The sequence below is a fragment of the Nuphar pumila genome, chromosome 9, assembly GCF_984573655.1.
Source record: "Nuphar pumila chromosome 9, dmNupPumi1.hap1.1, whole genome shotgun sequence".
NCBI lineage: Eukaryota > Viridiplantae > Streptophyta > Magnoliopsida > Nymphaeales > Nymphaeaceae > Nuphar > Nuphar pumila.
Genome location: NC_143257.1, coordinates 118,242,327 through 118,530,684, shown reverse-complemented (window position 1 = coordinate 118,530,684; position 288,358 = coordinate 118,242,327). Strand labels below are relative to the sequence as shown.

Here is a 288,358-nt window from a genome sequence, read left to right as displayed (position 1 = left end):
TACCATCCAGTAAGACCCGTGGGATGGATGGTTTCCCCGTAGAATTTTTCAAATTCTTGTAAGAAAATTGTAAACTTAATTTTTTTGGACATATTCTCTGATTTTTATCATAATATTAAACTGACTACTCGATGGGATCCATCTATGCTTAGTGTCGGGGAACAAGGACATTAACAAGTATAGACCCATCTCACTCATTGGGACTCCTCTCAAGATTATTATTAAAACTCTTGTGTCTAGGCTCAAGAACGATGGTCTGCCAAGTGGTTAGGGATGGCAGTAGACTGGGGTGGGGGACAAGGTCTCCACCCCCACCCTATCTCAAAATCCTGCCCTCCATTCTCGCCTTCATCTCCGCATGGGTTTTGATTTTAACATTCATTTATGCCTCTATTCTCAGTTCAAATGGGGCGGAACCCCATTTTTCTTCAGTTCATTGTCATCCCTAAAGAAAGATTGTGGACAAGACAGGGCAAGGCGGGGATTGGGATGGGGTGGGGTGGGGCAGGAGAAAGCGTGAGTCCATCCCCGCCTCCATCCCCACACGAGTTTTGATTTTAACCTCTATCCTCATTTCATGTCTGGCGCCATCCTCATTCCAAACGGGGCGAGGTGGGGCAGGGCCCCATTTTCCCCCGGTCCACTGCCATCCCTACAAGTGGCATCACCCATGCAATGCACGTTTATTCCTGACCAACCACTTTATGATTGTTGTTTGCTTGCACTCTATACATCCATCTAGAAAGAAAGTGTTCCTCCTAAAAATAGACTTGGAAAAACCCTTCGACTCTTTTAGCTGACTATAGTTCATATATACTTATACTGCAATGCTCAAAAAGAATGGGTTTTAACCAAAGATGGATTTGGATACCAGGTATTTTAAATTTTACTTTAATTTTTGTTTTTTTTTATGATGAGGAACCCATGCTGAAGCGAGGAAAACCCCAGATGAGGCTCCACGACCACCCTACCTTATATGGCCCTGGGAAATACAGAAAAGTTTTAAGCGAAAGCTTCATCTTAGCATTCCAAATGTCGACAAATCTTTGTCTACTATTCGAGGGTATGACTATGACAAAATATTTTAGCCATACGTTTATACATTTTTTAAATATCTAAGGCAAACAAAATCTAAAAAGATGGTCAATAGTATCTAATATGTTCAACTACAAATTTGTAATATGAGAAATATATAGTACTTGGTAATTAATAGCTTATCAATTATTTAGAAAATTCATCTCCCCACACTGGGCCGGGAAACACATGCATAAGATTACATAGAAAGCACTATACTATGTCTATTTAGTTTGACATCTAATAAGATAACCTGCACTTTGTGCCTCTATGTTATTTGATTGTGATTTCTGTCAGGAGGTTAGTTACATGTGATGGGTGATTTTCTTTAGTTAGATAATATAATGTCTATTATGCGAACATGGTTGTTTCTTTTTTTTTCTTGATGATGAGGAACACTCGAGAATCGGGTCACTTAATGGGCCTACCCCCTGTGAGGTAAACCCCGAGTGGGGTTACCGACATCCAAGCCCTTATGGAGCTAGCCCACCAGTTAAAGGCACCTGTGCGCCCACCCGGTGGGAGTCAAACCTGAGAGGAAGGGGTCACAACACCTTCTCCCCAGGCACACCCACTCGAGTGATTGGGGTGGGTGTAAAACATGGTTGTTTCTATAACACAAATTGTTGATAGGCTGGAAGATAAAGAATGATCCTGTGTGGTTACAGATACTGAGGATATGCAAGAGCTATGGATTTGGAAAGACTTAACCTATCTTTACGTTTTCTGTTATTCAAATTGTAACTGTTGTAAATTACCAAAGATGTAAATTGTGTATTTAAGGGAATAGCCTATCAAAGAAGAATATGATTTTTTTGGCTACCTTCTTACGATCCATTTAGCATGGTACCAGAGCCATGGTAAAAGAAGGATGTTGAGTACTGGTTCTCATCATCTCAAGTGCTAAAAAAAAGAAGATTGCTTCTGGGATCAGACAGTATGAGCAACAATGAAGAAGTTGCTGCTGAAAAAATCCAATCTTCCGCATCTCCAGAAGAAGGAAGCCCATACTTTCTTCATCATTTAGATAACCCAGACACTGTGCTGGTGTCCCAACTATTAGTTGGAGATAACTATGTCACATGGAGTCGATCCATGGTAATGGCATTAAGTGCCAAAAATAAGCTCGGGTTTGTAGACGACTCGATCCTACAACCCGAAGCAAACTCTCCAGGTTATGGATCATGGGTCAGAGGCAATCATATGATCCTTTCATGGATCATCAATTCCTTATCCAAGGAACTGGCTGAGAGCGTCATATATGCATTGACTGCTCAAGAAGTATGGTATGATAAGAAAGAACATTTTCTCAGAGTTGTGCACCTCGAATCTATCATATTCGAAGTGCAATTTGCAGGTTAATGCAAGATAGTTCTTCGGTTGCATCTTATTTCACAAAACTGAAAAGCTATTGGGACGAGCTCTCATCTTACCTTCCACCGCCTACTTGCTCTTGTGGAGGCATAAAGACAATGATTGAACATCAACAACAAGAAAAAGTAATTCAGTTCCTTATGGGACTGAATGATTCATATGGAGCAGTCCGAGGACAGAATCTATTGATGGAACCGCTGCCCTCTCTTGCAAAGGCATATTCTTTAGTATTGCAAGAAGAAAAACCAAGGGAAGCCTGCACACTTCCACCTACTTTGGGATGAGCTGCCTTTATGGTCCAAGAAGGAGACACTCTGGAGTTTGATCGACGATCAGGACAAGGAAAGCCAAACTTTCGTCAAAAGATGGTTTGTTCACACTGTCACAAAACAGGACATACAAAAGAAAAGTGCTATTTCCTCCATGGATTTCCTCAAGGTTATAAGTCACCAAAGCAAAGACCCACAACCGCTATGTCTCATGCATCTAAGGAGCACTCTAGTGACATCCTCAAGTGTGATTCCTCAAGCATAGCTCCAACTTTGACAATGGAGCAATATCATAAACTCTTGGCCCTAGTCAATGAAAAGCCATCCATAAATTCCATCCAACTGTCTGGTACGGGTCTTTCTTTTCAATCTCCTCCCAATAAATCATGGATCATTGACACCGGTGCTAGTGATCATATGGTGTCATTCATTGATATGTTAGATAATGCTTCATTCTTTGATTCTGTAAATCAAGTTCGTCTTCCTAATGGTTCATTTGCACTCGTCACTCATATCAACACATGTGCTATCTCACCTAAGATTACATTACAAAACATTTATTTTGTGTCATCCTTTAAATGTAATCTTCTATCAGTCAGCAGACTCACCCATGATTCAAATTGTTCTGTTATCTTCTCCTCTAATCAGTGTATTATGCAGGATCTAACCAGAATGACGATGATTGGAATGGGTGAGCAAAGAGCTGGTCTATATTTTTTTGATCAACCAAGCCTTGTGCATGCAGCCTTCTCACAATCATCATCTACGTTCAATCTCTGGCATTGGTGACTTGGTCATCCAGCTTCTTCTAGGAATAGTCTTTTTTTTAAGTATGATAATTCTATTGATATGACTCATTCTTGTTTGTGTGAAATCTGCCAAAGCTCTAAGCAAACTCGTTTACTTTTTCCATCTAGTGCTATTGTTACACTTTCATCGTTTGAACTCATTCATTGTGATATTTGGGGACCATATTTTTAATCCTCTCTAAGCGGGGCACATTATTTTTTAAGTATTGTAGATGATTACACTAGATGTACTTGGGTTTATTTAATGCGGCACAAACATGAAACCAAATATCTTCTACAAGATTTTGTTCGTATGGTTTATAATTAATTTGGTGCTCGTGTTAAATTTGTTCGCTTAGATAATGGAGGTGAATTTTTTTCCCATGATATAATAACCTTCCTGTCCCAACTTGGCATTTTACATCAATACAACTGTACAGACACCCCTCAACAAAATGGCATAGTTGAGCGAAAGCATCAGCATCTTCTTCAAGTTGCCCAAGTTCTTCATTTTCAAGCTCATCTGCCATTAAAATTTTGGGGCGAATGTGTTAAAACAACCGTATATCTAATCAACTGAACTCCCACTCCTCATTTACATGGGCTTACACCTTATGAAAAGTTGTATAATAAAAAACCCACCTTTTCTCATCTTCGTGTTTTTGGTTGCCTATGTTATGCCACAAACTTAAATCCTAAGTCAAAATTTCATCCCAGGGCAACAAAATGTGTTTTTTAGGTTATCCTTTTGGTCAAAAAAACTATCTTGTTTTTTATCTTCAAACTGAAAAAGCATTTACTAGTAGAGATGTCATTTTTGAAGAGCAAAGTTTCCCTTTTTTGTCTTTGGTAGAGGAATCCTCTTTAACTGTGTTGCCTCTGACCATTGCTAAACTAGATTCACCTTCCAACCATTCACCTGAACCATCACCTCATTTCCCTGCATCCACCAGTGATCCATTCTCCCCACCCGAACTGGTCCTTGAACATACCACCTCTTCATCTCCTATTACCGAACCCAATTCGGAGCTTGGACCTCGATGCTCTACTCGAGCACGACTACCTTCTATCAGACTGCGGGAATTTTATTGCTCCACTGCTCAATGCTCACCTACTTCATCATCGGCATCTACGGTAAGGCTTGCTCATAGAACTCGTTATCCGATCTCTCACTTTGTGTCTTTTGCTAACTTCTCCTCTGCCTACCAAAATTTCTCTCATGCTATTTTCACTATCTATGAGCCTCAATTTTTTTAGAATCCGTCAAGGACTTCAATTGGCGACAGGCCATGGAGTCTGAGATACAGGCTCTTGAGGATAATCACACTTGGACTGTCACTACGTTGCCTGCAGGTGTTAATCCTGTCAGTTGTAAATGGGTGTATAAAGTCAAGTATCACTCGGATGGATCAGTTGAACGTTACAAAGCTCGTCTTATAGTTAAAGGCTACTCACAACACGAGGGACTTGATTATCATGAGACCTTTGCTCATGTTGCAAAACTGGTTACTGTCCGTTGTCTTCTTGCAGTTGCGGCAGTCCAAGGCTGGTCATTGCACCAAATGGATGTTCATAATGCATTTCTTCATGGGGACTTACATGAGGATATATATGACTCTTTCGCACGGGTTTGCTCGAAAGGGGGAGAATCTTGTGTGCAAATTACATAAGTCCTTACTATGGACTCAAGCAAGCACCTAGGAATTGGTTTGAAAAATTCTCGCAAGCCCTAAAGGTGTTTGGATTCACTCAATCTCAAGCAGATCACTCTTTGTTTACTAAAGCTCAGAATAACAAGCTCACTGTGGTGCTCGTATATGTTGATGACTTGATTTTAGCAGGTAATGATAACGATATGATTCTTGCACTCAAGCAACATTTGAATTACCAGTTTCATATGAAGGATCTTGGCCCCTTGAAATATTTTCTAGGTCTTGAGATAGCAAGATCTAGAAAAGGAATTTTTATATCTCAAAGAAAATATGTCGTTGAGATTCTTGACAAAATGGGCCTATTGGGGGCTAAACCGGTAGAATTTTCAATGGAACAAAATCTATCTCTGTCAAACACACAGGGGGAGCTCATTTCGAATCCATCCAAGTATCGTCGGTTGGTAGGAAAATTAATATATTTGATAATATCCAGACTGGATATTCTCTTTGCAGTACATGTCTTGAGCAGATTTATGCATGAACCACAAGTACCTCACATGAATGCAGCTCTAAGAGTGGTGAGTTATTTAAAAGGTAAACCTGGTCAAGGCATCTTATTAAGCAGTAATAGCAGTCTTGAGATGAAAATTTTTTGTGACTCTAACTGGGCTGGATGCTCAGATACATGAATATCAGTATCCGGATACTGTGCCTTTCTTGGAAATTCTCTTATTTCATGGAAAACGAAAAAGCAGACTACAGTCTTAAGATCTTCAACAGAAGCTGAATATCGAGCTATGGCAAATGCAGTTTGTGAAGTTATATGGTTAAGAAAACTTCTCAAAGATCTTTATATAGACATTTTGAGACCTGTGACACTGTTCTGTGACAACCAAGCTGCAATACAAATTGCAACAAATCCAGTGTATCACGAAAGAACAAAACACATTGACATAGATTGTCATCTTTGTGGGTGAAAAGATTCAAGGAGTAATTCAAACCAAACATATCTCTTCTCAAAATCAAATAGTAGATATGTTCACCAAAGCATTAGGGAAAGAGCAGTTTACTAATCTCATCTGCAAACTAGGTGTATTTGACCTCTATACACCTGTTTGAGGGGGAGTGTGGACAGGCTGGAAGAGAAAGAATGATCCTGTGCGGTTACAGATACTGAGGATATGCAAGAGCTATGGATTTAGAAAGACTTATCCTATCTTTACATTTTCTGTTATTCAAATTGTAACTGTTGTAAATTACCAAAGATGTAAATTGTGTATTTAAGGAAATAGCCTATCAAAGAAGAATACAATTTTTTTGGCTACCTTCTTACGATCCATTTAGCACAAATTTATCAGTCCATATATATGTTATAATCTTTTATGGGTGCTTTAAGAAGTAGGTACCTCAGCCAAGCTTGAGCCTGGGCTCTTTGAGCTTGACTTGGTGCTTAGTGCCACACTTGAGCTTGGTTAACACTCATTGGGTTATCAACTTTTGTGTATTACAATACAGAGTCAACACACCCACCCACACACATGAACACCAAGTTTTTTAACAAGCTTAAAAGTGGGCTTGGGCTTGAGCTTGTTTAAGCAAATGAGCTTAGGACTAAGCTTGAGCTCCGCTCCTTTACTAAATGAAAGAGCTAGAGCTGAGCTTTAACTGACCCAAGCTTGAGCAGCTCAACACGTTGAACAACCCTAATAGCAAGTCACTTATCATCTACTGTGATAATTAGTGTTTCTTTTGAAGAACTTGTGGAAGTCTTTCAGATGAAAAAGGTAATCTAGCAATGTTAGGAAAAGCCAACTAAAGGCAACCGTGGACATTAATTTAAAATGGTAAAAGACCTTTGTCTTTGTGCACTTTTAAACCTTCACACTATTGGTTAGATATTTATACAAGTAGGAAAACTAGTGTTTCTCGTGCAATATAAGCAGTTACTGTTGAAGCCCAATAAACAGTTAATTTCTCTAAGAAGCCATAAAAGTAGAATTTCTCTTATTTATGAATTTATATGTGATGTTCTTCATATAATGGATTAAAGTTTTAATGTCAATTATGTTCCCAACTTCTTGTCTACAATATAGTGTAAAGAACTGTTGATACAGAAATTGTCTTTATGAATGATTTGGCAAGTGTTGTTTGCATAAAACCAAATACATAGATAACTTAACCTTTGTTTGTTTATTTATTTGTTTATGCTTTAAAACAACTTTTTTATCCTTGCAACCAAAGCACCTAATCAACCCAAATGACTAGATCATAGTATATGTCCAACGAAAGAACAAGAAGTTCGACTCTTGAAATGCAATTTTGTTACTAAAAATTCATTGCAACAAGCATTTAATTATGCTTGCCTTGCTGTTCTACTTCTCTTTTCACGTATTTGAATAAAATGTGTCATTTCTGAGTGAGCCATGCTTTCAAACAATCACAAAGACAACTTTTCTACATTGGTGTCATGAACAGGCCACGACTTTTGAACATTGTTGTCTTGAACAGGCGCTCATCATTTACCAAATGTTGAATGCAATCATTTTTTTCTTGGCAATCAAGTTTTAAAACCTTGATGCTTTTAATACACCACTATAACAAATTTCAAAAATGCATTTTTTATTATTGGATATACACATCATCATGTCCATAAATTTTGAAGTTGACTAGAGATTGAAGATTTTGTATTAAAAGCTAACATTGTTTTTTTAAAGAATAAAAGCTAACATTATTGAGTTGATACGGTTTGTAGTACAAAAGTGCACTTATATATATTCAGAAAATTGGTAGCGTAAATATTGAGGTAAAAGAGAAGCAAAACAGAACCAAAGAGTGGTTCTCTCTCTCTCTCTCTCTCTCTCTCTCTCTCTCTCTCTCTATATATATATATATATATATATATATATATATATATATATATATATATATATATATATATATATATATACTATTGATTGAACAATATTGAAGTTGGCTATTAGGCATTATCTTAGTTGAATATTGAGGTATAAGAGAAGCAATATGACCAAGATTAGCACAATAGTGAAATTATTAACTGTAGATATACAAAGAAAGAGTACACTTTTGTCATGAAAATGGAGTATAGGTGCTAAGGCAAGTAAGGTAGAGTGAGCTTGAGGTTCCTTGTTTCACGATTTTTCAGACCTCTTCTAAGCCAATAACGGACATTGGTAATAATAATATAGTGATAAATTGAAAAGAATAATCCAAAGTTTTAGATAGCTTGATTATGACGAATAACTTTTTTGACATCCCACACGATTGAATTTTTTTGTCAAATCCGTGCAGCAATAATGGATTTATGATGGGCATTTTTTCCCATTAAGGAGAAATATGGATTTATCATTAATTTTAACCCTCCATCAAATGCTCGTTATACTTAAAGATCTCTAGTGTAATGGATAGCCATGCTTAGCATGCTCTATTATTTAGTATATACTGAGTTGATATAGTCAATTAGTAATGTGATCAATGTCGAATAAAACTTGCTTGATATATTGTTTTATATCTTCTGTAAATTGTGCGTATCATATTTATAACTTGAAGCAAAAATCACAAAATATTCTCTAGAATGTAGCGGTTAAGATCTACTTGAGAAGACTTTATATTTTTTATAATGATTGTTCATGGAAAGTGATTGTAGAAACTATAAGTTTATGGTTAGAAGGTTTATCATATGCTCAAGTAATCAGATCAAGTTTTACATCCATAATGAAAATGAAAAACAAATAAGACTACTTTGCTTGGGTGTTTTATGGAGAACTTTGCTAAGAATTTCCAAATGAAAATTTAATTGTGCACCATTGATCGTTTAATCTTTCAAATTCAGGTCATTGGGCATCTTTAGCTGAAAAAAATGGAAATTAATGGTATAAAAATGCTCTTTTGCCTTGCATTCGAATGCTAGCTTGTAAATTTCTAGAATGGAATCCGCAAGTTTCATAAGTACATTTCTCAAAAAATAAAGGAAAATCAGAATGATAGTATGTCAACAAACTCAAGGGACATTGCTTCCTATAGGCTTATGTACTCAATGAGTATGAACACAACATTTCAGCTTCACGGGCTTGTGCAAAAACTTTCTTCGCATAAAACTTATAAAGCTTTATAAGGAAATGCCTTTTGTCATTATGCATGAATCGATTCATCTTACTAATGGTTCTAAAGTTATTATTCTTAGCATTCAAAAGCTCAGCAGTTCAAGAGAAATTTGAGATCGATATTCCAATGATGTAGAATGGAACTAAGACAAAATAAAGTGAAGACTGGACATTATATATAGTGCATAATCGTTAATAATTTTCTTTTTGTTTAAATGCATAATCCTATGAAGCATTCTATGAGAAACACATTTTAATGCTAAGCCATTTACATCCTACATGAAGAGAATATAAGACCTTCATTTTGCATTGAGTTTCCTATGACATTCACATCCTACATGATATAATGCGCTTTCTTGCTTGCTTCTTCATCAATATTCTTGGCCGATCATCTTAGAACCTTAATGCATGAAATGAGTTCAGAATTTGTTATAAGGCCCTTGAAACAGCAGTCACGTTTTCATCCATGAAATAGAGAAAAAAAATCAAAAATGCTTTGCGTACCAATTAAATAGGAATCTGAGTAGATCCTACTCCTCCAAATGGAAACAAGTGGCTGAGTTCCATTGGAATATACACGTAAGAAGCAAATTCTAGTTGTGTTTTTTTTTTTTTCTTTTTTCAAGCTATGCGCTTTTCATCACCTTGAGATGATAGATGCTATATAGAAAAACATGTTCTAGATTGGTTGAATTGCCACAAACTCATGCATGTTCTTAATAGACACCAAGAACTAGTCAAACCTTTTTCTTTCTATTTCCTTCAAAAGCTAGATAACTCAAAAATTTCTGATTACACTCATAAACAAGAAAAGAGGAAGGTACACACTATATCTGCTTTGCAATGCAAACGACACCAAAATACATATGCATTACATTCAGCAGCAGCAGCAGCAGCAGTAGCAGTAGCAGTAGCAGTAGCAGTAGTTTTTGTAGAATCTATTGCTGGTTATCCTAAACACCAAGAAACACAACAAACACTCTCTGTCATTTCTTATACAATCTCCATCACCATTTTTTTATACATCTCTTGGTGCAGGCTTCTCAGAATAGCTAATGACTTCATTGAAGAATAGCTTTCCACCTTCTTCATCAACCTTCGCACTCGCGAGCGGATCGAATGGCGCAATCACATGGCCGTGCTGCTGCTGGATGTACTCGTCTTCGTTTATAAGAGAGTTGAGGAAAGAAGAGAATGTATCGTCGGAGCAGCCGTCCAAATCGTAGACATCCTCGCTATTCCCTTCACTTTTATCAGCTACCATCATCATCGTCGTCGTCTCCGCGCCAGATCCAACATGACCAACATTTATCTGAAGATGTTCGTGCGGTAGAGGAGGAGGAGGAGATGGTGGTGGTGGTGGTGGTAGAGGTGGAGGAGGAGATGGAGTGTGGATGAGAGGAAAGGAGAGGTGGGTTGGGGTGGATTTGTAAAAAGGAGATGTGGGTTGCCCATCTGATTTGGAATTAGGGTTAGGGTTAGGGTTTGGGGGTGAGTCTTGTAAAGGCTTGTGGGTTCTTGGATCTATCCCTTGGCTGATGAGTTTCTTGCTGAGATATGTGTTCCAGTAGTTCTTGATCTCATTGTCAGTTCTTCCCGGAATCCTCCCAGCTATCAGCGACCACCTGAGATTCAACACCATTATGAACATCATCCAGAAGAGAGAGAAAGAGAAGAGGGAGGGGTGGTGGTGGTTTTGCCTGTTGCCGAGGAGGCGGTGGAGGCGGAGGATCATGTCCTCCTCGTCGGCGGCGATTTGGCCGCGCTTGACAGAGGGGCGGAGGTAGTTCATCCAGCGGAGGCGGCAGCTCTTGCCGCACCGGAGGAGCCCCGCCCGCTTGGGGAGCGTCCTCCACTTTCCCTCACCCTCCCTGCTGATGTAATTGACGAGCTTCTCGTCCTCCTCCGGCGTCCACGGCCCCCGCTTCACTCCCACCTTGCTGCAGCACGGCGTCTTGCTCCCCCCTCCTCCTCCTCTGCCCCGGGCAGGCGGCGCCCAAGATGGCGAAGACGACGACGCTCCACCATTCGATATCTCCGGATTCCTCATTATCGCGTTGGTTCTGGTGCAACCCCGCCGGAGAAGATACGCAGAGAAGAGAAGACGATGGATTGGATGGACGGAGAAGGTTATGCTGATAAAAGTGAAGGCTGTTCCAATCATATTATCATAAAGAAAGGCTAAAATTTCTACGTGGCATCAAGATTTTTGGGGTATTTCAAAAGCACACCTAAATTTTGAAAATTTCAAAAAGTTGCCAGACTTTTATTTGTGCAGTTATCTTGGGTAAGTAAATAGTACTTAGATATTTACAGTGGCATTTTTGCCATCAGACAATTAGAATATTCTCTTAGTTTTATATATGATTTTGGGTTGCGAATTTTGTGGATCTTATTTTATGTCTTGCTTCTTAGCGTTTTTTTTTTTTATTTATCTTGATAATATATTGATTTTTAATTTATCATTGTTCCCATGCCATAACAAATTGGTACAACCTATAGAAAGTTCATTGAAGAGAAGAAAAAGAAGTGGTTAATAATAAATGAATTTTTTTATAGTTTTTATAATTTAATGCCAAAGCTATTCATATTTTTGGCCTTGTTTGGAAACCACCAATGGACAGCTAGCTGTTAATGATGCATATACGTAATCTTTAAATTTTGTGGATTTAACAAATCCACATGATTGTTTGGGAATTTACCACTTCCACTTGTGTGATTGTTTAGAATGCAGTTGAAAAGCTGAAATTATAATTGGAAGAGCCTTGACAAGGTCGTCAATCGTCATAGCAATCATCAGTGTGGAAACTGGTACTTGCTAACTACCACCTCATCCCAAACTGGAGTTGTCAAATACCACTCTAATTCCATTACTTATTACAATTGCATTCATCCCAAACAACTTTGATATTGGGTATTCCCCAATTCCCACGCTTCGAAGGGCCAGTTTTCAAATAAAGCTTTTAAGTAGCCGAGACAAAGTTTAGGCAACGTTTTGAAAATCTATAAAGTAAAGGCGTATTTTTTAATTCACCCGAAATTTTGAGTGTCAATTCCGAAACTACTTTAAAGGGAAGGACGGATCAGCTGATTTGACAAAATATAAATTTTTTGTGCTTTGAAATCAGCACCGTCCATATATTCAATCACACCACCATGGGTTGGTGCAATGATGACATCAGAACGTTAGTGGGTCCCACAGATTTGACAGTGATGGTTGATGGCATGGACGGTAGTGATGTCATAGCACGAAATGCTTGTGTTTTGTCAAATCACCTGATCGTTCCTCAGGAACCAGACAAAATGTAATGAAGGGGATAATTTATTGAAAACGGTGGGACCCAGTTCGCGCTTCCACGGTAGAGCCAGCGGCACCTCGTGCTTACTATTCCATCCTCCACGTTTATTGGGGGGCCCACTCCCGGAAATTAAAAGGAAATTTAAGTGCATGCCCCACTATATAACGTCTGCTTACGATCCTGACCGTCTGTTTGTTGACTTTGACGGCTGCAGTGCATGGACAACTTAACCGCCCTTACGTTTTTTTTTTCCTTTTATTTTTCAATAGGCAAGCCTGGGGTTAGGCAGACCCCTACCAACGGGGGCTCCGGTCGTCTGGCAAGAGCAGCTAGTGCACGTCACCTTGTGTTGGGACGTTGCAAGTTCGAATCCCGGTCAGGCTTCTTTCCCTTTCATTCTCGCCTGATATTTCTCGTGTCGCTTGCTGCTCCTCGATGGTAGGGCTGCTACGTCACAAGGATTCTTAAACTTAGGTTCAGTGTCGTGTTCCCTGGTATGTTGGGGGTGTCAATGGGTTGGGTTTGGTTCGGACCCAGTTGAAACCAGACCTGGTTCTGATTTTTGGGTATGCATGGTATCCGGTCCAGACTCGGTTTAATTGTACCCACCATAAGAGAAACCATCTCTGGACCCAATAAGAACTACACAATACCCAGTAAAATAATAATTTTTATCATTTTTACATTGAAAAAATGTGGGTCTTAACAGGAACTCGGGTCGAGCCTGGGTCTGATATAAAATTTCACAAATTGTACCCATATCCTTGTATCAATTGGACCTTTGGGTCCGGACCAGGTTTTAATCATTTTTTTTATTTATGACCATACTCGGACCCTATAGTGTTTTGTACAGGTCCGATCCGGGTAAACCGACCCATTGACAACCCCTACTTGTATGCATATATACTATCCCTAATGCAAAACTGTGTGTCCATTTTGCAGTGTCATGTGTGACCTAGTAGGGCTGTCAACAAGTCTGGTTTGTGGTGGGTATTTGATCTGATCCAAACCTTATCCATTACGTATGTGCACAAAAATACCAGCCCTAATTAGGGATGGCAGTGGGGCGGGGTGGGGGACAAGGTCTCCACCCCCTCCCCGCCTCAAGATTAGAACCTCCATCTCCTGCGGGGATGGATTTTAACCTCCACCCCCGCCTTCATCCTCCTTTCATGTCCTCCATCCCTGGTTTAAACAGGGATGAGGCGGGGCGGGGTGGGGATATTGCAGGGAAAAGTGATGGGGACAGGTCGGGGTGGGGAAAAGTGTATGTCCATCCCCGCCTCCATCCCCGAACGGGGATGGATTTTAACCTTCATCCCCGCCTCCATCCCCGTTTCATACCCTTCATCCCTGGTCCAAACGGGGCAAGGCGGGGTGGGGCCCTGCTTTCCCCCGGTCCACTGCCATCCCTAACCCTAATGTTATTCCAGTCGAACTGAAAACGAACAGTTGACAGCCTTAATGGTGGCAATTTTTTTTTTGTTTTTAAAAAAGAACCCACAAGATTGAGCCCTTCATTGGCCCTACATTTTTATTTTTGAAGATCAGCTGGAGGATTAAGGCCTCCTCCCCTTTCTTGTAGACAAGTCCTACAGGTAGCTATACAACCAGGCAGTTATTCCACCAGTGGGATTCCAACTTCCAACGTCTCATCACATGGTGACTTGCACGAACTTCTCCTAGGGATGGCAATGGACCGACCACTCCCGACCCGTCTCAAAATCCTGCCCTCTATCTCTGCACGAGTTTTGATTTTAACCTTCATCCCCATTTCATGTCCTCCATCCCCAGTTCAAATGGGGGCAAGGCGGAGTGGGGCCCCATTTCCCCTTGATCCACTACAATCTCTAAAGAAGGATCAGAGAGAGGGCATGATAGAGCGGGACAAGGCAGGGATCGAGGATGGGGGTGGGACGGGGTGGGGGAAAGCATAAGTTCATCCTCGCCTCCATCCCCGCATGGGTTTTGATTTTAACTTCCATCCCCTATCCAAACGGAGCGGTGCCCTGTTTCCCCTGTTCCCTAACTTCTCCTACCAAAGAGATGGAGCATCCTTATAATGCTACCAGGTTTTTTATCAAATGAAAAACCAAACTCGTGACATCCAAAACCCTTGAACATTCCAAAGTTTGCCTTAACCAAGTGGGCAAAGCCGCTACTACATGATTTCACTTCTAGCTCCTGCTCTCTCGCTTTCATTGGAGAACAAGGCACCCTTTTTTCCTATTCAAACAAGCTTTTGACATTGTGTTACAAGCAACATAAAGAATTTTTGTTTTTCTTATATCCTTTTACCTTTATACAAATGCATGCTAATGTAGGTATCACAATAGCTCTTACTATTTAGTTACACTAATAAAGTAGTCAAATTCACTTTAAATTAAAAATATAGAAAATAACCATATTGTCTTTCTAAGATAGCACATTCAAAAAAATGCTTACTAATTTGCTAAAATCTTTCTCGCTCAAAATTGTTGATTCTTGATATTTAATAATATTTTTACCCTTCACACAAACAAACTGTCTGTGAGATAGATATGTACATTGTATGAAGGATGCAACATCTTAATAACTATTATATTTGCATGACTATTTCGTGAACATGACAAAATTTGCCTAAAAAATTGAACATGGCTATCTTAAATCCCAAAATAAGAGATTTGCATATGATAATGCACAAATCTTTAGACATTTGTGATCTTAGTGTGAACCTTTAGAATTTAAAAGATCGAAGTCGACAGATTCATGCCATATATTTGCGGATGTCAAACTTTTGCGCAAATGACATGTAAACCTCCTTTAACTAAAAGATCACATAAAGTTAGGATGTCTGCAAATGTATATATGCTATGACCTTCACAAATATATGTTGCAAATGTCCTTACCTTTGCATGTTTTCTTATTTGAGTTCAACAGGTTTGCGTTATACATTTACGGACATCCTGACCTTCACTCAAATACCATTCGAACCTCCTTTAATTGAAAATTGCATAAAGTTATGAAGTCCTCAAATATTGTATATGAACCTCCTGTTAATGCAATGCGAATATATTTTAACATGCAAACCTCATTAACTTTTGAAAGTTGTCCAATGTTGAGGTGAAAATTCATAAGAGTATGGGTCGTGGAGGGCAGAGGAAGAACCTCGATAAAGGAAGAAGGCCAAGGTTGAGCTGAAGAAGAGGGTGGAGAAGAGATAATCTACTTCAATCAATTAAAGAGGTCAATACTGAGGTGGAGAGTTATCAAAGTATGAGTGGTGAGAGGGTCAAGGAGTAACATCAATAAAAGGTTGAGGTGGAGGAAAGGGTGGAGAAGGGAGAAGATATGTCTCAAGGACATAAATAGGTCAATGTCGAGGTGAAGGAGAGGGTGGAGAAGAGAGAAGATATGTCTCAAGCAAATAAGTAGGTCAATGTTGAGGTAAAGAGTGTCTGAGTATGGGTACTGTGAGAGCGGAAGCGAAACCTCAACAGAGGGAGGAGGCCAAGGCTGAGTGGAGAAGGGAGAAGATATATCTTAAGCAAATAAAAATTGAGATGGATAATCGTCCGAGTATGGGTGGTGAAAGGACGTAGGAGGAACCTCAACAAAGAAATGAGGCCAATGTTGAGGTGGAGGAGAGGGCAGAGAGGGAGGATGACTAAATAGATGAGAAAGTGCATGTTCCCATGAGGAGGTCGCAGGGGGTTAGAAGGTCCAGTGCATAGATTAGGCTCGTGAACTGATACTTTATAAATCTATTAATGTGTGTGCAATAATGAATTAGTATTTGTTGATGTGTGTAGTTACAACTAATATACTACAATGAATTAATTTTATTGTTGATTCAATAATTAATTTGTGACATGTGAGTGTGCATAAAGCATGTTGTAAGAAAACAAATTATATATTACAATTCATAATCATGTATTCAATAATTTAGATATGAAATAGTTGTGATAATTATTTGTTAATGTGTAGTTGTAACTAATATACTACCATGAATCAATTTTAATATTGATTCAATGATTAGTTTGTGATATGTGAGTGTGTAGTTGTAACTAGTATACTATAATTATAACGCCCTAGAATTTCTAAATTATAATTTTTTAAAAAAAATGAAATTTTAATAGTCAATCCATTTTTAGAGTTAAAACACTAGTTCAACATAAATAGTAGTTTGAAAAGAACAAGTCGGCAAACCCTGGGCGAACTACAAGCAAAATTTTTAATAAATGAATTGGGTCCCCAAATGTCTTGAATTAAGCCCATATTTTCATACATCCATTAAAAACCATGAAGATTAAAAACAAGATTTTTATATAAAAACAGTGTTATACAACAGTTCTTATAAAGAATGACAAAATGTGCTTAGGAGAGAACAATGGAGATAATTCATCCTTGATATCATCATGTCATTGCTTCATTGCTTACAGCATCAGCCTACTCGTCACCTGTATCCCATAAAATGGGTCAGACTCATAAAAGCCCGATTGGTGCAATGATATTAGAAAAGAGAACACGTCTAATAACAATATTATCATACTTTAAAATATTCAGTCATACCCATTTGAATGGACCATGGTTTGATATAAGCGTTGTATCATTTCTAGTTTGAAAAAATAGTATGAACATCATAACTTTGTTTTGATCATTAAATACCTAGGCGTACTCATATTTTAAAATCCTAAAAACAACTTAGACCATTCAGAGGTTTATTATTTTATGTAAATTGATAACTTGAATAACTAACTGAGTCTCATCTAAAAAGGATGGTTTCAAAGACTGAGAGAGAAATCTTTACAGGCAGGAATAAATAAGGGGATGCATCCAAACATCTTCAGAAGTTTGTAGGATCTACCACCTAAGATAATAATTGGTAGCTCTATCCCCTAACTCTGATGACCAGGGATGCCAAGTTATTGCCGAAGCATGTACTTATTAACAATATTGTCCATTAGAGTTTGTACCTTCAATCCTCTCTCTTAATAGAATTAAAGGATGAATGGGTGTGTCAGGTCTTCTTTTATATAGCAACTCATTTGCTATGCTCTGGTCTTTTGAATCAAATTGAGCATCTTGCATGTGAAGAAGATTATGTATCTGTATGTGCTTTTTCTGGAATACGGTGCATTATCACATAACATGGTTTGTCATAAACCTCAATTTATTCATCGATGTACGAACATGTCATGCATGTCTGATAATACTATTGTGATGAGAGAATAACTAGTTTATCAGAAAGAAGACCAATCGAAAACTCAAAAAAATTATGATTTCTCAAACCTCATGTTGGGGGTATATTCGAGTCATCTCTGGATCCAAAACAAAAGGACTTGAAGTAAGTATAACGAAAGTTTACATAATTGAAGTCTTGTGTTTTATTGGTTCAAAGAGAAGACCCGGTTGTGAATACTTGAGTTATAATAATCTCAACTTATTTAAAGTTTGAATCAGGTTGGAATAATGTTTCGACAAACACTCAAACACTTGGAGGTGGTCTGATAATGCAAGCACAAGAGCCTTATTTTGTTTGTAGCATATGCAGTGAAAGTGTATGCCATATATCCCAAACATGCGAACGTAAAATATTTATTTTATTGTACAAGACGTCGAAGGCATATAGACTAAAAAATCTTGCATGTGATCATTTTAAAATTGCATTAAAAACAGAAGTGCACAAAATTGTGACTTTAAATAAATGCTGCATAATTTAAATAGAGCATGAGTATGCAAAACTGCATACTTTGAATAATTATATACGTATATATAATTACACATATATCAAAGCAACATATGACAAAAAGCCATCGTAAATAATGCAAAAGTATGCAAAATTGCGTACTTGAAATAAATGCATAATTTAAATAGGACAAGAATACACAAAACTGTGTGTTCTAAATAATTATATACATATATAATTACACGTATAACAAAGTATCATACGCTAAAAAGTCATCATAAATAAAACAAGAGTATGCAAAATCGCATACTTAAAATAAATGTTAATTGAAATATGATAAGAATATGCAAAATTGTGTACTCTGAATAATTATATACTATATATATACATATAACAAAGCATCATGCGCCAAAACACCATCATAAATAAAACAAAAATATGCAAAACCATTTACTTGAAATAAATGCATAATTCAAAGAAAGTCAAAGTATGCAGAATTGCGTACTTAAAATAAATGTGTACATATATATAATATTATATTTGTATTTACCATAAATATAAATATATTTATTCAAAATGTTCAACCGCCATCATCCTATGCAAATTTTTGCTACCTCAAAGATAGTCCAAATGTTCGACGATTTTGAACGCAGGTGTAAGCTTGCTCATGCCTCATAAAAAGTGTTGGAGGTACAAAATCTCACTGGTTGCAGTAATGTTGTGCACTCAAAAGGACTTTATCGAATTGCATAAAGAACAAGGTTATAAACTATCTCTGATGAAAAGAGGTGACTATAGCATAGTTGGGTCGAACTCGAACTTAGTTTGAGCTGACTAGACCGAGTCGGTCTCAAAGTGGCTAACACGATATGGCTTGGCTGATGAAACGACTGAGATGGTTCAAATGTGTTCACTGATGCACGACTTTGCTAGAAGTCATTTGAGCTAGGTTCGATTAAAATAAAGGCCCAAGCTTGGATCATTTCAGAACTAACCGAGCTAGGCTCGGTTAAGGGGTTTGACCCAGCAAGATGGATGAGTATGCTTAGTTATCAAACCAAGCTGGGCTCGGTCTTCCAAAAACTAGGTTGAGCTCGAAAGGTCTCAGTCTCTGAGAAAATAGGATCGAGCCAAGGCCTTAAGACCCCCATGCGGCTCAGCTCAGTTGGGCTGGCAGACTCGACTCAGTCGAGCCTGACCTTGCCCACTCAAGCTGGGGGGGCAAACAGGCTGGTGGGCTCAACCAAGTCGAGCCCGACCTGGCCCACCTGACGCCCCAGCTGAGTTGGGCAGGTGGGGCGCTATTTGGTCGAGCCCAATCCTACCCACTCGAACCCAAGGGGTTGGGTGGGCTCGACAAGGTCGAGCCCCCTCCTCCCCCGTACAGGGTTCAGGGTGCCATGGGCAAACCAAGCCCATGGCAACCCGAACCTGTATTAAGTGAGGCAAGGCAGGGAGGATGACGAAACAAAACCACCACTCTGGTGGCTCTGGTTTCCCGATTGAAGCAAACGGGGGGGGGGGGGGGGGGGGGGGGAGGCATCGACGGTCTGGCAACAGCCAGAGGCAGTGGCCAGCCAAGGAGGATAGAGAGAGGGGCGACAGAGGAGGGAGCAGTGTCAGCCACCCCTCCAGGCCATCCAACGAAAAGCAACAACATCTTTCAACTGCTGATGTTTTCCCTAGAAAATAGAGGAGGAGAGGGTGCTAGTCACCCTCTCACTCGGTGAGGCTGAGCCACCACTGTTGGTGACTCTGATTTGCCAATGGGTTTAGCAAAGGAGGAAGAAGAAGGAGAGGAGGGGTGGGGGCTCACATAAGAGACATCGGTGGTGCTCCCTGAAGGTGGCGACAAAAGAGAGAGAGAGAGAGAGGAAGAGAGGCGGTGAGTGAGGGAGTGTCGAGTGAGGGAGAGAGAAGAGTGAGAGAATAGAAAATAAGAGAGGCGATGAGTGAAGGAAGCAGATTAGGTCATGCTGAACATGAGCGTTTTTTCTCATGCTGACATCGTGGCCGTCTGTTTGCATTTTGGGTGAATGCCACGTGGTTTTGTTGACTTTTGAGCTTTTCAAAATGCAAATCGGATGGCCACGATGTCGGCATGAGAAAAAACGCTCGTGTTCAGCATGACCTGATCTGCTTCCATGAGTGAGAGAGTGTCGAGTGAGAGGGGATGTTTATAAAAAAATTGAGAGGGGGTCAGTTTGAGGTTTGGATCCAAGTTGGATCTATTGGATCCAATTCCTGATCCAACCACTTTTACTGAAAAATAGGGGGCTATCGATATGAGTGTTTAGATTCGGGTTGGGTCTAGTTGGATCCAACCCTGATACAAACCCCTTTCTATTTTAAAAAGGGGGTCTTTTAGTATGGGTTTGGATTGGGTTGGGTCCATTTGAACCCAACTCAATCCAATAACCTATATATATATATATATATATATATATATATATATATATATATATATATATATATATATGTGTGTGTGTGTGTGTGTGTGTGTGTGTGTGTGTGTTAATATAATTATATAGTTAGTTTTGGATTGGGTTGTGTCTAATTGGACCGAACTCAATTTTATATATAGGTGGTTTGAATTCAGATTTAAGAATCCAAATACATTCCCAAAACTTATATTTAGATTTGAGTATAGAGTTGAGATTGGATTGGATCCAAATTTGGATCTCAATCCAATTTCAAGCTTAAGGCTTTGTTCTACATTGGTTTGGGTCTGAATGGACTCAAAACCCCTTATTATTTTATGTGAGATCCATTTTGGTTATCATTTGGATCTTACATAAAAAACGTGTATCAACACAGTTTGATACGTATATATATAACTATGTTTTCATAGGTTTGAGAAATGATCCAACTTTCTTGATCTATTTTTGGATTCGAAATGCTTATTGATATGGATCACATTTGGATCCATTTTTGTTTTGAGATTGAATCATTCTAACGGATCCAATTGTTGTCTTAATTAAAAGTTCTTAGTGATCCAGATCTCTTTAGAGATCCAACTCTGACTTATTCTGAACCCAGACTGGGTCAACTAAATTTTCTAGTCCTTGTTATAAAGTTTCTTCAAGTTTTGGTCCATTCTAAATCTCAATTCATTAAATTAAGAGATTCAATGAATCCCACATATGCCAAATGTACAATTGGAACTGGGTTTCATATTTACCCCCCCCCCTCCCCATCAAGATCCATATTTAAAAAGAGTTGTATACGCTAGATACATTTCTAACATCTAAAAGTTCATCGATTTGTCCATGGTAAATGAATTTATCTCGTGGATCTACCCCCCCCCCCCCTCCCCTCCCCTCCCCATCAAGATCCATATTTAAAAAGAGTTGTATACGCTAGATACATTTCTAACATCTAAAAGTTCATTGATTTGTCCATGGTAAATGAATTTATTATAAAATTTCAAAAATAATCCAGTATCATTTCTGAAAAAACCCATAAAATTTACAGACTTTACAACAATGAATTGACTTTAATGTTGATTCATGATTAAGTTATGATATGTGAGTGTGCATGAAGCATATTTGTAAGAAAACCAATTATATATTGCAATTCATAATCATGTATTCAATGATTTAGGTGTGTAATAGTTGTGACAATTATTTGTTGATGTGTAATTGTAACTAGGATACTATAATGAATCAATTTTAATGTTCATTCAATGATTAATTTGTGATATGTAAGTGTGTATGAAATATCTTTATAGGAGAGTTTTATATATATATTACAATTCATAATCATGTATTCAATAATTTAGGTGTGTAATAGTTGAAACAATTATTTGTTAATTTATGTGGTTATAACTAGTATACTATAATGAATCAATTTTTAATAAAGAGTAAATGATTAATTTGTGATATGTGATTGTATATGAAGCATGTTTATAAGATAGCTAGTTATATATTATAAATGTGTTCAATGATTTAGGTGTACAATAGTTGTGACCAATATTTATTGATGTATGTAGTTATAACTATTATACTATAATTAATTATTTTAATGTTGATTCAATGATTAATTTGTGATATATAATTGATTTCATACAAATTTTAGTGTCAATATAGAATCCATAAACATAAATAACATAGGATCCATAGTCATTAACACATAGGATCTATTGGTTCAAAGCACGTGAGTAGTTTGTAACTCTGTCGAAGGACCAACTGGATCAAATGCACTTTTGACGATTCCTGAAGGTTACACCATGGACTAGTGGCCATAGTCTTGTAGATGCCGTCATGCAATTTTGGAATCCCGCTACCAACACTTTTCAATTCTTTGAATTTGAGCTCACCTCATCATCACTTTGAAAAATGTGTCACACATCATAGGATTAAAGTGTTGGAGAGAGCCAATAAATGGCTAAGGTTTTAAAACTTCAACTATGAATATCAAGTTATATTGAGAGCAACCAGCGATACATTTGAAAGTGATAGGTTGAAGTTGTCATAGTTGAAGAAGATATATAACGTATGACAATGTAGAGCATGTCACGTAAGGGAAAAACATAGAAAAAGATGAATAGTGAAAGATAAAGGATGGAAGAAGAAAGGGTCATACCATAATAAAGGCCTTTTGGTACGCGAAGTTATGTAGGCTAACAAAAGTTCAAGTGAGTATATGTGAAACATGAGGGTTTTTATTTTATAAATAATGCAATATACTTATTAATGTTTGAAAGTTAATTATGTAGGCAATATGGTTTATCAATGGAGAACATGAAGATAATGACATGTACGCGGTTGTTCATGCGATGAAGCTCTCCAAAAAGGACATGGATTTACAATATGAATGAAATCGAACAATAAATAGTGAGTTGAGCAATGCGACAACTTGGCTATGGTCACCCACCACAAAGTCATTCTCTCTCTATGAGCAAAACTATTTCATGTTGTTTTAAGAATCTCGAGTGATTACCCTACTATGTTTCTCAAGGAATTGAAAAACTGATATAAGAGTGGAGATGACATTACATATAACTCTGATATAGGTGTCACCTCAAAGTACATAGATTCTTTCAAGCAATAATTGTCTGACAGTTCCAACATCAAGAGGGGCAATGAGATGAGAATGTACTTTTTTTTATGCAAGCAACAAATGATTTGACAAACCACAAAATTTTTGTATTTTAAAATCATCACCATTCATCGCTTCAATCACCACCATTCAATGTGTGCAATCTCACTACAAGAATTCTGCGGATTAGCGACAGACTCTATCCATCGATAATCTATTGCAAATCTGTCACTACTCTGTTTAATGATGAATTGACGACAACTTAGCGATGGATAGCGTTCGTTGAAATTTCCTGGTTGCTAATTAGCGACAGAACTAATCTGTCGCTACTTTTGTCACTAATTGGCGACAGATTAGCAAATGTCATGATCTGTCGCTAAATAAAAACTTATTTGGTTTTGCGACAGATACATATTTGTCGCTAACATTTAACGATAGATACATTTCAGTCGCTAAATTCTATCGCCAATTTATCGACAGATTACATTCTGTTGCAAAACATCGGTTGATTCAATTTTTTAAATAGATAAATATTCTTCCCTAATCCATTGCTAAATTCATGACGGATATTAGTGACGGATACTAATCGGTCGTAAAATTTGAAAAAAATAAAAAAAAATTATTTGAAATATAAATATCAAGAAAAAAAATTCTCTTATACAATTTATATAACCTGTGTATAAAAAATAAAGTACACATAAAAAATACATATATAAATCAGGTGAAACAAGTTTAACACAAGTTATAAGTGAAACAAATTTAACAACCCACTATAATCCTCGTGAAGTTCTAATTAGTTACAAGTGAACATATATAAAGAGTTTCGTTTGAAACAATAAGTACGTGAAACAAATTCAACACATGAATCTAATCATCGCCAAGATTCGAAGCATCATCCTCTCCATTGTCTCAGTCTGTCCCTCCATCCTTCCCTCCATCAGGTCCTCTATGTTGAACATCTCCAGCATCCTACAAGAGAACCAAAATGTTAGTATTGATAAATAAAATATAATGAAATAAATTACATGCAATACATCTAATCTAAGGCAATTAAAATAACATGGCTGAATGACACATAGACTAGCAATAAAGTGAAGGACATTAACAAAATTCAAATATGTGTTCTAAGGCTGACAAAAAAAATCATAGTGATTCAATCATGTAGATATGTGTTCTAAGGTTGTCAAAAAAATGCCATAGTGATTCAAGCATGCATATATGGTTTATAAGGTTGTCAAATAAATGTGTTATGTATCACAATCATGCATATATGTGTTATAAGGCAGTCAAAAAACTTTCATAGTGATGAAATCATGCTTATATGTGTTCTAAGGTTGTCAAAAATCTTTAATAGTAATTCAATCATGCATATATGTGTTATAAGGCAGTCAAAAAAAATTCATAGTGATGAAATCATGCTTATATGTGTTCTAAGGTTGTCAAAAAACTTTCATAGTAATTCAATCGTGCATATATGTGTTATAAGGCAGTCAAAAAATTTCATAATGATGAAATCATACTTATATGTGTTCTAAGGTTGTCAAAAAACTTTCATAGTAATTCAATCATGCATATATGTGTTATAAGGCAGTCAAAAATCATAGTGATGAAATCATGCTTATATGTGCTCTAAGGTTGTCAAAACACTTTCATAGTAATTCAATCATGCATATACGTGTTATAAGGCAGTCAAAAAAAAATTTGTAGTGATGAAATCATACTTATATGTGTTCTAAGGTTGTCAAAAAACTTGCATAATAATTTAATCATGCATATATGTGCAGTAAAAAAACTTTCATAGTGATAAAATCATGCTTATATGTGTTCTAAGGTTGTCAAAAAACTTACATAGTGATTCAATTATGCATATGTGTTTTCAGGCAGTCAAAAAACTTCCATAGTGATGAAATCATGCTTATATGTGTTTTAAGGTTGTCAAAAAACTTGCATAGTAATTCAATCATGCTTATATGTGCTCATGTTGAATGCAGACAAAGTTTTCCTGTCTCCAAAAAAGTTGCACAACTCATTATGGACAAGGTTGGTAATGACTTCATGTAAAAAGTCACGTATTGTGTCCCGAAGAAGCTGGCGAACACCATCCCAAGAAATAGTAGGGTCAATCAGACGGTGGGAGTTGATGTTGGCGGGAGAACTCTAAGAGCTCTGGCTGCAGAAGGTAATGACTGGTGTGGTGTTCATGTTACTCTCAAACCTGAACACACGACCCTTTTTTAGTTCACCGGTTGCAGTCACCCATGCTGTAAGATCAAAAGGAGGATGCTAAGTGAAGTCAATGCCATATTGCTCTACTATCTACTGCTCGTATGACTCCTATAAAGTAATGATTATATCATAAATTGATAATTAAGAATTACAATGTTTATGATAATGTAATTCATGATAACTTGTATATTACAATGTTTATTAATACAATAAATATATACCATTGTCGCTCTCACCTTCTCTGATACGAACTCTCTCGTGCTCTTATGTTTATGTGTTTCAACAAGCACATCATTGTAAGGCACAATGCCTCTTTTTTCAGCTTCTTGCAAGGTTAAATGATAAAAAAATTAATTAAAAAGTATATAAAAATACTTATAAATTTGACAATATATATATTGATGAGTTACCATTTTCTTTTGGTGGCTCTCAAAAGTCTGAGAATCACCTGTGTCTAGATGGGCATTGGGCATTTTCGCTCATGTAGGTGGACAATATGGAAAGTAAGGGCGTCGAACTATGGGTATCTGTCAGTCCATATGAAAAACATCGCAATCATCTTAAAATCTCTATCACTATAAGAAAAATGTTAATTAGCGATGAAAATTTGCGCCGAATTTTTTTCATCGCAAAATTGTGATAGATTAGCTAGAGAAAACTATCTGTCACTAACATTTGTATGATTTGTGAAATTAGAGACGAAAAAAAAAATCATCGTTAATCCGTCGCTATTTAGCGACAGATTAGCGACAACAGTTTTTTTGTCGCTAATTCTCAATACAAGAAATGGATTAGGAATGAAAAAATTCCCTCCCTAAATCCATCGCTAATTTTCGATTTAAACTAACCCATCTAGAGCGCGAAATTTTCCCTCTTTCCCCATTCGAAATTTAGACCGACCTCTCCATCGCTCGATTTAAACCGACTTCTTCATGGAGGGTGACGAAGTTTGAACGACTTCTTTGTGGAGGGTGCAAAGCAGTTCATTGCGGTCGGGTTGACGCCATCGTCGATGAGGTCATTGATGCTGCAGAGGTTCTTCCGGTGGTCATTTCCTCGACCGTCATCGGTGAAGCATATCAAGGCATCCCTGGCCAAGGGGCAGGGAAAAGGGAAGCAAAAAAGCGGAAGGACTGATATCGAAGAACAGCGATGAGGCAGAGCGGCCGCTGGAAAAAAGTTTCACGGAGGACGGCAGGGCTGATATCGCAGGATGGCGACGCCGTAGAGCACGTCGGTTCTATGCAGAAGACCCCGCAGTGGCGGGCCGGTCCGCTCGGGTCTAAGACCCTGAGCAACGCATGTCAGGTGTGGTACAAGTCCGCCTTATTGCTGCCAGAATACCGCCCCCGACCGGGAGCAATTTTTTTTTTTTTAATTTAGCGACGGAGTAGCGACAGATAATGTTCGTCGCAAAACAAAATTTGTGTTGCTTATTTAGCGACAGACTAGCGACGGATCATGTCCGTCGCTAATCTGTCGCAAATTAACAACAGAAGTAATGACAGATAAGTTTTTTCATTAATTAGCGACCAAAAATATACGATGGGCGTTATCCATCACTAATTCATCGCCAATCCATTGCTAAACAGTTTAGCAATGGATTAGCGATGGATATCGTCTGTCGCAAATCCACGATTTTCTTGTAGTGTATGCCAGACAACCGTGTAGGTGAACCTTCTATTTCAGTTGTACCTGCTCCAAACACATTCTTTTATCGTCGGAACAGATGGCCACTGGGTATAAATCAACGGTGACAATCAAACTAGCATGACTTCCTTTCATGCGTCAATCTAAAACATTTTGTATCCTCCATGCAATACGGACATGCCAACCCCCCATGTGTGCTCCAACCAGATAACATACCATATGCAGGGAAGTCACTAATTGTCCATAGAACAACAACCTTCATATTAAAGTTTTATTTTTTGTGGGCATCGTACGTGAGAATACTGTCATCCTACAGTACTTTCAGTTCATCAATCAATAGCCTTAAATATACATCAAGATTTTGGCCTGGAGAAGTCGGACCAAGGATCAATAGAGACAAAAAAAGATTTTAATGCTTCATACGCAAGCTTGGAGGAAGGTTGTATGGGGTGATAAATACTGGCCAACACGAGTATGGGGTTGATCTACCACCAAATAGATTAAATTCATCTGTACAAAAACCGAGCCTAACATTTCTCACTTTCATTATGAATGTTTGATGAGTACGATCAAAGTGCTTTCAAGCTTCCATGTCAATAGGATGTGTGATCTTGTCTTCATCATGTCGAACTTTATTTGCATGTTATCTCATGTGTTTAGCTATCCTCGAAGACATATACAATCATTGCAATCTAGGGGTGAGAGAGAAGTAGCAGAGTGACTTGTATGGCACTTCTTTTGACCTCGTGCTAGCATTGTCTCTTGTTTTTGGCTTGAACCAAGGATGTCCACATGATGGACATGATCTGCTATTTTCTTGATCTTTGAAATACAACATTTAGTGATTTGGACAATCATCTATCTTTTGATACCCCATACCTAGAGCGTTGACCATAATCTTCGCACAATAGAAATTTTGTGGCAATTTCTCATCTTTGAGTAACATAGTCTTCATAATAGAGCACAGACCGTCAAAACATGATTGGCACAAATTATACTCTGACTTCAAATTCAGTAGTTGAAGAACTGCAGACAAGATAGTTTGACTCTCGCAACAATTCTATAGTGGCTCATCAACATCTCTAAGTCATAAAATCTACTAGATGCATTGTTTGTTGCTTCTTCCTCTACCCCAGTTGGTACATCACTAAGACCCATAGCAGAACCGAGTTATGGTCCTGCGGCATCAAATATCAAATCCACGTATGGATTATCGTGCACCACATCCACATGCGCGTCAAAATTATTTCAAAATTCTTTTCCATAAAGCATTTAATTATGATAACCACTCACAAAACCCTTCTTGTATAGGTGATGTCTAACGTCATGAAGTTCTATAAATCAATTGTTCTTACACATCGTACATGAGCACCTGATCCAACTGATGGGATCCACTCTACTGACACTTGTTGCAAATTCGATAAAACTTTCAACACCATCCATACATTCAAGTGACACCTCATTATCAACTATCCTACGGTACATTCATTCACAGTTTGCGGCCATTTTATCCTATAATATTACAAATATTATCTTCACCATTTAATGCGTCGATGTAAAAAAATATCAAATTTATCATGCATTGTTGATGTATATAATGATTTGATTATATATATATAATCACAAGGATATTTAGAAAGATGAAATCACTTTCATAAATATGATATATTCAATTTAAGCATGTTTTCATGATACAAATTTACATGGAATGCATAATCAAATCGAAAATAACTTCATGCAAGCATGGATAGTCATGTCAAACATTACAATACATTCAATCATTCATATCACAACAATGTCAAACATGTACCTGCAACAAACACACTTCAATATACCGCTAACTACTATGATGACTAGCATGGAATCTGAATTACAAAAATAATAGCACTTCTATTATCATACATTCAAATCATGCTCAGCATGATCTCCAAATTCCAGCAAAACATTCCTAAAGATCCACAACTAAGTGAGTGTGTGAGCAGAAAAGTGTTGCATTCAAGAAAGTAAATAACATGTGATGCGCTTGCATCACTTACTCACCACGGGTATTTACCTGATTTGCATGCTTTTGTATTTGTATTTTTCTTGTTTCTTTTCGCATAGCATTTTAAGCCGCATGTGATGCTTAGTATTAAGCATCGCACATTTTGCTCTGCTACGCACTTGCAATGCACATTTATATACGGCAAGGGCAGTAACCCATCAAGAGGCAGCAGGGGCTCCGCCACCGCCTGATAGATAGATAGATAGAGAGAGAGAGAGAGTATACCTGCAGACTCACTGGCGAAGGGGATTCGACCGTGGGTTGGCTGCGAAGCAAGGCTACCGGAACAAGAGGACGACTGACGATAAGGTCATCGACGTGGATCTGGGAAAAAGAGAACGATTGAGGTTGTCGAAGAGGGAGGAAGACGAGAGGGGGAGGAAGAAGAGGAGGTTGACGAGGGTCGTAGGTGGGGGGAAACTCCGATGGTTGTCGGCTAGAGGTCGAACGGGAGAGGATAGAGGGCGAAGAGGAATGAGGGCGACAATGAGAGGGGAGGCGTAGTTAGGGAGAGAAAGGAGGAAGACAAAGAGGGTTTGGCCCTCTGTGTTCTTTTAAAGGCACGACGAGGCTGCTGGAGAGGGAGGAAGACAAGATGGGGAGGAAGAAGAGGAGGTCAACGAGGGTTGCAGGTGGGAGGGGGGGAAGACTCTAACGACTGCTGGCCGGAGGCTGGAGGTCGTATGGGAAAGGAGAGAGGGTGAAGAGGGATGAGGGTGACTGTGAGAGGGGAGGCGCAGTCGGGGAGAGAGAGGAGGAAGGCAGAAAGGGTTCGGCCCTTTGTGCCATTTTAAAGGCACGACGAGGCTGCCGGAGAGGGAGGTGGGGTTGTCGGCGAGGCAGAGAGGGTGGGCTAGACGCAGAGTGGGGGTCACCGATGTTGGGTGGCCGGAATATGATGAGCGGAAGAGACATCTCAACTGAGGGAAAGGGGCGCCAGAGAGGGAACAACAAAGGGAGGTGGTCGGTGAGGTCTCTGGAGGGAGCTGTCGGTGGGTCATCAAAGAGCGGGGGCAAAGATGGCGAGCAACGCGGCGGGGGTCGACGAAAGAGGGGAGAGAGAGAGTAGAGTTAATTTCGTGCCCTAGTTGCATCGTTTTACATAAAAAAATTAGCGATGAATTAGTGACACAAATATTTTGTCTCAAAATTCGTCGCTACTTAACGACGAAAAAAAACTGCCACTCATCCGTCGCTAAGTTGCGATGGAGTTTGAGACGGAATGTTTTCTTCGCTAATTAGCAAGACAGAATATTTTCGTCTCAAATTTCACAACTAATTTTAATTTTAGGGACGACTGCTTTTCTCTCGCTAATTCATCATAAAATTACGATGAATTATTTCTATCATAAATTTCTGTCGCTAATTAATATTTTTCTTGTGGCACCCACCATGACTATAGATCACTTGTGTTTTGTCAAATCACTTGATCTGTTTTCCATTGGTGTATAGTAATTTTTATGCCAAGTAGCAATTTTGTTGACCTAAGACTCAAAACACTCAGGCGCTCTTTGCATGCAATCATGTCACAAAATTACCGGATAGGAAATGATCAAATATCAAAGGCATCTAATTCCACCGACTTCAAGCTATTTCTAGTACTAAGAGATAAGGCTTCAAATGGGAGACCATAAATACCAAAGAGCACCATGGATGATTTTCGAGATGCAAGCCCAAACAATGTTCTCACTCTTGGATGTAGGTTTGATGCACAGATGATTTTAACAGAATTCCGACCCCAAAAGAATCATCATTAATTTTCCTAGTCGTCGGTGCAATGAGGGCTTCAAGGTGGGTTACCGGAAGGTTGATGGGCTCTGATCGTTGGAGGCTGCTTTTATGATACTGTAAGGGCTTCAATGTTGGTTGCTGGAATCAGTATGGAGGTTGTGTTTTGAAATCATGACCGTTGGTAGCTTTCATTTTTGTGTAATGATGACATCTAGACGTTCATTGCTTGCACAATGAATGGTGGTGATGGAACCATGGAGTTCAAAAAGATGGTTGTGGTTTGTAGAGTCGGTTCAACTCATCCCCTGTCATCTCTCTGTCTTCGTACCCTTCCTCGGGATTTCATTAATACAAGTTGTTTGATCAAATCGGATTCTATAGATGTGATTTGCATCTTTCATTTAGTGGTGAATGACATTTAAATTGCAGAAATCTGACTTTTCTGGAGGATTTTTTTGGCGATTAACCAACTTCTACTCCTTGCTTGGTTAAAGCCACAGTGCCACACGGCCCACAGCAAACATCATAGTGTTAGAACACGGATCCTACCATTTGAAATAAGATGGGTTGCAGCACGGTAATCAAATCAAACATGAAAAAACAAAAAGCAAAAACAAGAAAATATATGACTTTCAGAAAATGACCTGTATTATGGCCCTCCACGTTGAGTAGGTTGTGCCTTGAGAACCTAAAAAAGTGCAATACCCAACATCAACAAGTTCAACCACACCCTACAAACTGTCTTCCATGTATATCACCGATACCCATTTCAATAATTTTATTGAATAGCCATTAGAAAAAGGACATGTTACCTGAAAGATACTCTTTTAACGATAGATTTTAGACCAGAGTTATCGGAAGCTTCTTAAGTAGGTGAGAAGCTTGCTTCTTGGAAACTCACTTTGGAAGCACGATACTTCTGGCTTCCGAAACTTGATGAGAACTTCTATTTTCGTACGCTTCTCATATGTTTTTCACAAGCTTCATCTATTGTTCTTATATGTTCTCTTACTCAACTTTTCATGTTTTTTAATGTGTGTTTTCACTTTTCTCACTCACTTCCATGTGCTGGTAGTCATTATTTTTAGATTTTGTTAAAAAATTAATTTTTACACTAAAAACCATGAAATTTAATATTTTTCACTTTTATTTTTAGTTTTTATTTGTGTTTTATTTTGATTCTCATTCAATTCTTATATTTGTTTTTTTTATTCTTCGCTTCTCGCTTCCTATACATTTTAAAATACATCGCTTCTCGCTTCCACTTTTAGTATCATTTTTTGCTTTCGCTTCTTAGTCTAACAACCTTGTTTCAAACAATAATTTTCAACTGCAAATCAAAACCAACCAGTAAATCCTCAAACAATCAATTAGCACCACTAAACTCACATAAGAGAACCATAAATGGAATCACCCACCTTTTCTTTGTATAATGCTCCCAAGCCTTAATTTTCAACCAACAACACCAATTAGCTCTTTTCACCAAGAAAACAATACCACTTAACTCAGAAAACATTATATATATATATATATATATATATATATATATATATATATATATAGAGAGAGAGAGAGAGAGAGAGAGAGAGAGAGGTAAGTACGTTGGAGCCCAAAACTTTCGCTCCTCTGAATTGAAAGGCAGACCAGGGAAGAGGGAAAGCAGCAGGCAGAGTGGGATTGGTGTTGTGGCTGCATGGTGGAGGCCTCTTATCAATGAATGATGATGATAGGTTGCAGAAGCTGCATAAGGAGGCTACGAGACGGCAGCAGAGCGCCCAACAGTCGACTGATAGTGCGCATCGTCAATGAGGGACAAGAAATGGAACCCACTGCTGCTCTTCTTCAGTGACGCCACCCACCAAAGGCCCAGAGTAGGGGTGTCGAGGGGTAGGGTTTGTTTCGGACACAGGTAGAACCCGACTTGGACCCAATTTTGGGTAAGGTATCGGGTCCAGACCTGGGTTTAATTGGGTTCATTATAAGAAAAATCATACCCGGACCCGATAAGAATTACATGAACCAAACCCGGACCATACCCGGTAAAACTATATTTTTTTTATCATTTTTACATTGAAAATTTGCGGATCTTAATCGGAACTCAGGCCGGCTATGGGTCTGATATAAAATTTCATAAACTATACCCGGGTCTTCTTATTTATCACCATACCTGGACCCTATAGGGTTTGGTTCGGGTCGGGTCCAGTTAAACCAGGCTCGTTGACACCCCTAGCCCATAGCTTCAAATTAGGGATGTAAACGGTTTGGATTCAGATCGGATGTATCCAATACTATATTCAACTAATCAATGTTGGCTAAAACCGATTCAAATTCAGATGGTGTAAAGCTCATATCAGATCCACTTTTTTACATGTAATTGAATTTGAATATCTGTCAAATTCAGATATTTGTTCGGTAACAAAAAATCAAAACCATATCTGAATCCGATTATGTTTGAATATGATTCTGGCTTACCAGATGCAACATGCAACTAAACGGAATCAAATTCTTTCGGATATCAGATAAAATCCGATCCATTGACATCCCTAGCCCAAGCCATATATATATACAAACAAGAGATCAGAGATGCAAACAGGTCAGAGTTTTGACCCAGATCCGAGTCGTATTATCGCATACATCAGTTTCAGGATGTATGAATTGTCAGGTCATGTTCTACACTGATCCAGATTTGGGGTGCGTTTGGATTAGGGCTGCAAACGGATCCAATATAAGTGGACGTCTGATCCAAATCTGACAGATTATTTCCGGATTCGGATCCCTACACTAAGATCTGAATGTGTTTCAGATTGGATTCAAACTTACCATATCGGATCTGATTCAGATTTGGATACAGGTTCAAATCTACAATGTACATCTCATATTCCCATGTAGAGATAACAAGATCCACTGTATCCAATCCGTTCACAGACCCAGTTTGGATTCATGGTTGTCTTGGAAAAATGTGAATTCGACTCATGCAAACGAGAGAATGAATCTCATTTGCACAATTTGTACAGCTAACCAAACATCAAAAAACCAGCCATGAGAAACATAATGTAATAGTAAAATGCCCAAGGAACTTTGGATATTACCCTCAATCATCAAAGATGAACGGCACCCAAATTTTTAGAGGTAAATGTCTCTCTTATGGATGGGCCCAACATGCTTTATTTGATGTCATGTAGGATTCGGATGAACGGTATGGATGGCTGTAAAATGAACCGCCTCCTCTAGATGGACCGCAACCTATGTCACAAAGACACACGGACACGAGGATGTGCGACGCGAACTTGACGAGAGAGTTCAAATTTTTTTTGGACATAAGGACACTAAATTTTTTAAATTTTTAATCAATAAGAAACTATTTGTTGATTTGTCAATATTATAAAAAACATTTTTATTAAAATAATACTTAAAATATTAAAATATTAAAAAAAAATCGTACATGTACATGTCCATGTCCGTGTCCGTGTCCGTGTGACTAACTAAAGCACACATGCCCTATGTTTTAAAAACATTGTAAATTGGCATAACATTTAGGACAAACCTATAAAATGGTATGATTTGCAGCATGAGATAATAGAGAAAATAGTTTTAAATAGGTAAATAAATAAATGCAACAAGATGGAAAGAGGAGAAGAAACAAGGGTTGAGAGGGAAGGATGGGAAGTGGAACAATGGTGAGATGACCCTAAGATATGAGACTTGTAGAGTGCAGAGGAGCTAAAATAACAAATGGAGAATTAGATATCAAGATAGGGAGAAAATGCAAGATCTATATTTTTATTTTTTTTAGCCTAAACCCTAAACCCTAAAACCCATTGATTATGAGTAGGAAGTTATCTGTTACTCTTTCCTTTAGTTGCTAGCAATATAAGTAGCAAAGTGCCTCTAGGTGTAGCAGCCACAGAACTTGCTACACTGTAGGAAATGTAGATCGTAGATAGATGGAAGGTAGACCCAAGGTAGCCATGCAACTAAGGGTGTCAACGGGTTGGGTTTGGTTCAGACCAGGGTGGAACCAGACACAAACTTGATTTGAGATGATGGTACCGGGGTCCAGACTCGGGTCTAATCCAACTCACTGTAAGAGAAACCATACTCAGATCCTATAAGGATTACATGAACCATACCAGGTAAAATAATATTTTTTTGTCTTTTTTATATTAAAAATTTATGGATCTTAGTCAAAACTTGAGTCAGGCCTGAGTCTGGTATAAAATTTCACAAACCATACCCAGATCTTAATTATTGGACCTGAAGGTCCGACCCAGATTCCGACCGGACCTTCTTATTTATCACCAAAGACTGACACTATAGGGTTATGGGATGAGAGGGGAATGTGATGTTTGTGGGATAAGGCAAAGAAGTTGAGGGTAAGCTAGTGAGGATGAGGTTTCCTGAATGGTTGCCTCAATTACTGGGATTCTCAACAATCATCCTCCTATATTATGGTGTGATAATTTGAGAACTACATACTGCACACAATCTCTTATTTCGCACCAAGATGAAACATATAGAAATTGATTTTCGCTTTTTGAGAGAGAAGGTGACTCAAGAAGAAACTCAGGTAAAGCATGTAGGAACAAAGGATCTATTGGCAAATATTTTTACAAAACCTTTGTCTGCCTCAGATATTACAAGTTGAGAGACAATGATCTCATTGATTTGGAGATTAGCTTAAGGGGGCATGTTGAAGGTGCTAGCACACAAAAAATGGGCCCAAAGCCGAGTTTGGATTCATTTCAAGTTTTCTATTACGACGTAATCTCTAGAAGAAGCCAAGAATTCAGCAAGAGCTCAAGGTTTCCAATAACAGAAGACTTGGATAAAAAATATTATCAAATTAGAAAGACAGAAGATATATCTTGAAGGAGTAGTTAATTTATATATTATTGAAAACTTCTTGTAATTGACTTATTTTTGTATTTGGCAACTTATGTGTATCCTCTTGTATTTTAGAAAGCTATATAATGAAGATCTCTCTCTCACAATAGGTAATGTGAGAGAGAAACCTATCTTAATGTGTGCTTCCCTATGAGTGTGATTTGTGTGAGTGATCTCTGAATAATTTACATCCTAACTGGTTGTTCACCCAATTGAGTTGGGCTCGGTTGCCAAGCAAAGTTGCTACCATTATACATCCAAGGGTGACGTGCACTAACTGCTCCTACCAAACAACCGGAGCCCAAGTCTATTGTTTGGCTTGAGAAGTCACAACTATATATAATGTATTAGATTACAGCACAACTAGGGTTTGACATTTGGTGAAAGTCAAGTATATTTTTACCAAACATAGGGTATATATATATATATATATATATATATATATATATATATATATATATATATATATATATATATATAGAGAGAGAGAGAGAGAGAGAGAGAGAGAGATTCTCAGATCCAATGAATGCTGTTTAGCTGCAGTTCTTTGGAGCAAGTGCACGGACTGTACAACCACCATGCAATTCATTCTCTAGCCAATACTTGATTAATCATCAAGGTTTCATTTATCTAACGTCAATCTGCCTAGCAATTTTTACATTAAACTTTGCTGCCTTTTCTTTTTTTGACTTTACATGACCTGCATGTAGCCTGTAGGGGTGGCTCAAGAGAAGTTGAGGCCCTAGGCATATTTCATTGGAGGCCAGGGATGGCAGTGGACCGGGGGAAAACTGGGCTCGGCCTCGCCTCGCCTCGTCTCACCCCATTTGGACCGAGGATAAAAAACATGAAACAGGGTTGAAGGCGGGACTGGAGGTTAAAATCATAACCCGTGCGGGGATGGAGGTGGGAATGGATTTACGCTTTCCCCTGCCCTGCCCCGTCCCTAATCGGCGTTACTAAAATAACTAAAATACTTTTAGGGATGGCAGTGAACCGGGGAAAAACGGAGCTCCAGCCCACCTCACCGCATTTGGATCAGAGATAGAGGACATGAAACGGGGATGGGGGTTAAAATCAAAACCTGTGCGGTGATGACGGGAAACATTTTAAGATGGGGTGGGGGTGGAGACCTTGTCCTCTGCCTCTAGCCGGGTCCACTGCCACTACTGGAGGCCCATATTTCTCTATATATTTTTTTTTCATTGGAGGCCCTCAGCATGAGGCACATGCATGTGACATGTTTCATGGGAGGCCCTCAGCATGTGAAATATAAGCGTTATATATATTTTTTTCATTTGAAGCCTTAGGCTGTGGCCTCAAATATCAAAGAGGCCAGCCGGCCCTGCCTACCTGATAGCGTCCTGCATCTTGCGACGAGCTGGGTGCTCATCTCAAGAAATGTTGAGGTAGATGGTCAGCAAAAATGGAGCTGCATTTTGGGTAGGGGTGTCAATTGGTTGGGTTTGACCCAGACCCAACCCGTACCAAACCCTATAGGGTCAGGGTTTGGTCGGGTTGGACCTGAAGGGTCCAATTAATATATGGAGCTGGGTATGGTTTGTGAAATTTCATACCAGACCCGGGACCGACCGAAGTTCTGACTAAGATCCGCAATTATTCAATGTAAAAAAATAAAAAATAAAAAATATTATTTTACAAGGTATGGTTCTGGTCTGGTTCATGCAATCCTTATAGGATCTGGGTATGGTTTCTCTTATGATGGGTTTGATTGGACCCAGGTCCACACCCAGTACCATCATATCAAATCAGAGCTGGGTCTGGTTCCACCTGGGTCCCAACCAAACCCGACCCGTTGACACCCCTAATCCTGGCTACATATAAAAAAATGATTTTTTTTTCAGATTAATCTGAGATGGCCAATTGGGTTTGTTTGCAAGGAATTGCAGAGGACAAAGACTACAAAGATCAAATAAAACGCATAACAAGCAGGAGATTTTAGAAGGCTGAAAAGGATAGAAAAATATTGGATAATTTTAAATGTCCACCAAACATTAAGTCGTAATGTATATATCCACCATGCTTGTTTTTCAAGTACCTCCTAAACTTTTATTTTATGTGAAACAAAGAAACCCATGAGATAACTCCCATTAAACTTGTGCTAGTCCAGTTTACCAAACATGAACAACGGGGCTCCGCTTGTTTGGTAAGAGCAGTTAGTGCAAGTCACCTTGTGTTGGGGCATTGCAAGTTCAAATCCCAATGGTATGATGTATAACTGGTGGGGTCTGCAAAAAAAAAAAAATAGTAGTATAAACTTTGCTATGCCCTTTGATTCCACTGTTAAATAGGATGATGCATCATGGACACTGTTTGGTCAAAGGACCATGTAAGAAGTCAGGTGAATGTTTAACCTCTAACTCCCAAATAAAATAATAATAATAATAATACCAAAATTAAGTTATTTATTAGGTTAAAGTATACTAAACTTTAGATCCGTTATTACCAACTACTTGATGTAGATACTTCCTAAAAGTACTAAACTTTGTGTTCTCTCAACATTTTTAAACTGAAATTTGGAAACCTTTTCTATTGAAAAAATCCAGAAATTTATGTTTCTGGATATTTGGTGACATGCAATTTGGGGTGTCAACGGGTCGGGTTTGGTTCAGACTGAAGTGGAATCAGACTTGGACCAGATTTTTTAGTATGGTATCGGGTCCGGACTTGGGTTTAATCGAGTACACTATTACAAAAACCATACCCAGACCCGATAAAAACTACATGAACCAAACCCACACCATACCCAGTAAAACCATACTTTTTATCATTTTTACATTGAAAATTTGTGTGTCTTAAGCGGAACTCGAGTCGGGTCTAGGTCTGGTACAAAATTTTACAAACTATACCCATTCAATGTATTAATCGGACTTTCGTGTTCGGACCTAGGTATTAATAGGGTCTTCTTATTTATCACTATACCCAAACCTTATATAGTTTGGTTCGGGTCGGGTCCAAGTAAACCAGGCCCAATTGACACCCCTACATGCAATTAGGTTGCTTTGCTAATACACACAACTTCTATACACGCTGGAAACCAAGGGAAATAAACCGAACATGGGCAGTTTGGGCTCGGCTCATTTACGGCTACACATTGTTTGGGCTCGGCTAGTCTCGCTCGGCCGAGCCAAACAGAGCTCAACCTTATACGAGTCCGAGCTAGCTCATAGTAAAAACAATTGTTTTTTTTAATAGGATCTACAGTAAGAATTGAAACCCTGACCTGCTGGTTACACGCACATTATCCAACTAGTTGAATTAATTAATATGTTCTGTTTAACATGAATACTGCATAAATTATATAGGTTCATTTACATGAGCTCAACCAAGTCAAGCCAAACACCCATTGTTCATGTTTGGTAAGCAGGACGAGCCCAAACAAGCTTCATACAAAGAATCGAGCTGAGCTGCGAGCTGCTCGATTTGTTTACCAGCCCTAATTCTATATCACAAACTCATTCACTTTCTCATTAAGAAGCATCCAGGAAAAATATCGTCATATATAAAATATATTATATATGGCAGCTAACCTTCGTGCTATTTAGGCTTTCGAAGGGTTTTTCCGTGTATTAATTACTTAAATCTGACAGTAAATATGTGTTTGGAATGGTTGATTTATTAAGAAACGACACTTGGATAGTGTTTTTTCCATGAAAAACATGAATTTTTAAGCCTTGAATATTTAAAAAAATCTTATACCGTCGATTTTTTAAACTTTATAAAAACCTTACTGAATATTAGAATCGGATGATCCAAGAGTCAATTCCTATAAAATTATGCATGTAGAATGCATCTGTATGTCAGATTTAAGAAAAACATGACAAAACCCTTCGAAAAACCTGTTAGCACGGCGATTAGCTAGAAAAATAGTTAGCAGCTGCCATCTATCTCTCTCTCTCTATACACATACATACAGAGAAGTGCATAGGTGCTTAAACATTATGTATGTGACACATACTTGAACATCCTGGATGTTCAATGAGTTCTTTGTCAAACGAGCAATAGCGGTGACAGAAGTCGCCGCTAAAGGTCAATAGTGGCCACAAAAATTACCTCTAAAGGTCAATATAGCGGCGTTTTGTCGAAACTATAGCTTGTTTGGGTGGAAAAAGCTTGTTTTTGAAGTTAATTTTTTTTACGTTGATCGTCCATCAAGCTAACGATGGACAGCCAGCATGTTCGTATATGTCAAGTACTTAATGTTCAAGCACCTACCACTTTTCTTATATATATATATATATATATATATATATATATATATATATATATATATATATATATATATATATATATATATATATATATATATATATATATATATATATATAAAATAAAAGTCTAAAAGTAGAAAAATACTGCAAAATTGTCCTTATACTTTAGCATCATAAGAAAAACATAATATTTTTCAAAAATATCATTTTTTCATCACCATATTGGCCTTTGAAAATACTGATTTATTTTCAAGAAAGTAATATTTGTGACTAGGGCTGGTAAACGAACCGAGCAGTTCCTAACTTGGATTGGTTCGGTTTGATTGAAGCTCATTCACCATTGTCAAGTTGGCGAGGCAAGCTTGACTCATTTAGATGATGCATCCTACGTATTAAAAAATATATGGAAGCTTGATTGGTAATTGGATGGTATGCTCGTAATCCACAGGTTAGGGGTTCAAGTGGATCGAGCTTAGCTCAGCTCGCACGAGCCAAATGAGCCGAGCTCAAGCAATGGCTTACTGTAAATTAGCCGAACCTAAAAGGCTCGTGTTCAGCCCATTCGGCTCGTTTAATTATCAACCCTATTTGTGACACAGGTTTGGAGTTTGGACATGCTTTGATCCAAATATCGTTCAAGATCCAGCACCATACAAAGGTTCGTGGAAATTTCACACTTCTAGAACATATCGAGTGGTCAGCGAGACCAACGGGGGCTCCGCTTGTCCGGTAGGAGCAGCTAGTGCACGTCACCTTGTGTTGGGATGTTGCAGGTTCAAAACCCAATGGTATAGTTGTATAACTGGTAAGGGTTTGCTTACCTTTAAAAAAAGGAAAAAGTGGTCAGCTGAGTTCTGTATCAAGCTGAAGGCATAGGATCGAATCCCGTTGACACATGAGGGATATCATTGTTTTATCATGGTTCGGGTACTTAAGGCCAGGTGGTCGTGTCCTCAACCCAGAGTTTTACCTCGCAGAAAGGCAGGACCATTAAGTGACCCAGTTTTCGGTGAGGGTTCCTTGGTCATCTAAAAGAACATACCAAGTTTTGGACTTAATCTAGTGCATTGTCTAAGCCAGGTCTTTGACCTTTCCAATAATTGTTCTAAAAGAAGCTTCTTATGAGACAAATTCTACCGGACACCCTTGACAACAAAGTTTGTGAGCCCTACACAGCAAGGTATTGGCTGTTTGAAAAGGACACTGATATTTCTCAAGAGTATGGTACCATGTCCCTACCTGTGGATGTTTACCATACCACTCTCTCCCATCTTCACAAAATGGACGTGTCCTCTCTTTTTTTGTCTTTTTTTCTTTTTTCCTTAATTTGATAGGGATGCTAGGGGCCAGCTCCATATCTTGGTACTTCCTAAGAAAATTCTGATATAGATCTCAAATTGCATGTTTGGTGTGACATTGACCGCGTACCCGACATGGACCAAACCCGATTTCCATGTATGGGTATAAAAAATGCTGACCAGGATAATATTCGGGTCGACCTGAACCTAATCCAAGCAATATCTGGTTCAGCTTTAGGTTATGGTTTTTGCCAGGTACCCAACCTGACCCAGCTTTTTTGTTGGGCACCCGATCCAACCCGAGTGTTTTATATGTATTTTAAGTAAAAGTAAACTTTTGAAATTATACGGATCTAGGTTTGTGATTTCATTTTCATGACCCAAAAAACCCAAACCGACACTTTGTTATTTGGGCGGGTTTTGGGTGCACCTTGATGGATGGGGTACCTGACCCAGTTGACAGCCCTAGTAGAGGGTCATTGAAGATCCTTTTGAAGATCTATATTAAAGGAATATTTATGTATTATAAACATACTCTCAAATATGATCACAACTCTAATAAATTTAGATACCAATATGTGGGCATCTTTTGTCCCAAAGGGTTTGGTGCAGTGGAAGGGGCCTAATTGGCCAGTAGATGGGTGGTCAAGGTTTCATTCTCATGAGCATCAGCTGCTTGTATTAATGAGGGCAAGGGACAAACCCTTGCTCAGCCGAAGCTTGGCGACTCCGTACGGGCAAGGGTTGTGCCACGGGTTTACACTGTCGGGATAGCGACTGTAAGTAGACAGCAAGTATGGCAGGCTTAGCCTGGTTTGCTCATATCCTTCATGAAAAAAAAAAAAAAAACAAATCTGTGAGCATCTTTCTTCTTTAAGCTCAAGTACTTATCATGCTTTACACACAAGTTCCTACCAAAGTGACACATTATCAGTATCATTGAGCATGTCATTATCTCTTAGCTAGTTAAATAACTATAATTATCTCATAATTTAGTCGATATTTACAGCTTTGACAGTTCGGTTCTGGAGAATAAACAAGTGTCCTATAACCCAAACCAACTACTTAACTGAATTTAGGCAATGAGACCCCGGTGAAAGGAGAAGAATCAAAATTATGGATTGGATCCATGTCACTCAATGGTTTTGTTTGCTTTTCACATACGAAAAATGGGCTGGAGTTGGGTGATTCCATTTACCATATGTGAATTCAACCTACTCTCTAATCAAGCCCATAGTGGGATGGGGCCTAGACTGTTTGGTGAGCAGTCTAGGTTCAAATATCATGGGCATCACCCCACTGTATAAGCCGAAGCTTGGCGACTTCCTGGGGTCGAGGGGTAAGCCCTTGGAGTTTTATGCTGAGATGGACAGAGACCGTAAGTACGGTGGGCTGAGCCGAAGCGGCTAGGTCTCTGTGCCTGGAGCGGTTTTTCCGAGTAAAAAAAACTCTTTAAAGAACGGTACAAGCCCACAAGGGCTCCACTTTTCTAGCTTGGGACACTAGTAGTTTTTCATTTGACATGGGATGACCATGATATGGAACCCTAAGGGCATCTCTTGCCGCATGGTTGAAGCTGGGTGAATTTCCTGCAGGGCAGGACGAGGGTAACCTCAAGGGCTTTACCAATCAAATGTGTGTTGATGTGTGGTCGATGATGTGGGGTTTAATTTTTTTCTCTGTCTAGCAAAAAAAATGTGAATCATAGTTTGATTCATGGATTATCATAAATGAGGAGTAACATGTAAGTTCATGCAAATGTAATATGCACTAATGAAAATAAGATGCTTCACTTGGAAGGATTTTCCAGGTAGGAATCATGAAGCTACCAATGATTATGAACAAAAAATAGTGAGCATGTTGACGCCTTTGGCATACCTTTGTATGTTTCAAATATCAATAAATAAAATAGGCATCCATGTGATCAAACTCTTTACAGGCCATAATCTAAAGTTTTATGCATTATAATTAACTATGATGAGTCAACAATACTTGAGGGTCCCCAAATTTAGTTTAAATAAACAATTAAATAAAAAAAAAGACCTACTTTTTGTGGTCTTGTCTACATAAAGATCAACACTTGCCCCCCCACTAACTAATTTAAAGAGGACAAAATAAAAAGTAATAAAGAGGAGAAGGGGGGTGCTTATAGCCTTTTTAGTTAGGTCGGTCTCCTTTTTGGATCTTTCAAAATTCATACTTTCAAGTATTTTTGCTTGATTTGTACCGTTGGATATGTTTACTATTGTTTACTTTATAGAGAACATGTATTTGATTGAGATTTTTTTTTTATGCTCAGATGTGTATTTTAAAGAGGTAAAAGGAACAATAGTTGATATTATATTAAAATTTGATAAAAAAATTATTTACTTTTTTTTACATCAAATGAGTTTGAAAGAAAGTTTGTTTCTTAGTAAATAAGCAATGATGTACAAAGGTTTAGATCGAGCAAAAAATACTTGAAAGTACAATTTTTAGAAGGTTCCAACGGAAGGACCATCACCCTTCTCAATAAAAAGTGAGAAATGAAAAGAAGACTAAACTACCAAATTTTCTTTCTTTTTTTTTTCCTTTATTATGTAGGAACATTACATAGGAAAACCTACACCGGGTCGGGAGACCTAACATGCTGAAAAGTCTTGTCGAGCTATGTTCGCCACGCTTGCCTGCGTAAAACTTCATGGCGGTCTTCTGCCTATCAAAGAGCCTACTGCTTCAGCCTTGTGTCTGCCATGCATGTTTTGGGTGTCAAACTCTCAATGTTCTTCAGTTTTGAATGACTTAAGCCGACCCACCTACCCAGATGTGTAGAACTCTTGTAGCCTTACATGATCATGCAAGGTGAAGTATTGCTTTGCATGACCCAAGGGGTTTGTCCTAGTGGGATGTGGCTAGACTGTTTGGCCGGCAGTCTAGGTTCGAATCCCATGGGCATCACCCTCTGGGTAAACTGAAGCTTGGTGACTCCTTGAGGTTGAGGGGTAAGCCCTTAGAGTTCACAGAAACAATAAGTATGGCAGGCTGAGCCAGGGCGGCTAGGTCTGCACTGGATGGTTTGGAAAAAAAAATATTGGCTTGCATGATTTGGGGCGTCCAGATGGACACAATTGAGTAGTGTCCACAAATTTTTAAGAGAAAAGCCCTCCAATGACTCCTCAACAAGCAGCATGGCCAAAGCATTGATGGGTCCCACTTAGGACAAACATTACACGTCCTTATAAAAGAAGGGAAAGATGCCACTCGTTGTGGGGGGCTTCCCTGTACCAGAATTTAGCCATCATATGGAGCCCAACCATGTGCCCACATGATGACGGCCACATGTTAGCATCAGCCTTTCTGTATTCTCTTTCTCATTTAGCCAAGCAGCAATGATGGTCCAGCTTGGCTCAGCTGTAAAGGATAACCAGACCAGCTTGCAAAGCACCAAAAGGTCCAAAACATCCATGAAACTCAAAGTTTTGCATACTATACCACTGTCACCCTTCAAAAATAGAATCTTATGAAAACATTGTAGAAAATGTAATAAAGTAAATGAATTATGCTAAACAGATACATACATGTATGGTTAGATTTAGCATATGATTGCTAGATCTATATAGACCAGAGTGTGCACCCCTGACTGACTAACGGGGTTCCGCTTGTCTGGTAGGAGAAGCTGCCGTTGGGTGTAAGAAGAGGAGAAGAGAAAATTCAAATAATGGAAAGCTATGGGGATCACTCATTTTTAGAGTATATTTGGACTTGATGATGTGGAATAGTCTTATATTGAAGAGTTTCAAGAATGTTGTGGGCTTTATAACCCAAATGAAAGCTCTTACACTCGTTTCAAAGAACAGGGGGTTGGGATGACTACCACACACACACGCCCGTTGTGTCGTGCCGGTTCGGGTAATTGGCTATTTAGGGTTATATCCAATCAGAGTCCAATGATCCTTTTGCCTCGGTTTTCTGTTTTTATTTGCATTAGATAATGGGCTATGAGAATGGATAACAGATAGATCCGTTAACGGGTCACGACCCCTCGGATTTCGCAATGGGTCTCTTCCATGTTTTTGTAACCGTTCGTAGGTTATAAAAACGTGGTTAGGGTTGGGGTTACAAAAGACAGAGGAAGTCGCCCAACTCTTTGTTTCTTTCTCTATTCTCTCTCGCTCTTCTGAGTTTTCCCAGAAAGGGGGTTTTCTGCAACAGTGGTTCCGAGAGGTTGTTTTCAACGGACGATCTACCGTCATAGTGCACCGATCCAGATCGTTGAGGCTATTGTATCCTGAGAGAAGGACGCCAAACCCTATTTGCATCGTATGTGGAGGTGGATCTTCTCTAAAGGGAGTGCTTTCGTACGTCTTAGCCTATTTCATAATATTAACATGTTTCTGTTGTTTCTATTATGTTCTTTGCATCTGTTTGTTTATTTTTAAGTGTCTTGATTTTGGTATATTGTGGAATTCGTCATGCTTGCTCCCTGTTTATGTTTCGATCAACTGTTTATCGTGTTTATACTTATTCTTATTTATATCATGATGTTGATTATGAAACTGTGTGATTTGAAATATGATCCAACAGTCTTAGAGAAGATTCTAAGTATGTTGATTGCATCCGGGTTTATACCAAAAGTGGACATGTCCGTTATGCCTGAAAAATTTGCCAAACAGAATTTCAAGTATTGGCAATAACGCATGAAAATCTGGTTCACGACTATAGGTCTGTTATCTTTTTTGGAACTCGAATGCCCTTCAGTTTCTGAGACTGACCCTGATCCTGTTGCGGTTAATGCGGATGTAGAGTGGAAAGAGAAGAACGGTATATGTCGTGGTTGCATACTGTTGGCTTTGTCCAACACTTTATTCGATGTATATTGTTCCTCGTCTACCACTGCTAAAACCTTATGGGATCAACTTGACAAGAAGTACAATACCGAAGACCAAAGTCTTGAAAAGTACTAGTTTGTCATGTTTCTGAAATATCAGATGGTAGAAGGTAAGTCAGTCACTGAACAGACACACAAGTTTTTGTTGTTGCTCCACTGTTTGGCTGATGCATATATGAAACTTCCTGAGAAGTTTCAAGCAATGACCATCGTGGAAAAAATTTTTAAGTCTTGGGTAGACTTTGGTATGTCTCTCAAGCACCGTAGAGGGAAGATCTCCCTGAATGATCTTATGGTATCCATAGCCATTGAAGAAGAGCATAGGAGTCAGAAGCAGGTTGTGAGGCCAACTGAACAACTTAAGGTGAACATGATGATCGGATCTTTCAAGGCAAGGGACAAAAACTGAAACCTGTAATGAAAAACCAAATTAAACCTAAGGCCAAAATCTAGAAAAAAGCAAAGAACATACCATGCTGGAACTATGGACAGGTTGGGCATTGGGTTAAGAAATGTCCTTCCAAGAAGGTCAAGGCTCATGGGACTATAAATGGAACGCCTCAAATCAATATGTTGATTGAGGTCGTTGGGACCAACGCTAGGTATGTTTCTGTTAATTTGCAAATCTATCATGTTTATGAGCCAATTGAGTGGTTGGTTGACACTGGGGCTAATATGCACGTGTGTGCTGATAAGTTTGTCTTTGTCTCATACCATAATGCTGCAGGCAGATCCATGACTATGGGTAACTCAATGGCTGCAAAGGTGTTAGAGATTGGACACATGGATCTGAAGTTTCTTTCAGGATGAGTTCTATCTCTAGAGGGAGTGCACCGTGTGCCTGTAGTTAGAAGGAACATTTTAAGTGGTTCATGTCTTGTTAGAGAGGATTATGAATTTAACTTTAAATATAATAAAGTTGTTATTTTATATTCTGAAACATTTATTGGCAATGAGTATTTAGATGATGGTTTGTTTAAACTTCGTGTTGAACATGTTTGTAGTAATAAATTAGAGAATGATGTTTTCTTTAATTCATTGTCTAATGTTGCTTATAACATAGAATCATCTGATTTGTGGCATAATAGATTAGTTCATGTGAATTTCAATTTTGTGAAATGCATGATGAACTTGAAGATGATTCATGAGCATTCTATAGATAAAACAAAAAAATGTGAAATTTGTGTGCAAGCAAAACAATGTAGGAAACCATTCCATACGATTATTAGAGATTCTGAAATATTGGATCTGGTACACATAGATATCTGTGAGTTTAATAGAGTGTTAACCAGAAATCATAAAAAGTATTTTATCACTTTTATAGATGATGCCACTTAATATTGTTATGTGTATATGCTAAAATTAAAAGATAAAGCTTTTGATAAGTTTTTTATTTTTAAGAATGAAGCAGAAACACAAACTGGTAGAAAACTTAAAAGATTGGAGTTTGATAGATGGGGAGAATATACCTCTAACAAACTTGATGAATATTGCAAATATGTTGGCATAATTCATGAGTTTACCGCTTCATATTCTTTTCAATCTAATGGAATTACAGAAAGGAAGAATAGAACCCTAACTGACATGATAAATGTTCTACTATGGAGTTCTGGATTACCTACATATATGTGAGGGGATGCTCTGAATACGGTTTGTCATATTCTGAATAGAGTTCCTCAAAAGCATAAGGACAATATCCCTTTTGAACTCTGGAGAAATAGGAAATCTAGCTTGAAATACCTTAAAGTGTGAGGGTGTCTTGCAATGGTACTTGTCCTAGAGCACAACAGGAAGAAGCTAGGTCCTAAAACCATAGATGTTGTCTTTTTGAGTTATGTAGAGAACAATTATGCCTACAAGTTCTTAGTAATTAAGTCTGAAATATCTGGCATAGATGCAAGTTCTATTATTGAGCTTCGATAAGCTACATTCTTTGAGGATGTATTTTCCATGAAAATTGGTGTACCTCAAGATCTTTCTTCTTTAGATATACCTTCAACTTATGGTTTCATTCTCGAACATGTGAGAAGGATGAAAGATGTGGGGGTTGAGTCATCTTGTTTTCATCTTAGACCAATTGAGTCTGAAGAAGTGGTTGACCCAAGAAGAAGCAAGAGACCATGAATTACCAAGGATTTGGGAAGTGATTATAGCACTTACCTTATCGAGGATGATCCTCCCACTTTTCGTGATGCAACGGCTTCTCTAGAAGCAAGGCATTAGAAAGAAACCATAAAGAGTGAAATGGACTCCATTGTCTCTAATGGCACTTGAGAACTGGTTGACCTCCCTCGTGGTAGTTCCACTATTGGGTGCAAATGGATTTTTAAGAAGAAGTTGAAATCAGAAGAGATTTATATGGATCAACCTGAGAGTTATGTGGCTCCTGGTAATGAAAATAAAGTTTGTAGACTTGTTAAGTCATTATATGAACCAAAACAAGCCCCTAAACAATGGCATGAGAAGTTTGATGTATCTTGTGAATTGCACAAGACCGGATATTTCATTTTCGGTGACAAAATTAAGTAGATACACAAGTTGTCCAAATCACACTCATTGAAATGCGTTAGACAGGGTGCTTAGGTACCTGAAAGGAACAATTTTCTTGAGTTTGCATTACAAGAGATTTCATGTTGTTCTTGAGGGATATAGTGATGCAAGTTGGATAGTCAAAAACTCTGGGAGTTATGGCATAAGAGGGTATGTATTTACCTTGAGTGGTGATGCAGTCGTCTGAAGATCAGTAAAGCAGACCATCTTGTCACGGTCTACTTTTGAGGCTGAGCTCTGTGCTTTAGATGTCACAGGAATGGAAAGTGAATGGTTAAAGAGACTTCTAGAGGAACTTCATTTAATGAGCAAACAAATTCCTAATATATCTGTGCATTGTGATAATATGGTCACAATTGCAAAGATCAAAAACATAAAATATAATCAAAAGCAGAGAAGACACATCCAAGTGAGAATAAAATATGTAAGGAAACTGGTGTCTCAGTTAGTGGTTGTTGTGGGCTATGTTGGATCCAAAGATAACAAAGCTGATTCATTAACGAAAGGACTAGATAAATCATTAGTCCTGAAATCCAGAGAGGGGATGAGACTGAAACCCATCAGTAGTTCATCTACAGTAGTAACACAACCTATCTGAGTGGAGATCCCACAAAGTAGGTTCAATGTGGTAATAACAAGTTGTAGAGTGAACTGGATAGCACATTCTTAATGTGATACTATGTATATGTGTCTTTTTCCTTGATTACTCTGGAAAGATGTTGTAACTGCAATTTAAGAAAGAGTTAAAACTCTGAATGGGTTCAAAGCCTTCTATGTGAGATGTCAGCAGTGCATCTTTGGAGAAGCCCACCTATGTGAGTGTGTTTGTGTGGCCGCAATTTAAGGAGTTGGGTTATTCCTGAAGTCACTCATGAAACAAGATTCAGGCGCATAGCCTTTAACGCGCTGCTTCTAAAGATTACAACCAGAACCTTTATCGTGTTATTGTTAATGGACACTCCTATACCAAAGGTTCAAGTTTAAGACTTTAGTTCACTTCATTCATGTGGGGGTAAAGTTAGTCAACTAAGGTAGTGGTTCAAACCGGAAGGTACCATTATTGAAAGCATGATATGTCTTGTTGCAGATTACTCTATCTTGCATCTTGGTTTTCTCTTGTTTTCATTCTTTGAATTTATGGGAGAATGTTGGGTGTAAGAAGAGGAGAAGAGGGAATTCAAATAATGGAAAACTATGGGGATCACTCCTTTTTGGAGTATGTTTGGACTTGATGATGTGGAATAGTCCCATATTGAAGAGTTTCGAGAATGTTGTGGGCTTTATAACCCATATGGAAGCTCTTACACTTGTTCCAAAGAACAAGGGGTTGGGATGACTACCACACACACGCGTGCCCGCCCGCCAGGCGGGGCTCGGGTTCGGATAATTGGCCTTTTAGGGCCATATCCAATCGGAGTCCAATGATCCTTTTGCCCCAATTTTTTGTTTTTATTTGGATTAGATAATGGGCTATGAGAATAGATAACGAATAGATCCGTTAATGGGTCACGACCCCTCGGATTTTGTAATGGGTCTCTTTCACGTTTTTGTAACCGTTCGTGGGTTATAAAAACGTGGTTAGGGCTGGGGTTACAAAAGACAGAGGAAGTCGCCCAACTCTTTGCTTATCTCTCTATGTTCTATCTCGCTCTCTTGAGTTTTCTTAGAAAGGGGGTTTTCTGCAATAATGGTTTCGAGAGGTTGTTTTCGAAGGACGATCCACCGTCGGAGTGCACCGATCCGGATCGTTGAGGCTATTGTATCCTGGGAAAAGGACGTTAGACCCTATTTGCACTGTATGTGGAGGCGAATCTTCTCTAAGGGGAGTACTTTCGTACGCCTTAGCCTAATTCATAATATTAACATGTTTCTGTTGTTTCTATTATATTCTTTGCATCTGTTCGTTCATTTGCATGTGTCTGGATTTTGGTATATTGTGAAATTCGTCATGCTTGCTCCCTGTTTATGTTTCGATCAAATGTTTATTGTGTTTATACTTATTCTGATTTATATCATGATGTTGATTGTGAAACAGTGTTATCTAAAATATGATCCAACAGTTAATTCCCTTCACCCTGTGTTGGGATTTTGCAGGTTCAAACCCCAATGGTATAGTTGTATAACTGGTAAGGGTCAACCTAACCCCAGCTTGCCTTTAAAAAAAAAGTTTGTTTAGAACTAGGTTACTAAGGGTTGAACAGGATATCATAACTGAAGGGTCTCGGGTATAGTTAATGGTTACGAGAAGTGATGCGTGAAGTGAGAGGGAGGAAGGGAGCGTTAAAAAGTAGTATGAAGTTGGAGAAGCAAATAAGAAATGACAAGTACACAAGCATAAATTAATATAAAATCAACATTCAAGCTTGTCATAAAAAAATTAATATGAAAAACATAGAAAGTGAGGAGGAAGAGAGAGAAAAATGTTAAGGAAGCAAAAGAGAATTGATTTGAGAAACAAGGAGAAAGCAAACTTCCCACTAAAATAATCGAGTTTCTCATGTTTCAAAAGTAGGTTTCCCAAAGCTTCCCCTCCTTTTAGAGAAGCTAGTCTCTCACTTCTGAAGTGAGCTGGCTTTTTCATGCAGCAAAAAGCTTCCAGTAACTATGGCATCAGGTTCTCGTCTATGCCGCGTGGACATGCCAAAAAGAAAAGAAAAAAAAGATACATTTTTGTGTAGTTTTTCATCAAGAATAATAATAAAAAAAAAAACACAAACAAAACTTGAAATATCCATGTGAAAGTGTTCTAATCCTACAAAGATTATCCTCCAATATAATTGTCATTATCATTTTGAAGCCTTAATTACATGGTCAATAGTTCGACTTCCGACAATTATTCGGATCTCTATAGCATTCAATAGTGTAAATGCTCACAATAGGGCAGTTTAAGGGTTGGACCCACATTGGACCTGAATGAGTCCCGATGAGACCTGACTTTATGTGCTAATATCCGACCCCGTCCGAGTTCAACCAAAACTAGTTTATGCACATCAAAACCTGGTTCCAATTACAAATAGACAAACCAAACCCAGTCAAATCTTAATGTTCTATATTTTTTTGTCAAAGAATAGTCGGTCTTGATATAGAAACTCATATCGGACACAAGTCCAATGTGAATTTCTAAACCAGAACTGGTGCATTATCTTAGTCCTACATGTAGGGATGTCAAGCAGCATGGGTTTGGGTCGGACATCCAACTGATCCAAACCCATTTAATCAGGTTTGGTAAAAACAAAATCTGCATCCGGTTAACCAATCAGGTCGGGTCCAGTCTTGATTGAACAGATTCAGATCGGATTCCGGTTCCTAACATAATTTGATCTGGTTCTTATACACGTTCAAAAACTAGGGCGACTGTGATGGACAAACTTAAGACGTGAGGGAGGAGCACCCTTAGAAATAGGCCCGACCCAATTGTATGAATAAATATGCAGAAAGATTTTTTTGATATACTAGAAACGGATCTGATGCAGACGATCAACTGGATCGGGTTCGGATTACATTTCTGTTTATACAGCCAGACTCCGAATCGGTTTGAGGTTTTTTATATTAAAATCCGAAACAACCTACATATTAGTTACTCTCTGTCATCAACAGATCCGAACCGGATCGAAATCGGGTCATACCCGACCATCAACAGCCTTATTCCGAACCGTTATTTCTGTTAGAAAGGAACGGCAATCCCGTAAATCCCGTGAAACCTGGACTTGATTTGGTAAATAACGAAGGCAGCACTGGCGGTCCAGCTGTAACGCTGTAGATGCCCGTACAAGTGTGCCGTATACGAAAACAAATGAGAAAAAAAGAACGGTACAAAAAGACGAAAATATCCCACAGAGAGCGGAAAATCTATCTTGTTCAAACCTATCGTCACCGACAATACGGAAAATGCAGAGGGTAAATTCTTGAATTAGCAGACGTCCCCCTTTTTTTTCACTTGTCCGGGACACCGCCTATTGAAAACAAACCGAATCAAGGATGAGTTCCGCCACAAAATCCCGAAGCATGGGCACAATTTTCTCGCTTAAAACCCATCAAATTTCCGCCGACTTAACGAATTTGTAAGATCTTGAACAAAGAAAATCTCAAAATATGCATCTGAAGTTTCGAGATCAAGGGGTTTAAAAAGAAAATTGAAATGCAGAAAAAAAATAACAGTAATGCTCAATCATCTCAAGAAATAGACGAGATCTCCACCAAAAGAGAGAGAAATCAAGCAGTATAGGGGAAAAAATACATGGAATTCTATGTTACAGATCTGGACCCTAAGATCCAGATAGAGGTTCACACAAACGACATACAAGAATGATAACAAATATCAAATGGAAGAGAAAGAAAAATACAGAGATAAAAAAGTTTATTATATGTATCCACGATAGCAGAGATGAACACGCAAACACCAGAGAGGCCGCGGCAACACGAGATAGAAGGAAGAAGAAAGAAAGAAAGAAACCAGATCAAGTTATTTCCTACACCGTCTTGAAAAAATCAAACATAGAATCGTCATCCCTCCCTCCATCCGATCATCAGTCGCTTCTGCACACCGCTAGAACAAACGAAAAGACGCACTCCTCCTCCCGAACGAACGATCATAGAATCAAGCAGAAAAAGAGCGGGAGGAGTAGGATCCATCCGAGCCCTAGCAGAGGAGGTTCCCGAAGAGGAAAGCGGCGAGCGATCCAAGGATTCCGACAGCGACGGCCGGAGCGTAGGTCGAGGCGTCGGAGCTAGGAGCCGGTGCCGGAGCGCCGGCGGCGGAGACCGTCCCGATCACGGCGGTGGCGACGAAGATGGCAGCAATGGCGGCAACGGCGAACCTAGATGACTCCATTTTTGCTTCGGAAACGAGAAGAAGCTGAAGAGAGAAGGAGCTTTTCTGCAAATTTCGCTATCTGCTGTGTAGTGGAAGGAGAGAGAGCAGGAGCGAATGACGAGGGTTTGGGGAGGGAAGTTGAAGGGCTTTTATACCGGGGAGATCTGCCCGGGGGGGGGGACAGAGAGGATACCGGGCAGGCTGTCTGACCTCGCGCCTCAACCCCTCCCTTCACGATTGGTTGCCCGTCAGTTTTGACAGGTTGTCTGACCGGTTGGTGCCATACAGCTGGCGCTCTGTGGGGCCCGTCTCCACTATCTTTAACCAGTCCCTCCTGATTGGCTGGATTGCCGCTTCCGCATCCCCATCGGTTTACTCATTTTTTTTCATCCCCTTAATTTTTTTTTAATTACAGTTTTTATTTTTTTAATTTTTCTTTTTCTTTTTCTTTTTCTTTTTCTTTTTCTTTTGAATTTTTTTTTTTAGATTTATAAGTTGAAAAAATCGCACCTGGAACGAAGACCTGATCGCACTAGCTCAGCCTATCGTACCTACGGTCATCGCACCAATGGCATAAAACTCCGAGGCTAGGACCCCCCTTCCCCCGAATCCTATACTAAGAATCGGCTTGCGCAAAGAGGAGACACACATGAGAATTGAACCTTAACCACCAGTCTAGTGGCCAAGACCCCATCCCACTACTCCAAGTTCCCTTGGGGGCAATCCTCTTCCCAATTCTTGAGGAAGGAAGATTTGTTATTGTGTCGTTTGACCAAGGTTTAAAAGACTTGGAATCATCGGAAACTCAGTTTGTGGTAGTTTGTGTGGCTGGTGACTAGGTTTGCGGTAGTTTGTGTCGCCGGTTGTAAGGGTTTGAACGGATCGAATACAGTCTGGATATTCGAATCCATGTCTACCATGTTATTTATGAATTCAGCATGGAGCAACACTTGAATGTGTCTTTAGATGCGGATCTGTTAAATATGATTAATTTTAGATTCAAAACAGGTTCAGATCAATATTATAAGAGATCCAATTCGGATCTGAATAAAAAATCCGATCTGTTTGAATTTTTTACATTTGATAGCTTGCGATTTTACATTTTTTTTTTATGGATCTTGTATCATCGCATATAGTTTGAATCCGGATTCAACCTTACCTCATCATATCTCTTACCACCCCTAGCCTAGTCACAAATACCACCCATATATTTTTTTGGATAATAAAGCTGGGGTTAGGCAGACCCCTACCAGTTATACAACCATACCAATGGGATTTGAACTTGCAACGTCCCAACATAAGGTGGCGTGCACTCACTGCTCCTACAAAGGACCCCCCTACATGTTTATTGATCAAATGAGAGATTACACTTTATAAATCCCTACCAGTTAGAATCAATCTGGGGTTTATCTTTCCAAATAGTACATTGATTCACAACGGCTAAATAAGCTAAAGACCTAGCCATCAAGTTAGACAAATTTTCTATCACTATATTTTCAATGATCCATATTATACCCAAAATTAAGCAATTTGTAGGGTATCATTTGTTTTGAAAAAAAAATATATGGTTCATGTTTTCATTCATGTTTTATATAGAATACTGTTCTAATTTTTTAAAAACAAGTTTTTTCAAAATACCACGAGAATTGATAACTATAGCCGCGAACACAGACGTGGGATTCAGTGAATCATCGGGGGGGAACATACACCACCCTCTCCTATAGCCGGACCCTAATTGGTTCAGAATCACAGTACGGACAGCCTTTGTGTCTTAAAGGATTGGCCACATGACCAACGGGGGCTCCCGTTGTCTGGTAGGAGCAGCTAGTGCACGTCACCTGAGATTTTGTTGAGTTAGGTTTAAGCTCAGTTCATGCTAGGCATTCTTTCACAAGCTAGGGCCAAGCCAGGCCACGGGGACCTGATGTAGTCCTGGCAGTGGACGCAGGGAGGGGGACAAAGTCTCCACCCCTGTCCGGTCTCAAAATTCTGCCCTCCATCCTCACACAGGTTTTAATTTTAACATCCATTCTAATTTCATGTCCTTCATCCCTGGTCTAAACGGGTCTCTCGATCCACTGCCATCCCTAAAGAAGAAGAGGAAGGTTTACTAACGGGGATGGAGGACGGGGGCAAGGCAGGGCGCAAGAAAGTGTAAGTCCATTCTTGCCTCCATCCCTGCATGGGTTTTGATTTTAACCTTCATCCTCGCCTTTATCTCTGTTTGATGTCATCCATCCTCGGTCCAAACGGGGCAAGGCCCCATTTTCCCTCGGTCCACTGCCATCCCTAGCTAGATTGGTTAACGATACATTCTTGTAACAATAAGGTGACATGAGAACGCATACTCCAGTTTAGCTTGTATATATACTCAATCTGAACCTGTAGATGTATTCATCATAGCCTATTAGCTATAGATTGCACCTTCATCTTGTTTTTTGACGTAAAAACAAGATATTCTAAAATCATTAAATTTTGATACATTGTGTAATATTGATGTTTGAACTTTGAAGATCTTCAAAAGCCTACATGCACATTGCAATCACACGATTTAAAAATCTTTTTTCATACCAAATAGGCTATGTAGATTTTATTTATATGATATAAGCCACAGAAAACTCAAAAACTATGAAAATTAATAGTTTTACCAAGTAGAAAACAAAAAAGTGAAGTAAATTTTTCAAAAGTAGCAAAGTGCATCATTTAAACTTGAAAATAAAAAATAATTTTTTAAACCTAAAAAGTAACTATGCATGTTAAAAAAACGCCATTGCTTTGAATTTACTTCTTCTTTGCCAGTTGGGTGTCATCGGAATTTACTTCTTTTTTGCCCCTCCACCTCCAGCGGCGACGCCTTTAAGCAATCAACGGATTCCTCCTCGTTTTGTCAGAAAACTGATCAGGTCAGCTTGCTGTTTTTTTCGATCCGATCCAGTTTTAAAACCAATTTGGGATTTGAAAAAGGGGATCATGTTTACTACCCTCGTGGATAAGGGATCCCCTATTGGAAACTTTGATATATATATATATATATTACACATCTGACCCTTTAAATGTGATCTATATAGGTTTGGTTTAGTAAAAGTTGGCTCATGGATCATGTTTTTCCTGTTGATGTAAAAATCAACGGAGAACGCAACTTACTAGAAGCAGCTATGGTTGATTCGATCGAAACTTTGATAGATGCGAGTGGTCGGCATTTTCTTCATCCAATTGATGCCCTCGATGAGTCCAGATCGAATGGTGAGTAGGACCCTTGAACTCAGAGAAAGATCATTCTTGTTAGTATTCATCAAACTACCATGGATATTCTTATATAGTGAGAGAAGAGTAGGGGTTACATGTATGTCATTCATGCATGTGAACCTTTCATGAAACAACTCTCTCACTCTCATTTTGTCTCTTGGTGTTCTTTGTGTCAAATCGGGTCACATCCAATTGGACCCGATCCAAAAAGTCTAACATTTTCTTACTTGATCCACTGATATGAAAAGGCACATAATCGAGGTTATTGGCCATTATCTCGGTTTAATTTTCATGTGAGTTCACGTGCTATCTTTTATCATAAGAATGAATCATATGAGCCATGAAGATGAATATCTTTATATGTGATATTATATTTACGTATTATTCATTTTAAGTGTTTAGTATGTTAAGAATATTTTTATGAATATGTTGGTTTCTAACCCATTTTATTGGTCATTTTAATATTATTATTTTATTTTATTTTTAAATGATAGATATTTTATACAAAACTAATATTGCACAAAACCATATAGAGTCAATTTAGTTTCATAAATGTGATCACATAACACCATATTGTCATACATCAGAATGAATCAACCTCTTCATTACATGTTAAGAATATAATTTCGATTTAACTCTTTAGTAAAAAGATCTATAGTCATTTCAATATACATTAAATGATTCTCAATTCTTTCTTTAACAACAAATTACTTTAAGACCATGTTTTCTCACTCTTATATGATTGACTTTACCGACTTTTAGAGTAGAGGTCAGGTGAAATCACATTTTGCAAAATAAATGTTACACCCACCTCACAGTGCATGTACATATCTGAGCCCCACAAAAGTTGCTAAGAGACAACTAATTTTTGTGGCCCCCCCTGTCCAACCGAATAGGTGTTTTGCAGCCGTGCCACATTTTTCTGTGCAATATGATTGCACCTGATCGACTCTCCAGTTTTTATGTGCATCCAAGTTGGGCAGTTGGGACTGAACTCAGTATATGAAAATATCATTGGCTGGCTTTAGGTGGATTGAAAATTAGCAGTGTATTAACGAGTAAATAAAAATATAGTCTTTTTTTTTGTTAGGCAACACATGGTCCTAATTTTTTAAATTTTTATTGCTTCATGGAAATATAACCAATCTACTAAGCCCTTTATTGGGGTGTCAAATTTTGTTTTAGTTTGTTGGCATTCTTTATAACTACTACTCAAAAGAATTCCACAGTGTTGGTAGCTTATTAAAGGAAAAGGAAAAAAAATAAGCAAGTAACCAACTACAGGAGGAAAAAGGGGCTTTACCACCGTTTGCTCCAGAAGTCGTGCCAGTGAAAACCTCGCCCGCAAAGACTTTCATCTGAGAAAATTGCACATGCCATTGTTTTCACTGGCGCAGATCAGTGCCAGTGAAAATTTCAACATTGGGATACCATTTCACTGGCGCCTTTTTGCGCCAGAAATAGCTTTTTCACTGACGCTGCGCCACTGAAACAGTTTTCACTGGCATAGATCTGCACCAGTTAAAAGAGTTTCATTGTCTGAAATTTCTTCACTGATGCTAAATTGTGCCAGTGAAATATGTTTTACTGACGCAATTTTGCATAAGTAAAAACAGTTTTTTTTTTCATGTTAAGTTTGTCTTTCCTTTTAGTGCAACCTGAACTGCTTTCCTTTTCTCCTTTTTGGAAAGATTTGCTTTCCTTTTTCCTTATGCTTATCGCCTCTTATGGCTGGACTATATTAAGCCCTTTGTATTAATTGTTTTACATATGAAAAAGGATTACTCTCTGGTTGTACTGTGGATGTAAGCCATACTGGCTGAACCACGTAAAGTATTCTCCTTTGCTCCTTTGTTGTGTTCTTTTATTTTACATGGTATCAGAGCTCAGAACTGTCTCCATTCTGCAAATTTCAGACTGCTATTTTCAGTCTGCAGATTTCTGATTGTTGCTTCCTAGGCATAGTTGTTGCTGCATTCCCTGTTTGTGTTTGCTTTATGTCAGAACGTACCAGTTGCTGCTGCTTTCCCAGACGCAGTTGCTGCTGCATTCTCATTGGAGATCAATATTGCCATTTTCAGTTGTTGTCTACAATTTGGTAAATATCATATTGCAGATTTAAGCCAACGCTTCTGTTGTTTGTTCTTGCATGTTTCTTTTTGGTGTTTGCTTCTTCGGTGTTCGCTGCTGCACATCCAAGAATAGTCGCCTGTGCATTTTTTTGTTGCTACCAGTGTTGTCCGAATAGTGAGTTCATATTGCTGAAGTTTATCAGATCGGTTAGAAGGGCTGGAGCTTGTCAGATTAGTTAGAGGGGTTGTCATTCTTTTTTCATCATGGCGGATCGACACTATGAAAATCCTAGTCAGTCTTCATCCAGCACAACTGTTTTTGTGCACGAACAGGTCAGCCCTAGCTCCAAAATCACTTCTATATTATTAAATGGGACAAACTACATTGCTTGGTCTAAAGCTGTTTCAATCTATTTGAGTGGCAAATCTAAACTTGGCTTTATAAACGAGAAAATTGCTAATCCGGGTACATTAGATCCAAAATATGATGATTGGAAATCCAATAATGAATTAGTTATGTCATGGTTACTTAACTCTATAGAACAAAAAATTGCTGAAGGTTTTTTGTTTCTTAATATTGCTGAAGATGTTTGGCGGTCAGCTAGTGAATTGTATGGAGAACAATATAATATTGCCCGAATATATCAATTATCTCAAGACATACATGATTTAAAAAAGGGTGATCTTCCTCCTAGTGAGTACTTTAGTAAAATGCGTATGATGTGGGATGAATTGGACTCCTATTCTCCCACTATCACTGATCTTCGGCTTCTCCATAAAGCCAAAGAGCAAGAACGCATTTTTCAATTACTCGCTGGCCTTGGATCTGATTTTGAACAAATGAGAAGCCAGATCCTTATGAATTATGAGCTTCCTTCATTAAACTCTGTCTTTGCTACTCTTATGAGAGAAGAATCAAGAAGGAAGGTTATGAACCATGTCAGCAGGATTGAAACTTCTGATAAAACTGCCTTCGGTGTTAAAACAGAAGCCTTGAAAACTCTTGATGATCGTGGAAAGGCTAAAAACAAGAAATGGTTCTGCACTCATTGCAAAAAAGAGGGACATTCTCGTGAGAGATGTTGGGTTCTACATGGTCGACCTGGCACTGAAAAGCAAAAACTGGTGCATGCTGCTATAGAACAAAGATTTGATAACACTCGGTCTTTAGACAAGATCTTTGATATTCTCTAATCTCTAAAAGATGGTCAGACCGGAACTGCTTTCTCCCATTCTGCCATAACCTCTACAAATAAAGGTATGCCTTCTAACTCTTATGACACCTGGATAATTGATAGTGGAGCTTCAGAACATATTGCAAAAAATGTTTCTCTTCTTGAAGATTTCAGTTATGATCATGGAAAGAGACTTGTTATTGTTGCCAATGGAAAAGTCGTTCAAGTGGAAGGGATTGGAAAAATCCACTTCTTTAACAATCAGACTGTTTCCAAAGTTCTTTACATTCCTCAGTTTACATCAAACTTGTTGTCTGTTGCCAGAATAGTTGAAGACTTCGATTGTACTGTCACCTTTTCTTCAACTAATGTATTGTTTCAGGACCGCAAGATGAGGAGGACGATTGGTGAAGGAAAAAAAGTTCATGGGCTTTATATTCTTGAGCAAAACTGTAGAGCGTTCATGTCAAGGGGAGAAGAGAGTAAATTATGGCATCTTCGTCTTGGACATCCATCTAATTATGCTCTTGAAAGCTTATTTTTTGGTCATAAGTTTGATTGCAATAATTGTGATATTTGTAGACTTGCAAAATTATCACGTCGTCCTTTTTCTACTTCAGAGATTGCTTCTTCTTGCATGTTTGAATTGATTCATTCTGATGTGTGGGGACCAGCCCCTATTGATTCATATTCTGGTTTTCGATACTACGTCACCTTTATAGATGATTTCTCCAAACTTACTTGGATTTTCTTGTTGAAAACCAAAAATGAAGTGCTTTCTAAATTCATGGAGTTTTACAGGTTTGTTGAGACTCAATATGGAGCCAAAATTAAAGCTATTTGGTCTGATAATGGAACTAAATTTAAAAATCAGTTCTTTGAGTTTTTTGCAAAAGAAAATGGTATTGACTATCAATTTTCTTGTGTTGGGACACCACAACAAAATGGAGTCGCCGAATGGAAAAATAGGCATTTGTTGGAAAAAACTCGAGCCTTACTTTTTCAAATGAATGTTCCTAAATACTTCTGGAGTGATGTTGTTCTTACTGCATGTTATCTAATCAACAGGCTCCCTAGTAAACGTCTTAATGAAAAATCTCCGATGGAAATTCTCAAAGGAAGGAAATTGAGTCTTAGTCATCTTAAGACTTTTGGTTGTTCTGTGTTTGTATCCACCAGCCCATATGAAAAGGACAAATTGACTCTCCGTGCTATTAAGTGCCTTTTTTTAGGATATTCTTCGTCCAAGAAAGGATATAAATGCTATGATGTTACTCATAGTCGTTTATATATCTCTAGAGATGTTAGTTTTGATGAAGTTGCTCCCTATTTTTCAGAAAACTTTGATGAATCCAAAATTCTTCATTAGGGGGAGAAAAATATATTTGATTCTATTGTCCTTCCTAATGTTAGCCCTTTTGATGATGTGATACTTGTTGAAGCTAGCAACACTGAAGCTATAACTCATACTCAGCCAAGCCCTTTTGATGATGTGATACCTGTTGAAGCTAGCAACACTGAAGCTATAACTCATACTCAGCCAAGTGATATCCAAGCCACCCAGCCAAGTGACTCATTAAATCAGTCGGAGGAGCAATCTATAAGAAGATCTGAGAGGACTATTAGGCCACCAAGCTATCTTAGAGATTTTGTCACTTACATGACAACTGAGCATCCTATTGAAAAATGCATTGGCTACAACAATCTCTCAAAAAGGTATATTGCTTTTCTTAGTTCTATTGTGCAAGAACCTATCACTTTTAATGAGGCAAAAAGTCAAGATGTTTGGATTAAAGCTATGATGGAAGAATTATATGCCTTAAATAAAAATGAAACTTGGGAAATCTGCAAGCTACCCAAAGATGAAAAGGTTGTAGGATGTTGATGGGTCTATAAAACAAAATATAAGAGTGATGGTACTATAGAGCGCTTTAAGGCTCGCCTAGTAGCTAAGGGATTTACTCAAACTTATGGTGTTGATTATGAAGAAACGTTTGCTCCAGTAGCCAAAATGAATAGTCTTCGGATTCTTTTGTCTGTGCCTTGCAATTATAATTGGAAAATGTTTCAGCTTGATGTTAAAAATGTTTTTCTTCAAGGAGATCTAAAAGAAGAAGTTTATATGCAGTTACCTCCTGGACACCCCCAAGAAGGAAATCCAGAACTTGCTTGCAAATTAAAAAAGGCTATCTATGGGTTAAAACAATCTCCACGAGCTTGGTATCTTAAACTCAGTCTTGCTCTTGAGAAAAAAGGTTTCAAAAGGTGTATTTCTGATAATTCTCTCTTTGTTCTTAAAAATCGTCACAATCTTACTGTTGTATTGGTATATGTTGATGATATTATAATAACAGGAAATGATGATGATGATGAAATTCTCAATACCAAGAGGTACCTTCATAAAGCCTTTGATATTAAAGACTTAGGAAAATTGAGGTACTTTCTTGGAATAGAAGTTGCCTACTCAAAAAGGGGAATCTTTCTATCTCAAAGAAAATATGCCTTGGATCTTCTCAAAGAAACAGATAAAACTGGATCTAAGCCTGCCGATACTCCTATTGAGACTAATGTTAAGTTCGATACTGATGAAGAAAGTCTTTCAAAAAGAGATGTTGAACAATTTCAAAGGCTGGTAGGAAAACTTATATATCTTACTATGACAAGACCTGATCTTGCTTATGCTGTCAGCGTTATTAGCCAATACATGCATGATCCAAAGCCATGCCATGTCAATGCTATTGATCGTATTCTCAGATACATCAAAAGTAGTCCTAGGCAAGGTATTCTCTATACCAAAAATAACCATCATAAAATTGAAGGCTACTCTGACGCCGACTGGGCAGGGTCTTCAGACAGAAAGTCTACCACAGGATATTGTATTTTTGTTGGAGGAAATATTACTTGTTGGAAAAGCAAAAAACAAAACACGGTTTCAAGATCCAGCGTTGAGTTTGAATATCGTGCAATGGCCTCTACTACTTGTGAACTGATATGGACCAAGTCTCTTCTCACTGAATTAGGAGTTAGCATTGAATTGCCAATAAATATGTACTGTGATAACAAGTCAGCTATTCATATTGCTGCCAATCCAGTTTTTCATGAAAGAACAAAGCACATCGAGATTGACTGCCACTACATTAGAGAAAAAATTCAAAAAGGAGAAATATGTACTCCGTTTACCAAGAGTCAAGATCAGCTTGTCGATGCTCTCACTAAGGGATTAAGTTGTGCTCAATTTAAAATCACTTTGAACAAGTGGGGTTGTTTTGATATACATTCCTCACTTAAGGGGGAGTGTTAAGTTTGTCTTTCCTTTTAGTGCAACCTGAGCTGCTTTCCTTTTCTCCTTTTTGGAAAGATTTGCTTTCCTTTTTCCTTATGCTCATCGCCTCTTATGGTTGGGCTATATTAAGCCCTTTGTATTAATTGTTTTACATATGAAAAAGGATTACTCTCTGGTTGTACCGTGGATGTAAGCCATACTAGCTGAACCACGTAAAGTATTCTCCTTTGCTCCTTTGCTGTGTTCTTTTATTTTACATTTCAGCTTATATTCCTGTCACAAATATGAAAAATATAGCAGATACAAACAATCAATATCTTGCTAAATAAAAAAACAATTACACTGAATGGAAAAAAAATTAACAATTACACTGAATGGGAAAAAAATAACAATTACAATTACACTTAATGGAAAAAAATCAGGAACAATTCATTCATCATGAAGCAGAATCAACCCTGCCATCGCGGTGGACCGAACAACAATACAAGTAATATGGCCGGCCAGACTTAGCCCACAAATCATTGCGTGCATGTGATAAAAAAATTCTCACTCTATGTCACAGGGACACGCCATTTTGGTTGAGTGTCCTTTGTTACATTTTTGGACACGCTTAGACATGTTTTACACGGACACTGACATGTATGAATGTATGTTATATTAATATTTTTAATATTTGTAAATTGTTTTAACTAATATTTTACTAAGAATTCATATTTTATTTATTGAAGTATTAAAAATAGTTTTTTATTCATTCAAAATTAAAATTTTGTGTTCTTGTGTCTTTTTATTTTTTTCAAAAAGTTCATGAATTTGTGCATCGTGCTTGTGTCACATGTTGAGCGGAACCCGTATCTCTGTGACATGGTTGCCACTTGATGATGATGGTATGTTGTTGGTAACAGGAATGGCAATGGACCAGGGCAGGGGCGGGGGACAAGGTTGCCACCCCCACCCCACCCCATCTCAAAATTTTGCTCTTCATCGCTACCTTTATTTATGCACCAGTTTTGATTTTAACCTTCATCCCCGCTTCTATCCCCGTTTCATATTTTCCATCCTCGATCCAAATGGGGTGAGGCGGGGAGGGGCCCCATTTCCCTTTGGTCCACTATCATTCCTAAAGAGCATTTTAGCATTTTATTAACAAGGATCAAGAACGGGGCGGAGCGAGCAAGGCGAGGCAGGGGAAAGCGTAACTTCATCCCCACCTCCATCCTCGCATGGGTTTTGGTCTTAACCTCCATCCCTGCCTCCATCCACGTTTTATGTCCTCCATCTTTGGTCCAAACCGGGCGAGGAGGGGTGGGGCCCCATTTTCCCCTGGTCCACTGTCATTCCTAGTTGGTAAGTAATCATGGAACTCATTGTGGCTCCATTTTTTATTTTTTATTACCAACCATTTTAGATAAACAAAATTCAGGTAGCGATTTGAGCAAGTTATTATTAATTTGTGTGACGTTGAATTTGTGAATATTGTATGGTTGATATACATTCTGCAGTGACACTGCACAGTTGGATTGGTTTGCCAGTTTTTTTATATTTACAGCAAGAAACCACTCTCGGGACCAAAGACCTAGCCGGGCTGGCTCTACCTGCCGCGGTCGCTGTCCAGGCAGACTGTTGATCTGTAACAAGTGTGTAGGCTAATGTTCTAGATAGCTGACCAGATGAAAGAAGGATGCATGCATGGTTAGTCATCTGATAGTAAAAAAAAAAGAAATTTTTTTTAAGGCAAGCTGGGGTTAGGCAGACCCCTACCAGTTATACAACTATACCATTGGGTTTTGAACATGCAACATCCCACCACAAAGTGACGTGCACTAGCTGTTTCTGCCAGACAAGCGAAGCTGCCGTTGGTAGCGCCGAGGATACTTTTGGCAGAGAGGAACTATGGTCATATTGTACATACCTGTTTGCTGGTTATATTTAATCTTTACCGTACACCTCACTTGTTTATTTTTTTTGGGGTTTTGTTGAGATTTTTTTAGAAACTATTTTAATTTAACACAAGATTTTCCTTTGCCAAGAAAATCTCAAACATAGATATGTGACTAATTTTTTATCATTAATGGTGATAGCAATTTTATCAATATATATTAAAACAAAGAGAATAGCCCATATATTCCACTAAATAGAAAATAATCTGCTTTAGACTGATGAAACCTATCATCTAAAAATGCCTTTAAAAATGTAACCAACCTCCTCCGAGAGGCTTGTTTGAGGCCATAAAGTGACTTACATCTCTCCTCTCTTTTTTTCGAAAGGCAGACGCCTACCAGTTTTACCACGATACCATTGGGATTTGAACTTGCAATGTCCCAACACAAGGTGACGAGCAGCAGCTACTCCTACCAAACAAGGGGAGCCCCCGCTGGTGTACATATCTCTCCTCTTGGCAAGAAAACCAATGCAAAATATATATAAATTTCCTCATCCAAATCATCAAGGTTGTGCTCATCAAACTGATATAAAGTTCATCTTTTGATAATTGTATATAATTGCAAAAAGGCCAACAAGCTATAACCTTTCTTGTAAGAGGGGTTATCAATGTCATTAGATTGTGTATCCTTTGGCTACTAACCAACCTTTGTACTGTTCAACTCTTAATTTTCAATGAATTTGCATACATTGTACTTGTTCACCAAGTGTCAAAGAAGTGACAGTCCATGGCTTCATATCCAAGTTTGAGCATCATGAACATCCAAGCTCCAACTTGAAGGGCAGTATTAGGAAAGAATATCAACCCAAATTAAGAATTTGAACAAATAAGATGAATCTTGAATGGAATCAAGTCTACATGCCAATTTTTTAATCAGATATCTAAAAAACAAAAGAAAAGTTTCATAAGTGACCATGAGCCGGTACATGTGATAAACTTCAGGAAAATGTTTGATGAAATGCCAAAGACAAATCCTATGGACGTGAATGTCATGATACTCGCCTCTGATTAGGGATGGCAGTGGACCGGGGAGAAGCGGGGCCCCGCCTCGCCCCGTTTGGACCAGGGATGAAGGGTATGAAACGGGGATGGAGGCGGGGACGAAGGTTAAAATCCATCCCCGTCCGGGGGTGGAGGCGGGGATGAACATGTACTTTTCCCCGCCCCGCCCCGTCTCTGCCACGATCCCCGCCCCGACCACTTTTCTCTGCAATATCCCCGCCCCGCCCCGCCTCATCCCCGTTTGAACCGGGGATGGAGGACATGAAACGGGGATGAAGGCGGGGGTTGAGGATAAAATCCATCCCCGCCGCGGAGGCGGGGCGGGGGTGGAGGATAAAATTTTGAGGCGGGGCGGGGGGTGGAGACCTTGTCCCCCGCCCCGCCCCGCCCCGCCCCACTGCCATCCCTACCTCTGATATGTACCAAAGGTGATGTAAAACCAAGCAGTTGAAAGACCTAAGAGAAATGTGATACCATTTGTGTCTATGGTAGATGATAGTGCTTAGATTGGACACATGGTGTCAACAGTGTTGTTTTTTCTTATGGAGGGAGAGATTTGATATCATGGTTTGCTCTTGTATCCAGCTATGCTCAAAATAGACTGGCCAGTCGCGGGACATTCCTAGATAGAAACTTGTTTTTCTTATTTGAACAGATTTTACGCCACACCAAGAAGAAATCTCAAAAAATGCCAAAAAATATCAAATGACAAGGATTGAATCAAATTTCAGATCCCACTGGAATCACCGGATTTTATGGATGGTCGACGGATTCTTCTCTCCGAAATAAAACAGTTCCATAAAATTTTCTGGTCCAGAAACCTAAAGGGGTACTCAATATCTCTAAAACTGATATGAGGATCACTCGATCCATAACACAAAATCAGGATTCTAAAATTCCTGAATTGGCAATCAATCCAAATGAGTAAGAGATGGCAAAATTGCCAAAAAAAGTCAAGACCCAGAGAGTAGGTGGATGGGTTTAAAACTGATTAGGAAGAAGAGGAGGATGAGGAAGAAAGTGTTCAGGAAAGCAGAACAGATGATGATAGAATCAGGTAGAAAATACAAGAATGTGGCCACAATTGTAGCAATAATAGGTTTTATCCCAACTCGAAAAATAAAAATGTTGCCTTGTAATTGATGTTGCGAGAAATTCAACAGAAAATGGTAAAAAACGAGATTCAACTTAGAACCCTTGGGCAACAATAGCATAGGCTTATCAAAGAGAGTGTCCCAGTTTAGTAGGGGTGTCAACGGGTTGGGTTTGACCCAGACCAGACCCATACCAAACCCTATAGGGTTAGGATTTAGTGATAAAAAAGGAGGTCTAAATAGAAATCGGGTCAAACTCAAAGTGTCTTTTTAGTATATGGAGTCAGGTATGGTTTGTGAAATTTCATACCCGACCCGAGTTTCGATTAAGACCCATGATTTTTTAATATAAAAAGATAAAAAATATTATTTTATCAGTTTTGCTTCATGTAAACCTTATAGGGTTCGGGTATAGTTTTGTTATAGCATACCCGATAGAAACCGGGTCCGGACCCAGTACTCACACCTCAAAACAGATTCAGGTTTCGGACTCACCTAAGTCCAAACTAGATCCGACCCATTGACACCCCTACGGTTCAAGTTATCTGTCAACCATAAAGTGTGGTCCTCCATATTTAGAGCCGGGCACCCCAATCCAATGAGTATGAGGATTAGATCCAAAATTTGCTGAATGAGTTAAGGGATATGAGTCATCAACTTTGGAGTGTCAAAGGAGAAAGGAGAACCTACATCATTCAAGATTTTATCTTGGATAGGGCAGATAGAACTCCAGTTGCAGCACCACCTAAGAAATTTTTTAAGTTTAGTGAGTCAAAAAATCTCGAAACCCACATGACATTGTTTCTGAATGAGTGTGAGGACCAGAGTTACCCGAAGCTTCTTCGATAGGTGGGAAGCTCGTTTCCCAGAAACTCACTTCGAAAGCACGATACTCGTCGCTTTCGAAACTTGATGAGAACCTCGATTCCCTCACACTTCTCCTATGCTTTTCACACACTTCATTTATTCTTCTTATATGTTCTAGTACTCAACTTTTCATGTCTTTTTATGTGTTTTCTCAAACTCTTCTCACTCACTTCCATGTGCTTTCTCTAAATTGGTAGTCATCATTTTTAGATTTTGCTAAAGATGTAATTTTTACACTAAAAAATCATGAAATTTAATATTAGTCACTTTTATTTTAGTTTTTATTTGTGTTTCATTTTGATTCTCATTCAATTTTTATATTTCTTTTTTTTTATTCCTCACTTCCCGCTTCCTATATATTTTAAAATGCATCGCTTCTCATTTCTGCTTTCCGTATCGTTTTCCGCTTCCTAGTCTGACAACCTTGGTGAGGACTGCCAGAACAATCATCGAGTCTTGATCTATTGGTTTCCAAGAAGTCTAAAAGGTGAAGCTCTGAAAATGGTATCATTTTTTTGTGAAAAACTTAAAAAAAAAAAACAAACTAAGTTTTTAGTTGGTCTCTTGGAAAATGGCCAGAATCTGTTTGGGGTGGGGGAGGGTAGTGGGAAAGAAAAAGGAAAGAGGGCTTCATGCCCCCTCCTCCCCACAATAAGCCAGGTTTTGAAAACCTGGGTAAGTGAAAAAACAGCGGAGAGGGGGGATTGTGAAAAACTTGGTTTTGCACCAAACCAGGTTTGTCCAAAAGCTAGTTTAGTAGCATCCAAACAACCACCAAACCAGGTTTTGAGGCCAAAATCCGTCTTGACACCCAAAACCATGTTTTCAACCAGATTTTGGGTGTCATCGAAACAGTCAGGGGTGTAGCAAAAAAAAAATTATTTGTGCAATAGTCGGGGGTTTGGGGGTTCGGGGGCAGCGCCCCCAAAATTTTTTTTTTTTAGATAAAATAAAAAATGGCTACAATTATTAATAAAAATCTATTTCATGTGGACAAATCAAACTATTTGCTGCAGTCAGGGCTGGGCTAGGACCGGGATGGGCTACAAAAATGGATAAAAATCTATTTCATATGGAATCAGGGCTGGGCTAGGACTGGGCTTTTAAAAAAAAAAAAGAAAAATTTGAACTGTTTTGGGAGGCAGGACTGGGCTACAGCCCAGTCCTGCCCCCCCCTAGCTACTTCAACAGTACCATAGCAGTGAGCCTTTTTTGCAGTGCAGACAGTTGTTTGCCCTTTTGATAGGCAAGCTTATTCTTTCGTGGAATTTGAACTCGAGATCCCTGGGTTATGATGGTATGAACCAACTGTCTAGCTATCTCATTCAACCTGCACAGAGTTTTGCTTGTGAATATATTTTCACCTATTAATCTAAACAAAAAAAGATGTTTAGATTATAGGGAAATTTTCAACAAAGTACTTAAGGCTTTGGCATATACACCTAAATCTTAGATATTGCTATTTTCATCAATTGAACTTGGGCTATCATTAATCTAAGTTGAGTTAATAAGGTAAAGTTACTTATTTGTCTTCAAAACAATATTTTTCTTTTTTAGAGAATTTTCTAAAACATACTTAAAAATTTTATGATAATAAAGAACACATTAAAGTTTTGCATATTGTTACAAATACACCTAAATTTAGAATATTGCTATGAACACACCTAAGTTTTGGATAAGTCTCATCTAGATGTTGTTAATATTGCGCAAACCTGGTTCTGAATATATTTATGTACCCAGTTCTTACCTGACTAAATCAAATCATTAACACGGATTTGAATATATTGAATGGTAGGCCGGGTTGGACTTATAGTTCAAGCAGTCTTGATGGACCTTAAATCTCTTTTTTAGTACAAGTCACTACATATGCCTCAAAATTAGATGTGTGGTTTATCAATAATGCCAAAAAGTTAGGTTTTGTTTTTCAACACTTCTGAGGATAAAATGTTAATTTCAGCATACTCTAGGTTTTTTTTAATTAACCATGAAAAAACTTAGACTTGTCAATAATTTCTAAAACTTAGACACATTTTTTATTATGCTAATAATTTTGGTTATTTTTTTTAAATTTTTCTAAAAAGTTAGTGCAATTATGAAGAAATTTTGGTAATTAAAGCACACTTCATGACAACTTTGATGGAAATAAACTGTGGGTATTTCTAACTAACTATGAAAAAGTTTAGGTGTATTTTTAACAATATCTGAAATTGAGGTGTCTTTTTTATAATTGCCTAAACTTTAAGTACTTTTTTTTTAAAAAAAATCTATTTTATAATTATGCTTAGCTGTTGGCTTACCATCGTCTTCACAAATCATATTTTTTCACTCAATTATATTTGAGTTGATTCCATGTCACTTAAGGCCCATTTGTTTCTTGTAATATTTGTGAAAAATTGTTGAGCTAGCATCTCTTTCCCTCGTTTTTCACCATGGATGAAATAACCATCTAAGAATCATGATGGGAAAGTGTCATGCTGGTATAAATTAGTGGTGTCAACTGGTTTGGTTGGGACTCAGGTGGAACCAGACTTGGATCAGATTTTCGGGTATGGTATCGGGTCCAGACCTGGGCCTAATCGGTCTACTATAAGAGATGCCATACCCGGATCCGATTAGAACTACATGAACCATACCCGGTAGAATGATATTTTTTTTTATCATATTTACATTGAAATTTTAAGGGTCTTAATCCAAACTTGGTTTGGGTCCGGGTCTGATACAAATTTTCACAAAATATACCTGGGTACATGTATTAATCAGACCTTCGGGTCTGGACCTGGGTTTTAATCGGGTCTTCTTATTTGTCACCATACCTGGACCCTATAGGGTTTGGTCCTGGTCGGGTCCGGATAAACTAAATCCATTGATACCCCTAGTATAAATGGACCTCAGTTTTTCCACCACCTTCCTCTTTTCATGTGTAAATCTCTCCATACCTCCCTCCATTTGGAAAGAATTTCATGGGAAAGCTGGACTGCTAAGAGTTTTCCGAAACCGATGCCTTTTCTCATGAAAGATCCTTCTCTTCCATGAGAACCAAACAGCAGCATTCCTTCACGCCACTGCTGTTTTTGGCCTTAGATAAAATAAACCACAAAATGGAAGAACCAAAAAAGAAAATATGGTGATGCATAATTTTACAAGTTGAACTCAATTCCTGCACTACAGGAAAGTGATCCTAATCTTTTTCTTTTTTTTTCGACAGAGAAAGCTGGGGTTAGTCAGACCTTTACCAGTTATACAACCATACCATTTGGGGTTCGAACTCGCAGTGTCCCAACACAAGGTGACGTGCACTAACTGCTCCTACCAGACAAGCGTAAAGTGATCCTAATCTTGTTCTCAAGTCATCACCAAATGACACATGATTAGGTCTCTGATCCTGAGGGTGGTTTCTCCGTGTAAAAATTAAAAAAAAAAAAAAAGTTATCACCAAAATTATTTATCGTTCAAGCAACCACAACATGGTTAGATCTTTAGAAGCCCTCATATAAGTTTTCAGTATATTATGACATATAAAACCAGGATTTTTTTTGGGTTTTTTTTTTTTTTTTGAAATTTGTAAGAACCTAAAAATCTACTTCGGGTGCATTGGTATTTATGGTTGACTAGGTAAAAGTAAATTTTCGATGAAGTGACTATATATTCACATGACAGATAAAAAAAAAAAAAAACTACAGGCCCTTAAGGATGTACATAAGTTCATAAGGTTAGTATTTCCATCATGAAATTGTTAGCTTGGAATGTTTGTTGGCGTGGGGCTTGGGCTATTATTAGACTTATTTAAAAAGATAGAGATGTCATTGCTTGACAACCAGTAAAAACCACCTTATTGGCTTCTGATGATTGACTATACATCATCAGGATGCAAAAAAATTTAATTGATTGGTAGGGGTCGTACAAACCCTAGACTGCCTATATAAAAATAATAATAATAATAATCTACAATCCAAAAGGTCTATATTTATCATTTTGCTATGAAAGTCAAAAGATATAACAGTTCTCATTCAACAAAGCCCTAAGTTCCAAGCCAAATAAAATAAAAAAGACTTGTGAGACCCAGTAAGGATTCTCAATCATGTGAATTCTCATTTTTTTTTTTTTAAGATAAGCTGGGGTTAGGCAGACCCCTACCAGTTATACAACGATACCATTGGGATTCGAACTTACAAGGTCCCAACACAAGGTGACGTGCACTAGCTGCTCCTACAAGACAAGCGGATCCCCCCTTGTTATATGAGGATCTACACATCCAAAGGAACTCATATCATAACTTTGTCTGAGATGGAGAATTTACCTAGGAATCCATACAGGCAAATGAATTAGGATGGCATCTAAACTTATCAAAGCTTTCAGTTGCCCACTCATTGGAGGAAACTGTTCTGTAGCATGGGATTGTTAGGCACCTCTGAGTCTTTCGATTCCATTATGAAATTGAAGATGGTTTGACTTATCATCAAGAACTATAATCATTAAAATTTTGATGCTGATTATCAAAGAAAAAAAATGATGCTGTTTGCGCAATTATGGTTGCTGTTGAAATCAGATTTCATCCTTTGGCAGGGTTTTCAGTTTTCACAACTGTGGCAGAAAGACCATGGAAGGGACAGTTTTCCCATTACCAATAATAGGCTCTTGAGAAATAGCCCAAGAAAAAGCCCCACAATAATTCATGCATTCTCTTGCAAGCAATAAGTCTCCATGGGGTTGAGGGGTCAGCCCTTGGAGTTTTACGCCGACATGGACAACGACCATAAGTACGGCAGGCTGAGCCAACACGGCTAGGTCTCTGCACCTGGCGTGGTTTCTCCGAGTAAAAAAAAAAAAAGACTACCATGTTGCCCACAAGGGCTCCACTCATCAGGTAGGGGCAACTCACAAACATCAGAAATCTGAAAGGACATTGTGAATTCGAAACCCTGTCAAGTCACCCTCACCGACACAGGAGAGATTAAAACCAAGAAGAACACAGACACAGGAGAGATTAAAACCAAGAAGAAAGCTAAAAACTCCTTTAGGTAATGACTGGACTTTGCGTTATTAAAAATTTTCAGATTGATCAAGCCTTTTAATAAAAAAATTCTGATAATCCAAGGGAGAAACCCCCTCTCACTGATCACACATTAGCTAGCCTCCGGTTGGTAAAACCCTTGAGGTCCCCCTAACCACAAGGGAGTACACCCAGCTTCAGCCTTGTGGCAAAGGACGCGTTGGTTTCAAACTTGTGACATCCCATCAACTTGGTGACTTTCACAAGTGGCTCCTACCAGATGAGCAGAGCCCTTGTGGGCTTTTAATAATTTTGTTTAATAAATTATTTTCTAGAAAATGCTTACTTAGTAGGATTAGGACAGAATGCAACCAATAAGAAAAGCAGTACAGTGGCCATCCACAGACTTTTACATAATGAAGCTACTTAAGTTGAACATATCAAGCACTTAACAAGGAGGAATGTACACCAAAAGCATACCTTCATATATGCAATCCACACATAAGCAACACTACCATAAACACATTCATACAGTGGACCTAGCACGACTGCAGGTACGTTTGCAAGACCCAGTGATTCTTGGATTTTCTCAATATCCTATGAAAGCAAATCACGATCACAGAACTTTCTCAAGTTTAGGCAAACATGAGAAAGTGCATCTGTGATTGTGATTCGCACTTGAGAATGCTCATCCCTTAAATCTTGTGATTCTTGATCACAAGACAGACCTTGTGACCAACATACACAGCTTATACTTATTAGGATTCCATTGCTCATCCTACCTGTGGTCAAAGCAAACATGCCCTTCAAGTTTAACATGTATATATAAATATGTACAGATTCTAAGATATGTTATTCACAATGCTAAAGATTTATTTTAGATCTAGCTGCATCTCAGAAACCATTATAGTACCCTCCAAAGCTAATCTGTGCTCCTGTAAAAGGAACTCCTCTTACAGCTGAAAGCGCTTGGTTCAATCTACTCGCATGGTGAACCACTTGCTTAATCCTCTGCAAACACAATGTAAATTCAATCAAATGGATCTGAGAAAAAGATTATTAAATTTTTCTGTGCATGTTTTACATGCATACACACATGTTTAGTGTAAACAGAACTTCAGGACTCTAAACGTGCTCGTAAAACCAAATAAGGTCTCTACAACTCGACTGAAGACATGATTACGATGGCCAACTTGCAAAGTAATCAAAAATTAGGATTTTGTACTATAAAACACTAAAATGAATGGGTAAGCAATCGATTACATAGATCATCCATTCATAAGAAAATGCTCATCAGGATTTTCTTTTTTATGACGATGAACCTGCCCCAGGAACAGAGGCCACTTAATGGGCCTCTCATAGATTTCAAGATCTTTTAAAATGTCATATTTTTATCACGATACTCGCGATAAAAATAGTTTTTTGCGGTATTTTTATTTATACATCTTTTATCTTTTCCATATTTATGTGACAATATTTTACCAACATTTTCTCAAAAAAAAACAAAACTTTAAAAATATTGTGAGATTTTCCCGTGGCAAGAGCAAGATTTTGTGACAGTTTGGTCGGCTAGAGACAGATTATGAATCAAAGGTGATGGGTACCCAAGTTTGGGTCTCAAAGATGTAGTTCAGAATTTGACTTCACTAAAGTCACCATTTAGGTCAGGCCCACCCGCCCCCAAGGGGGGTTTGGCATAGTGGGGTGGGGCCTTGGCTGCTAGACGGGCAGTCAAGGTTCGATTCTCATGGGTGTCGCCCCTCTGCGCAAGCCAATGCATAGCATAGGCCCCGGGGGCAGGAGTTCTAGCCTCAGAGTTTTACACTGCCGGGACAATGAACGTAGGTATGGCAGGTTGAGCCAGCAAGACCAGATCTTCATACCCGGTGCTCTTCGGGTTATAAATTAGAAAAAAAAAAAAGGTCAGGCCCACCCAGTCTGAGAAAATTCCCTGCACCAACTTGGTCCTGCCGTCAGTGCCAAACACAGGCTTGTTCTACAATAGGCAAGGATTGGTCCCGATCAGGCCTCCAATTAAATAACATGGATCTAATCATTGTACTTTAAAAGTGGATGTGTGATCCATTTTCAAAACTGGGTGCAGGCCATGAGAGCTCGCCCTCATGTTAGGATTTACCATAGTTTGTCATCAGACACAGGAAAACCGCAGTTCAAAACTCACAGTAAGTTTGAAGCTGAGGGTGTTTCTCAGTAGGTAGTGGGGGCTTAAGGGTTTTACCAATAGGAAGCCTGCCAATACACTGTAGATGGAATACACGGATCCCATCATTTGACATAGGATGGGTTCCATCTTACATTCAATCTTAACTGTCTACGGTTAGGATTGACTCACATTCTCGCCTAGATGTGGACTGAGCTTAGCCGTCCAAATGCATCAGTTGGATGGCTAGGATCGACCTCCGTATCTTATGTCAAAGGATGGGATTTTTTTTTTTTTTTTTGCAATAGATGATGGAAGGGTTTTTCTCTGTACTAGACAAAAAATGAAACTTAAAAACATAAAAATAAAAAACAGCATGATGGTTGTTGGTTCACATCAGTGAAACACTGCCTTTTTGTCTAATTGACTATGGAGGCATTTTTTATGCAGCACCGCCGACAGCCACCCATCTCAACATTTCTCAAGATGCAGATGCAGATCACGCCCACTCTCGAGAAATGCCAAGATGGGTGGCTGTGCAGGCGATGCATGATGATGAAGCGCTGAATTTTATGTGAACACATTGATTATTTACTCTTTTTGTATGCTCCATGACCAAGCCCTTCAGGTAGCAAAACTCACTGTCCCAATGAGATTTAACTCAAAAATATTCCTTTTGTCTACCTCGTTATTTCCTCTCCTTTTAATCTAGCGAGTTTCCAGCAAACAAACAATAACGACGCTATTAACTACTTTTTAAGCTAAAACAGACACTGGCCGCCCTCTAAGGCCAAGATTACACACTTTGGCAAGAGCAGATCAGGTGATCGGAAAAGTGATTTGTCATCCTCACCGTCTACAACATGCACAAAGATCATGAGGTCCTGTGAGATGAATCAATCAACCGTGAAGATGTCAAATCATTCACTTCCTTAAAATGATTTGACAGATTACCTGATCTGCTCTCCACTTTGGCAGAGAACTTGAACTTGGAGATAAATAAAAAAAAAAACAGAATAACAGACCAATCGGCCAAAAAAACCTTAAGATGAATTGGAGAGCCCCGCTTCGCCAGTTTGGACCGAGAATGGAGGCGGAAATGGAGATTAAAATCAAAACCAGTGTGGGGATGGAGGCAGGGGACCACCCTACCCCTGTCCCGATTCTCACCTCGCTCCGTCCAATCCTTCTTTAAGGATGGCAATGAAACTGCCGTTTAGATCGAGGATGGAGGACATGATCAAGGTTAAAATCAAAACTAGTGCGATGGAGAGCAGAATTTTGAAGGGGAGAGCGTGAAAACCTTGCCCCCCACCCCCGCCGGGGTCCACTGCCATTCCTAATAAGGTACCTAAATAATCAAGGAGTTGAACCACCAAGATCCTAACGGCGCCTTATAAACGATCACTCCAATTACTTGGATACATGTTCCCAATTGAACAAGAAAAGACACCTTGTGCAAAATATGGAGAAGGTTAGGGACACAAACCGAGTCATCAGCATAGGAATTAAATCGAGGCTTCTGGTTCTGCTGTTGGTGGTGGTGATGGTGGTGCATCTGCCTCTGGCGGCCAAGTACTATGATGCAGATGGTGGCAGCGGCCATCCCCAACGAACACAGCGCTCCCATTCCCGTCACCCTCCATCCCCAAACCCTAAGACCCCCATCACAACCCTTCTCTCCTTCTTCAATCAATGGATCGTTGGCAACACCCACATCTTTCTTGCCCCCAACAACCAACTCAGAACCATCTTCAAACTCATCCTTCCCATCGAAGGACTCAAGAAGCAGAGGCCCCTTGCCGGTTTCCGGCAGGGCCGCCGCGGTTGTCATGTCGACGAATTTAGGATCCTCCACCCCATTATCAACAACAGGGATTTCTTCCTTCACCACGCTGATATCAACAACAGGGATCTCATTGATCTCTTCTACCAATATGACCTGTTGGTCATCCTCAACCTTCTTGAGATCAAGATCTCTTTCCTCAAAGTGTTTGATGAGATGGGTAGCAGTGTTTGGAGGAGGAGGAGGAGGGTAGATGAAGTAATTGGCATCAACTAGGACTTTATCATCAAGACCAACCTCTCTGGAGATGAAATCTCTCCCACCATCAAAGAATCCATCATCTGCCAGTAGTTCCCACCCATCTACATCCATCTCATCTGAAGATGGATAATAGGCCATGGTGGTGGAAAGGGGAAGAGGTGGTGGAGTAGGAGGTGGGTTGAATTAGAGGGTGTTGTTTTGTGAGGGTGGTGGTGGTATTTGAGGGGGAACATAGGAAGCCATGTGAGGGAACGATCTCTACAGGCTCATGCCAATGGATTTGATTGTGTGAAGAGTGGTTTTTAAAACCGCCCTGTGTGGGGTTGTGTGGGGTCCATCGGTTGGGAGAACCCAAATCTGGGAGGCAACCCATGGAGTTAAGTTAGATCTTTTACAAGGACATAGACATGAGAGGGTGGAACGACACACACACACACACACACATATATATATATATATATATATATATATATATATATATAAAGTCTTTTATCGTGATATTCCAAGAAATAAAGTTGTCAGCTTTTTAAAATGTTCAAAATATCATCATATTTTGAGAACATCGTGAGATTATTATTTTTCATAAATATTGTGATTTTATCATGATATTTTATGTTTCTATTGGGTAATATATAGAGAAAAAACAGCTTTTTATTTGTATTCATTTTTATATGTTTTTTGTTATTTTCTAGTTTATTTATCATTGTAAATGTTTTGTCAAGAAAACAAAAAAACAATCTATTTCTCAAAAGAATTTAACTGACGTTATTTTACTGTTTTAAATTTCTACTGCAATGAGTCCAAGAGTAGAACTGAACCAACTAAATCTATATACAAATTACCAACGGGAGGCTCGGATAGTCTTGCGGGAGCAGTTAGTGCACGTCACCATGTGTGACCCCTATAACTAAGTTATAGGGGTCTGCCTAGGGATGGCAGTGGACCGGGGAACAATGGGGCTCCGCCCTGCCTCGCCCCGTTTGGACGAGGGATGAAGGTTAAAATCTATCCACGTGCAAGGATGGAGGCGGGGATGGACTTACGCTTTTCCCCGCACCGTCCCGTCCTCAATCCTTTAAGGAATGACTATAAACTAAGGGGAAACGGGGCCCCGTCCTGCCTCACCGTCGTTTGGACCAGGGATGAAGGCGGAGGTGGAGGTTAAAATCCATCCCCATGCGGGGATGAAGGTTCGGATTTTGAAACGGGACGGGGGTGGAGACCTTGTCCTCCGCCCCGGTCCACTGCCATCCCTAGGTCTGCCTAATGGTTTAAAAACTCGCTGGGTTGATCCGATGACTCGGTTGACTCGCCCAGTCACCAGGTAAAAAAAACATGTTTAACTCGTCTTTAACAAAATTGAGCTAAGTCATGGGCCAGTCAGTCGAGTCATGGGCGAGTGATCCATATATATACATATAATATAATATATTTTATATATAATTACATATATTATATGAAATATAATATAAATATTATGTATATTATATATAAAAATATGATTATATATGTATTAATAAAATTATACATTAAATATATTATAAAAATATCATATAATATATATTATATTTAATATATTGATAAAATACTATAAAATATACATATATCTATACATTTTATATAAAATATAAAGTTAACATGACCCAACTGATTCACCAAGTTGACCCAGCCGAGTCACGAGTCATTCAAGGATGAGCCTTAAGCTGATTTTAAATAATTTTTATTAATATTCTTTATAAAAAATAAATTTTTAATTTATTTTTTATTGCCAAGATTTAGACAAAAATACAAGATTTATGAAGAATTTTCAAATTCTCACAAGTTTTTTTGAAAATTTATATTTTACCGTTTTTAACTTTGCCACATGGGCAGACCCTTACCAGTTATACAACTATATCATTGGGTTTTGAACCTGCAACATCCCAACGCAAGGTGATGTGCACTAGCTGCTCCTACCAGACAAGTGTAGCCTCCGTTGGTTTTTTTTTTTTCCTAGTCCCTGGCTGATCAACTATTTCGGTCATGCTATGACAAGATTATTACTTGAATGTTGTCAGAATCGTATCGGACCTCAAATCGGTTGATTCTGATTCTAAACCGAATTAAGCTATATTTATTAATTTTTAACAAATAAATATTATTATTATTGTTTTAATTTATTAAAAATAAGCCAAATCATCTCAGTTTCGTATCTATTTTTGACTGATACGATATGATAGGCCTATTCTCAACAGTAGTGACAACATTGCAAGCTATTGGCAAAAATGTTACTCATCAATGAAATAGTTGGATGGTTAGGTCGAACTAATCAAAGGGTCTTGGGTTCGAATCCCACGGGACCACGGGGTTAATCTTAGCATGCTCATAAAAATATATATATATATAATATTCGACAATTTGTATTTAGATTATTTTTTTCTTTTTTGATGGGGATAGGCAGCAAGGTTTTAAAACCCGGTGAAATAGCGGATTTAAATCACGGTATTTATGTTTTTTCATAAATCTCGCAATATTTTGAAAATCTCACGAGAAATTTCCGTTTTAAACTTTCAGGCAATTTCTCGCAATTTCTCGCAAAATTATTGTGAGAATTTTCATAAATCTAGCGGTATTTGTCACTATGGGTCAGACTAACCCCAGCTTGCCTTTAAAAAAAAACATGGATCGAGAACTCCTCTATTGTAACCCAAAGTTCTCAAATTGAACTACTTTTCTCCAAATTTGCTGGCATGATAGGACAACCATTATGATCGATTGATCAGTTTAGTGGGACCCGATAAGGACTGTTTCTTTGGCCTTGATCTTGGCCCTTTGAGAGAGTTTCTCTATTTAGTAAATATAATTTTCCAAAATAAATTACAAGTGTTACTGCAACATGCTTAGTGGGGCATTTTTAATTTCCACTACTTGTTCTTATTTCTTTTCTGCATTTATATTGCTGTTTTTAGACTTCAACTCCCATAAATAAAAAAAATTAGTTTTTTTCTTTGTTAATGTTGCACTAGCTTAGCCCACAAGAGATCCACTCTAGTAGGGGCGACTTCTGAATATCACCAATTTGACAGCACGTCATAAGTTCGACACCCAGGGTTGGCGTCCCTTGCCGCAAGGTCAAAGCTGAGTATACTCCCTAATAAGCAGGGGGAAACCTCAAGGGTTTTACCAACAAGAGACCCGGGGGGGGAGGAGTTCTCTTCGATTATCAAAAAAATCTTGCATTAGCCTGATTGGTGGGCCATTAACTAAACAACAAACCTACCAATGAATGTCTACAACAACAACAACAACTACACCTTCATCCCAAAACAATTGGGGTCGGCGATATGAACCAACAAAGAAAATCATTCTGGGTCTTCCACATGAATCCTTCTCCTCCATTCATTTCTATACAATGCCATGTCCTCGGTGAGGTTCAAAGCATTCATATCCTTTCCTATCACCTTCATCCATGTCTTCCTAGGCATACCCCGACCTCTTTTAACTAATATATTTTCCCATTTTTCCATCTTTCTAACTGAAGCATCATTAGGCCTTCGTCGAATATGTCCAAACCACCGTAAACTACCAATGAATGTCTCATATTTTTTAATCTTGCACTAACTTGATTTTTTGGTTTTATGACCTCAAGAAACTGCACTCGGCACAAAGACCTGATCGTGCTGGCTCAACCTGTCTTACCTACCGTGGTTGTGCCGGCAGCATAAAACTCCGAAGCTAAGACCTTCGCTCTCGGGACCTATGTTATATGTTGGCTTGCTCTAAGAGACGACACCCATGAGAATCCAACCTTGACTGCCTGTCTAGCAGCCCCTTAGGGTGCATGTGATAAAGAATCTAACTGACCAACAAATTTCCCAGATTTCTTTGTTGGGGTTGCTTGTTTTAGACACTGCAAGCATGAATGACGCAAATTTAAAAGCAACACTTATCTTTTCCCTTAATCTGACAAATAAAGTAGTCCGTTGGTGATGCAGACCATGTTGGAAGCATGATAGATAGTCACGTCATAATGGGATATGACCATGATGGTAGCATGATAGACACGTCATGGTGGGGATATATTGGTAATTTTGTATTTGATATATTTTATTCATGAAGGGTTGTGGTGTCAAGTGCATAGTGAAAAATATCGCGAGATTTATGAAAATATCACGATAATTTTGCGAGAAATTGCCTGAAAGTTTAAAACGGTAATTTTTCGTAAGATTTTCAAAATATCACGAGATTTATGAAAAAACATAAATACCACGATTTAAACCATATTTATGTTTTAAACGGCTATTTATCATGAAAAAATGGTGTATTTTTATTTATTTATTTCAATTATTAATATTTTCTTATAAAAATACTTTTATTTTTTTAATTTATTTTTTATTGCCAAGAATTTGCTGAAAAAACATGAGATTTATAAATAACATTCAAATTCTTGTGAGTTTTTGAAAAACTAGATTTTTGCTGTTTTTAACGTTTGTCACTATGGTCATGAGATCCATTCACACCTGTATTAAATCTGATAGGATTCGGGTTTGGTAATAAATAAGGAAGTCCAATTAAGAATTTGGATTGAATGAGTCTCAAGAGAATGATTCGAAGTTGTTGCAAAGTAGAACTAGGGATGCAAAGTGATCGGATCCAATCAGCTAAGTACATGGGAAAGTCGGATCCGGATCAAGTTGGAACAGCCAAAAATCATAAAACTTGCATACTGGATCAGGTCTGTTTGCATACTCCACACTACTAAACATAGCTTCCAAAGAACTTTTTTTTTTTTGAGTAAGCAATTTGGGACCTTGTAAATCTTTTCTTTTTCTTTTTCTCAAAACGTGGGATATGGTTTATGAAATTTTATAGGTTTAACTCGGAGTTATGATTAAGATTCATAACTTTTCATTATAAAAATCATAAAATTAATTATTTTAACTGATATATATTAGTATGGTAACAAATGGTGTTCAAGATTGACTCATTTATTGTGGCGAGCGAGCCAAATTCGAGCTGGCTCATTTACAAATAAATTATATTTTTATATTGAAAATAATAGTATTTACACTTTAGCTCATTAATTGAAGCTGAAACTGGTTCATTTATAAAATAATTGCACTATTCCAAAGATGTGAGCAATAGAACTCTAAACTTATTGCTTGCAAGCCAAAAAAATGTATTTTTATTAGTCAACGAGCTGTACCAGCCGAACCTAGTCAAATGCCCATTTGTTTATGTAGACAAGCCAAGCCAAGCCGCCTGCCCTACACATTGGGTTTGGTTTTGTAAACTTTATAGTACTTTGACATAGTTTTTTGCAATGTTGTCAGTGTATCGGCCCTGTAACGGCCGATACGTAGTTGATACATATCGTATCGACAGAAAATCGATAGACTTCACCCTTGAATAGGCTACCTTTTATTATTATTTTAATGGCTTTAACACGTGTAATGTTCTGATTGACATGTAATATTTTTTAATTATTTTTTATCCGATTCAGAACGATTCACTTGAGTATCGGTAATCGTTGGTCAAACGGCCGATACCGACGCTGGCAACATTGGTTTTTCGTATATATAGTAAATTCAGTTGAGCCAAAATTCATCTCATCCCAATCTCAACCATAGTGACAAACGTTTTTATCGGCAAAATCTTGTTTTTCAAAAACTCGTAAGAAATTGAATTTTTTTCATAAATCTCATACTTTTTTTGGCAAAATCTTGGCAATAAAAAAATTAATTAAAAAATATAAAATTTATTTTTTATAAGAAATATTAATAAAATTTATTTAAAAATAAAAATACATGTTTTTTATGATAAATAGCCATTTAAAATGTAAATATCGCGTTTAAATCATGGTATTTTTGTTTCTTTCATAAATCTCGCAATATTTTGAAAATCTTTGAGAGAAATTGTCATTTTAAACTTTAAGGCAATTTCTCACGGTATTATCGCAAGATTTTTCAAAAATCTCACGGTATTTGTCACTATGATCCCAACCCACTTGAATCCAGTGAATGTCAACTCATTGATAACCTTAATTAGGGTTGGCCTCCCTGTAGCTATCATGGGATGCATGAAGGAGGAGGAGAAGGAGAAGGAGGATAAGTTCAATGTGATTGTAACTTGATCACCCTACATCTTTGAGATACAGCCTGTCAGTTGTACTGCCGAAGCAATGATGGAGGGTGATCAAGTGCAGCAGCATAATAAAAGTATACAATACTATTGCACCAGATCCGGTAAGAGAAGGAATGACCAACACGCAACCAAAAACTGGAGTTTCTCACATGTGGATGCCTTTCCATCGTTTTACAAAAGAAGAAAAAAGAAGGGCCACAAAAAAAAGAGGGTGTAGCTTGCTTTGCGTGTGACTCTTTGGGGGGGGGGGGGGGGGTTGGGAGTAACGTCGGAAAGGGAATTCCCTTGTCCCCACTCACACCTTACATGCACCTTTGCAACCCTTATTGATTCTTCTTTTGTTTTGTTCTCACCTATCTTTGAAACTCTCAACTTTGTTCCCCTTTTCTTCTTTTTTCTCTTTTTCTCTTGGGACTTCAGGATGCTTACCATGGATTCTTGATGTTGATGGCTAGAGTTTTTTTTTACTTGGGGAAACCGCCCCCTGTGCAGAGACCTAGCCGCCCCAGCTCAGCCTGTCGTACTTACAGTCACTATCCTGTCAGCGTAAAACTCCAAGGACTTACCCCTCAACCTCAGGGAGTCGCCAAGTTTTGACTTACGCAGGGGGTGATGCCAGAGACGGACCGAAATTAAGAAGTCCCCAAGAATTTAAAACTCCCATTGGAGTCCTTACCGGGCTGCTCCCAACATATATACAACAACTACAACTACGCCTTCATCCCAAAACAATTGGGGTGCTCCCAACATACATAAAAAAAAAAAATGAGATATCTTGTTTATGTTTGAGCCCCCCTTAATAAAAGTTTTTGGGTCAGTCCATGGGATTTGAACCTAGGCTGCATGTCAAACAGCTTAGGCCCCATCCCACTATGCCAAACCCCTTGGGTCTTGTTGATGGGGAGAGTTGATCTATGTGTGCATCCAAAAGCCACACATAACAGAGTTATCAGTCGATTGGATTTGGATCCAATTTCAACAGTTTTATATTGGATCTGAACCCAAATCCCACCCACCCAATTTTTAATGAATAACTAGGATCTGGTCATGGTAGCGTATGTCACAAAGTTGCGGGTATGATCCAATTTCAACAGTTTTATATTCGTTCAACTTTTTTGAAAAACAGATACAGTGACACGGATTTTTTTTTTAATCAATAAGAACCTTTTTTTACATTCACATGTAAAAATTTATGAACACGTATAAAACTAATATTAAAATATTAAGATAATAGTCATACGCATTACAGTTGTGTCAGTGTTATAGCGTGTCCAACTCATGTCATCCATGACACGCCCTCTAAATGCCGTGTCCCTGTGATATAAATAGCAGCCAGCTTTAAATCACGGTATGGACCTTTAGAATAAGCTTACAGATTCAGCAAAAGGGCACGCTTGCCCCCTTCTTAAGAGTTAAGAGTAGTTAGTGAAAAGAAAGGAAATAACAAATAAACAAAAAAGATGCCTTCCAATTAAATCAGTTCTGATTAAAGAGTAATGTTATGATAAGGCTCAATTATAATGTGTTATGCTGACATGCAGCTCACTCACTAGATTGAAAGGATAGTAAATAACCAGCTAGATAGAAAAGCAATTTTCAATTATAAAAGTTTATCTGATTAGAGAGTTTTTCGAACATGAACCAATAAAGCAAGCTGCCATTGCAATTGGGTTCCAATCCTACCCTATAGTTATACCCCTCTGAAATCTTATAAAACCGAAGATATTTTGATCAAATCTGATCTCATAGATGGATTCAGCATGGTCAATTTAATAGGAATCAATCCTTGGATGTATATTTGGATGAAAAGATGTGATTATTTAAATAACAAAAGTTTGTATTTTTCGACTGTTGATTTTTGAATCGTCAAAAGATCCTACACAAAAGGGCTATGCTCATCTGATGGGGGCGACTTGTGAATGTCACCAAATTGACGGGATGTCACAAGTTCGAAACCCATAGGTAGGTAGCGCCCAGGTGCCCGCTGTGGGAGACCTCAGATCACTCCTCAAGCCCCTTCGCAATGTGGCTCATGGGGACACTTCAAAGGACAACGCCCCACTCGCACACTTGGTCGCCGATGATACAAGAATTTATTATTATTCCACGCATTAAATATGTGATGGCCACATTTACCTGGCTAGGTCAGTCATTGAGGAAGACTCTAAAATGGAGACAAAGAAACCATGGTATTAGGGATAGCAGTGGACCGGGGGAAACGGGGCCCTGCCCCGCCTCGCCCTGTTGGGATGGGGGATGAAGGACATAAAATAGGAATGAAGGCGGGGATGAAGGTTAAATCAAAACCCGTGTGGGGATGGAGGTGAGGATGGACTTACGCTTTCCCCCGCCCCGCCTGTCCCGGATCCCTATTAGTAAAATAACTAAAATGCCTTTAGGGATGGCAGTGGACCGGGGAGAAACAGGGTCCCACCCTGTTTTGACTGGCAATGGAGGATATGAAACGGGAATGGAGGCGGGGATGGAAGCTAAAATCAAAACCCGTCAGGGGATGGAGGGCGAAATTTTGAGACGGAGCGGGGGTGGAGACCTTGTCCCCAGCTCTCACCCCAATCCACTGCCATCACTACATGGTATAACCCTTCTCTTGAAATATTCTTGATTTTTTTATAATCCCCAATATTCTGATCACCTGTACGGTACTGTCATTTATCGAGCCTTGTTTGAATAACCTTGGTGTAAAAATCATGGGAGGCACCCCTGCCCGCTAAGTGGAGCCTTGAGCTTAAGCATTGCAGCAAGGGACACACACGGCGGGTATCGAACTCATGACTTCTCTTCAATTTGAAACTTATGAACTGACCTTTAGCCAGGACTGAGGAGAACATGTACCAGAAGCGTCTCCTTATAGTGGAAAGCTCGCTTCTCAAGCATGAAATGTCATGCTTCCCTCCAAGCAGGAAGTACCACTCTTACTATTTGTGGGGAGTGCACTTCATACATCACAGAAAACACACTTCTCAAATCGCTTCCCCTCTCGCATCCTACTTGTTTTTCTTTCGCTCTTTGTCGCTTTTCCACTCACCTTTAGATTATTTTTTATGTTTTTCATATTATGTGATTTTTGCTTTTCACTCTTCCAAGTCATTCTCCCCTCACTTCATGCACTTTTTCTTTTTCACTTTTCCCACGTTTTCACAATTTCTTCCACAAATTCTACTTCATGTTTCATACTGCTTTTTAACACACTTTCCCACTTTTGCTTTGTGCATTGCTTCCTGCATCCATTTCTTATGGTGGCAGAGTAACCAACGGGGGATCAGCATGTTTGGTAAGAGCTGTTAATGCATGTTACCATGTCTTGGGACGCTGCAAGTTCAAAACCCAATGGTATATCTGGTGGGGGTCTGCCTAAACCCAGCTGGTATATAAAGACAACCAGCAATATGCAACAGGTTGACTGTGGGAAGTATTGTTTGTGGTGAAACCTATTGCTTCCAAAACAGTTTTGGGGTGTACCAGAACCAAAGGGACATCATCTAGCCAACTAATTGCAGGAATAGAAGAGAAATTAGGGTAGAATGACTCCTATTGTATTAGACTAGACCGGGCCCAAGGGTTGTGGGCCCTCACTATAGCACAGTTGAGACTTGACAATTTACATTGGAAAATCATGATGAAATCCTCCGCATGTAAGGATGTAAACGGGTCAGATTCAGAATAGATATGTGGTTTACTGAATTCAACTTAATCAGATCCTAGCTAATTGGATTCAGGTTCTGATGAAAAAGGATAGCGCCAAATCCAGATCCGACTAGCAAAAACAACCAATACATATTTACATATCATCAGGTCAGATATCCAGCGGATTGGGATTTGGTTCAGTCTCAGATTCAGGTTTGAATGTAGATCCCCAAAACAGAATCCAGAATCATTTGTTGATTGAACACACTTTTCTTTAACAAATCTGACTAAACGGATTATTAGGTTGGATATCCGACCCAATATGAAATAAAGGAGGCATCCCCGTGGGACACAGAGTATGCTTAAAAGCAAAATGTTGCAGGTGAAAAAAGTCAGCCAAGAATTTGCAAACTGGGGACAATAGTGAAGTAGGAATACAAATGTCTCTTCAAATGTGCTTTACAATGTCTAGGACAGCATTTTAACAAACCTTCTTCAGCTAACATAAAATTATTCTTAGATAAAAAAACACAAGGGGCACTTTGAAAACCATGTTTGGAGGTAGGGCTGGGCAACAAGCTAAGCTTGAAGTGATCAAGGTTGGGCTTTGCTCATTCTTGCGGCGAGTCAGGTTCAAGCTCATAATGAGCTCAAGCTAAACGAGCCAAGCTTGACTTTTGTGTACAGAAAAATACATTGTTCTAGAGCTGAAGTGTCAAAGCTAGAAGCAAAAATGACCTTGTAGGGATAATTTGACCTGATTCCCTAAAAACCTTATAATTTTCAATATTTCTCACAGATCTGACATAGTTAAGACCCTTCTACCTTTCGCAATTGCAAATTGAGGTCTTATTGCGATAAAATTGTACCATCCATCGACTAGTTTCAACTTCCACTTAAATCCATAATCACATATTTTTTTATATGGAACTCACGAACTCGCATAAATTTATTTGCAAATTCTTGGTGAGACTGAAACCACCAAAATCACAAATATCGTACTCTTTCGCATATACGTCAATATTTTGCAAAAATATATCTGTAAAACACTGCAAATATCATACTTTTTCGTATATACTTCCCAAAATCGCATAAATTTATGTGTGAAACTCTACAAGGAAAACAACAAAATCGCAAATATCCTACTTTTTCACATATACTTCCCAAAATCGCATAAATTTATGTGTGAAACTCTACAAGGAAAACAACAAAATCGCAAATATCCTACTTTTTCACATATACTTTCCAAAATCGCATAAATTTACGTGTGAAACTCCACAAAGGAAAACAACAAAATCGCAAATATCCTACTTAAATATTTGCAAAAAATTTATATATGATTTTTTTTATTTTTGCATATTTCTCGAATAATATCTATACTAGTTTTTTATTCAAGGGTTTCTTCTTTTCGTTTGTATATGCAAAGAACTTCCCTGCTTTGATTCCTGTGTAATTTGGTTATGCATTTCGAGGAGGTTGTGGTATTATCCTTGTGATGTGAGTTTCATACAATATATACATGTGTATCCCCATGTATATTTGTATTTAATTGTTATTATGGATGTTTTTTGTATGTCATCAGACTTCTACAGCCACCGGATTTACTGTTTAAGTTTAACTATGTTTACGAGTTTTTCATAGAAATATATATTGTTGTATATGATTTATGATTGTTTATTTATCCTTTAGTTAATATTTGTAGTTCTTGTGTTGGTGTAATGGGGCAAGGGTTCACTGTTAACACGCATTGAAAGGGCTAAAGTACACTATCATGGTTGTTGTAGGCCATCAATGATAACATATGAAAGGGCTAAAGTACACTCTAGTAGGTCTTATTACACTAATTGAAAATCTACAGCGATCTTCAAAAATACTACCTTTAAGAAATTTGTAGCTTTGATGTCTCGTAAAACCGGATATGCGGCAGACTTATTGAGCCTTTGGTATAAATATTCTCTAAACTTAAACAACCAAGATATATGAATAGATGTTGAGGAGGGGGAGGATATAGAATTGATGTTATTTAGTGATGATATTTACTTGGAATTAAGCAAAGTTAATCAAGGAGCAGTTAAACAATGAGTAGTTGATCAATGGAATAATGTGAATCCCGTGAAGAATGTGCATGTATTTCAGGCACCATCTATCAAGCTGAGTCGTTTGTTGATTATCCATTTGTCTCAAACAGTGAACGATATTGATGTTGTACATAATCAACAATTCACTGCAAAGGATATGAAACCACATGGGCAAAGAAGTGACAATGATCTTCATCGCAATAATTTGAACGACATACGACAATGCTAGGTAAACCTTGAAATTTTGATGTAATTTATGGTTGAGAGGTAGGTGTGACGATGAATGTGATATTTTGATGGTTAATCTTCAATATTGAAAATGCAAGAATGATACACGCATGGAAGTAGGGATGCACACGAGCCGAGCTTGGGTTGTTCGAACTCGGCTCATTTCAAAATGACCTTGTTCAAGCTTGGCTCGAGCTCGGAGCTGAGCTTCAACGACATTGTTCAGGCTTGGCTCAGTTGCAAGCTTGAGCCGAGTCAAGCTTGAACAACAATCTAAAAAGATAAAATCATGGAGAAGGTGGGATTTGATCCCTGACCTCCCTAATCACAGTACAAATGACCCACTATTGTGTCAAACCAAGATTTTTGTTTATTATGACCTATAAAAATATACAAATACTAAAACCTCTATATTAGCATCCAACAAAAAAACATTGATGCACAGAATTCGATCTCAACAGCTAGCGCAGAAGAGGCTAACACCCTACCAGTAAGCTAACAATATCACTTTTAAATTGGAAACATATATATATATATATATATTTGAGCCTAATTGAGCTTTTCGAGCTTAATCGAGTTCAATGACTTGATCAAGCTCGCCTCATTTATGTACACCGAGCATGAACATGTATTCAAGCTCAAGTCATTTATATTCACAAACGAGCTCACACCAAGCTTCAACGAGTTGAGCCGAAGTTGAGGTCAAGCTAGCTTGGCTAGTTGTGCATCCCTATATAGAAACAAATTAAGTGATAGATACAGTGAATTTTGATTTAATTGTTGCAACCGAACAATCAACTAGCGGTAGCAGTGATCATGTTGACAGTGAAGAATCAGATGATATTGATGATGATGAGTATACCATATAGATAAGAGATGATGGAGACAGTGATGACATGGGACAAATAATAGCGGGTGAAAGCGATGCACCAATGGCATTTGAGAATGTGAACCCTTGGTTCTCGTTTAATAGGTTCTCAAACAAAATGATTGTAAACAATTTCAATGACTAACAACAAACTCAAACAATCAAGAAATTACTTTGGGCAAAAAGTTTAATGATCTCCAGCACTCTTGCGAGTTTTTAAAAGATCATGTAATCAGGAATAATTATAAAGAACAATTTTTAAAGAGCTGCAATAACAGAGTCATTGTCGTATGCACGAAGAAGAACGCACACATACAGGTATGCAAGTGTGGCTGCTCCTCGTACATGGACCAACTTCCCACCAATGTCGATAAATAAACAAAAGCCAAAGAAGTATAGCAAGAATGCTATCATCGTCTTGTTCACCCTACTATCGCTCTTCCCTCCAAAACACAGTAGTTTTACCTTCATCATCTTGCTTTACTGGGATCATAGTATCTCCTAAGCCATGAAAACGTGATCTTATCGCCTTTGTACGCATCATCATTTGTTTGCAAATAAAACACACAAGTGCTTGAAGTCTCTCGTTGTCGACTAACTGGCTCTCCATAGCACTTCAGTCCGGTAATTCATGTCATGTCTTCCAACGTGATGGTTATCTCAACATCTCTAAACTAGAATATATTGGTTGCCAGATTCCAAAACTGCATAACGACCTCTAAGAGGGAGTAACTAATGTTTCATAGTGTGATTTGCAAGAATTTGCAAAAACAAATTCGATCTAACAATTTTTTTTGCTTTCTGCAATCCAAATTAATTTTACTGAAATCAGTCAAATTCAATGAATTTCTACATATTTCACATATACATGACAAACTAATCAATTGCATTCATGAATAATAGCACTATTAGACTAATCAATAATTGAATGTATATATATATATATATCACAATTTAATCAATAATTGAATGTAAAATTGAAATTGATTATTACAAATAACAAATGAACAAAATACATGTCCACGAGCACCAGACCTTCTTTTCCAGTACGACCTCTTCATCAAAGCTTGCACTTTCTCTTCTGCACGAGGAGGAGCAGCACCAGACTATTGAAGAGTGCTCACATTTGATCCAGCCACATGACCCTTGCTTACATCTACTTCCTGAGGAGGGTCCACACTAATCTCAACCCCTTGGTCAGGTACCTCTTTCATCCTCGTACTGCATTCCTCTTTCATCCTCACACTGCTTTCACTACAGGTGGTCGCATCAACAACTTCATTTATCTGAATATTAATGTTAGCAACAACCTCAGTGCCAACCAATGGGTCACCCTCCCCCTCAGATACTTTCAGGATGGAAGACAAGAATGTGCCTATAAACTGCTCAACTTTTTTTGCACATGTTGCCTTAAATATGGGCCACTTTGAAATTTGTAGTTGTTCTTTGTACAATAATTCAGATTTTTTTTGCAACTCACTGTTTAAGCATAGTTGTATATGATTATCGAGGGTGCATTTTTGTAGAAAACGTCAGACACCTACATTTTTGGCTTTGGATGTGGCTCTCTCTCTCTACCCACTTTTGCACACTAAGTCATGCTTTCAAATTATCAGGATGACCTAACTCACCTGCAGGGACGGAGCCACGACGCAGGGAGGTACCCCTGCGCACCTACGTCAGGCGTGGTGGAGCTCGCACGCCCCAGAACCAGCTGCAAAGGGAGACTGAACCGGATCGTGGGTCGGATCCAAACCTGGATCCACGACCCGGTCCAGTAAACAGTCTTTAAAAGGCTGTCTAGGGTTGCGTGAAGAGCATTGAAGATTAAAAGAAGCCCAGCCGACTTTTCTTTTGCTGCAGTTTTCCCTTCTTTACTGATTTCCTGTTTTCCATTGCATTCTTCCCTGTTTATTGCATTTCTTTTATTGTTTATTGAAACATTTCTGAGTTAATAAAAAATCAGTCCCACCGATTCACGGTGGGCCATTATTTTCTCTCCTCCTTCAACGTGAGTTGCATCAAAGTAGTATCAGAGCAGCGGGCGTCCCGACTTCATCAGCGGTATGGCTCTTGAGGAGGGAACCGATCCGGTACAAGGCGAAGCGCGTGAGGAGGCGAGCAGCGAAGACCCAATGCTGCGTGTCATGAAGGTGTTGACAAAAATACAAGAAAATGTGGTGCGTATCAGTCGGGACGTGGCAACCATATCCCGGCGACTGGATGGGGTCGAAGGCCGAGTCGCTTCCCTTGAGTCGCCGGTGGATTCCACTGCGACCTCAAGGCAAAGACTGGAGGGTGCACTGAAGGTCGTAGCAGACGCGGCAGCAGTCCAGGCGACGTCCTGTCAACCAGACTGTGTTGCTGCTCCACGACCAGCAGATCCTCCTCCACTCCCAGGTACGACAGCCACGGCGTCACACGCAACAGGTACCCCCCATCCGAACCAAGAAGGTAGGGCAGGGAAACCCCATGTCGTTGGTACAGTATCGCCCTGGCCTCGAGTCATGGGGGCTATACCACCGGCTGGGTTGGGCCTGCAGGAACCCAGCGACACACCGGGTCCTGCCACAAATTTTGGTCCGAGTGCACCCCAGACCAAGGCTCGGTTTCCTGTGGGTTTGCCGCAGGTAAGGTTGGGTCCGCAAGGACCCAGCAGTACGCAGGACCCCGCTGCGGGCCCCAGCGCAGCAATCCGACCCCGGAAAGAGTTGTTTCTCCCTCCTGGTCCCGTGTGCAGAAGCATTGCGATAACCAGCCAGCGGGTGGAACCTGGCGAACCCGTGTGGATGGGTCCGAACCCGAAAGGGTCCGGGCCGGAACAGTTTTCAGCAGGACCCAGGCCTGGATTTCGGGGACCATCCGTTGGGTCCCTGGGAGCAGGTCTGGGATCCGAACCCCCTTACCCAGTCAATCCAATTGGGTTTGGTTCGCGGTCCATCCCGAACCAAACCCAACCCATTAGTTTCGAACCCACAATCGAATCCAATACCGACCCAGACCCATATCGGACCCGGACGGAGCTCCAGATTGGATTTGAGCCGGGTCAGAACCAGACCCATAATCTCTTGGATCGGGGATCGAGTTCAGACCAAGCCTATTATCCCCAAAACTCGAACATCGATCCCTCCCATCCCTATCTGGGTCCGACGAGTAGTGTAGGAGTGGGCCCGATTCACATTCCATCGGGCAAGTCAACCCATCCATATACCAACCAAGGCCCATACCCATACCCAAACCCAAACCAACCCGGTTATCCAAATCAAGGCCCATACCCAAACCCAAGCCAACCCGTTTATCCAAACCAAGGCCCATACCCAAACCCAAACCAACCCGTTTACCCAGACTTGACCCAAAACCCAACTCAATATCCGGCCCAACCCCATATTCCTAACCCACAACCATATTATACCAATTCTACCCGTCCGGAACCAGAACCTCAACCGAACCTTCCCCCGAACCTTGGACTTCCCGTCATTCCAGTACCCTCATACCGGCCACAGATGGTGCCCGCCCACGGGCAAACCCGACCAAGGCAATGTCAGCCGGAACCGGCGCGCCCCGACCGCCGACCCCCCATCAGGAGAGATCGACAGCACCAGCATCCTGGCGAACAATACCATCGTATGGGCAATGAAGCAGTTTGGGACGACGACATTTTCTGGAACGAGCATCCGGCAGGGATAGTGGAGCCGCGACAACAGAGACCACCAGACCATTCTTCCACCTATGGCGTGAAATTGGATCTTCCGGAGTTTGCGGGGCGATTCGACGCAGAACAGTTTTTCGACTGGTCTTATGCAGTGCAGTTTTTCTTCGATTATCACACAGTTGCTGAACATCGTCGTGTTTCGTTAGCTTCTACACGATTGAGAGGCCTAGCACAGACATGGTGGGTGGAGTTACAACGATCAAGGGAGCGGCAGGGATTAGAACGCGTACAGTCGTGGGAGGAAATGCAAAGACTGATGCAGTCAAAGTTCGTGCCTTCGGATCACGTCGAGCGAGCCTACAAGGAATACCTGACCCTGCGCCAAGGTTCCCGAACTGTAGCAGAGTACACCGCGGAGTTCCATCGTCTTTCCCTGCGTGCGCAGATCGAGGAAACAGCTCGCCAGCAGGTCACGAGGTACATTTCGGGTCTCCGCCCTGCTATCTCTGATGATTTTAGTTGTGTCACAGTCGAAACATTAGATCAAGCCAGCAGTTAGCTGAAGCGGAGGCAGGAATATCGGACGACCCGTAGTGAGCCCTCCAACCGACCCAAGCCGAGTTTCCCAACCAGGGGAGCAAGCTCCCCTAGTGACTCAAAACCTAGGACCGACCTTAGCAAATCTGACCAGTCAGGTCCAGCTTTCCACACCCGGTCCAAAACCAAACCTACTGAGTCAACCCTTCGTTGCTTTAGGTGTCAAGAGTTAGGACATGTCGCGTCCAAGTGTCCGACCGTGAGCAAGAACACTCATCTAGTTGAAGGGATTGTCGAGTCCGCAAGTGAGAGTGATAATGAGGACAATTCATTAGTTGAGGTTGAGGATGAGCGGGGAGTTATAGAGTTCGACGGCAACGTCGAAAGTTTGTTGTCCATCCGTCATGTGTTGACCACACCCCGAGAATTGACCCCATCAAAATGGCTAAGGAACAACATTTTTCGGACTCGATGCAACTGTGAAGGTCACGCGTGTGATGTCATCATTGACACCGGAGCATGTGAGAACATGGTATCTGAGAGTGTGGTGTCTACCTTGAAACTCAACACCGAAACGTTATCCCAACCCTATAAGATGGCCTGGTTCAAGAAAGGAAATGAGGTTCCCATCACTCAGCGTTGCCTAGTCCGGTTTTCCATGGGGGAACACTACCACGATGAGGTGTGGTGTGATGTGGCCCCTATGCATGCGTGTCACATTCTTTTGGGACGTCCCTAGCAGTTTGATCGCCAGACCACTCACGATGGCCGCAAGAACACTTACTCTTTTATCTTTAATGGCCATAAGATCGTCCTTCTACCAATCCGGGAGACGGGTTTCCCCACAGTTGACAAACCCGAGCGAGTCCCCCGACTCGCAGGCCTCTCGTACCGGCTTTTCCTGGACCACTGCCAGGAAGATGGCTATTGTTATGCCCTGGTGGCTAAGCCAGTAACGAGTTCACCTGTGTCCATTCCCGCGGATGTTGCCCCTCTTCTCGAGGAATTCCGCGACGTTATGCCGGATGACCTTCCTGATGGATTACCTTCGACAAGGGTGGTTCAGCATGCCATTGATTTTGTACCCGGGTCGAGTCTACCCAACCTTCCAGCTTATCGCATGAACCCCTCCGAACACGCGGAGTTGTTAAGACAGGTTCAGGAATTACTGAAAAAGGGTTTCATTCGTGAGAGTGTTAGTCCTTGTGCCGTGCCTGCCTTACTCACTCCCAAGAAAGATGGGTCCATGCGCATGTGTGTCAATAGTCGTGCGATCAATCGCATTACCGTCAAGTACCGTTTTCCCATTCCTCGTCTAGATGATATGTTTGATATGTTATCCGGTGCCTCCATTTTCTCTAAAATTGATTTAAAAAGCGGATATCATCAGATTCGGATACGCGAGGGAGACGAGTGGAAAACAGCATTTAAGACACGTGATGGATTGTACGAGTGGTTAGTTATGCCGTTTGGGTTGTCTAATGCCCCCAGTACCTTCATGAACATGATGACCCAAGTTTTGCGCCCGTGTCTTGGGAAGTTCGTTGTTGTCTACTTTGACGACATCTTGGTCTATAGTTCTTCATTGTCTGATCATTTGAGTCACCTGCGTCAAGTCTTAGATATTTTGAGAAAGGAAAAATTGTATGCCAATGCCAAGAAGTGTGAGTTTATGACATCCAGTGTCGTGTTCTTAGGGTTTACTGTGTCTTCTGATGGCGTCAAGGCCGACCCCGCTAAAGTCCGAGCGATTGTCGATTGGCCTACCCCAAAGACTATAGGAGAGATCCGTAGTTTCCACGGGTTAGCCACCTTTTACCGACGTTTCGTGAGAAATTTTAGTACCCTTATGGCCCCCATCACAGAGTGCCTAAAAGGTACTAGCTTTCATTGGACGCCAGCGGCGAGCAAAGCCTTTACGATCATCAAGGACAAAATGACCAGTGCCCCTGTCTTAGCCCTCCCCGATTTTAGTGCAGTCTTTGAGGTTGAATGTGATGCCTCTAAAGTGGGGATTGGCGCCGTCTTGAGTCAGAATCGTAGGCCTGTCGCCTTCTTTAGCGAGAAGCTGACCCAGGCCAGGTGCCAATACTCCACTTACGATGTTGAGTTTTATTCCGTTGTACAAGCCCTTCGTTATTGGAGGCATTATCTCATTTACAAGGAATTTGTCTTGTACACGGATCATGAGGCATTGAAGTACCTGAATAGTCAGAAAAAGTTGAGTGTCCGTCATGCCAAGTGGGTCAGCTTCTTGCAAGAGTACACATTTTCGCTTCGGCATCAATCGGGTACCCTGAACAAGGTGGCTGACGCTCTTAGTAGGAAGAACAGCCTGTTGATGACTATGTCGGTGCAGGTCATAGGTTTTGAACAATGCAAAGAGTTATACTCTACGGACCCTGATTTTCACAAAGTCTAGGAAGGATGCACCTCTTCCGCTCGTAACCTTGATCCCCGTTTTTGTATTCATAATGGTTATCTCTTCCGTGGCAACCAATTATGTGTACCCAATTTCTCTCTCAGGCTTCAGTTGATTTCTGAATTACATGAAGGTGGGTTAGCAGGGCATTTCGGGCATGATAAGACGTTCGCTCTCTTAGATGAACGATACTTTTGGCCCAAAATGCGCAAAGATGTTGCCAAGTTTATCCAAGGCTGTCATGTGTGTCAAGTGTCCAAGGGTCATCGTCAGAATAGTGGTCTGTACACCCCGTTACCCATTCCTGAGCGACCGTGGGAGCATGTGTCCATGGATTTTATTGTGGGCCTTCCCCGTACACCACGTCGTTTTGATTCAATTTTAGTCGTTGTTGACCGGTTCTCCAAAATGGCTATCTTTATCCCGTGCAAGCGCACCACCGATGCCTCTTTAGTCGCTTCATATTATTTCAAAGATGTTGCCCGTTTCCACGGTCTACCTCACACAATCACTTCCGATCGCGATACGCGTTTTATGAGCCATTTTTGGAAGTCGCTATGGGCCCTGTTGAAAACTAAGCTCCAGTTCAGTAGCGCGTATCACCCCCAGACTGATGGCCAAACCGAAGTCGTGAACCGCACCTTAGGAAATTTATTACGGAGCTTAGTGGGTGAAAATGTCAAAACTTGGGATCTCGTTCTGCCTCAAGCCGAGTTCGCCTATAACAACTCCATTAACCGGTCCACTGGTAAATCCCCGTTCCAAGTAGTGTATGGTCGTTCTCCCACCCATGTCGTTGACCTCGCCCCTGTGTCAGATCTCTCAGCTCCAGCTCCGGATGCCTTTGATGCCGTTGAATATATGCGTGACATTCACAGACAAGTCCGGGCCAAACTTGTTGAAAGCTACGAGACCTACAAAGCCTTCATAGATCAGGGTCGTCGTGATGTCCATTTTGAGGTTGATCAACTTGTCTGGGTGTACCTGCGTCCAGAGCGTTTTCCTGTCGGTACCTATAGCAAATTAAGTCCTAAGAAGTATGGCCCCTTTAGGATCCTCCAGCGGTTAGGTTCAAATGCTTACCTCCTTGAGCTGCCCGATGATTGGCATATTTCCCCTATTTTTAACGTGGCTGATCTATATGCTTACTGTGGCGACAACAAGTCGACAGAGCCGACTTCTTCCTAACCAGGGGAGAATGATGCAGGGCAGGACCCGATTGGGCCCAGCGTGCCACTCGATCCACCACACAGGGCCGATGCAAGACCCCGTGGAGATAACTCACCTGCAGGGACGGAGCCACGACGCAGGGAAGTACCCCTGCGCACCTACGTCAGGCGTGGTGGATCTCGCACGCCCCAGAACCAGCTACAAAGGGAGACTGAACCGGATCGTGGGTCGGATCCAAACCTGGATCCACGACCCGGTCCAGTAAACAGTCTTTAAAAGGCTGTCTAGGGTTGCGTGAAGAGCATTGAAGATTAAAAGAAGCCCAGCCGACTTTTCTTTTGCTGCAGTTTTCCCTTCTTTACTGATTTCCTGTTTTCCATTGCATTCTTCCCTGTTTATTGCATTTCTTTTATTGTTTATTGAAACATTTCTGAGTTAATAAAAAATCAGTCCCACCGATTCACGGTGGGCCATTATTTTCTCTCCTCCTTCAACGTGAGTTGCATCAATTTATTAACTAGAAATAAATTACCATGTTCTGGAATATTACGCTAATTGTACTAAAAGAAAGATAATGATTTGTCCTAGTCTATTATGCTCTCTGTCTCCAACCAAATTGGTCAAGAAATGAAACCTTAAATAAATATTGTAAGGAAGTACTATCATGGTAATAAAATAATAAGTTACCATTAGAATTTATTAATTAGTAACAACTACCATTACCATATTATTAGATTATAACTTCATTCTATTAAAAAATCCAAAAATTTCATCATAATAACGCAGATTTTTTCATCTCTTTTTTATGACGTGGAGCCTCCCTAGGAGTGAGGATCACTTAATGGGCAACCCAATCCCTCAGAGGCAAAAAGATGAAAAAACAAAAAGGCACCAACATTGACAATAAAAAAGGGTTGGTCAGCACTAAACTAAATTCTTGATTTACATATTAATGATAACAACAATATTATTATTATCATATGTTATTAGATGGATCCTTAGACTAATCTGCAAGGGCAAGTTCTTTTTTTTCTGACGGGGAAGCTGGGGAATAACGCTTTGTGGGATTCAAACCTGAGACCCCTCACTTATAAAAGAGCAAAGTGTACTTTAAACAACAAAAAATCAATGATATAGAAGAATTCAAATAAATAAAACATCACTAATAACAAGAAGACGGTAAAAGTTTTTTGACCAAGCAGCATGACATGCAATTATGCAACTAGAAATAGCTCACATAATGCATAGCACACCTTTTCAGAAGAACACAACCATCCTGCTCAAGTTCATCAAAAAATCTGGCTGTGTTTGTGCTCTGATGCTTGTGCCTGGTGAAGGAAGGTAGATTTTAATTGTACACCATGTACTTCGGCGTTGCACTGAACTTCTGGTAACCTTTGATGACTTTATTTACTGCATCAAGAAAATCTTTCTCAGTAGCTGTCTTCCTTCGCGCTCTGATGGCAAACATTCCTGCCTCTGTGCAGACGCTTCTTATGTCAGCTCCTGAATAACATAAAATGTGTCGATAGTCAAGATGCAGGAAAAATTTTGAAACAAAGAAAAGTATTTATTGAACTCAAAATGCAGAATATATGGGCATTCAAAGATCTGAAAAGTAAGATTCATGTGAGAAAATAAGAAGGATATTTAGGATATGTTAAGAAATTACAGAAATAGGTGCTCTGTAGCAAAATGCCTCGTTACTAAAAAACACCCCACTAATACTGCACTACCATCCATAGTAGCACAAAAGGCAAGTCTGTCACTAGGCAATGAAGTGATGATGATATTTGTGCATGATGGTTACTAGGCAATGAAGTGATGATTTTTCATGACAGTTGTTTCATTGTCCAATGGCCAAACAGAATGTTGAATCGTGATTAATCATGAAGATGCACACACAGTATGTCACAATTTGAGTTATTAATTTAGGGGTCTAATACCTCCCATTTGCTCATGTGGTTCTTAAATTAATGTTAAAAGAAAATTAACATTACAAAAAATACAATTAAATTGTCAATATAAAAAACTTAGCTTATTTCACTAGTTGCAACTAATCCTGATTTATTTAGCATATCTCCAATTAATCAGAATTCATCAAACTGACTAACCAAGGTTATCGAATCTCTATCCAATTAATTGTGATTTCACAATTACCATGGTTCCCAAGGAAATGCCAATGATAACCATGTTACCACCATCATCACCCAACTCCTTTATAGATAGAAATGAAATTCAAAGAAGCCAACAGGAAAGATAAACAAACCAGAGGTATGAAACTCAACCAAAAGAAAACAAAAATAGAGCCTATTCAATACCGGTCGAGTTGGGACACAGCCGAGCAAGGAGCTCAAACCGGATATCCCTCTCACAATTCATGGTTCTGGTGTGGATCTTGAAAATTTGAGTCCTACTTTCTAGATCAGGCAATCCAAATTCAACTTTGCGATCAAGTCGTCCAGGACGAAGCAGTGCAGGGTCCAATGTGTCAGGCCTGAAATACAGAGAAAAGAAATCACAGATGTTATTAGTGAGACTAGAGTAAGACAAAGCTAGTCTTTGCAGCAATTTGATGTGTGAACCTAATTATCAAATCCTCATGCTTTAAGAAAAGATTTGCAAATCCAATTATCACACCAAAGCTATTAAATTTTCATGAAGCTAATTGCCTTGATGCATGGCTAACAAAAAGCAATGAATCAAGTTCCAAACCTTGTGTTTAAGCCAAAAATAACTAATTAATTGCACATGTACCTAGTGATCAAATATCGAGATACCCAACAAGACCAACTCATCTACATTGATTATTGACCTGTGCAGTTGACCAAGAGAAAGTTCATCATCTACTCCATCTGTTCTAGACAAGTCAACATGGTTTTCTGATCCTGGCCTTACAACCCAAGAAACACTCATGACCAAGCCCAGGACTCCTCAAAGTCCTAGGAGTAGAACCTAGCAGCAGAAACTCTGAAAGCATCATCAAACATTATTTCACAATACGCATAATCAAACACTTTGTTTTAAAGTTCTCATAGCTATCTGTTTGCTTCGTCTTCCACGTAAAGTTGGGGCCTTCCCCTCAAGAAGCTGCCAAGCATTGCCCCACAACCATGTTCTGGTACTCATATTATATCTTTTTAAAAAATAAAATAACCTTAAGAAGGAATAAACTCCAAAACATATGCAAGGATATGGGCTGATTTGCCTACTAAAGCTCCTAGGCTATACTCTGTTCAAATTCAGATCGAGCATGGTAGAAGGGTTGTTCAACCAGTCGTATATGACTCTTTTATCACATATTGTAGCATATGTGGTTGCACGTACCACCGAGAAGGAGTTTGCCTTAGACAAAGCTGTTCTTCTAAACAGACTGGTTCTTCTAAAGCAGATTTTCAATCCTATAAACCAGTTGTTAAAAAAGTTTGCAGGAAGAAAGAGCCTCCATCAGTTACTGTAAGGAACAGATTTCAGGTTTTTGAATCTGAATCTATGCGAGTGGAGGCTGGTGATCCCTGCAGTAGTTCTCAACTCCAATCAACATCACCACCATCGGTTTCCCAGGAAGCTGAGCTGAAGTCACCCCTTAGATATTCATCTGCTCCAGTTGCTTTGGTGTCCATTGAGAGGTCGGCTGTGCTACCAGGAACGGGTATTGTTTCCGTCCACGTCTAATGTTTGCCCCAAGGAAATTTCTGGAACCCATCATACTCTGGTGGAACAAGTATCCATTCCTCTTGAGACATCAGGTGTGAGTAGTGTAAAACTACTACTGCTGGTTCTGGGAATCCTACCCAATCGAGTAGACATTTTGGGGAACTCCCTCAATCAATTATGTGGCACTCTATCCAGTCAGAAGGGCCAGCTGAACCTAGTATACCTGGTCCACATGTCTCTCAGGACTTTAAGCAGGTCTCTGATATAGCATGCAATCAGGATGCTCCTCCTGGTTTTGAGGGCATTATTTTTTCGTCCCCACTGCCATCTACGGACACCAACAATTCTATGTCCTCATCCGTGGCTCTTTCTGGTATGAAAGCTCGTCCCAAGCCACATGCGAAAAATCGGCCCAATCAGAATAAAGGGTCAGGCCCATTGGAATCCAGTTCTCATTCAAATCAGGATCCATCGTGTGCAGCTAAGCATCGTCTTTGTATTAATACTGCATCTAAAGACAGCATTATGTTAATTAACTCTTTGCAAGGTTCAATGCAAATGGATCACCACCAGGGTCATGATAGCACTTTCTTATTAACATGGATAGCATCCTAGTTGAAAGGAAGTATATAATTCGGCCCATCTCTTTTGTATCTTCAGCTGCCACTCAGTTGACTCATGTTGAGAATCCTCCTGATAAGGAGAACCTATATAATCCTTCTCCATCACATCCATGAAAATTTTATCATGGAACGTGTGTGGCCTAAGTCGTTCTTGGGCCAAGAAAGAGGTGATTTCAGTTTTGAATAAGTCAAGTATTGATATAGCAGTTCCTTTTTAAACCAAATTGTCTTTGGCAGTTGTAGATAAGAATTTGTTGTATTTTACACATTATCAGTATTTTGGCAATCTTGAGGCTGCAGATACTTGAAGGATTTTATATTTATGGAAAACATCTACTATCGACCTTCAGGTTCTCTATGTTACAGACCAATTGGTTTCTGTTTTTTCCCAATCCACTGATGGCATGATGGTTGTTACGGATTCTTGTTGGAGACTGGAATGTGGTGAGAGACTCAACTGAACGACTAGGCAATCTTGAAAGTGGTCTACCATATTCTGAATTCAATCAAATGATTCAAAATTGTTTCTTTAGTTGCATATTCCCAGTGTTTGTTATACTTGGCATAATGCACAGCAGGGCAAGGAATTCCAAGCCAGCAAGCTAGATCGAGCTATGGTTCTCTGCTTCATTGATTGATGTTCTTCATAAATCAATATCAGATCACAATGGTTTACTGGTTCACTGTCAGTCAACAAGTCCCAAGTGCCTTGCCCCCATCATGTGTGTGGACATATAGGCAGGATTGTAAATCTGTTGGGCAATCAGCCTGGTCCCATCATGTGTGTGGCTGAGCTATGTTTAGGCTTGTTTCCAAGTTGTGTGAAGTTAAGCGCCAACTTAAGGAATGGAACCACCATCAGTTTGGTTGCATTCAAGATAGCATTAAGCAATTAAATGATGATTTGCTTGCTGTTCAGCAATGCATTGATGATGGTAATGTTTTCTTACTTGACAAGGAAAGAGACATTCGTGACCAATTACATCAACTTAGGCTCATTGAGGAGAGCTTTTTAGAGACAAAAGTCAAGATGTCAATGGTTAGCTGAAGGAGGGAGGAACAAATCTTTTTTTCATGCTAAATATAAATATAACAACTTGCATAATATATTCTTAATTCCGGAGTTTCGAGTTCCGACTATTATGTGCTGGTCACGATGAGACAGTGTGCTGCTGGTCATGATGCAGTTATGGCAGAAGCAACATTGTTCTTTTCTCGATTATTTTCTGCAGAACCCATTTGTAGGGAGTCTTTCATAGGCACGACCTCACCTCAAGTGTCCTATCATAAAAATGTTTCTTTACTCCAGAGAGTTTCAATAGAAGAGGTGAAGAATGCAGATTTTCAGCTCAAGACGGATAGTGCTCTGGCCCTGATGGGTTTTCAGGTATTTTCTATCACACTTATTGGGACATTATTGGGAGTGATGTGTGTAGAGCCATTATCAATTTTTTATACTGGCAAAATTAAGATGTATTAATTCTACAAACATCATCTTGATTCCCAAGGTTAAAGAAGCTTCTAAGCTTTCATAATATAGGCCTATTAGCTTGTGCAATTTCCTCTACAAAATTATTTCCAAAATTATGGTTAATTGTATGAGACCTTTACTCCAAAGAATTATATCTCATAATTAAAAGGCTTTTTTAAGAAGTCACAGTATTCAAGAAAGTATTTTAATAGCCCATGAAATGGTGGATTCAATGAGCTCCAGCAGAAAATCCACTTTTCTGTTTAAATCTGACTTGGTAAAAGCATATGATCGAATTGATTGGCGGTTCCTGCAGGATTCTTTGGAATTCTTTGGATTTCACTCCATGGATTCAGTGTATTATGATGTGTTAAAACTCCAAATTTTTCTCTGTGTATCAATGGCCAGCCTGGACCCATATTTTTCAGCTCCAGAGGTATCCGTCAGGGGGACCCACTTTCACCATATTTTTTTCTAATAGTGATGGAAAGGTTGACTCAAAAATTTCAAGAGGAACAGAAAATCACTCGTATCCCTTGCTCTGTTCATTCCTTACAATGGAGTCACAGTTTATTTGCCAATGATGCTCTCTTTTTCATTCAGGATATGAAGCACTCTGTTTCCACCTTTTGCGTATATTGCAAGACTTTGAGGCCAAGTCAGGGCTCTTAGTTAGTAAAGAGAAATCTGTACTTATTGCATTTAACATGGTTCAAGCTAGAATTTCCCAGGTGCAATCTATTTCTTAGTGGAAACTAAGGCCGTTGCCTATCAAATACTTGGGACTTCCAATATTCCATGGCAAGTTCAAAGTGCAGTATTGTAACCAGTATTGTAACCTGTTGAGGAATATTAGGTGTGTGCCTAGGTTATTTTAAAAAGTAGTAAGGGGTAGTTTGTTAATTCCTATTATTTCTGGGTCTTTATTGTAATTAGGTTTCTTTTGGCTAATCTCTATTTAAAGAAGATTAGACCTAATGTTAATTGATTTTTTCGTGCTTCTTATTGCTTTTCACGCCTCACGCAACATGGTATCAGAGCTCTTCTCGATTCTGGATGCCTGAGTCTCCTGTGTCTTCATCCTAAAATTGATCTGGTCGACATCTCAAAGCTAGCATATCGACTGGCTCTGGTGGACGTGGACAAAGGAGACCTATATTAGGTCTAGCCTCACTGTCCGGGCCTCTAACACAGGAGCTCGCCTCACCGACTCGCAGGGGCTCGCCTCACCGACTCACTGGAACTCACCGGCGGTCTGGCCTCAGATCCTGAGTATGGTTTGTCACCATGAAAAGGGTATGATCTGGTGACAGGACTTGGATCCGAAGCCAGATCATGTTGTTGCTCGTCGTGGTGATAAAACCCCTAAAATTTGAAGATGGATTGTCGTGATTTTGCAAGTTGGAGGCAGCAGGTTGATATCTTGGCTTTGATGTGCACTATGCCCCCGCAGCTGGTGATTTAAAGTCTGTTACCTGGCGTGGATCAGATCTGTCTTCATTGCAGATCTGTTAATGTTGCGGACCATATCTGATCTATGGTGGACGTGAGCTGCTGTCGTTAATGTTTCTGTGGTGCTGGCTTGAAACAGTCTCCGAGTTGACGTGGATTGCTGTGCAGATCTGATCTGATCTGTTGTGGACATGGGTTGGTGTGGTGTTGTTATATTACGCTTGGTGGATCTGATCTTGACTATCGTGGTGGAAGGTTCAGTCTACCACAGTTAGCTGGAATTGATACAGTACAGAGAAATCTTAATTTTTGGTAACGATTTTTTTTCCTTTTGCTATTTTTAAATGGTTGAGTCTCAAAACAGCAATCGGAAGGTGGAGTCATTGCCTGAATACAAAGCGTTTGCAGATCCTTTTTCTTACGGATCATCTGTAAAATTAGACGAGACAAATTATGCTAGATGGTCTCGTACTTTTATAATGTCTGTTTGAGGCCACCGCAGGAAGCATATCCTATTAAAATCTGAACCCAAGGAGAAGACCGGTAAATATGCTACATGGGAAGAAGGCAATGACATTGTTATGTCATGGATTATGAATAGTGTGCAACCACAGATCGTTGATGGTCTCATTTATTATGCTAATGCAAAACAAATGTGGAACAACCTTAGGGATACATACTCTCAGGAAACCAATGTAAGTCGTATTCTACAGGTTGAACAAGAAATTTATCAACTTCAACTGGGAGACCGAACCTTAGCACAGTATTATGCTTCTGTAAAGGCTGCTTTTGAGAGGTTGAATGCTCATAGACCTCTATGTTGTGACAAACAGAGAGTTCATCAAGAACAGACTATGGTTGCACGATTTCTCACAGGTTTGTCATCAAAATATTCAGTAGCAAAGGTCCAGATGGTGACAAGTTCTGATGTTCCGACTTTGGCTGAAGCATATAATCAACATGGTAGACTTTCTATGTCATTGTCATTGTCCCAATCTGAATCCCAGACTTCTGCTCTTTCTGTATCATCTAGTCATGGACGAGATACTTTGTTCAACCCGAGAGGGAGAGGTCGTGGTCGAGGTACTATAGGTAGAGGCAGACTTCAATGTACCTATTGTGGCAGGCTTGATCATTTGGAAGATAGATGCTTTGATAAACATGGCCACCTTCTTGATCCTTTATCCAAGGTTGCTTCTAAAGCTTAGGCTGCCAATGCCAGTGTTGATGTTCCTGCAGTCTCTTCAAAGAATACCATCACTCTTAATCGTGTTGAATATGATGAACTAGTTGCTCATCGTCCAACCAGTTCAAGCTCTCCCGTGGCGGATGTTGCATGGTCTGCAGGTGATGGCTTATCTTGCCAAGGTATTAGATGGATCATTGATTCAGGAGCATCTAGACACTTGTGTGGAAACTCTAAGGATTTTTCAAACTTGAACCCTATTTCAAATCATCGAAAGGTGGTTCTAGCTTATGGTAGTTCCTCCCCTATTGTTGGTCAGGGAAATGTTTCCTTATCTCCCACTCTCCAATTGACAAATGTGCTTCATGTTCCCTCTTTTCCACAGAATTTAATGCCAGTTAGCCGCGTTGTCAAGGAACTAAATTGTAAGGTGATATTTGATCATGTGTGTTGTATGTTTCAGGACTTGCTGACGGAGAAGAGGATTGGTGGAGGCTATGAAGAAGGTGTGGTTTATTATATGCATCATCCAGTTGGAGCAGCCCATGCTGCAGTCGAGTCTTCGTCTAGTCCTTTGGTGTGGCATCATCGTCTTGGACATCTTCCTTTACCTAAACTTCGCAGAGTTATTCCCCAAATTTCTTCATCAGCTATCTTACAGTGTGAAACTTGTCAACTTGGCAAACACCACAGAAGTTCCTTTTCGTCTAGTCAGAGCCTGTCCAGTCAAAAATTGTTTGATCTTCTTCATGTGGATGGGTGGGGTCCTAGTCAGATTCTGAGTAAGTCTAAATGTATGTCGTTATTATCTGGTTATTGTTGATGATTTTTCAAGATTGTCTTGGTTATTCTTAATAAAAGAAAGATCTGAAGTTCTGAATATTCTCCAATCTTTGATTATTGAAATACAAACTCAGTTCGACTCGTGTCAAAATTGTTCGCACTGATAATGCTCTTGAATTTAAGACTAAAGCCTTGTTACAATTTTATAAAGACCGCGGGATCAAGCCTCCAACATCTTGTGCTCATACTTCTCAACAAAATGGGGTGGCCGAACGAAAGCATAGACAAATTTTAAATGTAGCCCGTTGCCTAATGTTACAATCTAATATGCTTGTATCATATTGGGGAGATGCAGTATTGACTGTTGGGTTCCTCATAAACCGCATGCCTTCATCTTCTGTAGGGGATCGTATACCCATCCAAATCCTTCATCCAGAAGTTCCTCTTTTTCATATTCCACCTAAAGTGTTCGGGTGTGTGTGCTTTGTGCATGGATTGGGACAAAATAGGGGCAAGCTGGATGCTCAGTCTACCAAATGTGTTTTCCTTGGGTATCGTAAAAATCAAAAGGGATATCGTTGTTATGACCCTATATCCAAAAATGAGTATATTAGTGTGGATGTCTCATTCTTTGAGTCTAATCCTTATTTCTCAAGTGTTACTCCCAGATTGCAAGTAGGTCAAGGAGATACTTTCCCTCTACTTGTTCCTCTCTTTCCTTTGGAATCTACTCATCAAGAGTCTCCTGTGAAGTATCCTTCAGTGCAGCGATATCGGGACCCTCCACTGGTGTACTCACATCGATCACCACCTGATCGCATGCCTTCATCTACCCCTTCTCTTGAGGTGAGTATTCCTGATCAACCGGAAGCTTCTGTTGTGGATGATGATTTGCCTATTGCTTTACGGAAAGGAAAAAGACAGTGAACTCATCATCCTATCTCTAAGTATGTTGCAGATGTGCGCCTTGGAAGGAACATGCAAAATTCCATCGCAGCATTATTTGTGACATTTGTTCCCCTCAATCATCATCAAGCTCTTCTAGATCCAAGCTGGAGGCAAACAATGCAGGACGAAATGGATGATTTATTGTCACTTGGTACATGGGATTTGGTTGTTCCGCCCAATGATGCAGATATTGTATGTTGTAAATGGGTCTTCACTGTCAAGTATAATTCAGATGGCTCCCTTGAGCGGTATAAAGCTAGACTGGTAGCCAAAGGTTATACTCAGACTTATAGTATTGATTTCTTTCAAACTTTCTCGTCTGTGGCTTGTCTTGGCACCATCCGATTGGTCTTGTCTGTTGTTGTGCACTATGGGTGGAGCCTTTCTCAACTTGATGTGAAAAATGCATTTTTATATGGTGATCTAATGGAAACAGTCTACATGCAACAACCTCCTGGGTTCAAGGTTGAGGGGGAGTGTAAGCAGGTGTGCTGATTGAATAAGGCTATTTATGGTCTCAAACAAAGTCCTCGTGTCTGGTTCCAAAAGCTCTTTGAAATGATGCCTACATTTGGCTTTGTCAGGTAAGCCTCAGATCATTCTCTGTTTATTAAAAAATCTTGCTTTGGGATTATGGTGATGGTGGTATATGTAGATGATATCAAAATGACAGGCAACAATCGAGATTTCAGATACAAAGGCCCATCTTCAGACGCATTTTGTTACTAAAGATCTTGGTCCTCTCAGATATTTCTTGGGATTAGAAGTTTCAAGGAATCATGAGGGTTTGGTATTGTCCGAACGAAAGTATGTTCTAGATTTACTTAAGGAAACAAGAATGCTAGGGGCCAAACCTGCAAGTATTCCTATGGACCCTAAGAGCCATACGTATGATGAGAAATCAGAATCTATAGACAGTAGTAGCTTTCGTTCTCTCGTTGGCAAATTGTTATATGTGACAGTGACCAGACCTGACATTTCTTTAGCAGTGAGCAAGATAAGTCAATTTATGGATAAACCTAATAAGGATCACTGGCAGGCAGCTATGATGGTTCTTAGGTATCTGAAAGCCTCTCCGGAAAAAGGGTTGTTCTTTAAACAAAACCCTTCATTAGAAATCATCGCTTATTCGGATGCAGACTATGTTGGGTCTGTTAATGACTGAAAGTCGACAACTGGTTTTTGTGTATTTATGGGAGGAAATCTAATAAATTGGAGAAGCAAAAAGGAGACAGTAGTTGCCAGGTCAAGTGCAGAATCAGAATCAGAATACAGAGCTATGGCACAAATTGTTGCTGAAATGATGTGGATCAAATCAGTTCTAACTGATCTTCAAGTGAAAGTGTCATGCCCTATGGTAATGATGTGTGACAACAAGGCTGCTACTTATATTGCCAATAATCCTGTGTTTCATGAGAGAACAAAACATATTGAAGTTGATTGTCATTATATACGGGACTTAGTGCTGACTAGGTACATCTCTACTAATCACATATCCTCTGAAGATCAAGTTGTTGATGTCTTCACCAAGCCTCTTGCTAGTTCCGATTTCCTTAGATGTTGTGACAAGCTGAGCATGATTGATATCTATGCTCCAGCTTGAAGGGGATTGTTGAGGAATATTAGGCATGTGCTTACGTTATTTTAAAAAGTAGTAAGGGGTAGTTTGTTAATTCATATTATTTCTGGGTCTTTATTGTAATTAGGTTTCTTTTGGCTAATCTCTATTTAAAGAAGATTAGACCTAATGTTAATTGATTTTTTCGTGCTTTTTATTGCTCTTCACGCCTCACGCAACATAACCCTTTAATTGACAGGCTTCATTCTTATGTTGAGGCTTGGAGCATATATCTATTATTTATGGCAGGCAGTATTATCCTCATTTCCAATTTATTGGTTCATGTGTTTTCAACTTCCTCAATTTACGATTCTTAAATTAGTCACTTATCCATGTTTTTCTTTGGTGTGACTCCAATTCTCAACGTCATATACACCTATTGGGCTGGGATCAGATGTGTAAGCCAATGTTGGAAGGTGGGTTTGGTCTTAGGAAGTTACATGATCTTAATCTTGCCCTTCCAGCTAAATTGGGTTGGATGTTGGCCTCTAAGATGAGTAATCCTTGGACTCACCTGATTCATTCTAAATATTTGCCATTTAATTCTGTTTGGTTTCATTGGAGGCCTTCACAAGGGTCCTGGGGATGGCGCAGCATGCAAACAGCCTTTTTTATAGTGGAAGAAGGTGCCTTGTAACAATTAGGTAATGGTAGACAGATAGAATTTTGGTTTGATCCATGGATTGGTAATTTGGTCATTATTCTCTAATCAGTTTGCTAAAAAGGTCCTTAACCAAAGATATTTATAGGTCACTCAAGCATATAACGGTTAAGGATATTTTTAATAATTATGGCAACGTACCCTCCTATGTTGTTGCATATGTGACGCAGGTGCCTAATGACGTTAACCACCTTCAACAAGTTGTATTTTATGATATGCCAGACCAGCTCACCTGGATGTCAGGTTCCAAGTTCAATGCCCATTTTTGTGTGGGAAGCTATTCGAGAAGTATCATCAGGCTCCTATTTATAAATTGGTGTGGGTGAAGCATCAGATTACCGTGCAGCAATTACATTGTGTTTGGCTCTTCATAATTAGCTGCTTACTCAGCAGCACTTCCAGCGTCTTGGGTTACAATTGGTATCTCAGTGTTGTTTGTGTAGATCACCAGAAGAAACTGTAACCCATATACTCATTGACTGTAAGGTGGTACGACAGATCTGGAGCATGGTTGTCCATCTTTTTGGTATTAGGATGAAACCTCATACCAACTTGACTAAGGGTTTTTACTGTTGGGGCCAGGTTCATTTTTCAAATATGTGAAAAGTTATTGGATGCTCTGTTATCAGTTTGTAGTTCGGTATGTATGTATGGGAAGCAAGGAATGCCATCAGTATTATAGAGAATTATTCCTCCTTGAGTCATGTCTCCATTGATATTCTCAATAAAGTCAGGGAGCATATATTGCCTATCTTAAACAAGGTATACCATAGTTCTAAGTTAGCATGGTTGTATGCTGGCAGGTGGAGTCCGCCTCCATATCGCTGGATTAAGCCTTCTATTTTCAGTAAATGCTTTCAGCAGTGGGTAGTTGGGTATGCAATTAGAGATTATTCAGGCTATTTTCGGCAACTTGGTTGCTTTGTTCGACCCATTCAACCTGGTCAATGTGAATGGTTGTGGTGGAAGGAGTTTTTCTGAGCTTTTCCATCTTCTCAAGTTATAGTTGAGCCATCCAGGAAAGACGTTGTGAAGATCAAATCCTTGGCGCTAGAAGGCTGTAGTCCTATTCACTTGGTCTATGCTGATGCTTTGGAATCGTGTTGCATTTTCACAGATTTCAATGTTGTTGAATTCCTAAGCAGTATAACTATGTTCCTTACTGCCTAGCTTAATTAGGGAACCTTGGTTTTGATCGTATCTGGAAGGATAAACCACCAGATGGGTTTCCCTCTTTTTGGATATGCAATTTGTGTATTTTTCTAATCTGGTAGGGGTCTGCCTAACCCCAGTTTGCCTATCCAAAAAAAAAAACTTCAAAGCATGCAAATAAAGGTCTGGCACATATATATTTCATTACTACTTTTTAAAGAGACAAAAGTGAACATATTGGGTGCAACTTACAGATCAGAACCTGCCCACCATGATCTAGAATCAGGTCCTAAAAACCATCTGGTACCAATACAATGTAATGAAATAAGCGGAAGAAACCAAGAATGCTAAAGCATTCACTATGTCCCACACGAACAAGTGCAACAAGCACAAGAGAGAAAATCCACTAAGGGATATACAAAGGGCCTTATAAAAAGGCTACACACATGAAAAATAATATCACTATTATTGAAGAGGAGCTCTCAAGAGCAATGCATCATACATGGGGGGTTCCCCCTATTTATAAGAAAAGGAGACCAAAGGGGCTCCCAATAGAGTCGTTGGGAGCCCCCAACGGTCACATATGTGACCGTTGGGGGCCCCAACGACTCCATTGTGGGGCCCCTTTTCGGTATCCAAAAAATACAAAAAGAAAAATAAAAAGAAAAATAAAAAATGTGAAATAAAAGAAACAAAATAAGTACCCCTATGGGGTACTTTGTGAAATTACCATAATACCCCTAACGGGTATTATGGTATTATTACATATGTTTTAACACCCCCCCCCTCAAACTTTACGGGGGAATGACCGAAAGTTTGCCAAGGAGGAACAAGAAGCGAGGAGCAGGCAGGGCTTTGGTGAAGAAATCGGCAAGTTGATATTCTGAAGTGACATATGGTAGTGTTACTGTCCCACGAAGATATTCATCACGTACATAATGACAGTCCATTTCAATATGTTTCGTCCTCTCATGGAAAATGTGGTTGCTGGCAATGTAGATGGCACTTTTGTTATCGCAACAAAGCTTCGAAGCCCCGGTAATTTCGACTCCCATATCTTGAAGAAGACTTCGAAGCCACACCAGCTCCATTGTAGTAGTTGCCATAGCCCTGTATTCTGCTTCAGTAGAAGACAATGAGACTTTCTGCTGTTTCTTGCACCTCCAAGCAATTAGCGAATCTCCTAGGAACACACAAAAGCCAGTAGTTGAGATTCGATCATTTGGGTTTCCTCCCCAGTCAGCATCAGTATAAGCTAGTAAATCTAAGGAAGAGAGTGAGGATAGGAATAGCCCTTTAGTCAAAGTATTTTTAATATATCGAATGATCCGGAGCACAGCACTCATATGCACAGATGTAGGAGCATGCTAAAATTGGCTTGCAGAGTGCACAGCATGAGCAATATCGGGCCTGGTGATAGTCAGATAGGTGAGGGAGCCTATGAGTTGCCTGTAGGGCGTAGGATCATCCAGCAGAACTCCATCCTCCAGTCGTAGTTTAGCATTGATAACCTCGGGAGTTTCCACCTTTTTATCATCTGAAATCCCAGATTTGAAACATATGTCTGCAGCAAGCTTCATCTGTGACAATATATACCCTCGGGGAGAGTATGCAACTTCTATACCAAGAAAGTACCTGAGAAAACCCAGATCAGACATATCAAAATTATGTTTTAACATATTTTTAACTTTAAGAATACCGCTTTCATCATTGCCAGTGATGATCATATCATCAACATAAAGCAGACGGATGATGATACTATTACCTGCATGTTTAACAAAAAGAGCAGTGTCAGTATAACAGGAGCGAAATCCTAATTGTAACATGATAGCACTAGATCTATCATACCAAGCCTTAGGGGCTTGTTTAAGACCATATAAGGCTTTTAATAACCGAAGGGTTTGACCTTGGTTAACACTGATTCCCGGCGGAGGGTCCATATATACTTCTTCATTCAACTGACCATTAAGAAAGGCATTTTTAACATCTAATTGGAATATAGGTCATTTCTTAGATGATGCTACCGCAATTAAAGTTCTAACGCTTGTCATGCGAGCCACGGGAGCAAAAGTTTCCTCATAATCGATGCCATATTCTTGTGAGTATCCCTTAGCAACTAATCTAGCTTTATAACGCTCTAGGGAACCATCACTTTTTGTTTTGACTTTGTAGACCCATCGACATCCTATAGCTTTCTTATTTGGAGGAAGGTGAACTATTTCCCAAGTTTTAGCTTTATTTAAAGCATCTAGTTCAACTTTCATTGCTTCAACCCAATGAGGTATACTTTTTGCTTGATTATAATGGGAGGGTTCATAGTAAGAATGCAAGGCTATTAGACAAGCTCTATATTTAGGTGAAAGAGTTTCATATGAGACAAACCTATTAGGTGGAATTGATTCTCTAGAAGAACGCCTAAGGGAGGTTTCTTCTAGGGGTTCATTAAGCCGCAAGAATTTTTCTAAAGCACTAATAGATTGGGCTTCCTCACGCCGAGTGTATACTTGGAGATTGTCACCATTAGTTGGTGATACATCATTATCATGAGAATCATGAGTATTTTCTAAAATTTCCGGATGACTCAAAGAGTCATCATTTGAATCTTCTAAAAGATCATTGATAAACATATAATCAATTTCATTTGATTTTTTCAATATGTCAAATCCATTTTCATCTTCTAAAAAGGTTACATCTTTGGAGACAAATAACTTATTGTTTTTATGATCAAAGCATCTATAGCCTTTTTTATTTTCACCATATCCTAAAAATACACATTCTATTGCTTTAGGTGACAATTTATCTCTTTTATGTAAAAGAACAAAGCATTTACACCCAAAAATCCGAAGACGATTGTAGTCGGGTGTCATATTAAAAAGTTTTTCATAAGGAGAGATATTATTCAATTTTGAAGATGGCATCCTATTGATTAAATAGGTGGAGGTTAACACGGCTTCGGCCCAAAAAATTTTAGGAATATTTTTAGAAATGAGTAAGGATCTAGTGGTTTCCAAAATATGCCTATGTTTTCTTTCCGCTAGACCGTTTTGTTGAGGAGTTCTTGGGCAAGATTTTTTATGACAAATGCCATATTGTTTTAGATATGATTGAAAATCATTTGATAAGTACTCTCCACCCGAATCGGATCTAAGAATGGATATTTGACTTTGAAATTGATTTTGAATTTTTGCATGGAATTCTTTAAAGAAGATAAAAACTTCCGATTTAAAGTTAAGAAAATAAATCCATACATATCTAGTATAATCATCAATAAAAGTAACATAATATGAATAACCACCTTTAGATAGAACCGGAGATGGCCCCCAAACATCGGAATGCACCAATTCAAAAGGTCTTGTTGTCACAAAGGATCTAATAGGAAAAGAAGTAGACTTCATTTTGCCAAAAATGCAATCTTTGCAATTGATATCTTTTTCTTTACAAAACTTGTGTCCAAAAGGAAAAAGATACATTTTTGAGTAACTTGGATGTCCAAGCCTTTTATGCCAAGTTTCAATATTTTTGTCTTGGACATAAGTACAAAATGAGGTATTTGGAAGCATTAAATTATCCATAAAATAAAGGTCTCCCTTCCTATAGCCTTGCCCAATCCGCTTCCCGGACCGGAGATCCTGCACAAAGCACCCTTGGGATGAGAAAAATATTTCACATCCATGGTCGGCTATTTGAGAAACGGAAAAGTGGTTAAGATTTAATTTTGGAACTATTCTAACTTTTGGAACAAGGAAATTTTGAACATTTTTAGAATCAAGAGTTCCAACACCATTTATTTTGAGAAAAGTTCCATCGGCCGTAGAGACACAAGACATTTTTGAATTGGTGTGCACATTGGTTAATGCATTTTCATGAGGGGTCATGTGAAAAGAAGCTCCGGAATCTAAAATCCAAGAGTACGTACCGGGAGGTGATGATGAGGCAATGGCGGCACCGGAGGTGGAAGAAGTGACCTTTAAAATTTGTTGAAGAGCCAAGGAGATTTGTCCAAGAGTATCTTTGAGATCCCCGTTCTTGCCGTCATCTTCTTTGGTGGTGGATTCTTCAACGGAAGCCACCTTTGGCTTGAATGCTCCATTTAGCTTTGGGCAAACGGGTTTAATATGTCCCGGCTCATAACAATGGTGACATATAATCATTTTTCTTCCACCACTCCCTTGCTTACCAAAATGAGGTGGTTTGTATGTTTTAACATGATTGCCGGGTTTAGATACGACAAGAACTTCCTCTATGCTTTTACCCATGCTATGCCTAGTCTCTTCTTGAGTAATCTCGGCAATAGCTTCTTCTAAGGGAGGAAACGTGGATCTATGGAGAAGTGAGGATCTCACTTATTCAAATTCGGGACGAAGCCCAAATAAAAATTGAAACAATCTATCTTGTTCCATTTGTTTTTGTCTTAGAACCACATCCTCCATAGATACCCATTTAGGCTCTAAAAGAGCCAATTCATCCCACAAAGGATTTAGAGCACTATAGTAATCTTGTATGTTCATGTCTCCTTGTTTTGTGGTTCTTACTTTTTCTTGCAAGAAATAAACTCTTGCAAGATCCTTTTGGGTAAACATACCCTTCATAAAAAACCAAGCTTCATTTGCCCGGCGGAATTTTGCAATATTTGCACATACCTTAAGTTCGACATTATTCATAAACCATGCTAGGATTTTTGCATGGTTGCTCTCCCAATCTTCCATTTGAAGATTATAATCTTCAATGGCCTTGAGACGAGCATCGCCTTCAAGTGCTTTCTCTTGATCTCCTTCCATCTTTGTGAGCTTAAGTTGGGGTTCCGGAACGGTTCCCATTACATAACCCCAAAGCTTCTTGCCTTTGAGATTATTCTCCATTGCGGATGCCCACATCATGTAATTTTTTCCATTGAGTTTGAATGATAGATCGATCTTGACTTCCATTGCTACACAATGAAGATGTGAGAAAGAAAAGAAGTAGAGAGAGACAAGATTTTACCTTTAGTAGATCTTATGGCTCTGATACCATGTAATGAAATAAGCGGAAGAAACCAAGAATGCTAAAGAATTCACTATGTCCCACACGGACAAGTGCAACAAGCACAAGAGAGAAAATCCACTAAGGGATATACAAAGGGCCTTATAAAAAGGCTACACACATGAAAAATAATATCACTATTATTGAAGAGCTCTCAAGAGCAATGCATCATACATGGGGGGTTCCCCCTATTTATAAGAAAAGGAGACCAAAGGGGCTCCCAATAGAGTCGTTGGGAGCCCCCAACGGTCACATATGTGACCGTTGGGGGCCCCAACGACTCCATTGTGGGGCCCCTTTTCGGTATCCAAAAAATACAAAAATAAAAAGAAAAAGAAAAATAAAAAATGGTGAAATAAAAGAAACAAAATAAGTACCCCTATGGGGTACTTTGTGAAATGACCATAATACCCCTATCGGGTATTATGGTATTATTACATATGTTTTAACATACAAGGCATATTTTTCATATATATATATATATATATATATATATATATATATATATATATATATATATATATGTTTGCCTACCTTTGTCTAGTAAAAAGTAAAAAGCTATAATATTTTTAGTTTTTTCAAAAAATACCGGTGGATGATTGTTTTAAATATTTGGGATCATTCAAAAGTATTGAGAAATTGATGGAGATGTAAATCATAGGATAAAGGTTGGGTGGATGAAATGAAAAAGTGCAACTGGAGTGTTGTGCGATCGTAGAATGCCATTGCGGTTGAAGAGAAAGTTTTATAGGACGACAATTAGGCCCGCTTTACTATATGGTACGGAATGTTGGGCTGCCAAGAGACATCATATTCAAAAAATGAGTATAGCTGAGATGCATATGGATGTGTGGAAATACAATAAAAGATAAGATTCGGAACGAAGAGATACGTAAGAAGGTAGGCGTTGCACCCATTGAAAATAAGATGAGAGAGAATCGTTTACGGTGGTTTGGACATATTCGGTGAAGGCCTAATGATGCTCCAGTTCGAAGGATGGAGAAATGGGAAAATATATTAGTTAAAAGAGGACGGAGTAGGCTTAGGAAGACTTAGATGGAGATGATAGGAAAGGATATGAATGCTTTGAACCTCACCGAGGACATGGCATTGGATAAAAATGATTGGAGAAGGATTCATGTGGAAGACCCAGAATGATCCGACCCCAATTGTTTTGGGATGAAGGCGTTTTGTTGTAATGTTTTTTGCACATCTAACCCTCCATATGTGAACTACATGTTTGGGTTAGTAGAAATCAGTGCTTGGATCATGTTATATGTAAGATTTTGCAGGGGTCAAAAAATCAATGGCCTACAATGATCAAAATTTTCAACCCTCGTCAAATCTTAGTTTTACATTGAAAAGAATATGATCCAAGAGTCTATTCCTACTATTTTGATCATGTTGAACACATCCATGGGGCTAGATTTGGTCAAAAGACTCAAAACAACCTCTCACTATGAGTTCCAAATAGGGGGTTTCTTACCCATGAGGGTACCAAATGCTTTCCCTATATCTATAATTAGCATTGCAACAGCCAAAAATATTAATCACCCATGGTACTGCATATATACATCCTAGCAGGCATTATTAATCAGCAGAACTATAAGCATGACATGTGAACAGCAGTATTAGTTAATCAACAACAACAACAACTACCCCTTCATCCCAAAAGCAGTATTAGTTAATACGACAAAAAAATCATTAGCTCCATAACAAAAAGATGCACAAAATTCTACTTCTCAAATAAGAAACATCAACCAAAACACTTATCAAGATATTTGGATTCTATTAATGCAGATGATTAATGCAGCAACATATAAATGGTCAATTAGCATAAGAAAATATATGTGAAAGGGGTGAACCAGAGCACTTGTCAACAGATCTGGGTTTGATTAATTCAAACTACTGAATGCTGAAACACATAAATGACCAATCAGCGAAACAAAATATATGAGATAGGGGTGAACCTGTTGGTTGCCATTAAAACCTTGATGTTTCCACGGGAATCAAACCCATCAAGCTGATTCACAATTTCAAGCATTGTGCGTTGCACTTCATTATCTCCACCTAAACCATCATCAAAACGAGCACCACCTATGGCATCCACTTCATCAAAGAACACAATGCACGCTTTCTTTGAACGGGCCATCTAGTGCAAATCAAACAATAACTTCAACTTTTAGCCCATCATGAGCTCAATAACCAAATTCAAGTTTTAGATTACATGATAATTTCAACACATGCCTCTGCAACACTAATTTGACAAGATAGATAAAAGAAACAATCTAAAACTACAAGTTAACCTGAAAAAGTTCTCGAACCATCCGAGCCCCCTCTCCAACATATTTCTGGACAAGCTCACTTCCAATAACACGAATAAAGCATGCATCAGTTCTATTGGCCACAGCTCTAGCCAAAAGTGTTTTTCCAGTTCCAGGAGGGCCATAACACAACACTCCTTTGGGAGGATCAATTCCAAGCTTCACAAATTTCTCTGGATGAAGCATGGGCAACTCAACCACCTGTTCAATGAGAACAATAGAACATTAGAACAAAGCACGGGCTGAAGCTTAGGAGCTTAAAGGAGAAGCCAATTTCAGCTAGTGTTATCAACACTAACATAATAAAAGAAAAATAATCACATGCAACTCCTGCACAGGCAACGGCACTAAACTGAATGTGCCCACCAAGTTAATAAGGTCAAAAAAAGTAATAAATGGTTTAATATTGCCCACTACAACATTGTAGTACGACAAATGTTTGGAGGCTCTGAGCTGAAAAAGCTTCTGTTCCAATTAATGAAACCTATAATGTGTAGCATAATGATCTCCATGAGCATGAAAAGGTCATGCTCCGCTTAGGTAACCTGGAAACCTGGAATCGTACTCATAAATCATGTTCTTGGGATTTTCTTAGCAAGGAAAACCCCACAATTTTTTTTATCGTCTTTGGGGTAATCTATCTGAAAAATATTGGAACAAAAATGAAAATATAAAAATATAATTTATTGAAATTCAAAGAAAATAAAACATCAGGTATATCACACTAACTATTCTAAAAACATGAGCTATTGAAAACACAGGTTATAAAGTAGATTTAATGTGAATTTATCAGGAATCTCTTTTTTTTAATTTATCATGTTAAAATCGTGACAAACCTTCAAGTTACCTCCAATACTTGTGACTATGCTTGGAATATGCTAAAATCGTGATATGTAATTCATTATAAACCAAATTTATTGTGATTTTATCAGGAACTTCATGTTCTCTCAATTTCAGGATCATACACAAATAAAACTCCATTTCTGTATCAGAAGTCTTCTATATGATGTTAATAACTTAATCATGTGTAATTAGAACTAAATATCTGAAAATATGAAGGTAGATATGTGTGGACTGGATCAACCAGGTGGGTTGACTCAGTAGAAGGGGCTACTCAAACAACTTGGATGAGTCACTGGGTCAACCTCAGGTTTTTAAACTATGAATTTCCTATTAATAGATAAATAGTCATTCCAAAATTATAGATTAAATGCAGTAATCTCATAATCTTTCCACCATAACTGTGCACAAGATGCTAGCCCAGCCTGTTAATATGCATTACAGGTCAAACATATTTCTGATCCAAGTCACATTGTTAGCCACATAAGAGTGTTCCAATTATGGGCCATTTCCTGGCAGGAAAATCTATTTTGCAGCCTAACAAATAGCTATTGAAAATTTTAGTTTAATGCAGTGATCAAATCGTCATTTCACCACCACAATGCAAGGATTTTAGTCCAACCTGCTAACGCACATTACAGATCAAACCTATTTTTTATCATCCCAGATTCTTTAACATATTAGGATCTTCCAAATCTGAGCCATTTTCTAACAGGGTGTTAAAATGTAAAACTGTACATATATGTATATATAATAATATTATATTATTATATATATATAAATACATTTTTAATTTCTTTCTTTTCTGTATTTTTTTTCCTTTATTTTTATTTTTTTGTCTTTATGTCATCTAGTTCAGTTTGAACTAGAATGACTGTTGCTAGTCAAGTCCTGTCCAGACTTGACTAGCAATAGAGTTGTTGGACTGACACAGTCCAACAGCTCTTAATAGAGCTGTTGGACTGTGCCCAACAGCTCTATTGAGTCCTCTTTCAGCTGTGTATATAAAGGGGTGCAGCCCCTCTTGTATTTTACCCCAATGCTTCTTAAGCAATTGGTTTTTCATATCAATAAAGAATACATTTTTATTTTTATTTTGTTTCCAGTTATACCCTTTTTAAGGGTTGTGCTTTAGTGTCATTCTTGACACTTGCTCTTGTTAATCAAAGCACGTGTTTCGAAGATCCCCATTTCATTTCATGGTATCAGAGCCGCGGAAGTACTAAATCTTGAGGAAAAGCTGCCTCGGTTTCCGTGCCCGTTTGCAAAAGTGTTCGCCACTTGAAGAGAAGTGTTTTATCACTTCATTGGAGAAGATTTCACATCTTGTTGTATTGTTTTTTTTCTTTCTTTCTCATTTTCCTTCTTGTTTCTCTTCTATCCCTATTCTTTCTCTCCTTGTAATCGATGGATGACAATGATAAAGTCACCATCATGCCTATGAAACTAAGCGATACGAATTATGTAACATGGGCTTCAATCATGAAGCACCATATATGGGGAAAAGGCTTATGGGGGATTGTGGATGGTTCCGATTCGGAACCTAAGCTATCTCTTACTAAAAAGGAGGGAGATAAAGAGGTCCCTCTATCGGAAGAAGAGAAAATCAAGGCTATTGCCTCATACGAGAAGAAATGGAAAGAATGGAGAATATCTCATGCGAAGATAATGTCATGGCTTATCAATAGCGTTGACATTAAAAAATGCTCAAGTCTTGCCAAATTTGATCATGCCGATAAGGCATGGGAATACCTTAAGAATATGTATTCCCTTAAAGATATTGCACACGTGTGCAACCTCCAAGAAAAAGTTCGAATGATGACACAAGGAGACAAAACTATTCGTGAATATTACAATGGGTTGTCCGAACTTTGGGAAGAACTTTCTCTTTTAGAACCAAAGTGGCATTGTGCCGAAGACATCGAGCTTCGTCAGAAACAACTCGATGCTGAACATTTTTACCAGTTTATCACTGGATTAAGGCCGGAATTTGAAACCACTAAATCGGCCCTACTTCACCGGGGAAAAATTTCTTCTATTGTTGAAACTATTGAAGAGTTAACAATGGAAGAAAATCGTCTCCGGAAAGGTTCTTTAAAAATTGAAGATGATTCCGTTTTAGCCGTGTCTAGACCAGGGAATCATGTTCGATCATATAGGCCTCCTCACTTTAACCGACAAAATGGTGACTATGATAAGAAGAAAATTATTTGTCATCACTGTCATGAACCGGGACACTACAGGCCACAATGTCTCAAACTTAAGGAGCTGAGAGAAAAAAGAGTTGCAATTGCTGGATCGGAGCCTAAAGATCAGGATGCACCAGTTTCCCTGGCCCAACTAATGGAGATTCTTCAGCCTCTCATCAAAGGTGCCTCTTCTTCATCTGAAGCTTCAACCGGCGCAGCAGCCTCATCTTTTTCTGATCTAGGTAAAATTTCTTGGCTTCTTGACTCTGGTGCATCTTTTCATATGACCCCAAATAATCAAAGTCTATCCAAATGTGTTAAAAATAAAACAAGTGTGTCAAAGGTCTTTACTGCTGATGGGACTTCTCTTGAAATAGAAGGAATAAGAAATTTTGAAAAAAATTATAAAACAAAAAAATTTTTTATTCCAGAAATTAGACATGTTCCCAAATTAAATTTAAATCTTTTATCTGTATCTCAAATTTCTGATTATGGGTGTAATATTTCTTTTTCTTCTCATGGTTGTTGGGTACAGGATCGTCAGTCAGGCAAGCTGATTGGGGAAGGCCATAGAGAAGGAGGACTCTATTACATGGATTTTTTGGAAATGCCGAAGAAAGCTTTTTGTTATAATATTCAAAAAATAGAGTTGGAACTGTGGCATAAGAGACTTGGTCACCCACATATAGCCAAAATCCAACATTTTCCAAATCTAGGAAAATTTTGTAACTCTGAATCATTTGATTGTAAAGATTGTATTCTCGGCAAAATGAAAAGATTACCATTTCAGAACAGAACCTTTTTCTCTTCAAGACCACTTGAATTAATACACTCGGATGTTTGGGGTCCTGCACCAGTAATTTCTAAAGGAGGATTTGTTTACTATGTTATTTTTGTCGATGATTTCTCCCGACATACGTGGATGTACTTTCTCAAACATAAGTCTGAAGTATTTTCATACTTTCAAACTTTTCATAATATGGTTAAAAACAAATTTCAAAATGATATTACTATTTTTCGCACAGATTCAGGGGGAGAGTTTTTATCCACAGATTTTCAAAATTATCTTAAATTGCATGGCATCACACATCAAAGATCTTGTCCTTATACACCTCAAAAAAATGGACTGGCAGAACGAAAACATCGCCATATTATAGAAACCACTAGAACTTTATTAATAGCAAATCAAGTCCCTAAAGACTTTTGGGCAGAAGCTGCCTTAACTGCCACCTATCTCATTAATAGGATGCCATCTTCTTCGTTACAAAATATCACTCCCATTGAAAAACTAATGAACATTTCTCCAGACTACTCTAGATTAAGAATATTTGGGTGCAAATGTTTCATATTTACTGACAAAAATGATAAACTTTCCCCTCGTGCGATTCCCTGTGCCTTTTTAGGATATGCTGAAAACCAGAAAGGATATAGATGTTTTGACTTCAAAAATAATAAACTATATGTGTCTAGAAATGTTTCCTTTCTTGAAAAGGAGAGCTTCTTTGATTTTAGAAAATTAAAAGACGTCACTGAGTACTCCTTTTTGCTAGATCTAACATCAACATCTGATGAATATGACCTTGATTGTAACTTTGATGATGATCAAAGAATTATTGATCTTAATGTTGAAAATGAAGAAGTTCATAGAGATACTAGTATTCAATATTCCAGGCGACAAGAGTCTAATACTCCATGTGCACTTGAGAAATATTCTAACATTCCAACTAGACAATCATCCCGAATCTCGAGGCCTCCAGAAAATTTGTATCATACGAGTCTTTCTCACCCACATATAGGGCAGTTATTGCATTAATTCACTCATATGAAGAACCATCCACATATTTTCAAGCAAAAAATGATATCAAATGGATAGAAGCCATGAAAGCTGAATTAGATGCACTTGAAAAGGCTTCTACATGGAATATTCAAGATCTTCCTCCAGGGAAGAAAACTATAGGATGTCGATGGGTTTATAAAATTAAAACCAAGAGTGATGGTACTCTTGAAAGATATAAAGCCCGTTTAGTAGCCAAAGGTTATGCCCAAGAATATGGGATTGATTATGAAGAAACCTTTGCTCCGGTGGCTCGTATGACTATTGTCCGAACCTTAATTGCCTTAGCTTCTATCAAAAAATGGTCTATTTTTCAAATGGATGTCAAAAATGCTTTTTTAAATGGAAAGCTAGTTGAAGAAGTATATATGGAACCCCCTCCTGGTCTAAGTATTCCTAAGGGTAAAGTCCTTCGCTTAGAAAAAACTCTTTATGGACTTAAACAAGCACCAAAAGCTTGGTATGATAGGTTTAGTCGTGTTATGATTGATATTGGTTTTCAATTCTGTTTAACTGACACTGCTTTGTTTATTAAGAATTCTGATGCAGGGATCATTGTGCTTCTTCTCTATGTGGATGATATGATCATCACCGGAAGCGATAAACAGGGAGTTAAAACAATCAAAACACTTCTTAAATCTCATTTTGAAATGACTGATTTGGGCTTGTTGAGATATTTTTTAGGCATTGAAGTTGCTTATTCTCCTAGAGGATATTTATTATCTCAGACTAAATTTGCTTTTGATATTGTTTTCAGGTCTGGTATTACTGATGATAAGAAAGTTGACACTCCAGAAGTTGTTAATGTTAAAATGAAGATTGATGATGGAGAACTTATTGCAGACCCTACTCCTTACAGACAGCTTGTCGGGGCACTTTCCTATCTATCCATTACCAGACCAGATATAGCACATGTTGTTCATACAGCAAGTCAATTTCAGCATGCTCCTACTTCTGTTCATATGGGAGCAGTCATGCGTATTATCAGATACATCAAGTCCTCTCTTTCACGAGGACTTTTCTTATCTTCCTCCTCTTCTCTTGATTTAATTGCATATACTGATGCTGATTGGGGAGGTGATCCCAATAACAGACACTCAACCACTGCTTTTGTGTCTTTTTAGGGGAATCATTAATCTCGTGGAGGTGTAAAAAGCAGCAGAAGGTATCTCTCTCATCCACCGAAGCTGAATACAGAGCCATGGCAACCACGACCATGGAAGTAGTTTGGCTCCGACGACTGCTTGCTGACATAGGAGTTGAAGCAACAAAGGCTTCACAAATGTGTTGTGACAACAAAAGTGCGATCTACATTGCCAGTAACAGAACATTCCACGAACGCACCAAACACATCGAAATGGATTGTCACTACGTCAGAGATGAATATCTACACGGGATAATTGATCTGCCATATGTCACTTCAGAATATCAGTTAGCAGACTTCTTTACAAAGCCTCTCGCTGCTCCCCGATTTCACTTTCTCTTAGACAAACTTTCGCTCATTGTACCGTAAGTTTGAGGGGGAGTGTTAAAATGTAAAACTGTACATATATGTATATATAATAATATTATATTATTATATATATATAAATACATTTTTAATTTCTTTCTTTTCTGTATTTTTTTCCTTTATTTTTATTTTTTTGTCTTTATGTCATCTAGTTCAGTTTGAACTAGAATGACTGTTGCTAGTCAAGTCCTGTCCAGACTTGACTAGCAATAGAGCTGTTGGACTGACACAGTCCAACAGCTCTTAATAGAGCTGTTGGACTGTGCCCAACAGCTCTATTGAGTCCTCTTTCAGCTGTGTATATAAAGGGGTGCAGCCCCTCTTGTATTTTACCCCAATGCTTCTTAAGCAATTGGTTTTTCATATCAATAAAGAATACATTTTTATTTTTATTTTGTTTCCAGTTATACCCTTTTTAAGGGTTATGCTTTAGTGTCATTCTTGACACTTGCTCTTGTTAATCAAAGCACGCGTTTCGAAGATCCCCATTTCATTTCACAGGGAAATCTATTTTGCAGACAAAACACAGGAAAATCAGAGCTGGGTCAGACAGGAACTGAACTCAAAATGAGCCCTTCATCGCCCTTGTCAAGATCAGCCAATCTAAGTCATTGCCACTATATTATGTATAAGTTACTGCCATTACATGATGTACAAGAACCAACACCCCATAGCAACAGACTGAATCTGGCAACTCTAGTAGTCACCTCTCTCATCTTTTCAATCTGTTCCTTGCAACCACCAACATCGTTGTAGGTAACGTCTGGTTTCTCTTCTACAGTCATCATCGTAACACTTGGATCAATTTTTGGTGGCAAAGGAATCTGAATTTGATATTTATTTCGATCAACCCTGCAATGCAAAAATTATCATATTCATAACAACAATATTAGTGCATAAAAATATATGTAAGGTATCATCATAAATCCTTTTCAATGTTGTAAAAAGTGTTCCATAAGGTGTGTCAGAAAGGTCCAAGTTACATATTTATCATACCATACCATATCATAAAAATTAAAAATAGAAAATTAAGAAATAGTAAAAAAACTTTTGAAGGAAAGATGAACTCTCATTGAAAGAAATAAAAGAGTGACAAGCAGTTGCCTCCAAACAGAAGAAAAGAGAAAAATAAGACCAGACAGTAATAAAAATAAAAAACAAGAATCAAATAGAGCTGATCATGTGTGTGTATCGAGCCGATGGTCCTATCATGTTGTGTCCGATCCAACTAATATTGTGCCCACCTACTTCTCCTTTAAAATAGGAAAATGTGGCTTTGGGTCCTGCTATTAATCACTAGAATATTTTCAGTTTCCCCTTTAATAATCTTGTTATTCTCTTACACCAGTTATTCCACCAGGAAAAAAAATCCATCAATGCCAAATAGTCTTCCACCCAAAAATAAATAAAACAATAAATAGAAAACAGAACTCAGATAATAAGAAACACATATAATCAATAAAACTAATAACATCAAGCAAAACTAGATGTAGAACATGAAAAATTCAATAAACAAGATAATGAGACATAACAATTGACAAATAATACATGAGATCAATATAGGGATGTAAACAGGTTGGGTTCGGCTCAGATGTGGGCATTACCAAATCCGATTAATCAGATGTCCTAAATGAGAGCCGGATTTAAGGATGTCAATGAATCGGACTTTATCTGCTATCCGAAAGAATTTCATTCCGTTTAGTAGAATTTGGTAATCCAAAACCATATCCGATTATATCGGATGCATATATGGTTTTCACTTTTTGTTACTGAATACGACAAATATTCGAATTTGATGGGTATCCAAATCTGTTTACATGTAAAAAAAGCGGATCTGGTATGAGCTTTTCAGCATTCGATTCCAAATCTGAATTCTAATCCATTTAGCCAACATCAGATTAGTCGGATATGGTATTGGCTACATCCCATCTGAATCTAAACCATTAACATCCCTAGTCTGATTCAGATTCGGACTCGAATGAGAAATAACTAAAACTGAATCCGAGTCCAACTGTGAATGAGATAACTGAATCTGATCCTAAATCCGTTTAAATATGTGGATGGGGTCAGATCCGACAATAGAGTTTATGTAAATTATCTTTCCAAAATATTACACAAGCAAGAGAGTGGCCATTCTGTTGGACGACAGTGTTCAAAGATGTCAACATAGTAGAGGCCATACATTCGAGTCTCATGGGTGCCTCTTCTTTCGAAGACATGAAAATCCAATTGGATCCTAGTAAAAACCGAATCCAATTGGATTCTATCATGTTTTATACCAAAATCCAACCCGTTTTCAAAATTCGATTCAGTTTTTTCAACCAAACCCAACTAATCAGGTTTGACTCGGTCGAATATCCAACCCAATCCCGAACTGTTGACATCCCTAGATCAACAAAAGAAACATCATAATTAACATATATAGGGTATTAAACAAGTCTAACCATGCATGAAACTATAAATAATTAAGGGCCCGTTTATTTCATGCAGTTTTCATGGGAAATTGCTAAGCTAGCATCACTTTTGTTAAAATGTATCTCTCTTTATGTAAATATTTACATATATATATAAAGAGAGATACATATACATATATACATCACGTATATATGTATATGTATCTATATATATATATATATATGTAAATATATATGTTTCTTTTTTCTTGTAAAACCCAAAAGGGTATTTTAGTCATTTCTCTCCATTTTGCGCATATTCATAATTATGAATATGCTGTAATTCTTTTTGCTTTTTTTACTTTTCTTCTTTTCTTCTTTTCTTTTTTCTTTTCCCTTTTTTGTCTTTTTTTTCTTTATTTCTTTGTTGACTCAAAGTCAACCTTGGAGGGCTCAACACTAGCTGTTGAGCCTCTCCAACGGTTAGAATTCTAACCGTTGGAGGGGCTCCAACAGCTAGTGGAGCCCCTCCAAGGCTCCTTTTCCCTCTTATAAATAGGGGAGTTCCCCCTTTGTAAACTTCACTTCTTGGAGCTTTTGTTCTCCATTCTTCTCAATAAAATTCTTTATATTTTGTATGCCTTTGTGCATTTGAGTTTCTTTATTGTACCTTTGTGTACATTTGTTCTAAGTGTTCTTGTGCATTTGTGCACATTGGTGGTGTAGTGCTTATCGCACACTTTATCTCATTTTTTGAGATATTTTCACACCCTCCCTTTTCCACCATGGGTGAAACAGACACCCAAGCATCATGCTGAAAAAAATGCCAGGATAACACAAATGGGCCCTAGTTTTTCCACCACCTTCATTTTTTCATGTGTGGCCCTTCATACCTCCCCCCATATGAAAGAACTTTCAATGGAAGCTGAGCTGGCAGGACTTGTTAGGAATGTGTGCCATTTTTCATGAAAGACTCTACCCTTCCATGGGAATCAAACAAATGGGCCCTAAGTATAAATGGAATATCATGTTAAGTACCAGGTTCAATGGTATTTTAATTTTACAATAGATCAATCAAACATGGCATTCATCCAATGAAAACATCCTCTAAGACACTTTGATATAAGACAAGCTTTGCACTGACAAAAACATATGCAGCAAACCCTGTTAACCTGCTATCAACTTTATGTCATTTGTAACTCTCTCATCAGGTTTCGTGCCCATGTATGATATATGAACTTTGTGTTTTTTTTTTGTGCGTGTTTAAACAATATAAGACATTCCATCAATTTCTCCAATCTCTTCAAGTATAAAATCGAAGTAATGTGTTGCACATGGCACCACTGAACTTAACATGGACCACTTTACCAGCTGCTTCGAAGTTTGTTGCACTATCAAATGACAAAATGAAGTACGTTAGAAGGTCCAACTTCTTTTACTACCTCAAATATCTCAGCCAACTCGTGTTGTCTTTGGCCGATCTAACATATTGGTCCAATTCAAAAATATCACTCCCTCACAATATAAGACCAAAAAGTTTTATCGATTTCCATTTTCTCAATGATCCTACAAACAAAAGATTTGGAATCTTATCAAATAAACTTTCATTTCCTTCAATTTTATTAACATTATACAAAAACAACTTTCAAAATAATTAGACCTTATATGTTTTAAGAATAAACACAATCATTGCTTGTCCAACATTTTCTGTGCTAGAATTTTCAACATCTTGATATCTCATCCACAAATGTCACCCCTGGTGGAAGAAATTTAAGGAATCTGCATATTAGTTCTTAACTTTACTGGTCAATATTCTTAAATTAGCAAATTATTTTCCTTGTCTTTTTGAACTTAATGAGAACTATAAAATTATCAACTATTATTTTTATTTTTCAAACTTTTCTACAGTTTTTGTAACTTTCGCCTAGAGTAGCATTTTAATAACTACTAACTAGCACTTCTACAAGCATCATAGAAATTTAATCTTCCTTTTGGAACCATAAGCAATTGGTCTAAAAATGTTCCTAAAGTAAGTTAATCTCAAGAACATCATTTTGTATTTTTTTGAAATCAAGAGTGAAATAAAGTTTTATTAGGGACATGTATAGGAAACAAAAGGAAAGACAGTAAGTGTAGTGATATTAATGAGAGGATCTACAGATATATGCTGAATTCAAAAGGAATGAAAACCAAAATGAAAGGTAAGAGTTTATACACCCACCCAACACGCATGCCTTCTTCAACATCGGTTGGTGAGACCTTGTCGCCTAATCCAACAACAAACTGCATCCAAAAAGTGCTTCAGAACCCAATTAAAGATCCCTATCTTTCAAAAATATTTGTATAAAAGGAATAGGTGTGAATAGACCTTGGCAATCTGCTTGACATTTATAACATACTTGGCATCCTCAGAGTTCTGGTTGATTATCTTGGTACACCTTGCAACCTATTTGCAGCATCACACTAAGATTTAGTAACGTTTATAAATCAGAAAGTGCAGCATCAACCTTGAACTGCCATGTAGTTGACCTAAAGAGCTACTAAGCAAAGAAAAATTAAGACATCATATACTATAGTTACCTGTAGAGGTTGCTCTTCTTGCATCATCTGCTTGTCAGAAACAAGATCCCACTGGCTGGGTGCAGCCAAGCCTGTATCAGACTCTTTGATTCCTGTTCGAAAGAGGGGAAGAACACATGCAAAATGAAAACAAGAATAAACAAACACGATCCCACTGGCTGAGTGCAGCCAAGCCTGTATCAGACTCTTTGATTCCTGTTCGAAAGAGGGAAAAAACACATCCAAAATGAAAACAAGGATAAACAAACACTTTCTGACTTTCAACCAGAACAGAAAGTTATAAACAAGGGGACACATCCAAGCACGCAGAGAGAGAGAGAGAGTATGTATGTCTGTGTGTCACATGAACAACAACATGCTTCTTAAAAATAGCATAAGAATAGGAGTGGCGATCATAAGGTAAATGAATTCAAAACCTCTTTAGTTAAGCAAAATCAGTAGAAATATACCAAAATACAGGGCTTTAGGCCTTCAATCATGCATGTTAATACCTTTACTTTCTTTCAGAACAATTGTTTGGATATAAAAGTATCCACTCCAGCAAGGAATCAAACAACAAAAGCACAATAACTTCTAAAATAAAGACATTCCCAGGTTAATAATTTGCACAGATATTCCGAACATCGAGTCTGCAAGTGCAAAACTCATGGTACTTGGTGCCTATACATAGTTGAATTCAAAGGAAAAAATAAAGGACCTAGCACACAATCCACAAGCCATGACCTATATGACCATTCATAGTTAGGTCTAGATTCTTGGAAACAGAATGAGAGGTCAAGTGCTTGGCAACCTACAACCCCCGACCTTCTCTTGGTGGACATGGTTATGGCTAGATTCCAGCAAATTATGAGGATGAATATGCAGAACATGACTAACTAATTTAGAAAGAACAAAAGCTACAAAAAAAATCATTTATTGATGACGGAAAGCAACTCTTACCACACAGATCATTAACCTTCCTTGCCATCTCTTTGATCTCCTTCTCCACTTTCTTTATGCTGTTAGAGTACGGTCCAAGACCCTGCACCCAAACAACGCATAAGTCAACATTTTTTTCGAAAGAAAGACGACGATGCTCCTAATAACACGAATAAAGCAACGGAGAAAGAGATGCAACCATTATCACGTAAATAAAAGAACAAAAACTGCAGAGCTGAAGCACAATCAAGATGTGCAAATGAAATTTGCTAAGAATGAGTTAACACTGTCCGAAAAAGAGACATTTTAGCCCAAAAGATAAATTTTTTGAGAGAAAAATATATTCTTTGATAAAGCAATTAGGCTCAGAACACGATGATGGGAGTGATGAGATACCACACCCATAATGCAAAAATGTAAAAAAAACAGAGACAGACGCAGATCAATTGATCTGTTAGTACTGATCCAATGAATGGACTGGTTTGGCCATTTTCTGCGCGCCTTGTTGGTAAGCTCCCACTTCAACTGTGCTAGAAGACGGTCATGGCTGCCCCTGAAAATACATTGATTGCGCTCCAACCAGATTAAATTCCATGCTGTCAACACCCAAACACGCCATATAAATTTCCATTGCTTCCTCCTTGAGTCCAGGTGGCTCGCAACCAAGATGTGCCTAGGAAAATCTAACCCGTACCAGGCCAAGTTCAGATCTCCCCAGGCCTGTTGCAGCATATACCTCATGAAATCAGTCCCAGAACATGTGCTAAAGCGATTCCTCGTTGCAAAGACATAAGGTACATCTGATGGCTAAATGAAAACCGTATTGATCTTTCCCTGTAATATTAACCAGCCCATCAATGAACCTTGTAGATAGAGGCAGCCCACCACCTCCCCACACAGTGATTTTTTCGGCAACTAAGATACTGTTGGACTCGGCATCGCTCTATAAAACGATGCTGCAGAAAACTGACCACCAACAGTAAGCATCCATTTGATCTCATCCACACGCTGCATCAAAGAAAAGTAAGCCAAGTCAGACATGAGAGCAGTCCATTGCTGAAAGGTCACGTCTGATGGGTTCCTTTGCAAAATAATGTCCTATGCACTCGAGCGAGGCGAACAGGCATCAGAAACTCTGCAATATTTTCTATGAGCAACATGGTACAAGTCAGGAAATTCCTCCCTAAGCAATCTCTCACCCTGCCACATGTCCTGCCAAAAAAAGGTAGTGTTGTCGTCCCCAACAACTACCTGTATGAACTGACAGAATTCCCCAATGACAGCCAGTCCAGACTCCACCCCTTCCAAATCCCTGAACCCCATTTCCATCTATGATTATCTGACAAATTCCATCCAATCGGATAAATTGTATTTTTCAGAAAAAAACAATAGACAGTTTACCCTCCTTCCTACAAATGAACCACAACCATTTCGCTAAAAGCGCCGTATCAAAGCGATGGAGATTCTGCAAATCCAACCCACACAGGTCCAATGGTTGAGAGATAACCATCCAACCCACCAATGACCTCGAAGAACCTTCTAAATTCCCATTCCAAATAAATCTTTGAAAAATCAATACTAACCTCTTTTCAACCTTTTTTGGCATCTTAAAAATTTAAAGAAAATGTAAAACCATATTAGATATGTTAAAACGCACCAGATTTAATCGACCCGCTCTACACAAAAGTCGAGCCGCACATGTTTGGGTCCTCAGGTCCTCGCCCGTACACGGTCCTCCACATTGCTCCAATGTATCTCCTTTGAAACCCCCAAGTGAAGTGGTAGGCCCAAATAATTCAAGGGAAGAGAACCAATCTCACAATCAAAGACGCCCAACACCCTACTATGCAGCTCACCAGTAGGGTTATTCATAACCAAGACTCAACTCTTACCCCTATTCATTCGCAACCCTGAAATTTTCCCAAAGCACCTGAAAATCGTCCACAACGCCCACATATTTGCCTCTATCGCCTCCCCAAACACCAAAAGGTCATCCGCGAACAGCAAATGAGACATGTTGACATTGGTAGAGACCATACAACCATGGAACTTACCCTCGGTCTCCACTGATGTGATCATGACCGATAAAGCCTCCAAGACCAATATAAAAAGCAAAGGAGAGAGAGGGACCCCATGATGCAGGCCCCGCCTTGGTTTGAAAGGTTCCCCCTTCTCCCGGTTGATGGACACTACAATTGAAGTTGCATGTAGCAACCCTTCTATCCATGAAATCCACTTTTCACCAAAGCCCATATTTTTCAAGCAGTTTATCAAAAAAATCCAATCAAGAGAATCAAATGTCTTTTCGAAATCAATCTTCAAGATGAATGATGGTTTACCAGAGAGCTTGATCGAATGAATCATTTTGTGCGCCACGAAACACATCTCGTGCAACCTCCTCCTCGAAATGAAAGCACTTTGTGAATATGAAATGAGTGGGATGACTAATTACTTTAGTCTCGAAGCTAAGATCTTTGTAATGATCTTAAAGATCGTGCCCACCAAAGAGATGGGCCTAAATCCACCAAGTTTCTCGGCTTGTCGGTCCTTTGGTATGAGAATGAGCTTTGATCTACCCATGACTCCCGACACCTTCGGATTGGAGTGAAATTCTTCCATCAATTGTAATAGGTCCCCCTTCACACAATCCCAATTTTCTCTAAAAAATTTGATGGCAAACCCATCCAAACCCGGGGTTTCCCAATCAAAAGGGACCAAACCACACGTTTGATTTCCTCCAAGCTGAAATTTGCTTTGATACTTGTCTGACTGTCTACACTAAGGGTGTTAAAACACATGTCTCACATGTCATAACATGTCATTACGAAGGAGGTGAAACAGTTTTTGAAGTAGTTTGAGGCCTTAATAAGGATGGAAGGACCCTCACACCGTTATCCCTCGATCACCATGGTCCTAATAATGTTCGTCCTTCTCCTGGTAGAGACACACATATGGAAACACTTCGTATTAAATTCCTCGGATTGGAGCCAATGGGCCTTGGCTTGATGCCTCCATCTAATGTTTTCCCGCAAACGTCATTCACTAATTTTTTGGACCAGCCCACCCCGTGCAGCCTTCAATTCCATGGCCCCCATAACCTCACACACATGTTTCTCCCTAAGCTGAAGTGACCTCAATTGATCCTCCCACTCATCTATTTCTTTGAATTTTGCTGCATTTTTTTCTTTATTCCACTCAATTAGTTTGTTGCGCACAAAAGCAAGCTTGGATATCAATCTTTGCACAGCCCACCTCCCCGTTGATGGAGCCAATTCCCACCATTTCCGAATAAGCTCAAGGAGGCCGGGTACCCTTAGCCATCAAAGCTCCATTCGAAATCCCTTGCTCACACAAGTCCCTGGCTTGCCCCAAGACAACCTGATGGGTGAATGGTGGGACACTGATATAGGGTCAGCCAAAGCACTCATATCATGTAATTGTTACAGCATAGGCGATGAAATCAAGAAACAATCCAATTTGCGCAACACCGAGGGAATGTGTTGTGTTGGACCAAGTGAATTTAGAACCTTGCATCGGTAGCTCCGAGAGGTTCCCATAATCCATGAAAATAGCAAACCGATGCATATTTCTTATATAGTTCTGCAATCTATTTGAATCTTTTATTTGTAAGAGTGCATTGAAATCACCGCCTACACACCAACAATATGACGAACATGGCACCACTTCAATTTGAATCCTCCGTAGCTCCGCCCAAAATAGCTTCTTACGAGAACTAGTGCATAGACCGTAAATCGTTGTAAGCAAGAACAGGACAGCCACTGCAGGCCCGAAATGTGTACAGAAATTGAAATTTCACCAATACATGCTACAGACGCTACTAGGTCCTCCTTCCACGCCACAAGCACCCCCCCCCCCTGCCGGCCCCTCGTTGGTTTCTCAATGAAGTTACAATTCCTCCAAATCCCATCCAATAATGCCTTGCCAATGGCGTTCATTTTTGTTTCCTGAATGCAAATGATGTTCAGCCTCTTTTGATTGTTAATATTTTATAAGAAGTGTTGTTTTTCACGGCCACAAAAGTTGCGCACAATCCATATTAAATTTTTCATTGGACATGTCTTACCCTTGAGATCTCGAGGATGAGATCACCCTCAAGAGGCCCTCTCTGACCTCGCGTGCAGCATGCCACGCTTTGTCTTCATCTCCACAACAATGGTCGAGCATGATAATGGCGAAAGTTTGAGCTTAATCGCATCTAAAATTTCCTTCAATGTGCAGTTGTCATCGAATATCTCGTCACCATCGTGAACCCTCGCAGATTGATTAGGAGGTTGTTGGTTTTGCACTGCACAAACCGAGTCCATGCATTGGATCCGACTCAAATCAATCCACATATCAAATATTGGTGTCACCGAATTTGGACCCATTTGAGAAACTGGGTCCAGATATGGGTCCACAGGGTTTTCGGGGCCCATTAATGAGGGGCATTGAATAATACGGACCTGTTTTTAAAAAAACGGTAGATTAGGAAGGTGAAATGTCCTTGTGAAGAGGAGTTAAAGGAGGGAAGCAGCATGTGTCAACCAATTAGGACGTTGAATAACCTCCAGATCCCAAATGTGTCATCTTCTTCCAAAATTATCATCTAATAGAATTTGATTAGCACCTCTATCGCTATTTTTAAGGGATCACTGGGCGATCCCATTGGCCTACCCTTTTGGAGAGTCGTATTAGACTCCTCAATTAACAATTTTGTTGGCCCATCGTTAAGAGGGGCCGATTTTGGCTCAACCACATGCAACATTTGAATACAATGGCCATTTTTAGCGTGTGACTATTCACGCTCTCCATCCATTACCGAAAGTGCCATAGGACATGGGAAAGCGCGCTTCCCTAAAGCACGTTTCGAAAGTGCAAAACGTGGTGCTTCCGAAACGTGCTGGGAAGCGCAAAAAAATTAGGAAGTGCACTTCCCATTTAGAGCTTCCCCTTCTTTTCCATTTTTTTCATTTTCATTTTTATTTTTTGTTTTTTTCTCTTTCTTTGCTTCCCCCTCGCTTCCGAGGTCACTTCTGTCTCGCTTTCTAATTCACTTTAAGTCGTTTCGTGCTTCCCATTGCCTAAAATTTTTTAAGTGTCTCGCTTCCTGCTTCCTGCTTCTGCTTCCCCGACTGGCAACTCTGGGCGGCCCCATGCATTAATTGCAAGCCCAACGCTGACTGCAGGCTGGTCGGACGACGGCCCTGTTTTTCGGCCGATGAGACTCCAACTGACCACTTCTTGTTGAAGATCGACGATGCCATTACCCCTTCCATGGCCACCAGACATAGCCGACATAGCCACCTCTGATAACTTGCAACTGGACGAGCCAAAAAAAATCAAGTGATCGTCCTTCAGGCTGTTTGGATTTGTTGCAAAATTAATATGTGGAGCAGGAGCCATAGTTGATGACACAAACCGCGATCCTACATCGGTGGCCTTCAGAGGTGTCGTATTTTTAGGAGTTGCGCAGACACGGCAGTATTTTCATCTCATGAAGTTGACATACGCACAAATAGCGCAAGTCCAATCCCCCGAGTTTTTTTTCCTATGCAGTCCTAGCAGGAGGTGGTCATCGAGCTTGCCTTTCCTTTTTCTTCACATGTTTTGGCTTGTATTGTAACCAGTCATCCTCCTTGTCAGGGACAGAATCGTTCCCCGGGGATACTGCAAAGAGATGTGGGTGGCATCAATCTCTTTTGAATCCACACCAAGAGAAGTGTTAAGATATGTGTATTCATATACTCATATATGAATATATAAATATATGTAAACCGAAATACCCATCAAGGGTATTTTGGTCTTTTCACTATATAGGTGTCAGGCCATTAGGGGTTGATACTTTTAGCTTTTTGTATTTTACTTTTAACTTTTTGTATTTTTTATTTTTGTTCTTTTCACTTTTTTTATTTTGTCCTTTTGTAATAGGGACAGCTCCCTACAACTGTTGGAGCTGCCCCAAAGGTCACAAATGTGACTGTTGGGTGCAGCCCCAACAGCCATATGGGGCTGCCCCATATGCCTCCTCATGTATTATAAATAGGCCTTCTTAGGCCTTGTACTCTCAACTCATTTTTGTGAGTAACTCTATGCAATAACAAATTGTTAGACCCTTGCGTGGGTGGTTTGATGATTCAATCAAGTATTCTACTTGAATGAAAGTGTGTTCTTGCATGTTCATTGGATTCAATCCATTTCATTACAGAAAGTCCTCCGATTCTGCCAGGGTACCTAATGAGCGCAGGAACACAATAGTCTCTGAAATAGTCAGTCACTCTGATCTAGATCAGCCCAAAGATCTTTGATTGCTATCTTGTTAATGTCCCTCGGCTGGCGCAAGTGTAGGCCGACAACCTTTGCTTCAATGTCTTCCTGTGTCTCACCATTGAACAACCAGAAGTTCATATATCTGCCACCCGCATCCTTCCACCTAATCATCCTTGCTGTATTCCCTTCTGTTTGTACGTTTGCAAGTTCATCCTCTAAGTAAGCCCCACCATTACCATTCCTCACTACTTCAGCGTAGCTCCTAGGAGACTCAACACCCCTTGCCGATTCTTCCTGTTTGTCATTGAGAAGGTACACCACGATTTTCCCATTCTCCATTAAAACTTTCCGACAATATTTTACTTCAGAGGTCGCCACGGGCTTCCGGCAAGCTATAGGTCTAAGACCGAGCTCCGGGAGACTTACCGACGAGCAACCCCATGCCGGAGTCCTCGAACTGTGCTTAGCCATGGTGATCTCCCGCCGCTCACCTGACCTTTTCATTTGTCTCTTTCTCTCTCTTTCTTTTTTCCTGCCCTTGTTTGGTTCTGGTTGCTTGCAGATGCAGACACCGTGCTTAACCCAAAAGATATTAAGCAATAGACATTGGTACCAACCAATTCTGAACCGAACCCATGAGGTGCCACAAGCAAATAAATTCACGACAGAGATAAACCAAAAAACATTCAAAGTAAGACCAAAAAACCACCAAACGATTAAAAAAAATCGTTTTTCCCTTTTCTTTTAGTTGGAAGCCTCAGCTAAACCCCTGAACCCGATGCCAACGCTAGTTCGCCAGAAAAAAAAAATAATGACGGTTTAAACTGGAATGCATCACCAGCCTTCTTTCGAATTAAACGTGCAATAAAAAAGCAAGATTCAACGCGAACAGTCCAAAAACAAATCACGAGATCGAAAAATCTATAAACGATACTGAAAAAGATCATCATTCCCAGATGGATTTCACTGAAACGGAGAAGGAAACAGATCATGCAAGCAATAAAGCACAATTCTACCGATAACAAATGCACCATCAAAACCCTAACAATAAAACCCAACCGAAAGAAAGGTTGGAACATCTTAACCTAAAAAATCTCCTCAAAAATATGGTAATGTTGCGATTTTTTTCCTAAGAGATGCAAAATCTCAACTTTCCTGGTTGCGTTTGACGATTCGTTTACCGAAAACAGAATCATCGATGCGAAGATTAAAACTAAAAAAAAAACTATGATGAGCGAAATCAGGAAACTTACGTAAGTCTTGAGGAGGGCGATATCGCCTTCATCGAGGGGGCGAGGGTTCTTCTCGTTGAGTTCCTCCTCTGGTTCGGGCGCCATCGCTTCTTCTTCTTCCTCTTTCCTCTCTCCGTTCTGCCTTTCTTCTCTTCACTTTTTTCGTTTTATATCTTCGGTACGTAGAGCCGAGCCGACCCAAGCCGATCTTGGTTGTTAGAGCTCGGCTCAAACTTGAGTCGAGCTTCGACGTATTTAAGACATTGGGACACGTGACACGACACTGCCATGTATCTTTCTACGTAATACGTAAAAGGACACGATACGAGAGTAAAAGTGTACGTGTCCTTGTGACATAAACTTGAGTGCTCAAGCTGGGGCCCGGCTCGCTACGCCTTAGCCCCAAAGTTCGATCCCTCGCATCCTAGTTTCTTCGACAAGGGGAAACTGACAGCGACTGCAAACGGGTCGGATTCTAGCCGGATCTTTCTGGATCCAAATCTGATTTCGAAATACAAATAGTAGATCCGAGTTCGGATCCGAATTTGAATAAGATCCGATGAGATAACATTGAATCTGAATCTGAAATACATGTGGTAATACTGGATTCAGAAAAAATAGAACAAAAACAAGCTATTTACTTTAAACACACACACACTTCATGTGGGATTGTATTTCACAACAATTCCATATCCGACTTAAAATGCTGATCTGAATCCGATCCGAATGCCAAAGTATCCGAAAATTATCTAAATGCACATTAAGGTTTTACTTAAAGGATTCATATCTTAAAATAACATGTCGAATTTGGTTCGGATATTCAACTATATCCAATCTGTTTGCAGCCCTACAGCGAGGGGTGTAAGTGGAATTGTGCTTGGTCGTACCACATATCTGTATCCGACACTGTTTTTGGATATGGATTATTAAAGATCCAAAAGGGTATTTGGGTTGGATTCCGACTTATACATTGGGTTCATTTTTTTATTCAGATCGGTGCTTTATGCCAGATATATGTTCGGATCCTGATTTAATCCAATGTGGTTGCAGGATTTATAACATAAAAAACTTAATTTGGGTCTTCTTTTGCAATCAATATCGCCACATGTACTTCGGATCCAGATTTAATCTTTTTTGATAGGCAAATTGGGGTTAGGCTGACCCCACCAGTTTACACAACATACCATTGGGTTTTGAACTTGCAACCTCCCAACACAAGGTGTCGTACACTAACAGCACCTACCAAACAAGAGGAGCCCCATTGGTCCAGATTTAATATTACACTATCCGACGGTTCAGAATTTGGGTCGGCTGCATAATTTTTGAAGTCGGATTCGGATCAGCTGCTATCAGTGAAACAGGTTAGGTTTGATCAGGGGAAAGTTCTTGATCTTGATCCAGAAGCTTGTTCTTAGGGTTGGTTCAACAGTTTCTGTTTGATTTATATTGAGATTTGGGATAATAAAACCTGTTTTATTTTTAATGTGTAGTTATAAGGGAAAATATTGGACCATACTGTAAAGCTAAAACTCAGATGTGCAATTTGATCAAATTGACCCCACATATGCGTTTAACAATATCCATTTGATAGGGAGGGAGGATCAGGTGCAATGTGATTTGGCAATTCAAGTGTAGTGATGCACCTCGTTACTCACTTTGTCATACAACCTGACAGCCTTGGGCAGGGATGGCAGTGGACCGGGGAAAAATGGGGTTCCGCCCCGCCTCGCCCGTTTGGACCGGGGATGAAGGACATGAACTAGGGATGGAGGTTAAAATCAAAACCCGTGTGGAGATGGACTTATGCTTTCCCCCATCCCGCCTTGCCCTGTCCGGCCCCATCTTGAATTGGGGATGGAGGTTAAAATCAAAACCCATGCAAGGATGGAGGACAGGATTTTGAGATAAGGGTGTGGGGGGGGGGGGGGAGAGAGAGACTTTGTCCCCACTCCTATCCACTGCCATCCCTAGTGGTGGGGCATTTGCATACTTAAAGGGCTGTCATATACGATAGTGGGCAATGAGGTGCAGCAACACACTTAAAGTGTGCAATCACATTGTACTTAATCTCAATTCTTTAACAAGGGATGCACTTCTGATTGAGCGATTTGGATAAAAAAAAACAGGAAAAATATTGGCTACTAACGAATAGGTAAGGAACTAAAGAGTATAAATTACTTTTTTCTGGTTTAAAAAAATAATATTTTGTAGATCAAATGTCATGGATCTGATTTACATGGTTTGTTTAATAGAAAACTTGTTTTAAATTATGTAATTGTGATAAGTAATTAGGTTTTTTAAGAAGTCAAAAAATCAACAACCTCGCATCGGGGCAACATTACTAAAGGGTTTGAAAACATACCTTTTTGTTGAAGCGGAAGCAGAAATTGATGCTCGCTTCTGCTCAACGGATGCGTGCCCTCACTTGGAGAGAACGACGATTCCACGAGTCCAAATGCTCACTGTGTTGAACCACCACAAAGACAATTTTTATCGTCTTTTTCTTCTTCTTTCTTTTCACTGTGCAGAGATCTCTCTAATGAGATATTTTCTCTTAAACACTTACTGTGCACATTCACCCACTGTGCACAGTTTTTTCTGTTTTTGTTGAAATTTCGCTTAATCACCACCAGAGTACACAACCCCTCTCTATTTCTATTTTACTGTGTACATCCTGCTACAGTGTTACCTTCCCTCCACTCTACGCACATCAAAAAAAGTTGCCCTAGAAGTAGAGAAAAATGGGCGATTTTCAAACCGTCCCTTTCTCTAACATGGGCCGGGTCCAGATCTCCCCCATCATGGGTAGACCCGGTACCCAACCCAATATTCTCTCACTTGCACATGATGGGAAAAGATCTTAGAAGAAATAACACCAAATGTGCTCATATGGTGAATAACATCGTGTATTCATACTGGCAAATGGATCGTGCGACCTATGAGCTTAGGGAGTTGAGGCATATTATGTACCGGTTAGTATAACATAATAGTCTAAACCTGCAAATAATAAGATAACACAAGGTATACCTGCACAAGCCAGATAAGAAGCTCACTGTGTCCTATATCAAATACATTTTTCACATTCTAGCATATTGAATCCCTCTACACATTTTATAGTGCTAAGCTATGTGAGACAAGGCCTTCCATTATATCACATGTTTCATCGTAAACACAAACATCCCTAGGATGTGGAAAAATAAGCTAGCTTTTAACATGTGCATAATCTAAAAATGTCAAATGATCTTCCTTTCCAACTCTTATTCTTTGAATTAAGATAAGTTGATTTCCCAGACATGTACTTTTAAACTGAATCAAACATGGCCTTAAGCAACATGCTAAAGTAGCAACACTTATCTTTCTTCTTAAAATAAAGTCAAAAGTCAATAAGGACACCATTATATATATATATTAAGGACTCACACAGTGAAGAAGTAGGGATCATTTTTCATTTTCTTTTGTGGCCGACTTATAGTTATGGTGCGACATATATGGTATGACTCACGTATTACGGCAAGACTATCTCACTCCAGTGAGTGTATGCATACACCATAGATTCTATTTCGTACATATCTATACTAGTTCAGTTCCTTCCCGAAAAGCTAACTTGAGTCCTTCAGGATGCACATTCTCATGCAATGTCTATCCAAGTCCTGAGATATGGTCAACCAAGTTACCATTGACATTTTTAGATAGCAAGGTTGGTCTCTCTATATAGTTAAATACACCTGAGACCTCATCATAACCCAGTTAGGGTGATGTATCTCATATACATATATATAGTGAATATCATAACTCATTATACTCGCACTCTTTTGAGTTGTTATCATATAATATCCCCAAAACCCGACATGCTTATTAATTCAACAACCCTGAATTTTGTTACATATCATCTCAGCCCGCCCACAAGCAGCGTTTGAGGCGATAAATTTGTGTGAGAAGATTTATCTCAAACCTAGTAGCATACTCATATAGATGTGCAACATATTATACAATGATCATAGAAAGAAATATAAATAACATTAACATATCAAATTTTACAAATACCCATAGATTTTACATGCTTAACATAAGAATCTCTATTAACTTGCTTAGTAAAGGGATCTGTCACCATATCTTGGGTATTAACATATGCCAAGGCAACCTTGTTTTTAGATACAATGTCGTGCATATACTTGCATCTTGTGTCTATATGTTAGTTCTACTGTGAAACTTGGGATCTTTAGCAGACACAATTGTCGTTTGATTATCACAAAATAAAGTCACTAGCAGTTTTGCATCAGAAGTGACTCCCAAATGTTTGATGAATCTCCTTAACCAAACACATTCTTGCATTGCCAACGAGCCTCCAACAAATTCAACTTTCATTGTGGACAAGGCTACACATGTCTGCTTCTTGCTACACCAAGATATAACACCATTATTCATCAAGAACACATAGCCAGACGTAGACTTACGCTCATCAGGGTCCTTACCCCAATCTGCATCTGTATAGCCTACTACACGCATGTTACCACCATGGTAACAAATAACTGAATTTGATGTGCCTTTAAGATATCGCATGATCCTCTTCACAACCTTCCAATGTGTTTGTCCTGGATTAGTTTGATATTTACTCACCAACCCTACTGCATAACATATGTCGGGTCGGATGCACATCATTAGGTACATTAGGCTGCCTACTGCACTAGAGTAAGGAACTTTGGACATAGCTTCTATTTTTTTTGACTCATTTGGACATATCTTAAGACTTAAATCATTCCCTTTTACAACAGAAGTATCTATGAGTTTATAATCTTGCATATGAAATCGTTCTAAGACCTTATTTATATATGACTCTTGTGAAAGAGAAAGAAGTCTTTTTGAATGGTCTCTTTTAATCTTTATGCCCAACATAAAGCATGCTTCTCCCATGTCTTTCATTTCAAAATAAATAGACAATCATTCTTGAATGGTTTTCAGGAACTCTAAATGATTATTAGCCAATAAAATATCGTCCACATATAGAGTTCAAATTACAAAATTTTGATCATGACGCTTAAGATAAATACAGTGGTTCTCATCAATCATGGCAAAGTCATTTCACATGATGGTCTCATGAAACCTTAAATACCACTGTCTGAATGACTGCTTCAATCTATAAATGGATCGTTTGAGCTTGCATACTTTGCGCTCAAATCCAGCAGTAACAAACCCCTTGGGTTGTTCCATATACATCTCTTCATCTAGTTTTCCATTTAGAAATATTGCATTAATGTCCATTTAATATAATTCTAGATCCATATGTGACACTATGGCTAAAATAAGGCGAATAGAGGTCGATTTGACCACATAAAAGAATGTTTCTTCATAGTCTATTTTTGTCACATGTATTTATCTTTTAGCAACCAAACGAGCTTTATATCGCTCGATAGATCCATCGGCATTCCTCTTAATATTGAAAACTCATTTGCTCCCAATAGGTTTTCTTCCTTTTGGAAGATTAACAAGTTCTCAGACCTCATTTGATGCCATGGATTTCATTTTCTATTCCATTACTTTACGTCATTCATCCATTTTTGAACAAGATAGAGCATCTCTAACACTCTTAGGTATCTCATCATCTTGGGGTATGACCACAAAGGCTTCCCCTTCGATTTGAAATCTCTGACGATGAATTCTTTACCTTAAACTCTTTCAAGTTGTGAGATCTTTTTCAAAGTCGATATCCATTTGAGTGTTACTCCCACTATCCAATAGTGGTATAGACGCATCCTCTCGTGTCTCTAAAACATGATGATCAATCTCTTTAGACTGGCCAATATCATCAAATTCATATAATTGAAAAATACGCTCTATCTTTCCTCTTTTAAGAAAATCACTCTCAATAAATGCGGCACTCTCTAATCGATCTCATAAATACTCCAATTTGTATCCTCTCTTAATAATACATATCATTTCCTATGACCCAATTTTCCATATTGATGGGAAAGATCATGGACCTATGCAGCAGACCCCTAGGGTCTGAGATAAGCCAAATCAGGCTTTCTACCTGTCCATAATTCATAGGGAGTTGAAGAAATAGATTTAGTTGGTACACGATTTAATACATGGGCTGTCGTCAACAAACAATCACCCCAAGAAAAAAAGGTAAATTTGTTTGCGCCATCATGAACCTGACAATCTCTAAGAGGTCCTATTCCTCCTTTTTGCAGTACCATTTTATTGCGGAGTTCGAGGAATAGTCAATTATCTATTTATCCCTTTATCATCACACAATTCCTTGAATTGTTCGGATAGATATTCACGTCTATGATCTGTTCTCAAAGCCTTGATTCTACGATCAAGTTGATTCTCTACTATATTCATAAAGGATCTAAAGCAATCAAATGTTTCATATTTATGTTAAATTAAATACACGTGGCTAAATCATGTATAATCATCAATAAAAGTAATGAAATAAGAGGCCCCATGCCTCGCTGCCACATGCATTGGTCCACATATATCAGAATGAATTAATTGAAGATGATAGGTTGCTCTAACTGCCTTTCTAAAAGGAAATCAAGTTGCTTTTCCAGCAAGACAATGCTCACATATAGGCATTTCAATCTTCGCATAGGATCTCAAAAGACCCTTTCGTACGAGTCTTTCAATTTTCTTTTGCCCTATATGTCCAAGTCGAGCATGCCATATAGATACATCCACATTTACATTACTAGCAGTAGAAACAAGAGAAAAATATTCATTACCCACATTCAAATTTTTAAGTTTAGTGTCCAATACATAGAAACCATTCATCAAGAAACCAGAAGCAACTAAAGTATGTCCACAAAAGATGTCAACATTGACATCTTAAAACATAAGTTTATAGTTTAACACAGACAAAGCAGAAACTGAAATAAAATTTCGTCGAATCTTTGGAACATGCAGAACATCATATAATAATAGAGATCGTCCTTCTCGCAAATCCAATTTGCAAGTCTCGATCCTTTTGACTTATGCTTTAGAGTTGTTTCCCAGAAACAACCACTTCGAATCAAATGACATCTTCTTGTATTCAACGAAGTTTGTGCAGTCTTTGTTCACATGGTCGGTGGCTCCTGAGTCTACAATCCACATAGGATTAGATTCAATAATTAGTGCACAACTACAAACATTTGCACATAACACATAAGTTTGAAGAGAATGTACATTTTTCTGTTCATGACATTCACGAGCATAGTGACCCAAATTGCCACACTTAAAATATTTTGCATTTGCCTTATTTTTCTTGCTGCCACGCTTCCCAGAGCGTTGATAAGGCTTATTTTCTTTCTCTTTGTCTTGTCCCTTCTTGTCACCCTTCTTGAACTTACTTGGTTCATAAATTTTCTTCTTAAAAGATTTTTGCTTCTTCGAACTTTCTGGCACATATGCCCTCATGACAGATTGTTGAGCCACTTCAAGGCGGTCATTTTCTAGCTCTACATGATGAGCAATGTCATTAAAAGTCTTAATACTCTCATTATGAGTCATATTAATTTTAATATGCTCCCAACTGTGTGGCAGAGAGCGAATTACATACTGGACCCGTTGTTCATCTGTAAGGGTATGTCATGCACTATTGAGCTCTCTTGTCATATTTGCCATCTCCCTGAGATATTGGCTCATAGTGTGCTGAGGATACTTCCTGTAGGAATCAAACCTGATTGTGAGTCATCTAAGCTTTGTGACTGATGTTCCCCCAAAACTTATCTTTAAGGGTCATCCACATTTTTTAAGCAGTCTTATAATGCTCAAATTGACACATGTTGTCATCCTACATAGAACACAACATGGTGACACGCGCAACAATATTCATGCGCTTCCATTTCTCATAGGTCTCCATGTCCCTATAACATTGTGCCCCATTACCAATTTCAGGTCGTTCCACAGTACAGTTGAGAGCCTCCAAGACCTCAGCTTCCTCCAGTGTAAACTGAATCTTTCTATGTCATATATCATAGTTATCGCCGTTCATTTTCTCAATCTGTGTTAAGTCCATTATGGATTTACTTAGTGCAGCCATGTCCTTTAATAAAAAATAGAAAATATACGCAACAATGTTATTCATGCACGTTATGTTCTAATCATTAGCATATTTATATGCAGTCATAATCACACGATAGATAACATATAATTTTTCGTAGGGCATGGAATCGAAAGCTCACTATGTTCACAACCATCTCCTACTTTCCCTAAGATGATTATATTTACCTAAACTGTATTATGACTGTATAAATAAAATATTAACACATAGAGTAAGTACTTCAAACTCTTCCTATAATCAACATGATTATATTATTTTCATTCACATTCATGAATAAAATAATAATAATAATATTATTATTATTATTATTATTATTACCCAAACCCAATCCAGGTATTTCCAGCCCAACCAAGGCCCAACAAAAATTGGTCTGCGACAACCGCAGGTGGCAACCAACTCACGAGACTAGGGGTTGTAGCAATCCGCATGGCCTGACCCGCCGACCAGGCCTGCGGTCTGGCTACAACAGGGTTGTCACAAAAAAAATGGATCTGACCCGGGCATTAGAGCCGACAATCCCATGCCCACACAGTAAAAAATAAGAAAAAAATATATTTTATTGTTGTATGATGCCCCACCGCAAGCGTCCACCATAAACGCATAAAGGTTCCGACCATGGGCACAAGGGGATATATTCACAAGAAAAAAAATGACATCTAAAACCCAATGTTCTCATACCAATAGAGGGTTTGAAAACATACATTTTTGTTGAAGCGGAAGCAGAAAAACCAGATCGTTGATGTTCACTTTTGCTCAACAGATGTGTGCCCTTACTTAGAGAGAACGACGATTCCACGAGTCCAAATGCCCACTGTGTTGAACCACCACAAAGATAGTTTTTACCGTCTTCTTCTTCTTCTTTCTTTTCACTGTGCAGAGATCTCTCTAATGAGATCTTTTCTCTTAAACACTCACTGTGCACATTCACCCACTGTGCACAGTTTTTTCTGTTTTTGTTGAGATTTCTTTTAATCACCACCAACGTACATAGCCTCTCTCTCTCTGTTTTACTGTGTACATCCTGCTACAGTGTTACCTTCCATCCATTCTACGCGCATAAAAAAAAATTGCCCTAGAAGTGGGGAAAATGGGCGGTTTTCAAAACGCCCCTTTCTCTAACGTGGGTCGGGTCCGGATCTCGCCCATCATGGATGAACCTGGTATCCAACCCAACAATTACATAACTCAAAATATAATATTTTTATGTAGAAAAGCACTACCCAAGACTTGATCCTTAGTAAACAAACCATGTTGATTGAGTTCATACAACTTGTAACTATGATTTCTAGTTCATTAGTTCCTTACTTTCATTACTAAAAAATATTCTTCCAAAAAAAATATTTCCAATAATAAATTTTTGATATATTATGGACCGTCAAAGATTTTACTTAATACAATATGTTCAAACAATCTAAAATATATTTTTGACTAAACCAACCATATAGGTCACATCTCTAGGGCTTGGTTTATAAAAAAAAACACAATACATGTGATGGAACAAGGTGTTTCCACTTCATGGTAAGGTATAACTAATGTTTTTTTTTTAGGGAACAATGTTTTCCCAAATTATTTATACAAACTATTTTGGTAAATCCAACTGTACTTCCAATGGTACCGTACTCCTTGCAAAAATATGGTGCCACCACAATCCCACATTTTTTCTTTTTTTTTTTATATTTAATTTACTGAAAACTACCTTAATTTATCAATTATTTGCAACGACCTCAACAAGTTTTATAGATGTTGCATTCAACCACAAAATTTTCACCCTAGAATGCGTATGCAAGAAACAAAGAGTTACAAAGACTCCATCACGATGGACTTTTTTTAAGAGGCAGAATAACTAAAATACATTTCTTTCCAGTCCACTGTCATCCTTAAATGTATTTTAGTTATTTTACTATCTGAGATCTGGGAGGGATGGGGCGGGACATCCATTCATGGGTTTTGATTTTAACCTTCATTCCTGTTTCATGTCCTTCATTTTCGGTCCAAACCCGGCGAGGTCAGGTCCGGGCCTCATTTTTACCGGGTCCACTGCCATCCTTAAAGGTGAGTCCTAATGGCCACATTGTTTTATGTTTTTTTTTTGGCTTTTACCAATGTTGTCAGTAACAGTATCTGATTTGATGTGTCAATGATAACATGACATGTTAAAATAATATTAAAAGGTATTTTTTGGTATTTTTTATAATTATTAAAAAAATAACCAATTCAAACTTGCAGCATATCGAATTTCTGCCGCCACGCCTCGATACTGATAACTGGTTTTTACCCACCGACCCCATTCCGTCAAAGGGCGTAGTATTCAACCAATCGAGGCATATCCAAACTCACTCAAATAACTAGCTATTGGGAGCGGGTTTGAGTTTTGTTAGGTCAAGAGAATGAAATCGCAAATCTCAAATCTCAAATCCATATCCATATAATTTAAGGATTTTATTTTTATCAAAGATACATATAAAATACTTAAGAACCAACCATGTCATGTAAAATATCCAATAAAAAAACCAAATCATGCTCACATATTAGCTACAAGGCCTGTAATCAGGAAAGCAAAGGAATCAAATATAGTGGGATATCTAATCCGAATCCAACATGTTGTTTATAAATATGGATCCTATAAATAAGATCCGTGCATTTGAATATCATTAAAATCAGCATTTTATATTGGATCTAGATTTGATCGGAATCAAAACCCTACCTTATTGTACTTTTTTTATGTTTTTTTATTCATTTTGTTTTTCACATCAGGTTCAGGTATTGCCACATGTATTTTAGATTTAGGTCTAGTGTTTATATTTTGGATCCGGATTCAGATCTAAAATGATATGCTCTGTTTGCATTCTTACATAGGGATGGCAGTGGACTTGGGGAAAATGGGGCCCCGCCCCGTCTCAAAATTCAGCCTTCCATCCTCGCCTTAATCTCCGGACAGGTTTTGATTTTAACCTTCATTCCCGTTTTATGTCTTTCATCCTCGGGACTCTGTTTTTCCTCGACCTACTGCCATTCCTAAAGAAATAAAGAAAGGTTTACCGACGGGGATCAGGTATCTGGGATGGGTACAGGGCGGGGTGGGGCAAAGCGTAAGTCCATTCTTGCCTCTATCCTTTCACAGGTTTTGATTTTAACCTCCATTCCCGCCTCTATCCTCTCACAGGATTTGATTTTAACCTCCATTCCCGCCTCCATTTAGGGATCCACATTGGATCGAGCTGGCTCGGGTTCGGCTTGGGCTTGACTCAAGCTTGTCCGCTTCGTAAATGAGCTGAGCTTGAACCAATGTATGAAACTTAGTTGAACTATCGAGTTGAGTTTGAACGAGCTATCGAGCCCGATAAAGCTTGCTTCATTGCAAACCACATATATACAATGGGTAGAGCGTTTGTATTTATGAGAATATGTTGTGTTTGAATCCTGAATTTTGCGCCTTTTTTTCTCTTAGAATTTTTTAGTATGTATAAAATTGTTTCAGTAATATTAATCAAAAGGTAGGTTCTTGGTTATCGTTAAGGAGGTCCAGGGATCAAATTCCTTCTCGGCAATTTTTTTAATAAATCTTATTTAAGGTTGCCTTGGCTCGAGATTGGAACCCAACCGAGTTTGAACAACGCCTTGCAAGCTGGGCTCCGAGCTCAAGCCGTGCTTGAACAAAGTGATTTTGAACCGAGCCAAGTTCAAACAGCCCAGGCTCGTCTGCTCGTGTGGATCCCTACCTCCATCCGTGTTTCATGTCCTCCATCCCCGGTCCAAACGATCGAGGCGGGGCGGGCACATTTTCCCCGATCCACTGTCATCCCTATCCCCACCCGTAATTGCCTGCATCTGGACCGAATCCGACCCGTTCACATTTTAGGGTTTTAGTTTGCCGTCTGGTCTTAAACCCCTGCTTGTGCAATCTCTGCGAAACGCAGGAAGGAGAAAAATAAAAGAGTGAGACGACGACGATGGGGAAGAAGCGGAAGAACGCAGAGAGGGGCGAGGAGAAGCCGGAGGAACCAGAAAATCAACGTCCCCAACGGACCCTCCTCGGGTGGAAGGACCAGCAGAAGGATAAAAAGAAAGATGTCGAGGCCGGCAACCGCAACCCTCCGGTTTTCCGCAATCGGGAGAAGGTTCTCGTCACCTGTTCCAGAAGAATTGTCTACAGGCACGCCTTCTTCTTCTCCGTTTTTTTTTCACGAGTAAGGGTTTTGTTTCATGCGAAATTTCACGGTTTTTCTTTGGTTGGCCTGTTCGGCAGATATCGGCATTTGATGCTCAATGTGGTGTCTCTGTTGCCCCACTGCAAGAAAGACAACAAGGTCGATTCGAAGGGAAGCAAGGGTGCGGCGTTGAACGAGTTGGTCGAGCTCGGGAACTGTTCCTACTGCCTCTTCTTTGAGGTAGGTTACTCATTTTTCTTTTCTGCCTGTTCCTACCATTTGGTGGTCGTTGTTGAACTATTTGCTACTTAGTCTTATAATCAGATTGTCTGGGTTATGGTACGTCTATGTTATTGACAACCTAAAACAGAAGCATTTTTCCACTTCTTCCCGTTCTCAAAACCTCTATAGGGGGTAATCATACAAATTCCGTTGTTAAAACAAATGGGCTAGATGAGGGTATATTTAGGGAAGTTGTTTGAGAGAAAGACCTTGAAAATTTTCGCAATAACATCCGAAAAGTTTCATTTGTTCATAATTGAAGGTGTAATCTGTCTCATTCTTTTCATTTTCCTTGCTTGTATAATACGTCACACATGTTTTATTGGATTGGTTATCAATCGTTGAACGCGTCCAAGATGGTTCACCAAGGGCATTAAAACCTTTTGTCCACACAAAACCCCATGATATTACTGTAAAATTCTAAGATATAGCTATAGGCATTCATCTTATCGAGTGTTTTTTCTGTCCTCAAATAAAGGGTAAAAAAGAAAAAGGTGGTGAATTTGGTGATGAATAATGATCTAATACCTATTAAATATCCTTTTTTTGTTTTACAATTTAAATTATAAATTTTTCCTTTTTACTGTTTAGGTTTTCTTGACAAGCGGATGAGTCTGATAACTGTAATAATTTGAGACATGTTCCTCATTGTTGTTTCGTTTGTGCTACTACTTTTGAGATGATATTTTAGATCATCACGGGCTTAGGCTTTGACATGCAAATGATATGTATCTGATGTCAAGTTAACTGAATGCATTCTTTACAATTTCAACCTCCTAAGCGATATCTATTCTGGCTGTACTGGAATATAATCAATATTAAGTCATGTACATATTCACTGCAGACACCTTTATTCTCCTGACAGTCCACTTCTGATTAGATGTCATTGTTTTTCAGTGTAGGAAGCAGAAAGATCTCTATATTTGGATGGCTAAGTGTCCTGATGGCCCATCTGTGAAATTCTTGGTTAATGCTGGTAGTGTATTCATTCAAGTTTCAACAATTATCTTTGTAGATATTATAAGATAAAAACGAAGGGACTGTTATTTTAACACAAGTCTAAATTTTTCTGTGAAATATTGTGTTTTCACTGGTTGTGAACTCATCCCAAGAGTTGTTGCATTTCATTAACCATCTGATTATTTTCGTATCTCGTCTCTCTCTTATTTTTGTTCATGTACCAGTACACACAATGGAAGAATTGAAGCTAACTGGTAATCATCTAAAAGGGTCAAGGCCATTGTTGACTTTCTCAACTAATTTTGATACAAAACCTCACTGGAAACTATTGAAAGAGATGATCACACAGGTTTGATGCACATTTTCTTTCACAATACAATTTCTTTGTTGTTTAGCATTTACTTCCTGTTTTATGGTAATAGATGTTTACGTTTCTTGATTTCTTTGGATATAACTTTCAATAGCACATGGCTTTCTTGATACGATTTTTATGTACTTTTACTACAATGGAAGGATTAGAAGCCATATTCTTTTACTACCTTTTTCCAACTATACTTGTGAATCTTGGTACGTTCCATTGTACTACTATTGCTAGCTGTGCTTTATGTGTTCTGGTTTTACATTTTCTACTGTATGTCAGAAATAAAATAAGAAAAGAGAAGTTAACAAAAAGTTGTAACTCAATTAAGGTTGGAATACTTATAGCTTGTATCATTATTTCCTTCCCTTGTTGGCATTTATTCTGTTCAACTTTATGTCTGTGTATCATAAGTTTGATGATTTGATATATTGACATATTCACAATCACATTGCCAATTCTCGATTTTGCCAAACTTGGCTGATGGTGGTTCTATAGAATGCTTCCTGATGAGATGCTTGTACCTTATGAACTCATGTCTCCAACTTTAACCATGGAACAGGGAAGTAAAATTTCCTATGGTTACTAATATTTCTTAGATCACTAAGGGGAGGTTTTTATCAGTAACTGGAAAGTGGCCATATTTCGGAGCTGTTCATTTGCTTGACCTTCAATAGTGCCTTGGTGTAACAAATGCAATTAGAATCATTATTTAACCCTGAACTTCATAAAGTCAAGTTGGTGGAGAAGTAGGAGTGTACGCCCTAAGCAGTTTGGTGGAGAATAGTCATTCACGCTGTTACACTTAAAAATTAGTAAAATCCAATTAAATGCAATTTCAAGGTTTTGTATGCAAAAAACAGTGAAACTTGTCATTGGACAGTTTTTATTGATGCCTTTTTTTTTTTATCTTTGTTAGTTTGACTCTTTGGAAGTAGTTCCAACATTATGCCAAATCGTGGCTATGCATAAAAGAACCGTTATTTAAAATGGCCAGCTATTCATACGAGAAACACTTAACATCGTGAGACATGCTTCTTTCATAAGACAAGAATTGCAGTCTAATCATTGTGAGAAACTTGTAATATTGCTTTAAACTACGTGGGAAGAACCTGATGTAATTAATGAAAATCTCATATGAACATGTGGATAGACGTACTCCCGAACTCTAAGATATTCTCTGGTGTCATGCAGCCTGAGAAAAAATAATGTTCTTATTAATGATGTACTTACACTTGTATAAGGACATGAGGTTTTTCCTTTGGCACAACAATAAAAATTAGGAGTTCAGAATTTAATGGTATGGGATTTTCTTTACTGAAATTTAAAATTCATGCCCCTAGGGAAAGGCACTTAAAGATTTGAAAAATATAAAAAAATTGCTAAAAACAAATGGTACTGGAAAGATCGGAAGATGTTGTGTTGATGGAAATATTTGAAGAGGAGAAAATTTCAGTATGAACTATGAAGGTGTTTTGGTCACTATGCTCCTAGATGAACGTGTATGATTTTAAATCATTCACATCTATAATGCATATGTACCAAGTAGATATTTTATGTTTTGTCATGCTAGATCTAGCCTTTCTAGGTTGAAAATCCATGATGGTCGTATAATTTTAAATTAAGATTTTGTTTGGATGAGCATCACATACGATTTGTTTTCTTTATTGGAACATTGTTGGTACATCTTAATTCTTTGTATGCGGTGGTACCACATGCGGGTAATCATAACCAATGTTGGTCCTTTTGGCTTATAGATGTGATAATGTGATCAATTTGGTTAATTAGGACTTGCAAAGAAAATCCAGTTCATACGAAGCCCTGTGTTATTCCAAATGTTTCTCTTGTTTTATAACAAACATGAAAAAGGTTATGATGAGTCCATAGATCAAAGTTCCAGTTTGTCACTCTGGATGGCAAAGTTATTTGTAAGTACTTTATGTCTCTTTGCAGCATGGATTTCACTTAAGAACTATTCTGGATTCAAGTTGGGTCAAGGTGCATCCGTGCACCATGGGGCTTGAAATATTTCTTGTAGTCTCATTATCTTGGCCATCTCATGTGGATTGTGGACTTGAGAAAGGCCATTAGGTATGGCCATGGCCAAGAGTGAATCCTGTTTGCAAGCTTCAAAATTGTGCTTAACATGTTACATGGAAATTGAATGCAGTGAGTCGATTGTCCTGCTTGTGTTGGGAAAGTAATTTGTCTTCCACATTTTTCTGATGGAGTAATTTTTTGTCAAATTGCACATATTAATCTTAACTTGCTTTTCTTATTGCAGATTTTTGCAACTCCCAAAAATCACAGAAAAGCTAAACCATTTCATGACCATGTATTTGCTTTCTCCATTGTTGATGACCATATATGGTTTCGGAATTACCAGGTACATGTTTTTTCTAATAAAGCCCTTCTATATCATCTTTTAAATTGTCTACTCAGTGCATGAATTAATCCGAATATGTTGGTGCAAATATTGTGAAGCCCAAGAGACCATTGAAAACCAATTTATGCATCATGTCAAGGCTACCAGAATGTTCACAAATTCTCAAGTTTTCTTGATTTTGCACTTTCCATACCATTTGAAACATTTCGAGTGGTTTTTCATCTTTTTTTAAGAGATTAATGATACTTTTTTTAAAGAATTTTTAGATCAATCATTATGAAATTATTGGACCATATTATTTTCTGTTTAAAGTCAAGACTTTCCAATTTTCCCTTGGAGAATGGTTTTGACCTCCAATTAATTGTGGTGGTTGAGTAGGTTTGAAACTTGTTTATTGAGTCTGGTGGTTGGTTCAGGTTCAATGGTGACTGTCATTTTGTAGCAAAATGGTATTACGTTTCCTTTTGGGTTGACTAATTCTTGGAGATAAGGAATGTAGGTTCAGTAAGTTTTTACTGTGAAATTCTTGGTTGAACACATGCATGCACATGCACACGGAGACAAACACATGCACATCATATAAGGCCCCCAAAATTTTACCCAAATTTTCAGATTTTTTTTATTAACAACAACAACAACAACGCCTTCATCCCAAAACAATTGGGGTCGGCGATATGAACCAAAAAAGAAAATCATTCCGGGTCTTCCACATGAATCCTCCTCCTCCAATCATTTTTATCCAATGCCATGTCCTCGGTGAGGTTCAAAGCATTCATATCCTTTCCTATCATCTTCATCCAAGTCTTCCTAAGCCTACTCCGACCTCTTTTAACTAATATATTTTCCCATTTCTCCATCCTTCTAACTGGCGCATCATTAGGCCTTCACCGAATATGTCCAAACCACCGTAAACGATTCTCTCTCATCTTATTTTCAATGGGTGCAACACCTACCTTCTTACGTATCTCTTCGTTTCGAATCTTATCTTTTATCGTATTTCCACACATCCATCTAAGCATACACATCTCAGCTACACTCATTTTTTGAATATGATGTCTCTTGGCAGCCCAACATTCCGTACCATATAGTAAAGCGGGCCTAATTGTCGTCCTATAAAACTTTCTCTTCAACCGCAATGACATTCTACGATCGCACAACACTCCAGTTGCACTTTTTCATTTCATCCACCCAACCTTTATCCTATGATTTACATCTCCATCAATTTCTTCATACTTTTGAATGATAGATCCCAAATATTTGAAACAATCATCCATCGATATTTCTTGCTCACCAAGCTTCACTACACTCCAATTACTACTTTATTGCTTACTAAACCGACATTCCATATATTCCGTCTTACTCTTACTCATCTTAAAACCTCTTGCTTCCATTGTCTGTCTCCATAATTCTAACTTAGCATTAACTCCAACTTTAGACTCATCAATCAAAACAATATCATCAGCAAACAACATACACCATGACACATTTTCTTGAATTGATCTCGTAAGCTCATCCATCACTATAGCAAATAGGAAATGGCTTAAAGCAGATCCTTGATGTAACCCAACTGTTATAGGAAAATTGGTTGTCACCCCTCCACAAGTGCGGACATTGGTTACTAGTCCTTCATACATATTTTTAATTATACTAATGTACTTGAGAGAAACACCTTTCTTCATCATTGTTCACTAGAGAACGTCCCTAGGTACTCTATGGTATGCCTTCTCCAAATCAATAAAAATCATATGCAAATATTTGTTCCTCTCTCTATTTCGCTCAATAAGTTGTCTAAGAAGATGTATAGCTTCCATAGTTGATCTTCGAGGCATAAAACCAAATTGCTTCTTCGATATCATGACAACCTTCCTCAACCTAGACTCAATCACCCTCTCCCAAAGTTTCATAGTATGACTCATGAGTTTTATACCACGATAGTTTTTTATTAATAAGCACAACAAAAATACTTAAACTAAATTGGTGAAAATCTTGGGCGAGTTACATGTGTTAGCATCCAACTTAAACATTAATTTTTAGAAATCAATTGTCACCCAACACATGAATTAAAAATATTTATTACACTGAGTTTATCAAGTCGAAACTAAAGATTATTAAAAATAAATAGACAATATTCCAGATCTCAAGAAAATGTAGATCTCATGACGCCAAACGCAGCATCCCGCAACTTCTCTTGCTTGATCATTCTTGACCTGAAAAAATAATAGTAAATGTGGGTCAGACTTTACAAGTCTTAGTAGGAAACATTTTCCCAAACACGTAAACAATGTGTTAACACAAATGAACATACAATCATTTGGAAATGACATTATATTTATTCCAGACAAGTGTAAGTGAATTCATGAAACATCCCACGTATAAAATCTCATAGGTGCTTGTATGGCACCACAAAGGTTTTGCGAAACCGTATGCTCAGTCTCGAGCTTTCGCATAATCCTGACCCTACAAATTTTCCATTATTGTGCAAAGTTATCAAAAACATGCACTCTTCTATACACTGGATATGGTCATGACATTGACATGTGAACCAGGTTAACACATACAAAATCATATGTGAAACAAATGTCATAATTAATATCTCATTCTTTTGCAAAGATCAATAACATAACATTCTTTTTATATGCATGTAATAAATTTTGCATTTTGCGAAACCATGTCCTCGGTGAGGTTTAAAGCATTCATATCCTTTCCTATCATCTCCATCCATGTCTTCCTAGGCCTACCCCAACCTCTTTTAACTAATATATTTTCCCATTTCTCCATCCTTCTAACTGGAGCATCATTAGGCCTTCGTCGAAGATGTCCAAACCACCGTAAACGATTCTCTCTCATCTTATTTTCAATGGGTGCAACACCTACCTTCTTACGTATCTCCTTGTTCCGAATCTTATCTTTGATTGTATTTTCACACATCCATCTCAGCATACGCATCTTAGCTACATTCATTTTTTGAATATGATGTCTCTTGGCAGCCCAACATTCCGTACAATATAGTAAAGCGGGCCTAATAGTCGTCCTATAAAACTTTCCCTTCAACCGCAATGGCATTCTACAATCGCACAACACTCCAGTTGCACTTTTTCATTTCATCCACCCAACCTTTATCGTATGATTTACATCTCCATTAATTTCTCCATACTTTTGAATGATAGATCCCAAATATTTGAAACAATCATCCACCGATATTTCTTGCTCACCAAGCTTCACTACACTCCAATCACTACTTCGTTGCTTACTAAACTGACATTCCATATATTATGTCTTACTCTTACTCAACTTAAAACCTCTTGCTTCCATTGTCTGTCTTCATAATTCTAACTTAGCATTAACCCTAGCTCTAGACTCATCAATCAAAACAATATCATCAGCAAACAACATACACCATGACACATTTTCTTGAATTGATCTCGTAAGCTCATCCATCACTATAGCAAATAGGAAAGGGCTTAAAGCAGATCCTTGATGTAACCCAACTGTTATAGGAAAATTGGTTGCACCCCTCTACAAGTGCGGACATTGGTTACTAGTCCTTCATACATATCTTTAATTATACTAATGTACTTGAGAGAAATACCTTTCTTCATCATTGTCCACCAGAGAACGTCCCTAGGTACTCTATCGTATGCCTTCTCCAAATCAATAAAAACCATATGCAAATATTTGTTCCTCTCTCTATTTCGCTCAATAAGTTGTCTAAGAAGATGTATAGCTTCCATAGTTGATCTTCGAGGCATAAAACCAAATTGATTCTCCGATATCATGACAACCTTCCTCAACCTAAACTCAATCACCCTCTCCCAAAGTTTCATAGTATGACTCATGAGTTTTATACCACGATAGAGGGAGGGTCGACTCACCCATTCCCCTTCCTCTCATTAATGCTTCCTCCCAAATAGTGGATTTACATTTACTAAATGTGGGGCCCTCTAGTGAAGGGCGACTCACAGTGTCTTTTTTCTTTCTCTGTTTATTGTTTTTATCATATAGTATATCCCTTAAATAGCTTAGACTATCTTTATGCAAAATCATTAAGATATGCTTGTTGGTTCTTAAGTAATATATTAAATAAATATACTAACTAATATTAAGTCTTAAAATATTTAATTAAAACCTTGATCGACATTTTGTATTGGATCCTGGATCAAATTCTATTTGGATCAAACTGAAACCATATCCCAATTCCAAAGTGGATTTTGGATCCTCCCACGATCCAGATCCACATACCAAAACCATCCACTTTCAATAATGGATTCTGGATCTACCTGAGATCCAAATCCAAATATTAGATCCAACTACCTTAGCTAATGGATTCTGGATCTAACCGATATCCACATCCAAATAGATAAATTGTTAGGATAGGAACATACTGTTAAGGTATGTTTTATGAAGGATTGCCTGGATTGTTTTGACAATTTTTGTTATCTTTTTTTGTTATACTTAGTTCCTTTTTTTTGGGTGGGGGAATTGTTGCTTCTTGCATGACATAAGATACTTCTTCTGAAGGATTACAATTTAAAAGTATTTTGCTTATTCTTTTATATTTTCTGGTTATATTTAACATTGGGGCAGGATGTGTACATAGTAAATTAATGTCACAATAATTTTTGAGGATGTTAATTGTAAATGCCTAACATATTGCAATATTATCACAATATGTGCATTTTATAATGACATCACTTCCCATGAAAGCACTTCCATGAGCTTGCAAAGTGAGACCCCCTTTTGACTACAGAGCAGGGGAGCACTTTATTCTCTCTCAACTAGATGAAATTGTTCTCACTTGACTGGAGAAAGATGACTAGAAGTTTTGAAAATCTCATAAGAAATTCACAGCTGATAAATTGTTATTTTAAACTGTCACTATTGATGACTTTTCAATAAAAATGTGAGACAAAATGAGAGAGAGAGAGAGTAATGGACGAGAATGTGCCATGAGAAGAAAGGATTGTTTTGTTGAGTGAGCTGTCTTGATATGGCAGAAGGAAAGAATTTAGCATTAGGTATTGGTTAATGGATCAGTATAACTCAGAAGTAATAATGCGCTTGGTTGTAGTAAATGTTTGACTAATCTTGCAATGGGCATTTAGCCAAGAATATGGAAGAAATGAAGTATTGTTTTTCTTTTTTAATGTTTGTTAAATTCTTAATAATAAAAGGACATTATTGCAGATTTCTGTTCCACACAGTGATGTTGGTAAAGTTGCCCAGGGTGGCTTAGACAAAATGACTCTTGTAGAGGTTTGTTTCACTTGAAATTTATCTGTTTATATTGTCCTCAAAGAATGAATGTGAATTCCTGTTACATTAATAGTTGATATTTTATTTGGAATTTGGTTTATCTAGGTTGGTCCAAGGTTTTGCCTAAACCCTATTAAAATATTTAGTGGTAGCTTTGGAGGTCAGACACTTTATCAGAACCCATACTACATATCACCAAATCAGGTAACTTCTACTTGTTTTGTTTTGGAAGTTTCAAACTAATCTACAGTTACTCCTTTTAAAATATTTTTGCTCTTGATGATATTTAAGATTATTGTTCTCCAAGAAAAATGATTGTTTAAGCATGTTTTCCATGATAGTCTGCGTTGTTATGATCATTCTTTTGTGGATAAGTCCTTATCATCATTCTTTGTTTAATCAATTTGCAATATGTTTCATCCACACCATTTGCACATTCATCAGCATATTTCTTATGTATTGCGCTCCACACAAACACAGTTGTGAAGACATCCACCATCAATTCTTAAATAGCTGTCCAGTTATGTTATTTGGTATTATTGTCCTTATTTGGCAAATAGTAGGGCAAGATGCGTCTGTTCTTGGTGGGAAATTTACCAGCCTCTGTGTAGCTTTGAATAAACTCTGATTGAGGTGATGGGTGATCTTGTTTTTGAGAGTATCTCTACTTCGTGAGATGCCTTGCTTGCCTTCCAATAAGTTGCACACTTTGAGAAGTTGAATATTGATTTTTTTTTGGAAGCTCAATTTTCATTTTTATTTAATTTTATTTCATGTCAGTTATACTGTTATTTCTTGAGAAACAGATAAAGTATCATCTGGCTGGTTGAACAAGGTGGTTTCAAAGGAGAAAATAAATCAGAAAATGCAGCAGTCATTGCCTTCTACAAACTGTGATGCAGCAGGTCAAATGGTTGCATGACTTTGCTGACTCCATTGTTGCAGATCTCATTCTTGGGTCTTAATGGAATAGTCATGAGATTTTGAAAAAAAAAGTTCTTTGGGAAAATATTAGGAAATTATCGGTTGATATGCAATTAGAAATATACAATAATGAATAAAATATAAAATTTAAAAATACATGAAGATCACAATAAAATTGTGGCATTTTGTGAACATGGCAACTTCTGTTTTCTTGAGATTTTGATTGATTTCTTGTTTTCTGAATTCTCACAGTAAAATCACAAAGAAATTCTGCTATCAGCAGTATTTGTTATATAGACCAATTTTACTGGGTTAGGCAGCTCAATGAAATTTTATCCTGAGGCTTCTTTGGAAGATTCGGAGGATTTCCATTATCTACCCTATGCTACTTCCTCGATATTTATCTCGCTACTGAAACTTCTATTGGAAGACAGGATTTCTATTAATTTTGACTGCTACTTCCTTGAGATTTAGCTCAATCTCTTATAAATCAGTTTTCCTCTCTCTCCTTTTGTTTTTGTCTATGTTTGCACATGCTTGTTTATGTGCATGCACGTGTTTGCTTTCTTGGTGTAACCCTAGGGTCTCAATCTTGTTCTTAGCTGGTAGTGGCAGCTGCTTGATGAACTATGGTCTAAGGCAATCAGGAGAGACGGGGGCCAGGTGTGGTGAACTTTCTAAGCGGTTTTGCTGTTTAGACTGGGATAATTTTCCTTAAAATCTTGGTATTGTAAGCAATCAATCTTTAAGGTAGATTTTATCTGGAAAAGTGGGTATATGTGATTTTCTGCAAGTGTTTTCTTTCCCCTTAATATAGCTTTTGACTTCGAAATGATTCAAGTTTTAGTTTGATCTATTGACTTCCCCAGAAAATTCTGTTACATATGATTGGTGTACATTATACTTTAGTTGAACCAGAAGCTGGTTCTTTAGGGGAGGTTGTTTTTTCATTTGATAGGTGCGACACTGTGAGTATGATGCCTCATATTGGGTTTATCGCTGCATACACGGATATTGGTAGATATCTTGAGGACCTGCTCTTTATGTGCTTGGTGATTCAGTTCCACATTGCTGTAGTTAGAGACCTAAAGGAGCAGCCAAAATCCATTGGATGGTGATAGATTTCAAGGGCTGCAGGAAAAAGAACGGTGAACTTTTTTATTTGGATCATAATCAACTATGAGGCTTCCCTAGAACATCCAAAATTAGAGGCTCAATCCATTGAAGAATTTCCAAATAAGGGGTATATTATTGTCAAATTGGAGATGTGCAAACCACTCAACCCTAGTATTAAAACACTATGTTACTTGGACACTGCCAAGGGTGTTGTGTTGGAAACATAAGAAATGTCAGACAGCCGGGTTTGAAATACTAGATATGTGGAAACGACTATATATATTTATAATTTAAATTTATATATAGGAGGAGAGGGAAAGAGAGAAAAGTAATTAAGTAAAAAATACAAGAATGATTTCTTAAAAAAATGAGGCAGCCTCAGTTCTCTCTTCCCCATTTGTGGCACCACACAATTCATCAAAACTGTGAAAAATGAGGGTTAGTTTTTAAATGAGATTGAGCGGGGCTCGACTGCGGTAACAAGAGAAAATCTTTTACCAATTAGCTTGATTCTTTCAAGAGAGAGAGAGAGAGAGAGAGAGAGAGAGAGAGAGAGAGAGAGAGAGAGAGAGAGAGAGAGAGAGACCTTTCTGTACAGTAAAGGAGCATGCCTACTCATTTTGGTGGAGTCAGGACCCAATAAAATAGACGAGGAGAAAATAGGATTTAAACAAGATTGACATAAAGTGTCCACCATTAAATACTTTGTAAGGCACTCAAAAGTGTTGGAAATGCGACATGGTATGTCCATTTTTTCTTGGATCCTTATATGTTGAAAAAGTGTCCATGAAGTGTCTAGGAGTGTTGGCCCCTCAAAAGTATCAAGGTAACATAGTTGAAACATCATCAGTGGTACTTATGAGACACAGCATTACATATGTCAAAAAGCAGGGATGAGGGCATTGATCCCCTTCCCATGCTTTGGTTTGAATAAAGCCTTTTGTTCGTTAATGGTGATAGCTGTCGAAGATCCCTCCAAGCATGCTCTAGTCCACTTTTACTGAACCCCATACCCTCAAGAGAAGCAGAAGGGAGCCCCAGTAAACCTTACCGAAAGGTCTTTCCTGGTTGAGCTTCGCAGGAATGTTGGTTGTAAGCCAAAGTCGATGAGTCCAAGACCTTTTGCCAGAATGATGCAGTCCATGGTATTTCTGCCTCTTGTGAATATATCATGGTATCTGCTGATGGTTTGGAGTGGTTTTTTCTGCACCTTTCTTTCAACACCTTCAAAATGGCCTCGAAGGCACCTTTCAGAAATGAAGATAACTTATCACGGTAAGGCCCCTTCCTCTTTGGGAATTAAGGCTACAGTTAAACTCTTTAGGAATCCTCCATTAAGAATTCTTTCATTAGGTCAATGATGTCCTTTCTGCTAACTGGCCTGGAGAAAAAATCATTTGGAAACTCATGTAGTCCAGGATCTTAGTCTGGTGAAGAGACTCAACTCTTTGGGGGCCATTTGTCCTACATTTGGTTTCCTGGTGCCACTGAGCTGGTTAGCACGAAGCTCTGAAGCTGCTTGGAGTGTACCATCCTCATTGTCCCTGCATACCCATTAACTTTGAGTTTTTAATTTAATTATTGAATGTTTTACACGCAGAAGCAATATGATTCCTTTTCTGAACTTCTGATAGATGAACACTGCCTTGTTGAGCATAGACCCATTAATGACATTGTTAGGCAAAACTGTAGTTGTCTTAAGTGTGATAAGTTGATTGGTCCTTGGGTTTGGTTTTTCAGTGTTCTATTTGCATCTAGAGTCAAGCTCAATATGATGAGTTCATCTTTTGGATAATATAGCAGCAGTAGGATCATTGAAAATGAACTAGGAAGACACAGTAAATGGCAAAATTGTATGAAGAGGGTCAGAACATTTTTTGCTGAACATATGATTTCCAACTAAAGGTACAGCTTCTTTTAGACTACAGACTTGAATATTTTCTTTTTCTTTACTATTAGTGCGTGAATTTCACTTTTCACTGGGAAAAATGCCGTCTTCCTTGCACAATTATGAGGTTGTCAGATAGGTTTTTGGTAACAGTAACTAATCTTCTAAGTATGATGAGAGCAGTTGTTTCATTGCTACCTCGGCACTAATCTTCCAAGTACCAAATACTTCCAGTAATACCTTCTGTTCCACTTGAAACTAGGGAAAATTTGATTTTTTTTTACCTCAACGGTGGTTTTCAGTCAAATGTCCATGTGAATGAGCATATAAGAAACTCAGGTAGAGACAATATTTTCCCAGGGATATTGCTGTGAAGCAAAGATGGGACTTAATGAAAGCCATGAACATTATATGTATTTAGATAATCTGTAACCCGTACAGAAACCTTAGACATGCTTTTTGTGATTGATTTTGTTGAAGCTTTGGTGTAGCCTATTTGAAAAGTTTACTTTTTCTTGAATTCAATTATTTCAATTTAATATAATCTCACTGTTCCAGATTCGTGCCATGGAGAAGAGGAAAAAGGCCGGGAAGTATGCCATGAAGATAAAAGCAAAAACGAGAAGAAAGACGCATCAAATGTCGAACCCATTGGAGCGAGATGAGTTTGCTGATCTATGGAAGGAGTAGTTAACCACACGAATCTCCTTTTGATTAAGTTCCTTCAACGGAAAACAAGATCCACATGAAAATCATACTTTGTTTAATCTGTTTTTTTTATAAGCATATTTTGTTTGATCTTGTTGCTGGTGTATTTTTCATTTTGTTTCCAGTGTTTTCCTTTTGGTTTCCTTTTTCCCTACCCGTAGTGAATTTTTTTTGCCATTTACATGGGGAAATGTATAATTCAGTTCAAGATTGAGGAATGAGAAAAAAATTGACTTAAAGAAGAAAATGGGCAATACACCCCAAATTTAAGGTTTCCTTCTCAATCCTTTAAACTTTGAATCAGAACAAGGAAAGAAGAACCTTTCCATGGAACAATGAAAGAACCATGGTCACAAATATCGGCTATTTTTTTTAAATCGTGATTTTATTTTGAGATTTTCAGAAAAACCAATATAAGGCTGAAAAAACATGATATTTTAAAAAGTGTTCTATTTTGAAAATATTGTGTTTGTATCGTGATATGTTTATAATTCTTATAATTTTATTTTTTTGTATATTTTATACATTTTATTATATGTATTTTAAAATTTAAATATACCAATATTTTTCAAAAGACATTGTAATTTATAGTTTCGTTTACCTAGAAAGTCCTGAAATGAGACATTGTAATTTATAGTTTCGTTTACCTTTTGATGGAATTTTCTAACCCTTGCCTTCAAGGTTTCACTTTGCTGGGAAAATTCCTAGCGTTTCTTTGATAAGTAAGCTGGAACAACCTTCATGGGATTCGAATCCAAGATGGTTATGATAGTGCAAATCAACTGTCCAGCTATCTAATTCAACCCTGGGAAATTTCCCAGCTTGCAGATTAAAAATCAGGAAAAGAGAGTATACATATTATCATGATTTTGGCAAAGACAGTTGATATATCTATTTTTATGCACTTTAGATCAGAGAATGCTAATGTATCTCTTTACTAATAACTAATAAGAGGTAAATGTGGCATTCAAAATTTTGATGCTTCTAGTTGGGGAGACTGATCATGACAAAATTTTAGTTTATTTACAAAAGCATATCCAGTTCTTTTTTTCATGGATTATATATATATATCAAAAAATGACTGTACTGCCTTACAAAATGGCAATTTTACAAAATTCCTCACATATTCAAAATCATCGATTCTTGACTTTTTAGGATATTTTTGCCCTTTACACATGCTACCTGATGATTCATACGCTTGATCGGCACGTTGTAGAAAGTTTGCATCCCTTTAATAAAAAGGAGATTTTGCGAACATCAACCAATACAGTATGACCTTCGCAAATGCATTACGAACTTTGCGAATATCACTTACAAACCTCCTTTAAGTAAATTCTCTTCGAAGAGATCTATAAATCTGTCGACATTCACACTCTGATGAGACCTCTATAAATATAATATGTTCTTAACAAATATCGTATGAACTTCGTGTATGTAACCAGCAACGCATATTTAAGTAAATACTCCTTAAGGGGATTCAGAAATGTTTGCTGACAATCACAAATAATTGTTGTGAATATGCCAGACTTTCGTACTCTGTTGAGACCTCTGCAAATGCAGTACGATCTTTGTGAATATTACCTTTAAATCTTCTTTAAGTAAAATCTTTTCGTAGATGTCTGCAAATATCTTCTTACATTCGCAAATACATGTATATGTAGATCTTGTGCCTCATTTGCAGACTTTTTGAACATCCGGACATTAGACATGAGATTTAATTTTTTTTAAAAACTTAAATGCGAATCTCCCTTTTATTTTGCGAATGTTCGTAGTAGCATTAAATGTGACAATATGATATTTAAAAAGTGATGATTCACATTTTAGGGCTTTTTTCCCTTCATTTTAGTGCTTTGTTTGTGGTCCCCAATCCCTTTTACCGCATCTTATTTTTTTGATAAGTTTTTTTCGGTGAGTATTTTTGGTAGCACTTCATCGATGACTTTTTTAGCATTCGGGACATCACTGATGATGAAATATTTTAGTAAGCACATCTTTAACGGTTGGAACAATTGGTTTTTGAAATGTCTGGCATGAATACATTATTTTAAGTGAACATTGACATGAATTAGTTATTTTGGCATTCTCTTTTCCTGTTAAATGAATAGATAAATGTACAACTCAAAAAATTGCTTCATATTTTACCATTTTTTGTTATTTTGGTGTTCTCTTTTACGATAAACATATATATATATATATTTTGGCATTCTCTCTTTCTAAATATTTTTTGACTTTTAGTTATGCCTGTTGATCCTATTCATTGCATTTTATTATTTAATGCTACTTTATTACACTCTTGATCATAAATTTATGTATGTTTGCTTGTATTTTATTCAACATTTGATACCAAATTTTTTGTTTAGGGTTGACAATTTTTAGGGTTTTTTTACACATACACATATAAATATAAATATATATATATATATATATATATATATATATATATATATATATATATATATATGTTGGTGTTGTAAATGATTTGTGTTTGTTTTCTATCTTTTATTTAATATTTGGTGATTTTCTCTTGGAGTAATGAGGTTAAGGTTAACTGTGCTCAAGCATTCAATTAATGTAATGTTGTTAGAGTTGAATGTGTATAAGCATTCAATAAAGGTTATGATTTTTGTTAATTGAATGTATAAAAAATATATGTATGACATTTTGTCACATGTTATTTTTATTAAATTAACAATATGTTGTGTGGTTGATATATGTGGTTAATGATGGTCTCTGAAAGAGTTAAAGTATACTATCGTAACACTGATCAAACTAATTGAGGATCTATAGTGTTCTAAAAAATTAATAGCTTTAAAGAATTTGTGACTTTGATTTCTTATAAAACTGGATAAATGAAAGAGTTATTGAGCCTTCGATATAGTTATTGTCCAAATGTATTCAACCAACAAATATAGATAGATGTTTTAGATGATAATGATGTAAAAATTGATGTTATTCAATGACAATGTTTACTTGGAGGCTCACAAAGTTAAATAAGGAGAAGTTACTTATAGAAATGATGAGAATCTTATGGAGGCAATTAGGGATATAGATCTTTTATGTGTAGACAATGAAGAACCTCTATGATTAATTAATGTTGTACATAATCAAAGGATTACAACGGAGGATGCAAATGAAATAACTAGCTACAAGTTGGACTTTGTAATTTATGCTTGAAATGTAGGTGCGATGATGATGGTTTTATTTTTATGGTTAATTGTGAAATTGAAAAATGCATGAATATTGTATGCATAGAATCAAATGAAGTGATAAATAGTACAATGACTTTTGATTTAGTTTGTGCATTCGGATAATCAATTAATCGTAGTAACAATCACGTTGACAGTGGATAATTGAATGATGATGATGACTATATCATGTCAACTGAGGATGACTCAGAAAGGATAGGAAAAGATAAAGACATTGATGACATGAGATAATTAATGGTGCATGCAAATTATGCGCAAATGACAATTGAAAAGTCGAATCCTCGATATGTTGTACAAGTTGTATGATCATTTATTGGGCAGTAGAATTATTTTCCGTTTTTATACTAACGAGACACAATTGAATATGTTCTTATTCATGGGATTCTCATACAATGAAGAACAATTAAAAATCATTGAAACAAAGGCATCTCAGTAGATTGATAAGTTGTATAACGAAAAACTTAATGATCAAGACTCTTTATAATGGCTAACAACAAACTCAAATGATAAAGACATTGCTGTCAGGCAAATGTTTAATGATTTAAAATATTGCTGTGAGTTATTGAAAGATCATGTGAGCATGGATGACTATAAATCAAAATTCGTGACAATAATAGAGTGACTATCGTATGCATGCGAAAGAACCCAAAGACTATGAGTGATTGCACCTAAAAGATCCATTACATAAAGGTGCGTGCAGTAACGTTCTTTCAAGTGAAAAATTATGAAAGAGAGCACATATATATGGTGCATCATTGGGAAACCTTTGAGTAGAAAAAGTGTTTTTCCTAGTGGATTGTAGGTGTTATTCATAAACGTCTGCACGATAACATGAAAATGACTAAGAAAAATTATCAATGACATCAATCATGAGAAAGCTGTGGAGGTTAATTATAAACATGCATGACATGGACGTGAATGCACAAAAGAAGAATTATATGGTTCATATGAAGACTCATTCAACAAGCTTCTTGCCTATTTAGATCATTTGATGAAGAAAAACCTAGGAACAATAGAGTTCATTAAGACTAATATGACTGATCAAGTTAAGTACATGTTCTTATCCTTTCGTCCATGCATTTATGACTTTCTAAAAGTTTTCCTCTAGTTCTTATAGTAGATGACATATTTATAAAAGAAAAATACATGTATATATTATCGTTGACTCATAGTATTGATCATTGTAGTGAAATATTTCTGGTAGCATTTGCAGTTATATATAATGAGTCAAAGAATTCATGAGTATAGTTTTTGGAGCGTCTGAAACACAAATTTGTATACTTCGATGAGTTTAGATAAAACACAAAATTGACTATTATTTTAGATAAACACTAACGACTGTTATATGTTGTCGCCACACATTTCCTAAATGTCATGTTGGATATTGCATGAAGCACTTGATATAATTTTTTTAAAGAAATTTGATTCACCACTCAACACACTTCGGTGGACCGCAACTCGAATAGTTATGTAACCACAATGCAACTATTTGTTTGAAAAAAATATAGGAGCAAGATACAATTGAATGCCTCTCTTAGGGTCCTAGTCATTGTGTACCTTGGAGCACTATATGATTATATTACCATCGACGTGAAACCAAAGTTTGGGCTACATCTCACTTTTCAAGAAAAGGATATGGGTGTTTACATCTAATATAGCAGAGTGCTTCAATTGTTATATTCTCCCCAATACGTGATAAACCCCTAATGCCTATTCTGGAGATCCTTTGTCTCATGTTGATGACACTGTTTGAGAAAAGCAAGAATACTGAGCAAAAAATGTCAACCAACATTGTTATGCATGAGGTAAAAGAAAATGTAGAGACACGAAATAGAAAGGCACAACAACTACGTGTGGTTGTCTTACATTGTCATCGACGTCTGTACAAAACTCATAACCGAATTCACGGTTATTGTGTTGATCTTGAGAATATGCAATGCTCTTGTAAAGAGTGGCGAGTGAGTGAAATTCCATGATAACATGCAATTGCATGCATTTTGTATGAGGGTAAGCTATCAGAGGATTACTATGACAACTACTTCAAAGTTGTATCTTATCGAGCTGCATATTATATATTTTTATTCATTTCTATGGCAGGTAATGTCTCACACAATGCTCGATTGACTTTTATTCCAATCTATCTAACGAAGATGACACGTCCACTCGATAGACCTAAGGTAAAGAGACAAATAACAACACCAAAAGATATTGTGTCATATAAGTGCAGTGTATGTGGTGGGGTTGAATACAACAAGCAGAAGAACACATAATAATATGTTGAGTATCTCTTATTACGAAATGGGTGTGTGTATTTATTAAAAATTGTTTACTTCTATATATTTATAGAGAGCTTTTTAATATACTATTTTAATGTCTTATATCTTCTATGTGTATCTTAGGCCTTTCGCGATATGACACCTAAAAAAACCATGATAGCAGGAAGAAAAAACAAGTTAATGACATAAGACAAAATTCGATTGTAGAGCTATTTAAATATGATTTCTACATAGACACTCTGTTTTCCATTGATGTGAGTGTTAAGTTTCTATGTTTGTTTGTTACGTTTGTATGTAGACTCATTTGAATCTAACATGAATATATCTATTGATATGTTGATTAAGTTGCATATATATATATATATATATATATATATATATATATATATATATATATATATATATATATATATATATATTCATAGAATAAATTATTGAGAATTACAATCGAGACATGGCAGCAAGAACAAAACTATTAAAGTCCATTTACTTTACCTTGAGTTTCTCAGTGAATCTCCAAACCGATACTCATATTTTTTATGGATTAAGAGAAACTAACTCCTTAACATTGTTCACAACAAATGATCAAATGTGAATATACAAAAGAAGGTTCTCATACTTTCTTGGAGAAACAACACGTATCACATCTTTTTGAGAAATGCGACAAGGTATCTGTTGAACAACATTGCACACTTATATTTATAATTTTATATAGATAAATTATCTATGTCCTGAACTCAATAAATGTTGCAGATATTAATTGCTCTCAACTGAGACAATGAACACTGAGTTATGTGAGAGATGACCATGAAAGAAAATGAGTTCAGGCTCTATAACTTCATGTGCTTCGTATATAATACAAATACATATATTAAAAATGTAGTACAAACTCATTAACTATTCAATAATATCTTTACTTTTTTCTCATATTAGGTAGGATTAATGTTGGGTTGTAGGCTAAATTTTTTTCAAAGTGCTTTGGCTACGATACTTAGATTGGATTGCATGTTCCATGTATGATATTCTTCAACAAGAAAATGAATAATTACTTTGTACATGTGTCTAAACGCAATACATACTTGTATATGTTGTTAACTTTTTATATGATTGTTACAACAAAGATTATGATATATTTATCTCGATGTACATGCTATACTTAGGTAGAAACATGAACCTCCATTTTATGCTGGTACATGTTTATATGTCTTATTTTGAATTATTCTTGCAATATAATCTATGTAGTTGTTTGGTAATAACCATTTTTTAGGTTGATGCAACAAAACTCAAGAAGAGTTGTCAATCACTACAAGAAACTGAGGAAGAACGAAAATGAGGCAACCCTAAGTTAAGCAGTAGATGAGGCAATGAAGCAAATCAGACTGTAACACAAAACATCTCTCATAAGAGAAGCAAAGCCTACTACCTCAAAAGGTCTAGAAGCAAAACAAAAAGATCCAGAAGAGGAGGCACCATAGGACCTTAATGAGAAAGTTGACATGAAGCAAATGTAAGATTTCCTGAGTCATTGTTGACGATATTGTAATGAGATGTTTTTAATACATACTTTGTAAATTACTTTGATTACTCTGTCATGCACTTGTACTGTTTACTATTATCTTTATGTTAATTTTACGTTGTTTACAAAGTTATGCGGGTTCATTTTTCATGAATGAAATGAATATATTTATGATCATGTTTATTTTTTAATGAATGAATAAATGATTGTATAAGCAAGTTCATTTTTGAAAGAATAAAATAGATATACGAATGAACATGCATATTTTTTAATGAATGAAATGAATATATGTACGATCAAATTCATTTTTTAATGAATGAATGAATGAATATATGTATGGGTATGTTCATTTTGAATGAATGATGAATGTAAATACACATTAGAGTTGTAAACCTCACCATAAAAGGCGACATTCACACCTCAAAATTTGCAAACCTGCAATCATATTTGCGAATGTTATCACATCCATAAATATGTAATCACATTCACAACTAAGGAGTTAACCTTATCAATTAGACCATATTCACACATTTGAATGTGTGAACCTGAAACCGTATTTGCAAATGTGGCCACATATTTGCAAATGTTCATTTTTTAGAGTTACGAGAAACACATGAAAATAATGTGCGAAGGTCACTACATCCACAAATATGCGCCTACATTCACAATTTATAAGTTAATCTTATTAATTTGACCACATTCACACATCAGAATGTGTAAACATGAAACTATATTGCGAATGTGATTATATATTTACGGATGTCCATAATCGAGAGTTGTAAGATCCACATGAAAATAATGTGTGAAGGTCCCCACATTCATAAATATGTGATCATATACGCAACTGTGGTGTTAACTTTATCAATTGGACATCATTCACATATCAGAATGTATAAACTTGAAACCATATTTATGAATGTGGTCACATATTTATGGATGTGCATATTTGAGAATTGTGAGATTTGCATAAAAATAATGCATGAAGGTTTCCACATTTGTCAATATGTTACTATATTTGCAACTAAGGAGTTAACCTTATCAATTGAACCATATTTGCACATCAAAATGTGCAAGCTTGAAACCATATTTGCCGATGTCCATCTTCGAGAGTTGCGAGATCCACATGAAAATAATACGCGAAGGTCTATAGATTCACAAATATATCACCACATTTGCAAATGAAGAGTTGACTTTATCAATTGGATCACATTTGCATATCAGAATGTGTGAACCTACAACCATATTTGCAAATGTGGTAAAATATTTGTGGATGCCCATCTTCGAGAGTTGAGAGATCCACATAAAAATAATGCATGAAGGTCTTCACATCCTCAAATATGTGACAACATTCACAACTGAAGAATTAACCTTATCAATTGGACCACTTTCACACATCAGAATATGTGAACCTGCAACTATATTTGCAAATATGGTCACATATATGCAAACCTCTTGTTTGTTATAAAATGACTTGCACACACTCTTATGTGTGAATGTCCCAAGGTTCACATATTTTGATGTGCAAATGTCATTTAATTGATAAGGTTAACTCTTCAGTTGAGAATATCGTGAGGTTCACATATTCTAATGTACAGATGTCCTTCAATTGTTAAGGTTTATTTTTTAGTTGTGAATATCATGAGGTTCACATATTCTGATGTGCGAATGTCATCCAATTAGACCTTCTCATATATATTCATTACATTCATTAAAAAATGAACCTGATTATACAATGGTGCATTCTATATATTAATAAATGAACATGCTCGTACATATATTCATTCAAATAATTCAAAAATGAACTTGCTCATAAAATCATTTATTTCATTCATTAAAAAATAAACATTATACATATATTCATTCCATTCATTAAAAAAAAATGCTCATATAACATTCATTAAAAAATACACCTAGTCATACAATCATTCATTCATTTATTCAAAATGAACCTATTACAAACATTCACAGTGCATTCATTTATGTTACAAACATTCATAATATATACATTCACACATTTATAATGAAACAAAAGTATATACAAACAAAATAATATATTTACAAAAATTATATTTGTTTGTGAATGTACATATACAAGAAAAATAAATAGAGGCACCATGTTGTAGAGACTGCAACTACTGCCCTAATAATCTTAACTCCTCAAGTTCCCTATCATTGCTAGAGATAATGAGGTCTTTAGAGAGCAACACTACCTGAGCATGGGAAAGCACTTGTAGACGTTGTATAATGAGGTCCTTTCTAAAGAGATCCCTATCTTTTGCTTTAAGCAAATCCTGCAATGTACGGATTTTGGCTACTAAAAGACTTAAGTCTGCACTCTCTCCACTTGCAATCCTTTGTTGCTTTTGTTTGTTTGCTCCTATTTGCTATTCTTCTTTTAATTGGTAATCAAAGTATATATATAAGTGTAAATATATGTGCATCACCCTATTTGTAATGAAAGTATATTTGTAAACAGAGAAAACACATAAGTATACATGCATTACCATCTCAATGACCCTCTTTATTATGAAATGACTTGACAACTACTTGGTGTCAATAACTATGTTATCAAGGTGATGAAGTCCCATGAAATACAAGCTGATGTCTTCACCTCCATCATGCCAGTTTTCTAGTTCATATGAAAACATTGTGGGGTTAATAATTATACCTATCCTTCAAACAAACTAACATGCTTCTGCTAACGATGCGAGGGTAACATGGTTGTTGAGTATATTCAAACTATTAGACAACTTGACTAGCCATTTGTTATTCAACTTCATTAATGTTGAGCAACCAAATGTCCTTCCTTGCGAGGTCCATGACTTAAACAACCACATCCTTTTCCATTGCATCTTCTTTGTAGAGACAACACGTTATCTACAAAATAAAGTTTCATTCATGGTTAGTCCTATATTGCATTATTTATAAAAATATAACTACTTTTTCAATGTATATTTACATGTGCTTTGGTCAACAAAACTTTTTTCCCTCCTCCTCATCCTCTCTAGTGTCTAACTTGGTCCACATAACAATACGTGAAAATTGAGGGTCACGTCCAAGGAGCCTTCCAATAGATATGTGCTCCCATATATGAAACTATAAGAATTAATATACATATTAATACATAAATTATTAAATAAAATTAATAAAAGCATGCTTTCATATCAAACAAATCAAATTAATATTCGTACCACCAACAACACCAACAAGTCGATCAATTTTTTTTCACACTTCACTTGACTCAATGTTGCATACAAGTGTGCAAATAAAGTTGCTCCTTATGCAAATTCATCGACACAATCCATGTTTTGCAGTAGTTGCATATATGATGAATTAATCAACTTTCCACCATTGTCGATGAATAAACAAGTGCTCAAGAAATATAGCAAGAATACTCTCAACTCTCTCTCTACCCTATGACTGACTTTCCCTCTAACATAGGGTATCTTCCTCTTCATTCTTCTAGCCTTGCTATTGTCATATGTCTTCTTTGATCATGACAACTTTAACCTTTCACCTTCAAATGCATCTCTGGATGCTCCAAATAAAGACTTCACATTGGTGCTTAAAATCTCCAAAACAAGGTGCATTCATTGGCTCCCCATGATACTTCAGTCTAGTGATGCATGTCATATCTTACAAGGTGATGGTCATATCAAAATCAGAGATCTTAAACATATTGGTTGTTGGGTTCTATTACAACATAATGAAATCTATAAGAATGATGGATTTTTTCTTGTATGATCTCCAAGAATTTTTAAAAATGCATTTAATCTAGCCTGTCCTTCAATTTATCTGATGGTGTTAAGAACCGGAAATGTGTTTGGATCAATAAAATAGATGCATAAGGGGTGTTGGATTCTTCAACTATTGAGCCTGTAAATCTTGTAATCACAATAAAATTTGTATGAAATCAGTCAAATATCACAATTCATAAGAAAACATTTAACTTAAAATTCAAATTTACATCCAAATCTAAACTCACCATTCAAATTTCATTTGAACTTTACAATTTACAATGTAATTAATATTTAAAAATTTAAATTAAAATACAAACTAATTTAAATATCCTTTTTGTTCAATTCAGTTTCAATTTCAACTCAAACTTTAAATTATAGTCTTACAAACTAGTTATCTTGCATATTCAATTCACAATATAAAATTTATCTGAAATTCAAATTGAAACTAAAATTCACACCCAAATTAATCAATGAATTGCAAAAATCAAACTAGTCATCTTAATAAATTTATGTTTATATTAAGACTAGATATCCTAAAAATAAACTTCTTATGTATATGACAAATTATTTAATGAATTGCATATTCAAAACAATGATCTTACATACATGCTTCACACACACACACACACACATATATAATATTTTAAGTATTGAATTAAAAAAATTAACACACACACTCACACACATATAACATTTTAAGTATTGAATTGCAAAAATCAACACACACACACACACATATATATATATATATATATATATATGACAATTTAATGTAACATTGAAATTGATCACAAACATCTTACAAACATATTGCATACAATAACTTCTGAAGAAGGTACTTATCCATAAGTGTTGAACCTTCTTTGCCGTTGTGGCCTCTTACTCGGAGCATGCACTTGTTTCTCTAATGACTCATCTTTCACCTTCTCATATTCCTCAACATCCTCCAGTGTACTCTTCATAACCGAGGCCTTCTCCTTCTGCGGAGGTACCTCCTTTGCAGAGGGACCCTCACTCTCCTTCTCCTTTAGTTTAGGATCATCAACACCATTCACTACCTCTCAACATCTGCACCTCTTATCTTCTCTAAACTCTTCTCTACCTCAACCATGGCATCCTCCCCTTGCTAAGGTATTTTCTTCCCCCCTTCCCACCCTTACAATGTCCACACTATCCCTTTGCATCTCACCACTGTCACTACAGGTGTCCACATCTTGTGTTTTCTCTAACCGAGTAATGAGGTAATTATCAATAGTCTCATACTCAATCTATGACTCTTTCAACTTCTTCACCATTGACTGCACATATGAATCTACCTTCTTAGATGCTTCCAGGATAGAAGACATGGTTTTGGTCGTAGGCTTCTCAACCTTTTTTTTTGCAAAACTTTTGGCCACTGAAGGTCTTGATTGCTTATTTGAGCCCAACTTTATGGGCATCCTTGTACTCATGTTGTATTTATCATGGTATATGTCGGTCACCCATATTTTTTGCCACAACGTAGTTTTCTTCTCTATCCACATGTCAAGCCTCAATCATACTTCATAGTAGGACAAATCAATAAGTGGGTAAGGTATCTGTTGCTCTGTTTGCTGTCACATCATTAGGTGTTGGTGTAGGTGTTGTTGCCACCATGACAGTCTCTTTAATTATCATTTTATAATCAATAATTGAAGAATTTTCTATAAAAGCAAAATAGGCATACTAGTGATTGTCAATTATTGTCTAGGGATTACATTGAAGATCATAGTTCAAAAGAGAAGTCAATCCATGTATATAGGAAAAGACATGATGGTCATGAATATAACTTCAAAAAGAAAAATCAAGGCACACACATGCACATGTCAATCATCATATCATACAAATGAACATAAATGAGAAGAACTATGTGCAACATGACCAAATTAGAATACAAATTAAGAGGCATATGAGAAAAGGGAGAACTTTTTCTTCATTGAAAGATCATTTGTCTAATTCCTATCTTTTTTGAAACTTGTTATTTCCCAATGAAATCACCATTTATTTTCTCCTTTTTATGAATTTTGACTAGAAAAACCTAGATTAATTTCCAAAAGTGGTCAAAGCTATGTAATTATTGTTATTTCTAATAAAACCTTTAATTTTCTTTGCATTTTCAATATAGACTAAAATAATGCAATCTTAGAGTAAATTGAACCATAAATTTTTTATCATGAAACCCAAATCAAGATCCATAAAATGTATTAGATTTATGATCAAGTAGCATTAGAAAATAAAATGCAATGCATGGGATAAACAAAATGCCTAAAAGTCAAAAAATATTTAGAAATAGAGTGCCAAAAATATGTGATTATTGCAAAAAAGAATGCCAAAATAATATAAATAGGTAAAATATGAAACAATTTTTAGAGATGTATATTTATCTATTCATTTAACAAGAAAATAGAATGTCAAAATAACTAATTTATATCAATGTTTAGTTAAAATAACAGATTCATGCCAAAATTTTAAAAAAATAATTATTTAAACCATTAACGATGTGCTTAGCAGAATATCTCGCCATCGATGATGTCCTGGATGGTCAAAAAGTCACTGATGAAGTGCCAAAAAAAATAGTCGCTAGAAAAACATAAAAAAAAAACACAGTGGAGAAAAGGAGTTGGAGAGTACAAACAAATCCCTAAAATGAGAAAAGGCCCTAAATTGTGAACCATTGTTTTTTAAATATCGAAGCATCACATTTAATGCTAGTACGGATATTCTCAAAAAATAAGAAGATTTGCATTTAAGTTTTCAGAAATATTGTGAATGTCATGTCAAATGTGTCAATGTTCATAAAGTCTGCAAATGAGGCACAAGATATGCATATATAGATATTTGCAAATGTGTGCCTACATTGCGGATCTTCTCGATGAGTATTTACTTAACAGAGGTTCACAAGTTATATTCATGAAGTTTGTGCTATAATTGCAAAGGTCGTACAATATTTACAGACCTTCTCAAGGAGTATTTACTTAAAGGATATTTGAAGGTAATATTCACAAAGATAGTATTGTATTTGCGAAGGTCAAACTGTATTTGTAGAGGTCTCAAGAGAGTGTGAAAGTCAGGGACATTCACAATAGGTATTTTCAATTTTCAGCAGACATTTACGAATCTTCTCAAGGAGTATTTACTTAAATGAACTTCATAGGCTATATTCGTGAAGTTTGTATTGTATTTGTGGTGACCGTACTATATTTGTGGAGGTCTCATTGGAGTGCAAAAGTTTGAGACACTCAAACAACTATTTGCAAATGTCAGCAGACATTTGCATATCTTCTCAATGAGTATTTACTTAAAGGAGGTTTGTAGGTGATATTCACGAAGTTCATACTGTGTTTACGAAGGTCATACTGTATTTGCATATGTTCGCAAAATCTCAATTTTATTGAAGGGTTGCAAACTTTCTATAACATACCTGTTAATCGTGCAAATTTCAGCAGGTTTGCATTTGTGAAAGACAAAAATGTCCTAAAAAGGTAGGAATCAACATTTTTGGATATGCAACTGATTTTTTCAAATTGCTTGGTATTACAAAAACACACCATTTTGCAAGGACAATACAATTATTTTTCGTTATTTTTTACATCTTTAAAATAGAGATCTCAACATAAAAAATCTTAAGCAAATACATACTCCCTATTGAGTAAACAACCATAAATGCATCTAACAATACAAATTGAGCAAAAAATACTTAAAAGTGATTTTCCAAAGGTCCTAACCAGACCTAATGAAAAAAGGTGTAGAATCATCCCCCTTCTCGATATGAATATATGTCAAAAGTAATTTATCACTAATTAATGAACCTGTACAAGCTGAGCAAAACCCAGCATTTGTTATTCATGCTTGGCTTCCTAGGCCTACTCCACGTGATCAAATGAGCTCTTTACAAGCCAAATACGAGTTGAGTCACGAGGAAGGCACATCAGGTGCAATCACATTGCACACTTTGAGTGTGCCCCTAGTTGCCCTCCATCTTTAACAGTCTTTCAATTGTGAGGCCCAACAACTGATGTAGGGCAGCCCGGTGCAGCGGCACACTCAAAGTGTGCAATGTGATTGAACCTGATCCGCCCTTAGTCACGACATGAGTAGGGCTGGTAAATGAGCTTAATGAGCCGAGCTTGAAGTGTTAAAGCTTGGCTCATTCATGTGGCCAGCAAAGCTGAGTTTGCTCTCATAATGAGCCCAAGTTAGAGCTGGCTTGTTTATAAAAAAAATACATTGGTTTAGAGCTCAAAGAAACAAGATTACAAAAAAATATATGTAAAATCTATATTTTATTACCTATTGTTCATATTGAGCTTGTTGAGCATATTTTACAAGTTCGAAAGAGCTCTTTATGAGCCGAACATGATCCTAACCACGAGCTGCTCGGCTTGTTTCCCAGCCCTAAACGGAGCCCTCGTGGGCACGAAGTCTTGTCCTTAAAAGAGAGAGAGAGAGAGAGAGAGAGAGAGAGAGAGAGAGAGAGAGAGTCTTGCTTGAGTCACCCTCCCCACATCCACACATTCTCTCCCTCCTCCCCCCAAAATCCGCCTCCCCACACACACGAACTCGGTCATTTTGCTTCACAAATTTGTGGAAATAGAAAAACCAACGAATAAAATAGAAACACATTACCTAACTACCCTATGCCATACTAACTTACCCAAATAGATTTTCATGCTCTACCCACTAGATCCATCGAAATTTACCAAAATAAACCAAGATTGCCACTTTCTGGATTCTTTTTTAGAAAGTTGGTACTTCAAACTTGAGCAAATTATCCAGTAAATCTCCAAGCATCAAATCAAGAAAAGCCATAGTCCCATAACTTATTTGTTTCCTACAACAATACTGTAAGACCCATTTATAGAAAATCTCCACAAACTCACAATAGACCCCAATCATTATAGATATGACTCGGTTGGATCTAGGCATTACCAAGTCGGACCTAATTGGATATATAGCATAATCAAATTCAGATTCAGGTTTAAGGATCCAACTTGCTTAAAATCTGATATTTACATGTATTCAGATACAAATTTTAGTGGGATTCATATTTTTCTCAGATTCAGAACTTGATACCTCATCTGTGTTTGGATTGGACTTTGGCTTTTGAATCCAACTAAACCAATTCATATCCCACCCAAGATCCTACTTGAATCTGAACCCTTTACAACCGTACCAATCAACGTCCAGCCAAGATCAATAGCAATACTGAAAAGAAATATGAAGTGAATGGCTATGACAGTAATTCCATTAAAATCAACCACAGCACAGTGCCCTCTAATAAGCTAGTTTAACGCTCTCCCTTATTTGTTTTAGTTCCCCTCTTCTTTTATGTTTAAGGCAGAGAATTTCCCGTTGACCAAGCGAGCCTCTCGTTCTTCCTTTAACGTGCATCCCACACCTCCACCACCTTCTTTCCTTTCTGAAAAAGCTCTCTTCTTTCCTGTTTCTCTTCATTTTCTGTTCTTCCTTGTAAAGCATGCAGGCGAACATGTTGTGGTTGGCTTTTCATTATCTCTCCGCGGTTACACGATTGGCGGTGAGTCCTTAGGCACGTAATTAACCGCCCGTATCTGTGTGCCAGTACGTGAGGCAACAACCAGAAGTACCCATGTTGTTCGATCCGATAAGAGTCTGAATCTAAGAAGCAGAGCGACCTCTATCTCCGGTGGTGGCCGGGAAATGGCGTCCCTGTCGCACAGCCCGTCGAAGAAGGGCTCGTCGCTGAAGAGCCCCGGGGGCACGGCGCAGAGGAACAACTCGGGGCAGACGGTGAAGTTCGCGCGGCGGACGTCGAGCGGGCGGTACATCAGCCTGTCGAGGGAGGACCTGGACATGTCGGGAGAGATAGGCGGGGACTACATGAACTACACGGTGCACATCCCGCCGACGCCCGACAACCAGCCGATGGCGGACGAGTCGGTGGCGACGAAGGCGGAGGAGCAGTACGTGTCGAACTCGCTGTTCACCGGCGGGTTCAACAGCGTGACGAGGGCGCACCTGATGGACAAGGTGATCGAGTCGGAGGTGAGCCACCCGCAGATGGCAGGGGCGAAGGGCTCGGCGTGCCAGATGCCGGCGTGCGACGGCAAGGCGATGCGCAACGAGCGCGGCGAGGACGTCGACCCCTGCGAGTGCAGGTTCAAGATCTGCAGGGACTGCTACATGGACGCGCAGAAGGACCGAGGGATGTGCCCGGGCTGCAAGGAGCCCTACAAGGTCGGCGAGTTCGACGACGACGACGTGCCGGACTTCGTCGGGCAGGGAGCGGCGCTGCAGCTTCCGGCGCCGGCGTCGGCCGGGCAGAAGATGGACAGGAGGATGTCGCTCATGAAGTCCGAGAAGTCGCTGCTGATGAGGAGCCAGACGGGGGACTTTGACCACAACCGGTGGCTGTTCGAGACCAAGGGGACGTACGGCTACGGCAACGCATTCTGGCCCAAGGAGGAGGAGATGTACGGTGGTGGGGAGGGGGGGCTCGGCGGGCCCATGTCGGACGTGATGGACAAGCCCTGGAAGCCGCTCACCCGCGTCATCCACATGCCTGCCGGCATCATCAGCCCATACAGGTATTCTGCAGTGACCACCACCATCACCACCAGCACCACCACGTCCCTCTCTCTCTCTCTCTCTCTCTCTCTCTCTCTATATATATATATATATATATATATATATATATATATATATATATATATATGCGTGCTTAATGATGAACGGTCAGTCTGAAAAAGAGTAAAAAATGCTAAAAAACTGTCTTTTTGCACCAAATAAAGCTTTAGCACGCTTTTGAAGAGCTGCTAAATGTCTCAGTTCCGCTAGAACCTTTAGCAGCATATAAAAACACCACTAAATGGTCCACAAGAACACATACAGTATTTTGAAATTGTTTTTTAGCGGCGCTTAAAGCCTTTTCACCCTTTTTTTTGCAAGTTTTTGCATAAAAAAGGCTGAGCGTCCATGGTGCACGCGATGAATGCTCAGCAACATCAAAGTTGGTGTTCAAGCACCTACACATCTCTCTCTATACATATATAAAGTGGTAGCTGCTACCACTCTTCTAGCCTACAGCCGATTTACCAAGAGCAAAAGGGTATTTTTAGGTTGTTTTTAGCAAATCTGATCATGCAGATGTGTTGGGTATGGTAGATTTGTTAAAAAATGATACATGAATCATGTTTTTCAATTAATGGCATACTGTTTTAAGTCTTGAATATTTATGAAATCTTACACTGTTGATTTTTAAACCTTATAAAAATTTATCTGCATTCCGAAATTAGATGATCCAAAAGTTGATTTCTATAAAAATCAAGCCTGTAGAACACACGTTTAGCAGTCAGATTTAAGAAAAAATTGGAAAGATCTTTGAAAAGCCCCACAAGCTAACGATATGCCAATAAATTTTCACATTTTTTTCAAAACATCACCAGAATTATGCGTATCGACCTTGAGGCAATAAAAATTACAAATGCTTATTTTACATATTTTTGGATTTTACCAGAATTTATTCATCATATTTCAGGCAATTATCATTTGTTTTATAATATACTTGTTACTACTGCTCCAATACCTTACATAAGAACATTCGTCTAGTTATATTATATTAGTCTTTAAATTGAGTGTGCATACCATAAACTTGGTGTGGATGAGTGGATCTCATCACCACAAATTCCACTGATCCACACTTATTTTTAAAATGATTTGACCACCAATTGGTTTATCGTGGTGCATTAAGCTGTTGACCAAAATGTTTACATACTAAAATATACTTTTAAAAGACAAAAGTGGATGTTCCAGATTGATCTTCCCATACAAAGTAATGCAAAGCATGAATGGTTTTAAAAATAAAGCCTAATAGATTTAATTATGAGTTGGTAGGATCCAACTTACCCATAATAAATAAGCAGCTAGTACTGATAAAGCTGGTAAATAAACCGATAGAACCAATGTTGTCAGTATCTGTACATATCGGTCTGTATTGGTTCATATCGTTAGAAAATCGATACGATACTGACCTGAATTGGTTATTTTTTAATAAATCTAAAAAATATCTTTAAATTTATTTTTAATATTATTTTAATATTTTTAACACGTTTGAAGTTCTGATTGTGATGTAATATTTTTTAATTATTTTTTGGCTGATTCTGAACGATACAAAAGGTATCGTATCGGCTGATACAGCTGAATCGTTAGCCAAACGATACAGGTCCGATTGATTCAGATCCTGACAACATTGGATAGAGCGATAGAGCCGAACATAGCTAACAAGTTTATAAAAGATGCACACTTTTTTTAAAGTAATAGAATTCACACTCGAAAACTTGCTAGCCATTCGATTCGATCTTGCTCATTTACAAGATAATTATATTGTCTTAAAGATGTACTTAATAGAATTTGGAGTCACTAGAATATGAGAACTGAAAATATAAGAACAAATGTGTGAACTGCGATTTTCATGGTTTTTTTTTTTGTTTTTTTTTTAAATCTAACGGTACCGATGTGATCTACATGCTTGGTTTTATAAGAATTCGCTCTTATCGATTTGATGCATAAAGGAGATTTTTAAACCTTTAAAATCAACGACTTATAATCTTTATAAATATTCAAGCATTAAAAAATTACATTTTTTTCAAAAAAAATACACGATCCAATGGTTGATTCTTAACAAACATCCACACGATTGGATTTGCAAAAATAATGTTGAAAATGCTTATATTTTTAGTTCTCATATTCTAGTGACTCAGAGAATTTGAACCTTAAGCTTGTATAGCTTGTGAACCAAACAGTTTAAGATTTATACTTTATGATATAAAATACATCTACCTACCGATACGAGCTGAGCTTTACATATTATATGCGGTGTCGCTGCATGGTGGGAATGCAGCGGCCTGTCTGGTTGACAGCCAACCATCTTGGATTTTCTAGAGATGGATGCAGCGTCCATTTTGAGAAATGTCCAGATGGATGGTCAGCAGTAGTGGAGCTGCATGTTAAGAATGCAGCACCGCTGCATAAAATATGAACCTCTTGGTTTGAGCTGTGCCGAGATGTGGGCAGATCGATAGAGACACTTCAACTTTGAAAGGCGTGTCGTGTTATTCTTACGTGACTCTGTTCTCAACGAACAATCATGCAAGAATGTCGTGTCTAGTGTCTTGCTTATCGTGTCCATGTCACGAAGATGGATGGATGTACTTGATGAATGAATGGATGAATGATGAGGAAAGGGAAACAACTAACGAGTGCAGGCTGTTGATAGCCGTCCGGCTGGTGGTGCTGGCCTTCTTCCTGAGGTGGAGGGTGCTGCACAAGAACGAGGAGGCCATGTGGCTGTGGGGGATGTCCGTGGCGTGCGAGATCTGGTTCGCGTTCTCGTGGATACTGGACCAGATGCCCAAGCTCAACCCCATCAACCGCGCCACCGACCTGTCCGTCCTCAAGGACAAGTTCGAGATGCCGTCGGCGTCCAACCCGACGGGCCGCTCCGACCTCCCCGGCATCGACGTCTTCGTCTCGACCGCCGACCCGGAGAAGGAGCCCCCGCTCGTCACCGCCAACACCATCCTTTCCATCCTCTCCGTCGAGTACCCCGTCGAGAAGCTCGCCTGCTACGTGTCCGACGACGGCGGAGCACTTCTCAGCTTCGAGGCCATGGCCGAGGCCGCCAGCTTCGCCGATATCTGGGTCCCCTTCTGCCGGAAACACGACATCGAGCCGCGCAACCCCGACAGCTACTTCAACATCAGGGGCGACCCCACCAAGAACAAGAGGCGGTCGGATTTCGTCAAGGACCGCCGGAGGGTGAAGCGCGAGTACGACGAGTTCAAGGTGAGGATCAACGGGCTGCCGGACTCCATCCGCCGGAGGTCGGACGCGTTCAACGCCAGGGAGGAGATGAAGATGCTGAAGCAGATGCGGGAGAGCGGTGCGGACCCCTCGGAGCCGCTCAAGGTGAAGAAGGCCACCTGGATGGCCGACGGCACCCACTGGCCCGGCACCTGGGCCGTCCCCTCCTCCGACCACAAGAAAGGTGACCACGCCGGCATCCTTCAGGTACGCATTCATCTTATTAGATCACTTCTTCCTCTTTTCTACTATCTATATCCTTCTTGAGGTGTGTGTGTGTGGTGCAGGTGATGTTGAAGCCGCCGAGCAACGACCCGTTGATGGGCTGCGCCGACGACGACAAGCTCATCGACTTCACGGACGTCGACATCCGGCTGCCGATGCTGGTCTACGTCTCCCGCGAGAAGCGACCCGGCTACGACCACAACAAGAAGGCCGGGGCCATGAACGCCCTGGTCCGCGCCTCGGCCGTGATGTCCAACGGTCCCTTCATCCTGAACCTCGACTGCGACCACTACATCTACAACTCCATGGCGGTCCGCGAGGGTATGTGCTTCATGATGGACCGCGGCGGAGACGACATCTGCTACATCCAGTTCCCGCAGCGGTTCGAGGGCATCGACCCCTCCGACCGGTACGCCAACCACAACACCGTCTTCTTCGACGGCAACATGCGGGCGCTCGACGGCCTCCAGGGCCCGGTCTACGTCGGAACTGGCTGCCTCTTCCGGCGGGTCGCCCTCTATGGCTTCGATCCGCCGTACATGCGCCAGAAGTCGGCCGGGTCCCGGAAGAGACCGCCTACCGAGTCGGACAGAGCCGCACTCCGGGACGATACGGACGACTACGACTGCGGGGACATCAGCATGGACATACATCCGAAGCGGTTCGGGAACTCCACGATCCTGGCCGAGTCGATCGTGGTCGCCGAGTTCCAGGGCCGGCCGCTGGCGGACCACCCGGGGGTCCAGAACGGCCGGCCGCCTGGCGCGCTGCTGGCCCCGCGCGAGCCGCTGGACGCATCGACCGTCGCCGAGGCGGTCAGTGTCATCTCGTGCTGGTATGAGGACAAGACCGAGTGGGGAGATCGAGTCGGGTGGATCTACGGGTCCGTGACGGAGGACGTGGTCACGGGGTACCGGATGCACAACCGCGGGTGGCGGTCGGTCTACTGCATCACGAAGCGGGACGCCTTCCGCGGGTCGGCGCCCATCAACCTGACGGACCGCCTGCACCAGGTGCTCCGGTGGGCGACAGGGTCTGTCGAGATCTTCTTCTCCCGCAACAACGCCCTCCTCGCGAGCTCCCGCCTCAACATCCTGCAGCGGATCGCGTACCTCAACGTGGGGATCTACCCCTTCACCTCCATCTTCCTCATCGTCTACTGCTTCCTCCCCGCCCTCTCCCTCTTCTCCGGCCACTTCATCGTGCAGACCCTCGACGTCACCTTCTTGGTTTTCCTCCTCACCATCACCATCACCCTCATATCGCTAGCCATCCTGGAAGTGAAATGGTCGGGGATCGCGCTCGAGGAATGGTGGAGAAACGAGCAATTCTGGCTTATCGGAGGCACCAGCGCCCACCTCTACGCCGTGGTTCAGGGTCTCTTGAAGGTCATCGCCGGAATCGAGATCTCGTTCACTCTCACCTCCAAATCCGCCGGCGACGAAAACGAAGACATCTACGCCGAGCTCTATTTGGTGAAGTGGACCTCTTTAATGATTCCGCCCATCACCATCATGATGGTGAACTTGATAGCCATCGCGGTCGCCTTCTCGCGGACCATCTATAGCGAGATACCGCAGTGGAGCAAGCTGTTGGGTGGGGTGTTTTTCAGCTTCTGGGTGTTGGCGCACCTGTACCCGTTCGCCAAGGGGTTGATGGGAAGGAGGGGGAAGACGCCCACGATCGTGTTCGTGTGGTCCGGGTTGATCTCGATCACGATCTCGCTGCTGTATATCGCCATCAATCCGCCCAAGGGGGCGACGTCTGCGGGAATTGGTGGTGGTGGGTTTCAGTTTCCGTAGATGAAATCGATCGGGTGGTGCGTCATTACGATGATGGTCGATTAAAGACCACGAAGAAGAAGAAGAAAAATGTTGCAGAGTTTCTGTGGGGGTTTGTCCCTGAGAACATATTTGTGAGATCTTGAAAGTAATTCACTCTAAGAGAAAAGATGGGTAGTTGTTTGTTCATTGTGCTGCTTATTTTCTTGCGTAGGACAACAAACAGTTTTCGTTTCCTGCCAAATGGAGTAGAACTGTGTATTTTTTTGGGGGGATTTATGTTGTTAATTAAATTTTCTCTTATCTTTTTTCTCTCTTTGTTATTAATTGGTTTTTTATCTCCTCTTCTATTTTCTTCTTTGAATGTGACTCCGTGCCCGTCCACCTGTTTGATCAAAAGCCTGACAATTTCAGAGTATTTGTGATGTGATTAGCTTTCAAACCATTTATCTCCCATTCTAGACCCTTTTAAAAATATATTTGCATGTGTTTTGTTTAATTTAAGCTTGTAGACCTGATATGCTTTATTTAGTAGGAAGCATGTATTAGTTTAAGCATTTTTTTTTTTATGTTTAGATGCGTTTTTAGCTCAATAAAAAACAAAAGTATGATTAAAAAAATAAAAAACTTGTTAAATTGATTGGATTCAAAGCATTGCTTTTAGTAAATAAGCAATGACAGACTTGGATTAAGCAAAAAACTTATGCAGTATGTTTTTTAAAGAGGTCCGAAACAATATGAGAGATAAATGGTCTGGACGATACACATGATTCCGGTGATGCCATCTTTCATTGGAGCTTGGGACCCTATACCCCTTAGTGACTTACCTAGTCAGCACATTTCATGGAATGCACCATTGAATGCATACATTTTAAAACAGATTTTCCAAGTACTGTTTGTAGTGATATTGTTACGGTGGACATCTATCACCTCACAACACATTCTTCTTCGATTAACTACCTGAGATTGGTTGGGCATTTTCTTTGTTCAATTCTTTCTTTGTATTTATAGGTATCTTAGTAACAGTGGACGTTTGGAAAAGGTTATTGCTAGCAAACAGGCCTCCAAGTGATATAGGAAAATTGCAGCACAAAATCTACTAGCTGGTCTGAGAAATAACGGTCGTACTGATAAAAAAATAATCAAATACTGGCCCTGATCACATATTAGAAGTCACAGTTACCACACATCATAAGAAGTGGCACTTAACAGTAATTGCCCATCATATCCTAACGGACGGGAAAGACCCTGTTGTCTCATCAGCTGGAAAAGGTCATCCCATGGTGTCCTTTGTTACAAACTGTAACAAACAGATGACACAATATTAACAAGAAACAACGCAGTGCATTACAACACATTGTCCAGGAAAAACAGAATCTACTTGCAATTTGCAGATGTGAAATTTCACTTTTCCTAGACCAAGTGTTCTTCTGCAAACTGTTTTCAAAACCTCTAAACTGGTAGCAAGCTACTTCCAACGCTAGGCTATGGAATACTTGGGCACTGAGGTACAGCAGTGCCAATTTGTTTATTCCAATTCCTTATTTACAGAACAAGTTTCCATGATAGACAAAGGTGTCTTCATCAAAGGATTTCACAGAAAAGTTGAGAGCTGGAATTCCTTGCTGCTAGCTGTGATGCAGTAACTCCAATATTTACAGAATGAGCTTCCATGTTTCTCGAATTCTTTATTTGCCAAACAAAAAGAGAAGGAGAAATATTAAATTGTTGTGGTCTTTATAAAGAGAGAAATCAGTTCCTTTGAAAGGGCCACTTCCGAGGGAAAGTGCTTTCCCACGGGGGAAGGTATGAGCCCCATTTTGACAGGAAAGCTGTTTTTTTTATTTATTATGTGGGTCCCACCATTTATTTCCCTTAGACATGTTTGTTTCACCCTTTGTAGAGAGCCTCTTTCATAGGAAAGGGCATGAAACAAACGCCCAGTTGAGAAAGGAAGATACCTGTTGCTCAATATTAGCCTTGGATCTTGAACTTGAAGTAAGAAACAGCTGCTCAATCACTGGATGTGTTTAAATAGCAGACATGCCTAGGCCTAAAGTGTCAGTAGGAAAGCGACACCAACCAAGAACATGATGTCCCATCGGACTCGAAACCTACATATAAAAAAGTATATGTTTCTCATGGTATAGCTCCACCAAAATTGCAACAGAAAAAAACAGAATATATAGTGACCTATTTTGCTCAACATGCAGTTATAAGAAAAGTGGAAATGAGAATTGATACCACACTAGAAAAAAGGAGCATATGCAGTGACCTATGCAGCTCAACATACTATTTACATGGAAACAGGAAATGAGACTTGGTTTTGAATTCACAGAATAAAGAATTTTATAGACATTCATGCAGAATCAGGAAAATGATGCTCACAACCAGAAGGCCATCTCCATTCTCAGAATTTACTTCACAATCAGAAGCCTCTCAGTGTGCCAATGGAAACATCTCCAGCGCATCCAATACCTGCATAAAAGACGTGCATCAAGAATCAAGATGCATGTAAGAATTCAGGAACCCATAACTAATAACCATATGGAGTTATTCAAAATTAAGAGCACATAAAAGCAACAGGACTGAAAATGAGCAGGCAGCCAACAAGCTATAGCATCAAATTTATCCAAACAAAGGCTGCAGGGACACATCCAAGACAGAAATGCATGATAGCTAGAATTACCTAAATTTAAACAAGAATTTTGGGTTAAAAAAAAATCAAAATTTTGGCCTCTCATACTTCAAATCTCTTTTTAACTTGATTTGGCGAACAAATAAGATGCCTAATGAGTGAAGGAAGAGTACTTTGGTGCCTTTATATAAGAATAAGGGTGATATACAAGATTGCACAAACTATCGTGGTATAAAACTCATGAGTCATACTATGAAACTTTGGGAGAGGGTGATTGAGTCTAGGTTGAGGAAGGTTGTCATGATATCGGAGAATCAATTTGGTTTTATGCCTGGAAGATCAACTATGGAAGCTATACATCTTCTTAGACAACTTATTGAAAGATATAGAGAGAGGAACAAAGATTTGCATATGGTTTTTATTGATTTAGAGAAGGCATACGATAGAGTACCTAGGGACGTTCTCTGGTGGACAATGATGAAGAAAGGTGTTTCTCTCAAGTACATTAGTATAATTAAAGATATGTATGAAGGAGTAGTAACCAATGTCCGCACTTGTGGAGGGGTGACAACCAATTTTCCGATAACGGTTGGGTTACATCAAGGATCTGCTTTAAGCCCTTTCCTATTTGCGATAGTGATGGATGAGCTTACGAGATCAATTCAAGAAAATGTACCGTGGTGTATGTTGTTTGCTGATGATATTGTTTTGATTGATGAGTCTAGAGCTGGGGTTAATGCTAAGTTAGAATTATGGAGACAGACATTGGAAGCTAGAGGTTTTAAGTTGAGTAAGAGTAAGACTGAATATATGGAATGTCGGTTTAGTAAGCAACGAAGTAGTGATGGGAGTGTAGTGAAGCTTGGTGAGCAAGATATACCGGTGAATGATTATTTCAAATATTTGTGATCCATCATTCAAAAGTATGGAGAAATTGATGAAGATGTAAATCATAGGATAAAGGTTGGGTGGATGAAATGGAAAAGTGCTACTGGAGTGCTGTGCGATCGTAGAATGCCATTGCGGTTGAAGGGAAAGTTTTATAGGACGACTATTAGACCCGCTTTACTATATGGTACGGAATGTTGGGCTGCCAAGAGACATCATATTCAAAAAATGAGTGTAGCTGAGATGCGGATGCTTAGATAGATGTGTGGAAATACAATAAAAGATAAGATTCGGAACGAAGAGATACGTAAGAAGGTAGGTGTTGCACCCATTGAAAATAAGATGCGAGAGAATCGTTTACGGTGGTTTGGACATATTCGGCGAAGGCCTAATGATGCTTCAGTTAGAAGGTTGGAGAAATGGGAAAATATATTAGTTAAAAGAGGTCGGGGTAGGCCTAGGAAGACTTGGATGGAGATGATAGGAAAGGATATGAATGCTTTGAACCTCACCGAGGACATGGCGTTGGATAGAAATGATTGGAGGAAAAGGATTCATGTGGAAGACCCAAAATGAATTTCTTTTTTGGTTCATATCGTTGACCCCAATTGTTTTGGGATGAAGGCGTAGTTGTTGTTGTTGTTGTATACTTCAAATCTCTGCACCAACATTAAAGGCCAAGCATGCAGTCGCCAACATGCCACGGGCTTCAACTTCTTAAACTAGTAACAACCAACCACAAGTACAACAACTAAAAAATCAAACAAGAGAAGTACTACATACCATAAAATCAAGAAATACACAAAACAGGGAAATGTGCAGTTAAATGAAAATTTAAAAATATAACTATGATTTAGCTAACTTTTATAAATAATTACTGCATTCTTAGGTAGAGACAGAGAGAGAAAGGTGGAGGGCAATCAAATCTAACTCACATGTCGGCAAACAGTTAATTTTTTTTTTTTTAAAAGCCCAGTCCTAGCCCAGCCCTGATTCCATATGAAATAGATTTTTATCCATTTTTGTAGCCCAGCCCTGACTGCAGCAAATAGTTTGATCCGTCCATATGAATTAGATTTTTATTAATAATTATAGCCATTTTTTATTTTATCTCAAAAAAAAAATTCGGGGGCGCTGCCCCCGAACCCCCGACTACCACAAATTTTTTTTCTTTTGCTACGCCACTGCATGTTGGTAACACAGTCTCTCTCTCTCTCTTACACCATAGGATCCTCATTTGAGTAGCTTCCCTAATCTTTCTCCAGATCCCATGTAAACAGGTGGCATTTCTCCATATGGGTGTAGGGATGGCAGTGGACCGGGGGGAACGGGCCCCGCCCCGTTTGGATCGGGGATGGAGGACATGAAACGGGGATGAAGGTTAAAATCAAAACCTGTGCGGGGATAGAGGCGGGGATGGACTTACGCTTCCCCCCACCCTGCCCCGTCTCCAATCCTTCTAAGGATGGCAATGGACCGAGGGGAAACGGAGCCCGCCCCGCCTTGCCCCATTTGGACCGGGGATGGAAGACACAAAACGAGGATGGAGGTTAAAATCCAAACCCGTGCAGGGAGTCCGCATTTTGAGACGAGGTGGGGGTGGAGACCTTGTCCCCCGCCCCCACCCCGGTCCACTGCCATCCCTAGATGGGTGTACGTGGTGTCCATTTTGAGAAATGTTGAGATGGCTAGTCATCAACAGTAGAGCTGCATGTTAAGCATGAAGCACTGCAGCAAAAATAAGTGACTCCTTTTCAAAAAAACCCTGATATTGTCTTTTTTTTTTTAAAAGCCAACTGAGGTTAGGCAAACCTCTACGGGTTATACAACGGTACCATTGGGATTTGAACATGCAACTTCCCAACACAACGTGACCGGCACTAACTGCTCCTACCAAAGGTATTGATTATCATAACAACAATTTTCTCCCAAAATCTCTAAGTGTAAACATGTCAGCAAATTGCTGGTATGGTTCACTGACTAATTAAAATGTCATTGAGGACTTCTCTGTTGCAAGGGCAGCACATGGGGCTCATGTTTAGTTTTGAAGGCTGGAGTACCTTGCTAAGTACTGAGGCCTGATCACTAAATTTTCTCTCTTTAGTGATTAGGGTAACAGGCTCAAGTGCCTTCATGAGGATGTTGTTGAAATCCACCCATTTATAACATCATCTCCCCTCCCAACACCACTCCATATCAGTCTCCTCTCCCCAAAACAGGATTCCAATAGACCTAGACAACTGGGATTTCCTGAATCCCCTATCACCGCGCCCAACTAAGGCTCCCAAACAGAGCCTAAAGTTTGACTTGATTTCTGAAACATTTTCACTTTTTTTTTATAGACAAGCTGGGTTAGGCAGACCCCACCAGTTACACAACATACCATTGAGTTTTGAACTTGCAACTTACCAACACATGGTGACATGCACTAACAGCTCCTACCAAACAAGCGGAGCCCGCCCAGTTGTTAAACATTTGCACTTTAGTCATTGCTCATTCAGATAAAAAAGGTAGTAGCCCATCTGGGTAGGATCTGGGACACTCCTCATGGCATTATTATAGTTAAGTAGAGCTAGATTGGTGAAGTGATGTGAGTGTGAAGGGAGAAATCAGTGCTTAAGAAATGCTTAGATGTATAAAGTGTTTAGGAAGTATAAGGGAAGAGACAAGCATTTATAAAAAAATGAGTAAAAAGTGACAAAAAAACATAGTGAAAACTATATTGATTACTTGAAGGGAAAGCATTTGATACCCTCATGCAGAAAGAACCCCTTAATTGGAACACAAAGGGAGAGATTATTTTGACCAAATTGTAACTTTATATTCAATATGATCAAAATAGTAGGAATTGATCATTGGTTTGTAGTTTTTTTATGTAAAAATATAAGCTTTTAAGGATTGATTTTTTTAGCAGAGAAAGCTGGGGTTAGGCAGACCCCTATCAGTTATACAATTTGCAACGCCCTAACACAAGGTGACATGCACTAACTGCTTCTGTCAGACAAGCGGAGCCCCCATTGGTAAGGATTGGAAATTTTGTACGTGATTTTACAACCCTCAAAATATAATATGCATGTCGGAAAAACATGATCCAATGGCCAGTTTTTACTAAGCCAATCATGTAGATCACATTTAGTGGGTCAGCTGTGCAAAAATGTTTGAGAAAAAATAAAAAGTTGCAAATTTTTGCTAGGGGTTCCTTACCCACCAGGGTAGCAAACATTACCCTTACTTTTTTTTTGGATTTATAACCCGAAGAAACCGCACTCAGCACGAAGACTTGGTCGTACTAGCTCAGTCTGCCATACCTACGGTCATCGTACCGGCAGCATAAAACTCTGAGGCTAGGACCCCTGCTCCCGTTTCCTATGCTACACATAGGCTTGTGCAGAGGGTGACACCCATGGGAATCAAACCTTGACTGCATGTCTAGCATCCAAGGCCCCACCCCACTAAAAATGATTTTTAAGTAATTTAATCCAAATTATTTATTACATATGCAGATTTTGTAATTAAACAAATTTTAAAAAAGAAAGTATGTTTTTTTTATATGAGAAATTAAGTTATCTATAATCTAAACAAAAGTTCATTTTCATCTTAGGAGAAGTATGCTTTCCACTTTCATATTGAGATATTGAGATTGTTAGGTTTTCCTATCATAATCCAAGGTTGTGTTTGAATCCTAGTTATCCTCCAGCTTGTTTACTAAAAAACTTTGGGAATCATGAAAGAAGTGCTTAATTTCACGTTTTCAAGATGAGCTTATGGTGACTGGGATTTATTATCAAGGGTGTGCCTTGGATGTTGTTCATCATTTTTTTTTTAATAACCAGAGAAAATTGCCTCACTGACCAAGTTTATTGGTGTAAATCCTTAGGTTCCTCCTTCCTTACAAGAGAATATACCCAGCTTCAAGTTCACAGCAAAAGATGCACACTCGTGGGTTTTGAACTTGTGATCTCTCTTCAGCTTGGTGACATTCAGGAGTGGCCCATACTACATAGACAAAGAGAGAAAGAGAGAGATATTGATAAAGTCCACTAATGGGTTTTTTGTAGAAAAAAAGGTAAAATGTAATATGTAGTATAAGATCTACCATTTCATGACATAATAACAAAACAAAAATGGTTTCAAATTTATCAGTAAGTGATAATATTAATATAGAGATAAAAATTTAAAAGCAAAAATAAAATACAAAATAATGTATGAATTTATATATGTTCATCTTTCTATAAGATAATATTAATTTAATAATTCAATAATGAACTAAAATTAACTATTGTTTTTAGAATTAGGCAAACCATATATTTGCTTTAAACTTTCTTATTTCAGCATTTTATTGTAATAGGCAATGCTGTCAATATCGGTTTCAGACTTCATAGAAAAAAGATAACACTTTTTGATAGAATTTTATTGTATGATTAAAATGGTAGCATGCAATCAAATTTTTATATATGTTCTATTTATTTATATTTGTAAAATCTAGTTGTTTAAATCATGTGAAATTCACAAATTACCCTTGAGGGACTACCCTTGATGCAGCTCAAAGTTGGGTGTACTTCATGATGGCCAAGAAAAAACTCCCAAAGTTTTTACCAACCAAAGAAAGGTTTTGTTTTTATTACTTTAGTAACAACAACAACAACTACGCCTTCATCCCAGAACAATTGGGGTCGGCGATATGAACCAAAAAAGAAAATCATTCTGGGTCTTTCACATGAATCCTTCTCCTCCAAACATTTTTATCCAATGCCATGTCCTCGGTGAGGTTTAAAGCATTCATATCCTTTCCTATCACTTCTATCCATGTCTTCTTAGGCCTACCCCGACCTCTTTTAACTAATATATTTTTTCATTTCTCCATCCTTCTAACTGGAGCATCATTAGGCCTTCGTCGAATATGTCCAAACCACATTAAACGATTCTCTCTCATCTTATTTTCAATGGATGCAACGCCTACCTTCTTAGGTATCTCCTCGTTCTGAATCTTATCTTTTATTATATTTTCACGCATTCATCTCAGCATACGCATCTCAGCTACACTCATTTTTTGAATATGATGTCTCTTGGCAGGTCAACATTCCGTACCATATAGTAAAGCGGATAGTCGTCTTATGAAACTTTCCATCCAACCGCAATGACATTTTAGGATCACACAACACTCCAGTTGCACTTTTTATTACTTTAATAAAAAAAGAAAATTTTATTGATGTGAGATCTATAATTTTGACCGTTAATCAAAACCTTAAATCTGAGCTTGCATTCCTGAAGTTGACCATTATTATCTGAGAGGGTAATTTTCAAGAGATTGTCGAACACCGACTTTTTTAACAATATATCTAGGTTGAATAATATCCTCTTTGGTTGTCCTCTGCGATTTCGAATTTTTTAAGGTTTTGATCCTCCTCCCTTAGTACTCTTCTGCTGTGTTTAGTGGCACTGAAAGAGAGATTCACATAAGCATGAGAAACAGGGGAGAGAGAGAGAGAGAGAGAGAGAGAGAGAGAGAGAGTTCACATAAGCATGTGAAACAGGAGATAGAGGTGGGTAGAAAGTGCCCTCTTTCTCAAAGAAGAGGAATTTGAAACCTGCAAACGAAGGAACAATTTCAATTAGCCACTCCTCCTGTTCCATTACTTTATTCTTCCTTAGGAAAGAAAAAAAAAATGGCGACCCTCAATTCCTTTCTCACCATGCTTACCCCATTTGTGCCAAAGTTCATTGCCCATCCATCAATCCGCCTTCTCCCAACCTCAAGAATCAACATCAGACACAGAAGAGGCCACAGGATGACGGTGGTGAGGTGCCTGTTCACGGGCATCGTGGAGGAGATGGGGCGCGTTGAGGCGCTCGGGCCCTCGCAGTTGGGGGGATTCGACATGAGGATCGCGGCGGAGGTGGTGGTGGAGGACGCCAAGCTCGGCGACAGCATCGCCGTCAACGGCGCCTGCCTCACTGTCACAGCCTTCTCCCCCTCCGGATTCACCGTCGGCCTCTCGCCGGAGACGCTGCGCAGGACCTCCCTCGTCGAGCTCTCCCCCGGCTCGCCCGTCAACCTCGAGCGCGCCCTCCTCCCTTCCTCCAGGATGGGCGGCCATTTCGTCCAGGGCCACGTCGACGGCACCGGCGAGATCGCCGCCATGGAGGCCGAGGGGGACTCCCTGTGGGTGAAGGTGAGGGCGGGGCGCGACCTCCTGCGGTACATCGTTCCCAAGGGGTTTATCGCCATCGACGGGACGAGCTTGACGGTGGTGAAGGTGTTCGACGACGAGGAGTGCTTCAATTTCATGCTGGTCGCCTACACGCAGCAGAAGGTGGTGATTCCCCTGAAGCAGGTGGGGCAGAGGCTGAATTTGGAGGTCGACATTCTCGGCAAATACGTAGAGCGCCATCTGAACAATGGTGGGATCAGACATTCATCTTGATCAAGGTGATTTCTTTTTTTGCTCATTTTGAAGTTGAAGAGATGATAGAAGTTTTGCTTTCGATCCATACTTTTTTTGTTCGTCTATCGTGTAACATTTGGGAATTTGTTGATGAATCATGGGTTTAATGTATGCCTAGAGATTTTGATAATGTCCCCGATTTTATCAATAACTTTTAAGGGTTTCTCTTTCGATTCATGCTTCGATCCGTGGCATCATGTTGCAACTATTGGGATTTGTTGATGGCTGTGAGAATTTGTTTTGATTCATCAATGGTCTTATTGCTGATTCAATTCTTATTTGTGAATTGTAATGAATCTTCAGTGATACTCTGTTCGTGAGAACTGTATGTTGGTGTGCATTTGATAAAATCCTATTGTGGTTCAGCACACTGATGTGAAGTAGATTTTCATCGATCACTTTTGGAATTGCATGAGGATTTGGTAGTTATCAGAATCGCAGAAACTGCAGAGAAAGAAGTCCTGAAAGAGGTCTTGAAGGAGATTGCTTTGTGTTCTATTAATTACTTGTTCATTTCCATAAGGGCTTGTTCTGCTAACTGTTTGAAATTTTTATGATGAAAAGAGATCTCTTACCTGGATGCAGAGTCTTTGTAAATCTCTGCTTCAGTTTAATTATTTTGCCCCTTATGAATCGATTGCTAATTTCGAATGCTGAACTCAGTAGCTAGTTTCGATTGCTGAACTCAGTCCTGATAACTGTTCGATGCGACGCGACGTGGGTGTGGCACCTGGTGTGGTCAACCCGTCTCTGGGTGCCGTCAACGCACCTAGGGTCATATATATATATATATATATATATCCAACTTTTAGACTTAAACAATCACCCGATGAAATGGGCTTGAGGATTAGGGCAAAACAGTTTTGCCCTCTCTCTTTTGTCTCCCAACACTGCTGAGCTGCGACACCCCAACGTCGGCGACGCCTACCAGCTGCTACCGTCCGGCAAGCGCGACTTCCTCTCCATCTCCAAGGTACTCTCTCTCATTCTCTCTCTCTCAATCTCTCTCCACTCGTATCTCAATCTCTCGGCTACCTCTCTCTCTATTTTTTTCCCCATTTTCATACTTCATGCCTTTCTCTCTCTCAACTCAATCTCTTCCCCCCTTACTGTTTACCTCTCTCTCTCAATCTCGGCTAAAAAAGCCCATTTTTGAAAAAAAAAATTACCCATTTTAGGCAAAACTTGGCTCGTTTTCTTAAAAATCTATCTTTTAAGAGTTTTTATCCTAATCGTATGGCCCTTACGGTCAAATTTTTTTTTGCTGCTTTAAGCAACCATTTTGCAAAACATGCTGGCCGAACTGAGTTTTCACAAGCCCAGCCAAGCCAAACTCAGTTTTCACAAGCCCAACCATGCCGAACCGAGTTTTTCCTGTGATATATGGTTGCTTATAATGTGTATTATTTGTTGATGACTTGATGTTGGGTAATTTGATTGTTATTACTGATTTTGTTACTTAAAATTTGGTTTAATGCTCATATTTTTATTACTAACTTACTATTAGTCTATTATTGTATTGTTTTTGTTAAATACTTGGATATTTTTAACATTTGTTACTGTTACTAGTTAAAATTTTAATAACATTAGTCTACTGCCTAAAATTTGTTAAAATTTTATTACTAACTTACTAGTTAAATACTTAGATAGATTAAGTTGCATTAATGTTATTGTTATATATTTTTCTCGTACCTTTCAGTATTTATTTATACGTACGGTACTACTACTACTCTACTATTGTATATGTTATTGACCTTGTACTCAATATTTTTAATTTTGATTGTGTGCATAATTGATTTTAATATAACATTTTTTTTTGTTTTCAGGACAAAAATGATGAATAAAGGGAAAGGACTTTCATCATTATCATCCCCACATGTGAGTTTTGCTGCTAGTGTTGCTGGTAGTTGTAGTGGGAGTGTTGATTCAAGTTCTTTAGCTGCAATATGTGATGATGGGAGGTTGTTATGGGCACATGTAGATAAGCTTGCAAAAACTATATGAGGTGGTGAAAACAAGAGATTTTGATGCAAGCTCTGTGAAAAAGATTTTGTTGGGTCTTACATGAGAGTTAATGCTCATTTGTTGAAGATACCATGACATGACATTTAAGGATGCAGAAGAGTTGATGAGGCAATGCGAAGACAATACAAGAAAATAAAGATGAATATGAGAAGAGGAAGACAATGAGCGATTCTTGTGCAATTAGTATACCATTTTTAAGCCACCAAGACTATGCTAAAAAAAAGTGAATGTAGGAGGTAGAGGAAGAGGAACGATACAAGCATCATTAAATATATATGGAAAATAGGAGATTGATAGAAAAGTAGGGGCGTTTTTTTATTCTAGTTCACTCACATTTAATGCAGCTAGAAATCCTTATTGGAAGGATTTAATTACTTCTTTGACAAATTATAATTTGAGTAACTATGTACCTCCAAGCTCAGAAAAACTATGAACCACACTTCTTGCAGAAGAGAGGGCAAATGTTGAGAGATTGCTAGAAATTAAAAAAATATTTATGGGAACAAAATGAAGTTTTCATTGTTTCTGATGGGTGGACAGATATTCAAAGACGTCCACTAATTAATTTCATTGTTTCTTCGCTTAGTGACCCAGTATTCTTGAAAGCAGTTGATGCATTTGAGGAATATAAAAATGTTGAGTATTTGAAGAGCTTGTTTATAGAAGTAATAAAAGAAGTGGGTGATCAGAAAGTAGTGCAAATAATCACAGACAACACTTCAGTTTGTAAAAGTGCAGTATTGAGTTTGGAGAGTGAGTATCCTCATATTTTTTGGACTCTTTATGTAACACACAACTTGAATCTAGCCCTCAAGAGCACCTGCAACCCCAAAGAAGAAGAAAATTAAGCAGTATATGCTCTATGTTCATGAATTGAGGAATTGAAAAAAATGTCAAAATTTTTAGGAATTTTGTTGTTAACCACCATCATGCTAATGCTATATTTAATACGCATTTGACCTGAAATTGTTGAAGGTCGCTGAAACACGTTTTGCGTCCATCATTCTAATGGTGAAGATGATTAAGGAAGTGAAGAATGCTTTGGTTAACATGATGACTGATGAGAATTTGACATTCTATCATGTTGATGATGTTGTTAAGTCTCAATAAATTAATAAATTTATTGTTGATGATGAGTTTTGGGACATAGTTGTATACTTCCTTTAATTTACGCAACCTATTTGGAAAATGTTGAGAGAAGTTGATAAGGATGAGCCCATGCTTCATAAAGTTTATAAAATGTGGGATAATATGGTCGAAAAAATACAAGTTATAGTTTTCAAACATGAAAAAAATCTTGCATTGAATGATTTAAAATTTTTTAACCATATTCATTCAATTTTAATCAGAAAATGAGATAAGAGCAACACTCTTTTGTATTGCATGATACATTCTCTTAATCCAAAATATTATGCAAAAAAAAAATGGCAGGAATGTGGTATTGGTCATGTCCTTCTAAATTTAGACTTAGAGCTATCAAGGTATAAAAATATGTGTATGACAAGACTTTATCAAGAATCACATATTATAAATAAAGTCACACAAAAGTTTGAAAAATTTGCATCTTCGAGATTATATGAACAAACATTACTAGCGAGAAAGGAGGAGAATATAGATCCTATCACATGGTGGTCAACATTTGGATCAGAAACACCTCTTCTCTAACGTTTTACATTGAGATTGCTATCTCAGTCTGCTAGTTCATCCTGTTGTGAAAGAAATTAGAGCACATATTCTCAAATCCACAATATGAAGAGAAACAAACTCGCCAGCAAACGTGTATAGGATTTAGTATACGTTTATTCTAATCTTCGACTACTTTCGCGAACCAATGATGAATACAAATACTAATTGCTCTCTTAGTTATTTGACTATTTCTTAGTTTTTTTATTTAAATATACTTGTATTTAACATTTTCAAATTGGGTTTGTAATGCAGACAAGGATTATCCAAATTTAAAGATGTAAACTCAGAAGAGTGTGACTTAGATGGAGAACATTAATTCAACATTACAAACATGGATTTATCTGAGCCTAGTATTCCTTTTTATGATGCATTTGATGATGAAGCAAAAAATTATTAGGATCCATTATCTTATCGTCATATACATTGTGTAGGATATACTTTTGGTATATAATTATGCATTGTTTGCTTCTTTTGTTAGTATACTGTATAATTTACTTTTTTTTTGCTTTACTTATTTGATTGTTTCTATAATATATTTAGGTTGATTTAATTATGGTGTTAGTTTTTATGACGTAGAATAGAATTATAGATTGTTAATTTGATTTATTGCATGCATGATGATGAATTGATTTGATGATATTATGATAATTGTTTTTTATTTCATTAGTGTTACTATTGTTAACCGTTAAAACTTAAAAATTATATATATATATATATATATATATATATATATATATATATATATATATGACGTACCGTGCTGTGTCCTCCATGCCTTTCGCTGAGGGCAAAAAAATAACAAAAAAAAATTGGTCCTGACGTACCATGCTGTGTCCAGTACAAGTATCTCTGTCAACATGAAATGGATGCCTGGTTGCCGTGTCTATGTGACATAGGGTAATATGGTGCTTAGGTATAGTGCCACACAAGAAGGAACCACAAATTAAGAGAGAATATCAGATTAAGGGAAAGGAGAATATAGAATGACCCAATAAGATTCCTTAGATAACTTGCAACACAAGAAATAAAGCATAGAGAGAAGGGACTTTCAAAAACCCAACAAGAGAAAAAACAAGAGGAAGGACAATGAAAAGAAAGGAAGAAGAATTTGGGGAAGAAAGAATATTTGAAAAGGAAGACAAAAGAAAGAGAAGAGGAAGAATCAAGATCTTTGGACTTAGCTGAACAAAACAATCTTAATCCACGTGCTCTGATACCATGATAACTTTTGGTACCATTAACGATTACCCAAAGCAGTTGTGCAATGAAGAGAGAGAACAAGAAGTATAGAGGCTGCAATCCCACACGTCCCAAAGACAGGGCAACGTGTGCTCTTCTATTCCCTTTATAAAATTATAGATGACATATTACAATACTGCCCTCAAGAGTAAAATACAACACAATAAAACAATAAGAGAAAAAAAGACAAACAAATAAAGAATAAATCAAACAAAACATACAACTGGAATCAGGATCAGGATCCAGACCCGATCGAAAGTCACGTCTCAACATGCATAGTTTGTCATGCTTGGTTAGCATTTTAGACCTTGGAATAGTCTACTTTTCGCCATTGCTTGTAGCTTAAACAATAAGATTCACAAACTGAAATATCATTATCATATCGTTGTAAGTAATGACATTCATATGTGTTCTCATTTACCTATAATGTCTTGCTTCATCTCATTTTATGTGCTCACACGATTGTGGTTTCCCTTTTGATGCACATGGAGTGAACTAATAACTTGAATAAAGAAGATGAAGAGAAGAATCTCATGAAAAGTTGACACGTTGCTCCTGATAACCTCACAATGTTGGTGATGACATACTAGTTTTTTTTTTTTCAATTTATGTAAAAATTGAGCATAAAGGGTTCTACTAAAAAGTATGTTACATAGGAAAATATTACAAGTGTGCCATTCAATAAGGTAAAAAAGTAAAACTACATAAACAAAACAAATTCGAAATGGCCATTATGTGTTTGTCTAGTACTCTCAAGTTGTGCATGTTTAAACATCTAGAGCTTGTTTTTAAATGCTTAATGAATCTCTCTTTTGTTAACCCTTTTGTGATTTGAACTAATCCTTTACTTCATCCGTGATCTTTTGTCAAATAAATTCATATAATTGAGTTGGGTCAAGTAAGATAGTTGTATTGTTTAGAGTTGCATTATCTTACCCGAGGAATCTCCAGTTCGAATCCCATTAGGAACAACTTACTCAATATCAACCTTCTTGAATCTGAATCACCTACCCAAATTGCATTCAGATGCCTACTAATATGTTCACAGATTATATCTTATGATAAGTAATTCCATTAAACAAAATTTGCTTGTCATTATTCTCGTCGAGGATCTCATACTAAGATCAATTGGATGATACATGAACTAGCATGCTTGATTAGCTATGTGTGAAAATTGTTCTAGTTACTGTCAAAGCATCATAGGGTTCTAAATTTAAAATTTGAAATCTTTTGTTTTCACATAAGCTACTTTCTTAGTGGACTTGTGATTTTAAAAAATATTCTTGGTTAACATACTGACTACATATTTTGTGGTGGATTTGTGATTTGCAAAAATATTCTCGGTTAACATATTGACTAAATATTTTGTGGAGTCAACGAAATAGAGTTAATGCATCTATCTGTTTTAATATCAAAGAATTCAATTGAAATCAAATAGGTGCAGGCATCAAAATGAGTCTTCACAGAGCCTCCTTTTAGTAAACATGATTTAAACCTCTGGCGACCAATTCTTCTGCCTAGATGAACGAAGGCCCAGCCATATAGCGAATCTATAGCATACTTAACGATTCGAGACACTACCTCTAAAGTCTAGAGAAATTCATCCTATTTGAATTTTACTCAGAGAAACCGCCTCAGAATCAGAGACCTAGTCGCTTATGGTTGCTGTCCTGGCAGCGTAAAACTCCGAGAGCTTACCCCTTGCCTCCCAGGAGTCACCATGTTTTGGCTTGCGGCAGGGGCTGACGCCCATGGGATTTAAACCTGGACCGCCCACCTAGCATCCTAGGCCCCATCCCACTATGCCAAACCCCTTGGGGCTTCAACATCTGATTAGTTGAATATGGTATTGGCCACATCATATCCGAATCCAGACGGTTTACATCCCTTACCTCTAGAGGCCATGACAATAACCTGCGGATATTAAATGTGTCACAATTAGGGAAGGTGTATCTAAAACATACCAAATTAGTAAATTGGAAAACCTAGAAATGTTCAACCGTGAACCTAGGAAAGAATACGGATAGATCCACCATAGCAGCCAAACTCACCCTCTGCAATTCCTCAAAAAGTGTCTTCACTGGGGAAAATCTAATAACGAGGACTCTAATCATGATTAACCAAATTAGGTCAGCCTCAGCATGTGGATTCCTCAGCAAATCATGATTAATCAGTAAAATAAAAAAATCAAGATTAATTAGAACCAAGGATAGGTCGAATTCAGGGATTGAATTCAGGAATTGGGTCAAATCGAATTGGATGGCATCGAGTACCATGGAAATGGAAAGACTTCTCCCTACCCCTAAAACCAGGAACTTCCAAAGCCCCCTCTCCTGGTGGTCTTTATCAGCATGAGAATTCCTATCTCCCACCCTTTGGGGGCCACCTGATTTGGGTTGGATGATAAAGGAAAGGGGCATGGGGGGCAGAGGCGAAGGGTATTTAGGCACCCAGACACGGACAGACCTAAGTAGATGGATACATCCATGCAACAAACATAGTAGCCAAACTCACTCTCTTTTGAATTCCTCAAAAAGTGTCTTCTTCAGGGCAAATCTAATCACAAGAATGCTAATCATGATTAACCAAATTAGATCAGCCTCAGCATTTGGGCTCCTCAGCGCATCATGATTAATAAGTAAAATTAAAATAATCATGATTAATCAGCACAAAAAACGTTTTTCACATTTTAACACTAATCAAGCAAAAGCTAAAACTATAAATTCCAAATATTAAAAAAACTTAAAAGTTTTGCATTTTCTCATGAGAAATCTCTCACTTCACTTATTTGCTAACCCTGTATCTTGAAAGTCTGGAACTATCATCCATGTAACATAAGGATAATTTTCCAATGGTGGTGTCACATGCCTACAACTGAAACTGGAATTTCAGCTAGTCATGCTGCCACTTGTACAAAATCAGGTATCTTTGCCTTACCAAAGAAATTGCATGTTTGGGGAGAAAAGTTCCATAGCTTTTACATGTGCAGAATAGAGTTGTTTTTGGGTTTCAGCTTTTTCTTTTCAATGTGTCTGCGTCTAATCCTCATCTTTTTATTCTGTGAAGGGGTACTGTATTGAAACTGTGGATTTACAGTCCTTGTGCTTGGGCTTGTCTAAACTAAATTGCTGTGAGCTGTGGAAACCATCTGAAAATTGGTTCCAGAGAGCATTATATAAGAGTATTGACTTGAAAGAACAGAATGCTATAGATGCAAGTATACAACTGACATCAACATAATGAAATAATGCGAGACTGTTAGCAATATAAAGCTCTAGAAAGATGCAGAAGTCATGAGCAGAACAAGGGTTCCTATTTACCCAATTGATGACCAGCTGGTATGAATTCACATATGTCAAACAATTGACGACCATATCCAACTGAAGTAAAGACACAGAGGGGAAGCATTCCTCACAGAAATAAGGGCTTTTGGCATATGCCATTAGAGATGGCTTTTGTAATCTAAAAACATCAATGATCACCTCCCAACATAATAGAACAGAGGCTTCGCAAAGAAACAAATCAACAAAAAAATTAGAAGCTTATAAAATATTTCTTTGTAGAGAAGATATTTTTCAAAAACACGGACAAAATCAAATCAAGTAGAGAAAAATTGAGTGATTTCATGTCCAATCAATGGTTTGCTAGGAAAACCCTAAAAAACTTGAATTTCAAGCAATTTGGTGTTTTCTTTCATGATTTTCTTACCTTTTCTGGGGAAAACAGATTTTCATTCATGGTGAGAAATCACATTTTGCAGCAGTTAATTTATTGCCCAAATGCTGCTCAAGCGTTTCATCTATAAAATCGCCGGCTTTACCCCAGCTGTAACTTGAATCGCAATTCCTCGTCAATTTGTGTGATTCATCGCCAAGGACAGCTACACGGCAATAGAAAACTAAAACAAATTTGACATGAGCAACAAAGATGTGCCGAAACATCTCCATCCTCATGATCATCATCAGCCCTTCCCAATTGCACAAGGTTGGCCAGAAATGTGCTCAGTATACATGCGCAAGATCATTAAAACAGGTGTCCCACTAATAATGGTTTTAATTTAGCTTTTCCATATATTTGTAAATACAGCATGATATAACAGGTGTTTAACATACTAGATCACAAAGTAATAACTACACTCTTAACTTATGCCTCTTACTCATAGGTTCAGGTTATCATGTTAATCCTACTTGCATGTTACAGCAATGACAATGCACTAAACCAGAATACAGATGAAGAATCAAAGCAGGCACCAGAGGCGTTTGGTGAACCATGACAGTACCTCCACTCCATTGAAAAAAGCAAAGCTAGATTTACCTAAAATACTGTCACACTTCACATAAGCACATGAAGGAAAACTAATGCATCCTACTGGGTGCTTCTCATGCTAAGATTACTGGCCAAAAGGATAGTGCTGGGAAAGCACCCCTTGTTAGCAACATCACTTTAAACAACTAAAATGTGACGTTCTAAAACTCCATTGAGTAAACACTGATAAGATTACTCCGTAGTTTCCTTGCTCCCTTTTCGAATAATAACTAACCCAGTCCCAATTCAGAAATAGATGCAACCCCCTTTCCTACACATCTGACTGCTCATAAGGGGCACGGACAAACAGTTGGCCGTGAAGAGTGACCACTGCTGATGTTTGATGTGGATCTATACGTGAAGGCAAGGTGATAACCTGCAATAAGTCCAAGCCACTTGCATAATGGCACTGATAAATAGGAAAAATGATTAGTGAAAATTTTGAAGGCAAAAAAATCAACCTTTTTGAAGGGGGTGACACCCCACGGGTTGTCAACCTGCTCTGGTTCACCAGATATGACCAGGCGTCCTGCTGGATCCGACTGAACACGCACCTGTCCATAAAAAATTGGTCCATAATCATCTAACTGAAAGAGCACAGGCATTTATTCTAAAACCAAGTAGAGATCACATAGCAAAGGTCATAAATGGGAAGTATCCTTCTTGCTCACCATCTTGACAACTGATAATCATTTGGTTTCTATGGTTTGCTTTCTGTTTACATGTGCTGCACTCAGTTTTTTAGTCTTTTGGCTCCTCGCTCAACAGTCCAATTTTACATGGATGCTGGCGTTTGAACCTTCCTAATGAGCAGATGGTTCCACCTACCAATCTTCAACACATCCTCATGTAGGGTTCTGGTCAAAACAAGTGACCATATTTCCTTAGACCAATTCTATTTTACTTTCAGCAGAAATTGTGTTTTTTACATTACCTTTAAAGTACCTTAAACCACGTATTCCATGTTTCCACAACTCATCATTATTCAACCAGTCACTGTCCATAAGCAGGCACGTCCAATCAATCTTAATAGTAGCTAGTCCATAAGCAATTCAGTTTTCAAAGGCTAAAGGAGCCACTTGCACATGCCTGTGCCTGTGCTTACTCATCATCCTTATCAGTTTTGTTGCACAATTGGGGTTTCAAAAAATTAATCATATATTCATGTTCAAAATGGGTATGAATACACATGCTTCAATATGCATGGCCACAAGAAAGAGAAACATGCGACACCAAGATCATACACTAGGTTCCACGAATCTGATTGATTAGACCAATACCCACTGAAAACGATTGAAAGCTTAGGCAGATCGTGACAATGACAACAGATGTACTTACAATACCACACGCAAATGGCCAAGACTGGCACGCCTGCTGCTACAAATCAAATATTTGTGCTGCAGCAACTTCCAATAAATAGGAAAAGCAAAATTTTGTTTTCTTGAGTAACCAGTACTTCAAATCTAATTCTTGACAGGATTATTTTCTGGAATGATGGTTAGCCCAAGTTATAAACTATGGTACCTGGACACTCCATTTTGCCCTCCGTACCCGTGTCAACATGCGTATCGACATTCGTCGATACCTGGACATGCCATTTTACCCTCTGTACATACAAGTTTGTATTCAATTCATAATTTATAATTATATTTTCAGTTCATAACTTTATATTTTAAGTATATAATATATTTTAGATATAGCATATATATATATATATATATATATAGCCATGTTCCCGTACCCACATTTTTTCGAATTGTCGTGTTGTACCCTCCGTACCCATACCTGCACCCATACCCGTACCCAGGTGACATAGGTTATAAACATGCATGTAGGACAGAAAGGATTTAGTTACCTCTTCACGCAGAAGCCCAGGAACTAAAGCGTAAACCTCAAAGCAGTCCTTCTGTCCAAGATGTTAATAATTGTTAATTGAGCAGAACATCAGCAGCATAGATAAGCTCTGTTCATTAACAATCACAGAAAATTTTTATTCATGTGTCTTGGATATGCAACTTACAGTTCTCCTCACATTAATCTTCACCCAATCTGCACTAGGCCCAATATCAACAACTGTTGTGTCCATCCTGTAGCATTTACGACCAAATATCTGGGTCAGTCTAGATGAGACATCGCTAGCAATCATAAAATTAGCAATTTTCTTAAAAAAGAATTTCTTGCAAGTGATAAAGATAGATGGTTCCTCTAATCGACCATATCTTTTTGTGCAGAAAAATTCATATGGCACAGCGAAATTTCATAAAGGATAAAGGTTTCTTCCTATGGATCACCAGGGTGGTTCCTCTAATTCTGTACATACAAGGCACATTCTTTCTGCAAGGCAATTAATTATGGGAGGTTTATTACATTATTAAAACTATCATGGAGCTCAGAAAGAAGCATCAAGTTAGCAGAATCCAATCAAATTGCAAACGAGCAGTAAAATCACTATCACCCCACCATCAGTATTCATCTTCCGGACAAAACAAATAAATTGTATAAAACCACATTTTCAACAGTTCAGCATTCAAGGCACACACACACACACACACACACACAGAGAGAGAGAGAGAGAGAGAGAGAGAGAGAGAGAGAGAGAGAGAGAGAGAGAGAGAGAGAACTTTAGAGAAGGCCTTGGAATGGACTTAACTGTGGCTTAGCTCCTTTTATCCGTGCAGGTTTAGCAACCCTCTCAATGGATGGCTTCTTGCGTTTAAGTACTCCTAGATAATAATGGATTTATTGTGAGATGAATTATGAGGTAAAGAAGCCACAATATAGATGAAAGAAGATTACAAGAATACCAAGACTCTTCAGTTGCTTCTCACGCTTAGGCAAGGAAATTGAGCTCTTATCCTGCATAACATGAATAATAAAATTATGGACATGAACATGCAGAAGCAGTAGCTTAAATGAGAGCAGATTTTAAACATGCAATGCACATAATAATAATAGAGTTTGCAAGAGGCTTTACAAAATTTCACCTTTATAATTGGGTCGCCAACCACACCATTACCAAGAAGACGCTGGGAGTGCCAGCCCTGCATAGCTCGAGCTGCTGCATCCCTTCTAGCCCTACCAGACCCAGGTGCTTGGTTTACACCACCCTACAAATGCATGTTCACCATTATAAAGAAACAACATAACTTTCAAATGCCCCTTGAATAAAACTTTTAAGGCACGTTTGCTTGGCCCCCAAATGAGAATCGTTCTCTCACACTTGTGAGCAAACGATTATTGTTTGCCCCATTTTTCACGTGCAAGCAAATGTGAGAAAATGGGGCAGTGAGATTTGAAATCGCATTTGTGATTATTTACTCACTTCTCATGTGATTCCAAATCACATTGTCTGCCCTGTGATGTGGAATCACATGAGATGGAACTGCATGATTTTTTGAATCGAATGAGATGCACACAAAACATGCCCTTCGATACCCCTTGCATAAGACAAGTTGAACCAAACGGTTAAAGAATTGCCTGGGTATATACGACACTGTAGATACACATTAAACCTAGACAGAGTAGATGGGCCAAAGGTATCATAATATCTCTGGTAACCACGTTTCACCATCTACTGATATGTATTATAAATTTCAACATAGATCATAGATTCAAATATTCATGTTTTCGTAGCAGTTTCAGATTTTGTTACAGGATGTCTACTAAAGATGTTATTTCACCTGATCAAGATGTTTGATCTTCATGCGGATACACACATGTATTGTGTCTCAATAACCATGTATTTTTCCTTAGAATAGACAGTATACTCTATAAACAAAGATATGCTCTGCATGCCTTAGTTAGAACCAAGCAAGTTCCATGATGCACATAGTTAACCCAAGATGTAATAGAAGCACAACAAATAGCTTCCCGTGTCTTCATCATTGCTTGCTAACATCAACTAGCACACCTTTAAAGATCAACAGGAATCAGCAGTTTATGTAACAAAGGCCAAAGATATATAAGTAACAAAGTACAAATGCTACAAATTTTCAGGAAATGGTAAAGAAACGTTCTGTGACAAAGCATGTGTACTATGCTCACAACTAGATGAAGAGAAACCCACTTGACTTTCAGGAGTAGGCAATGAGGGCTCAGGAACAGGAGCAGAATTTATTGCATGTTCATCACCACGTGTTTTATGTCGTTCATAATCAAGGAGTGCCTGTTCAAAGAACCAGTTAATGGCTTGCATTAGAGAGATGTTGCACATACCAAAAGCTTCTTTCTGCCATATAAATGAGGCCATGAAGAGACAAATAGTTAACCAAAACAAATGACAGAATGAAACTCAGGAACCCATCAATGCCATTAAACCTCATCACGGGAGGATGATAGCATTCAATAACGCAAATACTTCTCAAAGGAAAATTAAGTAAACTATAGCCAAAGCCAAACTGTTTTGTTAAGGCAGTGACCCCATAATGACAGCATTCCAAGGAAAATGTAGCCATCCAAAAGAATTCAGTTTGTAATCAGTTCCATTTTTGCAGAAGTATGAATATGCCATGTTAATGATCACCAAGGTTATGGTTCTATTGGGCAGTCTTCACTGACATTGCATTACACAGGAAATGTAGAGATCCAAAAGAATTCAGTTCTTTCCAGTTGTACAGAAGTATAAATATGCTGCACTAATGAATCACCGAGATTATGTTTATGTTATGAAAATTACTATGATTTCTGTATTAGATTTAGGTATCTACCGATGTCCAGAGCAGTCTCAAAGAAGAAGGGGAAGACAAAACGTTGGGTTGCTGCTGAACCACGATTCCCAATAGGCAGATCGTGTGAGAGACCTTGTTATATATTGAAACAATAACACATACAGATTTACAGATTCGCCCACATCTAACACAATACAGCAAGATAGATACAAAAGGGTGGAATGGGAAAGAATAAAATGAAATAAGGAAACAAAAACAATCACACTTGATCAGTTTGGATATTGAATCTGGGTCCAAGAGCCAGATCCAATAAGAGTTATCTCTCAATAGCCTCCCTCAAGTTGTACATGGTAATCACCACGGACAACTTGGATTTTAAATACCAAAACCTTTGTTTTGTCAAACCCTTGATAAAAAGATGTGCTATTTGATTTTCAAAACCAATGGATCTTGCTTCAAGTTCCTTGTCTTCAATTTTGCTTATGATGAAATGTTGATCAATCTCTATATGCTTGGTTTTTCCATGATGCACATGATTTAATGAAATCTAGATGGCATTCTGATTGTCACAAAATAAAACTGATCTAGGAACTGTCTCATCCAATTTATGCAACAAATTTCTTATTCACATCAACTTCAAAGAAGTTGTTGCTATGGCCCAGTATTCAGCTTCGGTACTTGATCGAGCTATGGTCCTTTGCTTTCAACTTGACCAAGAAACTATATAGTCTCCAAGAAATATACAATACCCTGAAATTGATCTTTCATATGGATTTTCAGCCCAATGGGCATCTGAATAGGCCATAACTGTAAAAAGATATTCCTTCTAACTTATTTTCTTATAAAATAGTAGATCACCCAGGGTACCTTTTAAATACCTCAAAATTCGTTTCAATACTTGATTCACTGTATGTACAAGTAAGATATTGTAACATTCCCACAATACTCCTATACTCAGTTAGATCACTATACAATTCTCCATCATTAACATTTAATTGTTGATGTATTAGAACAGGAGTCAATAAAGGCTTGCAATCACACATAGGCAAAAGATGCATAGTATACTTATACTGAGTTAAATCCAATCAATCATTCCTTTTATCAACTTCAACTCTCAAGAAGTACTTTAACTGACCAAGATCCTTCATCTTAAAGCGCCTACTCATCACTTCTTTTATCTCCTTAATGTTCCCTATGAGAATGATGTCATCCATGTAAATAAGTAAAACAGTTATGTATCCCTTACCTTTATGGATAAACAGGGAATGGTAAAGTGAAGATCTATAGAAACTATGTTTCTGTATCTCCAAGGAGAAGCTCTCGAACAACAAATAAGAGACGTGCTTTAGCCCATATATTGCCCTCTTAAGCCTATAAACATGTTCAGCTGAATCATTCTCATTGTGTCACTTTGGTTGCTCTATGTAAATTTCTTCTTTCAAGACTATTTAAAAACACATTCTTTGACATCAAGTTGGTTCAAGACCCAACTATGATCCACTGCTAGAGACAAAATAATTTGTATTGTTCTCATCTTTATCACGGGGCTAAAGGTCTCCTCATAATCCATACCATATTCTTGAATAAAACCTTTTGCTGTTAGTCCGGCCTTATACCTTTCAATAGTACCATCTAATTTATACTTAATCTTATAAACCCACTTTGATCCTATCATATTATTGTCTGGAGGTCCTTTAACCACTTTGCATGTTTGGCATTCATGCAATGCTCCCATTTCCTCATTCATGGCGTCAATCCATTTATTATTCTAGATGTCTTGAGAATAAGAAATTGGTTCTTGTTTTTCTATCTGCATGAGAAAAGCTTGATGATTTGTGCTGAAATTTTCATAACGCACCCACCTTTCAATACGATGCTTAACCCTGTTTGATCTTCTGAACTCCGGTCGTGTCACGATTTCATCACATTGTCTGATTGTATTTTCATCACTACTCATGTTTCTGGATTGATGTCCTACTTTAATATCGGCTTCCATTTTATTTCTTGTGGCATAGACATGGCCTTCTTTATATCTCCCATCTATAGCTACACTTTTTTCAACGAGAATGAAATATTTCCTTTGCTGCCCATGATTTTCTAGAGCTCCTTCTTGTGATGCGGAAGCATTATCAAGCATTGAAAACGACTTTTCATTTAACCATGGCTGATATTATTCGATGCTACTCTCTTTTCCTTTTTGAACCTGCTCTGCACTAAAATCACACTCAAAGGAATTCTCATCAAACACCACATTTCTGGAAATTCGAATACATTTATTTTTGACATCATAGCACCCAAATCCTTTATAATTATCAGCATAACCAACGAATTTACAAACATGAGCTCTAGGTTCAAATTTGTTTCGACTTATTTATGTGGACATAACAAATGCACCTATAAGCTTGTAAAGAATCATAATCAGGGTGCTTCCCAAACAAAATATAATAGGGAGACTTATAATTTAAAATCTTCATGTGCTTTGGTACTGAAGACAGAAACCATAAATTGAATGAAAGACAGCATATGGTTATTGTTATCAAGCTATATTATATCTCTCTCTACCTTCCCCAAAAGAATGAAGAGCATTTTAGATTATCTTCATCATGGGATCTCATGAACTTGGTGAATGGATGCATGTTACATTAACTACTTGCATAAACCTCTATAAAATTATGGCAACGATGGCCACCATGTCACGTACTCATAATAGATGGTCTTCCACAGCAAGCCACAGAAAAGTCCCCTGTAGCCAAAATTCTCTCCCTCCAAATTTTTTTGAGCTACCTAGCATCCAACTCCATACCACTAACTGGCCTTTAATTCATCTCTTCCAAACTCAGGGCTCCAGGCATATTATAAAATAGAATGAACTGTTGACTTTACAATCAAACCCTTGTTCAGAAGCTCAACTCTTCTAATGCCCAAGCCATTTGTGAAGGTAGCATAATTGTCTTTCTAGTTCGCAAAAGACATGATCTTAAACATCCTCATTATCTTTCACTATGAAAGAGGCCATGTGTTTTCAACCATGTTTTTAGTTCTAGTAATAAAAAATACAAACAATAACAGTTTGTACACAAGAGGATAATGCATTTTGCAAAAGGGAGGTACTTCCCCATCCAAGAATCAACCTTCAACAACCCGAAACCCTCAAGCACCATTTGTGAAGCAACATCTCCAAGAATCTCACAGAACTACAGAAGGAACCCTCATAACACAACTAAAAACACAAGCTGCAGCAAGCTCAATCGTTGTACTACCACACAATCAACTTAGGTATCAATAATTTGTTACTGCAACCTAGTGTCATTCTCATCTGCAGGATTCATTAGGTGGCCACATTTTGTGGATTGAATCTTCTAAAACATTTAGTTTACAAGACAAATAACTACTTGTCACCCACTCTACTGACTGATTTTTGCAATAACATATAAGAAACACAGATTTTCTTATTTGACTAACAATATAATATAACATAAAATCTCACATTACACAAACTTTTACCAAATGTAGTGTGTACCCGCAAGATCATACCATAATATAAAAGTCAAGCTTGATTTTGGAGTTAATTGCCTCAGGTCAAGCAAAAACCAAGTCAATTCATAAACTAGCAAATCACTGTCGAAACAACTGCGATTGCATTCCTGTATGACCCAGATTGAACTTTAAAAGTTGACATTAAAATCCAGTACAAGATATGATGAGTGAGTTTGATTCTTTATTGCATATTCGATTCTTCATTTTCTTTTTGTGCATGTAAAAATTAGGGGAAAAGTAAAACACAATCTACAATCTTACCTTTGTTCAAATATCCAATAAACAAATAGAATAAGCATAAAAAAAGGTTCAAAGCCCCTGCTTGCCTATGTTGCACAAAAGCACCAAATAGAATAACTGTAGAAAAAGGGGCTAAAGGCTTTGCCTAACTAAGTTACAGGAGAAAAGTACCAGCTTCAAATTTAGCCAATGAGGAGGTAAAACTTAAACCTAAAAGGCTTATATTTAGATTAGAATGATTATGCCTCATCTGAAATGCATCATTATTGATTGTTTTTACCCAGTAACATGATCATGTCACGAAACACTATAGAGAAAAGATAATGTCACAAAGTGACTAGAAAATGCACAAGCAATAGGCCACTAATGGGCAAGAATACAACAAGCCACACAGTGGCAGCAAACATAAAAATGAGAAAGAGAGCTAAAAAATACAAGAACTTTTATAGAAAAAAGCTTCAAAAAGCTCAAGAAATACATGGGGCAAAACCCTTTATTTATACACAAATGGGATCCAAGGAGGGGCTCCCATAGAGTCGTTGGAGGGGTCCAACGACTCTAAGGTGGACCCCTCTTATGATGCAATAAAGCAAAAGAAAAAAAGAAAAAAGAAGAAAAAGGAAAATGCATATTCCAAATAAATATGTGTGTTACATATGAAATGACTATTTTACCCCTAGTGGGTGAAATGAAATGGGGATCTTCGAAACACGAGCTTAGATTAACAAGGGCAAGTGTCAAGAATGACACTAAAGCATAACCCTTAAAAAGGGTATAACTGAAAACAAAATAAAAATAAAAATGTATTCTTTATTGATATGAAAAACCAATTGCTTAAGAAGCATTGGAATTAAATACAAGAGGGGCTGCACCCCTTTATATACACAGCTGAAAGAGGACTCAATAGAGTTGTTGGGCACAGTCCAACAGCTCTATTGCTAGTCAAGTCGGACAGGACTTGACTAGCAACAGTCATTATACTTCAAACTGAACTAGATGACATAAAGACAAAAAATAAAAATAAAGGAAAAAAATTACAGAAAAGAAAGAAATGAAAAATGTATTTATATATATATATATAATAATAATATAATATTATTATATATACATATATGTACAGTTTTACATTTTAACACTCCCCCTCAAACTTACGGTACAATGAGCGAAAGTTTGTCTAAGAGAAAGTGAAATCGGGGAGCAGCGAGAGGCTTTGTAAAGAAGTCTGCTAACTGATATTTTGAAGTGACATATGGCAGATCAATTATCCCGTGTAGATATTCCTCTCTGACGTAGTGACAATCCATTTCGATGTGTTTGGTGCGTTCATGGAATGTTCTGTTACTGGCAATGTAGATCGCACTTTTGTTGTCACAACACATTTGTGAAGCCTTTGTTGCTTCAGCTCCCATGTCAGCAAGCAGTCGTCGGAGCCAAACTACTTCCATGGTCGTGGTTGCCATGGCTCTGTATTCAGCTTCGGTGGATGAGAGAGATACCTTATGCTGCTTTTTACACCTCCACGAGATTAATGATTCCCCTAAAAAGACACAAAAGCCAGTGGTTGAGTGTCTGTTATTGGGATCACCTCCCCAATCAGCATCAGTATATGCAATTAAATCAAGAGAAGAGGAGGAAGATAAGAAAAGTCCTCGTGAAAGAGAGGACTTGATGTATCTGATAATACGCATGACTGCTCCCATATGAACAGAAGTAGGAGCATGTTGAAATTGACTTGCTGTATGAACAACATGTGCTATATCTGGTCTGGTAATGGATAGATAGGAAAGTGCCTCGACAAGCTGTTTGTAAGGAGTAGGGTCTGCAAGAAGTTCTCCATCATCAATCTTCATTTTAACATTAACAACTTCTGGAGTGTCAACTTTCTTATCATCAGTAATACCAGACCTGAAAACAATATCAAAAGCAAATTTAGTCTGAGATAATAAATATCCTCTAGGAGAATAAGCAACTTCAATGCCTAAAAAATATCTCAACAAGCCCAAATCAGTCATTTCAAAATGAGATTTAAGAAGTGTTTTGATTGTTTTAACTCCCTGTTTATCGCTTCCGGTGATGATCATATCATCCACATAGAGAAGAAGCACAATGATCCCTGCATCAGAATTCTTAATAAACAAAGCAGTGTCAGTTAAACAGAATTGAAAACCAATATCAATCATAACACGACTAAACCTATCATACCAAGCTTTTGGTGCTTGTTTAAGTCCATAAAGAGCTTTTTCTAAGAGAAGGACTTTACCCTTAGGAATACTTAGACCAGGAGGGGGTTCCATATATACTTCTTCAACTAGCTTTCCATTTAAAAAAGCATTTTTGACATCCATTTGAAAAATATACCATTTTTTGATAGAAGCTAAGGCAATTAAGGTTCGGACAGTAGTCATACGAGCCACCGGAGCAAAGGTTTCTTCATAATCAATCCCATATTCTTGGGCATAACTTTTGGCTACTAAACGGGCTTTATATCTTTCAAGAGTACCATCACTCTTGGTTTTAATTTTATAAACCCATCGACATCCTATAGTTTTCTTCCCTGGAGGAATATCTTGAATATTCCATGTAGAAGCCTTTTCAAGTGCATCTAATTCAGCTTTCATGGCTTCTATCCATTTGATATCATTTTTTGCTTGAAAATATGTGGATGATTCTTCATATGAGTGAATTAATGCAATAACTGCCCTATATGTGGGTGAGAAAGACTCGTATGATACAAACTTTCCTGGAGGCCTCGAGATTCGAGATGATTGTCTAGTTGGAATGTTAGAATATTTCTCAAGTGCACATGGAGGATTAGACTCTTGTCGCCTGGAATATTGAATACTAGTATCTCTATGAACTTCTTCATTTTCAACATTAAGATCAATAATTCTTTGATCATCATCAAAGTTACAGTCAAGGTCATATTCATCAGATGTTGATGTTAGATCTAGCAAAAAGGAGTACTCGGTGACGTCTTTTAATTTTCTAAAATCAAAGAAGCTCTCCTTTTCAAGAAAGGAAACATTTCTAGACACATATAGTTTATTATTTTTGAAGTCAAAACATCTATAACCTTTCTGGTTTTCAGCATATCCTAAAAAGGCACAGGGAATCGCACGAGGGGAAAATTTATCATTTTTGTCAGTAAATATGAAACATTTGCACTCAAATATTCTTAGTCTAGAGTAGTCTGGAGAAATGTTCATAAGTTTTTCAATGGGAGTGATATTTTGTAACGAAGAAGATGACATCCTATTAATGAGATAGGTGGCAGTTAAGGCAGCTTCTGCCCAAAAGTCTTTCGGGACTTGATTTGCTATTAATAAAGTCCTAGTGGTTTCTATAATATGGCGATGTTTTCGTTCTGCCAGTCCATTTTGTTGAGGTGTATAAGGACAAGATCTTTGATGTGTCATGCCATGCAATTTAAGATAATTTTGAAAATCTGTGGATAAAAACTCTCCCCCTGAATCTGTGCGAAAAATAGTAATATCATTTTGAAACTTGTTTTTAACCATATTATGAAAAGTTTGAAAGTATGAAAATACTTCAGACTTATGTTTGAGAAAGTACATCCACGTATGTCGGGAGAAATCATCGACAAAAATAACATAGTAAACAAATCCTCCTTTAGAAATTACTGTTGCAGGACCCCAAACATCCGAGTGTATTAATTCAAGTGGTCTTGAAGAGAAAAAGGTTCTGTTCTGAAATGGTAATCTTTTCATTTTGCCGAGAATACAATTTTTACAATCAAATGATTCAGAGTTACAAAATTTCCCTAGATTTGGAAAATGTTGGATTTTGGCTATATGTGGGTGACCAAGTCTCTTATGCCACAGTTCCAACTCTATTTTTTGAATATTATAACAAAAACCTTTCTTCGGCATTTCCAAAAAATCCATGTAATAGAGTCCTCCTTCTCTATGGCCTTCCCCAATCAGCTTGCCTGACTGACGATCCTGTACCCAACAACCATGAGAAGAAAAAGAAATATTACACCCATAATCAGAAATTTGAGATACAGATAAAAGATTTAAATTTAATTTGGGAACATGTCTAATTTCTGGAATAAAAAATTTTTTTGTTTTATAATTTTTTTCAAAATTTCTTATTCCTTCTATTTCAAGAGAAGTCCCATCAGCAGTAAAGACCTTTGACACACTTGTTTTATTTTTAACACATTTGGATAGACTTTGATTATTTGGGGTCATATGAAAAGATGCACCAGAGTCAAGAAGCCAAGAAATTTTACCTAGATCAGAAAAAGATGAGGCTGCTGCGCCGGTTGAAGCTTCAGATGAAGAAGAGGCACCTTTGATGAGAGGCTGAAGAATCTCCATTAGTTGGGCCAGGGAAACTGGTGCATCCTGATCTTTAGGCTCCGATCCAGCAATTGCAACTCTTTTTTCTCTCAGCTCCTTAAGTTTGAGACATTGTGGCCTGTAGTGTCCCGGTTCATGACAGTGATGACAAATAATTTTCTTCTTATCATAGTCACCATTTTGTCGGTTAAAGTGAGGAGGCCTATATGATCGAACATGATTCCCTGGTCTAGACACGGCTAAAACGGAATCATCTTCAATTTTTAAAGAACCTTTCCGGAGACGATTTTCTTCCATTGTTAACTCTTCAATAGTTTCAACAATAGAAGAAATTTTTCCCCGGTGAAGTAGGGCCGATTTAGTGGTTTCAAATTCCGGCCTTAATCCAGTGATAAACTGGTAAAAATGTTCAGCATCGAGTTGTTTCTGACGAAGCTCGATGTCTTCGGCACAATGCCACTTTGGTTCTAAAAGGGAAAGTTCTTCCCAAAGTTCGGACAACCCATTGTAATATTCACGAATAGTTTTGTCTCCTTGTGTCATCATTCGAACTTTTTCTTGGAGGTTGCACACGTGTGCAATATCTTTAAGGGAATACATATTCTTAAGGTATTCCCATGCCTTATCGGCATGATCAAATTTGGTAAGACTTGAGCATTTTTTAATGTCAACGCTATTGATAAGCCATGACATTATCTTCGCATGAGATATTCTCCATTCTTTCCATTTCTTCTCGTATGAGGCAATAACCTTGATTTTCTCTTCTTCCGATAGAGGGACCTCTTTATCTCCCTCATTTTTAGTAAGAGATAGCTTAGGTTCCGAATCGGAACCATCCACAATCCCCCATAAGCCTTTTCCACATATATGGTGCTTCATGATTGAAGCCCATGTTACATGGTTCGTATCGCTTAGTTTCATAGGCATGATGGTGACTTTATCATTGTCATCCATCGATTACAAGGAGAGAAAGAATAGGGATAGAAGAAAAACAAGAAGGAAAATGAAAAAGAAAGAAAAAAAAAACAATACAACAAGATGTGAAATCTTCTCCAATGAAGTGATAAAACACTTCTCTTCAAGTGGCGAACACTTTTGCAAACGGGCACGGAAACCAAGGCAGCTTTTTCTCAAGATTTAGTACTTCCGCGGCTCTGATACCATGAAATGAAATGGGGATCTTCGAAACACGAGCTTAGATTAACAAGGGCAAGTGTCAAGAATGACACTAAAGCATAACCCTTAAAAAGGGTATAACTGGAAACAAAATAAAAATAAAAATGTATTCTTTATTGATATGAAAAACCAATTGCTTAAGAAGCATTGGAATTAAATACAAGAGGGGTTGCACCCCTTTATATACACAGCTGAAAGAGGACTCAATAGAGCTGTTGGACTGACACATTCCAACAGCTTGCTAGTCAAGTCTGGACAGGACTTGACTAGCAACAGTCATTCTAGTTCAAACTGAACTAGATGACATAAAGACAAAAAATAAAAATAAAGTAAAAAAATTACAGAAAAGAAAGAAATGAAAAATGTATTTATATATATATAATAATATAATATTATTATATATACATATATGTACAATTTTACATTTTAACAGTGGGTATTACAATATATATATATATATAGATAGATACATAAACATATATATTTAATATATATGTATATGTGTCTCTCTAGATATATATAGGAATTATCAATACAATTTAACATCCCCCCTTAAACACACGGTGAAATCACCGAGAGTTTGCTGAAGGGAAAGTAGAAGCGAGGTGATGGCAATGCTTTGGTGGAGAAGTCCGCTAGCTGATACTCTGAAGTAAAATAGGGTAGTTGAATGGTACTCCATAAGAATTCATCTCGAACATAATGGCAATCAATCTCTATGTGCTTTGTTCGTTCATGGAAGGTGTGATTGCTAGCAATGTAAATAACACTCTTGTTGTCGTAACACAATTTCGAAAGAGTAGAAAAAAGGATGCCCATATCTTTAAGCAAACATATCAACCAGACAAGTTCAGTGGTAGTGGTGGCCATCGCTCTATACTCAGCCTCCGTGGAAGAAAGAAAAACTTTCTGTTGTTTCTTACATTTCCAAGAAATTAATGATTCTCCAAGAAAAACACAATAACATGTTGTAGAAATACGATCATCGGGGTTACCCCCCCCCCAAATCAGAGTCAGTATAAGCAAGTAAATTAGGAAATGAAGATGAGGATAAGAATAGTTCTTTTGTTATGGTTCCCTTTAAATATATGATAATTCGCATAACCGACGTCATGTGAATCAAAGTAAGAGTAGTCTGAAATTGGCTTGCACTGTGAACAACATGAGTAATATTTGGCCTGATAATAGACAAATATGTTAGTGAATCAATCAACTGACGATAAGGAGTGAGATCTGCTAAAGAAGTTCCATCATTGGCTCTTATCTTGGCGTTGATTACTTATGGAGTTTCCACTTTCTTTTTGTCAGTTAATCCAGACCGAACAACAATGTCTGATGCAAGCTTCATCTGAGATAAAACATACCCCTTAGGGGAATATGCAATTTCAATCCCTAAAAAATACCTTATAAAACCAAAGGTCAGACATATCAAAATTTTCTTTGAGAATATTTTTAATAAACTCAATGCATTTTTTATCATTTTCAGTGATAATCATATCATCAACATATAACAATAAGATAGTTATGTGATCTCCTGTGGTCTTAACAAATAAAGCAGTATCACTATAACAAGAGAAAAAACCATTAGAAAGAACTTTGCTAAAAAGATCATACCAAGTTTTTGGAGTTTGTTTGAGACCATAAAAATTTTGTTAAGTTTTAGAATGTTTCCTTTACCAATCTCAAGACCCGACGGAGGATCCATAAACACTTCACAAAGATTTTCATTTAAAAAGGCATTTTTAACATCAAGTTGATAGATAGGCCATTATTTAATAGATGCTAAAGCGATCAAGGTCCATACACTAGTCATCCTAGCTACCGGGGCAAAAGTTTCCTCATAATCGATTCTATATTCTTGAGTGTATCCTTTAGCAACTAACCTATCTTTGTATCTTTCTAATGTTCCATCGCTCTTAGTTTTGACCTTATATATCATCTACATCCAATAACCTTTTTTTCTAATGGTTGACTTACAATGGTCTAAGTGTTCGCCTTGTTAAGAGCTTCTAGTTCAAGTCTCATATCATCAATCCGATGTAGATGTTGCTTAGCCTCTTTAAAATTGGAAGGCTCGTGATAGGAATGTGTCATCATTAGACAAGTTCTATATGTTGGAGAAAAAGAGTCATATGACACGAATTTTTGAGGAGGTTTACTATTCTTAGAGGATCGCCTAACTTGGGTTTCTTCAACTTGATCTTCTAAGGAGATGTCTTGAGAGTATCTATCGAAAGCACTTTGATGTTCATTCCCCTCACGCCGAGTATATACATGAATATCATTATAATCCTAATTGTGAGAATCACCAATTGTATGTAACAAATCATCATTTTGATGTGAATGGTCATTACAAGTATGATCACAAATTAAATCACTTTTAGACTAAGTTCTACGTAATAAGTCGAATAGAAAAGAGTAATCAATCTCTTCTTTAGATTTTTGAATTTTAAAACCATTTTGTTCTTCAAGAAATGTTATATTTCTTGAGACATAAAGTTTATTGTTTTGTACATCATAACACCTATAACCTCTTTTATTTTCACCGTAGCCAATAAAAGTACATTTAAGAGCTTTTGGTGATAATTTATCTTGTCCTTGAAAAAGAACAAAGCACTTACAACCAAAAACACTTAATCTTTTAAAATTCAAAGATATCTTGAACAATTTCTCAAAAGGGAAAACATTTTTTAAAGAGGAGGAAGGCATACGATTTATGAGATAAGTTGTGGTAAGAATAGCTTGGACCCAAAAAAAATTTGGAACATTTTTAGAAAGAAGAAGAGTCCTTGTTGTTTAAATGAGATGCCTATGTTTCTTCTTGGCAAGACCATTTTGTTGAGGAGTTTTTGGACAAGATCTTTGATGTACAATGTTGTTTAATTTAAGATAGTTTTGAAATTCTTTTGACATGTATTCTCCTCCAGAATCGGATCTAAAAATAACTATGTAGTTTTGAAATTGATTTTGAATAAGAACGTGAAATTCTTTAAAATTGGATAAGACATTGAATTTGTTTTTAATAAAATACACTCATGTGTAGATATCTAATAAAGTCATCAATAAAGACAACATAATAATAATAACTTCCTTTAGACATAACGGATGCCGGTTTCTATACATCGGAATGCACCAATTCAAATGGTCTTTTGGAAACAAAATTACTATGTGAATACGAAAGCGAATGCATTTTCCCAAGGATACAATCATTGCAAGTAAATATTTTTTTATTACAAAACTTTTCCAAAAATGAAAAAAGATAACTAGGAAATACTAGGATGTCCAAGCTTTTTGTGCTAAGTCTCAACATCTTTAGATTGAACATGATTACAAAAAGATTTGGATGACAAAGACAAAAAATTTATGTAATATAGATCTCTTCTTCTATGGCCTTGCCCAATTCGCTTCTCGGACCGAAGATCCTGCACATAGCAATGGGTTGGTGAAAAAGAGACAATACATCCAAAATCAGTGATATGAGAGACCAAAAAAAAATTTAAATTGAGTTTTGGAATGATTTCAATTTTTAGAACATAAAATTCTTTGTTTTGTTGGAGAGCCTTTGGCCGGGTTTCTCTTCATGTTGCCAAAGCATGTTCGGAGTACCGAAGTCGGATTGTGATGCTTCATGGTGGAGTTAACATGAAGGCTGGTTTGTTGGAGTGGGATTGGCTATGTGGAAGGCCAACTATATAGTCAGCTCAGAACAATAATGTGCAGTTTCTGTGTGGGCAAGAAAGATCGTTGTTTTCCTTCATGCCTCGAAAGCTTTGCGAGGCACAGTGGCGTACAAAATGTGTGTTTAAAAAGGAATGAATCCTTTGGGTCGATGCGACACTGAAAGGGCAGTGGTTGCTTATTGCGAGCTCAACAATCACCAAGAAGGTGCCCTATAAATCAGGGCTTATGCGCGGCAGAAGGTCGCTGAGGAATGCGGTGGACCGTTGTTGGAGTTGCTAGAGACATGCTAAGGTATGGGACTTAGTGTGTTCGAAAGTTGCAGTAACTGCGGGTTGAAGCCAAAGTGTAGGCACACCTTCGGATTCAAGGGTGCCTTGTGTGGTGAGGGCAGTGCGAGGAGAAGCTCGACTGTTACTCTGTGTTGAAGGCAACACGATATGGAGTGCCTTGATTGTTGCTCGTGTGTGCCGGCACACTCTCCACGGACCACAGTCAGGATGACTGGTGGTGTGCAGACCAGGTATGGCCAAAGAGGCATGACCTGAAGTGACCGAGCCATCGAATGAGCAAGGGTTGCTAGGTCGTCGCCCAGAAGCGACGCGTCACACCGGCGCCCGGGTGTGGTGTCAAATAGGCAAGGGTTCCCTCACTTTGTTGGACGGGTGGGGGTAAAGAAGTTAGTCCAAGACCATAAAATTAGGTTAGCCACTTGGAACATAGGGTCTTTAACTGGTAAGTTGGTAGAGTTAGTAGATGTTATGTGTAGGAGAAAGATTGATATTTTATGTCTTCAAGAGACCAAATGGGTAGGTGAGAAAGCTAAAGTGATAGAACCTTGGGGATATAAGATTTGGTATACAGGAATAAATAGGAATAGGAATAGGAATGGAGTAGGGATTGCTATGAGTCGTCAGTTTATAGATAATGTAGTTGAGGTCCGTAGGAAGGGTGATAGAATTTTACTTATTAAATTAGTATTAGGTACGGATATTATTAATATTATTAGTGTTTATGCACCTCAAGTAGGTTTAGATGATTCCATTAAGCATCAATTTTGGGAAGATTTAGATGGAGTAGTACAAGAGACATCTTATGGAGAAAAGCTTTTCATCGGCGGTGACCTTAATGGACATGTAGGCATTAGTAGGGATGGATTTGAGAATATCCATGGAGGCTATGGTATAGGAGAAAGAAATGAAAGTGGAGAAAGGATTTTAGATTTTTGTTTGTCCTATGATATGATCTTAGCAAACACTTGGTTTAGGAAGAGGGAGTCTCACCTAGTAACATTTAAAAGTGGGGTTAATACGAGTCAGATAGATTTTTTCCTACTTAGAAAGAGAGATAGGGGTTGTTGCATCGATTGTAAGGTTATACCAGGAGAAAGTGTAGCTACACAACATAAAGTCTTAATTTTAGATCTTAGAATTAGACAATGCCGCAAAAGGGATAGACATAGGATAGATCCTAGAATTAAGTGGTGGGCACTGAAAGGAGCTAAACAAGGAATGTTTGTAGAGCAGGTAGTTAAGGAAGTTGATTGGTGTCTCGAGGAGGATTCAGAATCAATGTGGAATAAGATAGCGGGTGGTATGAGAAAAGTAGCTAAGAAGGTATTGGGTGAGTCTAAAGGCGGTGCACCACTAGGTAAGGATACATCATGGTGGAACGAGGATGTCAAATTAGCTATTAAGGTTAAAAGAGAGTGTTATAGAAATCTAAGTAAGAGTCGTGATAATGAGAATTTGGAGAAGTATATGATAGCAAAGAAGGAAGCTAAAAAAAAGTTGTTCGAAACGCGAGGGCTAAGGTATATAAGGAGGTTTATGACAAGTTGGATACCAAAGAAGGCGAGAAGGATATTTATAGGCTTGCAAAGATGAGAGATAGGAAATCGAAGGATTTGGGTATGGTTAGATGTATCAAAGATGAAACGCAAAGGGTTTTAGTCAAAGATGAGGAGATTAAGGAGAGATGGAAAGATTATTTTGATAAGCTATTTAATGATAGTCATGCTCAAGATCTTGGAGACTTCTCCATTCCTTTTCATGAGATAAATCGTGACTTCATGCGCAAGATTCAAAAGAAAGAAATTGCAGAGGCTTTGAAGAAAATGAAATCAAGAAGGGCAGTTGGCCCAGATGGTATACCTATCGAGGCTTGGAAATGCTTGGGAGAGAAAGGTTTAGAATGGTTGACAAATCTTTTTAACTTGATTTGGCGAACAAATAAGATGCCTAATGAGTGGAGGAAGAGTACTTTGGTGCCTTTATATAAGAATAAGGGTGATATACAAGATTGCACAAACTATCGTGGTATAAAACTCATGAGTCATACTATGAAACTTTGGGAGAGGGTGATTGAGTCTAGGTTGAGGAAGGTTGTCATGATATCGGAGAATCAATTTGGTTTTATGCCTGGAAGATCAAATATGGAAGCTATACATCTTCTTAGACAACTTATTGAGAGATATAGAGAGAGGAACAAAGATTTGCATATGGTTTTTATTGATTTAGAGAAGGCATACGATAGAGTACCTAGGGACGTTCTCTGGTGGACAATGATGAAGAAAGGTGTTTCTCTCAAGTACATTAGTATAATTAAAGATATGTATGAAGGAGTAGTAACCAATGTCCGCACTTGTGGAGGGGTGACAACCAATTTTCCGATAACGGTTGGGTTACATCAAGGATCTGCTTTAAGCCCTTTCCTATTTGCGATAGTGATGGATGAGCTTACGAGATCAATTCAAGAAAATGTACCGTGGTGTATGTTGTTTGCTGATGATATTGTTTTGATTGATGAGTCTAGAGCTGGGGTTAATGCTAAGTTAGAATTATGGAGACAGACATTGGAAGCTAGAGGTTTTAAGTTGAGTAAGAGTAAGACTGAATATATGGAATGTCGGTTTAGTAAGCAACGAAGTAGTGATGGGAGTGTAGTGAAGCTTGGTGAGCAAGATATACCGGTGAATGATTATTTCAAATATTTGGGATCCATCATTCAAATGTATGGAGAAATTGATGGAGATGTAAATCATAGGATAAAGGTTGGGTGGATGAAATGGAAAAGTGCTACTGGAGTGCTGTGCGATCGTAGAATGCCATTGCGGTTGAAGGGAAAGTTTTATAGGACGACTATTAGACCCGCTTTACTATATGGTACGGAATGTTGGGCTGCCAAGAGACATCATATTCAAAAAATGAGTGTAGCTGAGATGCGGATGCTTAGATGGATGTGTGGAAATACAATAAAAGATAAGATTCGGAACGAAGAGATACGTAAGAAGGTAGGTGTTGCACCCATTGAAAATAAGATGCGAGATAATCGTTTACGGTGGTTTGGACATATTCGGCGAAGGCCTAATGATGCTCCAGTTAGAAGGTTGGAGAAATGGGAAAATATATTAGTTAAAAGAGGTCGGGGTAGGCCTAGGAAGACTTGGATGGAGATGATAGGAAAGGATATGAATGCTTTGAACCTCACCGAGGACATGGCGTTGGATAGAAATGATTGGAGGAAAATGATTCATGTGGAAGACCCAAAATGAATTTCTTTTTTGGTTCATATCGCTGACCCCAATTGTTTTGGGATGAAGGCGTAGTTGTTGTTGTTGTTGTTGTTGTTGTAAAATTCTTTGTTTTGACCATAAATTTTTTCAAGGTTTCCCATTCCTTAACATCTAATGATGTTCCATCGGCCGTAGAAACAAAGGATTTAAAAGTATTGAGACTCGATTTTGACAAAAGAGATGCATTCAGAGTCATGTGGAAAGAGGCACCCAAATCAAGAATCCAAGAGGACATACTTGGAATTGATGAAATCGCGGCACCGGAGGTGGAATGTGTGGAAGAATTGATTCTCATAAATTGTTGGAGAATTTCGATAAGTTGTGCGATGGAGTCTTTTATATCTCCATCTCTCTTTGATTCTTCGCTTGAATTGCTTGGACACTCTTCAACAAAAGCCAGCTTTCTTTTGAGCCTAGGACAATCCGATCGAAGATGACCCAGTTCATTACAATGGTGACAAACAATTTTTCTTACACCACCAATGTTATTTTTCTAAAAAAGAGGTGGTTTATATATCCTCATATTGTTTCTGGGTCTGGATACCGCATGGACTTCATCAATATCTTTCTTTAAAGCCAAGCAAGTTTTTTCTTGGCAAAAATCCGCTAAAATTTCACTAAGAGGGATAGAAGCCCTATGAAGAAGGGGCTCTTTTAATTGTTTAAATTCATAATGAAGCCCATGAATAAATTGAAAAAACCCCTCTCTTTCTATTTGCTCTTGCTTCATAGTAATAGCACTTCCTTCCCATTGTGGTTCGAGAAGGGCAAGTTCATCCCATAATGAGGATAGAGCAATATAATAGTCTCTAATGCTCATGTTCTCTTGTTTAGTTTCTCTTATTTTTTCTTGCAAAAACAAATGCCTAGCAAGGTCTTTTTCAGTGTACATACCTTTCATAAAAAACCAATCTTCATTTGCTTTCTTGAATTTTGCAAGATTGACGCATATTTTGAGCCCCACATTGTTCATGAACCATGCCAATATCTTGACATGCTCGCTTTCCCAATCTTCCATTTTAGATTGGTATTCTTGAATAGCTTTGGCCTTCTCTTCTTCATTCAAGGCCTTTTCTTCATTTCCCTCCTTTTTTGTAAGCTTTAATTGTGGTTCCATAATGGTTCCACAAAATCTTTTACCTTTGAGATTATTTTCCATGGCGGCCGCCCACATCCTATAATTTGTTCCATTCAATTTGAATGAAAGATCGATCTTTGAGTCTTTGTCGGCCATTTTGAAAGAGTTTGATGAAGAACAACAAAAAGAGTGATGCTTAAAATTTACTCAAACGTGAGTAAGAGTACTCCAATGATACTTTCACAACCAAGGCTTCGATACCATGTCACGAAACACTAAAGAGGAAAGATCATGTCACAAAGTGACTAGAAATGCACAAGCACACAAGCAATAGGCCACTAATGGGCAAGAATACAACAAGCCACAAAGTAGAAACAAACATAAAAATGAGAAAGAGAGCTAAAATATATAGGAACTTTTACAGAGAAAAGCTTCAAGAAGCTCAAGAAATACATGGGACAAAGCCCCTTATTTATACACAAATGGGACCCAAGGAGGGGCTCCAATAGAGTCGTTGGAGACCCTCCAACGACTCTAAGGTGGACCCCTCCTATGATGCAATAAAGCAAAATAAAAAAGAAAAAAGAAGAAAAAGAAAAACACATATTCCAAATGAATATGTGTGTTACATGTGAAATGACTATTTTACCCCTAGTAGGTATTACAATATATAATATATATATATAATATGTATATGTGTCTCTCTAGATATATATAGGAATTATTAATACAATAACATATCAAAGTTACGGTACCAGAAGCTTCATGGATAGGTGGGAAGCACGCTTCCCAGAAACTCACTTTGGAAGCGTGATTCTCCTCGCTTCCGAAACTTGAAGAGAATCTTGATTCTCCCATGTTTCTTCTATGCTTCCCACACGTTTCTTCTTTGTTTCCTTACACGCTTCATATGTCCTCTCATGTTTTTCATGTGCTTCCCTTCACTTCCCACACACTTTTCATATACTTTCTTTAAATTGTTGACCAGCAATTGTAGATTTTGAGAAGAACTTAATTATTACACTACAAGATCATGAAACTTAAAAATAGTCATTTTTATTTTAGTTTTTATTTCATTCTTGTTCGATGAGTGCTTTACTTCTCATTCGATCCCATTTCACTTCCTTTTTTATTTCTATTTTGTTTTAAATTGATTCCTCGCTTCCCGCTGCGTATAAATTTTAAAATATCTCGATTTTCGCTTCCACTTCTCATTTTGTTTCCTGCTTCTGCTTCCTAGTCTGGTAACTTTGAACATGATACAGTTTATTAGAGTTATAATTTTCACTATAATAATTACCATCCAAAATAAATATCAAGGCCTGTTAGAAATAGAAATATAAAACTGCTTTTAAGGGCTCATGAAATGAATGGCATATGTAAAACAGTGCACATCCATGATAACTTCAGACAAGTCTCATCATCATCACCTTTTCGTAGAAAATTCGAAATGACCAGGAGATGGTAGTGCAAGTCCTGAAATCAGTGAAACCAGACTTTATATGCATCATTTGGGAAGAAAACAAAGAGTAGATACAAGAATATCTACATAATGGTCATTTGTATTTTAAACTAAAACTTAACATACATAAGAAATGATTAGAAATATGATAATTGCAAAAAATAGATAACGAGTACACCAAATTTCCTTAAAATAACTATTGCCAGATCTAATAATAATCGATCACAGTTTCTTATTCTAATGTATAACATGGATATCAAAAAGTTTGAGTAAAGAAATAAAAATAAGCTTTGGCATTTTTCACTTCAAACAAGGTGCAAAAGATTACCAGAAACAAGAGGAAACATGTTATATAAGTACACACACATGCATACATTCACAAGCAGATGCACACATACATAGATACTGAGAAGGAAAAAAGAACTAAAAAGAAAAATGAATATGTTTGTACAAGTCTCGAAAGGGATAGATAATCAGGCTAAAACTTTATCATTTCAATTTTTCAACTAGAAACCATTAAAAACAAAGTTGGCAAGAAAGAAATCACCTAGTAGTTAGGGGTGAAGCTCTTTCACTTTCATCCACTTCTATTCCCAAGAGATACCTAAGTTGGCCTGAATAATTTACCCTAAACTTATAGACAACACCCACTCTTTATCAATTAACCCCATTAAATTATTTAGTCCCCAAAAAAGATCTTATCCACATGAAGTATAATGATTACAATGCAGTCCGTGAAGCTCCAGAGGATATTAATCACAATCTCCTACAATCTGACGCACCATCCTAGAAGTTGAGAAGGAGCCACACCCACCCCTCCGAAAACACGTTGAGCCTCACTAACATGCCCTCCCTCACCAATCACTGTTCTCATAGGTTGTATCCTAGATTTCATAACTGATACCTACATCAGCATGATGTAATGAAATAGCGGAAGTGATAAAAACAATGCCACTAAGGGCTTAAACAAGATCATACTCACAATGTGCACAAGCACAAGTCCACTAAGGGACAACACAAATAGCCAACAAAGGGCAAACACAAGAGTAAAAAATATATGATCTTATTGAGTATTGAGTAAAAGCATAAAGAATAGGGGGGATCACACCCCTATTTATACATGAGAAAAGAATAGAGAGAGACCATTGGGGGCTCCCATGAGAGTCGTTGGGAGCTCCCAACGGTCAGATTTCTGACGGTTGGGAGCCCCAACAACTCTATGGTCAAAAAGACCACAGAGCCCCTATGACTCATCTAATTTACAAAAACAGAAAAAAAATAAAAATAACCAAAAAGGAAGAAAACCGTTTTTAATAAACAGTTTTATTACAAAGAGGAAATGACTAAAATACCCCTATAGAGCATTTAACTATTACAAAGATTAATAACTATATATATGTATGTATATATAGGTATATACATACATGTATACATATATTTTAACGCATGAGGTGGTATCATTCTCAGCAATTCCCTACTACACTGGTAGATCTCAACAAGCATCATGATGTAGCACCTCATCCCAATGGAGAATGCTAGCAAGGTAGTCAGTGTCTCAAGCGTGAGGCCAGCCTGATCCGAGCCAATCTGTCAACCAGCTTGATAACCCAGAGAAGGCTTCCTAGGGAGCCCTCATTGACAAACACATGTCTACAGCCCTCCAAAGCCGTATCTATTTGAATTAAGGTCAAAGTTAAGTAAACAAATATAATCAGTCTGCGCAAAAACTGAAAAAAGCCTGACCTAATTTCGCTTATAAAAAACGGATAAAGTGTTGGGTCAAGCCTGACAATCCATTTTAGTCCTCACTGTGAATGGGTTAAGTAAAGTGTATTGAACTACAATTTTATCTTAGGTTTGGGTTGGTTCAAGTAAACAATATGATGAAGTAATTGGATTTATAGACTATAACAGGTTGGGTATGAACCAAGTCTAGCTTAAATGTTAGTCGTCAAAAGCGCTAGTCGAAGCCTAGGCAGAAGACCCTTAAAAGGACTAGTCGGGACCAAAAAAATAAAACATTAGGAAAAATAAATTTTACAATAAATAGTTAAATTTAGTAACAAATATATGGTTCTAACTATGGATGAAGTGTGTAGTTCAGTGTAACATGTCGCAAAATTCATGAAACGGCATAATATTTAACATAAACCAAAACTTGAGGCACACCATCTGATTACTCTATATACATACATACATACATACCTCCCCCTGTTTCGTTAGCTCACTGTTAGGACCCTCCAAAAATCATAATTTTTAGATGTTTTATACTCGATCTTAACCGTTAGATGTGTTTATGATTGTTGTTAAATGGAGAACATGTAATTGATTAAGCATTTTTATGCTCATATGTGTATTTCAAACAGGTAAAAAAATCATGATAAGATGTTCACATTTTTTACATCAAATCAATTTGAAACAAAGCTTATTTTTCAATAAATAAGTATTGATAAACACATATAATGGTTCAAATTGAGCATAAAACACCTAAAACTATGATATTTTGATGGTCTTAACGGTAACGTAAAGAACAAGAGGATAGGATGAACCCTATTCTCATATATATATATATATATATATATATATATATATATATATATATATATGGGTTAATCTAACATTAAACTAGTTGTGTTTAACATTATATGGATTCAACCTTATTAAAATGACTAAAAAACCATTAAAAGAATGGTATTTTTTAAAATGCATGCTTACTTTTATGGGCATTATGGATCTTTTGAACTTGGAGAGAATTGAAAAGTCATACACCTTTTTCAAAAAAGTAACTTTATGAATCTATTAAAATTATATTTTTGACCTCAAAAAGTAATCATGTATTTTTAAAAATGCCTTCTTTTAAGGGTATTTTAATCATTCTAATAAGGTTGAATCCATCTAATGTTAAACACAAGTAGTTTAATGTAAGATTAACCCTATATATATTATGTATATAGATAGATAGATAACTGAAAAAACATATTTTATATCTGTGTGTTCATGTGTATGCCAAAAACACATGCATACATGTAAACAACAAAAATAAAAATCAAGGAAAAAAGATAAAAAGGGAGAAAAATGAAGTAAAAAAAGAAGAGAGTGGAGGGGTGAGATGAGGAAGAAGAAGAAAAAAGAAAAAGAAAGGGGGAAAAAGGAAGAAGAAGAGAAAGAAAAAGAGAAGCCAGAGGGGTGAAAGGAGGAGGAAGAAGAAAAAAAGAAAAAGATAAGAATATAAAAAAGAAAAGCAAAAGAAGAAGAAAAGGAGAGAACAAAAAAAGAAAGCTTTTGGTGCAGGAGTAAAAAGAAAAAGAAAAAAAGAAAGCTTTTTGGAAGGAGACAAAAAAAAATGACAACCATGTCTCTACGGCCAAGGCGGGGACAGCCTAGGTCGAAAAACAGGGCCCTACCCCCTAGACCCATAAGCCTAGGTGGTGGCCCCACGCCTAGCCCACCTAGGCACAAATTTTGACAACTAAGGCTTAAATTACCATGCCCAAGAACATACTCAAATTTCAACTATGACTATATTCTGGACTTGACCCATCTCAATGAATTGACTCTAAAGCATTTATGAAACTTGGCTTGAATAAGATCTTTAAATCATTTGTCCATATTCATAGTGTTGGAGACTACTTAAAAAAAAAACTAGCATGACATCTATGTCACTCTCAACCAAAATTGTATTTATAATTTTATATCAATCTCAACTACTTATTAATATTCAAATTGGTTTCTGCTACAGAAAGAAATGGACATGTTGTGAAGATGTCACAACTTGCAACCTATCCCTTTGTTACACTCGTCGACATCTCATCAAAGTCTAACAAGTAACAACTCAATTTCAAATCTGTGGCTTCCAATTGTTTACATCTTTATTGTCATCTCATTCCAAAACAAAGGGAAAAGGTCTCCGCATGCATGCAAAACTTGATGATGGCTGACCATGCACAACTTATAGCAGCCACAATGTCAACTTGTAGTTACAAAAGGTAGCCACAAAGACAATATTTATGCCACCTAATTAAGTACTGATCACCTAGATTAGCTATCCACATTCTTTTGTCTTCTAAAATCACAATGCTCATATGTCCTTGTGAATTCAATAAGTTTGACGCTTGTTTAGTTAGTATTCATCTATTTTAATTATTTTGATATACTTCAATTATATTTAAACTATGATAATGGTCTATAATTGTCTTTTTAAAACAATATAAGTTTAATTTGATTAAAAGTAAACCTCCTTGTCATAGTTAACAAGAAGTTGAAAAAACATGATATTTTTCATATAAGAACGAAAAGATTTTTTAGAGGAAAGCAGCATTAAACTCAACAATGACAATCATTGGGGGAAAATTATGATGATCGAGACAAAAAAGAGATGATAGGCCTTTGCTGGTTAATATGACAAAAAAATTGATTTTTGCAAATAGATTCTACATGAAGATCCTTATACTCCAAGGTTTAATGAAATATTGGTCATTACAAAAATAGAGCGTCTGTTAAGGACAACTAGAAGATCAAAATGTTCCTTTTAATACATAGAAGTAGAACACATGAAAATTTCTATTAAAGCATTCTCTTATTATGATAGAAGTATAGACAAATGGAAGAGAATAAATTGTGTTACAGACAGAAGATTATGAATGACAACATTAGTGTGTGTAGCACAGCCGTTGGGGATGCTAAGATCATGTTTAGGTTGGTCCAAGTATATATAACATAAAGATCCAAAACTTTTACCCTAGCATACACGAGATCCATGGAGAGTCAAGTGAAGTTAATCCATGAACAAATTTGATCTATGGACAGCATCAATAAGGTAAAGATCGTAATGCTAGAGGAATCATTACTGTGGAGCATAGAAGGGAAAGTCATAAGTGTCTATACCATAGGATCAAGGCATTGTAATGAAGAAGGTGAAACCGCCATTTCTACTACCCCATTAGTGTATTTCGTCACTCCCCATTCCTAGAAAGTTAAATATTTGTAGTTCTAGAAAGAGTTTATAAGATGATAGGACGTCCCAAGAAGAACAGTTTTGGGACTCCTCTTTTCCATAACGTATGAAGTCCCTCTCTCTTTCATTCTTGTCTTCTTCTCCTCAATATCTATTGTTTTTCTTTTAATCTACTGTTGATCTATAGCAATTGCAACAACATTACAGTCACTTGAATCTGAAGAAGAGCAATTCTTTATAGAAGTTCCCCACAGACTAATGTTTTAGAAACGTTCATACACAGATGTCCTTCACACACTATTCCCACTCATAGCTGGCTCTTATTCATCGATGAGCTCTCACTGTTAGGCTTCTTGACTGCTCATATTTGAGCTGGAACATTGAACTGCTCTCAAAAGCATGCTTGACAGCACTATTTAGACCCAAATTTTTAATCCTTATGAATAATTGTGGAGAGGGAATAGATCACAGGCTTCTAAGTTTCAAACAGATTATATCTCCAAGGTTTATAATAGTTTTTAGACCCAAAATCTGGAAAACAGATGCACGTCACTACACTGCAGCTGCAAAATAGTTCTTAAAATCATGTCAAGAAGACCATGCTCAATAGATCATATAAACTGTAGATGAACACATGCAAGTAAACTCACTTCCAAGAGATTGTATAAACAATAGAGCAAGACATGACAAGAAGCATATCAATGTTCAATAAATCCAGAAAACAGTAAACTTTGAAACAAGACTTTAACAATTTTCACGTGATCACTTACTTTGGCGGCTTGAATGATTCGCCCACTTGGCGCCATAACTTGCATGTCGTCACCTGCATATCGGTAAAGAAAGCAATTACATACAAATAGAACATCTCAATTAGGCCTCAATAAAAGGACACAGAAGCAACACCCTGTTTTCATACCTGATCATAACCACCCAATCTAGTCACAGCTCTCCAAAGCCTATCTCAACATAAGAAAAAGGAGCGTGGTGATGCATCAAGCAAGGTGGTCATTGAATTCAAAAACAAAAAATAAAGAAACATGATTGCATTCGAAGAAGAGGATGAGAAGAGCTTACTTACTTGAGGCAATTCAGGCCCTCCCCGTAGAACTTAGGGACCTTAAATTCCATATTCCTATCCTTAAAGAAGTTCTCCAGCTCCTTCATAAACGCCGCCTGCTCTTCCTCCGAACCCGATTCGTCGCCCTCTCCCTCCGCTATTGTCGCATCGACCAAAAACATCTGACTCGATCCATCCGTGCTCACAGGGCACTCTTCGCCCGCCTCCTGTTTCAAGGCCGCGCCCGACGAGTGATTCTCCTCTGGTGGCTGCCCGGCCTCCGCCGTTGTCGGACGATCCAACGCCTTGCCACCGTTCTCGCGCGCAGCGCCACCCGTTCCTTCCTCATCTTTGGCATCCTGACGCCTCACTTCCTCCATCTCACCGCCAGCCTGAACAACACCTTCGCTCCTCCCGTTTCCCACCAATCCATCGGTGGGGTTGGAAGAGTTGTCGTCAAGAACAGGACCATCGGTGCCGCGATCTCCAGGCACGGCCTGAGAGCCGTCGCCCGCCGGTGCCGGAGATGGAAACTCTCCGTTTTCTCGGCGATCGCCGCCGGCCGCTTCGACGGCAACTGCCGCATGGGCCTGCTCGGTGCCCCGAGCATCAAGAAGGTCTTGCTCTAATTCATCCCCATCCTTCATCGTAGTCCACAAACCACCCCCCAATACGCCTGGTAAGGGGTAAGCTCACAGAGTTTTACGCTGCTAGGACAACCCAAATGTCATTGCCTTTAAATAAAGAATATTGACATGTGCTCTGATTATTATTTTTTTTATAATCAAGCTGGGGTTAGGCAGACCCCCACCAGTTATACAATCGGTACCATTGGGTTTTGAACTTGCAAACACAAGGTGACGTGCACTAACAGCTCTTACTAGTGGTGGCAATTTCTGACACGACCCGCCAACCCGCCTCTTAGGCGGGTTCGGGTTGGGCTTAAGCCAACCCGTTTAATAAACGGGTCGACCCGCATAACCCGTTTATTAAACAGGTCGGGTTCGGGTTGGGGGTATGCCAACCCGCCAACCCGGCTGACCCGTTTAATAAACGGGTTAGGCAGGTGGGTCAACCTGCCAACCCGCCAACCCGTCCCGTCAACCCGCCAACCCAACCCGTCGACCCGCCAACCCGACCCGTCAACCCATCAACCCGACCCGTCAACCTGAGAACCCGTTTACCCGACCCAACCCATTTATTAAATGGGTTGGCGGGTCGTGTCGGGTTACCCATTTATTAAATGGGTCGGGTTCGTGTTTGCCACAGCCAACCCGTTTAATAAATGGGTCGGGTTCGGGTTGAGGTATGCTGACCCGCCAACCCGACACGATTGCTCCTACCAAAAAGGGGACCCTTGGTACATGTGCTCTACTTATGTACAAAGGGTAGAACAGAAAATGTATATTGGATCCACACATATATATATATATATATATATATATATATATATATATATTGGGTCTCTGCTAAACTTATTTGGTGCTAAACCGCGTGCTAAATAGGTTTTTTGTTTTATAAATCGTTATAAATATTTGAGGCTCCAAATATTTTTTTTTCATCAAAAACACATGATCCAGGTATAAATTCTTAGTAAATCGACCGTGCCCAACACATTTATAGGGTTGGAACCGCATAAAAAGCACTAAAGAAGCTGAAAAACCCATTTAGCATGGGTTTAACACGGACCCATTATATTAGCTATTAAACCATCTTAAACGCTTTTAGAAAACAGTCACACGTGGTTTTTGCTTAATTTTATACAGTATGAGCTGTTGATTTTTTTTTGTCGGTCTAAATGTGCATGTAAACATGAAAATTGCATAAATTTGATGTATATTTTCTACTGAGTTATATACTAAGTTACAGATAATAGAGGTTGAGTTCAGATTAAGCAAACACCTGAAACCTTATTCCTTTGAAGCTGTTTATGATGGTTTAGGAAATAAGACTAGTTAGCAGTTACTGCAAAGGCGTGCCACATGCAAAAAATAAAAATAAAAATTTATTGGCGGATTGTGGGTCTAAATTTTTTGACATTTTTTTGGGTGCCATTGATCACATGCACGATTAATTTTGTACTCATCCATTGGCCTTCCCACTTAAGGGTGTTCGAAGATACACCCTCTATATATATATATATATATATATATATATATATATATATATATATATATATATATATATATGAGAGAGAGAGATGGTTCCTCCTGTGTAGAAAATACTGATTTTCAATATTCTAAGCCATGTATGATAAATTTGAGCTAGATATGTTAACATGATCTATTTATTAGGAATTGAATGTTGGATCAAGTTTTTTTGATGAAAAATATGATTTTATGAGTTTTAAAATTTATAAAAATTTTAAGTCATTGATTTTTTTATCAGATGATTCAAAAACTGATTTACGAAACAATGTAAATCACAACTATAAGTTTATATTCTAAAAAAGCTGTCAAAAATAAAAAATTTAGAACCACACCCTCCTATTGTTAGGAAGAACCAATCACTCTATATATATAGAGAGATAGAAAAATATGTAAGTTCCATACTATTTATCTTTCAAATTGTTCTAGACCCCTTTAAAGAATATATACATGTGTTTTTTCCTTAATCTAAATGCAGATGTAGTCTCTATGCTTTATTTAGTAGAAAACATATATTGGTTTAAATATTTTTTTAGCTTAACATAAAAAATGAATGGTTCATATTATACTAAAAGCTTGATTAACTAAAAAACAAGAATTCTTGTTAAATTGATTTGATTCAGCATGGTTCTTAGTGAACAAGCAATGATAAACACACCTACATGTTTGGATTAAGCATTCAACACATGCAGGCACGTTTTTATGGGAGATAAATGGTCTGAGACTTACAAATTACTCTCTCTCTTTAAATCTATTTTATATATTTACTAAAATATGAGAACTGGAAATACAAGAACTATTATCTGAATCACTATTTTCATGATTTTTTTTTCTCTTAAATCTAACTATACAAATGTGATCTACATGTTTAGTTTTCTAATGACCATCTCTTGAATAATCTGATTATAATGCATAAAGAAGATTTTGTAAGACTTTAAAATCAATGACTCATAATCTTCATAAATATTCAAGCAACTAAAAATCATATTTTTCATAAAAAATACATGATTCAATAGTTGACTCCTCCCAAATTCTCCAATATGTGAAACACATCTTCATGGTTGGATTTGCAAAAGAAATGTTGGAAATGCTCTCTCTCTCTCTCTCTCTCTCTCTCTCTCTCTCTCTCTCTCTCTATATATATATATATATATATATATATATATATATATATATATACTAGGTTTTTTTGGCAAGATTAGAAACAGGGTTGGATCCAAAGGGTCCGATTAGTATATGGAGCCGAATATCGTTTGTGAAATTTCATACCAGACCCTAGTCAGACCGAGTTCTGATTAAAACCTGTCTTCTCAATATAAAATTTTTATTATGGACCAGGTTCTATTCGAGTAATTCTTATAGGACCCGGGTATGGTTTTACTTTTGACGGACTCAATCAGACCTGGTATCCACACGTTAAAGACAAATCTGGGTTCGGACTCACATGGGTCTGAACCAGATCCGACCCATTGACACCCCTAGCTTCAATATTGCCCTCTCAAGAGTCAATGTAGCGCTTGTATGCCTCAATCTGAGATAAACGATATATTTAAGAACCGAGGATCTCGATCCTCATGTCATAAATTTGAACCTTCCATGTAAAGATCCTTAAAGAAGTAAAATTGGCATTCATGATGATTCAGAATCTTTCTTCTTTTAATTCCTCCTGCAACATTGAAGTGTGTTTGATTTAAGTTAAGTTAGACATGATCAACAATTATGTTCTACTTAGCCTAAAAAGGATTGTAGTTTGCTCAGCTGGATCTCCATATAAATCTCCAAATCACTGTAAGAAAATAAGTATTCACTGGTGCATCGTCTTTCGGGGCACCAATAAAAAGTGATCTTTACTGGCGTAGGGATGGCAGTGGACCGGGAGAAAATGGGGCCCGCCCCTTCCTTGACCCATTTGGACCGGGGATGAACATAAAACAGGGATGGAGGTTAAAATAAAAAACCCATGCAGGATGGAGGCGGGGATGGACTTGTGCTTTTTCCCGCCCCGTCCCCATCCCGATCCTTGCCTTGCCCCACCCCGTCCCCAATCTTTCTTTAGGAATGACAATGGACTGAGGGAAAACGAGGCCCGCCCCGCTTCTCCCTGTTTGGACCCGAGATGGAGGTTAAAATCAAAACCTGTGCAGGGATAGAGGGCAGGATTTTGAGACGGCATGGGGTGTAGACCTTGTCCCCCACCCCTTCCCCGGTCCACTGCCATCCCTACACTGGTGCTGCGCTATTATAATCAAATATTTTTGGCTCGCAAAAAAAATACGCCAGAAAAATAAAAAATTTCTGCCACAAAAAAATTTGCGTCAGTAAAAAATACTTTTTTCTGGTCCCCAAATAAAACGTGCCATTAAAGAGACACACATTTAAAAAAAACATGAGAAGGTTCCGGACCATTTTCCCTTTCTCTTTCTCTCGCTCTCTCTCCTTCTCTCTATGTGATTTTCCGGCCATCAATGCGCCAAGTGGCAATCGATGGCCACCTCCGCCTTGTGTCTCTCTCTCGCTCCTTCTCTCTTTCTGCCTAAGGAGAAGCAGAGGATATCAAGAGGGCTGTGGCTGCAGCTCGAAGTGAATTTGATGAGGGACCATGGCAAAAAATTACTGCTTATGCAATTACAATTTGCTTACATTTTAATTTTATGTTTGCAGTGTTGGACATTATGGGTTATGGGTCCAATCCACAGTGTGACCCGGATTGACACCCATTAGTGGGTCACGTTAGTGGCCACGTAATGGGGATAGTGGGTGGGAGTTAAGTGAATGTGGAGAAAACCACATTCATTTAACTGCCTAATCTCCCATTACATAAGGGGTTAGGGGCTACGAGGATGATGAGAGACTCATAGCATTTCCCTGCCAAATTCAGTTCCGCATTTAGATACATAGGAACAAGGTCCTGCTCACCGTCGACTTAAGGCCTGGGCTCATTGTGGGCGTCGACCGACTGAGGAGAACGTTGAATTTCCTACACGAACTATGGCGAATTCAGGTACGCTTCCTATCAATGTTTGTTTTATATGGATTCGCCAACATTGGGTTATGGGCCCACTTCCACGCATTTCCGTTGCGCGTGGCCGTGTAGGCCCTTTCGGCATTTTACCCCGTTGTCTGAATTCTGCGACAGCATGTCACTGTGGGGTGACATCCTGGCAGATGCAAACATCACTGTTTGCGACAAACAATGAAAATTTTATTTCCGGCAGACTGTCGCTGTGGGGCGACAGTTTTCATCGGCAACTGTCGTCGAAAAGGGCGACATCGATTTCCCGGCTCAGACGAACCTCATTAAAAAAAAGGAGAATCGCAGTATACCTGTGGCTGTCGGGCTGCAGGGAGGTTTTGCCTTCGCTAGGGATCACCGTTGGATTCATCGCCGGCAAAGGTAAATCCCTGTATCGCCTGTGGTCGTTGGGCTGCAGAGGGGTTTACCCCCACCGGTGTGCTTTCGCCTGAAGATGTGGCCGGCAAATGGCGAAAGGGGTTTAAAAACCCGCTTTTCTCTGTTTTCCATTTCAGTCGTCGGGTAGGGGTTTTCGGCTGAGGGTTTTGCTGGAGAGCTGCAGGTGACAGCGGCAGACTTGCCGACACCACGGGTTGCCAAACCTCATCGCCGGTTTACAAGTTACTCCGGCTATAATAAAAAGAAAAAAGTAACCCTTGTCGCCGGGGGGCTGGGTTCGCCGGGGTTGATCGTCGTGGGGCGATTTGCCAGCATGGGCAGCCCTCAGTCGTCAACGACCTTGCTGGCACCGCTGGGGGATTTAGGGCATCCGGAAATGGCAGCTGTTGCCTGGATCTATCGAAGCCGGGAGACCATCGCCGGATAGGCGTCACCGTGGGGTGACGCAGGTCGCCGACAACCGGCGTCGGTCGCCGTGGAACTGAAAAGGGCGGAAACCCTTTTCGGTTTCCCTGAAAATTCAAATAGAAACCCATGATCGGGTTTTCTGTTTCATTTTATCAGGGGATCAGATCGGGTCCGGCGTGAAGACCCGATCCAAACCCATTTTGGGTGGATCGAGTCCGCTATTTACTTTTCGATCTGACCCGGACCCATAATGGTACCGGGTCTGGGTCTGATCCGGAAAGAATCAGGTCTCTCTCGGATCGGGTTTGACCCGGATCCATTTAGGATCGGATCCGATCCAGATCCATTAAGAGACGGGTCCGACCCGGGTCCATTTTGGATCGGGTCTAACCCGGTTCTGTTTCGGACCGGGTCTAACCCGGGGTCCGATTTAGACCGGGTCTAACATGGATCCGTTTTGGACTGGGTCTGACCCGGGTCTGTTTCGGACTGAGTCTAACCCGGGTTCTGTTCGGGCTGGGTCTGACCCGTATCAAGTATGGGTCGGGTCAGACTCGGATCCCATTTGAACCGGGTCGGATCCATGAAAGCAGGATCCGAACACTATTAAACTGAATCGGATCAGGAACCTGATCTGACCCCTTTTGGAACCGGTTCAGGGCCGTTTTTGACCAGTTTTTTCTAGTTTTTCACCGGTTCCGAGATGTTGAGACCCTGTTTTCATAAATATAAAGAGATACAGGGATTTTGGCATACGATTATAGGGTTTTATGAACTTTTGTTCATATTAAGCATTAGTTCATAAGGTTTAGAACCAATTTGGATCCTTAGATGACCGATTTGGGGCGGTTTCAGACCGGTTCAGAGTGTTTTTAGACCGGTTCCTACTTGAGGACCTTGGGTTTTACCCATATGAGCATGTTTTTGTTATTTTTCATGCTTTATAAAGTATTTATTTTGAATAATGCATGAATTATGCATGTTAATTCATGTATTTAGCGTTGGTTAAGTTGTACATGATGATTTTAAGCATGAATTGTAACTAAATTCATGACAATTAGTTTATGCATATTTGTTGAAGTATGAACTTATATTATGTCATGAATATACATGCATTAAAATGTGTGCATGGGCGTGCTCCATAATACGAATAATTTTTTTGGTAAAAGATCTTGATTGACCGATTCATGTAATCACCAAAGTGATCTGAGTCGTGTTAATTAAGGATTCTTTGGACTGTATTAAGATTTGTTATTATGATTGTGTGTGAATTTATGAAACATCGATTATATCCAAAGGTAGGTCATTGTGTTCCAAATTTACACAGGGTGTGATAGTAGATGTGTATTCCAGCCCATTAAGCATGTTCGTACCCAAAGGTATAGTGCCGAATTGCCTCTGGTTACATAATCTGCTAGTTTCACTAGCTGAAGTCAATTCCTTGAGAATTAAAGAGACAGAGCAACTATGAGTATTATCGTCTTCACCAAAGTGGAACGATAATGGCTCAACTGTGCTTGTCTCAGAAAAGGTGAAAATAAAGGGTCTCACTTTTACCTTTTCAACACGAGTCTCGTCTGAGTAATAACAGTAATGTCTTTTCGTTTTCGTTCCTTGTTTTATCAGGTTCCTTCCATATCGACGGTTCTAGTAATATCCCTATCTTAGACGGATCAAATTTTTCTGATTGGAAAGAAATCGTGTTATTTACTTTGAGCTATATGGATTTAGATCTGGCCTTAGAATTGACGAACCTCCCGCTCTTACAGAGCAGAGTACAACCGATCAAAAGGCTGCCTCTGAGAAGTGGGAGCGCTCGAACAGACTTAGCATGTTGCTTTTGCAATCTCAAGTGACTAAGAATATTTGAGACGCCATTCCTCATTGTAGGACTGTTAAGGAATTTCTGGGAGCCATTAAGGCTCAATTCGTCACTTCTAATAAGGCAAGGGCCAGTACGCTCATGTCCAAATTAGTGTCTATGAAATATGTTGGTGACAGTCACATCCGACAACACATTTTGGAAATGAGAAATATTGCGACTCAACTGAATGACATGAAGTTCGCCATCTCTGACTCCTTCTTACTCCATCTGATTTTAACTTCGTTACCTACTCAGTATGGACCCTTTAAAATCTCCTACAACACACATAATGATGAGTGATCTTTTAATGACCTATTGGCAAAGTGTGTTGAGGAAGATGAGAGATTGAAGAATGAGAGGGTGCCAAGTGCATATATGGCCTCTCATAAGGATAAATAGAGGTCGAGGTCAAAGAAAAGCTCATTCAAAAGGAAGAATCAGAAGAGAGCCACTGGGGAGAGTTCAAACTCTTAGGCGAAAGCTAAATCCCAGTTAGGAGGCCCTTCTATGAAGTGTTTCTTCTGCAAAAAGAAGGGGCATAAGAAAGTGGATTATTTGAAGTACAAGAAATGGCTCGAAAATAAAGGTAACAGGTCATTCGTTTCTCATGAGTGCAATCTAATTCATATTCCATTGCATAGTTGGTGGATTGATTCTGGTGCCACGGTGCACATTGCCAACTCTTTTCAGGCATTTATGAACAAAAGGAAACCAACAGAGCATGAAAGAAGCATCCTCTCAGATGCGTTCGCATGTCAAGAGCGTTGGGACCTGTAGAATTGTGTTGAAGTCGGGATTTATATTGGATTTGGTCAATACTTTTTATGTTCCATCTTATAGTCAGAACCTAATTTCAATTTCAAAACTTGATAAGTTTGACTTTGTATTTAAATTTGAGAAAAATCTGAACTTATTATTATGAAAAATTCAATGAATATAGGTTCTGCATATATGTGTGATGGTTTGTATCGATTAAGAACCAAATTTCAAATTCGAAAATCTCACTTCATTGAGAACACAATGATTGACAATAAACGTGGCCTTACGGATGATCAATCCAATTTGCTTTGGCATCGAAGGTTAGGACATATCTCGAAAGAGAGAGTCCAAAGACTCGTGAAATAGGGAATCCTTAGATCCCTTGATTTTACGAATATAGAGTCATGTGTTGACTGCATAAAGGCTAAGCAATCTAACACATATAAGAAAGATGCCAAACACAACAATGAAAAGTTAGAAATAGTGCATACGGATGTCTGCGACCCTTTTTCACCGTGTTATACGGGTGAAAAATATTTTATCACCTTTATAGACGATTACTCATGGTATATGTATCTCTACTTATTATCTGAAAAATCAGAGGTCTTTCAGGTTTTTAAGGACTTCAAGAAAGAAGTAGAGAAACAAACCAGTAAAGTTATTAAGGTTGTCAGGTCTGATAGAGGTGGCAAATATTATGATCGTTTCACTGAGATGGGACAAAAGGAAGGTCCATTAGCGTGGTTTCTAAAAAAGGAATGCATTGTACCTCAGTATACCATGTATGGTAGTGCTTACTAGAATAATGTAGCTGAAAGAAGAAACCGTACGCTTAAAGAAATGATTCGAGCGATGTCGAATCACTCAAACCTTCCTTTGACCTTATGGGGTGAAGCTCTTAGAACTGCAGTGCAAATTCTGAATAAGGTTTCTACAAAGGCTGTTTAAAAGACTCCTTACGAGTTATGGACAAGTAGAAAACCTTCTTTATCATATATGCACATATGGGGATGTCCAGCATAAGCTAAATTGTATAACCCACAAATAAAAGCTTTTGATCCTAGGACAACTAGTGGTTTATTCATTGGTTATCCAGAAAGATCGAAAGGCTTTAGGTTTTATTGTCCATCTCATACACCACAGATAATGGAAACAGATAAAGCAAGATTCCTTGAAAATGGATCTGTTGGGATAGATGTGTCTCAAAATATTGATTTTGAGGAAATGCAGGATTCAGGTTTATCACCTGCTAAAGATAAAGACCCAATTTTTTCTATCATTGTTCCTTTGAGTAATGTAAGAGAAAGTCCAGTCAATGAATATCAATCCCAACTAGATCCGGTTGTTGATGAGGATATACAACAACAACAGGATACATAGACTCATTTTGAACCACCTGTAGTACCAGTATAGAGGTCCACCAGAATTAGGAAATCTGTTATCCATCCGAACTATATGGTGTATTTACAAGAGTCAAATGATTTCATAGACATTGATGAAGATCCCTTCACATTTGCAGAAGCCATTGAAAGTGAAAGATCAACATATTGAATTAATGCCATGAAAGAAGAGCTTGACTCTATGGCAAAGAACCAAGTGTGAGATCTTGTACCTCGACCTGATAAAGTTAAACCTGTTGGTTGTAAATGGGTTTATAAAACCAAAACAGACTCTAAAGGTCATGTGGAGAGGTACAAGGCTATGCTTGTTGCAAAAGGTTTCACACAGATAGAGGGCATTGATTATAATGAGACTTTTTCTCTTGTCTCAACTAAGGAATCATTGAGGATAATCATGGCCCTCGTAGCTCATTCTGATTTAGAGCTACATCAAATGGATGTAAAAACTGCCTTCTTGAATGAGGATCTGGATGAGGAGGTATACATGCAATAACCTCCTGGTTTCAGTATAGATGACTCGAATAACTTAGTTTGCAAATTGAATAAGTCAATTTATGGACTTAAACAAGCCTCCCGCCAGTGGTATAAGAAGTTCAATCAGGTAATAATGAACTTTGGATTCACCGAAAACGTTGTTGATCAGTGTATTTACATTAAGACAAGTGGGAGTAAGTTCATAATTTTGGTTTTATATATTGACAATATTCTTCTTGCAACTAATGATTTGAGTCTTTTACATGAAACAAAAGATTTTCTTTCCTCTCATTTCGATATGAAAGACATGGGTGAGGCCACTTATGTCCTTGAAATCGAGATATGTCGTAACAGAACTAAGGGTATCCTTGGCCTATCTCAGAAATCATATATCCTTAAGGTTCTTAAAAGATATGGGATGGAGAATTATTCTCCTTGTTCGGCACCTATAGTGAAAGGGGATAAATTGAGCTTAAAGAACTGTTCTCAGGATGATATTGCGAAGACTCAGATGAATGTTGTTCCATATGCTTCGGCAGTTGGGAGTTTACAGTACGCGCAAACCTGCACTCGACCTGATATAACATTTGTTGTGGGAATGCTTGGTAGATATAAGTCAAATCCAGACATTGCGCACTGGAAGACAACGAAAAAGGTCATGCGCTATTTACAAGGAACGAAAGACTATATGTTGATCTACAGGAAACATGACCACCTAGAGGTCGTTGGATACTCTGTTGCAGACTTAGGAGGGTGTATTGACAGTAGAAAATCCACTACTGGATACATTTTCCTTCTAGCGGGTGGTGTTGTCTCATGGAGAAGTGGAAAGCAGTCTACCACTATTGCTCATACCATGAAGGCGGAGTTTATTGCTCTATACGAGACTTCGTCACAGACTATTTGGATACGAAACTTCATTATGGGTCTTGGTATAGTGGACTCTATTGAGAGACCACTAAAGATCTTTTGTGATAATGAAGCAGTTGTGTCCTTTTCAAATAACAACAAGAGCTCAACACCGTGTCGACACATGGAGTTAAAATATTTTATTGTTAAAGAAAGGACTAAGAGTCATCTAGTATGTATTGATACAATTGGGACGAAGGAAATGACTGTGGATCCCCTTACTAAAGGGCTAGCACCGGGATTATATTCCCAACATGTAAAGGGGATGGGTCTTTTTTATTTCTTTTGATGTCTGACAATATATTATGTGATCACATTTGTGTTTATGTTTTGATTTTCTAAGGTTTTGTGTTATTGTTGATTTTGCATAAAGAATCTCTCATATGGGTTAGAGAGAATAGCAGAATAACAATATTCAAGGACCAATAGAATAGGTGAGAGACCAACCTATTCATAAAGGTAAATTTTTACATGCCTAAGCACTGAAGGTGAATTGTAGCGTAGTACATGAAAATATGACATTTCATAAAGGGGTGTTTATATCCATGACTCATACGATTCATCCTTATGATAAAGGGTGGCATGTGAACCCACATGAAGATTTAAATCAAGATAACGATATACACCTCGATTTAGTACACTTTTGGTGTCAATGGGTCAAGTGGGAGAATGTTGGACATTATAGGTTATGGGTCCAACCCACAGTGTGACCCGAATTGACACCCATTAGTGGGTCACGTTAGTGGCCACGTAATGGGGATAGTGGGTGGGAGTTATGTGAATGTGGAGAAAACCACATTCACGTAACTGCCTAACCTCCCATTACATAAGGGGTTAGGGGCTACGAGGATGATGAGAGACTCATAGCATTTCCCTGCCAAATTCAGTTTCACATTTAGATACAGCGGAATAGGGTGCTGCTCACCGTCGACTTAAGGCCTGAGCTCATTGTGGAAGTCGACTGGCTGAGGAGAACGCCGAATTTCCAACATGAACTATGGCGAATTCAGGTACGCTTCCTGTCAATGTTTGTTTTACATGGATTCGCCAACATGCAGATGATTAAAACATCTGGAATATATTAGTTAGTTTTACATAGCATAGCCTGATGGTTACTTAAGTGGGCATTGGTAAGATTTACAAGAAACTATCCTTTTTGAGACTTGTGAATTTTGATGAGGATTTTGTTGAGCTTTTTACACTTTGTTCAAGCATTGCAGTCATTTTCTGAGATATCATGTTTCCTGCCCAGGAAAGGTAAAAAATACTTCATCGATTTGCTGATCTAATTGAAAAGCACAATGATGAGCTTGCAGCTCTTGAAACTTGGGATAACGGGAATCCCTTTGAGCAAACATCTCAAAAGGAAGTTCCAATGCTGGTCCGATACTATGCTGGTATGTTGATTATGAAATTGCATGCAAGAAATTCACCAGCCAAGTTGTATAGTGTAGTGTAGCCTGAGGCTGCGTGATTTGTTCAGAGTGGGCGGATAAGATCCATGGTCTCACTGTTCAAGCTGATGGAAGTCGCCATGTGCAAGTGTTGCATGAACCCATTGGGGTGGTTGGACAAATCATTTCTTGGAATTTTCCACTTCTTATGTATGGCTGGAAGGTTGGACTTGCTTTAGCTTGTGGGAACACTGTTGTACTGAAGACTGCAGAGTAGACACCTTTGTCTGTGTCAAAACTACTTCTTGAGGTATGTTCATGCAGTGAGGTTACTTACTGATGACAGTTTACTTTAGAAATTCTATTGTAGATTTTGGTCTAGAACTTGAAAATTAAGTGCATTCATTCTGTCCCTTTCAACATCATAGCAGAAAGTTCCATTAATGTTGATTGGCTTTGCTGCTAAACTTGCATAGTAGTTTGAGGATTTTAGATTTTCATGTTTTTTTTTTTTCACATTGCTTGAAAAATCTCTAAACAGAATGCTACCAAAGGCCTATGCTCACGTAGGGTACAAGACATTGGGAACTTATTATGAGTAATAGTGCACAAAGACATTGAGAACTTATTGGAAGTGCTTGCCTTTGGTCTTAACAGGAATGCTTATAGTTATTGCTGTTAAAACTTTCCAAGTGGATTCTTTAAAAACCTGTACAGTGGCTAGAACCATGCTATCTTAAGTCATGGCTTTTATGCTATCATTTTGTTATCTATTCCTTGCAATCCATTCCTGGTTGGTAATCTTGTCTGCCTTAATTGTCCAAGGCAGCAATGCATGCGTCAACACCGTCAATATGCAGATCTGTTAAGGAGCTGTTAAGGTGTTATTCATTAGAGGTAGTAGGAGAATTGGAAAAGTGAAATGCCTTCAATTTCTAAGAGTTGGAACTTGGAAGATACCTCCACTTCCAAAGGAGTTTGACCCAAATTCATACCAAAACTGCATCCTTTGCTCCAACTTTCAGCTCCCAACAAGACCTAAAGTTGGTATTTGTTTGGCATTTCTATCAATCTTCATCAATTATGTTTTTTTTTTCTTACATGTGATTTAGATTTTAGGTGTTTTGCATTTAAACTGCTAATTTTGTAATTTATTTAGTGAATGCATGCTAATTTTTTTTTTTATATATGATGAAGATTTTTTTAGGAACATGTTTTTCTACTTCTTCAAGTGATTGGTCAACTTCTTTAACATTTGACATGTTTGACAAAATGATAATTCTGAAAAAGATTACCAATACATTGAAAAAATCAATTTTAGGTTTTGAAATAAGACTTCAAGAAACACAAAGAGTAAGGATGTGTCACTTTGCATGACTGGGATGCTGCTAATGCATCGAATGATGAAACCTAAGAAGACAGAAATCACTGAAAAGCTTCATCAAGAAATTAACAAGGTTCTTGCACTTGTTTCTATAATTCTCTTCATTGCTTTGAATGCCATGGAATGAAGCCGTGGTTAAAAGTTTCTTTTTTCTGGATTCTGTCTTGCCTGAACTGGATCCTACCTTGATATGACCTGTATTTTTTGGTATTGATAGGAACATGTATTGTGCTGGATAACCAATTGGCTTTGGGTATCCAGCCTGGAGAGCTATACAACCATTTTTATGAAATTTTTAATACTTGTATATAAAAGGACATGGAACAACAGTCAAAATGGAGTATTCGTATGACATAGCCAAGGAGAGTTTGGTATTTAGCCTAGTTTTTGGGCCCCAGACTCTTCATGGCCATCCACAACTGTTCCCTCACCCCCATGGTGACAGGGACATGTGAAACATAAGGCCTACCCCTCCAGACCCAACATAGAATACAATACCGAGTATGTCCTGCACATCATGACATAGTCAACATTGTGTCAAGCAAGGTGTTGAACTGTTCACATCCCGTGTGGTTATAATGAGAGAGAGACTGCATAAAACTTTTATTGATATGAACAGGGAAAAACTATAATTAGAAATAAATATTCTGTATTTGCTTGATACAATGATATATATATATATAGAGAGAGAGAGAGTTTTAAATTTGCATTCAAAATCCTGGCTCCCAGTTTTGTAGTATATCTAAATTCAAAAGATGAAGAATATATATATATATATATATATATATATATATATATATATATATATATATATATATATATAATGTGTGTGTGTGCTCATGTCATAATTTTTACTAAGTCACTCATGCCCCATATGCTTGCCAAGTCCATGTACGTGTCTCTATGTGTGTGACATGGTGAAAACTTGGTTTTGACATGGTGTCTCTATCTATATATATACATGCATAATTTTTGGCTTGTCTTCTGTCCAACCCATGATCATGGATGAAAATATAGATGGATAAACATTTTGTCTAAGAATATAGTGAACAAGCTGAAGATTACATGTCGATATAACTTCACACATTAAATGCATTGGTGGTAGGTTGTTAACCGGTATATTAATGAAGGAATAGCAGATCGGGTCCCTGGAGTGCTCTTTATTGATGAGGTCTTTCTTTTTCTTTTCTCTTACCCTTTTTCAAGTGTAGTATGTACCATTTGCATTCCCCATGTGGACAACTCTTTGTTGTACTCTAGTTTTTAATATTTGATTAACAGGTTCACATGCTTGATATGGAATGCTTTTCATACCTTAATCGCGCCTTAGAGAGCTCTTTGTCTCCTATTGTAATTCTTGCAACAAACAAGGGAATATGTAATGTAAGGTAACCAATGTTTCCTCAGCCTTTGCTTTTATCTGCCAATCTTTCCCTAGTTCACAGCTGATGTCTTGCTGCTGTCTATTTGTGTCCGATGTTCAGAAGTACTGACATAAGCTGTCCACATGGAATACCTGTGGACTTATTGGACAGTTTAGTTATCATCCAGGCTGAAACTTATGGCCCTGTAGAAATGATACATGTTATTGATCAAGCATATTGATGGACTTGTAGCTGCAGGCATGTTTATTAATGTTTTTTTTTTTTTGTGTCTCACTATGTTCATGATGACCATTGTGTGTTATTGTAGATATTGGCAATCCACGCTCAGGTTGAAGAATTGGTTATTGATGAGGATAGCCTTGCGTATCTCAGGAAAATTGGTCATCAGGCATCTTTGAGGTTTGACCATTTTCTTTCATCTGTCTAAACCTTAGCCTGAGGCTCCTCAATACTCTTCTTAGCTTTTTCCTTTTTTCGCATATTGTTTTAGCCTCAAAATGTAATACCAGTAAATTTTCGGTGATTATCTTAATAAATAAAGATGATTTTTATGTCTCATTTATGTTTTTTTAATTATTCAAGTAGGTATTGGGATTTTAATTAATTGTGTTATTAGTTCAAAATTTTAATCTCAAGGGAATTGTATTTTAATTAAAGTTAAAATGAAATTTAAATTTAACTTGGGGTTAAATTCATGCAAATTAGAATTTAAATGGAATTTAGATTTGAATTTGAATTTGGATTTAATTACAAATGAATTTAGTATATGGAGTTAGACCCAAATTAGGTTTGAAACCATTTGAATTTGGATTAGGTATGAAATCCAAGATTTAAAATAGATCTAAAATCCAAATTAGAAAATAGAAAATTTAGTAAATTAAATAAAACTTAATTAATTAAGCTAATCCAAGAGGGTGGGATTCCCCCTAAGTGGGCCTGCACCCCCTTGGCTGGACATTACTTTTAAATTATTTAAAATATAATGAGAAAAAGAAAAAATGAGAATGCCAAAACTTACCAAAAAAATGAACTCAAAGCTTGGCAAGGGAGTCATAAGTCCAAGTTAGACTCATGTGGCTAGCAAGGCAAGTAGAGGGACTCACATGGGATGTCCCTACCTACTTATATGAATTCTGAAATTTATAAAATGAAGAAGAAAGAAAACCAAAGAAAGAAGAAAAAAGTAAATAAGATTAAGGAAAATAGAAAGAAAGAAGGAAAGTAGAGAATTTTTTTTGAAAAGTGTTGAGAAAGAGGAGTTTTTAAAAGCTTTTGCTCAGCCCATGGAGCTATAACAGAGCACCCTTAGGGGGGGCATCTCACTCTTTTTGATTTTTTTGGACTTTCCACTTCTTCTCTATCTAGTCTCCTTCTTTGTGTCTTCGGCAAAGGAATTGCTGCAACAGCCATTATACCTACACTTTGAAGAAGAAATACTTGAAGTTGGAGGTACCTTGCTCACGTGAAAGCGTTGAAGCATAAGTACGAAGGATCTCGGTGTGAAATCGCAAATAAAGGTAAGTGTATCAATCACGTAGACATGGATTGATCCAAACACATGAGTTATGAGTAGAATTGATTTCCAAATCTGAGCAAATGTGGATCAGACCTTGAAACATCATTAAAAAGATGATTTTCACTTTTAAAAAATTATTTTTGGTGAATCATTGTCACCATGGGTTTTTGAGAAAAATCAGTTTGCAAAAAAAAAAAGATTTTTAAGCCTTTAATAAAAAACCGGTTTGGGAAGACTCAGGTTCTATATTTTTTTGGGTAGATCATGACTTATTCCAGCATGTCTGATGTATGATTATTAGGCATTCTAAATTATGGAATTTATTTAGGCTTAGATCTATGTTAAATCATGTAAAACCATTTTGTAGAGGGAATTAAGCAAAATCAGTTTGAGGTTTGATGTTTAATAATCAAATTGGATTCAAATGAGCATGTTAGTTAATGTAGTTCATCTTCATAATGATAATGAACATGTTAATACCTCTGAAAATTCATGATATATTTGCTTTGATTGATTCCATATGATTAAGGGTTAAGTACAAATTTATTTAAACAGATCCATGATTTAGGGATGAAGCATGTTGATATTTTAATTGTGTAAACATGACAAAGTCTAAATAATTATTGTAATTCATTGTATATATGTTTAAAATATCTGTAATTATGGTTGATCATGTTTTGTTATCATCCTTGATATCGGATATTGAATACATTGTGAGTTTTGAAATCTCTAACATTTTATTCCCGTTTTTAGTCTGACCCGTTTCAGAAAAAAATCTATATCTCTCAAAATACGAATCCAATAAATACAAATCAAAATGCTGAAATGATCTACACATTTGGAGCTTGATTTTAGAATCTTGTTTTACTATATTTGACTCAGTTTTTAGGGCTAAACGTCTATTGCAACAGAGCATCAATTTTCTGTCTTGTCTGCATGATTGTTTCTACCAGTTGTTTTGAAAAATAAAATATGAAATTTTTTGGTGGAATCTAAGACATTAAAAAACTCTGTAAAAAGGGTTTTGTCAAAAGAGTTCACATTAAATTTTAGAAAATTTTCTAAATTGAGAAACATTTTTACAATCTGTTCTGTAATTTTTCTAGACATAGGTCTATTACAGAACTTCCATGGATTTATGGAGAACGAGTTTGAGGCTGAAATTTTAGTGGTTTGTTCCTGACATGTTAGAGCAACTTTTGTTAAATTTTGGAGGCCAAAACTATTTTTGTGGTTTTTGGTGATTTTTTCAAAATCAAATAAATAGGGATCCAAATTTTCCAAATAACATGTGTTAATGCTTAGTTATTTTTCTACATTCCGATGCATGATGAATGATGATTAAGACATGATTTGTAATATTTTATACATGTTAACTGAATGTTCTTCATGCTAAATCATGTATGTTAAGAAGTCACATGTCATATATGAGAACACACATTATTCATCATGAGGCATGATCTTAAAAAAAAATAAAATGCACATGTAATTTTGTTAAATGAGCATAGTTATGAATGGAATTATGCATGCGGCCTTTATGTAAGCATGTGAGCATATAATTTGGTGTATACATGATGACAATGAATATGTGGTATGAGCATAAACATGGCTCGTGAGTGAGTATGGGTTCGGTGGAACCCACGAGTGCTTATTGAGCACCAAAGAAAGAAAAGACTTAAAAAGACATGCACATAATTGACTCAAGGAGGCCGTGCTCAAGGTTACTCAGAAATTAGGTTTGCACTGCAGTCAGTTTGAATGAGTTAAAAACAACCTTGTGTTATGAAATCTCCACAGAGTTGGACTAGGGAGCCTGTGTGTTAAGAGCACCTAAAATTAATTTATGAGCCTAAATTTAAATAACACCTAGCGACCCATTCAAACCCAAAACCATTTTTGAGAGGGTGGTGGTACACTCGACCGGTCGACTGTTGCTGTTTGGAGAGGTAGGCATCTCTGTTGGTCCCTAGTCGTCGTTCATAGGGGGTTGGACTACTGTGTGACCTAGGTGGTGTATGTACTTAATCTTTGTATAGTGTGAATCGATTATGTATGGACGACCTGAAGATTCTCTCGGTCATGGATTGCTCCAGTGAAAAACTTCAAGAGAGTTGACAAATTCTTATAATCAATGAGACGAATAAATTATATGGCATAACAAACACCTCATTAGATTGATTGAATTAGAGTTAGAAACACTAAGTGTGTACCCTTCAGGGCGAGAAAAGAGAAATAAAATATTAAGTATTGAATCACTGACATTACTACAATCTGTGCATGATTGTATAATTGATTATGAATTGTCTGTTTGCTTTTTAAATTATACATAGTAGGATAATTGTCATGAATATTGACTGTAAGCATGATTGGTTGTGAATATGAGAATTGAGCTTACATTGTTACACGGTATTGCATGTTTTAGTTGTTTGTCTAAAGATGTACCAATGCTTATCTCTTATGTTAAGGTTATATCTATGTTTACGTGTATTGGTGTATCTTACTGGGGCTGTGGATTAATGCCTCGTACTTTAATATTTTTCAGATAATACATGAGTTGGTGTGATGGTGGGTTGCTTGGCGGCGTCAAACGTATTATCTTCATTATCTTTCCCAGGGCATTCAACGTTATTTTAGATATTTTTATATTAAATTAGATTTTATCGAGACATGTAAACTCTAAATTTATTTGAGTACTGGTTTGAATTAATTTTTTTAATTAAGTTCTTTAAATCCAGTTGTGTGTGTTTTGATGTGTTATTATAAATCGTCAAAAATTTGAATCAGTTTCAAATGTATTATTCCATTGGGTTTGCAAAAGATAAGTAAAAAAAAAATCCTTAAAATTTTCCAATAAAATTTTGGAGTGTAACGCAAAAAGTCACAATTTTTGTTTGTTTTTGACTTTTCATGAGCACAACGGTACTACCTGATGAGTTGTGGAGCCTGATTCACTGTTTTTGCCCTTGCAGGAAGGGGGGTCTGGGGGCTCCCCCGGCGCGGGTCCGGGGGGGCCGCCCCTGGCGAGGGGTTACAGGGGGGCAGCGGCCCCCCCAGAAGAATTTTTTTTGGGGACTTATGTTTGGGACCCGGTTTTCAGTGGATCCGACCCGATTTGCTTAGGGTTAGGGTTGTCGCCCTTGCCTTGTTTATATTCTCGCTTTTCTTTCCCCAGCTTGTAACTGTCTGTTAAGAGTAATAATATTTCTCTCTGGGCGGCTGTGGTTTTTTACTCTCTCAGATTTGAGGAGAGGTTTTTCCACGTAAATTTGTGTTCTTCTTGTGTTTTGTTTGATCGTTCTTGTTCTTTGTTTCCTTTTGGTTGTCTCTTGCTCGTGGTTTTCCTAACACTACCTCCTAACATTCAGGCGGAGAAAGTGGGACAAACTCAATTAAGATAATGTGCAATGAAAAATTCACAGGTAGTTTGCCTTGCAATCAGTCTGTTAGACCATACTATTTGTTCTCATGGGTTAAAATTCAATATAACTCGGCTATTCCAAACAAAAGAATGTTAAATTATTCTCAGATAACATTAAGATGACGAGTCCCTTTTCTCTGTGCTTATTTCACTGCACATTGTTTTAGGTGGTAGGAACGCTTAGTTGCCTTGCATTTAATTTTTCTGGGCTGCTTCTGTCACAATATTGTTCTGTTATGTTGTATTAAGGTTTGCTATTAATTTTTTCTCTCTAGAAATTGCCATTTTGTTTTATGTACATGAAAATTAAGTTTTGAGTGATATGACAGTTGAGTTTTTATTTAGATGATAGTTAGGGCATGCGTTCCTCGAATCATCACAAATGTGGGTATTTTGTCAAGCTACAACATGGGGTTGTTAGTTGACACAAACAGACAACGGTGTGCACAGGCATGCACAAGTGCACAAATTGGTTCTATTGGAAGCTGAAGTAATGCCAATTATCGTCTGTAATGGGAATTTGTTGTCTTTAAATCTGTAATGATTTTCATATGGCTAGAAAGTTGTCTATGCTGTGCAAATTTTAATTTTATCAGTTATCATTGCAGCTCCATCAAATATTACGTAGCTTCAGGGATAAATACATTCCGCTCACAATCCGAAAGATGCATTGGCCGTGATGATGCAAGCAGCCACTGGATTCGGTTTAACCGCAAGAATTGGCAGAGTCAGGTAGCAAGACAAACTGATGCGATGAACTGTACCAGTAGTCAACCAACTGAATTGCCTCCAGAATCTCATAAATCTGTCCACACATCCTCTTTCACAACCCAACCTGGTATCATTGAGAGCAGTAAAGATTGGAGGGATCAGCAGTCTGGACAAATGGATGTCAATCCTACAAGTCAAGCAGTCAATTCACTTGTTATAACCCTGTCCAGACCTCTACAGTCTTGACCCAGTATAGCTGCAGCACATGGCATAAGAATTGCTGGCACAGTCAGAATGCAAAACAAACTGATTCTAGCAACTGTACCCATCAATTTGTTGGTGTCAATCCTGATTCCGATATTAGTCAGCAAATTGAACTGCCTCCTGGATTTCATAATCCTGTCCAAACACATACAGCCACTGCTCAAAATACTGTGAAGATTCAACTGATAAAAGTGGTTGCATATCCATCTGCACTGAACAAAAGCAGTCTGACAATGCCGTAACTGTTGAATCAAAGCAGCACAAACGCAAGAGTAGGTGGGAACCTTTGGATGAGTCTTGTGCTCAACTGTATTATGTCAAGCAAAATAAAGTTATGATAGTAGAAGAAAATTTGAATGATCAAGCAGGAAGTGTCACCATGCAAGCTAAGGGGCTTGAACAGCCAGTTATGGTTGAATGCAAGGAAAGCAAGCAGGTTCAAGAGTTTGATTCTGTGAGTGACGAGTCAACTCAGTCATTTGGGGACCAAATGCGAGAAGTTCGACCTGATGATATCCAAGTCTGTGAATTTCCTTCTAATCCTTCCACATCAGATGTGAAATGTTCTGCAGCAGTGTTCTGATCCAATGACTACTGTGTGTGGCAAGGTTCCATCTCACACACCTCCATCATATAAGTCTGAGACGCCGCATTTGCAGCAGCCAAGGGTGCACCAGTCCCAACCAACAATTAGTGGTATTACAAGTTGGTCGACTCCCAGTCCCACCTCTTCCTCCTGAACCTTCACCTTCTATGCAGCAACCAGAAAATGATTTGGTGCCCCCTGGATTTGAAGGACTCAGACAGCCTAATCAGGTGGCACCTGCAGTGCAAGGCTTGACACCGGCAAGGCCTCCAGATGCAGCTGATACATGTGCAACATTGCCGCTTGGCGGCAAACTGTGGAACGGATGGTATGGGAAGGACTGTTCTTGCCTCAGAGGTGGAATTCTCGTGTCCATCAGAAATTTTGGCCACCTTGGATCCGGAGTAAGAATGGCTGGGGATTCAAAGGCAACCAACCAAAGGAATGTGGTTAACGTTGTCTCTATCTAGTCCGGGCGCGGTTTTCCCATGGAAAATATGGGAAAAAATGTATGTTTGTGCTTTAGTGAGAAAGTGAGATCCATGCATAGGCATAAATCTCGTTGTTGAGAAAATATCAAAATCTCATGATAATCATGAAATTCTGGATTTTCTTGGGAAGAACTCAGGAAAATACCGGCAAATATAAAAATATATAAAAAAATAGGATGATGGGCAGGTGTGGGCGTCCTTATAGTGTGAATACTATAGTTTTAGATTTCAATGTTTTATCTCATGTTTTGCAAATCTGACCCTACAAATGTGATCTCTATAATTTATTTAGTGGAAGCAGTACATGCAATAGATTAGTTTTTATTTTTTATGTTAGTACATATTTGGAGATGAATCTAAAAAATCAACAATTCGCATTGCATCGAAGTTTTACAATAAAAATATAAGTTTTCTTGTTGAGTTACATCCTTGGAAACCACTTGTAACATTGAAAACTGAAACCGTCCGCACCCTAAGGAAGTCCACACCTAGCAATCATCCTATAAAAATATAAATAGAAAATAACAGAAACTTTAATTACTAGCGTTTTTATTGCATTAGTATCAAAATAGAAACACAATATTGCGAGTATAGGTGATATTTTGAAAATATCGGGGTTTTCAGGTATAATCTTTCAAAGAATCGGCAATATCTGTTAGTATAGTGTGAAAAGGCAAATATATTTGATATTGAGCTATGTCACGGGGACACGCCATTTTGGTGGCATGTCTTCGGTGACACAAGCAGACATGTGGACACCGACACTGTCAAGGGTAATATTTTAATATTTTTTTAGTTTTATTTCAATCAAATGTAATTCCATGTCCTCACGCCCAGTTTTCTATTTTTTTTTAACTTGTGAGTCGAATCCACAGCACGTGTCCTCGTGTCCATATATCTTTGTGACATAGATATTGAGGACGAAGGTCAAAGAATGACAGGCAAAAAGGCTAAGCATTGGGTTTATCTCAGAGACAACGGCTACCTAAAATGCTTTGCACCATTGGAAGAACCAAGTAGCGGTTACTGCTGCCTTAAAGATGGTGATCCTATTCCTTCCTTTTAACCATATTTTCTGCTCTTCTTCTCATTTGTGCCATTTAAAATGTATCTATATCATTCAACTAACTTTTGTGGTCTAATATATAGGAAAATGCGTAGGTACATGGCCAAAACTAACTTGTGCACTAGCGCAAGTTTTCTTCAAAATACACCTTTACAAAAAAGTACCACTAAAGGTCTCTGATGAGACTTTTAGTGGCAACAAAAGTCGCCAATAAAAGTCTTTTTGTGCGCCTATACACTACTCAAATATATATATATATATATATATATATATATATATATATATATATATATATATATATATAGAGAGAGAGAGAGAGAGAGAGAGAGAGAGAGAGAGATCGACGTTACTTAAAAGTGAAACTCAACAAAGCATTGAGACCCACAAGCACAAACACAACAACATAACATGAGAACACCAATAACACAAAAAACCTGAACACAAAACTGAAAACTCATCCAGGACCACAAACATCTATATGAGGATCAGTTGGTGGCAGAGGCAGGTCTTTTAGATATATGCGTAAGATAGCATGCACATCAGCCAAGACCCTATGTGTCAAATGGTTAAGGTTGAACGGGACATCTCGAAAAGTAGCATCATTTCTGACCATCCATATGAACCACCACACTGTAAGTAACCAAACTCTCCAAATAATCCTCCACTTCTTTTCACGTCTAATTATAGCAGAGCCGAGTATAAGATCTAATGCAAAGCAGCCCTCCCGCACAACAACTGATGGAGCCCTCCAAGTTTTAGAAAACAATTCTTGAAACACTTCACACGACCAAAAAAGATGTATAGTTTCTTCATCCTGTCGACAAAGCACACACCAGTTGAGAAACTGAAAACCCATCCTCTTGATATTGTTATGGGTCTGTATCCGGTCATGAAGAATCAATCAAGCCAATACCTTGGTCCTCGGAGATGGTCCCTTCGCTCATAAAGCATTGTTGGGGATCCAACCCTGACCTGGAGGTAAAAGAGAACGGTCGACCTTGTGGACTTGGAAAACTCCCGCATTCGAGACTGCCCATTGAAGCCAGGATCCGTCTATCCCCACATCCAAATCCCTGTCAAGAAACAAACGCAATGCCCTAAACTACATTTTCCTCAAATGCGATGCGTATGATCCACGAATAGAGAGAGAGAGAGAGAGAGAGAGAGAGAGAGTCGAAAAACAATCAACATTACTTAAAAGTGAAACTCAACAAAGCATTGAGTCCCACAAGCACAACCGCAACAGCAACATGAGAACACCATTAACACAAAAACAGGAAAACCCGAACACAAACAAAAAACTCATCAAGGATCACAAACATCTAGATGGGGATCGGTTGGTGGCAGAGGCAGGTCTTTGAGGTATATGTGGAGGATAGCATACACATCAGCCAAGACCCTATGAGTCAGACGATTAAGGTTGAACGGGACATCCCAAAAAGTAGCATCATTTCTGGCCATCCATATGAACCACCACACTATAAATAACCAAACTCTTCAAATAGTCCTTCACTTCTTTTTGCGTCTAATTATATCAGGCTCGAGGATAAGATCCAAAGCAAAGCGACCCTCCCGCACAACAACTAATGGAGCCCTCCAAGTTTTAGAAAAAAATTCTCAAAACACTACATACGACAAAAAAAAATGTTTTGTAGTTTCTTCAGCCTGTCGACAAAGTACATACCAACTGGGAAACTGAAAACCCATCCTCTTGATGAGAGAGAGAGAAAATAAAAATCTTTACTGCATGGGACCTTGGTGCTTCCTTTCACAGGTAACCCATATATATGTGGCTATAACTAAAGAAAACCCTAGTAAAGATCAAAGCTAATACTTTCCATTTTTAACCATATTTTTGTATCTTCCAAAATCTATTATGTCAATCACTGGCTATGAGAAAGAGAGATAAATTTGAGCGTCAATAAAGGCTACAGGATCAAAGGCAAAACTGGTGCATCCTTTAAGAAAAAACTGTCTATTGTGAAGAAAAATCAATAAGAGCGCCTCATACCCTCTATCAGGAACATTTTGGAGATTCTTGGTTTAGTGGCAAAATTCAATCTGAGAATACAATAATCAAGAATCCCACTAGCGCATGGGAGATGTGTCAAGCTGAAGGCCCAGGATCGAATCCTCTAAGGCACGGAGGCTGCTGTTTGCTTTATCAGGGTTGGGGCATGTAAGGCTGGGTGGTCATGTCCTCAACTGGGGGGAGGTAAAATTTGCAGGGAGGCAGGCCCATTAAGTGACCCGGTTCTCAGCGAGAGTTGGTTGAAAAAAAATTAAGAATTGCAGCTCTGTTTAAGAAAATTGCAGGAATAGAAAATAAAGAGAGCAAGGGTGGGGAAAAAAAAGGGCTGATAATATTGTGACAGAAAAGACAGTAACAGGGTTCTGATTCGTCCTTAGTCCTTGCTTGTCTGTATATGTTTCCTGTGGCACTCTTTCATCTGGTCACCTCTTTCTTTCTTCTGAATATCATTTCATGTTCTCTGAAAATGTTTCCTGAATAAATCGATCTTATGAAAACAAAGGCTAGTCCTTCACTTTCATAAGATATTTATTTTCCTTGATGAAAACAAAGGCTAGTCCTTCATTTTTTTTCTCTAGGACACTAGCTAGCCGATAACTTTAGCTTTCTTTATGTTGAAAAAAATCTTCATTGACAAGTACAAAAGATCTTTAGTGCACATCTAACCCTCAGGATGTATTCTACATATTAAGTTTATTACAAACTAACCTTTGGATCATGCTTTTCTGATATATAAAAATCAACAGCCTACAATTTACCAAATTTTGATACCTCAAAATAATTCAAGAGTCATTCCTTATATATATATATATATATATATATATATATATATATATATATATAGAGAGAGAGAGAGAGAGAGAGAGAGAGAGAGTCAATTGTTTGGTTCTGCTGTCTTTAGCGGCGGTTCAAACTGCCGCTAAAAAGCAAAGCACACAAATTTTTCTGGACGTGTGGCTGCGAGTTCGACCCAAATTTGACGAAAAACAGTTTGACGATAAGGGTTTTCATATATCTAGGGTGGAATTGCAAATCGGAACCATCAAACCAACCATAATTTCTGCTTTAGTATTCTGTCCAGTAACAAGTATATATATTGCAGGATTAAGGCAGACCCCTCACAGTAGGGTGGAATTGCAAATTGAAACCATCAAACCAACCATAATTTCTGCTTTAGTAACCTGTCCAGTAACAAGAAGTTTCATCAATAAACAATAACAAAGTTTAAGCTACCTATTGCATAAATAGATCGATTTAATCATCACGGGCTCGTATTAATAAATGAGTCTACACATATATACAGAAGGAAGGAACCGAGCAAAAAATCTTCATTAATGGTATCCTCAATAAACAACAATCTACAGAAATCAGAAGCGTCTCAACTTTACTCTCATATTTACTTCATATCATGGACTGTCCGAGCCGGAGCTCAAGATCGAGCCCCCCCGTGATCGAATTCTCCGGCGACTTGGATTGCCTCATCATCTTGGCAAGCCTCATCATCTTGGCAAGCCTCATCGGTTTAAGACCATGGCCGCCATCATCATCATTGGCATCCACCTTTCCTCCTAGTTGATGGTCTTGAAGAAAAGTAATGTTAGAAGGGTTGAAGATATTCGATTTGTTATAGAAAGGATGACTGTCAAAAGCCCAGAATTGATAGCTGGACAAGGGATCGGAGAAGAAGCTCGGCGGGAAATGGGTTCGGAGGCGGGCACGCTCACGCCGGTGGAGGTTCATGTGGCCTCCGAGCGCCTGCGCGGAGGTGAATTTGCGGTGGCAGAAGGCACAGGAGAAGGAGCGGTTTTGGAGGAGGGAGGGAGCGGTCATGTTGGGATTGCTTGGGAGAAAGAAGGACAACTTTGAATGGATGACTACAATTTGATAATTGGGCAACACAAGCAGATCTATTTATTTAGAAAGCTTTGTACTTGTGGGTGGTTGACCTCTCAACACCTCGAAGTCTATTTGATTGCATACTTTTCTTATAGTTTTACTGGCAAGAATGTTCTATATCGTCGCCTAGACTTTTGGTTGAAGAACTCTAGTGCAGCGTGGAGAATCATTCAAGGCTGTGGTTACTTTTATAAAGGGATGGGAAGAGCAGTTTATATGACGTTATTATTCGATCACTGCCACACATCATGCCCCACTCTGATATATCTCAAGGTTCCCAAGTGTGATGTGCGGTGGGGATTGAATATAACATATCATATACAATATGACAATAACTGCTGTCGAGGAATGGGTGCAATGGATTTAGGAAGAGATCCATGGACATGCTGACCATGGCATGGGCCCGCTATTTGATCCCATTTCACTCAAAACGGGGGATCTCGGATCCAAAGATGTGAGATCTCCATTTTAGGCAATTTTTTCTCTAGATCCACAGATCGATGGGAGGGATTTCAGACCTCATAATTGAGTATCTTTGGTCTAAGAACCATAGGTTCTGAGATTTGTCAGTTTGGTTTCACTCATCCCCTCTTAAATCTTATGATGCAAGCTGTTTTGATCTGACCCCATAGATGGATTCAACATGCTTGATTTAATAGGATTCAACCCTTGGATCATACTTTTTTAATGAAAAATATGATTTTTTAAATCACAAATTTTTGTCAACCACTGATTTTGACTCACTAAAAAATCCCCCATATAAGTTGGATTTAGGTGCTTTAAATGTTAATCTTCACTAAATGAATGGTGTACATCACATGTGTGGGGCATAGTGACAAATATAGTGAGATTTACAAAAATCTCACGAAGAAATTGCCTGAAAGTTTAAAATGAAAATTTCTCTAAATCTCGCGAGATTTATGAAAAAACATAAATACCGTGATTTAAACGCAATATTTATGTTTTAAACAGATATTTATTGTAAAAAAATCATGTATTTTTATTTTTAAATAAATTTTATTAATATTTTCTTATAAAAATTTTTTTATATTTTTAAATTTATTTTTTTATTGTCGAGATTTTGCCAAAATAATGCAAGATTTATGAAAGTTTTTCAATTTCTCACGAGTTTTTGAAAAACAAGATTTTGCCGATAAAAACGCTTGCCAATATGGTGTGGAGTCCACAACTTGCTTCAATGAAATCTCAAGGAGGAGAATGAAGATAGGGATGAGTGGAACCCATTTGAAGACTTGAGGCATTCAAACACCCACTAGATATTTTCAGCTATATATATATATATATATATATATATATATATATATATATATATATATATATATATATATATATATATATGAATGTGGTTTGTTGGGACCTCTTTCATTAGGTCCCTTATTAGGATAATTTAAAAAATCACAAGATCAGTAAATGTTTTATCATTGCTTACTCAGTTTGCTAAAAACATGATTTGAATAGAATTCATTCAATTAAAAAAATGAATATTTTATCATCTAGTTTTAGCACAATATATGTTGTGTGTGTCTGTGAGCTTATATAATGGATGTAGGCTTGGCCTATGGGGGTTAGGGCCTCGACCAATCATCCACAGGTCTGACCAAACTCGTACCATATGGGGCCCATTACCAATTACTGAACAGGAACCAGACCCAATTTTCTCCTATAAAGGATCAAGTTATAGGTTTGGAATACTTCAAACAAGTCCACACGTCATTGTAATCCATATTCTACTGAACTGACCCAATAAGCCGTGTGGGCCCACTTCGGTCGTTGCGGACCCCATCTTGTCAGGTTGGAGTTGGGTTGGGATGCAATCACGCCTAACCCACCAATAACATCTCTCTCTCTCTCCTCTCTTTTTGTCTCTTTTTGTGCATGGTTGTAACTATTCCAACGTATTGCATTAACTATGCCATGACCATCTTAGGTAGGGATGTCATTGGGTCGGTTATAGTTCAGTCCTGATCCGTACTGAATTTAGTAGGACAGGACGTCATGAGTTTGAAACCCATAAGTGATGATTTTACTACATACCAACTCCTTTTCATGTATGAACAGTGTCCATATATGCATGCGTGCACGAATACCGACGTGTAGAGTAGAACAAGATTTTCTCTTTTGAATGGTCCTAACCCTTTTTTTAGTTAGGACCCTCTAGTAATCACACTTTCAAGTATTTTTTTGCTTGATCTGAACCATTAGATGTGTTTATCATTGCTTATTTAGTAAAAAAAACAATAAATTGATTTGATGTAAAATATAAATATTTTATCATCAAGTTTTATTATAATATCCACCATTGTTTTTTTTTTATCTTTTTAAAATACACTTCTCTGTGCATAAAAAATCTTAATCAAATATATGCTTAGTGTTGAGTAAATCAAGCAAAAACATACTTGAAAGCTGGATTTTCAGAAGATCCTAACGGGACATAACGAAGAAAAGGGTAGAACCATCCCCCTTCTCCTTCTCCAAATCTCTTTGTAACTTTCATGTGTAATACATGTCCTGAAAGATAATGTGTCATACCTGGTTAGAACACAGTGAGCAATACGTGAAACAGCAAAAAATCATTAAATACAAAATACATTATTTGAATGGTTTTGCATTAAAAAAGACGGCTAAAAAGGCATAAAAAACTAGTTGCAAAAAAATTAGCAAATGATAGATGGACATAGGTTTAGTTCAGTTCAGTGTTGTTAAAAGCACGCCTTGAGGTGCAAAAGGCGCACCTCGCCTTGAGGCGAGGCCCTCTGCGCCTCAAGGCGCCATCATAAAGTGTGAAGAAGAAGAAGAAGAATTATATAATCAGTTTCTCGATTATATATGTTATATATTTAATTAATTATATAAATGTGTGTGTATTTAATTAGATCTATAATTGCGTTTTTTCTGAAAAGCACCTTTTTTAAATAAAAATATTCGTGTTTTAAAAGTTTTCCTAAAAAAAACGTGTTTTTATGCTGATGTTTAAAAAAAAAAATGGAGTTTCAGTTGTTTTTTCTAGTGTTCAAAGTTTTATTGAAAAGAAAAACGTTTTTTAGACTCAGTTTTGCTAACTATGCATTAAAGTTAGTGGCTCTTAACTTTAAGGTTTAAGGTTTAAATCTCATTGGTTTAAGTCTTTAAAACAAATGCATTTCTTTTTACACAAGCCAGCTCATGTTCAGCTCGTTCAGCAGAGGAACAGCCAAGCTCGAGCCTGGCTTGACTAGACATGAGCCCGAACCCGAGCCTGAGCCTGAACCAATGGTAAACGAGCCAAGCCCGAACACATTTTTTATCAGGCAAGGACAGCCTTTTGAACAAAGAAAGTATTTTGGGTCAGTGTTATCGACCAGTCACAAATAAGGAAGGATAAATATAAGGCAGTCAACTCAACTCAAATTTGTTCCGAGAGTGCTGATATTGCTGCAGATAATCTCGATCCAAATGCAGTTGCTCCCAATCCAAATGAAGCTGTTCCGTGAACTGAAGATGGACTATATAACAGCCAATCTGTAACAGACTTAATCTGATAATGACCAGATTAAGCTTGGATTATGTACATTTGTTATTGAATAACAAGACTTGAAAACATTTTGCAGATTTCCAAACTTCTCCTTTTCTGTAATTAAGTGTCACCCCAAATAATGATATAAAAAACAAAAGAACAAAAAACATAAAAAATATTTGAGTAAATGGATCATGTTGATCACATCTTACTATTTATATCAAGACTGGCTTTTCAAATTGCAGAGCACATATATGTCTAGGTCACAATTATTTCCCACATTTTGGAAACATTGCAAATCATGATATCTTCATAGGTCGAAATAATTTTAAAATGTATATTTTTTAAAAATACTACTTTAGTGGCAGCAGTTCTGGAGAGAAGGTGCTGACCCCTTTGTCTTAGGCTCGACTCCCACCAGGTGTGTGAGTGCCTTCGACTGGTGGGTTCCCTATGGGTTTGGGTGTTGGTGACCCCACCCGGGGTTTACTTCAAAATGGGGCAGACCCATTATGTGACCTGGTTTTTGGGCGAGGGTTCCTCCTCATACAAAACAAAAACCACTTAATTATTTAAAAATATTGCGAGTTATTGTTAGGGATGGCAGTGGACCAGGGCGGGGGACAAGGTCTCCACCCCCGCCCCGTTTCAAAATTTGAACCTTCATCCCTGCCTCCATCCCTGCACGGGATGGATTTTAACCTCCACCTCCACCCCCGCCTCCATCCCTGTTTCATGTCCTCCATCCCTGGTCCAAACGGGGGGCGAGGCGGGGCCCCGTTTCCCCTTAGTATATAGTCATCCCTTAAAGGATTGGGGACGGGTGGGGCGGGGCTAGGCGGGGATTGGGACGGGGACGGGGCGGGGTGGAGAAAAGCGTAAGTCCATCCCCGCCTCCATCCTCACATGGGGATAGATTTTAACCTTCATCCCTGCCTCCATCCCTGTTTCATGCCCTTCATCCCCGATCGAAACGGGGCGAGGCGGGGCGGAGCCATGTTGTCCCCCGGTCCACACTGCCATCCCTAGTTATTGTGATATTAATTCTGCAAAAACACTTTCTATCATACTTTTTTTTATATCTTTTATCTTTTCTTTATATGTTTACACATGCTTTAATATTTCTAATTGTTGGTGTGCCGAAGTCTTATTTAGAAAAGAACAAAATCTTTTATTCTATCGTGAGATTTTCTTACCTTGATTTTCCTAAGAAGAAATTTTATTTTTAAAAATAATGTGCTGCTATTTTTGACAGACTGATTTGCTAGTAAAGGTCATATTCAGACTAAGGTGACACATTCAATTCCTGTTTGAATACCCTAAATGGAACGAAAACACAGCTCTTGCGCATAACCAAACAAAGAAGTTGCAACTCAATTTCGTACATTTTTGTCACTAACATGACAAACAGCACGATGACCACATTTGCTGTAATGGAAAAGAAAGCTGAGAACTGGATGTTCAGATGACTTGAGGAATTGACAATTTTATAGAAGCGTCTCTTGTTTTATATTATTGGAAATAGGGGTGGCAAAACCTGACACGACCCGCCAACCCGCCTCTTAGGCGGGTTCGGGTTTGAAAAAAACGAACCCGTTTAATAAATGGGTCGACCCGCCTAACCCGTTTATTAAACGGGTCGGGTTCGTGTTAGGGGTATGCCAACCCGGCTGGCCCGTTTAATAAACGGGTTAGGCGGGTGGGTCAACCGGCCAACCCGACCCATCAACCCGCCAACCTGACCCGTGAACCTGCAAACCCGTTTACCCGACCCAACCCATTTATTAAATGGGTTGGCGGGTCGTGTCGGGTTACCCGTTTATTAAATGGGCCGGGTTCGTGTTTGCCACAGCCGACCCGTTTAATAAATGGGTCGAGTTCGGGTTGAGGTATGCTGACCCGCCAACCCGACACGATTCCCACCCCTAATTGGAAGATTTCACTTTCAGTTCTGTGCCAATGAATGTGAATGTGAGAACTTGCAACAGCCCATATGAGCTAATCTATACGGCCTAGATTATTCTAAACACACACACACACACACACACACACATATATATATATATATATATATATATATATATATATATATATATATATAGAGAGAGAGAGAGAGAGAGAGAGAGAGAGAGAGAGAGAGAGAGAGAGAGAGAGACCCATAGTCAGTCTCAAGCTACTAGACGCAGCCACTTGGATCTGATGCCATCAACTTTTCCAGTCTATGCCGTGTGGATGAGGCATTTAAAGATGCAAGCAACTTGCTCTCATAGCTATCAACTATTTATGCAGCTTTTCAAACGATAAACAGTCGAGGAAGGCATATATTGAATAAGTCATGTTAACAATGACTATACAGTGTGAATGCTGCTATAACTTCCAATAACAGCAACCAGTTAGAAACCATTGCATTCAATTCTAGTTTGACGATAGACAGATGTTGAAAAAATGGCTGTGTATGTCTCAACCAATTCCGGACCCTTTAGTCAAGCCGACAATGTTTAAAAACTTAACATATTTTAAAATTTATAAAAATATTCAAGATCGTTATGGTTGGTGTTGACAAAGTGTTATTTTTAAACATGATCTCTCTCTCTCTCTCTCTCTCTCTCTCTCTAGAGTTGCACATTGGGTAGGTTTGCCCACAAACACAAGTGGGACAACCAAGGGCCACACTGTTATGGTGTATTATGTGAGACCATGTCGAATTTTAAAGTATTTGTTTCACTGAAAGTTTGAAAAACACAGAGTCATCATCAAATCCTCAGTCCACACTGTAGACTTTGATTTGTAGCTTGAGTAGCGTCTGTCTTTAAACACTATCTTTTCAATGCATCACGTCATAATCATTAAATCTCCAGTTCTTATTATCTGCTTAATTGGTAGCTTTTTTTATTAGATTGATGTATTCATACTATGATAACAAGATAGTAAAATATTGTTTTTTGTAAATTATAACCTATGGTCGTCGTGCCGGCAGCGTAAAACTTCCTAGACTGGGATCCCTGCTGCCCCCCCCCTCCCCCCCCCCCCCCCCACCCACACACACACACACACACCACCCCTATACTAGGCATTGTCTTGCGCAGAGGGTGACACCCATAAGAATCTAAACTTAACTGCACGACTAGCAGCTAAGGCCCCCACCAGACTATGCCAAACCCCCGTGGAGCTTGTAAAATATTGTTCAATGTTATCTGTATCCTGTATTAGTCGATAGGATTCATAGCAGCAGAAAATCGATATGCCTGCACCCCTGAATCGGTTAGTTTTTAATAAATATAAAAATAATTAAATTAAATTTTAGTAGTTTTTAACACGTGTCACGATATGATTGACATGTAATATTTTTTTTGGCCGAAACAATTCACTTATCAGTATCGGCCGATACATCTGAATCGGTGGAAAAAGCCATTCAGGGACGATGTCATACCGATACTGACAACATTGGTCACATGCATGCCCACTGGAGTACGACCTTGAGATGTCGAGGGCTGCAAGACTCTCAACCCTATCCCTTAACCAGAGGACCTCAACTACATGGGCTTTCTTTTTTCTTCATTCAACATCAGTCATGTAGGATAGGGTTGCAAGTTCAAATCCCATTGGTGTGGTTTTATACCTGGTGGGGGTCTGCCTAACCCCAGCTTGCCTATAAAAAAAACTTTGTTAGCGGGACCCTGCGGACAACACTGTCCATGGACGCAAAATGTGTAGGGCCCATCCTGCATTTTGCTGTCCCAAAGTGTTCCGTTCTCTCCACAGAACAGCGAGGGGACAAGATGGAACAAGATGGCCTTGAAAAAAAAGTCCCCTCTGTCCTTGTCCAGTGCTGTCTACAGACAGGACAGGATATGGTGTCCTTGTCCTTCTGTATCCACCAATCAAACGCCCCCTTAAGGTTCAATATAACCAATTATTGTTAAAAAAAATAAAATAGTGGGTAGGTCCTATTATAACGTGGACAAGAAAAGTTGACAGGGAACTTTAGTTGGTAGTTGGTACTGATATGGGCAAAAAGTGTTTAGCTCAATCTATATATATTGTTTGTTGCGAGTCCTAATCCAATCAGGTAGATCTCTTGAAGGTTCCTCATATACATCTAGACAACTTGAAATAATTCAATTAACTTGAAAAAACAAAAAATAACAAAAAAGACAGATTTCAGACTTATACATGTAACTAGATTAGGGGTGTCAACGGTCCGGGTTTGGTTCGGACCCATGTGGAACCAGACCTGGGCGCGATTTTCGATTATGGTGTCGGGTCCGGACCTAGGTTTAATCGGACTCACCATAAGAGAACCCATACCGGGACCCGATAAGAACTACATGAACCAGACCTGGGCCATACCTGGTAAAATAATATTTTTATCATTTTTACAGTGAAAATTTGTGGGTCTTAATCGGAACTCAGGTTGGGCCTGGGTCTGGTATAAAATTTCACAAATTATACCCGGCTCGATGTATTAATTGGACCTTCTGGTCCGGACCCAGGTGTTAATCAGGTCTTCTTATATATCACCATACCCGGACCCTATAGGATTTGGTATGGGTCGGATCTGGCTAAACCCGACACGTTGACACCACTAAACTAGATCTTGAATCTAATCTTGGACTTATGCACACGCTTGATCTCAAATCTATCCATGTAGGATCACTACATCAATCAACTTGACCTTAAATCGGCATCAAATCCGAGCTAGGGTGATGGACTGTATGCAAGCTTCTTTTGTTCTTTAGTACGCCTAGTTGATCTTAACATAGAAGAATCCACTCTATTTGGTCTTTGATCCATAATAGGATAAATCCATTATAATTTGGATTCTCTTACTATCCTGATACATAATACAATCTTAAACCACAAAATCAGGATGTATGGTATCTTGAACCTTCCTAGCTTGATCAGTTGGACATTCTCAAACTTAATTGAGCTAAGTTGGCCAAATCTAGCCAGAGTAACCCTAGGTCCATCCTAAGCATGCAGTTGGCAACTGAAAAAGATCCAATCCAAACATCAAAAGGGCTTTTGTCCAAAACTTAGACCCTGGTGCACTATTTTAGATATTACCTTCTCTTCTTTAGGGAGTAGGGGTAGGAAACAGTAGCACCACCAATTTTATATGAAGGACGTCCCAAGTTATGTACTTGAATTCCTTTCCTGCACTTTCTATCATATCTTGTCCCCTCAATGTCAGAGAGAGAGAGAGAGAGAGAGAGAGAGAGAGAGAGAGAGAGAGAGGTCTCCATTATTGGGAGGTAGCAGTTGGGGATTGAAAATGATGGATGGATTGTACTGAATTCATAGTATATCAGTTAAATTTGGTGACGGAAGTTGGAAGAAAATTGAGGGAGGGAAGAGTCTCGGCTAATTAATGCATGCAGACTTGCTAACAAACCTCACATGAATAATAAACCTTTTCCCCTGTGGGTCATGTACGTGCTCCCTCCGGTCTTCCCATATTAATCATCAGTACAGAGTATGATCATTTTTTATATAGTTTTTCCTTCCAGAAATTTTCAAACGCACACCTAAGTTTTGTGCAAAATATATATATATATATATATATATAGAGAGAGAGAGAGAGAGAGAGAGAGTAATGGGTCCCTTAAACCAATTTGGTGCTAAACCGCGTGCTAAATGAGTTTTTTGGGCTTTTTATGTACTTGATTTTAGAAGGATCAGCTCCTTAAGTGTTTGATTCCAACACATTGGTGGATTTTTATAAAGTTTGAAAAATCAAACTGTCCAAAATCTTTGTAAATTTTTGTGGCTTCAAACATCATCTTTTTTCATCAAAAACACATGATCCAGGTGTAGATTCTTAGTAAATCGACCATGCCCAACACATTTATTAGGCCAGAACCGCATAAAAAGTTTCGGAGAAGCCCAAAAAACCCATTTAGCATGTGGTTTAGCACGGACCGATTTTCCTATACATTATTTATTTATTGGTGACACCTAAAATTTTTTAGGTTCATGAATCAACTTCGAACGTTGCTCCCCGACATCATGTCATGCTGTGACTCGTCAAAAAATGAGATTTGTTCGCGCTCACATTCTTCAAGTTTCGGGGTGTAAACTTCTTATGCTTTGTCATTTGCCAAGAATATGAAGTATTTCTCTAGATAAGAAAGGAATTCATATTCTCCCAATCACCACCAGGCAAACTCACATATTTTTAAAGGGTATTTTAAAGCCTTATTTGATAACATACATTTCAGAAAATGTTTTCAAAGGTTTTTAGTATTTTTCAAGTCCTTTGCAAAGAAAATCCATTTTTTACCAAATGTTTACCCATGAAATAACATCTCAACCACTTAAAACCAAAATTAGAGGTTTTTATCTTTTTAACAAGTCAAAAATCACTTCGATAGGATATCGAAGTAAAAAGTTAAGACCAAAACAAGTTTTTGGATTTCCAAATAACTTTGTTTGAAAGATAGGGATTACTTTGAGAGCATTTTTTATATTTCAAATGATTTAAATTGGTTTCAAACCCAAATGACCTAATGTAGCTGAGGATGTTAAATGCATCAAATCATTTATCAATTGGACTTATAAATCTCAAATTATAAGTGTTTTTCTGTGATGTGTCAGAATGGGTCCAGATTGATCCAGGTCTTTGACTCGATCCAGATCCTATCACACCCCCACACCTAAGGTAGTTTGCTAGCTTTTTCACTTTTCTTATAGTAGTTTTCCTATGGGAGATGCCCTTCTCACAAAGGATCCCCTGCTAGAGTAACAATACTCTATAGGATATGTAGTTTAAGGTCAAGTGGGGAGATTCTGTCAATTCGTTGAACGAGGGTGAGGGATTTACAAAGCCCAAGCAAGTATTCTCTTCTACTTTCTTTTATTTATTTTTGGAATTTGCTTTCCTACTCACGGATTCCTTACTTGCACACACAGTCTTTTGCTTGTTTAAGCCTTGAGTGGGTCCACCACTCTGTGCTTATTTTTCAAGTACCCCAAGGAGGATTCTGAAGCTCAATTTTTTAAAGAAATCTCAGCATCAATTGAATTATCCTTTGTTATTTGGGGAGAAATGGTCTAATCTTGTACCTGCGAAGATCCCACAATTGTTTGTAAAAAAGTCAATTTTGTAAAAAAGTATTTTTCAAATAAAATCTTGTTTTTTAAGATAGGATTTTGGTCATATATATATATATATATATATATATATATATATATATATATATATATATATATATATATATATATATATATATATATATATATATGAGTACACCACTAAAGCATCATTCATAATCATAGAATGGTCCTCAAGATTTATGTGAAACGGATAACAATTTGATCCATGCATGTTGACCCGCCCAAAGATTATGCCCATAATTATTTAGATAACAAAAAGAGGTAACCTAGACTTGGACGCACATTATTAATACATGTTGGTAAGCCAAGTCCAACAATCTAGAAGTTAAAAGAAGTCATGACTTTCTTTATAGACGCCACTCCATTGCTATTGTTTAATTCTGCCAGACTAATATATATATATATATATATGGTTTGAAGTTGGATATGTCTGACGCCCCTTGCCTCTTAGGAATCAAAGAGATGACTGCCACATGATATGGTTTAGGCAGCCTCATATTACGATAAAAATCATCGAACAAGTGGAGCAGGATAGTTTTAACACTTAACCAAAATGCTTTAAAGAAGTCGATGTGAAAACCATCAAGGCCTGGTGCCTTGCATCCCGATAGTGCATTAATAGCATTCGAAATCTCCACTTCGGTGAATCTAGCCTGCAAAGAAATAGATTGGTTTGTCGCCAACCGCTTATAGCCCATATCGTTGATGACCCCCCCGACACCTAAGTCGGTCGAATACAACCTGGAGAAATAAGAAGTAATAGCTGGCAAGCAATTGTGCGGACCAAACTGGCATTCATTGATCTCGATCGAGAGTATCCGGTTCTTGATATATTTATTTGATGTGTTCATGTGAAAAAATCGTGTATTATCATCGCCATTAGCCAACCATGCAACTCTAGCCCTCAACTTCCATATAAGCTCATCTCATGCTCTCCATTCTGCAACGAGAGCAGAGAGGACGACGATACGGTCCTGCAACTGAAGCACTTGACCCTCCGGTACACCAACAAGATCGACCTGACGTTGGGCTAAATCGGAGAGCTCGGCTTCCCACTGGCCGATGAACCTAAACTTGTTCAGGTTATTAAAACTTAGCCATTCCTTAATACGTTGCCGAAGACGAAGAAGCTTAGCATGGATGCGGATGACCACCCAAGATCCCGTAGCAGGTTTAGCCCATGATTGTCCTACCAACTGCTGAAAGTCTGGCACCTGAAGCCACCACTCCTCAAAGAGAGAGAGAGAGAGAGAGAGAGAGAGAGAGAGAGAGAGAGAGAGAGAGAGAGAGTTTGTTTTGCCCTGTTAGGCCCATTCAAAAGCCATAGTTTTTTTTGCTATTTTTTCTCACATCTAACACCATAAATGTGATTTATAGGCTTTGTTTAGTGAGAACAAACTTTTGGATCACCGAAATCTGATCTTGATAAAGGTTTTTTCGGTGATCCAAAATCAATGGCTATCAAGGCATCAATTTTTCTCGGCTCATAAAAAAATACTGTTCTTTGAAAATCATGATCCAATAGTCGATTCCCACTAAATGAGGCATGTTAAACACATCTAACGGTTCAAATATATCATAAAAGACTTCAAACTATAGGGCCTAATGGGGCAAAACGAAGAGGGCCTAATATGTTCACTTCTCATATATATGTATATATATATATATATATATATGTGTGTGTGTGTGTGTGTTTTATATGGAAAATGTTAGAACGTAGAACCGTTTGTGCATCGTAATAACATGCACAATTAGTTTTGGGACACTATATGCCCTTCAAAATTGCTTACTTTGTAATTTTGTTGTTGGACTTTCTTATCATTTGCTTAAAAGTATTTTTAAAACCTGAAAACCAATTGACAAGTTTACCCTTTCTTTACGATGTCCGACTTATCCCTAACCTCACTCCAAGCCTTAACCTTTCTCCCCTTCATTCAATGGCTATCCACCCATGATTGTGTACCCACCAAAAAATTATCGAAACACGATCCAGCATGAAACCTTCTACCGTCTGACCTGGTTCGGCAGCTCCTCTCTCAACAAAGAAACAATAGGAATTTTGTTGCTCTAAAAAAACAATAGGAGTGAAGGTTGTGTTTTATTTTTGAGTTCCTTTTCCTGTTAATGCCTCTTTCTTTTTGCTTTTCTTTTATGATTTAGGTTCTTGTTTTTCACTCCTTTCTAGGTATGATGGTGGAGCACTAGGGTGTTGTGAGCATTGGGGCAATGGTCCATGATAGGCAGCTCAGTAGGCTATGGGTTAATAGCCAAGGGTTCACTAATTTTCATTATCAAAATATATCCTGTTAAGGCTTTGACTTTGTGTGGGCAGTGCTGCTTTTGTTTTGACCATTTTTTTGTCATGGTGGCTAAAAGCCAAAGATGGATGAATATTTTATTTGCAAATGAGATAGGGAATATGGGACAAATTAAAGAAAAAGGTCACAGTTCACCTTGGTCATCTTTTGCAATCTCCAATTTTGATTCTTGTATTTTCCTGCAGTACATGTCTAGGAGTTCAATAGCAGAACACAAGATGGCTGAACATATGGAATGATTATTTAATTGCTATAATAATGTTGGCAGGGATGCAGTTTGATGAACTATGAGATGGATATAGAAGGAGATTACATGATGGAATCACCTTTGCCTAATGAAGATGCCTTTAGGTAAGGAGGTAAGGAGAAGAGGAAACTTCAGCACTACATGCTCCAAGTGTAATAGACAGAGATGCATACTTGGGTCAGGTTTTCTTTGATGCTAGTGTTGCAAATGAATTTTACTGAGGTTTTGGTAGAAAAAATGGTTTTTCAGTTAGACGGGCTAGAAGCATGAAGCACAAAGAAAAGAGTGGAAAATAAAAAGTTTATAGGCAATAGTTTGTATGCCATTGCGAGGGACATCCCAAAAATAGGGATGGCAGTAGACCAGGGGGAAACGAGGCGGGGGGCCCGCTCACCCCATTTGGACTGGGGATGGAGGTTAAAATCAAAACCCGTGCGGGGATGGACTTACACTTCCCCCACCTCGCCCTGTCCCCGTCCTCGATCCCCGCCTTGCCCCGTCCCCTATACTTCTTTAGAGATGGCAGTGGACCAATGGGAAACGGAGCCCAGCCCCACCCTGCCTTGGCTGGTTTGGACTGGGGATGGAGGTTAAAATCAAAACCCGTGGGGGGGGATGAAAGTTTTTTTAATCTTGTTATACTGAGCTATATAATTTGTTTCTAAGTTACTTTTACATGTTAATCTCATATTTTTTAGTATTTATTTGAGATTTTCTATTTCTTATCGGTTATTGTTTTATCAATGAAGCATTTTTTTATTTATTTGTATTTTTAGATATTTTTTATAGTTGTTTTTAAGTTTTCAAAAAAAAAATTGAGGCTTATGCTTTATGCCTCGCTTCAGTTTTTGGTGGAGCACCTCGGTACACCTCAACACTTTTCACAACATTGATCAAAACTGAAACAGTTATTGGGGAACATGCTTCAACCATTCTAACACCACATGCTTTTGAATTGCTACAAGATCAGATATTAAAGTCTTAAATAATTGGCTGCTTATAGTGATGATGGGTCATATTTAGTCTCTCACCATGAAAGTGAAAATAGAAGTCATAACTTGATTTGGAAAGTTAAAGATGAATTTATTAGTTCTTGCAAATTGTTTGAATTTTCAGGGGTACTTTGCCGGCATGCTTTGAAAGTTTTGTTGAAGACTTATTGTCTTAAGATTCCAGATAGATAAATTTACCATGTCGTTGGCATCGAAATAAATGATTACTTCATAAAAATACTACTCGTGGTACACATGATAAATATTCTGAAAAGGCTGCATTGATTCATTCTTTATGTTCCAAAATTATTCAAAACTCATGTGAGATAGACAACATATATGATTATGTTCATAAAATTTTGACAAAGATTTTGGATCACATTAATGTGGAGGTTCAGAAAAGTCATGGTGATGCAAATCTTCAAGCACAATCTATGCTTGTGAATTCATTAATGGTGCAAGCCACATGTGAAGTTGATTGCTCTTTTATAGCAAATCCTAAACAAACAAGTGAGGCAGATTTTTCTTTCATAAAGAATCCTATTCAATCAATCACCAAGAGAAGGCGAAGAGAAAAAAGGATAAAGGGTGATCTTGAATTGTCAAAAAAGCCTAGATTTTGTAAGACAGACTGGTCATGATTCTAGAAACTATCCACAAAAGAAAACCCCTTCAAAGTCTTGTTCAAGCTCCATCACCCCATAAGTTTTGTAGTTTTTGCGAATTAGAAGTGGCTATTTTTCTTTATCATTGTTTACAACTTTTCTATGTTGCAGGCCACAAAGTGGTTGGAATCATGCAAGTTAAGTTATTTCAAAGATTTTTTTTTGGTAAATACTGGTAAATCCTATATATTTAACATATCTTTGGATAGATATTTGTCATTTTTTTCTTAGTGTTTAAGTTGATGATTTTTTTATAGGACTGGCTATTTTGGATTTCAAGTTTCTTTTAAAGCTTAAAAGTGACAAATTTGATGTATTTCAGGTAGACTACATATTGCAATAATCATTTGATCATCCATCATGTGACAATATGAAGCTTATTTGCAACTAATTATAGGCTTATGGTCTAGTAAATTGACTAACTTTGCTTCTTTTGCAGCTTGTTCAAGCTCAAGAGCATGCCCATTTTGGTATTAGCTTGTCTGCCATCAATTGACATTTTACTTAAAAGATTAAAGCTAAGGGTGTTTCATATGGTGATCCAATCAAAGTGGATGGTGAAAAGATATCAGGCCACCACCTATTATTAGCCATAGAAGGATTTTGGGATATTGAATTTTTTATTTTTGTTAAAAATTAAAAACATATAAAATGTTACCAGTTGAGGTACCAAGGTGCTCTCTCTTTTATTTTTTGGGTTCTCACTATTATCAAACCTTATTGAGGACTCCTCCTTGATGATGGCTACAAATTTCATTCAAACAATTGGACTCTCTCAGAGTTTCTCTCTTGAGGACTCTTTGACTGACAGGGATTCTATTGTTGAAAGAGTTCTCCTCTGCTGAATATTCATTTGCTTGATTAGAGTCCTGGCCGTTGGTTGCACTCACATTAATTGAGTCCCTTACGTGATGATCTCTAACACTATAAACTTGTTGAGTTGCTACACTTTGTTTAACATATCCTGGAAAGTGGAGGAAACTTTGATAATCTTCTGCAAAAACTGCACATAGATAGGGTGTTGTGATAATGATCATCCTAACCTAGAATGTCACAGTTATCATGAGGCAAATTTTATTAGACTGCATATATTTCTTCGTGAACTTGGCCTGCCGAGAAAAATTGTTCCCATTGACCAACATAAGTAGTTTCTCAGTCCACAAATTTGTAGCCTCTGCCCTCCAGAATATTTAGTGCCAAACATTCGCATGTTATCCTGCTGTCTGCAATAGTGCTTACTGTGTCTAATCTTATATCAGAACTTCAAAGATTATTTTTTTTTATATAGGCAAGCTGGGGTTAGTCAGATCCCCACCAGTTATACAATGTACCATTGGGTTTTGAACTTGCAACGTCCCAACACAAGGTGGCATGTACCAAAAAGGGTCGTTATAATACAAGGTAAAATCAGAAAAAAAAGAAAGAAAGATCAACTCCTCAAAGTTACACTCCCAACTGAAAGTTTATAAAAGAAGAGCCATCCAACACAAGGTTTTGGCAGACGTCTTAAAAGAAAGGTAAACTTGTCGATTGGTTTTCAGGTTTTAATCCAACAAAGGAACTAGCCATTTTAAAGAGTATATAGTGTCCCAAAACCAATTGTGCTTGTTATTAGGATACACAAACTGTTGTGCATTGTAACATTTCTCTCTATATAGGGCTTTTTTATTTTATTTTTAAATTGTAACCGTAGGAGTCTAACCTATGTACTTGATTTTATAGGGATCAACTCTTGAAGCGTTTGATTCCAACACATGGGTGGGTTTTTATAAAGTTCAAAAAATCAAAGATCCAAAATCTTTGTAAAATTTTGAGACTCCAAACATCATTTTTTCAATAAAAAACACATGATCCAGGTGTAGATTCTTAGTAAATCGAACATGCCCAATACATTTATGGAGCCAGAACCCCATAAAAAGCTCGGGAGAAGCCCAAAAAACCAAATTGGCACGCTGTTTAGCACCAAATGGGTTTAGCACCGACCCATTTTCCTATATATATATATATATATATATATATATATATATATATATATATATATATATATATATATAACCTTAAGGCAGCTGCTGAGCCGCCCAAATGCCAAAAAATAGTCTTCAAAGGCAGGGGCCATGTGTATCGGCCTTGATTTAAAAAACAAAACAGTACTGATGATGTTGACTCAAGCCACATGAACATCACCTTTAAGGCTCTGTTGGGGAGAAGGTGCAAGATGGGATTTAAATGGAAATGGTTTTCAAGGGAGTTTTAAATTACTTCTATTGTTTGGAAACAAACGCCTAATTTCTAAACGTGTTTTCACATTATTTTGTATTATATATTTCTCCCAAGACATTCCACCGTAGAGAATTTGTCGAGAACGACTTTTGTGATTCTTCTCTTAACCGTAGGAGGGTATCGACAGTATTAAATTTTTTATTTTTTCTCATTTTTTTAGAATCTGACCTTACAAATGTGATTTAGGTGGACCGTTTAGTAGGAATAGCCTTCTGGATCATTCTATTATGACATACGAGCTTGGTTTAAAGCTTCAAAAATTGTTGACTCAGAATTTTTATTGACTCAAGGACTTACAAAATCATAATTTTACAACAAAAAAAACATGATCCAACGGTCAATTCCTTGCAAATGAATCATGTTGAATACATCTATGAGTTAGATTTGCCAAACATGACTTGAAACATTAAAAATTAGTACCATCCACACCATATGGAAGTTAGGAGCTGGATCCAAGAGAGAGAGAGAGAGAGAGAGATGAAAATATGAGGACTAATGTGTGAACCACAATTTTCATAGATTTTTTGTTCTTTTCTCTTGAATCTAACTGTACAGATGTGATTGGATGCTTGGTTTTATAAGAACCCGCTGTTGAATCGTCCGATTTTGATGGATAAACGAGATTTTTTAAGGCTTTAAAATCAATGACTCATAATCTTCATATATATTCAAGCATTCAAAAAACCATATTTTTTTAGCAAAAATACACGATCTAATGGTTGATTCTTAGCAAATTCACCATGTCAAGCACATCCACATGGTTGGATTTGCAAAAAAAAAAGTATTGAAAATGCCCATATTTCTAGTTCTAATATTTCAATTCTCATATTCTAGTGACTATATATAGGGTTAATATTTGGTGATATTGAAAGCACCAAATTATATGAAACTATTGAGCTGAAAATCATAGGTTTTAGATAATTTTTTGTAAATTAAATCTTGTGTATGAAATGAGATTGCCACACATAAGCAAGTTTTTGAAAGACTTCAAAAGTTAACGGTCCACAATGCACTAAAATTTCATAACTAAAAAAAATCATACTACTGGATCACAATAACATGATCATCCTTAACAAGCAAACCTTTCTGAACACACACTACATGGTCAGATTTAGTTGATAAAGCTGGAACCTATGATTTTCAGCTCAATAGTTCCATATAATTTCATGCTTTCAATGACACCAAATATTGACCCGTGTTATGACAAGAAAATTCTCCCATGACCGACCACACATTGGCAGCCCTTAGGCCTCCAGGTAAAACTTTGGGGTTCATCCCTTCTCTCCAAGGAGTACATTCAGTTTTGACTTTGCAACATAGAGTGCCCTTCATTTTCCATGTGAGTTTTTAACACGTGAAATCCCATCAACTTGATGATTTTTTTTTTTTTTTTATGATGAGGAACCCTCGCCGAAGCAAGAAAAACCTCAAGTACCTCCGAAAGCTACTAACACACTCTGTGCACCAATAAGGTTTGATCTAGTGTCTTCATCTTGACGCCCTCACAACCACCCCGCTGGCCACGCGGGCTACTCGTGGTGTTAACTTGATGGCATTTACAATTTGCCCCTACCAAATGAGTAGAGCCCTTGTGGATGATTAAGAAAAATTATAAGCCTTGTTTGGAAGACTTCTTAAATTAGAATATGTGAATTAGTTTTGGACAGTATAGGATGAGTAAACTGCCTCTTTCATGTTGACATCATCATCATTTCATTACCATTACCATTAGAACATCTCATAGTAAAAAGTGCCTTAATGTTATGATAACTATAGCTATTATTATCATCAACAGTTTTATCGTTAGATGTTTAATCATCATTAACAACAAAGCACCAAGCACAGTAAAACTACGATCACTATATATCATCGGTAACATAAGTCAATCAATATCATTATCATCATAAAAAGATTACTATTTAATTAATTATCACCACAATCATTGTTTTTAGTTAGAGGATCAAGTCAGAGGCACCTATGAAGGTAAATGCCATCAGAGGCGCCTTGGATGTCGTTCATCTTAAGAATGAACGACACCGGTCAAAACAGTGAATAAGCTCATTGTGAACCGTTTATTTTAAACCAATCCGATGTCATTCATCCAAAAAGTGAAGGAGATTGAAAAAATGAGTGGGGCTCATCCAAGTGATGAGTGTCCCATTTGTACAAGTTTTGGATGCCATTTATCTTGAGATTAACGGCATCCAAAGTGCTCTGACAGAGTTTGCAAACAAGCCGAACGAATCAAACAGGGCATGTTCAAGCTCAGCTCATTTATCGATTGACCAAGCTCATGCACATGTTTAGCCAAGCCTCGGCTCGTGTTTAGTCAAGCCTCGGCTCATGAAACAATGTGATGAACCGAACACAAGCTTGCTCGTGTAAAAAACCCTTATTAACTATTACATAGAATATATATATATATATATATAAAGCTTATATATTACACTTAAATTTATATGTATTTTATATATTACACATAATAGTTTATATTTTGTAATTTTTTTCATGCATCTTTCTCTTTATATTTATATCTTATGCATTCTTCTCTTTATATATTACACTAAAAGTATATATTACACATAAATATTTTATATATACAAGCTCACCCCAGCCGAACATCCTATGGTCAGAACTCATTTAAGCTGAACAAGCTGCTTGTGGCTCAGCTCGTTTAAGCTGAGTCACGAGCTGCTCAGTTTGTTTATCAATCCCATAACCAAACAACCAAAGGAAGGTACAAACCATTCAAACCACTTTTAAAAATCATATTAAAAAGCATTTTTTAACAAATCTGGCCACAGGAATGTGAACTTAGTGATAAAAAAAACTTAAACAACTGACTCTTATTGCAAACTATTTTTATGCATAGCTTGGATTTTTATGATTTAGAAAACTTCATAAATTTCAAACCATTGATTCTTTGCACATTATAAAATCATACTTGTACATCGAAAAAAAGCCGGTTCTTAGTTTCTTTTACCATGGAGACTGCTTCTGTAGTCATATTTGACAAAAATACTTTTGAAAATCGATGTTTGAAAGTGGTTTGGACGGTTCGTACCTTATGTTGGTTGGACGATCTCTCTCTCTCTCTCTCTCTCTCTCTCTCTCTCTCTCTCTCTCTCTCTATCTATATATATATATATATATATATATATATATGTGTGTGTGTGTGTGTGTGTAATGCAATCATTCTGCCATGTTTGGCCCATTAAAAAATTATAGGTTTTGGTATTTTTTCTCACATCTAACAGCATAGATGTGATCTATGATTTTTGTTTAGTGAGAACCAGCTTCTGGATCACCGAAAACGAAACTGACCTGTATACTGGTTTTCCGGTGATACAAAATCAATGGCTATGAAGGCATCAACTTTTTCTGGCTCATAAAAGTAAACATGATCCAAGAGTTGATTCCCACTAAACCGAGTATGCTAAAGACATTTAACGGTTCAGATCTACCATAAAACACTTCAAACTATATGGCCTAACAGGGCAGAACGACAAAAGAGGGCCTAATATGTTCAGTTCTCTCTCTCTCTCTCTCTCTCTCTCTCTCTCTCTCTATATATATATATATATATATATATATATATATATAATGGATTTCTCAACTTTAGTGCTCACCCAAACTGACACAAGACTACTAACACTCCAAAGATCCGACTCCTACTCAAGCCGATATCTACAACTGACTCGCTATGCATAGAAAAAAAATTGGCCAGTATTAGGCCTGTGCCACATAATGGCCTACATCTCATCTTCGCATCTGAGATCCGAATCTCTCAAACCCGGCCTTAATGATATCTTATCAGGTTTGTTCTACATTTTGCTTTTTGGAAGGGAAAAGAGAGAAAATTTTTTAGGTCATTATATTAGATCATCAATGATTGATTAATGATAAAAAAAAAGATTTTCTGGCTACAAGGTTGTATGGTACCACATCCCGTAAGGAAAAATAAATATATAAAAGGTTGAAGTTTCACTGATAGACATAAAAAAAACTGATCAATTTATGCATAACTATGTACTCAACAGCTGACCAAAAAAGATAAATGCTCCGACAAGGATATAAATTATACATTTGAGGTTTAACAAGGATACTTAAACAGAATATTAATTAAAAAGCTGCTGAGAACCAAAAAAAACCTTTAATAAGCTGAGAGAAAGACACAAAAACTACAAATGAAACACACCCCCATTCCCATCCCAACAAAAGGACATAAGAATAACATTTGATGTTACTATACAAAACCTTTAGCGTGCTAGCTCGGATCCATTGATCCTAAATCGAGTTCCTCATCAGAGTCAATCACATCCTCATAATTATAATAAGCATTGACCTGAAAAACTTGCAAAAACAAGAGAGTTAACACAAGTACTTCAGAAAAATAACAAAACTAAACTATAATTGAATGACGTCATAATAAGAAAGATGGAAATGAAAAGATAAAATGTTTTGGAAATAAAATTAACCAACAACCAAATTTGCACTATCAATGAAAGACGCAAACTAGGCATTCACTGTAATCCCAATAAACAAACAGATGAGAAAATCCATCTAATACAGGCTGACATTGAATTATGAAATGCTCTATGCAAGAAAGGCTACACTCCACTTGCTCAGTGGCACTAAATAGACAAGCGACATTCAAAAGGAGCTGCTTGCAGCCATTGGTTTGTAGTTGATTGCCTATGCAGTTTAACATCCATTGGTAACTGAATGACAAGCTTAACCATGAAAACAATCCTTGGAGAAAATTATGAAATGAAACTATTGATGAAGAAATGAAGAATCAACCATGATGCATGCTTACATAGTCCAAAAACTAAGTCACACGGATTCGGCAAAGTAGGTGCCGCACCCGCATCGACGCGATGCGAGTGGGCGTGCGGGTGCGGCACCCGGTGCGGTCAACACGACCCTGGGTACATTGACCGCACCTAGGGTTATTTTCGTCCAAATTTCGGACGCAATTTTTTTTTTGTTTTTGCCTGATAAAAGGGCTGCGAAATGGGATTAGGGCAAATTTTTGCCCGAATCCTCTTTCGCATCTCTGCTCTCCCGCGCAATGTTGTTGCTCTCTCGCTCGACGCCTCTCCTCCCGACGTCTCTCAGGGGAGCCCGACGCCACGGTCGCCACCTCCTCTCCTCCTGACGTCTCTCAGGGGAGCCCGACGCCACGGTCGCCACCTCCTCCTCTCCTCTGAGTCTCAGGTAACCTCTCCCTCGTCCCCTTCCTTCTTCTATCTTTTCCCAACCCTTCCCCCTTGCTCTCTATCGCTCTCTTGTTGGGTCGGCAGGGGAGGGGCCGAGCCCCCCTCCCTGCTCCTCATGGCACGCGGCGCGGTGCTGCTGCGGTACCTCATGTGCGTCATATGGTTCGCACGGCTGCGGTACTTGTGGGTGCAGTTGCGTGCACCTGATGCGCGCAACTGCGGTGCAGTGCAGCAATTGCACATGTTACACACTGCAACAACGATTGGGTGGTCAAAATTTTGTATGGTTGCCTACGTGTTTTTCAGGTTCCTCCTGTTAGCAGGGGGTCAGCGCCCAAAACACATATACAGGGGACCAAACATTTTGATCCTCGTGGCACGCGGTGCACTGCTGTCGTGGCACCTCATGTGCGTCACATGGTTCGCGCGACTGTGGTACTTGTGGGTGCGGTTGCGTGCACCTGATGCTGCGCAGCTGCGGCGCAGTGCAGCAGTTGTTGGTGCGGTTGTTGCACATGTTGCGCACTGCGACAACGATTGGGTGGTCAAAAACTTTTATGGTTGCCCAGGTGTTTTTCGAGTTCCTCCTGTCAGCGGGAGGTCGGCGCCCAAAACACCTATACAGGGGACCCAAATTTTTTATCCTCGTGGCACGCGGTGTGGTGCTGCTGCGGCACCTCATGTGCGTCACATGGTTCGCGCGGTTGCGGTACTTGTGGGTGTGGTTGCGTGCACCTAATGTGCGCAACTGCGACGCAGTGCAGCAGTTGCTGGTGCGGTTGTTGCACATGTTGCGCACTGCAACAACGATTGGGTGATCAAAATTTTTTATGAGTGCCCAGGTATTTTTCGAGTTCCTCCTGTCAGCGGGGGTCAGCGCCCAAAGCACCTATATAGGGGACGAAACTTCAGAATGTTGAGGCACATGATGTGCATGGGTCAGGCATTTAAATATACTTGTATTGTATTTAACATTTTCAAATTGGGTTTGTAAAGCAGACACGGAACATCCAAATTTTGAGATGTAAACCCAGAAGAGTGTGACTTCGAGGGAGAGCATGACTTCAACATGACAAACATGGATTTATCTGAGCCTAGTATTCCTTTTAATGATGCATTTGATGATGAAGAAGAAAATTATTAAGATCCATTACTTCATCATCATTTATGTAATTATTTATGGTCCTGCTACGGCACCTCTTTTGGTATGTAATTTAGTTCTTTTCTGCTTTACTTATTTGATTGATATTTAGGTTGATTTATGTAATTGCTTTACTTATTTGATTGATATTTAGGTTGATATATTTCATGCATGATGAATGATATTATGACAATGTTAACTGTTAAAACTTCAAAATTATATATATATAATATATATAATTTTTTTACATTTTTGCCCTGCCGCACCCCCACACCCGCACCCATGTGACATAGCCCAAAAATGTAAAACACATACAAATTTATATCTAACAGCATAAAAAAGAAGCCAAACAACAATCTGGTTGATTGTTCACTATTCAGGAAAATAATTCACCTTTGGTCTGGGTCTAACAGCCTCAAAACTGTGGAAAATTGGAGTAGCAAAAACAGGAGGTTCCAGCAGGATATATGCTCCCATGTTATTGTATCTCTCTTCTGAAGCCTGAAACATTGGAAAAAAAAAGTTAGGGCAAAAATTAAAATCAAACAGAAATCAGAAACAATAGAAATACAAAAAAACTGCTATCAAATGTAAATTTTTAGTCTAAGTTGGCACAAGGATTTGGTTGCAGCATAGACCGGAAATTATAGCATTAGGAAGCTGTTCTCCTGCCAATTCTGGCAAACTCTTCAACAGGCACATTGCCCACTCACTTTTGAAGCACTATTGCATGCTGCAATGAGGATTATCTATATTCTTACTTGACAAGGTTGATACACACCAGCTAGTTGCGAGGTGATAACTGCAAATACACTTGTATGAGGGGGTATGGGAGATAAAGAGTAATTGTGGGTAGTTTGGTCCATT

The 288,358-nt window shown here is 38.2% G+C and overlaps 7 protein-coding genes and 1 pseudogene across 11 annotated transcripts in view; 3 read left to right on the top strand and 5 right to left on the bottom strand.

Annotated features, from left to right (window-relative positions):
- Positions 1-10,022: 10,022 nt before the first annotated feature.
- Positions 10,023-11,510, bottom strand: LOC149829052 (transcription repressor MYB5-like). The gene is made up of 2 exons (XM_090017258.1): positions 10,979-11,510; positions 10,023-10,903 (listed from the first exon to the last, which is right to left on the bottom strand). Exons 1-2 carry the CDS (start codon positions 11,440-11,442, stop codon positions 10,297-10,299), a joined length of 1,071 nt encoding a protein of 356 aa, XP_089873384.1. The 5' UTR covers positions 11,443-11,510; the 3' UTR covers positions 10,023-10,296.
- A 62,202-nt stretch (positions 11,511-73,712) lies between these two features.
- On the bottom strand, positions 73,713-77,733 carry LOC149829051 (uncharacterized). The gene is made up of 2 exons (XM_090017880.1): positions 76,899-77,733; positions 73,713-74,259 (listed from the first exon to the last, which is right to left on the bottom strand). The coding sequence occupies exons 1-2, from the start codon at positions 77,592-77,594 to the stop codon at positions 74,143-74,145; spliced, it is 813 nt and encodes a 270-aa protein (XP_089874006.1). The 5' UTR covers positions 77,595-77,733; the 3' UTR covers positions 73,713-74,142.
- Positions 77,734-84,770: 7,037 nt separating this feature from the next.
- LOC149829050 (26S proteasome regulatory subunit 7-like) lies at positions 84,771-138,978 on the bottom strand. Of its 2 annotated transcripts, XR_016434383.1 has the most exons (11): positions 138,858-138,975; positions 131,359-131,440; positions 130,420-130,511; positions 130,208-130,285; positions 130,061-130,122; positions 126,154-126,298; positions 119,056-119,274; positions 118,720-118,901; positions 100,501-100,676; positions 99,433-99,685; positions 84,771-84,893 (listed from the first exon to the last, which is right to left on the bottom strand). XR_016434383.1 is itself a non-coding variant. In XM_090017879.1 (10 exons), the coding sequence occupies exons 1-10, from the start codon at positions 138,939-138,941 to the stop codon at positions 99,528-99,530; spliced, it is 1,278 nt and encodes a 425-aa protein (XP_089874005.1). In that variant the 5' UTR covers positions 138,942-138,978; the 3' UTR covers positions 99,132-99,527. The 2 variants fall into 2 exon arrangements, 1 of the variants encoding a protein (XP_089874005.1); XM_090017879.1 differs by lacking the exon at positions 84,771-84,893 and having other exon boundaries at positions 99,132-99,685; positions 138,858-138,978.
- Positions 138,979-150,788: 11,810 nt separating this feature from the next.
- LOC149829049 (ribosome biogenesis protein BRX1 homolog 1-like) lies at positions 150,789-164,996 on the top strand. The gene is made up of 8 exons (XM_090017135.1): positions 150,789-151,033; positions 151,127-151,268; positions 152,208-152,286; positions 152,495-152,619; positions 154,913-155,014; positions 160,199-160,267; positions 160,373-160,471; positions 164,754-164,996. Exons 1-8 carry the CDS (start codon positions 150,831-150,833, stop codon positions 164,883-164,885), a joined length of 951 nt encoding a protein of 316 aa, XP_089873261.1. The 5' UTR covers positions 150,789-150,830; the 3' UTR covers positions 164,886-164,996.
- Positions 164,997-181,338: 16,342 nt separating this feature from the next.
- On the top strand, positions 181,339-187,687 carry LOC149829048 (cellulose synthase-like protein D4). The gene is made up of 3 exons (XM_090017878.1): positions 181,339-182,225; positions 184,902-185,706; positions 185,787-187,687. The coding sequence occupies exons 1-3, from the start codon at positions 181,339-181,341 to the stop codon at positions 187,524-187,526; spliced, it is 3,432 nt and encodes a 1,143-aa protein (XP_089874004.1). The 3' UTR covers positions 187,527-187,687.
- A 2,165-nt stretch (positions 187,688-189,852) lies between these two features.
- LOC149829046 (AT-rich interactive domain-containing protein 5-like) lies at positions 189,853-237,193 on the bottom strand. Of its 2 annotated transcripts, XM_090017877.1 has the most exons (13): positions 236,502-237,192; positions 236,340-236,379; positions 236,194-236,246; positions 230,438-230,483; positions 210,799-210,897; positions 209,717-209,839; positions 209,537-209,588; positions 209,383-209,455; positions 208,753-208,819; positions 208,588-208,638; positions 207,194-207,286; positions 206,968-207,108; positions 189,853-189,983 (listed from the first exon to the last, which is right to left on the bottom strand). In XM_090017877.1, exons 1-12 carry the CDS (start codon positions 237,125-237,127, stop codon positions 207,004-207,006), a joined length of 1,428 nt encoding a protein of 475 aa, XP_089874003.1. In that variant the 5' UTR covers positions 237,128-237,192; the 3' UTR covers positions 189,853-189,983; positions 206,968-207,003. The 2 variants fall into 2 exon arrangements, with proteins under 2 accessions (XP_089874003.1, XP_089874002.1); XM_090017876.1 differs by lacking the exon at positions 189,853-189,983 and having other exon boundaries at positions 206,461-207,108; positions 236,502-237,193.
- LOC149829047 (riboflavin synthase pseudogene) lies at positions 196,493-198,054 on the top strand (annotated as a pseudogene). The gene is made up of 2 exons (XR_016434381.1): positions 196,493-197,461; positions 197,781-198,054. The product of XR_016434381.1 is annotated as a riboflavin synthase pseudogene (transcript).
- Positions 237,194-285,169: 47,976 nt separating the features above from the next.
- The window catches only part of LOC149829045 (serine/threonine-protein phosphatase 7-like), a 24,970-nt gene continuing 21,781 nt past the window's right edge, over positions 285,170-288,358 (bottom strand). The window contains exons 4-5 of one of the 2 annotated variants that reach the window (XM_090017111.1): positions 287,885-287,992; positions 285,170-285,473 (exon numbers count right to left, since the gene is read on the bottom strand). In XM_090017111.1, the coding sequence (XP_089873237.1) occupies positions 285,396-285,473; positions 287,885-287,992 (186 nt within the window). In that variant the 3' untranslated portion in view covers positions 285,170-285,395. The remainder of the gene's footprint in view (positions 285,474-287,884; positions 287,993-288,358) is intronic. The other variant, XR_016434136.1, reaches the window with a different exon arrangement.

Excerpts from the sequence above, each read along its gene's own strand:
- LOC149829052 (XM_090017258.1), bottom strand. The coding sequence starts at position 11,442 with ATGATTGGAACAGCCTTCACTTTTATCAGCATAACCTTCTCCGTCCAT. Across the intron at positions 10,904-10,978 it reads CACCGCCTCCTCGGCAACAG|GTGGTCGCTGATAGCTGGGA; the intron begins GCAAAACCACCA and ends GTTGAATCTCAG.
- LOC149829051 (XM_090017880.1), bottom strand. The coding sequence starts at position 77,594 with ATGGCCTATTATCCATCTTCAGATGAGATGGATGTAGATGGGTGGGAA. Across the intron at positions 74,260-76,898 it reads ATTCCTATGCTGATGACTCG|AGGATTAAGCAAGTGGTTCA; the intron begins GTTTGTGTCCCT and ends TTGTGTTTGCAG.
- LOC149829050 (XM_090017879.1), bottom strand. The coding sequence starts at position 138,941 with ATGGCGCCCGAACCAGAGGAGGAACTCAACGAGAAGAACCCTCGCCCC. Across the intron at positions 131,441-138,857 it reads TCGCCCTCCTCAAGACTTAC|GGTCTTGGACCGTACTCTAA; the intron begins GTAAGTTTCCTG and ends GTTTGGGTGCAG. Across the intron at positions 130,123-130,207 it reads ATGTCAAGCAGATTGCCAAG|TTTGTTGTTGGATTAGGCGA; the intron begins GTCTATTCACAC and ends TTTTGGATGCAG.
- LOC149829049 (XM_090017135.1), top strand. The coding sequence starts at position 150,831 with ATGGGGAAGAAGCGGAAGAACGCAGAGAGGGGCGAGGAGAAGCCGGAG. Across the intron at positions 155,015-160,198 it reads TATGGTTTCGGAATTACCAG|ATTTCTGTTCCACACAGTGA; the intron begins GTACATGTTTTT and ends ACATTATTGCAG. Across the intron at positions 160,268-160,372 it reads ACAAAATGACTCTTGTAGAG|GTTGGTCCAAGGTTTTGCCT; the intron begins GTTTGTTTCACT and ends TGGTTTATCTAG.
- LOC149829048 (XM_090017878.1), top strand. The coding sequence starts at position 181,339 with ATGGCGTCCCTGTCGCACAGCCCGTCGAAGAAGGGCTCGTCGCTGAAG. Across the intron at positions 182,226-184,901 it reads GGCATCATCAGCCCATACAG|GCTGTTGATAGCCGTCCGGC; the intron begins GTATTCTGCAGT and ends TAACGAGTGCAG. Across the intron at positions 185,707-185,786 it reads ACCACGCCGGCATCCTTCAG|GTGATGTTGAAGCCGCCGAG; the intron begins GTACGCATTCAT and ends TGTGTGGTGCAG.
- LOC149829046 (XM_090017876.1), bottom strand. The coding sequence starts at position 237,127 with ATGAAGGATGGGGATGAATTAGAGCAAGACCTTCTTGATGCTCGGGGC. Across the intron at positions 236,380-236,501 it reads GAGGGCCTGAATTGCCTCAA|GCTTTGGAGAGCTGTGACTA; the intron begins GTAAGTAAGCTC and ends ATGTTGAGATAG. Across the intron at positions 230,484-236,193 it reads GAATCATTCAAGCCGCCAAA|GACTTGCACTACCATCTCCT; the intron begins GTAAGTGATCAC and ends CACTGATTTCAG.